The sequence below is a fragment of the Choloepus didactylus genome, chromosome 16 (assembly GCF_015220235.1).
Source record: "Choloepus didactylus isolate mChoDid1 chromosome 16, mChoDid1.pri, whole genome shotgun sequence".
Taxonomy (NCBI): Eukaryota; Metazoa; Chordata; class Mammalia; order Pilosa; family Megalonychidae; genus Choloepus; species Choloepus didactylus.
In genome coordinates this window covers 19,018,962-19,307,319 of record NC_051322.1, presented here as the reverse complement: position 1 = coordinate 19,307,319, position 288,358 = coordinate 19,018,962, and the positions used below count along the sequence as shown (strand labels likewise).

At 39.2% G+C, this 288,358-nt stretch overlaps 1 protein-coding gene across 1 annotated transcript; it reads left to right on the top strand.

Annotated features, from left to right (window-relative positions):
* Window positions 1-51,616: 51,616 nt before the first annotated feature.
* Window positions 51,617-285,204, top strand: CDH20 (cadherin 20). Its single transcript, XM_037805546.1, has 12 exons — window positions 51,617-51,736; window positions 224,906-225,303; window positions 234,465-234,759; window positions 235,248-235,367; window positions 237,738-237,905; window positions 241,664-241,851; window positions 258,287-258,540; window positions 263,385-263,521; window positions 269,977-270,098; window positions 274,220-274,337; window positions 278,706-278,957; window positions 284,082-285,204. The coding sequence occupies exons 2-12, from the start codon at window positions 225,055-225,057 to the stop codon at window positions 284,585-284,587; spliced, it is 2,409 nt and encodes an 802-aa protein (XP_037661474.1). The 5' UTR covers window positions 51,617-51,736; window positions 224,906-225,054; the 3' UTR covers window positions 284,588-285,204.
* The last annotated feature ends 3,154 nt before the right edge of the window (window positions 285,205-288,358 follow it).

The following is a 288,358-nucleotide window of genomic DNA, read 5'->3' as shown; positions in this document are numbered from 1 at the left end:
CGGACGGGGTAGGGTGAGACAGCCCACAAGGAGCCGTGCCTGACGGCCACATCGAGGCTGCTCTCCCACGAGGCGCCGTGCCCCGTGTGGGAACCAGTAACACAGAATGTTCATCTAGCTGTAGTAAAGGGCTTGCTATCACAACTGCCGTGTGGTTCGAGTCGTGATTCATGACCAGGTTAGTTCGCGCAGTCTGCATCTCTCTCTCTCCTTCCCTGTTTCCCCTCGCCGGCCGGGAACCGGGGACCGAGCGGGGCAGCGCCGGACAGATAAGTAATAATTAAATAAGCAAACTCATAAAATCAGAAATAGAAGTTATTACCAGGGGCTGCAGTGGGGTAGGGAATTTAGAATTAATTCTTAATTGGTACTGAGTTTCTATTTAGGGTGATAGAAACATTTTGGTAATGGATGGTAGCGAAATTTTAGGCTGTATAAAGGTTAACAGAGAAGAAATTTTAAAAAAAACATAGGAATGTACAATACAAAAAGTGAACCCTAATGTAAACTATGAACTTTAGTTAATAGTGTAATTATCATAATAATGTTTCATCAATTGTAACAAAGGTACCACACTAATGCAAAATGTTAATAAAAGGGAAAACTGCATTGTGTGGGGGAGGGGGGTGTTAATGGGAATTCTGTATTTTCTACATGACTTTTCTGTAAACCAACTTCTCTAACAAAAAAAAATCATGTTAACTGGTGAATCTAGGTAAAGAGTATTTACATATTCATTGTATATTCTTTCAATTTTTCTATAGGCTAAATTTTTCAAAATAAGAAATTTGCAAAATAAAAAAAAAATCAATAGACCAGTAAGCTTGGCAGTAATCTTGAATAAGATTACATTTAAAGATTAGTTAGCAAGAGCTTCAAAGAGGAAATCATGTTTACTGGAAGACAGATGCATACTCACAAAGTTAAGTTAGACTCATTTTTGAGAGTTTTGAAGACAAGATATTTCAGGGAAATTGAATGGGATTTAGATTTTTTATAATTTAAAGAGGCTATCAATGTCTGTCTTGAAATCATTTAGACAAGCTAAAAAAATATGAGTTCAACGGTCATATGGTAAAGTAAATTCAATCTTATTTGAATGCACATAACTCAAAGGATTGACATCAGCCTGGAGGGAGTTCTCTAGTGTTATGTTATGCGATTCTAGTCATCAATTGGATAAAAAACATGAATGGCATGCAAACAAAATCTGTTAGTGGTGACGGTAAATATTCTCAGTGACTCAGTTACAAATGCCAAATACCTTAATGGACTAAATGGGTTCAAAGCAAAACATGATATTTAACAAAAATTATTTAAAGTCTCATCATTATCAATTAGTTAATATACACATATTAAACATGTATCAGGAACTGGATCAATTAGTTAATATATGCATTTGAACACGTATCGGGAACTGGGGATAGAAAAATGAACAAAAGAGACATAGCGCTTTTAGTTTTGCATTAAAATTACACATTTGAAACTATATAAACTATTACAAGACAGAAGGGTTTCTGAAGTTGGCAGCACAGAGGCCTTGGAAGTGTCTATCAGGGAGACCTCAATAGATGAAAAGTCAGGACAGGTCTCCCACCAGAGGCAATGTACACTAGGAAACTTTAAGATGCTCTGGGAATAACCAATCAAAGGGGAAGGCATCAAAAAGGAGGGGTGTGGGGAGGCAGAACGAGGAGATGGGGAGACTCCAGCTTGGTAGAGGGAGCAGCAAGTGTAAAGGCTGAGCCAACACAGCCAAGGCTTATGAACCAGGCAAGAGAGACCAAGTTTAGCTAGAGCAGAGAAGCAAGGGGGGCGACCCAAAGAAACAGAGGATGGGAGAGACAATCCTAACAGCAGCATGAGTCCCAGGTTTAAATGACTCTAATTTCAATATGAATCAATAGAGCCGTGCAGCTCCCGCAGAAGATACAAGATCCCGAAGATGGTGAGGTCCTGTTCTGCTCATTGCTGATTACACTGAACTTTAAATATTGTGCTTAGTTCAAATAAATTCAGAGCACTCTGCATGTTGGGGCCAGGTAAAATCCTGACAAGGTATAGGATGGCCTGAAGAGAAGAGCAGAGAACTTCCAGGAGGCATGATAACTATCTGCAGATATCGGAAGAGCCATGGTGTGGAATAGAAGAAACAGCTGGAACAATACTACACACTGGTCCACCCAGGGAATGGCCATCTTTGCCATCATCAGGAACCAGGGGAATCAGGAAGCCACTATTCCGACTACTAACTCCAAACCTCTTCTGCTCAAATCTAGAGATCCTGAAACTGTTGTCATACTGTTGGCTCCCAGAACACACCTTGTGAAAATGGATGCCGACACTGCTTCTCAACAACCACCTGTAGTCAGCATTGCAAAACCTCAAATGCCTCCACCACCGTGCTCGCCGAAGCAGACGTGTGGGTTTCACCTCACTTTTGCACGGCATTTGTATGGATTTCACTGCATGTTTGCATGGAGGCACATCTGCTTGATGGAAGCTAAACACACACAGATCTTGAGCTGTAAGGAAATCTGAGAAGTGTAAACTTTTTAGATTTTTAGCTATAGCAGCAATGTAACATTCTAAAAGGGAGAGAGAGCCAGTCTACCATATCTATCACCCTATCACATATCATGGGAGCAAGAATTAATTGAGAAATAATGCATGCTAGAACCCAGCATCAGTTCCATACATGGTAATTGCTCAGTAATTACAACTTGACTTCCAGTATAAGCATGGATGAGTAAGAAGAATGTTTCGTCTTCTCATACCAAAATCAAGAAGAAAGAAGCCTGGAAAGTGCCATGGAGACCCCCTACACCCTCCCCCCAGAGAAGCCTCCTTCAAAGAACCAATCCAGAAAAATTCAACTCCTTCAAGGAAGAGTAAAATAAAAGAAATTCCCATGGAATCTACCAAACTACTATAAGAAAACAAAGTGGGGAAAAAAGTAAATTTTGCCACTAGATTAAGGACATTAACTAGAAAATATAGCCAAGGGGCAGATAAAATAAGCAAATAATTTGTCCAAAACTTGTAAAGAAAAAAATTTGATCTAATCACCTCTATGGGAAAAAAAGATGACAAAATAAAAATGCAAAAACTCAGGAATAAGATGGTGAAATAAAAGAAGAAATTGCAATGTGAGCTGACAGAACTCAGGAAAAAGGTAAAAGGGGGTCGGGGGAGCCATTGCTGGAATAACGAAAACATTGTTACATACAGGCCCAATGGTAAACACTGTTAGGGACATAGAAGAGAGGAATAATAAAAGTGATCAAAATGCAATGGAAATACGAAAACATTTTTAAAGGATTAAAGGAAAAATGACTATGGAAAGAGGTCAAAGTAAACCCAAATACGCATAATTATAGCTCCTAAAGAAGACCAAAACAACGCAATAGAATAAATAATTAAACACACAATTCAAGAAAAGTTTCCTGAATCTCCATATTAAAAGGTCCACCATGTGCCTACCAGAATGGCCAACAAAATGACATATCCTGGTAAAGTTATTGGAGTATAAAGATAAAGATAGAATCTTTGGGCAGGCAGGCAGATTAAGTTGCTTATAAAGGGAGAAAGAACAAAGTGATCACAAAATTCTCTACAACAACATGCAATGCCAGAAGAAGTGAAGCAACACTTACAAGACAGTCAAGGAAAGAAAAAAGTGAGTAAAGAATTAGGTATGCATCCAGTCATAGATGCTTCAGATGTAAAGCAACAGATAAACATTTGAACATGGACATATACAAGCAGTATAACACTCATGAGTTCTTCCAGAGCGCTGTACTAGAGAACAAATTTTAGCCAATCAAGACATGCTCAGGTAAGAAAAAAGGCAAAAGAACTGACAATGACAATGGAATATACTTACTTGTAAAACTAAGACTAAAACAAATGTTAGGACTAAGGTGGCAAAAGAGAATGTAAATATTATGTCTCCCCAAAATATAGAAATTATATAATTATTGGGAGAATAAAGAGGTAAAAAACAATTAGGATATACAGGAAGTTTGAATATTATCTCAGCCGTAGAGATTAGTCAAAGCATTTCATTCAATGTTATCATTCAAATGATAAAATATAAGCATAGTTTAGCAACACAAATGTAAATACCAAGATAATATTAATGATTAAAATTGAGATGTAAAAAAGGAGGAAATCATTCTTGCTCACAGTAGAAATCAGCAGATATTGACTAAAGAAATATAAGACAAAGGGTATTATTATATGAAGGCTTAATTATAAAGATAACAATGAATACAAAAGTTTAAACTTTTCTAAATGCCATAAAAAATCTACACACACTCAAGCTAAGACCAAAAGGGAATACAGTTAAGACTTTTTAAAAAATTATAAAAACAGAAGTCATTACATAAGATAATACAACAGGTCTAAGATTAAATACAACTTGTGTCAAATCAGTTAATGTAAATAAGTTTACTTCATTTATTTAAAAGGAAAAAAACTTTTAGGATTATATCACAAGGCAACACCCAACTCTTGATTTTTATAGAACATGAATTAAAACAAAATGATACAAGAAGATTGAAAACAAAACCACAGGGAAAAGTATACTGAGCAGAGAGAGGAACTTCCAGCTGTGCCAGGATAAAGAGGTCAGCAAATCTTCTCTGCAAAAAACAAGTACAAAACTGAACAAAATGGACAAAAACAACTTTTCCAGGGCTCTGGAAATTGGCCAAAAGCAGTCAATGCTTTGAGAAGTGCTTATTCCTGAAAAACAGCTAGAGCTGAGGGTAGGAAAGAGGGAATCTATGGCCTTGCTGCCTGGGACTGCTCACATCCCTTCCCCGGCAGATAAGAATGGTAGTGTCACCAGAGTAGAGATGGCTAGAAACCAACCACTCTGATCCCAGAGGGGGTGAACTTTATTTGCCCTGGGCAGGGGTGAGGGATGGGGGCCACGGCTTTGTCAGCTATAAGTGACAGACTCAATAGGAAGTAAACGAGGACAAACTGCCTCTGCCCTAGAACCACGCTGGGTAAGTGGTAGACCAGCTGGATCATGGAAATGAGAGCACCATAAAAAGGCAAGATAGCTCTCCACACATCCCTGGCTGACTGCAAAATACACGCATGTGCAGGGGAGACCCAAGAAAGCCGAGGGAACGGAAAAGCCAAGAGAGGTGCGAAAATGGCTAAACTTTGCTCTCCCAACATCAGCAGAGGGTTGAAGCCTTATGGGCTCAAAGTGCTTAAGAACAACTTCTGCCCAACTCACTGATTCATTACTAAGCCACACAGACACTACTAATCCTGGCTTTAAAAAAAAGAAAAAAAAGAAAAAAAAAAAAAAAAAATATATATATATATATATATATATAATGAGTAAATAAATATAATAAAAGTAAATAAACTGTAAAAGAGACATAAGTGGTCCCACGCAACAGAGGGAACAGATTCCACAGTTCCACAGTTTAAGTCCTGTCAATTTACAAAAATAAGAAATAAAAACCTTAAATAGGCAAACCAGAATCCAGAGTTGCTACCACTACACTAATTAAAATGTCAACAATTCATTCAACCAAAAGTTACAAGGCATTCAAAGAAACAAGAAAAGGTGACCCATATCCAGGAAAAAAAAGTAGTGAGCAATTTGTCTCTAAGTGGGCTCAGATGTTGGATTTATCAGAAAATAACTTCAAAGCAGCTATTATAAATATGTTCAAAGAAATAAAAGAAAACATGATAATAGTGATTCAAAAAATAGGAAATCTCAATAGATAAATAGAAGTTTCCAGAGTTGAAACCTAAAATAATTAAAATGAAAAATTCACTATCTGGAATCAACAGCAGCTTTGTTTATTCATCCAAAAAATATTTATTGATCCTCCCACTGTGTGCCAGGCACTGTGCTGGATAATGGAATGACTCAAATGGAGGAGAAAACAGAGCTTATCTCCAAGGAGCTAAGAGCACAGTGAGAAAATAGCATTTAAACAGACTGGGACCCAGCTGCGGGATGACTGAAGTAATGGTAATAACTCCTGGCAGGCAGTGGCATCGCACATCCTAAAGCTCTCTCTCTGTGGTCACCTGGGATGAGGTACAGGTGACACTGGGCTACCAAGCGGCTGCTGCACTTAACACGTATGGGCCAACGATAATGACAAGGATCATAGTGTGTGTTTTCTTTTTAAAGGAGCTGGAAACCTTGCAGAAACTAAAATGATAGGCTCAGCCATGCAAATAGTAGACAATAAAATTAGAAAATGATAACAAAATCAGAAACAAAAAGGCTCTTCCAACACACACACACACACACACACACATACACACACACACAACAGAGGATATCTGATTCTAACACCAATCAGCACCTTAGCTCAATGCTTGAGCAAAAATCAAATGGATCACACACATCACCTCAGATTCCCATGACCTGCCACAGCGGTCAGAAAAGACAATTTGGTGTGCTCAGTTCAAGTACAGGCTGTCCTGGCCTTCTAGAATCATGGGAAAAGATGAATTATTAAGTTGGGTGGGTGGGCCATGAATCCTACACACACACACTCACACATACACACACGCATGCTGGAAGCTCTTCTGGGATTACAAGGGTAAATGTCAAAATACGTAACAACTCATCTGAAAAAAACATTAAGCAATCAAAACTGTCACCAGCCATATTCAAGTGGAATGACTGAACTAGTGTTTGCCAGCTGAAAATGAACTTCACTGGCAATGTATTTCCCATTTTGAGTTGTCCTATAAACATCTAACAGGCTTTCACTAGTTAAACATAGAGAAATATTTCCCTGCCCAACTGGAAGGAAAAGTTTGGGGGTCAGGATCAGGGTAGGGAAAAGAGGAAAAGGGGGAATTTCAAAATGACGTCTCTGCTTCATGTGATGACTTGAAGCAGCCACTCCTGACCCTGGAGTTCACCAACAGACCCCTCTTTCCATAACAGCCTTGTAGCATCCATTTCCTACCTTGCTTCTCTCTCCTCGAGACCCTTGCCCTCGAGGGTATCGCCTTCTCTAGAATTATGTTCCTGCAGCTTGAAGCATGATCCATTTTCTCCGAGTGAGAAAATTACTTTTGCTTTTCTCAATCTTTATTTCAAAGTACTAACAGTCTTAGCTAAACAAGATCTTCCAAAGGAAGGTCCCCATCCAGGCTGTCCTAGATCTGAGGATGGAATCTAGATATAAATATACCAACTGAATTGTGAGCAGAGAAATAAAAGAGAAAAAAGCTTTGGCTTAGTGTAATGGAAAATAGATCCAGAAATTTTGCAAGGATGGTCTTCATACAGATTTAAGAATCAGATTTCTGTGAACCCAAAATTTGTTTCCTAAATAGTTCTACAGATTATAACATGCACCCTAAAAAATGAAGTAGCTGCAGAGCAGAGCTATAACTTCCCAATATGCCTCTGGCTTCAGTTATCTATTTATTTAACCCAAGCACTCAATAAATATTTGCTGAGTGTCAAATGAATGGGTGAATGCTTATAGTTTTGCATAGACAGATTATAGTAGTCGATCCTTTCATGGCAGTTGGAAGAGTTAATCATTTTGAATTATTTTCAAACTGCAACAGTAGAATTATGAATGGGGGAGGACTCAAACCTGATGTGACAAAAGATTCTTTTGAAGAACTGGATTCATTAGCAATGACTACTTTGTTGAGGCTTCCCATACCAACACTTTGGCCATGAAGTATGAATGATGCTTACAAAATAAAAAACAGTGGGGATGGGGTGGTTCCCAGCCCTACTTCGGCCTCCTACAATTTTTACATATAACTCCCTCCTGACTCCCCAAATAAACAGAGACAACCTTATTCCTAAATCTACTCAACTTGTCATTTTTCTTCTTGCAGTTTTGTCTCTTCTAGTCCTCCAGTTTTCTTATTTCAGTGCATCTGAACAGTCTCTACTCTCTATCTCCTTAGGATCTTGGCTCTGCTCTGAGTCAGTCAATCAGTCAGTCAGTGAGTCATCTGGCCATCCTAACAGAGATCTTTTCATAATGCTTTCAATTACGCTATTAGCCCATGACCATGTGCTCTTCACCCAGGCTCTGGCAGCTAGTGAGTTCTAATGTGATTCCATGATCAACAGGGCTATTGGGAAGCAAGATGCTCCTTTAATATAGAGAATGGGCAATGATATAGCATAGCAGATGGGCCCAAATGTTGCACCATTTTAAATGTGAGAATTCTGAGGAAAACACATACATTTAACCAATAATTAAGAATACGTTATAAAGCCTCATGCTAATAACATAAAGTGTGACTTGTCAAGAAAATGCCTGTTGACAAAATATCTGTGGACCACAAACCCTGCCTTGGAAGACTTTGGCCAACCAAAGATCAATCGAACATCCCTATCTTGCGGCACACCAGAAGCTCCAGCTAGGAGGTTCTCCAATGTAAATAGGATACCCTATACTTACACTTATGAGGAGGGGTATTTTAGCATAATAGTTAACAGTGCAGGCTCTAAATCCAGAATCTGGGTGTGAATTCCAGCTCTGCCACTTACTAGTGGTATAACCTTGGGAAAGTTACTCAATTTTCTCTGCCTTAATTTCCTCAGCCATACAAGGGATCATTGTAGCACCTACATTAATAATGGTTTTGTAACCAGCAAATGAGTTAAAGCACCTGTAACAGAGTTTGGCACTTAGTGAGTACAAGGGCGTAACTCCATTCAACAAGTGTTCACTGAGCATGTACTACAGGGCAGACGCTGTCGTTAGGAAACGGGAATTAATAACGAACAAGGCACACTGTCTGCTCTCCAAAAGCTGGAGTCTAATGGCTCCATAGGCGATCATTCTCTTGTATTAAAATAATATCTAAGCAGTTGGCAATATATCGCCAACTCTGTAACTATTCTCTAGGAGACTCTGTCCATGGAAAAGATTAGCCGAGAGGCTTTCACAGAAAATCTTGAAAGTAAATGTGAAAATTGCAGTTATTATTTGGGACCCTCATCTAGCTACATAACATCGTATTTAGACAAAAGTGCTTTTTACCTGAGTCACTCAGAATTTGTAAGTCCTCACTTCCCGAGGCACGTATGAACCAAGCTCAGGGGTTTAAATGCTAATTCTTTACACAGCTGCCAAGATCACATTGACTTAAACTTGTAAAAAGAGAATGTGATTGATATGTCAATCCAAAATCTGTGCAGGTATTGAAAAATAAAGATAAAATTTCACATAACCCAGCCTCAGTAAGAGAAATCCCTTGATTCTGACACGAATTTTTGATTAACATAGTTATAGAAAGCAAGTTGCTCAGTTAGATTGGAGATGATGACATGATTGAGACCTGTATATCCAAAACTTCCCACCTTGAAATTATAAAATTGCAATTATAAAAATGAGAGTGACTGTAATCCACTTATCTTTGGGGTTGGCTTACAGATGAATTATAGCATATTGCAGTAACTCAAGCTTAGACAAGGTAATATTAAATAGACTTCCCACCTGACAGCTCCAAAGACTTGAAGAAATCTTGGCCCTTTTCCATTTCCTTCAAATACAGTAATGTCCAAATTTGTGAAATTAGTTATGACATTAGTATCTGAGGACCAGTTTAAAGAGAATACAAAATTTTCTTCCTCAGCACTCCCTCCCTGCCTATAGAATAGGAACAAACTTGGTGTAAGACATTAAAATAGCTGTTTCATGAGAACTGTTATGTAAAAGCACAAAGCTTCTGCAGGACCAAGTCAGCTGTTCTGTTGGAACTGCGATGCTACCAGTTCCAACCCGCTTAAGAATTCCCTGTGGGAACTCAGTCTATAACAGAAACAGGGAGTCTGTAGCATGAATGGAGAGTGTTGTGATCCTAGGAGTAGAGAAGAAGGTGCACCTCCCCCTCCAAGCCAACTGAGTGGGATCAGAGAAACATGCAAGGAGATTAGGGGTGAAGGAGGGAGACTGGGCTCTCACTGCCAAGCTGGGCGCTTGCAGAGCTGCAGACCTGGTCAGCCCACTAAGCTTTGCCATCAGAACAGAATGCAGCAACAGGGTTCTTGAGCAAACTTGACATGTGCCCTCTGAGTTTGAAGCATATATGAACTTAGGGAATTGTGGCCCCCATTGTCTGGAAAATTTTTATTGGCAGCAACAACCCCCAATAACAGAACAGGAAGAGGGGGCAGCAGTTGGCCAGCCTGAACTCCCACTGTGGGGTCTGGCAATGACGGCTGTGTTTCCCTTGGGCCCAGTGAATGGCTGGAAGGTAGCAGGACTTGGGCCATCATTGCAGAAGCCTCACCCAAGAGGGTGCCAAAAGGGATGAAGGGACCCCACGACAAAAGAGAATGGGACATATTGCAAGGGGCAGAAAACAAAAGTAGAAATGTTTGGTTTAAAATCAATGACAAATGGAGAGAAAGAGAAATAGCAGCTAAAGGTAAACAAATGAATAAAACGGGTTATGCAACAAGGGAAATCCAATATTACATGATGCCTCAAGAAAAGTTGAGAGGAAGAGAATGATATTGCCTCTTAACAAAATTATATCAGATTCCTGAAAAGGTGGAGCCATATGTTTACTGAGGCTACCTCTGCTTTTGGAACCTGACAAGGTTGGATGGAATCCTGCAAACCTGAGTGGCATCTCTCTGAGAGACATTTTGTCACATGATATGATGAACTAGACCAAGCATGGATGCAAGCATGTGCCAGTATCTTTTGACTCTTATTTTTCAGGGTACATCTACCATAAATGATATCATTTGGGAAAGAATTTCTGGGAACTACTCCCCACCAGACTGTCAGCCCTTGTGATGTACAACTCCTCGCAGACTGGTCACTGGGTAACTATAAATCTAGATGACTGAATGCTTAGGAAGGTCCCTGGTTGTAATGGATAAACACAGCAGCGGCATGCCTGACATGCCACATGGTGGTGTGCACAAATACAGATCACCTTTGCTTTTGTGAGTGGAAACCTATTAAGCAAGATAGGAAAAAATAGTGGGTTTCTAATGGAAATAAGAGTAGGCTTCTCTTGGTAGGTCTGAATTGCCCTGGGGATTTGGCTATGGGAAGCCTCATGACATACTTAGACTATGTTATATCTAGGTGTGTCCATTCACCTAACCCCCAGTATGAGGGACCCCACCTTTTTGGGGTATAATGTATGTATCCTAACAGCACTCAGGCCATAAATACATGATGGCAACAAGATGCACAGTGGATTAAACAACACTGGCACAGGAAAGGGGCTTTTCAGAAGATTGGTGCCAGTCTAGGCATCATGGGACAAGATGAATTTGCTTTTAATGAGGAGATACATTCAAAAGGAAAATGATCTATTAACTAGATTAAGAAGACTGAAGGAATTCTCTTCCAAGATGAAGACAAGGAATGGACTCAACTTGGAAAGACGATAAGGCTTTAGTGAAGTGGGTCAGGAAGACTTAACAAATAATGTTGGATAGTGCAAGGACCCAGTGTTAGGAAAAGGCTTACACCATGATCCAACAGGGCCCCTTGGCTATTTTAATAGAGATGGAGGTGGAAGTAGCCCTGGAGCAATGGCCCCTACCCTCGTTGCTAATGCTCAAGGGACGCACTTATAGGAATCTTAGCAACCTCCAAACTTACAGAAGTTCTCTAGAAGTAATTGTAATTTACACGGATGCAGTAAGACAACCCTCACACCAAGAATAGATCAGAATAAGACATATCCTATCGTATAGTTAGCAGTATCAGGAAATATTCTGAACAATACTTCTGTCCTCCATGTAGGAGGAAGGTGGGCCCTGCTGTGTAATAGCACACAATGGAAACCAGTCTCTGGGTGACTGACTTTGTTCCCAACTGACTTGGAACCCCGAAATAACTGAATCATGGTCAGTAGCAAGATACCTGTCCATAATAATATCTGGCATATGGGCAAGGGCAGATTTTGTTGGGAAGGCATAAAATATAGTTCTAATTCTTACTGATTTTTTTTATAATGCAACTGACTCATACCATGAACATTCTGTCATATGGTGTCACTCACTGGATTGTGGATGAGATTCAACTACCCTATGCAAATAAGTCATATGATAATACTGATACTGATGATCAAACATATTGGGACATCAAATTAATACCTTCTCAGGATGTAATATAGATGGAAAACTAATTGCCTGAGGAAGAACTGGATTTAGCTAACCATCAGGTAATTTCTGTTAATAGTCCTATACACATTTATTGCAAGGTACAAATAATGGTAGATCAATGGCAGAAGTAAGTAACTAAATTAGTACAAAATATGACAATGTATGCAATAGCTTTATTGGGTGGGTTAGTTGTTTTTTTAAGTCTATCCCTACCTCACGCTGGCTCCTCCAAATATTAGGCATATTCATGATGATACTACTGCTGTATTGATTATATAAATGCTATACCAAATGTAGATGCTTAGAAAAACACAATCATTTTGCTGTATGAGAACGCAGGTCAAGGGCCAAGGGAGCAGACTGTACAGAAAAGGGTTAACTCTGCCAACATGGATTATCAAAACTCTATACATTCTCAAACTCTGCACAATCCTGCACTTCATATTGATCCTTGACCACTCCTGGGAGATGAACTCTGAGCTCTTGGAACATTTTGCCTAAGAGCGTTTTTGTTTGCCTGAGGTCTTGGGCCATGCTCTACCAGTGCGATCAGATGGTTTATGCTAACAATATGATTTATGGTAAATGTATATTTTGTTCTGGAGGCTGTAATCTGAGCAGCTGAGGTCAGTCACACAGGAACTGTGTGCCTATGCCTAGCATCGTGAATATGCCTAATATTTGGAGGAGCCAGCGTGAGGTAGGGATAGACTTAAGAAAACAACTAACCCACCCAATAAAGCTATTGCATACATTGTCATATTTTGTACTAATTTAGTTACTTATTTCTGCCATTGATCTACCATTATTTGTACCTTGCAATAAATGTGTATAGGACTATTAACATAGAAAACTGAGCCCCAATAAAAAGCCAAGGCTTGGGCGACCTTCCCTGGCTGGCTACACTTTGCATGTATTGTCACACATCATGGCTGGGAAAATAAAATTGCCTGCACAACTTCACCGGGAGAGGACACCTGGAAACTTGCACCTGATTTCTTCTGGACTTCATCCCATGAGCTTTTTCCGTTTGCTGAATTTAACCTGTACTTTTCACTGTTATAAAGTATAACCATGAGTATAACAACTTTTCCTGAGCCCTATGGGTCCTTTTAGTGAGTCCAACAGGGCCTCTTGACTATTTAATACAGATATAGGCTGAAGTGGCCATGTAGCCATTGTACTTGAGGGTAGTCTTGGTGTCCCTTTAGCTAAGGGTTAAGAAGAGAAGGCTGCTCAGAGGAGGCAGAATGTGACTGAGCCTTGAAGGATGGGCAGATATCCAAAGGAAGGACAGATAATTTGAGTCAGGAGAGAGGTTGGACACATAGATGAAGGTCTTCTACTGCAATTAAGAATCTTGAAAGGGTATATAGAGTTTCACCTCATCTAGAAGTCTTCAGACTTCCGTATGGATTCCTGGGGATCCCTTGATAGCTACTATTTAACCTTGCAATAAATAATAAAAAATGGCATTTTTGCTTTCTAAATTACGTTCCATAAAAGTTTGAAAGCTCATCATTAGCAACTCTCCATTTCATTTGTCCTCCCCAAAACAGCACTGAAACTTGTTTCTATTTTGAATGTTGATAAGTTGTGAATTTTGTCTTTCATAGAACCTACATCTTTTATTTTTATAGAGAGAGTCCACAAACACAAGCCTCCGTCGACTGTCACTTTTTTAGAGAAAATTCACAAATTGTGTCATATGATAGAACATGTACTATAAAAAGTTATTACACATCAGCTGTCACCCAAAGCATCTGAATTCTTTTTGTTTGGCCAAGGCTTTTTGCCAAGCAGCTAAAAATGGTCTCTCATGGGCAGTTGATATCCTCATAAAGCTTCTAGCTCATATTTAAACTGCAAATCGTTTGTATTACCTAGTTCAAATTTGCCTGACATTCTAATTACACCACAAAAGGTCCTCCTTTGGGCATTTTCTTATCACTTTGCTATTAGTCTTTTCTCTGACTGCCCCTAAGTTTGAAAAAATTCTACTTTGGCTGTATAGCTCCCAAATCCAGTACTTTGAGCTGTCAGAATGAAGATCATCCACAGATATTTCAGAAATTGTTTCTCTGAAACACTATGAAACTCCCATCTAACTTCCCATAGAAGTTTTTGTTCTGCATTATATGAAAAAAATATGAACTAAGAGTGAAGGAGGAAAGTAATAGGTAATCAACTGAAGAGAATTTCTCTTGAGAGAGCATGGAACTCAACAGATTTGATTTGCTCCCTATTTAAGAAGTTCCTCTAAGGGACCTAACAGTTCTTCCAAGTTAATACAAATAATGAGACTTGGAGGAGCATAAGCCAACAGGTTAAACAACAGACTGGGAACTCTGGAGTGATTAGTTCTCATGCTTGTATTAAAATTGTATAACATGCTTCAGGTCCAATGACCTCCTTCTGCTTCTATGTCCCCACATGTGAGACAGTATCAGGAGCACTAAACTATGTCACTGGGGTATTTGAAATATTAGTCGTACGGGAAATTTCGAAGTTCTCTCAGTATAAAGTGTTATACCAACACTAAGTAAAAACCTATCAATGGTTTTAAATTCTCTTGGTAAAAATGTGCTGCAGTAGTCTATAACAGCCTCTCACATTTTGTGTTTACACTAGCAGGAATGATAATGTTGGCATATAATCTTTGTGAGAGTAACAATAGTCAGCCAAGGGTTTGCCTTGAATCTTGAAGCAAAGCAGGAGAACTTGTGTGCTTCTGAAGTTGGCACACTCGACTACAATTCATCTTTAAACAGCCCAGCAGTTATATTCAACTCATATGAAAGTTGAAATGGAACTTGTTTTACCTGTGACTTTCCCTAATTGTGTGATTTGCTCTATTCTTTGGGCACCTGGCAGCTGACTGTTTCTAATTTCAATATTTTAAAATCATTAGTAAGATTGCACTAAGCTTCAATTTTAAATGCATTTAATCACTTGGTGTAATCTGTCCCAACAAAATTTTTCTATTTTTAATACTTTTGACTACAAGGAATGAGTGAGAAGTAGCTCCCTCGCCCAGAATTTATCCAGAGTGCCTTCATGAGAAAGATAAGAAACACACAAGTAAGCAAGCATAAACAACAACAGAAAATTGCATTGTATAGATATACCACAATTTCCATTGTATGTCACAGGCTGTTTTATCCCTTCCCCTGTTGATGGACATTTGGGTTGTTTCTAGTTTTGGCTGTTACAAATAAAGCTGCTATGAACATTTGTACACACACACAAAAAAAACAACAAACAAAAACCCAACAACAGAAAACAACAAATCTGCATTTTTAAAGAACTGTTGAAAATCTAGGATCAGATCATCGCTTTACAAGTAGAATTCTCCTTTCATTCATTCTTTATCATTTCTGAAACTTACAGGTATAGAAAGAATTTGATTCTGAGCTATGTATTTACAAAACATACTTTGTGGTGAATGATGCTCTTCTCAACCCAGGAGAGATTCTACCATGATTCCACTCAATGCCCAACCTCACCAATGGCATCACCGAGGGACTCAGCATTAGTAGATAATCATGCCAATGATATAAATTTAGACAAAATGGCAAAGTGCATGTACATGCTCAGCTCCATTTGTATTCCCACTTCCTCAAGCAGGGGAAGTGTTCTGTTCATTCAGCATTTACGACTTCCTGCTATGATTCTGCAAAGTCAATACACACTTCTCACCCAAAGAAATAAAAAAATAAAATAAAATAAAATTGAATTCCCTCCAGTCTATACACACACACATATAGTACAAACATATTTGTTTAAACATGGCTATATATAAGCAGGGATCCAAATTTAGTAAGAGAAGAAAGATTCTGAGCCAAAAGTTTAAGATTGACTATTACATTTCTGCTGAGGTTGGAGTACAGGAAGGATTATTCAGTGGGAGACAAGGAGAAGGGTGGCAACAAGTAAAAGGTATGTGATTAGTGAGAAGTCTGAGCTCTTCACCCTGGAGGCACTGCACTTGCCCAGAAAAGTCTCATTTTACCTAAAACCACAATTTAACATTGTAATAAAATCTGACTCCATTTTTGACGTTTGACTGTTGGCAGTTTTCAAGCCCCACAATTTCTTTTTCCCCTTCGTCCCCACATCTGGGCAAGGTGATAAGAAAGCCCAGGTGCTCCCTCCTTTGGTATCAGCAGAAACTTCAAACCATGCAAGCTCCAGACCAAGTGAAGGGAACCCGCACCCCAGCCTTACCCCCCAACAACAATACAATCCAAGCCAGTCTCCTTTCCCTGCTTTCTCTAGCCATTTTTGGACCAATTGGGAGCTGCCCTACTCTCCCCAGAAAGTTTCATTATGGGTGTAATAAACCTTTTCACTGTCTCTTGGTGCATGTGTGGTGTCATCAGTCTCGCATCTGAACCAAGTTTTGGGAAGGATGCCCATTTCATATCTGTGGGGTGACCACAACAAGCACCATCTAAGAATGGCCTTTATTAATAGGGTGAACCAGGACTGGAGTCACCTCTACTTCCACTATCCACTCCAGCATTTTTAATTGTTAGGGAAAAACTGGTAACCAGCATTTAACAGCATTATCCACATGAGAGTAGCTGTGACCCTTCTACCAGAATGGCTCTGAAAATAAGGGACCTAATTTGTCTATGGGCATTTCACACAGTCCTTTGCTCAAGTTTCTACCCAGACACCCAGAGAATCTTTACTGGACAGGCCAACATTTTAGTACCAACTCCTTATCTTTTAAACAACCAGAGTATAATGCCTAAGAAGAAAGGTTTGGTTACATAAAATTTAAAAACAATTATATTCTATCATCTTACATTACATCACATCCTATCATATGATATTTTCTACACTGATTATTAAGTTACTTCCAGAGAATAGATGGGCCTTGATTAAATACAGAAATTATTTAGGACCATTCAAAATCAAGGAAAATGGGCTTCGATGAAAATATTGATCTGTTTCTATATTAATAAAGCTGAACAGACAGAAAAACACTTGCTAGGAGATAATTATGAGACATACAGTGGCATTTCATGGGTCTTGGGCTTAAGATGCTATCCCCAGAGAGGGGAGAATAAAAGGTAGGGAAACCCGAAGGGGTCCCTCCAGTATCGCCCATCCTAGTGGAAGGTGGCGTTGCAGAAATTACCTTTCTTCTTTGAAAACCTGAAGCAGCAGTGGTACTGGGCACAAAAGTCAGGATAGGAACACATAGCTTTCAGAGTTATGGTCATCGACTTTATGTATTAAAAGTGCTGGGTAAAGCTAAGTACTTCAGAATTGAGAGCTGTGACTGTGTCCATCTTCCAAATCCTACATGGATCTCATAAGAAGTCATGATAATTCAAGTCATAAAAGGAGTTTGGCTTGGTATAACTTCTTTTTATTACCTTTGCATTTGTCTTCCTGAATGTGTGTGTTCCTACAAGCAGATGTATATTTGTTAAACAGAACTAAAAACAATAAACGTGAGTTTAAGGGGGGTTGATTTTGCCTAGTTATGAGAAAGGACTTTCTAATTAGAGCTGTTCAATCAAGTAATGGGTTTTCTCAACAAAGGACAGAGCCAACCAAACCCTGGAAATGCCCAAGTAGAAGCATCTGTCATGGGGATGTAAACAGCATTTCTGCACTGGGAGAGAGATTAGAATACGTGATGTATAAGGTTCTTCCCACTTCTAAGATGGGGTGAATGGTTGATCATGTGGACAGGAGAAACATGCTGTGAACTTGAAAATTCACTTGTCCTCTTGAAAAAATTTAATCTCTTTCCAAAATGACACTCCTTAGGAAGTGATATTGACCATCCCCTAGAGGAGAATGAAGATTGATTTCTCCTTTCTAGGACATAATTTCAGACAATGAGTTGGGGGCTAGGAGAGTAGTGGGGAAAGTAACTTAGTTAATTAACCTTCAAGCGTAGCCAGCACCATCAAACCACCAGCAGCTACATACAGAGTAGCTACTGTGTGTCTCTCTTTCTGGAGAGACAGAAGGAAGACTGCTTTGCTGGAGAAGAGTGGACAGGGGGAGAATGAGAGAAGATGAGATTGGAGAGTCAGACAAGGGCCAGATTAGGTTGCGCCTCCTTGGCCATGGTAAGGAGATAGGATTTTATTCTTTTGGCCATGGAAATCTATCTATGAAGAGACATGACTTTGATTTTGCTTTACACAGGCAACCCCAGCTTCAATGCAGAGAATGAACCATACATAGTCAAGATGGAAGCAAAAAAAGTGGTTATCAGGCTACTGTGGTGGTCTGGACTAGAGGAGATGGTGTCTTAGACTGGGACATTAGCAGTGGGTGGGGTTAGGTGGTAGAGGAGTTCAGGGTCTTGTGCCTGAGTGAAAAATGCATTATCATGAAGATTAAAAATAGAAATGAGATGCACTTTTAAATACTTCAACTTGAATAAGATATATAAAACGTTGGACTATATTCCCTGTCCCAGAGCAAAGGCCCACAAGTGCTTCCTTCCAACTCTGTAGAGAGAAGGGGAAACATGTTAGCGTGTGCCTAAGAAATGCTTTCTAGTAAAAGTTTTAGCCAAGTGTGGAAGACTGTTGACAATAGCTATTTCTCATAAGGAAAAAAATCCTAAAGCATACCCCAAAGAAAAAGAAAGTACGGGAAAGGAACATAAAAAATAAATCAAAACGAAATTTTTAAAAGAAAAATTATTTCACAGAGGAATTCCTGAAAACTTCATAGAAAAAAAAAATGAGTTCCTTTGGCCTCTGACTTTTATGAATTTTGTACAACAAAAAAAAGGCATGACCCCTTCTCTCTTCTTCACTCTCTTCTTTCTATTGACATTTTGGTGATTTTTAAGAACAAAACATATTACAGAGTTGTTTCTACCTACTGCTATTTAAAGTGTAAACGCACAAATTTTCAGGAGAGGATTTTGGCAGAATGTATGAAAGTAAAAAATATTTACATCTTTTAATCTGCTGGTTATTTATAGAAATGTATCCTAAATAAAACTGAATATGTAAATAGATTTATGTAAAAAGTTAATTACAGAATTACATGTCAGTTATATTATGAAATAACATAAATGAATATTAATAGGGGATTTATTAAATGAATATGATACCATATACTATATTATGAAACTCTAAACATTAAGCAACCTCTAAAAATGTTAAAGAAAACAGTTTAATGGTACAATAAGGTAAGGAAAAATGAGATGATAAAATCCCATTTATCACAAAATTTGTCACAATATAATCACAGACAGGAGAAAAAGAAGAAAGGGAGGAAAGGAAAATTGGAAGTATAAAAAGCTAAATGTTAAATTTATATTTTGGTGGTGACAAGAATCCTGTGTGATTTTTTCCTACTTCGTGCTTGTGTGAATTTTCTAAATTACAGGAAAAAGAGCTTAGATATGATTTTTAATGAGTTTAATTAGATTAGACAATTCATATGAACTTTTTCAGAACAGGGACAGTGTTTTGTTTATATTTGCTGTCAGCAATAACTAAGAACAGAGGTTGACAAACTACAATCCAGGGGCCAAATCTGCCCAGCACCTAGTTTTGTATGGCAGTGGGTACTCAAAATAATTTCCACATTTTTAAATTGGTGAAAAAAATTAAAACAAGAATAGTGTTTTGTGAAACCTAAAAATTATATGAAATTCAAATTTTAGTGTCCATAGGACTCCAAACACAGCCACGGGTTTATGTATTATCTATAGGTTACATATTATCTATGCTCCCTTCACATTGCAGTGGCAGACTTGGTTGGTTGTGACACAAACCGTATGGCCAGCAATTTCACAAGGTCTAAAATATTATTATCTGGAACTTTACAGAAAAAAAGAAAAAAAAAAAAAAAAAAAAAACTTGGTGGTACTGGCCTAGAACATTGCCCTGTAGGGAGTAAGTGATTAAAAATATGTTCTAAATAAATAAATAAGGAAAAATACAAATCACCATGTTTTCCCTTTTACCTTTAGTTTTGTAATATTCTGACTGATTTTCCAAGAGGCAGGGCATTATGGAATTGACAAGAGGACATTTTATTAAAATGTCGTGGGTTCAGCTGCCCACCAGCACCACGGATGGTTTCCTGCTTCCTTGTTGTTGGATCACAGATGGATCAGCAGGAGGAGATTCTGGGGAAATCCCACAGAAAGGCCCTTCCAGAGCCTCACCAGGTAAGGAAAGTCCTTCCTCCGGCACCTGGTCCATGACCCCAGAGTGGCCCTGGGAATGTGCAAGTGTGTTCTTATCCCTGGGTCATTTGTGACTTCAGACCTCAAAGTCCCATTTTGAAAGAAAAAGAACCTGCGGAACTATAGGTTCATCATCTTGGGACTGACACCCATGTTTGTTTACGTTTTACCCCTGGAATCATCTGTGTTTGCAATGTTGCCTGTCTCATACCATTCTTTGCCCATACCGGTATATATTGCTACTTTGTTCCTTGAAATGTCTAAAATTCTTTCCAGTCCCAGGTGTCAATGAGGTTAAGGACCCAAGAAGCCAAGAAGCTACAACAAAAAAGAGAAAAAGAATCCGGTTGTCAAGGGCTGCTTCAGTTTCATGTAAAAAGAGAGAGACAGAGAGGAGGACAAAGCGTGCAAAAATGAACAAGAACATTCTGTGACACCAGCACCCCCTTCTTCTGTGAATTATTTTTCATAATTAAAGGGAGAACTGAAGAAATAAATGGCAGAAAATATAATTGCAAGTGGTAACCCTGAATACAATATTTGAGGCAGAGGATTTAATTTGATGGCCTCATTTACTGAACCAAAAAAGAAAGGAAACACAGTATATTTATATTTTAATGATTTTCTGTTTTAATTAGTGAATTCAAAAATTTTAACAAATCTGGGTTTGGCCCCTCAAATTACATATCATTTTAATTAGTTTCCAGATTTCTCCAGCTGTTTAAAGAATGTGTTCAGAGGTTCTTTTCCATTGAGTGACAAAATATCTCGTGCAAAACCCTTTTTAGAACTTTTAAAAACATAGATTTGTTAAAAATAAGGTCTAAGTTTTGGTGACTCCAATTTAAAATTTGTTTAAAAGGTAACCGTGTGCCCTTGGTTATGATGACATTTTTTATTACACTTTTTTGGCAAAATTCTCAAGAGAGATTATTTACGTTTAACAAAATGCATTGGGTGCAATCAAAGCTGTATTTTAATGTTCTCATTTGCAATATTGTCTCATCGCTTTGGCCTTTGCTTTGGGCTGCTGAGAAAAAAGAAACAAATAATCCAGATCCTTTTTTTTTTTCTATTTCCTCTGACATTTAATAGTTTGCCATGATCGCAAAATATGACTCTCTTTCTTTATACATGATGATTCAGGCTCTTGCCTGATGAGTACTTTTTATATCAGTGAGTTTCCCGTGCAGCGAGAAGTAAGAGGACTTGTAAAATAACAATCGTTGAAATTAACTCCAGGTCTATCTAGAGTGTTTGAAGGGAAGTTTCCATCTTAATGATATTAATGCATCCATCTCTCTTCCATGTCTCACACTAAAAGGAAGACTGATGTCACCACAAGTTCAAGTTCAGTGACGAGCATAATCATCGTTTAATCTGTGTGAGCAACCCTCTCCGATGTGATTGGGTCACCGAGGAATTCATTGGCTGAATAAGCTATTGCCCAAAGGTCACCTTGTCCCCATGGAATCATGATTGCCAAAGAAATGAAAGCTACAGCCCAATGTGATACCAATTTGACACCGGTTGAAGAATCTGAAAACTTCTCCAACACTGCCAGTGGGTATTTATTTTGGGAAATAGAGAGATGACTGACTGTGACCATTAGCTTTTCCCTGTTGTGATCCTCCTTTTTTCATTTTGTGTGAGATTAATTTGTGACTGAGATTTATTAGCCTAAAGGAGGCTGGGGTTGATGAGATTTTGCCGTTATACCGCATAGAACACACATCAAGTCAAAGAGAAAAGATGAAAAATTGAAATGATAAACTTGCATTGCTAGCTTGTTCCTGAGGTAATTGAAGCGGCTTGTGTTGCTCTGTGCTGTGATGGGTAGAAATAAAATATGTACAAATTTATCTAGATCATCCTTTTGAAGAAAAGGACTGCAGAATATATCCCCTCTCTATTTACGTATTGAAGAAATCACCCAATTCTCTTTTGACAGTGATATTGAAGCAAAATGAAAATGAAACCCATTGAGAATAAGCTCCAGAAGCAAAGCCAGCTCTAAGTTAGCCACGGAAATAGGCATAAGGGTTAGCATAGATAACTGAAACATGAGCATAATGTAAAAACTAGGCTTTGTCTCCTTGGCAAAACCACAATGCATATAATTTCTTTGTAACAGAACTGAATTAAAGTAAGAAATGGATTTAATATTTTAACCTATCCAACCTTCCTTCTGATGGAAATTCTAATTAGTAGTGAAAAGCCTTAAAAAAAAAAAAAAAAGTATTCACCAGAATTTAAAAACAACAAAAAAAGACAGAGGCAAAGCAAGGGTCATGGCATTCAGGAAGCTGAATACTAGCCTCAAGGGGCAGGGGTCTCGCCTTCACTGTACCCCAAGTGCCTGGAACAGTGCTACACCCAGAAAATGCCCAGCCAGCCTCTGCTGAACAAGCAGAGTGCATGATTCACCCTTTACAGCTGAGAACTGACTAGTTGGGGTGGGTAAGACCACAAATATTTCTTTACTTTTGGAAATCATTGACAGATTATGTGTCACACGGACATCTGGTGCTCTAGGGCATCTGTCAGAGCCTGACCCTGGTAATGGGGCACAAAGCAGGTCTAGTAGGCATGTACTTGCCTTTACGGCATGTGACTGGAGAGAAGATGTTTCCCCTACATCCACCACCGTCCAGGGTGACAGAGATTTTAGAGTCAGGGGCCTGACACTCTCCCTCTGAAACCCATGTGACATTCCAGGAGGTTCATTTGCTATCACGATTCTATTTCTTTAGTTTGCTCAAACCTGTAGCATTGACCAGGTATTAGAGGGCTTTCCCAGGGGGCTGCAAACTATAGTCTGTTCATCACAACCTTCTCCATCCTTTTTACAAATCTGTCAATGTGACCTAAGTGGAATTGGGGGGTAGGGGGTGGGGATCACAAAAGGGAAATGGTGCTTCATTTTGGTGAGTGAGGGAAAATGAACAGATTGTACAAAAGAGACTCCAGACTTGGGGTGGGGGGTTCGAGAGAAGCCTTTGCTTGTGCCAACGGGAGTCACTGCCTTCCGCTTAAGACTGGCCTCCACCTAACCTTGACGCCAGACCTGGAGGCTCTTTCCCCAAAGTGAGCCTCCTTTTAATGCCACAGGGAAAACTCTGGCCACAACCCTGAGAAGAATCTACTGCAGTTTTAGTACCTATTGATTTTCATTCTCCTCAGGGCAGCTTGTACTCCAAAGGGCACCCAGAACATACTTCACTTTTCCTGCACCAGGGCCCAGCTGGCACCAAGGGACCCTGTTATCGCCCTGTTCTCTCCCAAGACAGCCCTGATGACAACAGGGACCACCTAAAACCCTTTCCTGCGTCAGTCTCCCCAATGACATCAAAGTGTCAAAATGCCTCAGACTGAAGAAGCATCTCACAAATAGAGCAACAGCTTACAGTGCTCATTCTGGACTTCCGCTAGCTGGTGAGCTTTGGTAAGTTGTGAGGCTTATTCTGCTCGTAAGTTAAGTGGAAAAACTTTACCCATCTCCACAGGTTGATGTGGTGATCATGTGTGAGACACTTAGCACAAGTGAAATTCTGATACCTGCTGCCATTTGTATAAACCTTGAAAACAGGCTAAGTGAAAGAAGTCAATAAAAGGCCCACATATTACGATTCCATTCATACAAAAGTCCGGAATAGGGAAATCCATAAAGATGGAAAGTAGATCAGTAGTTACTTAGGACTGGCGGGATTGGGGATTAAGAGAGTGATAGCTAAAGGGTATGGGGTTTTTTGTTTTGTTTTATTTTTTGAAGTCATGAAAATATTCTAAGAATGACTGGTGATGGTCACACATATGTCTGAAAATTCTAAAGACCCACTGAATTGTAAACTTTAAATGGGTGAATTGTATGGTATGTGAATTATATCTCAAGAAAACTGTTTTAAAAAGAAAGATATTTAGCACAGTGTCTGGCATAAATTTAACATTTGACAAATGTCAATTCATTCAACAGATTAAGTGTCTTTAATAAACCAGCACTGTTCTTGTTCTTATTATTGTTATTTGTATACCAGTATTACATTGTAAACTTTCATTTACGTGTGTGAAATATGTGAGGGTTTTAATATTGTAGAAAAAGTCCATAATGTTATCATGACTAAAATACCTCACTCAAAAAGACAATAAAATTAATTTGGGTGAATAAAATGACTTAGGTTTAAAGTTTTTACCTGAGAAATAGTTATGAAAACCCTGCAATATTATAGGCATCTTAAGAATACCAACAAAAAAGTCTTCATTTCTTTACAACTGGAGTTAATTTATTTATAATCAACTTAGAAAGTTTTCCAAATGAAAAATACATAATTTAGTGACAGCAAAGAAGCTCTGAGACTTGAGCATTTCATGTTTAAGGTTTATAGAAATGAAATTATATATTGAATGATTTAAGCCACTTAACAAATAAAATCTAAAAGCCACATTTGAATCTCAGAAGACATTAGACAATTATTCTAAGTAGCTCTACAGTCACCATCGTCCCTATTATATTTCCCAAGACTTTTATAAAATAATCAAATTCTCCTTCTTCCTGCCCTTCTCTCCACCATCAACCATCACCCATCACCATTTCCCTCTTTCACCAAAGACTACAGGTAATCATAGTAAAGAGAAGGAAAAAGAAATAGGACTCTAACTCTATGTCCAAATGAGAAATTCTTTTACAGAAAAATTTTGGATCTGCTTCAGCAAGTACAGAGATTGAAATGGTGTTGGGTTATGCCAAGCCGACATGCATGCCAGCTCAAAGCCTACTGCCTTAGCCATAATGGAGGCCCTGAGCACCAGAGAGAACAAAGAACAAATTAAAAAGACAATGCAGCCAGTAGCCAGAATCCCCCAGCGACTCCTAAATCCTTTTATTATTATTGTTATTTCCGCTTGCTCACCAGAGCGCTTCCTTGACTTTCTAGTAAATTCTCAGAAACCAGGGCAGGACAGACAGCATCGACGGCACCCAAAAAGTCCTATTTCTTCTAGAGATCCATTAATATCTTGGCTGCCAGAGCTGGAAGCCAGCTAAGTAGAGTAGTCTGGGCTGGTGAAGAAATTTTATCTTAAAATAATGTTCTCCTGGTGGCCTCATTTTCTCCATAAACACACCCCTGGGTTTGTTCATTCACACTGTTTTCCAAATCACAGGAAGTCATTTAAAAAAGGAAAAATTAAAAAAAAAAAAAAAAAAAAAAAAAAAGGAAAAATTTTGCCCTAAAAATGAAGTGTCCTAGGAAATATTTCCTCCTTGTAGGCATATTCAGGATTCCTTCCCAAGCCCACATTCTGAAGCAAACCAAAGACACTGAAGAGACTGAAAGAATAGGAATTTACCTAAGTTCTGTCCTCCAATTTCCATTAGGATACCCTGAATTTCTCTACCCCTCAAGCATGTGACTAACTTATCCCTCTATATTAATAATACAGTAAATTTAATTCATTAAAAATTTAAATTTTTTATACAAGAAAAATATTGATTTCCTTTTTATTGATGCGCCAGTTTATATAAAGCAAAATAATAATAATAATCACAAGAGAACTTTTCCTTGTAAGACTTTTAGATTTTTCAATGAATTAAACTTCCTAGGTTATTAATATAATTATGTCCTTGCAAACCAAACCACATTTACTCTAATACACGGTTATTTTTCAGGAATTCTTGGCAAGCACCCGCTTGCTATGGTTCTAGCCTTATGATAGCTCACTAGCTTGACGATAAACTCCTTGGAGAAAGTGACAACTTTTTGTGATTTATTTTGTTATCCCTCATGCCTCACATGCTCTCTGGCACATAGTACGAATTCAGAAATTGTTTCTGAAATAAGTGAATTGCCATCTGAGTTATTAATGTGTACCTGGCATCATTTTAGAAATCTATGACCACTTAAAGCAACTTCCCTCATTAAAAAAATCAGCACCTAAAACTGTTACAAATGTTTCATGGCTTGATGTCCAAAATACCATCCAGAAGGGAACTTCACTCCACTGGCCCTTTAAGTGGGGTTTGCTAGTGGCTGGAAAAGAGGAAAGTCATTCACAGTCATTTTACCCAATTTCAGCAAAATATTGCCTGTTACTTTGGGGGTTAAAATATGAGAACATCCCAGCTGGTCTATTAATTACCTGCCAAATCATGCTTGCCCACTGGTTCCCACTTTGTTCCCAGGGCCACAACCCCAGAGTTGAGCGAGCCCAGATGAGGGTAGATAGATCTGCAGGCAAGACAATTCCCCATTGCTGGCCACTATAGCCACTGGGAGTGGGTCTGGGATGGATGGACTCTCCACCCAGGGCTCCCGACGGGCGCTGCTCCAGACCCTGTCTCTCTTTTTCTTCTACACGCTTCATTCTTTGCTTTCTTTAAGGATATGTATTGACTTTGTGGAACCACTGCAGTGAGCTGTAAATGATGCATTTAATGAAAAATCCTTGCCTAGTGCTCTGAGAGAGAACACAAACAATGTAGGGCAGTCGTTGCTGGGCAGTGATGGGTGTTGTAATATCACATTCATCAGCTTTGCTGGCGAGACAGGTTCCCAATTTGAAATATTTCAAAAACAGATAGCAAAATATAACTAATCTTTTATTCATAATCATTATTTGTTGTCTCTCCTGCCCCTGCAGTGGTATGGGAAACTTTTTTTTTTATTCTTAAAGATTGGAGAATCCTTTGTCTGAACTCCCCCAAATCCTAAATCCTGAAAAGATGCACAAAAGGATTTTGAAATATTACTTTTTTGAGGGATTATACTAAAACCTCATTTTCTGTGGGACTCTGTATTTATTGCTACCACACTTGCATTTCAACATTGAATTTTGGGTTATTGAAATGACTATTTCCTTTCTGATTCTTTCTTTCTTTTTATTCTTCCTTTCTTTCTATTTCTCAGTTTAACAAGAAACAAACAGAACAAACAGGATCTGGCTTTTCCCCCACAATGCCCAAAAGTACAGCCTGAGTAACAAAGTCCAGTCGAAATGGGCACCTGCCAGAGACAAAGAAACTGGCTGGCCGGAAGCCTGGTTCAGATGAGCCTGGAAATCCTTCCCAGGGCCCCGCGGCTCCTGCAGTGTCCGTCTACACTAACGGTGCAAAAAGTGCTGGAGCTCGATTCCATTTTCCCTGGGATGACCACGGGCGCTGGCGTGCCCACCGTGCATTCCCGGCTGCGGCCTGACTCACCAGCTGGTGTGTTCAGAGGCGCCACCCTCGGCTGAACAGCCCTGAAAGCCAGACGGACACGCGGCGGCCCGACAGCCAGGGGCTCCGCAGCCTGCGCCTCTTTCCGCTCGCCAGTGGAAGGCCCGCGCCCTGCCGACCCCGGGCTCGGTCTGCAGGCGCAGGGGGCTGCGCCCACTCCGGAAACCACTGGCCGGGCACACACCTGTCCACCCGGCGACGGAGCAGGCTGGCTGCCCCGAGCTTCCCAGAGTCACAAGTGTAGGAGTCGACCTGCGTCCGCCACACCCAAGGCCCTGTCCTCCCTGCTGACAGTACTCACTCCTCCAGCGATCCAGCCAAACTCCCGCCGGAAGTTTTTTTTTAATTGGCATTACTTTATTCACTCTCTTAACGAAGGTGCAAGCTTTATAGGGTACTTAGTATCACCGACGCACAGCCTTGTGTTTTTCTGGCATAATTCAAATCATAAGAGCCCATTTCAGAACAAAGACAAGAAATATTCCTTAGATGATACCTAAAGATTTGGCCAATTCTAATCAAAAAAATTAGTCAACTGTGGTTTGGGTGTTGTATAAATAAAAATAACTGGTTGGCAGCATTTCATTGCTGTTGTTTGTTATTTTGGCTTTATATAAACACAGTGTGAGATTTATAAATGGTCACACATTTTTTTTCTATTTATGTTAACTTTGACAGGTTTTCTGGATTCTCCAGAATGGTGTGCTTCATCTCTAGCCATGGCAGGGCACACCCGAGGCTTCAGAAAAGCCTAATCTAAATTGTGAGTAGAAAATCTTACTTTTAAGCACATCTAATCACAGGAAATATTACCATGGAAAGATCCATACAGGATGACTAAAACCCTCTTAATTCCAGATATTAAAGGGGATTCCTTGTGTTTATAATTTTTTATTTAAATGATCCCCTTCATTTCCTATCACTAAATAAATTATAAATAGGATTCACATATAATTTATAGATTGATATTTTCCCCAAGGTACATTTCCAGAAATATGCAATATTACTTTCTTATAAATTCAGTATGCTCACTCCATTTATTTCACATCATCACCTGTTTCATCTTTATTTTTCTATTTGCTTTACCCATTTTACTAGTACTTTTGGGTTTTAATAAATCATTCATGAGCTCCCATGTTTAAGCTAGACTAGAGACATTATCACCTAAATCTTGTTTTCATGCTCTTTCTTTTTAAAAAGAACTTCCTTTTAGTCACTTCTACTTGCCTTCAATTTTCTCTTTTAATCTTGCCCACTTGACTTCAAATGTATTTTGCTGTGTGATGTTCAGGGAAGCGAGATGTTGCTGTCACTTCCTCCCTGTGCTCTTTTCCTGGGCAATTGTGGTCTCCTCTGGAACATCACATTGGTTTTATGCAGAAACCTGCTATATAAAACATCGCATGTGACATCGAAACTTTGCCCCAGGTTCTTTTTCCACTTCCTGAAACCCTTTAAGGATTATTTGAATGTTCTCACTCTTGAATCCCTCCATTTCTGTCTTATAAGTACAAACCTTCTTTGATGCACCTCTGTGAAGCTTTGCTGGTTTTCCTGATAAGAATTCCAGCCTTTATCTCCCCTGTCCCATCATCTCCACTTCCTGTTAGTCACCTGTCTTTTCCTGCTTTCTAAAACACTTGTTCTCCAGTGGACTCTCCTTTTCTGTCAGGCAGGTAAAATAAGAAGCCTCCCCCAAACCCCTATGATCCCCGGGCCATCACATTCTACCTTCCTAAACGGACAGTCACACAAAACCACAGGCCAGTAGTCACAGCCTGTAGCGAAATGCCAAAATGAATCATTAAATTTGCCCAGGTTTCCCATAGGACCCAATATAAAATTTTCAACAAACCTTTTTTCCTGGAGTCATGGGATATTGGTACAAGATAGGAACTTAGAGAAACCTTAGACAAAGCTACTCTCCCTAAATCCAGCAAAATTGTGATTGAATGACATGCAAAAATAAACAGTGGAAAAAAAGCATATTCTAAATTCAGCTGTTTCCCACTCACGTACTTCTACTCTGTGCTGCATAAGACTTGCGAATGTCCTATATTATTTTTTTCTACGTCTTTATTTCCATTTCTATTTAATTTTGCCTCTTTCACTCTGAGCTACAAGCCAAAATTCTCACTGTCCTTGCCCTCATTGAAGGCATCATCAATACTTTTTCCTCTACTTTTTTAAAAAAATATTTTTATGACTTTGCCCTTTGTTTAGAGATCACAGTCAGTTTTCCCAACACAAACCTTACATTTCAAGGACTGACTCTTTTTCTCGTTATTGCCAGTAGGCACATTGTCTACATATGTTATGATGGTATTTAAGCTACATGATGTTTCTTTTCCATCTTTACAACCTCCTTGCCTTAAATGAGATAACTGGTTATCCACAATATGACAAGAGCTATTACACAGTTCTGATTCCTGTAACTTGCAATTGTTTGTCCTCCACAATAGAAAGGAAGATGGATGGCTCTCACTTTTGTAAGGAGACTCTTCATACATTACAGTAACTTGGCTGGCACCCCCGGCTTTAAATGATTGTCTAAAAAAGTGTGTTCCCTGGAACCAAAAGCTGTTCTCAGACTAAACCTAATAAAACTCCACCTTTTGGCACCTTGTCTTTGCTTTTTCTGAAAACCAGCATCAGTCACCTTTCATCTTAAACATAAACAAGATCTGTGGAAGTGCGTAGGAACCTGCTTAGCACTCCTCCGTATGGCCCCCTTTCAGCAGGCAGTCCTCCCACAGATTCTGCAATCAGTTGTTTGAACTATTAGTGAAATCAGGTTCTAATATTGCCACCTTCTCTTTCTCTCTGGTCAACTGACTTCCCTCCCATGTGCCATTAAGAACTTTGAACATCTGTTAACCTGGGCTTCAAAAATGTTGAATGAAGCCATCTAAATTAGGAATGTTTACCATCCCTAAGAACTTAATCACATTGCTAACTTTAAACTGCAAGGAAATGACATTTCAAAAGGTTTTATCAATAATGCATTTCTTGGCGAGCTGTTTCAATGGCAGGAAGCTAATTGGCTTTCTTTAACACACTCACACAAAAACCCATTCACACCCACACCCACCTTTACATACACAGATCCTCCTGGAGTATTCACTCTTGGTGATTTGTTCCTGTCTTGGCACGCTTGGGGAATCAGGACTTGGTTTTATTAAGTAAGCTGGCTTGAACTAGTGAAAACAGTGGGATGCTCAGGAAAAGCCCAAAGGGCAAGTGCCTGTCAAGAAACCTGAGTCAGGACACCAAGGTCCAGCTGACTATCTCCTCCTGGAGAATCTGCCTTTTCACCACTCTTGAAATTGTGGAGCAAGTTGCTACAAAGTGTTGTAGGAACACAGGTTTGGGACACATCAGAACCTTTCTGCAAATGATCCTTTTATTGCACAGAACAGACGCCAGAAAGAACAAATTTCCTTGTCACTTACATAGTACAAAGAGTCCAAGAGAGAAGGGGAACAAGTCCCAGCACGGCTGGTGTCCTGGGGTGGCTGAAACTGCTCTGGGTTAGGGTAGAAGGATGGCAGCTCCACCCACCCACTTCATGCAGAGCAGAGCAAAGAGGTAAATGTATACTGTTTGAGTGTGGTTTTTATCCACCTCAAGAGGGTGAGAATTCCTGTTCTGATAACAGAATCTGGGGGTGCTTTGTTCCAGGTTCCCAGGTTTGAGGTCAGGGTCTGAGGTCTGGCTGGGCTTTTTCAGTAGACTTCACATCTCCCCAGGCTGTGGAGCAGCACACAATAGAAAAGGAGGCGGGGGTAGCCGAGGCCAGAGGGCGCCGCTTAGTGTGTGTCTGTGACCTCCCTAGAGAAGGGGGTCAGGGGAGGTGAGGGCTGGGAGTTGGCCGAGTAAAGGTGTCTGTGATTTCCCTAACCAGAAGTTGAGATTTCACTGCCATTAACTGCTTACCTTCTTTGGCCTTTCATTCGCCCTTTCTCCACACCCTCTAATCTCAGAGTGTGGCTCTTCTTGCTCTTGAAACAGTTCTTAAAATACTGGATTATTCACATTATCTCTTTCAGCACCATTTAATCTGTTGTGCTCTACAGCCAGGCACCCCCTTTGATTTTGCAAATCAGACAGATTTGCTTTTGCTCGACCTCTTCCCTTTCTCTATCATCTTCACCCTGGATGTAAATTTTTCCTTTATTTGTTCTTTGATTTCTGATATTCATGGCCCAATTTCTTAATTTTTTCTATACAGATAGATTTATTCTTCAAAAGCCGGTAGTCTCATTCCTTGCGTGGTAAGCTTTTTCTGTCCTGCTTAATTAAGACACGCCTTATCCCTCTATAATCTATTTAACAAGTTTTGGCTTATATTTTTAATTTCACATATTATAGGGTAAAATGTTTCCTCCACTGAGGACATTAACTAGATTTTCCAGATTTTAAAATGTAATTTGACTATTACCTTTAAATAATAAGAAAAAGCATTATCCATTCAGGTGCTAGAAGGTATTTATATATTTTTCATAAAAAAATATTTATTTATTTCTTCCCTATGTCTGATAGATTCAGAGCTAGGCATTTGGGATATAAAGATGATGAAGAGATTTACTCTCCACTCACAGTTTTTACAGTGTACTGTGCACCTAAGTGTGCAAAGAAACAATCACAACCAATGAAACGCCTGCCACCCTGGAGTACAGGGTATAAGTGATCAAAGAGGCTCCAACACAAGAGGTAAAGTGAAGTGTTGCAGGTGAAGTTTGTCTATCAGCAAGCCAAAAAGTAGGATGGAAAAATGGACAGGAGAGGATGTTCCAAGCAGAAAACAATCAGCAAGTTCAAAGTCAAAGAGGAGTAGAGAGCCTGACGTTTTCAGGGAACTACACATGCTTTGGAATTGACTTCAGAGAGCTAAAAATAGATATGCTGCCAGCCTGTTACCAACAACAGCCACCATCTATGAAGAACACACTCTCTAACAGGCAATTTATGCTAATTCACTTAATCCTGAGAATTTTGCAATGAAGATATTAATCCCTAAGGATGAAGAAACTGGAGCTCAAGGCTTTTTTTTTAACTGTATCCAACTTCAGACAATAATCAATGATGGAGTCTGGAGTGAAGCCAGGTCCATCTGATTCCATAGCCCATCCTTCCATTGCACTTATATTTCCTTCACATTTCATTCTGTAGGTTCTGGGAAATCAGCATGCGGTTCCTGCAGAGGAGGAACTTAATCGAATTCACCGATTAGGGGAACACTGATTTAAGGAGAGATGAATTGTAGGTAGGGAGTCCTTTAAGGAGGCTATTTTAATAACCCAGGAAAGAAATGATGGGAAACTTAATTAAGATTAATGGAGCTGTGAAGATGGAAAAGAGAGCATAACTTCAAGTACTAATTAGGAATTGGAACAGATAGACCACAGAGACTGGCTGGATAATGGACAGTCAGAGGATGACTGAGAGGGAGGCATTTCAGAGACGTCTTTTGGGTTTCTGACCTGTGCAGTTTGGTGAATGGTTGTGCCATTCCCTTAGATGGAGAAAGGTTGGGGAAGGAGAGAAGAAAACGTGGATGATGAATTCGATTTTGGTCAGACTGACGTAGGTACAGGCTTAGGTATCCAGCTGGCAGCGAATCAGGTGGCGTCTCAAGACTGAGGTTACAGCTACAGATAAAATGTTAGAAGTCATTATATGGGCATGTGAGACATTGACCAGGGAGCATATGAAGTGTTAGAAATTAAAATATATATATATAAGGACAGAGCAAAGGGATGGGCTTAAAAAGGGAAGTTATCGAAGGAGCCTGAAAGGCCGCCATCAGTGCAGGAAGGCAAAAAGAAGAAAGTGGAGCTAGAGAAACAGAGAGAGGTGTCATTCCTAAGAAGAGGGGTAAGATCATCATGGTAGCCAACATGGTCCCCAGTGAGCCCCACTTCCTGGCATTCATGCTCTTGCGTAATCCCCTTCCTTGAGTGGACTGGATGTGGTGGCTTGCTTCTAACTAATGGAATACAGAAAAAGCGAGGGAGGCTAGGTTATCAAAAGACTGCCACCCTGGGGCACGCTCTCTTACCCTCTCTCTGCCTGAATCCCTCAGCACCGTGTCGTGAGGCAGTCTTGCAGAAAGGGAAGGCAGCTCTCATGCCAGGCAGCGGACAAAGAGATCCATGTGGTGAGGTTCTGAGGCCTACCAGCAAATCCTCGTGTAGTTACACAGCCACCAGCTTGACCCCAACCTTTCAGAGAGACTCTGAGCCAAACAACTTAGCTAAGCCATTTCTGGATTTCTGATGCACACAACTGTGAAAGAATTAATGTTTGTTCTTCTAAGCCACAGCGTTTAGAATAATTTTTTGTGCAGCTCTAGGTAACTGTGCCGGTTTGAATGTATTGTGTCCCCCAAATGCCATTATCTTTGTAGTGTTGTGGGGCAGAAGTTTTTCTGCTGGTTGGATTTGCTTGGAATGTGCCCCACCCAGCTGTGGGTAATGATTCTGATGGGATGTTCCCATGGAGGCATGGCCCCGCCCATTCAGGGTGGGCCTTGGTCAGTGGAGCTACATAAATGAGCTGACTGGGGGGAGCAGACGGAGTGCAGCTGGGAGTGATGTTTTGAAGAGGAGCAAGCTTGCTGGAGAGGAATGTCCTGGGAGAAAGCCATTTTGAGGCCAGAGCTTTGGAGCAGATGCCAGCTGCCTTCCTAGCTAGCAGAGGTTTTCCGGATGCCATTGGCCATCCTCCGGTGAAGGTACTCAATTGCTGATGTGTTACCTTGGACGTTTTGTGGCCTTAAGACTATAACTGTGTAGCGAAATAAATACCCCGTTTTATAAAAGCCTATCCATCTCTGATGTTTTGCATTCTGCAGCATTAGCAAACTAGGACAGATTTTGGTACCAGAGAAGTGGGGTGCTTTTGCTGCTGACTTTGCAAATACCAAACATGTTGGAACGGCTTTTTAAATGGATAAGGGGAAGATTCTGGAAGAATTATGAGGAGTTTGATAGAGAAGGCCTAAACTGCTTTGAAGAGACTGTTTGTGGAAATATGGACTCTAAAGATACTTTTGACGAGGCTTTGAACAGAAATGCTGAATGTGTTGTTGCAATCTGGAAGAAAGGTGATCCTTGTTTTAAAGTGGCAGAGAATTTGGCAAAATTGAGTCCTGGTGTCACATGGAAGGAAGAATTTGAAAGCGACAACCTGGAATACTTAGCTGAGGAGATCTCCAGACTACATGTGGAGGACGTACCCTGGCTTCTCCTTGCAGCTTATAGTAGAATGCCGGCGGAGAGAGATAAACTTAGAACTGAACTCTTGGGTTCAAAGAAACCAGAATCTGATCGCTTGGAAAATTACGAGCTTCCAGGGGGTGGAATCCCTGAAGCTACAGCCCAACGTGAGGATGTAACCAAACATGGAACCCAGCCACCATTTCAGTACAAGCCAAGATTGGAGATGGAATTATCCAGAAAGGATTTGTGGAAAGTCCTATTGTCTGATGGCTTTGACCCCTGTGTGCTTCATGCAAAGCCAACAGAATTTTTGCGAGATCTTTATAGACAGAGCCATTGCCGGTTTGGACTGGAGGAGACAGACAAGGAAAAAATTAAAGGAAAAATTTCTTCAAAGACAGAGCCATGGAGGTTGAGGTCTGGAGTCAAGAGGTCTCAGGCTAGGAGAGCGGAGCAGCCCACATGCATGGAAAGGGTGAGTTTGCCCTGGAGGTCAAGGGCGGGCTTTCCGCCTCGATGCTCTGGAAGAGTTTTGCCACCTCAGGTCCCAAAGAGGGTGGAGCACATTTCCAGGGAATTGGGGAGAGCCTGGATGCCACCCCACTGTTCTGGAGGGGTTGAGCGTGTGCCCCGGAGATAGAAAGGAATCTGGGAGCTGCCCCGATGTTTGAGGAGGGTGGGGCCGAGAAGGTGGTCTGCCCAATGTGTGGAAATGTTGGAGCACTCACCCAAGCATTTGGAGAGGAAACAGCTGCCAAAAAGGCCCTTGGGAAGGGTTAGGCTCCCGCTCTCTCAAGCCCCAAGGATGCAACATTGTTTTGTTAATGACTCTCAGACTTTGAAATCTAATGGAGTTTGTCCTGTGGGTTTTAGGAACTGTTTTGCTCCTGTTAACCCTGTTTTCCTTACTGTTTCTCCTTATGACAATGGAAATGTTTATCCTATGAATGTTCCTCCTTTGTATATTGGAAGCACATAACTTGTTCTAAGTTCACAGATCCACAGCTAGAGGGGAATTATGCCTTAGGACTGACCATGCCTAAATTGATTTTGATGGGATGTTGTACTTAACTTTTGTTACTGAAATGATTTAAGTTTTTTGTGATATTGTGATGGAATGAATGTATTTTGTATTTGGAAAGATAATGTCATTTTGGGGTCCAGGGGGTGGAATGTGCCAGTTTGAATGTATTGTGTCCCCCAAATGCCATTATCTTTGTAGTTTTGTGGGGCAGAAGTTTTTGTACTGGTTGGATTTGCTTGGAATGTGCCCCACCCAGCTGTGGGTAATGATTCTGATGAGATGTTCCCATGGAGGCGTGGCCCCGCCCATTCAGGGTGGGCCTTGATCGGTGGAGCTATATAAATGAGCTGACTCAGAGAGAGGGAACTAACTGAGTGCAGCTGTGAGTGATGTTTTGAGGAGGAGCAAGCTTGCTAGAGAGGAATGTCCTGGGAGAAAGCCGTTTTGAGGCTGGAGCTTTGGAGCAGACGCTGGCTACCTTCCCAGCTAGCAGACGTTTTCCGGACACCATTGGCCATCCTCAGGTGAAGGTACCCAATTGCTGAGGTGTTACCTTGGATGCTTTGTGGCCTTAAGATTATAACTGTCTAGCGAAATAAACCCGTTTTATAAAAGCCTATCCATCTCTGGTGTTTTGCATTCTGCAGCATTAGCAAACTAGGACGGTAACCAATACAGTTGCCCTACAAATGCAGCCAAGAATAAGATAGGACCAAAAGGACCCCAGCTCATTTGGTAGTCACTATTTAGATTTTTTTGTTGCACATATACCTATCAGTTCTTTGGGGTCACTTGTCATTTGGGTTATATATTCTGGCCTAAGTGCATAGGCATGCATTGAGAAGCAGTATAGAGTGGTGGTAGAGTACGGACACTGGAATCAGAACACTTGGGTTCAAAGTCTTTTACCTCTTACTACCTGTGTGGTCTTGGGCATGTTACTTTTCCTCTCTGGCTTGAGTATCTTTATAAGTATAATGGATAGGAACAGCAGTATCCCGAAGACAGTTAGGATGAATAAATGAATGAGTCCTGTGACTTTCTTAAGGCAGTTCTTGGAGCACTGTAGTCACTCAACCAACATTAGCTACTACTAGTTTTATCAGATTATCATGTGTGTGTAGAGAGAAAGAGACAGGAAGAGAAAGAGATAGGTCCTGCAGTTTATATTCACACAGACTAAATCTTCACCTTCAGCAGTCACTCTTAGTTTCTTTTCAATTCTATCACTTTTTCCCCTGAGATACAGTTCCCAAGATTCCCTCTTGTCCTGTATTAGAGAAAGAAAGTGGGCCATTTCCTTATTCAATACATTTACATTTACAGACACAGATTTGACCTCCCCCTCATCTTGATTCAAGTTCATTATCATTTAACCTCCATCCCAGATTTCATCACACACATCTTTCGAACAACCATTGACTTAGCCCTGACCCCAAACATAACCAACTCATCTCTGACTCTAAACTTAATCCTACTGAAGAGTGTTATGAAATCACACACACACAGTTTTTTAATATGCAGGAATCCACTTTGTATTGAAACCCTGTTCCCTATTCTATAACTCTGCCTAGCATTGCCCACTACAGGTTTCCAGAAGCCAGCATCACAGCTCTTCCCTTGCTGAGGTATTCACCTTACTGATTGTGCAAAAGCATAGATGATTTTTCTTAGGTTTCCAAGGCTTTCTCCCTCTTCTGTTTACACTAAGTCATATCTTGCTTCTCTTCTCCTATATTCTTATCTCTGGGATTTGGGTTCCGTATTCCCCAAATTAATCATCTTTTATTGTCCTGGTTCTCTCTTCCAGTTATAATGACTCAAAAAGTCCCCTCCTTCCCTTTCTTCCACTGCGGACTTGTCTTTTCTGAGGCAATTAATACTCCCGCTCAGAAGAATTCTGTTAACCCCACTGTGTTGACAGCTCTTGGGGCTTATCTCTGTGGTATTTGCTGCCCTTCACTACCCCTCTCTGCTCCCCACCAATCTCCCGCATTCTTTCCACTCCTGTTCTCTGCGACCCCCTCATGCGGTCTCTCTCCTTTCACCTCTAGGTGGCGCCCTTGCATGAGTAAGGGCAAATGGCAGCGCAGGGTCCTTTCCTGCCTGGTTCTGGACTTCACTCTCAGACAGCTGCACAGATATGCCCTTCTTCTTCACAAAAACCCTACGCCATCTAGAAAGAGATCACTGCTCTGCCCTTGCTCTCCATACCTGAAAGATTTCCACTAACAGCACATTTACTGGAATAATTTTTTAAACTGCACCTATATCCCACTTGTCTTTGTACTCTGTTAAAAGTTAGTCAACTTCTCTAAGTCTCACTGTCCTCATCTGTGGGGATGATAACAGTCCCCCCTTAAGTGGTTTCAGTGATACAATGTGCACAAATGTTCTGCAGAGTCTCGGGCACATGGTGAACATCAATAAATGTTTATTATTCCTATGATTGGTATCATCGTCAACATCATGAACTCCGTCAGTCACAAACTGTACTCCTTTGCTCTTTTGGCCACCACTGGAATGTAATTTAACTCTATCTTCCCTGGAGTGTAGTCCTACAACCCCAAATTTGTCTTTTTCATTTCCAAAAATATTGCCACCCCCAAAGAAGCCCATATTGCTTCAGGCCTCCTTTATTTCTAGAAAGAATGGTGAAACTTTTTGATCCTAAACATGTTAAGTAAAATCACAACAAATTTCTGAGCCCTGTTGCTTTTTCTCCTATAAGATCTCCAGAACAAACCTCTTTTCTCCATTGATCTAAAACGCGCATCAATCTTCTTACTGGGAAGGATTTGACTGACTGAGAAATATTTCCCTTGGGTACATCATAATTGAACGATGGTCAGGGTGCCCAAACATATAATCTCTTGTTGGACAGCAGTTCCCATCCCTTGCAACAAGAATCCTCGCCACAAATCCTCCTTTGTCAGCATCTTTATGATGCTCCCTTCTTCTTTCAGGCACTTCCTAGATTTTCTTCACTTCTCTCTTTATTCTATTCCATTTTACCCATACAGTATATGAAAGGTAAAAAGTAAATGAACCAGCCTTATGGGTTGCAGTCATTTCCCTCCTCTCTCCCCCTCATTCTCCTCTTCCTCGCCCTTCTTCACCCATGCCCAGCTCTTCCACATTTTGCCATCTCTTCTCCCCTTCAGAGTTCCCATTTGTAATGGATTCTAGCCATGCTAAAAAGTCATACCCAAAACTGCTGTTCTGGGACAGGCTGCTCTTACAGATTAATGAGCCTGGGGTGGGCCTGCCTCTCTGCCTTAGACCACCTTCTGCAACTGAGGGACCCTCTGCAATCTCTTCCCAGACCTTCTCTCTCAGTTGACTCTGTTTTGATCTCCTGACCACGCTGGGGAAGCGGGGGGTGGTAATCATATGTCCAATTTGTGGATGAGGAAATGGAAGCAAAAGAAAAGAACTGCCCGAGATGAATGTGATGTGTGGAAACAGGGATATAATCATGACCCCATCACTTTCCAAAGCGAGCCCTTTTCCTATAGGAAAAAAAGGGGGTCCTCTCAAAATAGTCTCAATTGGATGCCCTCATGTGAAAACCATTTCGATTTCCATACTTTTGTACCTCTTCCCTCCGTGTATAAAATACTGACGTCTGCTCCCCCTAGCAAGAGCAAATCAGACTAATTCATGCTGTGAAGTTGAGTTGGTTCCCAAATCTACATGAGAAGGGGAAATACCCTATATTTACATGCAAAGGAATTAACAGTATGTCTATAAGCAAGTGCCTTTGACTCTCGATAGCTCAGTTTTCTCACTAATAAAATGAGAGGGATGGATTTGGCCATCTCTAAGATCACTTATTTGAAAATTCTGTGATATTATTTTAACAGTGTAAATGATATTGAAAAAAAAATTTCTATTTCCTTTCTTAACAAAGGCAATATAAAAAGCATAGCAATTGTGGATCTAGGATGGCAGCATAGAGAGGAGTGGAAGCTAGTTAGTTCCCCTGAAACAACTAATAAACAACCAGGAATAACTAGTAAATAATCCGGAATAACTGCAGGGGGACAAATGTGACCATCCACTCATCATACATCAACCTGAATTGGGAGGAATGCCTGAGATGGCAGCATAAAATCTGTAAGTAAAAACTGCGGATCCAAACCAGGAGCCCCCTCCCCCACAGCCTGAGCTGCAAAGCCTTGAGGTACCAGAGAGAAGCTCTCTCTCCCAGCAAGCGAATATAGCTCAGCTAAGTTCCAACTGAGGTTTTACTAATGAGCATGGACTGCTCACTACAAGCTATGAATCCCCAATAAGCAGACCGAGGCTTTGGGTGACAACTGATCTTGGAGAGCCAGAGGGTGGCCATGGACTGGCCCTGAAGTGGGCTTTCTGTCCCTGTTGCGGCTCAGTGGAGAAAGCCTCAGCCACTTTCAGTTCCCAGTGCTCTGTCCCAGACAAAGGTGGAGATAGCACAGGCAGAATCTATTCAAATGCTAATCCCTCTCCTTAGGGGGGTTATCTTCCCTAAGAGGAAAGGTGTGGGGCCCAGCTCTACTACCTGCCTTCCATTCAGAACCAGACCATAGAGCCTGCAGGAAAACAGCCACAGGCCACACCTCCTTATACCAGTCTGGAGTTACAGGTTGACAGGCACCACTTGCTGGGCAGAAAAGCACAGTGACCTGAGGCCTCACGGGGTGTACCAATTTTCTAAAACACACCCTCAGGAAAACCAGATACTGAATAGTTCTTCCTTCTGGGACCTGAGCCCATTCTGGTCTGGGAAAACCTGATTGGGGCAACCAAACAAGCCGTGCCTAGACATCAGAAAACTACAACCTACACTAAGAAAAATGAAGTTATGGCCCAATAAAAGGGACAAACTTACACTTCAACTGACATATAGGAATTGAAACAATTAATAATAAGTCAATTCAAAAAGTTAGGGAAGATATGGCAAAAGAGATAAACCGTATAATGAAAACACTGGATGTACATCAGGTAGAAATTGAAAGTTCAAAAAACCAACTGGCAGAATCTATGGAAATGAAAGGCACAACACAAGAGATGAAAGACACAACATACAACAGCAGATCTCAAGAGGCAGAAGAAAACACTCAGGAACTGGAGAACAAGGCACCTGAAAGCCTATACACAAAAGAACAGAGAGAGAAAAGAATGGAAAAATACAAGCAATATCTTCGGGAACTTAAGGACAAAATGAAAAGCAAGAATGTACATGTCATTGGTGTCTCAAAAGGAGAAGGGAAGGGAAAAGGGGCAGAAGCAATAACAGAGGAAATGATCAATGAAAATTTCCCATCTCTTATGAAAGACATAAAATTATGGATCCAAGAAGCACAGCGTACCCCAAACAGAATAGATCTGAATAGGCCTATACCAAGACCCTTAATACTCAGATTATCACACATCAAAGATAAAGAGAGAATCCTGAAAGCAGCAAGAGAAAAGAGATCCATCACATACAAAGGAAGCTTGATAAGACTATGTGCAGATTTCTCAATAGAAACCATGGAGGCAAGAAGTGGGGTGATATATTTAAGATACTAAAAGAGAAAAACCACCAACCAAGAATCCTATATCCGGCAAAACTATCCTTCAGATATGAGGGAGAGCTTCAAATACTCTCTGACAAACAAACAATGACAGAGTTTGTAAACAAGATACCTGCTCTACAGGAAACACTAAAGGAAGCACTGCAGACAGAAAGGAAAAGGCAGGAGTGAGAGGTTTGGAATACAATTTGGGGAGATATAGCACAGCAATGTAAGTACACTGAATAAAGATGACTATGAGTATGGTTGAAAGAGGAAGGTTGGGACTATGTGGGACACCAGAACAAAAGATGAAGGCTAAAGACTGGGACTGTGTAACTCAGGGAAACCTAGGGTGTTCAACGACTGTAAATAAAAGGTACAAATATGTTTGTACCTGCAGTAGAACAAATGACTGCAAACATTGCGAGTTGTTAAAAATAGGGTGGGATTGGGGGGAAAATACAATCAATGCAAACTGGAGACTATAATTTCTGGAAACATTGTATTATGCTTCCTTTGATATAGCAAGGGCAATATACCAAAGCTAAATGCATATGGGAGGTGGGGTGGGGAATAGGGGAAGGGTATGGGACTCCTGGCATTGGTGATGTTGTCTGACTCTTTGTTCTACTTTAGGTTAATGCTGTCTTTCCTTTTGTTGCTTTCTAGCTGTCAAGTTTTGTTTGTTTGTTTGTTTTTCTCTCTCTCTTTCTTTTTCTTTTGTCTCTCTGCCTTCTTTGACTCTTCCTCCTTTTTGTGGAAGAAATGGAGATGTCCTTATATAGATAGTGGCAACGGTGCTGAATACATAAATACAGGGAACCAATGATTGTTTACTTAGGACAGAATGTATGGTGTGTGAACAAAACCACCTTAAAAGAAATGAGTTGATGAAGAAACCTTGAGGGCACTATACCAAGTGAAATAAGACCGACACATAAAGGCAAATATTGCAGGGTCTCACTGATATGAACTAATTATAATATATAAACTCATAGACATGAAATATAAGTTATCTACTTTTTTTGCAAAAGAAAATACACTTGCCAACATTGTGAACTTCATTAACAACACTGGATTATATATTTAAATGTGATTAAAAGGGAAAATTTTAGGTTGTATATATGTTACTAGAATAAAAATTTTTTAAAACAAAGGACTGTACAACACAGTGAACCCTATTGTAAACAGTGGGCTATAGTTAATAGTAGAGTTTTTTAAATGTTCTTTCATGAATTGCAACAAATGTGCCACACTAATACAAGGTGTTAATAATAAGGTAGTATAAGGGAACTCTGTATTTTATACAAGATTTTTCAGTAAACCTACAACTTCTTTAATAAAAAAAAGTATATATACATATATATATATAAAAGCATGGGAACTATGTTGGTTTGAAGCTGTTATGTACCCCAGAAAAGGCCATGTTCTTTTAATCCATTCCTGTGGGTGCAGACCTGTTGTAGGTGGGACCTTTGGGTTAGGCTATTTCAATTGAGATTGACTCACCCCATTCAAGGTGGGTCTTAATCCTTTTACTGGAGTCCTTTATGAGAGGATAAAGGAAGAAAAAGCCGAGAGAGCAGAGAGAGACACACACAGAGAAGTTTGGAAGGAGCTTAGAGAAAAATCTCCCAGAAGAACTGAGAGAAAAAAGCCCCGAAGATGCTGAGAGAACCCACAGAAGCTCAGAGAGGAGGCCACTGGAACCAGGAACTAAAAGCAATGAAACCCAGGAATGAAGGACCAGGAGATGAGAGTCATGTGCCTTCCCATGTGCAGAGGTGTCCCAAATGCCAGCAGCCTTTCCTCAGAGAAGGTATCATCATATGGATGCCTTAATTTGGACATTTTCATGGCCTAAGAACTGTAAATTCTAAGTTAATAAATCCCTATTGTTAAAGCCAACCCATTTCTGGTATATTGCATTGCAGCAACTTGACCAAAACGAAAAGTTTATAACTCTTTTATCAATAGTGGTGGCTAAACTTTAATGTATGCTTACTATGTGCCTGGCAGTGCTAAGCAACTATTATGGATTAACTAATTTAGTCCTCCTATGAACAACACTATGAGGTAGCAACTAATATTATACCCACTTTACAGATGAGGAAAGGCAGGCATGATGAGGTTAAATAACATGTTCAAGGTCACAGGCAAGTAGCCATGCCAAGATTTCAAGTCAGACGCTCCAGGGGCAGCCCTCAGCCACTACACACTACTTTTTGCTATCTTAAGCTTTTGATTAAAAAAAAAAAAGGAAATAGTGGCTATTAATTTTCTAGTGTCATACGGCATTAATTTTTCTAATTTAGGTAATCTACAACATTGCCTTTAATAGGTTTTCAAAAAGCATATTAGAGCTGTTTCTTGCAATTATTTGTTGCATACGAATTTCAAAATAACGTCAAGAATAACAGATAGTTTTTACTTACAAAGGGACTGGCAAATTGAGTTTCCTTCATCTGTGAAACCTCTCCACATAAAATTAGTCATCCTATTTTATACTTTATTTTTAGGTTGCTTTATGTACTCTTAACATTTGGTATAGCTGGATATCACAAATCCCAGCAATTCTGTATGTATGGGAGGACTTTACTCACTTACCAGAGAGGCTTGTGTTCAAAAATTAATTTATAGTTTCTGCTAATTTTAGGAATTAATGTATTTCTGAATAACATGTATCTTGCCCAATTAAAGGATTTGTTATGAATAGGGAGTGATTACTATGCATGTGTCATGCTGAGTGCACATGTGAATTTAACAGTGAATATATTTCAAACTTCTCTTTCTGTCATTTACTTTACACTTTTTGATGAAACATTACAACTAAAATTATAGGCCAAACTCCATACATCGTTAAAAAACTGAAATTCCCTCTCAGGAACTGACAACTTATGCTTTTCTTGTTTTTTCTTACAAAGATGTAATACTTAATATTATTACTACTCTTATTTCTGAGATTATTAATCATCTCAGATGACCCATGTAATACAAATAACAATAATGAAAGTAAAAAAGAAATTACTCAAACACATTCTTCTAAAAGATTTGCTACCTGAATGTGAACTATAAAAATGACAATTTGAATGTGATCGTTTTGCTTCAGTAAAACACAAATTGGTTGACTCATCAAGTCTGTATACATTTATGGTGATTTTCATGCATTCATGCTGTGTAATTCACAGTTCCCAAGGTGCTGGTTTGACCGAGGAGTCCCGTGTGAGGAGTACCATGTGAGGGACTGTATAGGAGGTTTAATTTTTAATCATCGGCCCCCTCCTTGCACATAGTATGACATAATCAAGGAACATACCATCTGTCTTTGAGCCCCTAAAGCTTGAGATATATTATATGCAGGCCAAGATTTGAAATGTTCTAACCATGTATTTTCAATATCAGGACATCATGCAATCACAACCCATGTAGCTTAGGGAACTGTGTACCCTAAAATATAATAATGCATCCAAACTAATAAGCACATCAGTTATCCTTCTGTATCTAACAAATTACCACAAATGCAGTGGCTTAAAGCAACCCAAATGTATTATCTTACAGTTCTGGAGGTCAGAAGGCTGACACATGACTCACTGGGCTAAAATTAAGGTGTCTAGAGGCTCTAGGGGGAAATCTGTTTCCTTGCCTTTTCTGGCTTGTAGAGGCTGCCCCCATCCCTTGGCTAGTGGCCCCTCCCTCCAGCCACACAGCCAGCAGTGGCTGAGTCTTCACACTGTAGCACTCTGACTCTCCTGCATCCCTTGCCCATGCTTGATCACACTGGGCCCACACGGACAATTCAGGGCAATCTCCCTGTGGTGAGGTCATCTGATTAGTCCCCTGAACACATTCTACAACCTCAACTCCCCTTTGCCAGGTAGCCTAATATATGCACAAGTTCTGAAAGTAAGGACATAGACATCTTTGAGTGGCCATTAATCTGCCTATCACCCCTCCTTACATGACTAAAATTGATAAATGACTAAATTGGATAAGAGTCCAGAAGTTCACATGAAACTTTTTTCAGACCTTGGGAAAAGACATATGTTCTAGCCATGCCGTTTTCCAGCTGTGTCCACCATCAGCTCCACCAGATTTTTTCATCTTGTCAGATATTTCTACCACCAGAAGTCATCTTCAACCCCAATCATGCTCAACTTTCCAACATAATTAATAAGGGACATGGGAGAAAATTTGTAGTTTGGCTATAGAGATCCAACACCAGCCAAGATCAATGTTTTGGAATTCCTCATTTTCCCTGATGCCCCACATCAGTTGCTCTTGATTCCATTCAACAAGCAATTTTCTGCTGCCATCAAACTGCCTGGCACTGTGCTTGGTGCAGAAACACAAAGGAAAAATCAAGATCTGTGCTCTTGAAGGAGCTTATTACATGCACACGTGTGTGTGTGTGTGTGTGTGTGTGTGTGTGTGTGTCAGAGGGCTACAGAGACAGAGGCAACCAAGACAGAAAAAGCATTATTTCAATATAACATTTATGCTCATACTATGATTCTTTCTCTCTCCACTGTCTTTCCCAGTCCTGCTGCCACTCTGCTGGTTCAGGCGGTTAATGCATCTTGCTTCAGCTGCTGGAGTCTCCCAGCTGGACTCCATCCCTTCTGTCTCCCACCTTCAAAATGTTCCACATCCAAATATAAACACAGCTGTGGTTGTGTCACTCCCCAGCTCAAAAGCAACACTTTCTTCATTGTCTATAAAATAACACACACATGGCTCCACATGGTATCCAAGGCTCTCTGGGCTCTACCTACCTTGCTAATCTTCTCTTTTTTTACTGTCATGTGTACTTAGGCTAAATGCAGCCACATCAGCCCCTCAAATCCATCCTCTGCTTTCCAAGCCTCAAGCCTCCACCACTGAAGCTCACTCGACCTGGAATGACAAATAAATACCCTTTCCCTCATATGCAAATAATGTCTATTCTTCAAAGCCCAGGCCAAGAATCATTTCTTCCAGAGAACCTCCTCCTTCCCCACTGAAAATAACCTCTCTCTACTCAGGACTCAAACAGAACTTCATTTTTGAGCCTCTCATAGATACTATCAATTTTTGCCTTAGATTTTTTTTTTTACTTTGCTAAGCATCAAGGACCTTCTTTTAGATTATAAGCACCTTGAGAGCAATCACTGTTTTTATTTCTCCTTGAAACAATGACAATAGCTAGCACAGCACCTTGTCCATAGCAAGGAGACCATATTCAAATTTGTCAGATTCAGCTGAATGGATGGGTAGCGGCAAATTCCTGAATATTGTCACAAGCCCAGTATGTCTCTATGGCTAGTTCTTCTTGGAGGTGATGGTGGTGGGATACACTTTTTCCTATTACATACAGGTACTCAGTGAGGCATAGACAGACACCAACAGTGAGGGAACCAGTTTCTTCTGCGAATGACTTAAACTCAATGATGAACCCACAAATTCAAAGCAGAGAATGAGGTTTGTAATAGAAAAACAAAAATAAGTAATATAAAAGTGCAAACAGCTTCAGTAAAATCAGGATAGAAATATCATTGTAAATTACTGCTACAGAATTAATACAGATTAACAGGGATTCCTGATTCTGTGAGTGTGTATGGATTTTTTTTTACCAAAACAACTGTTCAATAATGAATATTTATGGCAAAGACAGGCTATGAAGCCACTAAAGTGTTTTTAGTGTGTCATTGTCATCAGTTCTGCTAAACAATTATCATTACAAATCCAAAAATATCTTGAATGAATAATACTGAATAATCTGGATCCCCAAATTGCATTAGAAGAGCATGCGCTGACTCAGGGGACTAATCATAATGAGGTATTGAGCTGCTAGCTCTCACCTCAATCGTAAAGCCATGAATCACACCGCGTGGGCAGTGGCTGCCATTCGGGGTCAGTGTGGAGTAGTGATGATGGCACTGAACAAGGGTCAGGAGCGCCAGCTCTCACATCCACTCTGTGACCTTGGGAGTTCCTAATCGGGATCATCCCATATGAGAAAGCCAGGTCTCCTCCTAAGAGAACTATAACCATGCCAGGGGCTGAAGCTGCTCATTCACAGCAAACACCCTTCAACTGCAGAAAGATCACACACACACACACACACACACACACACACACAGAGTCACTCACCTTTCCCTGTCTAATACCTTCTTGCTTAATGGGCCAGTTTAGTACTACTATTAACCAGGTGATTATAATTTGAGCAAGTGGTATCCATCCGTGTCCTAAATAACCATAGCTGTCATAAAAATTATCAAACTGCTTTCTCACCCACAGAATTTATCAGCCAGAGGTCAAGGCTAAAACTATTTCATTTGTTTCTGAATCTATTTTTGAATAGTAATGATAATAATAATAATATCGTCATGTGGAGTTTTTACATTTCCAAAGCACCTGCCGACTACTTCATTTAATCCTAATAACCCAGTAAAGTCAATGGCACACATTTTCGAAAGTGTGCTCCAAGTGGTGGTGGTGGTGGGGGGGGGATTTCTGAGTGTCTCCCACAAGCTCTACACTAGGCTAAATTCCAGGGATAGAAAAATGATAAAGATAAGGCTCTCGACTTCAGGTTGCTTTTGGTTTGTGGTGGAGACAACACATTGTGCTTTATTTCTTTGCATATCTTATAAGCCCTAGGGGAACACAAAGGAGGGAATTCTATTTCCATGGGGAAAAGAAGCTGGGGGGGAGGCACCGGGCAGAGGGAGATGTTAAAGAGGGCTTCACGGAGAAGGTGTCTTTGGAACCAGATTAATGTTCCCGCTCTAGTCCTTCCTAGGAGAAGCTCTGAGTGTTGCTGAACCTCAGCGAGCTTGCAAGTACTCCTCAATTAAATATGGACACGAACGCTGAATGCCCAGGGTGGCAGGGAGGACGGAATGAGATGGCATATGGAAGAGCAATTTGTAACTGACAAAGTCCCCAGCCCAAAGGATGTTATTTTCTATTTTGCAGAGGCACTGACTTGGCTCACTCCAGAGGTGAATGGTTTGTCCCAAAAAGCTCAACACCCACACCCCGTCCCCAGGTGTCCCCCCTCCACTGACTTTCTGGTGTCCTGCCACCACACTGCCAACTGAGACTCATAAGGAAATAAATAAAGTACTCATCCCAATAGCTCCCAAACCGTGTTAACATATTTATATAAACAAATATTCTATCATCCAAAGATTTTTCCATGAAATGTTGCTTCTAAATCGTAAGAGGACTCTTCCGTCAAAAGGAGAGTCTAACAGAGCATTGTAAGGGAGAAATCGTGTGTGATGGGGAAAGTAGTCAGTAGTTAATACAGAGATAAAACAGCCATATATTTTATGTGCAAAGGGTTTTAAACCATCTAAAGTTTCTGAGAATAAAATATGGCAGACCACCAATGATTTAAGTGTGAACTTCAATAGAAAACATTTGAATAGATGTATGCCTAACATTTAATAGAGTCAATAACTGCTGCACTCAACTTAACCTGATCATTTTTACCCCTAAAATTGTAATACTAAAATATCACCCCTCATATATCTCTATATATTGTGTTAATACAATCTATTATAGTACATTTTTTCATCTCTTCAAAGATGAAACTATTTAAATCAGATGATGTCTCACCCACAAAAAAAAGGGAAAAATAAATATAATTTTTACTATTTTATTAACACTAAGTATAGTAGATTGAAATATGAACACCAGACATGTTCTTGATCTTAATCTGCATTCCTGGGGGTGTGAACTCATTGTAAACAGGATATTTTGAAATGTTACTTTTAGTTAAGGAATGGCTCAACTGAATCTGGATCACTGGAGTCCTTTATAAGCAGAAGAAATTCAGATATAGTGAGAGAAAGTAATGGGAAAGAGCCAGAAACCAGAAGTCAGTGGGAATCTGGAAGAGGAAGGAGAGGACATTGCCCTGCGAAAGGAAGTAGGGATGCAAGACAAGGAACCCCAAAGCTCCTTGGCAGCCAGCTCCCAGTGTTACAGACTGGGGAGAAAGCATTGCTGTGCTGACACCTTGGCTTTGGACTTCTCCTAGCTTCCAACCTATGAGCCAATAAATTCCAATTGTTGAAACCAAACCCACTGTGTTGTATTTGTCATAGCAGCCCGGCAAACTAATACTTAGGCCTGGAAAAATCTTAACTAAAAAATTGCTTGTGGCATTCATTTACTCAAGTATTTACTGAATGCATACTGTTTGCCAGACACTGTGTTGGGGATAAAAATATTCAGACATCCACAGGAAATTCACAAATAGTAGTATTTACTGAATATATCCACCCCCCCAAAATCTTTTTTCTCTCTCTAAATTTTTGTAAGGAGTAATCACCAAGAGCAAGTCACTTTAAAACACCAAGGAACAACCATAGGACTGTACAACACAGTGAACTCCCATGTAAATATGGACTACAGTTAATAGTATAATTAATTATAATGTTCTTTCATCAGCTGTAACAAAGGTACTACACTAATGCAAAATATAATAATGGGGGAGGGGTAATATGGGAAGTCTATTTTCTGCATGATTTTTCTGTAAGCTTACAACTTCTCTAATAATAATAATAATAATAATAAAAACACCAAGGGACTAGTTCTCTTTTTTAGATAAAGAAGCAATATCATTTGCTGGTTACCTGGAGGCTCTGGCTGAACAGGCTTTTTGGGTCAAATTCATCTCCACCACTTATGGGTGAGATGACATGTTTACAATACTCACCTTTCTGAACCTCCTTGACCTCGTCTATTAAAATTGGGGAAATAATAGTATATAGTCATTGGAAGGATTAAATAAGATGACTCATGTACCATGTGATTCCTTCACAAAACAAGTTCTAATAAACATTATCTATTCTAATATGAATAATTACTGCTATAACTGTGAGTTCTAGTCCTGGCTGAAATGTATTAAAATCTGGTACAATTGGCTGAGTCGGGATATTTATTTCTATTGCCACACATTTGGGAATTTTATGGGGGTTATGTATACACAAATTTTATTAGTCATTTACACACATAGATCACTTAGCCCCAAAGCACTTGTACAAGTGAATCATTTAGTAGCCCATGAATTCAATCAAAATAACTTTCTGTATTAAGCAAAGCACTGAGGCAGTCGAGGGGGAGGAAACGTCGGGGGCCCTGCAGTGGAAGATAGCAAGGAGAGGGAGGGGTAGATGCCCAAGTGTGCAGTGTCTCCCTCCACCCAGTGGGGAAACCCCAGTTGTCATCATTAACTTGAGAAGAACTTGTCCTGGAAGGCAGGACAAGAGAGAGATTGCCCCGCCTGTTTATCTTGTTTATTTGACTCCAGAAATGAAAAGCTGAACCCTAGAACCAGAATCGCCTTCTAGAAAGGCTCCGTCATAATTACTCTTCACATGGCGAGTGGTCTCAGTTTCCGCCTCTGAAACTTCTGACTCCTACTTCCCCCGAAAGGCTTTTGATTTCAATATGAGAACAAAGGAAGGAAATCTGAACGTTTGGAGAAATTCTTAAAAAGTGAGGAGTGAGATCCCCTTCCCCCTCTGACAGCCCTCCTCCCTTTTATAATTATTCAAGTCTTAGCATCATCAAGGTCAAGGTTAAACCCAGTTAACCCTCATTTCCTTTCTGATCCCATTTGCCTATCTTTTCTGTCTTCCTCAACGGCCTCTTGAGAATCCGTAGAGTCTATGCAGAGCAAGTCACCTCAACTTCATGAGGAGTTTGGGAGCACCCCCCCCCCCGCCCCCAGTACTCCTGCCTACCTCCTTTTCTTCTCTCTCTCCCTCCTAGCGTTTCCTCTCTCAGCCAATGGAGGAGTTTTAACATTTGCATCGGTATCTAAACTGCATTTAAAGAATTAACCCATTTTTGCCCCTCGCTGGTCTAAACCACAGGGTGCCAACCGTACGCTAATTGCTTTCATCTGGTGGGGTTCCAGATCGTTCCTCAGAAGGAAGGAGCGCACATTCCTGGCACCAATTGGCTAATTCAATTTACTTTCACGGCATTAACCTCTGTCGGAATATTCATGAGCAGGGGAAAGAGGACCCGCGGCACAGGCAGGCGGCAGCCACTCGGGCGAGGGAAGGCGCGAGGCCGGGGAAGCGGTCCGAGCGCCGCGCTCTGGGGCCGGTGACCGCGACTAGGCGGCTGTGCCCGGCGACCGGCCGAGCGCGGGGGCCGCGGGAGGGCACGCCGGGCACTGCCACCCAAGTCCCGGCTACCGCGCGGAGACTTTGTGGAAGATCCGAAGGCGGAAAAGCAGCGACACTTTTGACGGACGGGGTCGGGGGGTGGGGGGCGGGGGCGGTGCCTCGAGCGGGGCGAAGGGACCCAGCGGGGCTCCGGCCGCCCGACGGTGGAGGCAGCGATGTGAGCTGGACGCCCGCCCCGGAGGAGGCTGCAGGCTGGAGAGAAGGTCTCCGGAGAGGCGCCGGCCGTGCCAGGTACGGCGAGCACTTGGGTCGGGCCCCGCGCGCCTGTCCCCCGGCTCCGGGACTCCCCGGGCAGCCGTCCCCGGGCTCTGTGCGCGCTGCCCTCGGCGCAACTCCCCGCCGTCTCCGAGAACCTTCGGGCGCCCGGGGTCCCACTTCCGCGGACTTTGGGGATGGGGGCAGTGGGGGTGCTGCCTGGGCTGGGTGTGGGGGGCGACGGGGAGCTGCCCTCCGGAATCATGGAAGCTGGGCGCAGCGGAGTAGGTGGGGGACGCGGTGGGGATGGCGACGGGGACCCGGGCCGCGGGGGCGGCGGGCTCCGCTTTCGTCCTTCCTTGCCCCGCGGGCGGCGACGCCTCCTTCCGGCTGCCCCGGGGAGAGGGGCGGCCGCCTTCCCCGCGCGGAGATGCGCTCCGACAAGGGGAGCAGAGATCGAGGCTCCCGGGAAGCGCGGGCGCTCGCAGGGTCGGTCCGGGGTCGCCGCCTCCCCTCGCGCCCCAGACCGAGCTCGGCCGTGGGGGAGAGCGTGGTGGTGACTCTCATCCCCGCCACCTGCCGGACATCGCCAACTCCCCGGATTCCCGGCTCCGAGCCCTGATACTGCCAGGGAAAGCTCCGAATTGCACGCGGGTTATCTGGGCTTTGCGGGTTGTAGTTGCGTGTGGATAGAGCCGGGGTGAGGGGCGGCGAGGGGGTCAGACCCAGGGAAAGTTTCGGCTTTGTAAAGGAAACGCCGCCGCGGAGTTGCAACCTGCTGGTAGCCGTAAGACAGACCGTTGCTGGACTTCAGCTGAAGCAGGAGCTTTTGCCTGGTGGTCTGCCTCAGAGCCGGGGGTGGGGGCAGGACCTGGAGGGGAGCCCGCAGGCAGCGCCTTATTTTTTTGCTGCTGAGACCAGGCAGGGAGTGAGAGGGGCTGGCACCAGAAAACTGGGGAGAGTTGGTCGCCTGCCAGTTTACTGTGGCGTTGCGATCAGTATTACTATTATTAGAGCTGTCGTTATTGGCACAAACGCCAGGATTTTGTCTTGATTCTTATAGATCGCATGGACACTTAAATAAAATACCCCCTAGCCCTCTGATGTGTCTCTCCACCAAAAGAAATTGCTCCCTCAACACCCCCCCCCCAACCCCCGAGCTGCGGTGGTGTCAGGGACCCAGTTAACAAACTGGATCTACCTAAGAACAACAAAAACAAAATCACAGCTGTATCATGTGCTTGCACCAATGCTATATATGAGTATTATACTTCTATCCCCATACCTTCCTCATCCTCATCTGGCTGGGCAATCACGGAGGCCTGACCATTCTTGAACTCCATCCACGCTTGACCCAGCTTTGCCTCTGATGCATTTATAAGATCTCGAAAATTAGTGTGACCCTTGCAGCCCCCTTAGGCATGCTCTCGGGCAGGGGCAAGCTTGGTTTCCAGGCTGCAGGAAGCCCAACAGGTGCACCTGTGGTTGCCCCCATCCCCCATCCCCCTAGCCCGGGCCCTGGTCAGAGATCCTCCAGGGCACAGGCTTGGCCAGCTGATGAGACAGAAAACAGGGCAAGAGTGTGGGAGAACAGCATGTCAGAGTTAAGCTGAGTGCAAGAGATGAGGTCAAGCCTCCAGGCTAGCCAGATCCCTTTCCTGTCAAGAAAAAAAGAGACAAATGAAGTGCCAGTGGGAACTATAAATTGGAACCAAGCTCTTAAGAGTCTACTTAGGTTGGTGCCACTGCCTCTTGTGACCTTTCCAGTGCTTCTGATTTTCCCTATTTGCAAATGCAGAGTAATGATGCCTTGCTAACAGGACAGTTGCCATGAGATGATCTAATTTTGAATCCAAAAAAAATTGCTTTGAGCATCCTGGGAAAGAGCAGTGTATAAAACAGGCAATTTTTATGTTTTGTGAAAAGTTTGCTACACTGCAGGTTAAGGAGATACGTTTTTTCAGCATGTGTGTGCCATGTGGCAGTGTAAAATTAAAATGGAAAAGGAAAGTACAAACTTAAAAATGACTTAGCATTCTTGACATTCTTGTGCATACTTGTAGAAAAATTATCTTTCATTTGGGGAGAGCTTCCTGGGAATTTAATCAGTGTTTATACTACTGAAACACCCCCTTCTACCTTTCTGCCCTATACAATTCTATGACCCAGTTCTCACCAGAAAGGCAATGTGAACGTAGTATTAGGGGCTGAGAGTCCAGATTGAAGGGTTGTTAGGGGAACTGTCACTTAAGGTTTGGTGACTAGAATGGGAAGAAAAATGCCATCTTCCTTACAGAACAGGAAAGAGTTCTGGAAAAGGCAGTTGAGCAGCTTAGGGAATGGACTCAGCTGTGGCTGTCCTCTGCTCTCAGATTCCAGAAGGGTCTCCAGCAGGTGGCCCAATGGGGGCTATAAGCCTCCATTTGGTAAAGGTATTGCTTTCCTCTTACTTTTGGATTGGTGTTAATTTCTTTCTCCCTGTCTGCTGGCAGTGGGACAGTTTCCCCTTGCTACCCCAAAGAGACACAGGTGTATCTTCCCAACCCCTTATATATTTGTAAATATTCCCCAAGCACTGAAGTTTCTCAAAGACCTGCAGTTGCTGGTGAATTTAAGTAAATAGTTGGAAGTGATCAAGAGATCTACTGAAAAGTGGGTATGTTTTCCCCTGGTGGAGCTGTTATTGAATGCCTTTTGAACAAGAAAATTAGCAGTTTGGAAAAGCAGGAGGGATTTCCTGGACTTCCCTCTACCCATAAACCAGTAGTTGTGTAACTTCTTTCTCTCATAGTAGTGAGAGCTGTTTGTTTAAGCATTTTTTACAATTTTGGACTTAAAATGGGGTTTTGCCTGGTGGTGTTCTATGGAGAGAGGAAAAATGTACAGAGATACGGAAGGAAGAGCTGCAGTGGCTAGAACATAAATCAGCCAGAATATATGGGGGGTGATGAGAATAGGTCTTTTCACCCTTAAAAAAAATGTCCACTTCGGAAGAAAAAGAGGTCTGCTTATTGGCATCCAGTGCTGAAACCAAGGCAGCTGATGCTGAGAGGAGCCAAAGGGCAGTTCTTCTCAGTTTAGAAACAGCAAGACAGCCCCTGCCAAAGATTGCTGTAAACATGGAATAAAGATTTCATTGTGGGCTGCTGTGACTAGAATAATTAGACTGTTAATTGTTCATTCCGATCTGGTGGCGCTGCAATCAGTAGTGCTGAGTAGCGAAAATAAAAGCAACGGAGAAATAGAAAAGTAACATTTATCACTTTTCTCTTCACTTGTTTCACTTTGACGGTACTTTGGAAAATCCTGGTTGGATGTCCAAAACAAACAAACAAACAAACAAACAGGCATATCCCCTAGAACACTGGAGAGCTGATACACACTGCTGCCATTTTCTTTCCCTTCCAGGTTCTACCTGGATATGGACAAAATTTCTCATCCTCCAAAAACAGCATGTGAAACTATAGTAGGATGGGATGAATTAGGTAATGTTTGGTATTAATTAATAGATTTTTAGTTAGGTGCAAGCCTCTGTGTCAGCTCAACCACAATGTGTGCAAATGGCACCAGATTTTGTGCTTCCCCAACACTTCACACAGGCATATGAGGTTTAAGGAGTAAGTATTCCATTTTTGACATTTAATTATTTTCCATTGTGAAACAAATTGCCTACAAGTGATTAATCTTTCACATGTAATTGAAGAAATGGCCTCCTCTGTATTTTTATACTAATGTAGACACAAAAGAAAACCTGTTTTAAGTGATAAAGGTGATTTTAAACCTCTGGGCATCCATAGTTATTATAAGCAGGGGACTGACTGATTGTTATTTACCAAAAGATGGCACTACCATCAATTCCTTCTGAGATGATTTCTGTAAATGAAGAAATGAGTAAGGGACTATAGAGAGCATTAAGCACCCGGTGTCTGGGATGAAGGGAATGAAGAACCACATATTCATTTAATTCAAACTCTCCCTGAATTCCAATATTGACATGGAATACGGAGCAAAGTTCTCATTATTTGAATTTAAAAAGGAACATCTTTAAGTGTCGATGTTAAGTATAATTGTTCTGGGAATAAAAGCACTGTATTACAAAGATAGCATAATAAGGTAACAGTAAGGTCATAAAGTCTTATAAAGAGAAATACTTAGTTTCTTGAAGATACTCATTTCATCTCATTTGCTTAAGAGGTATAAAACTATCATTTCTAACCTTGAGTTTCTTTCAATCCATCATTAATCAAAAGGGATTGCAAAACCAGAATGCTTACTGAAATGCTAAGAAGCATAAATAGTACCAAATTATGGAACTATCTAGCTCTGAGAAAACCAAATATCACTTTACAAAATGCATTGTCTACAGCAACTGAAAAGAGAGAAATCATATTGCCACATTATATTATGGTTACAATCCATTTAAAAGAGAAATATAGTCTTTTCTCATTGAACTGCTATTCATGGTTTGCTAAATAGTTCTTCAGAATACTCTGCCAGTCTCTTGCCAACTACGACTGTCTAGTTAAGACTGTTCCTAATTACATATGGATTAACTTAATTTTAGAACCCTAAGAACATTCGACTCCAAGCATTACTCAAGTGCAGTGCGAAACAGAAATGGTCTAGTGCACCTTGAGGTATAAGTCATTTTTTTTGGAAAAAAATTAAGGGGGTCATAAAAGGGAGAGCACTTAGTATAGGAATACATCAGTGACTAACCACAATAAAAAAGTAAGGGGAGAGATAAAATGTTGTATCTTTTAAAAATATACAAAGGAAAGTTAGGACAATACCACTTATTTCTCCTTCCAAAGCAGTAATGGCTGGTGATACAAAGTACCAAGCCAAGTACGAATGTCAAGAAGATGCACAACATTGCCTGAAAATGGGAATAGCTTTGCTATTTTAAGGCTTTCGGGCAATCTAATCAAAAGTTTAGACTTTAGTCTGACTAATGCCATCAACCCCTCAAGAATAAAGATGTATCTTGCATAGAAGAGACATTTCCTTATACTTCTATAGCTCCTAGCTGGAACTTACACATAAGTAGATTCAAAAGAAATATTTGATTTTATTTTTATAAGTAAAATAAAAGTGAATCAATGCAATGTATTGGTTTAAATGATTTTGTAATATCTTAAGTCAAATACTTGAATGGTGTTTGTTACTTTAAATCAAACTTTAAACTGCTAAGATGTGCCTGGGTCCAACAGTAATATTATTGGCAATAGTCTGGTGTAGGCATAAAGGAGGTAAAGACATAGGAAATCTTTAAATTAAAGACTTTCTGGTTTTTTTTTTTTTAAGTTTTACCTAAATATTGAATGTGCTGTTGCACATATAAGATGTTAAAAATGCACAATGTATCTTCATAATAAAAATGGCACTGTTGCTGCACGATTATTATTCATAACAGGTCATCACACAAACAGATTCCATCCGTTTAAGTACTGAGCCTTAGTCAGACCAATTATGACTAAATTACTGCATGTTCTCTGCTGTATCAACTAATTAAAGGGTAATTAATAAAATGATCATTTCATTCCATGGCCATGGCTACATCTGGCTGTCATAGGAGTTTGTCTGATATAAGGCTGAGGGTCAGGCCCAACCAGGCACACATACCCCTCTGCAACATCTGGCATGAGGAGAAATTTAACCCTTCATACCTCACATCGAAATTACTTATAGCCAATACACTTCTATTTGTTATCTGCTTCTGTGCCTGATTTACAACTAAAGTAAGCTATGCTAACCTTCCACCCCCAATTTTAAAAGCACTCATAAGAAACTAAAATGTCCAAAGGTAAATCATTGGCCTTCTTTTTTTTTTTTAGGCCTAACCTTAGCTTAATAACAAAGCAGTCTTACTGTCTTCCTACAGAACAGTACATAGTGTAATGTGTTGCCCTAATTGGAAGCTAGTAGTCTAGAGAAAACCAGGATAGAATTAGCATGAAGATTCAGTTATTCCTTGTTTCCAGAGAGAATTGTTTGCTAGGATTAGAGATAAGGTTGTAGTCAAAATAGCTTGGAACGATGTGCAGAGCTTTCTTGTCCTCTAGTTGATATCCTGGGATGGAACCAAGCTTTGGTTCCCACTTTACACCAGTAAATTAAAATAACAGCGTATGTAAAATTGTTTCAAGTGTGCACCCGAACATTTTAGATGTATTTTTAAAAATCTGTGGTAAAAAGCTATTGTATACATAATATTTTCCTGAAGGAGCAGTGCACATTTTCTGTCCTATTCATTATCCTTTTCTTTCATTTTAAAGACAGTGACTTTGATCCCCTTTGCAAGCCCTAATATGGGGTTAATTTGTACACATTATGAATAATCGATGAACTTAGCACAATTTATTTTTAAACCAACAGAAGTAATTTCATTTGGTAATTTAATTAGAAAGTGGCTAAAGCAATTTCATTTAGAAGTCATTTCCTCTAGATATTCAAAAGCAACCAAATATGTTTATTTTTTAATTGGAAAAGTTATTAGCACTCTGATGAGATTATCAAAATACATGGAAAGGAACATTGTAGATCTTTGCATCTAGTCTTCTTTCCACGAGAATGTTTTGAATGGACCTGTACAGTGGGTGTCATCACCTACCAACTTTAAAGTTGGGGGTAGGGTGGGGTGGGGTGGGGAGGACTGTGAGAAACCAACTGGATATTACAGCATCTCTGTACCCACCTTCCACACTGGCCAAAATGCTCTTCTATCTTCATTTTCCAAGGCAAGAAACAATACAATTTCCAATATCTCTCTTCATCAAATCCCTTGATGCCCTGCGCCAAAGGCATCATCTGGCATATGAATTTGCAAAGGCACCATCATTACATCATTGAAAGCAGAGGCCACATTTGGGAGCATAATGTGTCTTGTAGGCTTAATTTGGATATTAAAAAAGAATCTAAATCTATGCCCATACTGTGCACAAACTGACAAGAACTCCCAAGGATGCTCATGTTATAAATAAAGATTAAATAACATTTTTGGGCGATCAGTAGTATCACTACTAAATGAACTTAAAGCAAATGGTAGCTAACAATCAAAATATATCTTAACATTATAGTTTTGAGGTGTTCTAGTTGTTTCTACCTTTACCCTTAGCCTACACTCTCATCTTCATAATATTGGGAACACTTATTTCAGTCTAAAATATGTGAGGTACAGTAGTATTTGGAAATAGAATCCTTGAATAGTCATTAAAAAATTAATCCATTTGGCAGTTCGGCATCTCAGTGGGATAACTGAGGCAGCTTAGCACAGAGGATCTTGCCCAGTTCATGGAGCTGGCTAACATTTGGTGATCGAATTGCTTAAGGTTATTTCTTCAAATGCAGAAGAACAAGTTTCTTCATGATACAGAAGTGCACTGCATTTCTTTGAAGACAGTTATATATTTCACTCATGTCACTTAAAATGTTTGGCATTCTGAGAGAAAGCAGGCAGAGCAATAAAATAACTACCATTATTTTTACCTTTGTGCCAATACTCTGCCATGTCGTTCGCCAGCATCACCTCACTAATCCTCTTTGTGAAGTCAGTTTTGCTGCCATTTTCACTTTGCAGATGCAGAAACTGTAGCACAGGGTTAAGTGGTCGCTAAAGGCAGGTTTCAAACCCATGACTCTTGGCTCCAAAGTTTAGTCTTAACTACTGCCTCCCCGTAGAGCATGGTTTCTTGACCTTGGTTGTGCTGCCTTTTGGGGCCAGATAATTCTTGGTTTGGGGTCAGGAGAGCTGTCTGGTGCACTGTAGGACGTTTGGGGAACTGGAACCTAGGCCTTCAGGCTAAAAAGTACTAACGAGAAACAAGATTGTTAACTCTCATTTCCACAAATTCAGGCCATTCTAATGGTTAAGTGTTTTTGTTTGTTTGTTTGTTTTAGATAATTATATAATTAGAGATTGTGCTGTCTTCTGAAAATACTTAACCATGGTGCTTACTGAAATGTCGAATCTGATGATTATCTTGGATAACGTCATAAAACCAAACTGACTTTTGAAACTACTTTCTCTGTTTTTAGTTCAGCATCCAAAAGACCAAGGTCTAACCATTCTGCTAGAGAGCACTGGTCTCAGCCTTTGTAACTCTGAATTAGTTGAGGAAAACTTCAGCTTTACAAACTGAATCGGATTACTTCTTCTGAGATGGTGCTACTTTAGGCCCAGCATTCCAGGCAATAGTCAGCAAAAGACTGGAAGCACATTTCAGCTTTTGCTTTCTAAAGTTATCGCTGCCCTGTGCATACAGGCACTTAAACGTTTATTTAAGTCCAGAGTTCTATGTTTATCATTCTTGCAAAGCATTAAGGCAGCTGTAGGAGGGGGGCAGACTACTCATAGGACTTAAAACGCAGCTCTTGGTGGGAAGGGTTGTTTTGCTGAAAGGCAGGAGGCTTCGCTGGGCCATGGGGCTTTCAGAGCTGAGAAAAAGCCTATTGCTCCATCTCTCAATGATGGGTGTCTTCTGCTGTTAATGAAATAGTTCTGTACTGCATGTGCACAGCCTGCCCAGTCATATGTCTAAAAGAACTGCCTTGCTGAGTCTTTTACCGTTAACATTTACTCATCAGGATACCATTCCACCATGTCAAACTGTGGCTCGAAGAACGTTTATATGACTTTGTGAAGTGGAATGGAGATAAGCGCGCTGATGTTTTATTCACAGAATTCCCCTTGGGTTTCTAAATTCTTTCATAGAGGGAAACCTTTATGAAGGCAGCATTCTTGATATACTTCTTGGTGAGAAATATTTTAAATAAAGAACCCAGACGTCTCCTTAATGAAGATGAGTCACAGAAAACATCTCTACAACTAACTCTAAGAAGTATGGAGTATCAAGTGTGAAACCATGAAATCAGGCCTTAAATCACACATGATCTACCCAGTTGATAGCTTATTTGAGGGATTTGGACAGGATAAACTAGGAAATGAAGTGGGAAGGAAACAGAGGTGCAAGCTTTCTAGACTTGCCTAGGATCAAACAGATCCTATGAGTGTTGAGGAACGTTCCAGGAAAATCCTGTTAGGACCTTGACCCTGGACTTTCCAAGTTCCTTGAGTCAATGTGTGTTGAAAGCCACTGTAACACATTCTTAGTTCTGAGAAGTGTAGATGACCTTAAATCTTGGGACCTTTAGAAGTCATTGGCTAAAGTCAGAGTAACTGGGAGAGGATATAGAGAGGAGAAAAAGAATGACCACTGAGACTTGCTCATATTTTTCATAAGGGTAGAGAGCAAATGCATCATTGTTAAGAGTTTGTTTCACTATAATATGCAGCCTTTAAAGTAAAGGGATCTGCTAACTTCTCTTCCCCACCTCCAACCCCCACCATTATTAATGTCCTAAGGAAGATACCAAAGATAACTCTTGCAATCTTTGAGATAAAAGGAAATCTTTCATACATTTGGTCCTGGGTAAAAGAAATATTTAAGCCAAATTGAAGGCATCAAAAATAAGTAACTGCATTGAAAAGTCACTGCCATATTGAACAATAAACAATTTATGGAAGGAACCCAGAAAAAAATGTTTTTTAAAAAATTGAAAAGCATAGCTTCTGACAAGTATTCTTTATTTATGAGTGCAAGTAGAATTTTTCAAGGAACACAGAAATACCAAAATAAAATGCAACTCTGACACACACATTCCTCTTCTGAGGTCTGGCAAAAAACCGGAAATATATGAGATTAATTACATAGTTTAATTCAATGATCATTATCCACACTAACTGAAAGAACACAAGAGGTCAGGATTATGTAAAATTGTTAATGACCCAAAATAATTTATATTTGACTTAGGAAGTGTTTTTGGCCTTGACTTAAATACAGGTAAACCCGAAGTCTGACAATTCACTTTTTAAAAAGATAAGAAGCCTCATAAGTGAAGTCCACGTGTTCAAGTTTGGAAACTGTTCTTATACACCTCCTCTCTCAGTTCAGCTCCTCCCTGCAGATCCTGGTGGGCAGACTCCCCAGACCAATGCTGGGCTTACCCTCTGCTGGGTACGCCAGCTAACCTAGTAGTTTATCAGTTGTATTCTTGCTCTTGCTTTCTGTTTCTTTAGAGCTCCTATGAGTTGATAAATTTGTGGGCCTGAGGGGCCAGGGAATGGGAGGAGGTACTCAGAGGGTTAACCCTGGAAGTGTTTGCCCCGTAAGAAGTTAGGTGTTGATGACACCTAATAGACCCCAGATGGTTTACTGATATCAAAAACACAAAAACAAAAACACCATCTCGTTAAACATTTCTCTGGTGCTAGGGAAAGTTGGGATTTGAATTGTTTCAAAGGGATTCTATGCATACAAAATGAAGAGCTGTCAACAAAGCTATAATTAAGGAGTTGAGATGCTGTCAATAAATTTGAAATGATTTTCCTTGGAGCATCCACATTATATCTTATCTCTTATTTACCCTCCCCCCATATGGCCTCCCTCCAGGATAATGTAGAGCTTTCTGAATATAATTTTGGAGGGAAACTCCATATAGCTCTTTAGAGAATTTAGAAATTCGTAGGACTTAGCAATTTGTAGAAAATGCTCTTCATCCTTTTGAGATGGACATGTTGCTAAAGTTTTCTAAAAACTCATGATGTAGTTTGGACAAGTATTATCATCTATCCTTCTTGCACTGTTCTATGCAATTAAAGAACTGAAGCATTGTTTGATTAATTAATGATTATAACAATAAAGGTATTTTCTGGGTGTAGAGAACCTTAACTTTGCAAATTAGTTTCATATGTATTATTTCATGTTTTCACTGCTGTCTACCAACATTCCTCTTCCTGGATCCAGCTGTTTTCATTCTGTATTATTTTGGTCCACTGGAACATTTTAGGTCTTAATAAATGTTTTTACATGAAAGTATGGACTTTCTGTGACAAATAAGTCACTTCCAGGTGCGTATTTTCTCTCCTGCCAAATAAGTCACAGCCTTCTTCAAGACAGAGACTTGAGCTAGGATGTCTCCTTTCCCACGGCCTCTCTCCCAGGGGTCCCCACTCTGCCTGGTGGGGACTTATGGATGCTGATGGTCTGGAGCCTTCCTGCCCCTGAAACATCCCACTATGTCAGTTCAGTGCTGAGAATATTGACTCCATACTCCCATCAGTGCACTGGTGGGTCCATCAGCCACAAAAAAAATGAGAAATCCAGACAGTTCACTTCATGTCATTTCCCATAGCTCAAAAGTGGAGGGGCACCAAAGTCTGAAGGCGAGGGCCAGGAGAGCACAACTAGAGCTAAGAGAGGAAAGTGGAAGGGTGTCAGGAGCGAGGGAGTAAAACAGCATGATTTGGAAAAGGGAAAATGTTTTCATTTTTTAAAAAATAAGAATAACTATATTTTATGTTTACTTCAAATCTGGATATGGCCTTGTGATGTGCTGGGGGAAGTAAGCTTATTTTTAAACTGCACGTGGGCTGTGCTTTTAAAAAGGCTGAAGACTGCAGGGGTTGAAATATATACTCTTCTTAAATGATCACTTTTCAGAATGGCTGTGAGGAACATTGGGTTTACCAGAACAACTAAGTGTAGCTTCCATCTTTAAACTCTAGGCAATAGGTAGTATTTTGAAGAATCTGTTCTTTATGCCATACTAGCTAATAAATATTTATTAGCTAGTAATTCATTAACCGTTAGCAGTTTAAAAGAGTCATTTGCAAGGTGAACCTAGTGCACAGTTGTTCTCTGAATATGTCTTACCAGGTTGAGGTGTATATATAGAAGACTTCCAAGAAAGAGGCTAATTTAGAAAGAATTTGAGTTCTTAATGAATGTTTCCTACAGATTCCATAATGACTCCATTCTGTTTTTGCACTGTAAAGAGGTATGCCCTTTTCACTGTTGTTAGCATGTGCTTTTTAAAGATTCACTCCTACGCAGTGCAGTGACAATTATTTTTCAATGGGCATCTACAGATTGAGTACCTAGGGGTTCTGCACTGAGAATTAGAACATCTTCATTCAAGCTGTATCTCTCCAGTCAGGGGCTACAACACCCTAATTAAGCCACATCTCTAATTAAGCCAAAGTGCTATAGAAACACCTCAATTGCCACATACATGTGGTCTAAGGAAAGAAAAGAAGGACAAGCAAGTCCAAAATTGGATCTTTTAATCCATCTCACGCGGTAGCCTGCCACAAATGTGATTTGGTTTATTTCTCCACAAACTGACATGAGCTGAAGATTTGAATGGATGACTAGGAATCAGAGGTGGCATTTCAACCAATAAAGCTTATTAGTTAATGTATTTGTTGGTTAAACTGCCTCAAACACTAAGAAATCACTGAATGTTGTTTCAAATCCACTAAATTTAAGTGCCTTTCCCAGTAGGCCCACAGTAGTCAACTAACCTAAGATGGGATTCCAGCCCCCACCCCCACCTTTGTTCTTGCCAGTTAACACACTGTGCTCCCACCCCCTGCCCACACCGTGCCCTGCCAAACTGCCCCTATACTGCTTGGGTGGCCATTACATTTCATGTTGATTCTCAGTGTCTATTGCTGTCTAGTCTTCAGAAATAACCAGGTCTATGTTTTTCCTCTCCATGCTATGTTTATTATTTTTGTTTAAATTTCTAACATAAAACTATTGCTGGTCCCTAAGCCTCCAATCTCTTTCCCCAGACAGGGCACTTAACTTTCTAAAGGGACTGCACGACATTTAATAATGCCCCTGGTTCTAGGACTGGGTTCCCACAGGCCTTGACTTGATATGTCAAGGTAGCTTGTGCAGATGAAAGGTGAATCCAAGCAAGATTCCATCCTCAATCCAAAGGAATCCTTCATAGATGACTGAAGCTTGTGATACAATGGAAAAGGAAAGGGCTCAAAGTATAAGGGTTTGAGGCCATCACCGTAAACAGAGCAGAAGTGAAGTGCCAGTATATTAAGGTAATACATGTTAGATGCTGTAAGAAAACCCCATCAACTCAGTGGTTCAATATAGTAAAGAGTCATTCCAGGTTCATATAACAGCTCAGTTTCAGGTCAGGTTATTATTCTGCTGAGGACTATACTCCAAGAGGTGTGAGGTAGTTTGGAACTGTGTGTACCCCAGAAGATCATGTTCTTAAAGCTAATCCATTCTTGTGGGTGTGAACCTATTGTAAGAAGGTTTTCATGAACTTAACTTCAGTTAAGGTATGCCCCGGGTGGGTGTTAATCTTCTTACTGAAGTCCTTTATAAATGGGATGAATACAGGGAGAGAAAAAGCTGCAGAAGCAAGAAGCAGAACTCAGCAAAACCCGGAAGAGAAGTGAGAGACCAGCAGATACCGCCATGTGCCTTGCCATGTGACAGAGGACTCCATGGTTGCCAGCAGTCAATCTTCAGAAAGAAGGTATCACCTTGATAATGCCTTGATTTGGACATTTTCACAGCCTCAAAACTATAAGCTTGCAGGCTAATACACTTCCATTGTAAAAAGCCAACCCATTTCATGGTATATTGCTTCCCGCAGCCTAGCAGATTAAAACAGGGTGACTAAGAAATCCAGGCTCCTTCCATCTGTGTTCTGCTACCTCCCTTAGGCCTTTCTCAAAATCAGTCAGCAGAGGAGTAAACACAGAAAGTGTGGAGGATCTTTCAGAATGATTTTTTTTTTTCTTATTATCAGTACTGAAAATGGTATATATCACTTCCATCTGCCTTTCATCGGCCAGAACCCCACCACAGGACCCCAGCCTATCAGCAAGGAAGGCTGGCAAATGTATTCTTCCTGTGTGCCCAGGAAGACGAAATGGGACTCATTAGCATCATTTGGCCAGTATCTGATACCATTCATAGCCTCTTCTTCACTAGCAAACAGAACATTGTGCTTGGGTAAATTCACCTGGTTTGGGGCCATGGGGTTGGGCGGGGGTGGGAGGGAGTACACACACACCAAATAATCATCAATAATTCTGCTTTAACTGAAAAAGGAAATGCAAACTCCTTAACAAATCTTGCACGACACAGTGTAACAGTACAGTGTAATGGTTAAGGGCACTGACTCAGGAATCAGGCTGTCTGGGTCCAAATTCTGGCTTCATGGCGGTGCAGGAGGACTCAAATGAGATAGCCCAGGGTGGTGCTCAGGAGAGTGCTCAATAAGTGTTAGCTATTAGGATTATCCTCTGGCCATATTTGTTTCTGCTTGCTTATCTTTGAACCCTTCACACATCCTTTTTCCAGGCTTAATGCCTCCATGCCTTGTACCTCCTGTTCACTCCGCCTGAAAGTGAAATGCCCTTTATTCACTTTTCTGCCTAACACTCAAGACTTGACTCATATGTCACCTCCTCTCTACTAACTTTTACAGCTGCTCAGACTACATAACCCTGCGATTCTCAATCCTGAGCATGCATAAATGCAGACTGCCGGGTCCGCCCCCAGGGTTTCTGATTCAGTAGGTCTGGGGTGGACTCTGAGAATTTGCACTTCTAATAAGTTCCCACTGATTTGGGACCACAGTTTGAAAACCATTACCATAGCCCATCCCATTTTCTGTGGATAAGGGTTGTTCTCCCTGTCTGGTGACAATCTCCAGCGGCTGAGCATGGGGGTTAGCCAACCAACATCCTGACAATCCCTGAGCAAGTTACTAAATTCCTGAACAAGTTACTTAACCTCTCAGAGAGTTTATTCATTTGAAAAGTGGGAATAATAATGCCAGTGTCAAAGGAATTATGTTTGATAATCTATATAAAGCACTTTGCACCTTCCTAACACATAGAGAACACCCAATAAATGGTAGCTGCAACTATTATCAGAAGTTAGGCTCTATGTGCATTTTGCCTCCATACTATCTCTAGCCATCACATAGAACTGTAAAATGGAATTTCTTTAAATTGACTTTTAGGTAGTAGAACAAGCAGCAGTTTCGGAGAACCTAAAACTATGTACAAGCTGGATGAGTTTGGCTAAGTAACTTGACCCCTCTCTTTAAAATCTGTTCCTACCACCTATGTCATTAAATTGCCTAAGGACTACATGAAATTGCCTAAGGACTATGTGAGATAATGTGTAAAGTTTCTAGCACGGTTCTTGTCACATAGTAAGTACACCATACATGTCAAGTGGCAGTTATCAGGTTCCTTTCAAAATGGGTCTACAATAGAAAGTAATGTTTCAAACTGTAAGAGCAAGAAAAAGCCATCTTATAAAGACATGTTTTGAGAGAATAAATGATTCTAGTTTCAAGCAGATGTTTATTAGGGAGATGTTTTTGATCTTTGACCTTCAGCGCCCCACCCCCACCCCCACCTCCCATTTGAGAACAGCTTCTCAATGCCTCTATTCAAACAATAATGTCTGTACAGAGACCCAGCGTCTCTTCATTCAGGAACTTACAGTACACATCTTAATAAACCATAATGAACCTAAGATGAGAATAATAACTGGATAAACAGGCCTCTCTCCCCAGCTGTCATGTCTGTTTGTGACAGCAACTGTTATTTCATTGTAAAAGATGCTAATTTCAATCTGAGTTGTGGCGATACTGAGAAGAGCATAAAAGGAATTCTTGATTATCTGTATCAGTAACTGTGGTCCCCAGGGATAAGCTCGGGAACTTCAGATCACACATGGCTAGAGTGCTGTGATAAAATATGCATCAATGAAGCTTCACAATTTACGATAATAAAGGAATGGAAAATTTTACCCTCTATGATAACAGTTTGTGGTTGGTATTTCTTTCTATTCACTATTTCTGGAGGTTTAAAAATGATACTTGTTGTACTAATTATTACATCATTCTGTATCTGAGCTGCCATCTTATTTCTGTAATGTTCTGTCAAATTTCTAAAGGCTTATCCTGACACTGGTTAAACGATGATTTTCCCAATCAAAATTTAAGAAATAATAATTACCTTTAGTTGCTGGATCACATTAGCTGCCTATCAGAGTTAAGCAAATACTTATTATTTCAGCTTAAACATCATTGCTTATTATCACTGGCCAGGCTACAGACAAAGGGGAGGCTGAAGTTTTCGGCGATGCATATAGTACGGAGAGTGGGATGAGGCTGAAATCAGGTTGACCTTTCTTGGAATTGGGCCACCCTATATTTTAAAATTATGCCCTTCCTACATTGGGGGTGGGGTGGGGTGGGATAAAATAACCTTTCTTATTAAATAGTGATAACAGTAGATGATAAGGCTTGGTGGTGGGGGTGGGGAATAGTATTTAATAATCTTATTTGGCAAAGTTAAAAGTTGCCAACTCTAATTTCCCCCCTTTCTCTGTTTTGACCAGTCATTGAAATCTCAGAATCTGGAAACCAGTTGGACTCTTTCTTATAATATCCCAACACAAAATTCTTAGGTGACCAAGGGCTTACTCACCATTTTACAAGGTATCTGTTCCATTCATAAAAAACTCATTGTAAAAAAATTACCCATTTTATCAATCCAAAATCTGCCTGCATATATTTCCAACCCTACTTAGTTTCTCAGGGCTACAGAGAATAATTCTCATCCATTCTGTTATAACAGCTCTTCAAATATATAAAGAAAGCCAGTGTGGCCCCCCAAGTAGTTTCTCTAGTACTCTTCCCTTGCTGCCTGGGATTTGTCTTCCATGGCTACCCTGCCAACAGTTGCTCCCTGACCAAAAGCACCAGACTGATAAGTCAATTTCCAACCTAGAAACATGCATTTAATTGTCTAGTTCATTTAACTGTCTACAGAACAAGGTCAAAGTTTTCAGTGTGCCACTAGATTAGAAAAGCAAGCCTTCTCTCCCCGTGTTCCCTTCTTATATCACACACACAGATACATGTCTTTCTCTCCATTCTTGGACCTTCCTGACTCTGGCCCTTTTCTCCTCTAAATACTGATCTCTTTCTCTATAATCTGACTTTCTTTCCAGGCCCACCTCTTCCAGAGGCCTTCTCAAATGCCTGGGGTTGATATACACTCCTCCTTCCCCCAGATCCCCATAAAATGTGCTTGGTACTGCAACACTAGCTCTAAAGATTTATTTGCCTGTGTTCCTGTTGGTTTCTATAGTAGACTCTAAGCTGTATGATTACACAGATGGCCTTCTTTTGAATACCCTAGGGTGCTTGACACATGGTAGATGGTCATTAAAACTGTGTTCAGTTGAATTAATGCTACCCCATTTTTACAGTACTTCATAAAGTACTTCATATAATTTGTTGATAAAATGCTATCACTAAATAGGGTGGCCATATCATTTGACATCCAAACCAAGATACTTTTGAGAGTGAAAGGGATGATATAAACAATTATGCTGAGACAAGCATTCACTGGGACTGTCCAAGGCTAACCAGGATGGTTGGCACTTTATCTATGAAAGGTCAAATCCAGAATCATTGCCCATCACCAGAGAACTTCCTCCAGGTTAAGACTGGTCTAGTATTTGAAGCTCTGTTCCTATAATGAGTAAAATTTACCTTATTTCAGACCATATTTCTCCATTTAATTCATATGGCTATCATGAGGAATAAAATACCTCACATAAGCTCAAATCATTTTACTGTTTTTAGCATTTAGTGGATGAACCAACACAGATTTTTTTTCCAGAAAAATAAAACCCAATAAAAAAATAAAATTTATGTAAATATTGGGTAAATTTGAACAGAATAAGTGAATTTGAAAAATTTTGATATAGTATCTTCCTTATTGTTCTATAAGGGCTCCATTGGTTCACAAAAATCCACCTGTACACTAGAGGTTAACAATGATTTATAGTTACATTTTAGGATTCAAACAAAAGCAAAGAACACACATAGCTTATTTTGCTTGGGAAATATATGTATCAACATGTATCCCTTTATTTGTAAAAGTACCAATTTGGAGACAACCTACAGCTGGCATAGTTCATTAGCTATTACTTGCCATTCATCTATGACAACCGAGCCAACAAAGTCCTCATAAAACTAAACCATAGAACACAGACCCTGATTACAAAAATCATAAGAAAGACAAAGACTAATGCAGATGCTTAGAAAATGAAGAAGATGAAGTGGGACTGCCAAACTCACAAAAAAGTAAAATAAAAAGATTTATGTGGAAGTCAGTTCTCATGGATTTTATGTACAGAAATATGAATAGATTGAGACAAAATAGGTTCCGGGCATAATGTAAATTAATGTAGCTGAAAGTCAGATAAAGGTCATAGGATAAGAATGAGGGAAAGAGACAAAAGAAGAGGATTTAGGTTGAATCCACAGGGGAGGACACAGATTTGGGCTTCCCCTCTAACTAGCTCTGTAACCTGGATCAAGCCCTCTTCACCTCTGTACTTGTGTCTTCTTTCATTCAAGAAACAACCCTTGGCCTTGGGAATGATTTAAAGAAGACAGACTTTCATTTTCTACATTGTTGGACTTAAACCCAAGGTTTCTCCAGCTTTAAAATTCTGTAATGCCAGCTATAAGTTTGTAAGGAAATACTTAAGGCCTCTCATCTCTGATGAAAATACAGTTCTTGACTATAATTAAAATATACTTTTGGAGTTATTTAATATCTTGGACCTCTAAAATGTTTAGCAAGTGTACACAATCTGCCTTTTCCATTTTTAAGACATTTTCAGAGCACTGCATCGTATTATTCCACTTATAGCTTCTGTTTATTTTTTCACTTTTCTCTCATGTAAATTACTTTTTCCTTAATCTTGAAATCAGACATTTGTAATTAGGTATTTTAAGTGAAATATTATTTCAGCAAAGTCTTAATTCTATTGTTCTTTGATAATAATACTAAAATGAGGATTACATTATCTCTTAAGGAAATTCTTATTTTTCCTCTGCAGCCTAGATATAAATGGTAAAATAACTTTCTAACCCAGAATTTGTAGGATGAGTATATGTTATCATTTTACTTTGGTTTTTATTTTAATTCTCAAGCCAACAGCAGTTCACAGGTAGTTAAGAAACCCAATTCAATCAATTTTCTAAGTCCCTTATTTTTCATTAATATGATCCTCAAGGCAGGTGGCCTTCAATTAGTTTGGCTGACAGTTCTGGCTAATGTTTTAATGATCCCTAGCAAGGAAAACAAAAAAGAAAAAATAATAAGGTGGAGGGAGATTTACAATGGTTAAGGATAAGCTCGATCTGGCAGGGAGACAGAACATAACCACTAATTAATTCGCATAGTCATTTAAACATCCGTTTAAATTTAAACATTTAAACATATAAAAGGAGATACCCAAGTATCCTGGCTCTGGCAAGGTCCTTGAAGTATTTGCTACAGAGGGTGGCCCCTAATCCTATATCCTCAGACACACAGAAACTTCTCAAACAGCCTGCCTAATATGTGATAACGACATTTAATATTTTAAGGCTCAACTCTACTAAAATACTTGTATTAAAACAAATAGTGTGAACAATATCATCTCTTACAATAGTCTTCTAACTGTATCTATATTTCTATCTTGCCTTGCTGCTGTCTAATTTACACAACAGAAAGAATACTTCCCAATAATAAGCTAGATTGTATCCCTCTTCTGCTTAAAACCCTCTAAAGGTTTACTGTTGCAATATGAATAAATCCAAAATCTTTACCATGGCCAATAAACTACCTGATCTGACCCCCTGACCACTTACGCTTTTAGCTGCATGAATCAAAAACCCAGTTAAAATGGCTTGACCACAATAACACTCAAAACAAGCAAGATATTTTAGCATGTCTCAGACAAATAAGAGGTTTATTTTTTCTCATGTAACAAGAAGTCTAGAGGTTGGCCATAGAGTGCTGGTACAGTTGCTCAACAAAATCATTATGGTACCATGAGAGGGGCAAGATGGCAGCATAGAGAGGAGTGGAATTTAGTCAGTCCCCTGGAACAACTAATAAACAACCAGGAACAACTAGTAAATAATCTGGAATAACTGCTGAGGGACAGCCATGACTGTCCACACTTCTTACACCAACCTGGATTGGGAGGAATGCCTGAGATCACAGCACAGAATCTGTAAGTAAAAGCTGCAGAACCGCGCCAGGAGCCTCCTCCCTGATGGCAGGCTTTGCTGCAAAACCTTGCTGTGGTAGAAACTAGCAGCACTCTCAGAGCGGGGGAATATTGCTCAGCTGAGCTCCAACTTGGGTTTTAATTAACAAATGTAGACTGCTGAATACAAGCTACAAACCCCCAACAAGCAGACAGAGGCTTTTAGTGATGACTGACCTTAAAGAACCCAGAAGACTCATCTGTACTGGGAGGGGGAGCCCAGAAACCAGGTGTTACCTCTGGCCAACAAGTGAAACTGAGGGGGCAGTGTACTGGCACCAGAAGGGGCTTTTTGTCCCTTTTTCTCTCTCTCAACCTCAGGAGCTCAAAAGAGAGAGCTGTAGCCATTTTCAGTTCACAGTGCTCTGACCCAGACAGGGATGGAGATAACAGAGACAAAGAGACAATTCAAATGCAAATGATAAATCCCTAGGGGGTGTATTTCCCCTATGAGTAAGGAGGTCGGGCCCAGCTTTCCCTTCAGAACCAGACCCCAGAGCCTGGGGCAAAATAGCCAAAACAGAAACTGAAGGGGCCACATCTCCTTACACCAGTTGGGAGCAACAGGCTGACAGGTGCCACCTTCTGGGCTGGTTAGGAAAAGCAAAGCCACTGGAAACCCCACAGGAAAGTCTGTCATTCCTCTAAGATACACATGAATATAACCCCATTCTGAGACCTGAACCCATTCTCATAAGGGAAAATCTGACTGGGGTAACCAAGGAAACCTGATGCCTAGACAACAGAAAACTACAATCTATACTAGTAAAAATGAAGATATGGCCCAGTCAAAGGAACAAATTTGCACCTCAATCAAGATACAGTTGAGATATTATTTCACTTTAATGAAACAATCTATTAAAGATTTTCAAATAGTTATGCTAAATCAAATCAAAATCCAAATCAATGAGTTCAGGGAAGATATAATAAAAGAGATGAAGGCTATAAAGTAAACACTGGGTGAATATAAGGTAGAAATCAAAAGTGAAAAAACAACTGGCAGAAGCTATGGAAATGAAAGGCACAACACAAGAGATGAAAAACATAATGGAGACATACAATAGCAGATCTCAAGAGGCAGAAGAAAACACTTAGGAAATGGAGAACAAGACACCTGAAATTCTACACACAAAAAAACAGATAGGAAAAAGAATAGAAAAATACGAGCATCGTCTCAGGGATTTAAATGACAACATGAAGTGCATGAATATACACGTCATGGGTGTCACAGAAGGAGAATAGAAGGGAAAATGGGCAGAGGCAATAATAGAGGAAATAATCAATGAAAATTTCCCATCTCTTATGAAAGACATAAAATTACGGATCCAAGAAGCACAGTGTACCCCAAACAGAATAGATCCGAACAGGCCTAGGCCAAGACACTTAATAATCAGATTATCAAATGTCAAAGAGAAAGGGAGAATCCTGAAAGCAGCAAGAGAAAAGCAATCCATCACATACAAAGGAAGCTTGATAGGACTAAGTGCAGATTTCTCAGTAGAAACCATAGAGGCAAGAAGGAAGTGGTGTGATATACTTCAGATAATGAAAGAGAAAAACCGCCAACCAAGAATCCTATATCTGGCAAAACTGTCCTTCAAATATGAGGGAGAGTTTAAAATAGTCTCTGACAAACAGACAATGACAGAGTCTGTGAACAAGAATCCTGCTCTACAGTAAATACTAAAGGGAGCACTACAGACAGATAGGAAAAGACAGGAGTGAGAGGTTTGGAACAAAATTCTGGGTGATAGTAGCACAGCAATGTAAGTACACTGAACAAAGATGATTGTGAGTATAGTTGAAAGAGGAAGGTTAGGAGCATATGGCACACCAGAAAGAAAGAGGGAAGTTAAAGACTGGGACTGTATAACTCCGTGAAACCTAGAGTGCTCAACAATTATGATAAAATGTACAAATATGTTTTTCATGAGGGAGAACAAATGAATGTCAATCTTGCAAGGTATTAAAAATAGGGTAGTAATCTGTTTATTAACAGAAACTTTGTATTATGCTTCCTTTAATGTAACAATGGCAATATACCGAAGCTAAATGCCTATAAGAGGGGGTCATAAGGGAGGGGTATGGGACTCTTGGCATTGGTGATGTTGTCTGACTCTTTTATTCTACTTTAGTTTAATTCTATCTTTCCTTTCATTGCTTTTTAGCTGTCATGTTTTTTTCTTTCTTTGTTTCTTTCTTTTTCTTTTGTCTCTCTAACTTCTTTGACTCTTCCTCCTTCTTTGTGGAAGAAATGGAGATGTCCTTATATAGATAGTGGTGATGGTGGTGAATACATAAATATGTAACTATACAGGGAACCACTGATTATTTACTTAGGACGGAAAGTATGGTGGGTGAACAAAAACCGTCTTAAAAAAAAAACGGGTTGATGAAGAAACCTTGAGGGCACTACATTGAGTAAAATACACATGGTCTAACTGATAGGAACTAATGATAATATGTAAACTCATAGACATGAACTATAAGTTACCAGGATATAAAACGAGGTTAAAGAATGGGGAGCGGTTGCTTATTATGAGCAGACTGTTCAACTACATTGAACCTAAGGGTTTGGAAGTGGACAGAGGTGATGGTAGCATGTTATTATGAGAATAACTAACAGTGCTGAACGGTGTGTGAAAGTGGTGGAAAGGGGAAGCTTAGAGTCACATATGTCACCAGAAGGAAAGTTGGAGGTTAAAAGACGGGAAGGTATAAAACAGTGAATCTTGTGGTGGACAATGTCTGTGATTAACTGTACAAATATTAGAAATCTCTTTCATGAACTAGAACAAATGTATGACACTATAGCTAGAAGCTAATAATAGACAGGCATATAGGGAAAAAAACATACCTGTTGCAAACTATGTACTACAGTTAACAGTATCTTAACATTCTTTCATCAACAGTAACAAATGTACTATGAGTCAATAATGGAGGGGTTGGTTAGGGGTAGGAGAGGAAATGAGTTTTCTTTTTTTTCTTTATTTCTTTTCTGTAGTAATGAAAATGCTCTAAAAATTGGGGGAAAAAATCATTAAGGTACCAAATTCTTCCTGGCTTCCTGCTCCACCAACCAAAACATGTAGCTCTTGTCCGCATGGTTACAAAATGGCTCTCTATCACCAAGCACTGTGTCTATAGTCCAGTCAGGAAGAAAGAGAAAGAGCCAAGGATCAAGTACTGCATGCCAGCTGAGTCTGTTCCTCTTAATAAGGAAAACAATAGTTTTCCAAGAATCCCCACCCAGCAGTTTCTCACTTTTGTCCTATCGGCCAGAAGGAGTTGCAAGGCTACTGCAACAAGAAAACCAAGTGTTTTGGTTTGTTTTTTTCCTTAAAGCTGGGCATCTTACCACCATTCAGAAATTCAGGATTCTGAAAGGAAGAAGGAGAGACTGAAAAGGGTAAGCAATTGCCACATCGGCCACTCAATCCCTCGATTTTCATCTCCTCAAATCTTTTCACTTTATTCTTGACACTCCAGCCATACTAGCCTCTCTGTCCCCCTGTCATTCCTTCTTCCTTCCTCCCTCTTGGTCTCTGCATTTGCTGCTCCCTCTGCCTGGAACTCTCTTCCCAAATCACCGTATAATTCACATCTTCGCATCATTCAATCTGCACAATTTGTCAGCTGCTAGCCAGGGCCTCGTCTGATCCCTCCAGCTAACGTAGTGTCCACTCCTCTTCTGGTCGCCCCCATCCTTGTTTTTTTTTAGCTTTCTTTTTGTTGTTATTTTATTATTTCTTGATACTTGAAATAGTTTATTGTTTTTGTTGATATGCTTATTGTCTCCCCTGTGAGAATATAACCTCGTAATGGTATGAGTTTGCCTGTCTTTTCCCTGTTATATCCATTTCCTTCAGCACTCTCTCACTGGGTAGGTACTGAGTTAATAGTTTTGACTCGGCCTTGAGGAATGGATCAGCAGTGTCCCTGACCTCTCCTGAATTGTCAACCTTTCTCATCCCTACATTTTTACACACCCTTTGTTGAATGAAGTTAGGTAATTGTGTAAGACTGCTTAATTCTCTTTGAATTTTTAAATCACATTTCAATTTTTCTTAAATTTCCATATTGCTTGGTTGGCTTTTGTAAGCATGATTTTCTTGGTCATAAAATGAATATGAAGAAATTGGTTCAAATTATTCAGTATATGCCTATGCTTTGAATTATTCTAAATATTTATGCAGTTAACTTTTTTTTTCACATTTTCTGAGCTATTCCATCTATAGTCTAGGGACTATTATTCAAAATTGGCCCAACACCTTTTCTTTTTTTTAAAATCCAAGAGCATTAAAAATTTCCTCACAAACATCTCTTAGAAACCTTGATCAAGTAAACAATTAAAACATTCAATTCTCATATTCTGCTGTCAGACAAATCTCTAAATCTTTGAATAAAAATATTTTTGACTGTCTGACTTTTGTTCATGATTCAAATTTGGTAGATATAATAAATGACCTTACTGTGACTTTCCTTATTCCATATATTTTTTTAATCCCCCATAATACATTTTGCAGAGCATTTTATAGGACTCAATTTTACTTACCTCAAAGATTTAACATTTATTATGCTCAAATCTTCTAAAGATTTTTTTGGCATAGTTTTTCCTTTATATTCATTTGTCCTGCTGCAGGGACAAATAGCTAGAAAAGTAGAAGGAAAAAAAAAGCGCTAAGCTTAGAAATCTTTTTTCCTTTCCCTCATGGGCATATAAATGGGAACCTTTTCATGACCAATCTTCTAAGAATTTATTTTACTTTTCTCTAGAACTTCACTGAATAAGGGTGGGGAGCATGGATTATCTGGGTAAAATGGATGTAAAAATAGTGCTAAATGAGGATACGTCCTTCTTGAGAAGCCTGAGGCAGGTCACATAGAATAAAAAGTCAGTCAATTGTCCCATCCCTGGAGTTTCTTACCAAAGAGACAAGAACAGTCAGATATACTGAGAAGGAGAGTTAAATGTGTGAAAACAGTGGATGTGTCTGACAGTTGGACCAAAATTGATCATTCTGGCCTTGGGTTTTAGTCAGTGGTGATCATCCATCATTACAGCTTTCTCCAGCTCTCCTAATGTCCTGGTAAATGTTGGGCTGCCATGTCTGAGCCCTCAGGTTAGCATCAGGCCTGAGCTCCATCCCTGGGCTTGAAGTGACAACTGAAACAGCCATCTGTCCCTTGAGCAAGGGAAACTCTCCCAGTCAATTATACAACATCGTTAGCATCATCACTAAAAAAGAGTGCTTGTCAAATGTCAGTAGTGTGAGAATGATCGGAGTCCTGGTTGAAAAATGCAACCACCCTCAGAGCTTCCACAGGTGGGGTGTGGAAACTGAGAAACTGCACTTAACAAGCTCCTCTGGTGATATTGATGCAGATGATCAGAAGGCTACACTTTGAGAAAAGATGCTCTAAACTTTTAAACTGGGCAAAACAGAGGGCTTTGTTTATGCCTTGACAATGAGCCTACTCTTAAAACTTAGCAATAGTAGATGTTAGATTGCTGAATGGGGAATAAAAAAGCATAGACGTCTAAACGAATGAATGAAATGTTTTATTCACTAACATTATAGAGGGAATACAAAATGAAAGAAAAAATCCCCCACCCCAGAAGTGATGGTAGACTCTGGAATGACACAAGCAGCCACCAACCCAAATGGCTAAGTGTGAAGCTGGAGGAGCTCAGAGCAGAAGGCCAGAGGAGGGCAGAGGTAAGATTTATTGAGCCGCGAGGCTGGGCCACGTGCCCTGCCTGGTGGCACTGAGTCAGATCTCAGAAGGGAGATGACGCTTAAAAAAATGAAGAATACTTTACCTGGTGAATAAGGTGGGAACTTCACAGGGAGAAGGAGCAGTAAGGGCCAAAGCACAGCCAGGCAAAAGGGTCCAACACATTTCCAACTCTGCTTTCCCCAGGGCTGGAGGCAGAGAGAGAAATAGTGGAAGCCGGCATTGCCTTAAGTCGCCATCAAAAGCAGAAGTGTTTTCCTCCACTCAAAACTTTCTCTTATTGTTTTAATTGTAATTTGCAGACATAATTCCGAATTTGCCATTCTGATGTTAGTAACATGAAATGGCCATGATTTACGTCTTAGGCTGTTCAAGCTGGGTCCTCATTGCTATATCACGAAGGTGGATAATTAATTTGATTATCATTCAGACAGACCGTTTTTCTTATTGTCTCTAACACACCCTGTATTGTGGCTGCAAAGATTTGAGTTAGTTTGCAAAAGCAAATTCCACTCATTACCTTTCTGCTCCGCTGACAGCCTGGCTGCACCGTGTTATCAGCCAAAGTTCCTGCGAAGGAGAGGGAGGTAAATGCGCATGCTCAGAGACCCCACCTCCCCCCACCCCCACTTTTACCGGGTCTCGGAGTTGTCAGGGCTGTACGCTTGAATGGGATTTTTAAATGACGAAGCAACTTATCTTTCTGAAGAATTTTACAGTTCTTTGTGTTTTCTAGCATTAGTTAATTTACTTGACTTTATCATCTCTCCAAATCACTTAACTACCATAAGGGAAAATCTAACAACTGTTGGGCTAAGAACAGAAAATTAAAACAAAACAAAACAAAACAATGAAAAACTCTTCTCAGTTACTCATTTTACTGTCTTAGAACCAAGGTTACCTAAGTACCCCCCATGCTGGTTCACAGCCAGATAAGTACAACAGCCAAGAGTAAGAGTTCAGAAATGTTTATGGCAATTAGAAAAATATTCTGTCTATTCAATCTAAAACTAAACTTAAAATTAGGGCTTGTATTTTGGATTTTTTTCTAGTAAGTCATTTTTATTGTTTTATAAAAATGTCAGAACACAATGGATTAGAAAATAAAATCAGCTGTTCCTCACCACAGATAGTATGCAATACCCTGATCAAATATAATCCTCTGGCTTTCCACACACCGACAATAATGATATGAATTTGCAATTAAGTATCGCTTTATGTTTTTTAAACATTCTCTTTGTCTTAATAGCAACCCTGCTAATTGTTAATCTCCATTTTACCGAAGAAGAAATTAATCTCCAGAGAGGTTCAGTGACTCATCCCTCAAGGTCACAGAGCAAGTTTGAGACAGATCAGGACTGTGGCTCCTTACTCCCAGAAAGGCTTTTTCTACTCTACTATAACTCAAAACCAACACTTAAAAACAACAATAAGAATAAATATTTTTAATTTTCTAGGGCATGATTCAATGGAGGGTTTAAAAATTCTAGTTTGTTTATGCCTCGCCACTTTATGCCAATGCAGACATTGAGGATCAGTTACTCACACACCTCTCCCATAGTGCACAGATGGGAAAATGAAGAATTAAACTCTAGGTGTTATTTACTGGCAGAGCTAGGTAGATGCCAAGTCTCCTGGCCCAATGCCCTTTTCATTTATAAGTGTTGCCTCTTTATTTTAAAAATATTTGAGTGCCTACTGTGCACTAAGGACTCTCCTATTTGTTGAGGATACAAACAAAAATCCCGGCTCTCTTGCAGCTTACATTCTAGTGGTGACAGACAGACAACAAGTATACACATTAGACAGTGGTTAAGTGTTATGGAGATAAATAAAGAAGAGCAAACCGAGGGTGAGAGCAAACGGAGTAGCAATTTTAAGCAGGATAATCATGGTAGACATCACAGGGTGGGTGTTGGCTCAAATAGGCCTTTAAATTATATATACATATGTAAACATAGATTATTTATTCAAAATTTCTCAAAAATATTCTTGTTTTTAGACAATGATGGGTTTGCATCAGGAACACAATCACAGTTTACTAACTTTTGGAGACAAGAGATTTGGAAGATTTGCATGCCCTGGAGAGGCTGTGTGTCTTACTCAGGCCATCATTTTGATCCAAGGGGCAGAAATGAAAGAGAGCAAGTGCATCTTTCGTGATTAATTAACAAGTGTTTATTCTGTACCCCTAACATGCCCAGATTGGTGCTTCATCTGTGGAGAAAACAAAAGTCTTTGGGGAGCTTACAGTCTGGGCTGGATGATTAATTAAAAAAAAAAAAATTTTTTTTAAAACATCCCACGAGACATTTTGGATTAAGGTAAGCAGTACTGGCTGTAAGTTGAAGCAAGGCTGCTGCTGGCACAGTGGGGAGGTTGTACCCAGAAGCCCTTGAGGTGACCCCTTTTTGTTGGGTATTGTACCCTTTAGGGTACCCAAGATTCCTGCTAAAGAGTTCTATTCTCCATCAAATAATAATGTACCAAGCCCATGGAATAGCATCCTTTCCATTATAGCTAATTTATGGTCACCAAACAAAAAAGGAATACTTGTCATGGATAAAAGTTAAGACTAAGAAAAGATGAGACATCAGGAAAATAAAAACCTAGCATTCATTTAAGGTACTTGGAATTATTTTAATTAAAAAAGGAAAAGGAATGCTTCATAGATTTTAACTATTTTTGTCTTTGGCAGAATATGTGTGTGGCTTAAGATAATGCTTATTTTCTTGTGTTACATGTCACAGAGAGAATGAAGACTTATTGTGGATTTATGAAGAAGGTCTGTAAAATTTTATTTTATCTGACTTAAAACAATAGCCAGGGAATTCATCTAACCAGATGGTAGTAACAGTCTTTTATTACATAAAAGTTGGTGGCAGCTTATAGAGGAAATACTGACCTTCGATGGTGTGTAACTTTATGACCTAAATGAAATGAGAGGGATGTTCCTCCCCTGGCTGATTATTTATACTGTTGAGAGAGAGCAAGAGCAAGAGAGCCAGAGAGAGAGAGAGAGAGAGAGAGAGAGAGAGAGAGAGAGAGAGAGAGAGAGAGAGAGAGAGAGAGAGAGATTGAGAGAGAGAGAGAAAGAAAAGAAAGTGCTAGTAAAGCTCATCTTACGCTACAGTGTGACTGATACTATCCAAGTGAGATCAGGTTAGAATGGCTTAAAACTCACCTTTAGCTCAACTCACAAGATGGCCATCTCTATAATTATTTTACATCAAGTAAAATTCTTTACATTGTATTTGCAACAATTTAAAGATTCAGCCAAAAATAACAACTGTAAAACAAGAATGTTTGGGGAATGAGTCATTTCTAAATAGCTAAGCTGGAGTTGAGATTTTTACGTCTTTAAGCAACTAAACCATTTTTTATTATTTTAATTTTGATAGAAATCCCATTTTCTTAATCAGAGAAAGCCTGTACTTCCACAGAATTTTGTCTCCACTTTCAGGGCATTTAACCCACTATCTAGAAATTATGACTTCACATGGAGCAGATGATTGATAAATCTTTGTAGAATCAATCAACAATGCCAGAACCAGTACTACTGCAGTACCTTGGAAAGGATTCTCTCAATGAGGAGTCAAAGGCACCGTTACAAACTGGTTACTGAGCTGGACTAGACATGGTTATGGTTATTCCTTCAGGTCCAACTGAGGATCGTAGGACTATTTGCCTCTATAGTAAGTGGTGCCAGATGCAGTGGGTTTTTAAAATTCCTATTCCAAATTTTGGAGTTTTAGGTATTTCTAGTCTTCTGGGAAAACCAGACAACCATACAGTTTTTGGATGCCTTGGAAGAGTAAATGGGTTCCGAGTGAGGGTTCAAGGAGTAAAAAGGATATAGTGAGTAAAACTGAGTTTTAATGAAAAGATTATGTGAACTCTCTCCTGGCAACTCAAGATTCTCTCCCCTCACCTTTTTTTTTTTTTTTTGGTCAACATAATGTTGAGAAAATGCCATTGTTAACAAGATGTCTCCAAGGGAAACAATTTCTATCTCCTCTTTAACTCCCCCAGGCTGCTTCAGGGCTGGCCTGTAGTTTCACAGTACATGTGTGTGCACACGCACGGCTGTGTGTGTGCGTGGTGGGGGTGGGGTGAGTGCTAGCTGGGGGTACCCAGACCACAATATCTGAACTAACAATTACTGATACCAGTTCCCCCCACCCCGTTTTGTTAACTGACTTCTTGGTCCTCAATTGTGTTTCAGAGGGGTGAAGTGAGGTTGCTAGCTGTATGGTTGAATGTTACATTTTCCAAACCTAAAAACTCCTGTATTTATAGGAGGTTTAAAAGCTCTGGGAAATAGAGTCCCTTAGCAGGTAAACGTTTCCTGGAATTCATGGATTCTGCAAACTTGTAAGCTACTGAAGCAGTAAAAGTTGCATTTTGATGAAACACAATGTTTGGCCCCACACTAGATATGGAAGTCTTCAGTGTCTTTACAAAAGAGAAGTGACCTTCCCAAGGCTGATGACTGGATTATTAGAGGATTTATGTGTTTAATATTTATAAAGTATTTAAACTCCTTAGGTAAAAAACGGTAAAACTACTTGTATTTTATTGTTACATTTGGAACTTTAAAAAAAAACAATACCACTTATAACACTGCATGCTTTAAACTTCTTACAGTTTTCATATACATTATCTACTTTTATCCTCATAATGATTATTTATAAACATAGGCTGTTGTGAGATCTTAATCAATTAATCTGTAATACCGAACTCTCAAATTTTATTGGGTTCTAAATTGCCCCCCCAAATTCTCTTATCCTACATATTATTCCCTTCTTGTGTAAATGTCAGGGGCCAGAGAAAAATAAACTCACATTCTGCCATTCGGTATAAAGCAGGGAGTCTAAACCAATATCATTAGTTTAGTCAGTATTTGTGGTAAGCACTGCAAATACTGAGCATGTCTTTCAAAGTTTGAAGGAAAGAGCTTCTGCTTGTCTTATGGCCTTCTTTTGACCATTTTAAGCTTCCTTAGACTTTATTAAAGTACATCACTTCAGTAGTTAAGAAAATTTAAATTCACATTTGTTATGTTAATTTGGTATATATTTCTCTAAAACATGCATTAAACAAACATGCCCATAAATACTTGCACTTTTATAACAGGTATTTAATCTTTTTTAAAGAAATAGCAGCTGGTATAAGTTACAAAAGTAATGGAATTTGTATTTCTTATTTTTCAATGTGAAATTAATCTATAATGAGTAGCCAGCATCTCTGATTTCAAGTGTGCTTTCTTTAAAGCATCTTATTCTAGAAAGATTTGAATATTTCTTGAAGATGTGTAATATTGCTCCCTGCATATGCACACAATTTTTCATAATTCCTTTTTCTAGTTTTATTTCCAATAGTGAAACAAAGCAGAAATAGGGTAAAAAAAATCTCTTCCTGCATGGTTGTATTTTATCTGAATATTATCTATTAACTGTTACTTTATAAAATGCTAAGTTACTGGGGAAAACTGTGGAATTAAAGATGAGGCTCGTGGGAATAAGAATGAATATATTAGGACTCAACAAGGTAAAATCAATTCCTAATTCTCAACATACTAATGGCCATCTGTGGTATGACTTGAGGTGTATCTGGGATAGTAAAGCAATTTCAGAAAGAAAGAAATGTGTAAGAGAATGGGTCTATTGTGCGCCTTACTAGAAAGGGCTGCTCTATTCTTTTAAGAAAAGGTGCATGTTTTAAAACATTTCCTGTTATGTAGAGAAAAGGAACACCCTAAAAGAGTTTGAAATTCTTAAGAAAGTGAGGCGAAAAGAAGCACAAGTTCCTTTAAAAATGTTTTACATGTTTTCTAAAATAGCAGACAGGGAAAAAGGGAGCCAGAGTCCAAAAACTTTGAATTCAAAAAATATAAAACCAGAACAAAAGGAAGCCAAGCAGGATCCTCAGGAAATCAGATTCCATACCTAAGAGAAATTAAACTCACTCACTGATTTAGCTTTCTATGGTTGCTGTAACAAATTACTACAAACTGAGGACCTTCAAACAATGCAAATTTATTCTCTTACAGTTCTATAATTCGGAAATACCAAATGGGTCTCGATGACCTAAAATCAAGGTGTTGGTTCCTTTAAGGAGGCTTTAGGGTCTTGCCTTTTCCATCTTATAGAAGCTGCCTGCATTGCTTGCTCATGGCCCTTTCTTTAAATGCAGCAATGGCCAGCCAGGTCTTTGTCACATTCCACCCCTCTGACTCTGACCCTTCTGCCTTCTGCTTGCACATTTAAGGAACCTTCTGATAACACCAGGCCCACCTGGAAAATCCAGGATCATCTCCCTACTTGAGGGTCGCCTGCTTCACAAGCTTAACTCCATCTGCCACCTTAACCCCCACTTGCCATGTAATAGAACATATTCACATGTTCCGGAGATAAGGTTGTGGACATATTTGGAGGGGCCATTATTCTGTCTATCATACTCACTTTTTCCTTTTTTCCCTCTTTTTTTATTTAATTCCAAGTGTTTTGGGGGAAAGCTGGTGTATTTGCTGTGTGTTGATGCCTCAGCTATTTCAGATCATTGATAATGGGGATTATTAAAAAAGAAGAACTTTCAGTGAGAGGTGAACCATTTGGTAAATGTAAATAGAGCCAATGTATGTTTTGAGGTTAAATAGATATATTTTCTAATTATTTATAAAGATATGTTTTTATACATATATTTATATACATATAAATACATATAATCTTTTAAAAAGTAATTCAAAATTTACATATGTGTGAACATAAACCAAAAGTCTTAGATGACACTTTACCTTTTATGGTGATACTATCACATCTAAAAACCAGATAAAATTGAAAACGTTTTATGGTCTTTTTATTACATATTCTATCTCTTAATAACAAATTAGTCAACAATTACTTCAAAATACAAATACATTATTTAATAAGCATTATTTTCAAAAACATTACTGCGGAGAAGAAGGCAGACATTTTCTCAAATGTCAAAAAGGAGATGAAATTTATAACCAAGATGTGGTGTTCACATAAAGCTATCTTGGAAAAAAAAATTAAATATATACTAGCTTTTTTCAGGAAAAAAAAAAAACAACTCTAAATAAGCTGGGAGTTCTGAAGACCATGCTTTCCCATTCTACTAGTCCCACAGAAAAGCTCTGTCTCACAGTTAATAATTGAAAACCTAATTTCTGATAAATAATATGTACAGAAATGAGTCATAACACATACAAATAGTGTACAGAAATTGGAAATATTCTATAGAAACAGTGACTTAGGGTATGGATTCAAATGGAGAAGAAGCAGGAGAAAAGCAGCAAAACTTATATAGGTCTACTATGCATAAGATGGATATATATTACTTTTATTATTTCATTTTATTATAACTTTATATATAAAGATGAATAAACAAATATTTAAAATATCTATAATATAAAATAAATGTTATTTTATTTTAAATCATAGTGCTACAGGTAGGTAGGTAGGTAGTGCTACAGGTAGTGCTATAGGTAGGTGGTAACAATCTCAGAGAAGTTGTATGATTTATCTGAGGTAAAACAAGTAGTATGGGTAGAACTGGGATTTGAACTCAGGTTTGTCTGACTGCAAAGCCCATGTTCTACTCCACATTGCTTCCCTAAATAAAAAAAAGATGTACTTTTTGGGTTTCCAATCTCTTTAATCGTAGGATATACTTTTAATGAGGAGCATATAGTGCTAACCAAATATAAATATAAATTCAAGTATTCAAATTAAATTTTCTCTTTAAAATACCCGGCTTAAAAGCTAATGGCTACATGCTGAGCCTACTAAGTTTAGGTGAAGTATTTTAAAGAGGATATATCCCATGTTTAAATTCCCATTTCCAAGAGTTGTCTGTCAATTGTGAATTTGTATAACTAAAGATTCTGCTCTCATTAGGACAGTTAAAACTTTACGGAGTGCTTGTTCTGTTGTTTTGCCCATCTGATTTTCTTAGTAAGTCCTCTGTGCTAAAGAAATAAAACAACACAAAGTCTCCCATCTGGAGCGTAGCCCATCAAGGTTACAAGGACATCCTCAAGTTGATGGTGTACTTACTTCCTGACATGTCCTGTTCCAAAAGGTATTTCAGGTGTTATTAATTTAATAATTTATGTTGTTTAAAAGTGGATCATATTCACTTCAGAGTACATCTATGCCTGAGAGACAGGTAAGTCTAATATCTACCGAATGTAGGATAGTTTTCATACTGAGGTTTTATGATCACCATATTACTTTTTCAGCATTAACTAAAAAATATGGTAATTAAATAACATCAATTTTTAACTTGAAAAACATACTCAAGGACTCCTTTTAACATAACAAATGGAACTTTCTACAAGTAGAAAAAAATCAGACAAGGTAGATAGTTCCTGAAGTAATTATTGGCAGTAATAAAATCAATTGAACAACAAAGGCACTCTTTTAATACAGTGCTTCATTAATAGGGCCATGTTCCTGGATCTGATGTAAATTAAGAATGAATTTTAAGAACAAGAAATACTCATTAGAAAGAGATATCATCTCTCCCTCTATGTGTGTTTTTTAGGTTTGGAAATAATGGGAATTAGTAACCTGCAATTAACCTGCTGAATTCATGCACTTCTCATTAATCAGAGTGCTTTCCATTTTAACAGATGAGAGGGAGTAGTGGGGAAATATTTCTTCATTAGTGCTGGGTGACTTGGTTTTGGTTTTCATTTCCTACTGAAAAAAAAAAAAAAATCAACTGGTGACAATGAAATGACATCAGTCTTGAGTTGTCCCTTGTTGTAGGTGTTGTAGAGCAAATAACTCCAATTTTCTTTGGGATTGTTTTCCATAGTATTGGAACATGGCACTGACTAAATGGAGAAGGCTGGACCCAGGGGAGTTAGGTCACACATATTTTGTGATCCATTTATACTCATGGATATAAAATACATATTGCTTTGGATATAACGGAAAAAAACTTCTTTTTAATAGAACAAAAGGGAAAATGAGGTATTTTCTTTCCAAAAAATACCATGTGTCATTACACAATGATGACTGACAGCTGCCCAGGGAGCTTAGTCTCAGGGAAGGTTAATCAAATGGTCAAAAGAAAATAGCTCATTAGGAGCTAGAAAGCAATGACATTTTATATCCTACAGCTAAATCTGTGACAAATATGATCAACTTTACCTTTTCCAAATGGTCTCCCTTCTTTCATTGTAGTAAAAGAATTTTTTACTACAATTACTTCCTTTACAATGCAAGTCAACATGTCTCACAGATGATTCCGGCATAAGAATGCTACCTATAAACAGCCTGGTTGCTCAGAAAAGAACTGATGTCAAGAACAGGGTTTCAATCGCCACCATTCCCTCCTCATTCTTGAAGCTCAGGTTCTTGAAAATCCTTGTGAGAGTAAAATTGCAAGTTGAGAAACTATCACTGTAGTAAAAATGAGGTTGGCAGAGGCAGGGCAAGATGGCAGACTGGTGAGCTGTAAGTTTTAGTTACTCCTCCAGGAAAGTAGGTAAAAAGCCAGGAACTGCGTGGACTGGACACCACAGAGCAATCTGTCTTTGGGCATACTTCATACAACACTCATGAAAACGTGGAACTGCTGAGATCAGCGAAATCTGTAAGTTTTTGCGGCCAGGGGACCCACACCCCTCCCTGCCAGGCTCAGTCCCGGGGGAGGAGGGGCTGTCAGCTCCGGGAAGGAGAAGGGAGAACTGCAGTGGCTGCTCTTATCGAAAACTCATTCTACTGATTCAAATTCCAACCATAGATAGACTGAGACCAGACACCAGAGACTCTGAGAGCAGCCAGCCCAGCAGAGAGGAGACAGGCATAGAAAAAAAACAACACGAAAAACTCCAAAATAAAAGCAGAGGATTTTTGGAGTTCTGGTGAACACAGAAAGGGGAAGGGCGGAGCTCAGGCCTTGAGGCGCATATGCAAATCCCGAAGCAAAGCTGATCTCTCTGCCCTGTGCACCTTTCCTTAATGGCCCTGGTTGCTTTGTCTATTAGCATTTCAATAACCCATTAGATCTCTGAGGAGGGCCGTTTTTTTTTGTTTTTTTTTTTTTTTTTTTAAATCCTTTTTGCTTTTTCTAAAACAATTACTCTAAGAAGCTCAATACAGAAAGCTTCAAAGAATTGCAATTTGGGCACGTCAAGTCAAGAGCAGAACTAAGAGACCTCTGAGACAAAAGGCAATAATCCAGTGGCTGAGAAAATTCACTAAACAACACAACTTCCCAAGAAAAGGGGGGTGTCCGCTCACAGCCACCATCCTGGTGGACAGGAAACACTCCTGCCCATCGCCAGCCCCATAGCCCAGAGCTGCCCCAGACAACCCAGTGTGACGGAAGTGCTTCAAATAACAAGCACACACCACAAAACTGGGCGTGGACATTAGCCTTCCCTGCAACCTCAGCTGAATGTCCCAGAGCTGGGAAGGTGGAGCAGTGTGAATTAACAAAGCCCCATTCAGCCATCATTTGAGCAGACTGGGAGCCTCCCTACACAGCCCAGCAGCCCAGAACTGCCCTGGGGGGATGGCACTCACCTGTGACATAGCACAATCATCCCTCAACAGAGGACCCGGGGTGCACAGCCTGGAAGAGGGGCCCACTTGCAAGTCTCAGGAGCCATACGCCAATACCAAAGACTTGTGGGTCAGTGGCAGAGACAAACTGTGGCAGGACGGAACTGAAGGATTAGACTATTGGAGCAGCTTTAAAACTCTAGGATCATCAGGGAGATTTGATTGTTAGGGCCACCCCCCCTCCCCGACTGCCCAGAAACACGCCCCACATACAGGGCAGGCAACACCAACTACACACGCAAGCTTGGTACACCAATTGGGCCCCACAAGACTCACTCCCCCACTCACCAAAAAGGCTAAGCAGGGGAGATCTGGCTTGTGGAGAACAGGTGGCTCGTGGACGCCACCTGCTGGTTAGTTAGAGAAAGTGTACTCCACGAAGCTGTAGATCTGATAAATTAGAGATAAGGACTTCAATAGGTCTACAAACCCTAAAAGAACCCTATCAAGTTCAGCAAATGCCACGAGGCCAAAAACAACAGAAAATTATAAAGCATATGAAAAAACCAGACGATATGGATAACCCAAGCCCAAGCACCCAAATCAAAAGACCAGAAGAGACACAGCACCTAGAGCAGCTACTCAAAGAACTAAAGATGAACAATGAGACCATAGTACGGGATATGAAGGAAATCAAGAAGACCCAAGAAGAGCATAAAGAAGACATTGCAAGACTAAATAAAAAAATGGATGATCTTATGGAAATTAAAGAAACTGTTGACCAAATTAAAAAGATTCTGGACACTCATAGTACAAGACTAGAGGAAGTTGAACAACGAATCAGTGACCTGGAAGATGACAGAATGGAAAATGAAAGCATAAAAGAAAGAATGGGGAAAAAAATTGAAAGACTCGAAATGGACCTCAGGGATATGATAGATAATATGAAACGTCCAAATATAAGACTCATTGGTGTCCCAGAAGGGGAAGAAAAGGGTAAAGGTCTAGGAAGAGTATTCAAAGAAATTGTTGGGGAAAACTTCCCAAATCTTCTAAACAACATAAATACACAAATCATAAATGCTCAGCGAACTCCAAATAGAATAAATCCAAAAAAACCCACTCCGAGACATATACTGATCACACTGTCAAACATAGAAGAGAAGGAGCAAGTTCTGAAAGCAGCAAGAGAAAAGCAATTCACCACATACAAAGGAAACAGCATAAGACTAAGTAGTGACTACTCAGCAGCCACCATGGAGGCAAGAAGGCAGTGGCACGATATATTTAAAATTCTCAGTGAGAGGAATTTCCAGCCAAGAATACTTTATCCAGCAAAGCTCTCCTTCAAATTTGAGGGAGAGCTTAAATTTTTCACAGACAAACAAATGCTGAGAGAATTTGCTAACAAGAGACCTGCCCTACTGGAGATACTCAAGGGAGCCCTACAGACAGAGAAACAAAGACAGGACAGAGAGACTTGGAGAAAGGTTCAGTACTAAAGAGATTCGGTATGGGTACAATAAAGGATATTAATAGAGAGAGGGAAAAATATGGCAAACATAACCCAAAGGATAAGATGGCCGATTCAAGAAATGCCTTCACGGTTTTAACGTTGAATGTAAATGGATTAAACTCCCCAATTAAAAGATATAGATTCGCAGAATGGATCAAAAAAAATGAACCATCAATATGTTGCATACAAGAGACTCATCTTAGACACAGGGACACAAAGAAATTGAAAGTGAAAGGATGGAAAAAAATATTTCATGCAAGCTACAGCCAAAAGAAAGCAGGTGTAGCAATTTTAATCTCAGATAAAATAGACTTCAAATGCAGGGATGTTTTGAGAGACAAAGAAGGCCACTACATACTAATAAAAGGGGCAATTCAGCAAGAAGAAATAACAATCGTAAATGTCTATGCACCCAATCAAGGTGCCACAAAATACATGAGAGAAACACTGGCAAAACTAAAGGAAGCAATTGATGTTTCCACAATAATTGTGGGAGACTTCAACACATCACTCTCTCCTATAGATAGATCAACCAGACAGAAGACCAATAAGGAAATTGAAAACCTAAACAATCTGATAAATGAATTAGATTTAACAGACATCTACAGGACATTACATCCCAAATCACCAGGATACACATACTTTCCTAGTGCTCACGGAACTTTCTCCAGAATAGATCATATGCTGGGACATAAAACAAGCCTCAATAAATTTAAAAAGATTGAAATTATTCAAAGCACATTCTCTGACCACAATGGAATACAATTAGAAGTCAATAACCATCAGAGACTTAGAAAATTCACAAATACCTGGAGGTTAAACAACACACTCCTAAACAATCAGTGGGTTAAAGAAGAAATAGCAAGAGAAATTGCTAAATATATAGAGACGAATGAAAATGAGAACACAACATACCAAAACCTATGGGATGCAGCAAAAGCAGTGCTGAGGGGGAAATTTATAGCACTAAACACATATATTAAACAGGAAGAAAGAGCCAAAATCAAAGAACTAATGGATCAACTGAAGAAGCTAGAAATTGAACAGCAAACCAATCCTAAACCAAGTAGAAGAAAAGAAATAACAAGGATTAAAGCAGAAATAAATGACATAGAGAACAAAAAAACAATAGAGAGGATAAATATCACCAAAAGTTGGTTCTTTGAGAAGATCAACAAGATTGACAAGCCCCTAGCTAGAATGACAAAATCAAAAAGACAGAAGACCCATATAAACAAAATAATGAATGAAAAAGGTGACATAACTGCAGATCCTGAAGAAATTAAAAAAATTATAAGAGGATATTATGAACAACTGTATGGCAACAAACTGGACAATGTAGAAGAAATGGACAATTTCCTGGAAACATATGAACAACCTAGACTGACCAGAGAAGAAATAGAAGAACTCAACCAACCCATCACAAGCAAAGAGATCCAATCAGTCATCAAAAATCTTCCCACAAATAAATGCCCAGGGCCAGATGGCTTCACAGGGGAATTCTACCAAACTTTCCAGAAAGAACTGACACCAATCTTACTCAAACTCTTTCAAAACATTGAAGAAAAGGGAACACTACCTAACTCATTTTATGAAGCTAACATCAATCTAATACCAAAACCAGGCAAAGATGCTACAAAAAAGGAAAACTACCGGCCAATCTCCCTAATGAATATAGATGCAAAAATCCTCAACAAAATACTTGCAAATCGAATCCAAAGACACATTAAAAAAATCATACACCATGACCAAGTGGGGTTCATTCCAGGCATGCAAGGATGGTTCAACATCAGAAAAACAATCAATGTATTACAACACATTAAAAACTCGAAAGGGAAAAATCAATTGATCATCTCAATAGATGCTGAAAAAGCATTTGACAAAATCCAACATCCCTTTTTGATAAAAACACTTCAAAAGGTAGGAATTGAAGGAAACTTCCTCAACATGATAAAGAGCATATATGAAAAACCCACAGCCAGCATAGTACTCAATGGTGAGAGACTGAAAGCCTTCCCTCTAAGATCAGGAACAAGACAAGGATGCCCGCTGTCACCACTGTTATTCAACATTGTGCTGGAAGTGCTAGCCAGGGCAATCCGGCAAGACAAAGAAATAAAAGGCATCCAAATTGGAAAAGAAGAAGTAAAACTGTCATTGTTTGCAGATGATATGATCTTATATCTAGAAAACCCTGTGAAATCAACGATACACCTACTAGAGCTAATAAACAAATTTAGCAAAGTAGCGGGATACAAGATTAATGCACATAAGTCAGTAATGTTTCTATATGCTAGAAATGAACAAACTGAAGAGACACTCAAGAAAAAGATACCATTTTCAATAGCAACTAAAAAAATCAAGTACCTAGGAATCAACTTAACCAAAGATGTAAAAGACCTATACAAAGAAAACTACATAACTCTACTAAAAGAAATAGAAGGGGACCTTAAAAGATGGAAAAATATTCCATGTTCATGGATAGGAAGGCTAAATGTCATTAAGATGTCAATTCTACCCAAACTCATCTACAGATTCAATGCAATCCCAATCAAAATTCCAACAACCTACTTTGCAGACTTGGAAAAGCTAGTTATCAAATTTATTTGGAAAGGGAAGATGCCTCGAATTGCTAAAGACACTCTAAAAAAGAAAAACGAAGTGGGAGGACTTACACTCCCTGACTTTGAAGCATATTATAAAGCCACAGTAGCCAAAACAGCATGGTACTGGCACAAAGATAGACATATAGATCAATGGAATCGAATTGAGAATTCAGAGATAGACCCTCAGATCTATGGCCGACTGATCTTTGATAAGGCCCCCAAAGTCACCGAACTGAGCCATAATGGTCTTTTCAACAAATGGGGCTGGGAGAGTTGGATATCCATATCCAAAAGAATGAAAGAGGACCCCTACCTCACCCCCTACACAAAAATTAACTCAAAATGGACCAAAGATCTCAATATAAAAGAAAGTACCATTAAACTCCTAGAAGATAATGTAGGAAAACATCTTCAAGACCTTGTATTAGGAGGCCACTTCCTAGACTTTACACCCAAAGCACAAGCAACAAAAGAGAAAATAGATAAATGGGAACTCCTCAAGCTTAGAAGTTTCTGCACCTCAAAGGAATTTCTCAAAAAGGTAAAGAGGCAGCCAACTCAATGGGAAAAAATTTTTGGAAACCATGTATCTGACAAAAGACTGATATCTTGCATATACAAAGAAATCCTACAACTCAATGACAATAGTACAGACAGCCCAATTATAAAATGGGCAAAAGATATGAAAAGACAGTTCTCTGAAGAGGAAATACAAATGGCCAAGAAACACATGAAAAAATGTTCAGCTTCACTAGCTATTAGAGAGATGCAAATTAAGACCACAATGAGATACCATCTAACACCGGTTAGAATGGCTGCCATTAAACAAACAGGAAACTACAAATGCTGGAGGGGATGTGGAGAAATTGGAACTCTTATTCATTGTTGGTGGGACTGTATAATGGTTCAGCCACTCTGGAAGTCAGTCTGGCAGTTCCTTAGAAAACTAGATATAGAGCTACCATTCGATCCAGCGATTGCACTTCTCGGTATATACCCGGAAGATCGGAAAGCAGTGACACAAACAGATATCTGCACGCCAATGTTCATAGCAGCATTATTCACAATTGCCAAGAGATGGAAACAACCCAAATGTCCTTCAACAGATGAGTGGATAAATAAAATGTGGTATATACACACGATGGAATACTACGCGGCAGTAAGAAGGAACGATCTGGTGAAACATATGACAACATGGATGAACCTTGAAGACATAATGCTGAGCGAAATAAGCCAGGCACAAAAAGAGAAATATTATATGCTACCACTAATGTGAACTTTGAAAAATGTAAAACAAATGGTTTATAATGTAGAATGTAGGGGAACTAGCAGTAGAGAGCAATTAAGGAAGGGGGAACAATAATCCAAGAAGAACAGATAAGCTATTTAACGTTCTGGGGATGCCCAGAAATGACTATGGTCTGTTAATTTCTGATGGATGTAGTAGGAACAAGTTCACTGAAATGTTGCTATATTATGTAACTTTCTTGGGGTAAAGTAGGAACATGTTGGAAGTTAAGCAGTTATCTTAGGTTAGTTGTCTTTATCTTACTCCCTTGTTATGGTCTCTTTGAAATGTTCTTTTATTGTATGTTTGTTTTCTTTTTAACTTTTTTTTTCATACAGTTGATTTAAAAAAGAAGGGAAAGTTAAAAAAAAAAAAAAAAGAAAAAAGACAAACAAGGAAAAAAAAAAAAAGATGTAGTGCCCCCTTGAGGAGCCTGTGGAGAATGCAGGGGTATTCGCCTACCCCACCTCCATGGTTGCTAACATGACCACAGACATAGGGGACTGGTGGTTTGATGGGTTGAGCCCTCTACCATAGGTTTTACCCTTGGGAAGATGGTTGCTGCAAAGGATAGGCTAGGCCTCCCTGTATTTGTGCCTAAGAGTCTCCTCCTGAATGCCTCTTTGTTGCTCAGATGTGGCCCTCTCTCTCTGGCTAAGCCAACTTGAAAGGTGAAATCACTGCCCTCCCCCCTACGTGGGATCAGACACCCAGGGAAGTGAATCTCCCTGGCAACGTGGAATATGACTCCCGGGGAGGAATGTAGACCCGGCATCGTGGGATGGAGAACATCTTCTTGACCAAAAGGGGGATGTTAAAGGAAATGAAATAAGCTTCAGTGGCAGAGAGATTCCAAAACAAGCCGAGAGATCACTCTGGTGGGCACTCTTACGCACACTTTAGACAACCTTTTTTAGGTTCTAAAGAATTGGGGTAGCTGGTGGTGGATACCTGAAACTATTAAACTACAACCCAGAACCCATGAATCTCGAAGACAGTTGTATAAAAATGTAGCTTATGAGGGGTGACAGTGGGATTGGGAATGCCATAAGGACCAAACTCCACTTTGTCTAGTTTATGGATGGATGTGTAGAAAAGTAGGGGAAGGAAACAAACAGACAAAGGTACCCAGTGTTCTTTTTTACTTCAATTGCTCTTTTTCACTCTAATTATTATTCTTGTTATTTTTGTGTGTGTGCTAATGAAGGTGTCAGGGATTGATTTAGGTGATGAATGTACAACTATGTAATGGTACTGTAAACAATCGAAAGTACAATTTGTTTTGTATGACTGCGTGGTATGTGAATGTATCTCAATAAAATGATGATTAAAAAAAAAAAAAAAAAGAGATGGTCAGCCTAACCCAAAAGGAAAAAATAAAAAAAAAATGAGGTTGAAGGTCACAGTCAGGAAAAAACCTGTACAACCCCTTCCACTTTTCACTTATTAAATATCTGTGTATGTATAAAAAAATAATGCACAATATTTTACTCATTTTAAAATTTTAAATAATGGGTACTAAACTGTTAGTTGACATTTGTCTTCCCTGGCTCTTCAGAAATTTCTTAGGAACTCTTTCCTCATAATTACGATGTCCTAAGTTTTGTTTTGCTTTGCTGCACTGAATACCCATGCTAAAACATTTTCTGTGTTTGTTTGTGCATCTAAACATTCAACTCATTTACAATTTGATAATGCCTTATCAGTAAAGGAAAACATTTTATGATAAAATAGCATGCACTTCAATATGTAAATGCTTAGGAAAAAACTTCACTAGATGACAATGCCCCTCCAAATTTCCAAAGTGCTCCGTAGGGGGGGATTTGCCCCAACAAGAACCTCTGATTTGGACCAGGAGCTTTCAAACTATGGCCTATTGCCTGTTTTTGTACAGCCCTCAAGCTTAAGAATGGTACTTACATTTTTAATGGTTGGAAAAAAATCAAAAGAAGGAAAATATTCTGTGACATAAAAATTATATGAAATTCAAATTTCAGTGCCCATAAACCAAGTTTTATTGGAACACAACCACACTCATTCATTTATACTTTGTCTGTGGCTGCTTTTCTGCTACAAGGGCAGCACACTTGAGTAGTTGTGACAGAGACTCTATGGCCTGCAAAGCCTAAAATATTTACTATCTGTCCTTTATAAAAAAAAGTTTGCCAGCCCTTGATTTAGTCTATAACATCCCCAGTACACTGTCATATATTTTCAGCTCCATTCATGATAATCCAAAGTCTATGCCATCTACTCTCTCCTTACCCATATAATGTAATTATAAGGCAGGATTTTACCTTGCCTTGCCTTATTTTATCTTCCCTCAACTCAGTTTAACTAACTCTTCTGCCTTGGGGTTTGTTTTGTTTTTATATCGTTATCTTGTTTTGTGTTTTAACTCTCTCCAATAGGAATGACTTCTGTTGTGCATTAAGCTCATATATTCCTGACCCCATCAGTCTAGTTCTACCAAAGAAGATTGTATTTATTTTATCTTCCCTAATTACTAGAGCATGAGACTTCTTCACCTAACAGCCAGAAATTAGCCCCCATCAGATACCCCCATCATTATTCAGGCCCTCAAGTACTTCCTGGTCAGTTCCTTGGGGCCTTCTGCTCCAGCGTGGAGAGCCCCACTCTGCAAGTCAGATGTGTCCTCAGTGGTGACACGCTGATGCCCTCTTGCCTTTGAGATGCTGACTACTCTTCTCCTGGCTGCTGCTTCTAAAACATGGGACAGACCTCAATTCCCCACAGTACCTGTGAAACCAAGTCTTTAAGGATGGCTTAGGGATGACAGAAGAAAGTATAACACAAGTGTAACTGACAACTGCCACTAGAATGGCAACTTTAAAGCCAATGGCCCTAAACCTATTTCCAGGAAATCATCAACCACTTCCTAGTCTTGGCATCTGGGATCTGATTGTGGAAGAAGTTGCCCTCTTCAATCCAAGGTCCACCTCAGTTCCTACTCCATGTCTGCAAAGTCACCTTCTCCCCAAACATCCATTTTCTCCAAGGAAAACCACATCCTCAAAGACAAAGGGTTGATTTGGCACCATGAACTGGACAATAAAGTTCAAGTTTGTCAATACACTTTGCCCATTGTCTGAGTTGTCTTCTACTCTCTGTCACAATCTTTCCTCAAAGAATAAGCAACAAGAAAATCAGGTATGCTCTTCTCTCTGAGTCCTATCTTTACTCACAATCCTATCTAAATCAAATGATAATTTTAAGGCATAGAGCAGTCTATATTAAATTTAGAGAGAGTAAGTGTGTGTTTGTGTGTGTGTGTGTGTATGTAGTCATGGTGCTGGTAGTGATTTTTCACCATCTTTACTCTATAGGTGCATAAATCTGCTAACACTCCTAATCTCCATTTAACACAACTCCTACCAACTAAGCATGAAGCATCTTTGTTGAGTTGCCTCACTGCTGTCAGCACATCCTAAGAGCAGTGGGTAGGTATTTGCTTTATATCTGCATAACTAACAATGTCTACCATACTGGCTCCTCCAAAAATAAAAAGATGGTCTATCCTAAATGGGAAAAAATCTCTATAACTCTTTAAAAGGTACTTTTTTCATCTTAAATAAATAAATAAATCTTTAGTCCTTTGCACATAAGTTGTAATTAAAATTATTACTATTTACAAAATGGTATATAGGAGCACCATATATCTCTGGATATTAGAATTTCAAAAAATTGAACTCCTTGTTGGAGATGAATAATTCTGCTTGAGTTTCTTTTTCAAAACCCTAAGAAGAGATCAATTAGCGTTTTCCACAGAATTATCTATCCACCTTTTGAAAGCCCATGTAAAATTTTCTCTTGAAACCATTTTTAAATATTACCAGAGTTTTTAGATTCTTATGGTCTTGAATACTTTGGCTGTGCGTTATCTGTTCAAGGCCTAATTACGTCCTCACAGTTTCAGATTTAGGTCACTAGGGACCCATCTAAACAAAGCAAGCGTAAATGAAAGACTTGGATCCCACTCATTTTGTAAAGGGTGCTGATTTCCTGATCTGCCCACTCTTGGCAGATTGGGCCACCCAATTCAGGTATCTTTAGCAATATTTAAAGAGGTTATTTTAATTTGGGTCTTTATAAAGATAGCAAAAGATTAACTTGTTGAGAATGACTGAAACCATAGTGTGAGATAAATTCTGTATAATTTACTAACAAATAGTTACATATATATCCATATATATGTACATACACACACACATAAAATCAAGTAAGATTTTACTTCAAATCCTCACTCACCATTATTTTTTTTTTTTAACTGAGGCTACGTGTTTCCCACTGATGGTACATGGATCCTCTCTTGATTTGCCCCGGTTCTGCATTGGACACTACTCTTCTTCTGGGATCCTGTCCAGGCCAGTCTATACTGGGCCAGTCACCTATTAGCATTAGAATTGATGTAACAGTGGCAGATCATTTTCAGGGTTTGTCTGCAGTTACTTAGAGTTCATGGCTGAGGTGGAAGATCTTTGTCTATGATTATAAAGTTCTAACTTTTTTCCTTATAGCTACTATAGTGTTTTGTGCCATCCTAATCCAGAGAGATTCATCCTTCAGTGGACTCTACAAATTTCCTGCTGCATCTTGGGAATGCCTGGGAGTGGCTTCTTTCTCTCTCTTGATAGGAAGGATTACACAGACTATCCCAGACTGTGGTAGGAAAAGAACTGTCATGTGGAATACAGCGTGAAAACAATCTCTTGCACCTCCCCACCTTCTATCATACAGACTTCTTGTAGGTCTTTGAACATGTGAATCTTTTTCATACTTCCATCCTCTTGTAAGTGCTACTGTCAACATGTAAAACTTCCTCTACCCACTTCCTTCTTCATCCTTTAAAAGCCAACTCAAACATCACCAATGTAAGCAGCTTTCCTTACCCCTTCTTCCTAATTGATACCATTCATTCATTTAAGAAAATTTTATTAACCATATACCATGTGCCAGTCACTGTCTTTAAATTTATTCCCACTTTCAATAATATCAGGAAACAAAGGAGAAGTGGTTTCCCTACTTGGCTCTTCATTCTCTCACATTGTCCAAGCACTCATCTTGTTTTAAAAAAATTAAATTCCCAACTTCATTCTCCCTCCCCTGCCACCACCCTTCCTTGTTATTCTTAGACTCAACTGTCCAAATTTTATTTTTTGCGAGTCTAGATTCAATTAAGATTTAACTACTAACATTTAAAATAGCTCCTAATAATATATTTATTATTTAAAATAGATAAATGATTGCATTTTTTACACAATAACTATATCTACAATTCTTAGGAAGGCTGCACATTCCTCGAGACAACATTACAGAACTGGGGGAGTGTTTCTGTCAAACCACCACTTCTCTCCCTTCCCTTGAGACTCCCTGAGCCCTATACTTGGTGGCAATGTGTCTTCATCTGCAGTTTTGTTGTGATGGAACAGGCATTGAGAAATATATCTTGACATTGTCCAAGCCTCTGGTGTTCTCATCTCTGTCAGGCCCAAAACAGACACCCCAGCATCTACAACTTAACGTAATTCCATGAGGAGCCAAGAGAGGCAGGCCAGAAAGAGAGCTCAGCTGAGCAGGGGCCATTCAGCCATGGGGAGTCATAAACCAACATAAAGCAATAAATACTGTTTCTGACTCTGCTCTCTTTTTTCTCAACTGGGAAGCAGTCTGCCCTCCACTAAGACCCAAGGAAAGTAGGGAGGAGTTATCTACTGACTTAAGAAAAGCATCTGCTGAAAATATGATTCATTCGATTATGTAGGGAGCCATAAAATGCACATAAACATATCTTATTTTTTGACTTGAATACCAAATATCATCCATTGATAGAATGTTTTTTTTACTATAATGAAGTTCTGGAAAGCAATTCTACCTTGCAAATTTTTCAGAAAGAAATTTTATAGCAGCACATTGACATGTGTCCCCTTCACCCCTAAAATGGAGTAGGGCCCCAAGATCCTCTGTGGGCCAATCATGAGGTGTGAAATCAGCTCACCTCAATGTCTATTACAGAAGATCCTGTTCACACATCAAAATGAATGCATAGATATATACATAGCAGTATGTTTTTGTCCCTGTTTTCCCATCAAATGTGTAAATGATCAATAATAATATCTCTTAAGGCAACATTTTTATAAATCAACAAATTCCTTTCTATATATATGTGTTGAATTTTCATATATAAAATTTTATGAGTTTTGATTTACATTTTGATATAAAATATCCTCATCTATCTAGTTTTTTCTTCCATCAGAAAGTCACTTTTCCTCAAGCTACCAGGAAGATGGTCATATTATCTAAGAGACAGATTTCTGGCATTAAATATGGAATACCATGGATAGCTTCTTAGTTGTTGATACTCTTGAAAAACTAAACTTTTCAGATCTAATTTTTCCTACAAAGAAAAGCTGCCCCTTGTCTTATTGGATTTGTGATTAGCTGTTGTAATTATTGTTATTAAAACACATACAAGGTGTGTGTGTGGGAGACAGAGAGAAAGATAGAGAGAAAGGAAGGGAGGAAAGAGCATTTAAACATGCTAAAAACCTTAAGCCCTGAACTCTACTAGTGAGAAAAGTTATTTTGCAGTTTCTCTATGAGTGAAATAAGTTTAGAAGGTATACATATCTGAAATATTTCTTTGGAGGTACATATTTAACTTATTCACAATTCTTTTTATAACATACAAGCTATTGCAAGGTGTAACTGCCCAAAAGACTAGGAATTGGGGAGATAACTGGTTAGTAATTGGTGTATATGCAAGAGCAGAGTTGATTATTTATGGAAGGGAGACATCAGCAAGGACAATAGGGTAAATCTAAGGACTTGTTTCTATAAGAAAGACTGGTAGCTTTATTAGCTAAGTTGGGTAAAAGCTAAACTGATATAACAGAAAAACACAGAATAGAAGTTTATTTCTCTTTCATAAAAGTCAGAGAGTGAGGCAGCTCTGCTCCATGAAGTCAGTCAGGGATATGAGTTCCTTCCAACTTGAAGCAAGCCTTCAGAATTGACATGGAAAAGCTGAGCTTCACGTCTCTTTTCCGGTCTACGGTTCTTAGGAAAGTGGGAAAAGGAAGTCTGGAGCAAGTCATTTCCTTCTAAGCAAGTTATGTGCAAGTTATACTTGGTACATCCAGTCACATTTCACCAGAGAGAGCTTTGTCACCACATCTAGCTGCAAAGGAGTGTGGAAAATGTGGTCTCTAATTGGGCAACTATGTCCCCAGATAAACTCCATTGTCATGTACCTAGATAAATTCCACTACAATAGAATAAAGGGGGAACAATGCTGAGAGAAAACTAGCAGAATGCCACCCTACATTTGAAGCCTTAGGAGTGGCCACAAAAGTCTCAGTTATTTTTAGACTGCCTCGGGTTTCCTCAGACACACAAAAGTAGGGTGAACAGCCAGCCTCTGAGACTTCCTTCATATCTTCATCCCAGAGTACCAATCCTTTTTGAGTTTTGACTTACCATCATTGTTGATTTAAGACATCCCATCACCTCTGGTGACTACTTCAGGGTATATATTTCTTTCTTTAAATTCAAACGTACCAAATACACTTTTTTTTTTTTGCTTTTTCCATATGTGCACAGGTACCTTTTTTGGATAACTGGAGAGTGTGGCTGTCACCAGATCAGGGTCAGAATCCCCACCTCATTTGCTATATGAACACTTTGTTATGGACTCCTCATTATTGCTGTTTGTCTGGTTTTTTTACATCGTGGGCCTAAATTTTGAAGGAAGAAATTGTGTTTTGGATCTATGTTATCCTTTAGCTCAGAGACCTAACATATTAGACCATTCACTATCTTTGGGATTAGATTTGAATCCAAGTTCTAACAAATAATGGGTTATTTATTTAACATGTTTGAAATGTGAAGTCGTTTTTAAAGGAAGAGTCTGCCAAAGCAGAGGAAATTTATTGCTTTTACCAAATTGAGTACATCTACGGTGGGAGTGAGTGGGTAGAGGGGTCTAGGAATTCCTTTGGTGCCCCTGCCTTCCTGGCTGATTCCCACTAACCAATAGGGCTCTGATTACATCAAAAAGGACAAAAATGTGTGTGTGTGTGTGTGTGTGTGTGTGTATAGGAAAGTGCTTGCTATTGGTTCATCCTATCGGAAGCAGATTAAAAACTTTTATGTGTATTCAAACTTAAATTTTAATACAGTAGGGTTATGAAATAACCCACATCTTCATAATTATTGACTTTGGCCAGCTGAGGTCTGCTCTTATTCTCTTTAGTAAATGCTCTGACTTGGATCCAGTGTGCCAAAGACATCAGGTAAAAATGAAGAAAACAGCTTTCCTTTGTTTTTTGTTTGTTTGGTTGGTTGTTGTTGTTTTTAATTTCTAAAGGACTGGTATTTGGTATTTCAGCTGAGGTGTGACTCGAGATATATTTTAAGGAAACAACCACACTCCAACCAGAATTAATATGAGATGTTCAGGGCTACTTAATAGGAATAGAATATATACTGCAAATAGTCTGAAAGAGAATATGTAATAATTTAAGATCTTGTGATAAATGTAAATGGTAGCCTTTTTCTCCTTCTCAGTGGTTTTCCCATAGTATTAAAAACTTTCTGAGATACCTAAATAAATATGATATACAATAAAAATTCAAGAATAACATCCACAAATAGATTTTTCCCCTTATAAAATCACAGGTAGACTGATCTGTCTTTTAGGTTGCCTGTATCTCTTGAAATGATGTACAAAACATGATGACTCAGACAGTATAACTCTGACAATCAGTTTAGATAATTAAGGCATAAGAATGGATTTCTTTCATTCCAATCGGCTATTTTAATTGATCAGATAAGCCTAATAATCAAGCAATTTCCATTTAATTTGTGCTGGGCACATACAATTTCACCAGCCTTGAAGCATCATTTTTCTTCCTTAAAATTTTAGTTAAGGCTCTCTGGGAAACTGTAATGTAGAAATTTGAATGGCTTTATCCAGGACGCCAAACCTTCAAACATTAGTAGAAAAGTCCTTCATAGCACTGCATTGGTTTCCTTGGCTTTAAGGTATACAATTTACAAACTTAGCTATTTTTCTCTTTTTAATCTTGAGGCTCACAGTATTTTTTTATTAAGATTTATTCACAGACCATACAATCATCCAAAGATATAACCCACTGATCACACTGTCATCATATAGTTGTTCATTCATCACCCCGATCTATTTTTTTTAATATTTCCCTTGTACCAGAAAAAAGTGAAAATAAGAATAAAAAGTTAAGAGTAAAAACAGAACACCGAAATTGTCCCCGCCCCCCCATTTTTCCTTTAGTTTTTTTTTCTTCCCCATTAAAACCTAAAAGGAGTTACCTGTATTGTGAGTTAAGAGTGCCCACCAGAGTGACCTCTCGGCTCCTTTTGGAGTCTCTCAGCCACTGAAACTTTATTTCCTTTCACATCCCCCTTTTGGTCAAGAAGATGTTCTCCATCCCATGATGCCGGGTCTAGATTCCTTCCCAGGAGTCATATTCCACTTTGCCAGGGAGATTTACACCCCTGGGTGTCGGATCCCACATAGGGGGGAGGGCAGTGATGTCACCTGCCAAGTTGGCTTAGCTAGAGAGAGAGGGCCACATCTGAGCAACAAAGAGGCATTCGGGAGGAGGCTCTTAGGCGCAGTTATACGCAGGCCTAGAGGCTCACAGTATTAAAGCATAATAGAATTAAGAAAAATCTACAAAATATTCTTTAGGACCAAAGAGACAGAGCATCTACTATTAATCGATACAGAGTTTTCAGTACTATAAGATGGCCACCAATATGAATCCCAAAGATACCAAATTTTATTTTCCATTAAGTAGCTAAGAAAACATCAGCCTGCAAAACCATGTACTTGAGATTTATATTTGTGTCCCTCATCTAGAGTCTTTGCACATAAAATGCTGTTGTTGGGGATGTTCTAATGTGATCTGCTCACTGACTTCAAGAGTTTTGCTTAAATGAGATAACTATTGCCACTGAGAAGGCTGCCAAGAGGCAGAAAGCAAGCAGGTAGGTAGGCCTTCAGTGATTTCATTTGGATTTAAATGTCTTGAAGCATTTGCGGTCAGACTCCAGGCCTTCTATCTACTCCTTCAGCCATTGGACCAAAGCAGGAGCAAAGCACTTCCAAGGACTGCCAACTTGGAGTTGATGCAGGCAAAGCATCCTTTCAGGATTAGCAGCACAGGCAGACAAGCGGATGTTTATCTTAGATCATTCATTCTGACAAGACTGTCAATTTAGAGTTGCTGAAACTGTGGGTTAAGGGAAGTGCTGAGAGCAGCTGAAGGCAGATAAAACCCCCTAAAGGGGGCTTCTGGGGAGGAGAGTCAGTATCCTGATGAAAAGTCTTCTTAGATTTATACATAGTTAGCTTTGAGCTTACAAAAAACTAAAGTAAAACTAAAATGTATTTCCAGAACTTGATGCAGTAAAGAAGTAACCATGGCAATTTTCTGCATTGCATTGAGACTGAGGAAAGAAAGGAGGGGAGGCGTGGTCTCAAACTGAACATATATTACAAATTTCATAGTAAAATTAAGAAAGAAAAGAAGCATTGGAAGAAGTTCAATATGTGAAGAACAGATGACAAGGTATTTGTTTCTCTTTTTCTTTTCCATGGAAGTAAAAATTAAAGCTAGTGTAGATTTCTATGCACAGAATTATTTTTTGGTCAGTTGGTGGCCCTCACTGCTGAAGTAAGATAAACAGGTTCTGATTTTGAAAAGCAATTATTCTGCAGAAAGGATACAGCCATCCCTCCCTTTAGTGTGATGAACAATGTGTTAACTATAAAAATGCTAAATAGCCCTTAAAATTATTAATGTAATTATAGTTCATTTCAGGGGCACTGCTCATTTTAAAGAAGCAGGCTTAAACCACTTTCTGCTTACCTGGTTGCTTAGTTTAAGCCAATGCACTCTTAAAAGAAAGAAGAAAACAAAATATCACCAAGGTGCCAGTCATTCGAAAAGGACAAAGGTGTGTGGAACACAAGTAAGGGGCTGTAAGACACACTGGCATTGTACTCACAGTAAGGCATTATTTTTAGGCTTCTCAAGAGCAGAACTTGGGCTTAAAGGTATGTGCTGCAAATGCCTCCACTTTTCTGACAGTGCATCTCACTTTGAGTCCTCTGCAGAAGACTCACTTGGGCAGGGAAGAAAATGAAAGAAAGAGTTGCTCTCTTTCTTAAATATGGAAGATTTTGGAATGGATCTCTTTATTTTTATTTCTTATAGAACTAGTGTACCATTGCTATCCTGTTCTCCTTGCCTTCATCAACTAGAGAGGTATCACTCTTGTTATCTGAGTAAATAAAATGATCTGGCTACAAGGATAAAAAGACTATTGGAAATTTGCCAATCATGTTCAATGCTACTGAACTAGAAGTGAAGTTAGAACTCCTCATTACTACAGAAATGAGTGAGATGCCCCATTGCCCAAATTCCTGACTCATTTCCTATATAAAAAAATAAATTCTTCATATTGCATGTAACAAAATCCAGCCCAAAGTGGCTTAAGCAACATAGAGAATGGCTTTTATAACTGGACATCATGAGGTGTAACCGCAACAGGTACAGTTCAATCCAGAAGCTCTCCACAGTATCAAAGCTATTGCTATGTTTCACTGTGATTCTCACAACTCAGCCCTGCTCTGTGTTGTCTTTTTCCTTAGGTGCACTCCCCTCAGTGTAGCAATACTGGCTGCAGCAGTTTTAGAAATCAGAGCCATCTAATCAGAGCCACCAACCACACGGTCCATAGAAACAGAAACTTTAAGGTCTCTTAGGAGAGCATGGAGGCGTCTTTGCCAGGATGCCCTGCAAAGATCTTATATCTCACTGAGTCACAAGCCCACTACAATAGATTCTATGTGTGCTTATCCAATGGCAGCTCCCCACTGTTTCCCTGATAAAAGAACCTCAATTTTATTTGTGTATAGAGCAGGGCTCAGGGAAGATGGGCTACTCCACTAGCCTTATAGGAGGAACCATAATTGTTTTGAGTCAATCATGGTAACTTTTTCTAGTGGCTAGTTTAGGGCATGGGCAATTTTGGCCAATAGAACCTTTAGAGAAGTCTGCTGGAGGCCTCTTCCTTTCGAATAAGAGATGAAATCTCTACTCCCTAACAACCCTTCTTTGGATGTTGAGGAAGTGATATTTGGAGCTGTGGCAGCTATTTTGTAACCATGAGACTCTTAGAGAGGTTGATCCAGATGTTGACTTTATTGAGCCATGGAAGAAACCTTGGATACCTTTGCTAAGGAACATAGAGTAAAACCTAAGCAAAGGAATAAAGTGAGAAAAACAAGGGCTTTGGAATCGGGAAGGCCTGGGCTTAAGTTTTAGCTTATTAGAGGTGCGAAAATGGTCAAGACCCCGAACCTCTCAGTCATGCTTCCTCACCCTGTTGACAGGGAGTATAGTTCTCATCTTGCAAGCTACTGCCCAGCTTAAATGAGGTAACAGAGGTTAAGTATCTAGTATAGAGTAACAGCAGGTACTCAACAAATGATAGCTGCTATTGTTCTGATTTCAGGCAATTCCAAAATACTGGTTTTTCTTCCTTGTCCAGAACCAAACCTATTGTAGAGATTAAAAAAAACAATCTCCACAGATTCAGATATTAATGCTCATACACTTGTCTCAGAAGAGAGCACCTTAAACTCATCCTTGGCACTGATACACAACTCTAACAAGCTTTTGTATTCTGATTTTATAGCCCAAAACTGACAAATCACAGCAAATTGAAAGGCAGGGAGAGCAAAAGGGGTGAGAAATAATACATGACAGCAGGAAGCTTATAGAAACACCACAATATATAGCTGGAAGAAACTCAAAATGCATAACAGCAGGGCAAAGGGCCATTCCTAGCCCCAGAGGGATCCACCATGTGAGCCACAGAAGAAGAAAAGGAGGTGGTGGTTAGAAGCAGAGATTCTGAACCCTGCTTCATGGGTTTGAATCCCAGCTCTTCTGTGGGCTAGCCAGTGGTGCCAGAAAGGTTTCTCAACTTCTTGTGCCTCAGTTTCCTCTCCCTCCAATGAAGGTAATCGTTGTACCTTCATCATAGGGCTGGTACGGAAAGTAAATGACTTAATGCAAGGCACTTAGAGCAGGCTTGGCCCAGGGTAAACAGCCAGATAAGCACGCACTTTTATTCTAGCACCTATCAGCAATAATGACTATCTGAGAGAATTAACTCATCAAAAAGTTCAATTACATTCCATGTCCTCTGCTTTTCAAGGAAAGTAGGAATACATCTGAAAATTAATTCAATAAAAAATGTTAAATTCTAGATCTGGTGCTTAGGTGGAAATTTTCAGCTATAAGAAATATTTATGTATCTGAAATGCCACTGAGAGTAACAGAAAAATGAGATACTAATACCCAAAAGAATTGAAAGGGATTCAGACAATGTTCAGAGTGGCAGTATTCACAGATCCCAAAGGCAGAAGCAGCCCAAGTGTCCATCAACAGATGAATGGATAAACAAAATGTGTTGGAGAGGATGTGGAAAAAAAGGAACATTCATTCCTTGTTGGTAGGAATGTAAAATGGTGCAGCTGCCATAGAGGACAGTTTGGTGGTTCCTCAGAAAGTTAAGTATAGAATTCCCATATGACCCAGCAATCCCAATACTAAGAATACCCAAAAGAATTGAAAGCATAGTCTTGAACAGATATTTGCATTCCAATGCTCATAGCTGCATTATTCACCATTGCCAAAATATGAAAGCAAACCAAGTGCCCATCAACTGATGAATGGATAAATAAAATATGGCAAACACACACAATGGAATATTATTCGGCCATAAAAAGGAATGAAGTTCTGATACATGCCAAGACATGGAAGAACCCTGACAACTTTGTGTTGAGTGAAATAAGCCAGATACAAAAGGAAGTAACACTGAATGATCTCACTTATATGAAATACCTAGAATATGCAAATTCACACAGACAGAAAGTAGACAACAGGTTTCCAGGAGCCAGTGGGGGGGGGGAGTGAAAAATTAAATTATTGCTTAACAGGTACAGTTTTTAGTTGAAGTGATGAAAAAGTTTGGGTAATGGATGTTAGCAATTGTAGCACAATATTGTGAATGTAATGAATTGCACTTGTGAAAAGGGTTAAAATAGAAATTTTTGAGTTGTATATTTATTGCTACAATAAATTTTTTAATGAGATATGACACTTATTCTGAATATTTAAGTTGATGTTATTTTCCCTAACACTAAAAGAAGTCTCTTTTTTCATGCATCCAGAATTAAAAAGAGAGACACACAGAGAGAGATGCTCTTTAAAGAGCTCCTGAGCAAGGCCATAATAGTAGGGCTAATCCAAGTGGAACCTCCCGGGGTGGGGAGAGGAAGAAACTGTTGCAGTGGGGAAGAACTAAAAAGGATTCAGAAGTTTAGATCTGAGGCTTGCAGTTTGTGAGGCAAGCAGATCTTGGAACAGGGCTTCCCTCTGTAGCACACAAATCTGTCACAGAGGCATTTTTCTTTTCTGGAAAGAAACTAGAAAACAAATCCATTTATTCCTATTCCCTTAACCGAGAGAACCAGGGGGGACAGCAGTTCTTTCCTTTAAAAAAAAAAAATGGGTGAGAACTGCTTACCATATATAGATAAGAAGAACATTAGGACTCCACCTAAAAGGACATTATAACAATTTGTATAGAAAACAAAGTAGATAAATACATGAAGACATTATCAACTTCACTAGTAATCAAAAAGTGTGATTTTTAAAATTGAGATAGCCTTTACAGCTATCAAAATAGCAAACATTTCAAATGTAACACTCTATTTTTTAACGATTTACTGAAACAGTTACTTGTAGGAGGGTAAATGTATGTAACTCCTCTGGACAGAAATTTATCAGTAAATTTAAAGACTCAGACATTTCATAACCTCTGTTCAAATAATTCCTATATTATGTATTTACCTAAGGGAATAATTAGAAATTTGAGCAACACTTTCTATAAAAAGAAATTCTTTGAAATTTATCTAACATTGAAAAAATTGGAACCAGCCTAACTATTGCACAGCAGAGGAATGGTTAAATTAATGTGTGTTCATCCTAATGACAGAACATAAAGCTAACTTCTAAAATGTTGTTTGAATCTTCACTTACTTAAAAAAAAGATCTATATCAAGATGCAGATGTCAAAAGCTAAAAGATAAAATGATAGAATATTGCATATAATACTATCCTAATTGTGTACCTATATATTAATAGAAAAAGATTGAAAGTAAACACATCAAAATGCTGACAGCTGTTATTTCTGTATGGTAGATATATGGATGATTTTGTTTTGCATCTTCATACATTTCTGCATTTTCCATATTCTCTACAACAATCTTGTATACTTTTTCTACTCTTTAAAAATGTGATAAAACCACGAGGTTATAAACTAATGGTTTCCAGTGAACAGAAACTGAAACTACCTCGGTTTTTGTCAGCTCCAGTATTAGTGATCTCTCTTCATCTGTCCTCCTATTCGACTCTCACAAATAAAACAGCTGCCCTCCCACTGGATGTGCAGTGAAGGACCGCCGGGGACCTGTGCTGTGGTCCCACCAGTGCGCCTCTCCCAGGGTCCTGGAGCCGGCTTCCTACCACAGACTGTCACTGTCAGTCCAGGGGGAGGGAAGGGAGGGGACGGAGGGCTGGAGCTGTGGTCCAGGGTCCTTGCTCAAAGTTCAGCAGTGCCATAGTCGATGTAATGATGGAGCTGTCCCTGAGGCAGCGTTCTTGTTCCCAGTCACCCTCAGGCCATAAATTGTGTTTCTCCCTTGGGGAAGTGTGTCAGTTTGCTCGAATACATGAAGAAGCAATTCCCATCTTGCACAAGGATCTGAATTCATTAAATTCTGCTAAATTTCTTAATAATAATGGATATAATATCCAGGGTCAAGTGCCCTTCATGCAATATTATCTAGACAAGCTTGCCCATACTTTAACCACAAAAAAATCCCTTCTCTGTTCTAAATATCCATAGAATCTATGTAGACAGAGATGTAGACATAAAATATATGTCTGTCAACCAACTATGCTGGACAACAAGAGACAAAGATTTATAGTCATCTAGCACCTAGAAATCAGCAATGCTGATCCAATTAAACTTGACATTTATTTGTCCATGGGAGTAGGTATACATTAGAATGGATTATTTCAGATTCTAAACATTGATTATATTAGGGTAATGGCTCGATGAAATAATTCTTTTTCATTTTAGTTTCTCTGTATTTTTCCAAGCTTTCTCTCAATGAGTATAGAACAACTTTTATCTTGGAAAAAAAAAAAAACAAGCTTTAAAACATTTACTGATCTCTGCCCTTATAGAAATTAAAATCTCACAATTGGAGACCTTCACAGCTATTTATCAACGAGTGTATGTAAAGAGTGCTACACTCATAATGCAAAGTTCTAGGGTTGTCCACAGAGAAGAAGACTAATTCTGTCCAGGAAGGAAGATGAGATACTAGGTTTGAGTGAGCGTCACAGAAGCAGCAGCTTATGAAACAGGCCTTGTAGGATGAGCAATATTTTTATCTGCTCAAAAAAAACACTCCAAGAGTGGGGCCAGTATGAGAAAATCCAGACATGAAAGGACAGAACATGTTGGGAGGAGGAAGGTTAATCTGACTTGATGGTGCTTATTTGATGTGGCCACCCCAGCTGCTACCCAGTCCTAATCCAATGTTTAATGCTGATTAATTTTTAATTCCTCAATATGCATTTGGGTTAAAATTGATTTCTTATTTTAATGTATTCCCTATTAAATAAGACTATATGTTTCATCTGTCTCAATGTGAGGATTATTTCAAAAATGAAACTGATTTCAAAATTAACCAGATTTAAGTGCTCAGTCAATTTCTTGGATTTGCATTTTGGAAGATTTCTGTGGAGAAATTGTAATGATTTCTCACAGCTCATTATTTCTTAGCAATTTGATTAGAGGTTCTGTTACTTTGCTAATTCAGGTATAGAACAACATTTAGGAAAACATTTTTAAGTGGTTTTATGATATGAGTGAGAGTGTAATTGTAATATAAGCATACAGTAATAGTTTCTGGCAGAAACCCTTTCAGATGTTTTAACCAGAGACTATACTCACCAACATAAAGCCAGTTAGGGAGACTGTCTGATAGTGATAAAAGGACTAACTGTACATGGAATCTATGGCTCTAACCCCAGTGCTTCCATTTACTAGCAAAAGAGATTATACCAAATGATAAACTCTCGGAATCTCTGTTGCCCCATCCATGAAACAATATACTAATACCATGTATTCCTTACTTCACAGGATTATTAAAATCAAAGCAGATAGTATATGCCATAGATTATGCAACAGTTAAGGACCTTAATGCTCAAGACCGATGTTAAAGATTTTACTAGGTTTCTAAAGTTTGGTCCAAGAAGCCCCATTAAGAATCCCCTAACATGCAAGATGCAGAAAGGGTGGAGATAGGTGAGGAGGTGGCTGCCAAATGGATGAGGTCCTTCTCTCCAACCTCCCCAGTTTGCTCCGAGTACTCTTAGACTCTCTGCTTTCCACACTGGGCCCCAGGTAAATTTTCATTTGAAGAAAGTGCCAGATGGGTTAAAAAAATTGAAAACCACTTTTTTATTCCAATTGTCTCATTTTACAGATAAGAGAGATTAAATAACCTCCCCAGCTTTAAATAACTATCAAGTGGCTGGGTAGATAATTAAATCCAAGCCTTCTGTTTCCAAGCCCAATGCTTACAAGAGTTAAATGAATATGATGTACTGAAATGGAAGTACTAACCATTGGTACAAGTTTATATACATGATATGACATCACCTGAGCGGTATGAAAATTTTGTTCAGCAATATAAAGTTGTGGTTCATTCACTAATCTTGTATTTATTCAATAAATATCTATTAAGTGTTGGGTACATGCCAGGCACTGTTTTAGGCATTGGTTTCAAGACTGTATAAAATTCCATTTCAAATAAAGACATTATGACATTCAAGCAGAATACTGGAATAGAACACTCAATTTTGTGTGTGTGAAATTGATGAATAATTTGTATTTTAAATTTGGTTACTGTCCATGCAAAGACACCTTTTGAATTTCAGTAGTGAAATAAACACTCAACCTACTTGTACCCACCCTCTCTGAATTTCCTCTTATTAATCTGCCCCTTCTATCAAAAGCTAACCCTCCACATATGGGCTACATCTCTCTCTCACCTTAAGGGAACTGGATCCCACAAGCACCTCCTTACACGTCTGTATATTTATTTCCTACTTTTCTAGGGATCATTCTATAGCATGTTAACATACTTCAGTGCCTCCCATCTTAGAAAAAAAATCTTTATCCCCACAACCAACAATCACCCAGTTTCCTTTCTTCCTTTCAAAGCAAGTATTTTTGGAGAGAGTTGTCTACAATCATGTGTCCTTCCCAACCTATGATAGAAGATAAGCTCCATTGTCTCTCTCCTCTACAATGTCAGAAAAGGATCCTGTCTACAATCCCTAACATATGATAGGTGCTTGGTAAATATCTGTATGAATGAATCATCTGGAAGCATATAATTACATAACATAATCAGCTTGCTGATTTCTCATATATAGCCAAAATATGGTAACAATAAATGCTCAATTTTACTGGTTCCCAAATTAAATCACTTAAACTGCAATTTGTAAAAAATTCATAATGACCTATAATGCTAGGCTAAAGTTAATGTATAAATGTGATTTAATTCCTTCCAAAATCACAACAGGATATTTTTGTAGAACTTGACAAAATAATTCTAGAAACCATTTTGAAGAATAAATATTTAAAAATAGCTAGGAAATTTTGAAAAAGAAGAGTAGTGTGGGTAAGACTGCCCTACCAGATATAAAAATATGTTACAAAATAACAGTAATTAAAACAGTGTGAATCTGGCACAGGATGAGAGATCAGAAGAAGAATAGAGTTCAGAATTAAGCTCGATAAAGATAGCATTTCAACTCAGGGAGGTAAAGCGTGATCATTCAGTAAAAGGTACTGGAACAAATGTCTAGGCATTTGCTAAATAAATAAATATCCCTCCCTTACTCCTCATATCAAATTCCAGATGACTTAATAATAGAAAATAAAGTATTGGAAAATATTTTATAGCCTTGGAGTGAGGAAGTCCTTTTGAGTATATCCACTAAGCTTAAACCATAAAGAAAAACACTGACAGGTGACAGATTTAACTACTTAAAAGTGAAAACAATTTATATGGTAAAAAGAAAACATAATGAAACAAAGCTAGAAAACCCTGTCAACAAGATTAAAAAGAAACCAAAAACTAGCAAATATTTTTGCAACCGAATTATGTAAAGGGTTACAAAAAAATTATTGTAAATCATAAACAGGTAAACGGTCAAAGGAAATAGACGATTGATAAACAGACACATACAAAGTATAAAAGGTCAGTAAACCTGTGAAAAGATGACCAGTCTCATTAGTAATCAAAAGAATGCAAGTTAAAATATTGAATTTCTTTCACTTATTAGCTGGTTAAAATTTAAAAGATTGACTACAAACAGCGTAGGCAAGGGGTTTGAAAATAAAATTCTTATGCACTATCAGTGAAAGAGGAAACTGGTACAAAGTTTCCGATAGTTAATTTGGCATTGAATATAAAACACCCATCAAAGGAATAACCAGACAATTATGACATAAAGGGTAGTCTATTTATAATTGGGAGAAGAAGCCCATTAGTAGGAAATTATTGCATATGTTATAATAAGATCCACACAAGGAACTACTATGTAGACATTTTTGTAATGTAAAAAGATAGCCACAATGAGTAGAAAAAGCATATTACAAAACCACTTATTTCTCCTAAATCTTTCTCATAAATTTCTCTCCAGTCAATCCCCTCTTCCTTCTCCCACGTTACTCTGGCGCAACCTAACATCCTTGCCCTTCTCCTGTTGCTGTTCTACACTCAGCCAGAGGGATAGTTTTACGATGCTAACATCTTATTGTCTTACTCCTCTCTTAAAAATTGTAATGGCTTACCATTGCTCAAAAATGTTCCCACCGCTTGTCTAATCTGATCCCTGCTCTTGCCCCAGCCCTCTCTCTTGTCTCTCTCCCGACTGCTCTAGGCACCCCAGCCACTGTGCTGTGGGTTCTCTTCTCCCTTGCTCCTTCCAACCTTGGGCCTCTACGCTTGTTCTCTGTCTGGAAACTTCTTGCCCACATTCCACCTCCTATCTACACACTATGCTTTTCTAATGCCTCTCTACCTTTTAGCACTCAGCACAGATGTCATTTCCTCAGGGAGTCTTCCCCGACAGCCCAGGCTAGACCAACTCCATTTTTATATACTCTCAGAACTCTTTCTTTTACCTTGGTAACCTCACACCATTTGCAATCATATATTTGTGAATCATATCTTACAAATCTCCCCAAACCGAGGACAAGGACTGTTTTAGTTTCCTAGGCTGCTCAAGCAAATACCATGATATGGATTGCCTTAAACAATGGAGATTTATTAACTTACAGTTTTGAGTCTAAAAGAAAGTCCAAATCAAGGCATTATGAAGGTAATGCTTTCTCCACAAAGACTTGGCAGGCATTCTGGGGCTGGCTGTCAGTGATCCTTAGCTCCTCTGTCACACAGCAAGGCACATGCAGTGTCTCTTCGTCTCTCCCTTCTCCTTTGGGTTTCGCATATATCCAGGCTCTTGCTTCCTGTGGCTTGCTTTCTCTGAATTGTATTCTTTTATAAAGGACTCCAGTAATAGGACGAAGACCCATCCTGACGGAGATGGGTCACACCTTAACTGAAGTAACCTCATCAAAAGGTCCTATTTACAATGGGTTCCACCCACAGGAATGGATTAAGTTTAACAGCATGTTTTTCTGGGGTATACACAGCTTCAAAACAACACAAGGACCATGTGTACATTCATCACTAGTTTTGAACTATAAAAGGATAAAGTAATTGTTTTTTTTTTTATTAAATACGTCCTTCACAACTCAGATTTGTGCATGGTCTAGTTATTGTTCCCTACTGCCAGAAACAAGATGGCAGACCGTCACCTGATCTTCAGTGGCAGGACTGCTAACTGGGTCTAGTGAACAGGCTCTCAGGAAATCTGATACCAAGAACTAAACCTGTTTCTAACCCAGTTCCCTGATTTTCCTAAATGCTTTTAATAAAACCAGTTCTATTTTTAATTTGCATAAAGTAAATCAGAAATTCTTCATTGAATGGATGATTTCAGATTTCTACTTCTTGCTCTTTCTTGCCATGGCCCTTTCTTACCGAAATTTCACTATACACCAAAATGCAGAATATCCATTTCCTTGTCGCTTTCTCTTGTTCCCTAAGCTCTCTCCAGCATATCCCACAATGCCCACCAAATCTATCCATCATCACCTAGGAAACTCAGGGCAGATGTTTTGATCCACACAGTTACCAAATTTCCTTCCATGCCTCCCAGCTCCACATTTTTTTAAATCTGGAATTATGGGCAATAATCAATATTTATCCTTCAATTCAGTGAGGAATCTACCCATGCATAGAATTTAGCCATTTCTCCCTGTTAGGTCAGCTTGATCTCACTGGTCAGGGATATTGGGGAAGAAGAAGACTTTAGTGGTTCAAGGTGGCTAACAGTTTCATTTTTAAAGGATACAAGAAATGTACGACGTGTTTTGGCATCAAATACATATTATATAAATTGTGTGTAACTGTAGCCAGATTGGCACCTGTGGATAGTGGGTGGTTGTAGATTTATAGTCAATATTTAGTCAACAGTTCAGTCACTTTGTTATAGATACAAATGTCTATCACTTCTTTTAAACATTATTTTCCACTTCATGCTCATAAGCACATGTAATCTATTTTTTAACCATTTATATAAAAATAAATTTTAAAATAATACATTTCAAAGACATTTGACATAGTAGAAAAATAGGTCCTCAAAGTTGTTTATATTCATGGTATAGTTAAAAGAACTGACTTCCAATTGACAGAACTTCAGTGGGACATTTAATATCTCTGAAACCAAGAACCCTTATTCATAAAATGATAAAATAAGCTAAATTACGTCTAAAGCCCTATTCCTCACCTCAAATAATCTCTCCGTAGCAGTCTGTTTCTATCTCGCTCACAACATTATCAGAGCCTCTTTGCATTTTGGTTATCTGAGTTTTTCATAATCCACCCACTTCATACACCTCCTCCTGCCCCAGATCCTAGAAGCCAAGGATTTTGTTCATTCATTTGTGTACTTCCGGCTATACCTAGTAAAGTGCTTTATCCAGTAAAGTGCTCTCAAGTTCTCAGAACACAGTTGGTGAACTGAGTGGGAGTGGCCAGGAGTGGGCAGTGCCCAACACCCACTGTGCTACCACCTGCGGCCTCACAGGGAGTTACTGCGGTGAACCCCACTGGGTTACAGTCACTGCCAAAAGTCCAAGCTCACTCTGCCACCATCACCAATATCCTCATCCCCATATGGTTCTGCACATCCCCCTTATCTGACCCATCCCTTCCCCTGCTTATCTTTCCAACTCTCCTGCGGAGCCTTTGGGAGTCCCCAATACCTCTCCCTTTTCTTAGTATGTTCCTTCCACCTCCTTGCCTTAATGGAAACCTGTGCTCTCCCCAGAGGCACCTGCTTCCCCTGCAATTATCTTAAGTGGAGGTTGTTTTATCATTCATGTCCCCCATACCTCAAGGCCAAGTTACCCAAGACAACTTCCTCCTCTTCCCCTTGCAAAGCCTCCTGCTTCTTTAAGGTTCCCACTGCATTCACTGCCCACCTGTCCCCTGCCATGATCACACCATCCTCTGATACAGTAGAGCAGGATAGTTAAGAACATAGACTCAAGGCAGACTGCCTACATCTGAGAACTGAGAACCTGCTCTGACACTCACTTGGTCAAGTTTATCAACCTTTGTGGCCTCATTTTTCTCATCTATAAAATGGATGAAATGATAATGTGTGAAGTTCTTGAACAGTACCTGCCATTTTGTAAGCACGGAATAAATATTAGCTATAATTAATACCAGTTTTAGGTTGAGTTGTCATCTACATCTCCACCTTAATAACTTCCTTCTTTCTTGGTGCCTTCTACATTCATGCAGATAACCATTCCAACTCTGGACTTCTGCTTCCTTGATCTCCTTCCCTCCAATGATCTCTTCACATCATCTGAGCCACTGAAGCCCCTGATCATATTCCAGCCTTACTGGCTCCAACAACTGTACCACCTCCAACTTGTTAAATTAAAAAGATCCCATATTCTTATCACAACCTCCAATCTGTCTCTCTCACACATTCAAGTCTTCTCACTATAAAAATTCTTCAACCCCCGTGACATCCTATTTGTAGAAGCCATTCTCAGGACTCATCAACCCCACTCCCTCTCCTGACTTCATTTTCCTCTAGCGTTCTTCTGCTCCATGTCTGTCCTCAGCCAGAGAACATAAAACCATTTAAACTGGTATAATGGGGTTAATTTTGTTAGTACTTTCCTCCCTTCAGTGAGTTGTCTATACTATCCCATAACATTAACAAGCATAACTCTGATGGTTCTCAGATAACTGGCTGCAGGTTCCCAGTCCAACTCTTAATCACAGATAATGGATATCTGTCTGAAGAGGGGAAAGGGTAGCCTTTCAAGCCCAGCCTCTTGAGGAACCAGTACAGCTCCACCCTCAGGTCTTTTTCTTATCTCCTGAGATCCCCAGAAAGCCCTTTGTGTTTGTATTGCCAGCTGTGGGATCTCCTTATGGGTATATTCTATGACAAAAAAAATGATCATTTCTTTTTATAAAAGCAAAGCAAAAGAAAGAACGTGAGATAATCCAACACTATTAGAAACCCACCCCCTCTGAGACTGTGCGCCCGCCTCACAGTGAAGCCTGGGTCCCCACCCTCTCCCCAGGCAGGGGACCCTCACCCATGAGTGGATATGTGGGGGTGGGGTACATCATTGCCAGATTAGGAGCAAGCTCATTGTGGGGATATCTGATTCACTTTTGCCTAGCTAGTCATTTCTTACAGAGACTGAAAAAGAGTATCCCCATTTTAGCTGGTGCTTCTATAACTGCCTTTTCTTTTCTTAAAAGTATCAGTTCCTTTAGAAAAGTCACAGTCCAAGTTAGGAGCCATAAAAGTCATTTTCAGAACTCCCCTCTTTCTAGGTATTTTTTTTTGTAAATCAATCATTTAATTTGCTAAAACAATACAAAAGCCCTCTTAGGATAACCTCACCTCCTTTCTCATTCTTCTGAAGACCACTTTTTATCTGCCCAGAGGGTGGAGAACTTTCTCTTGTAGTTTTTCTAACTCAGCCTGATCAAAGTCCACTGATATTTCCAAACTCAACTGTGACTTCTGAGCATCCACCTTACTTCTTTTCAACATTTGCCCCACATGGTGACACACATTGCCTCCAGATGACCCAGCTTTAATCCCAGGGCTTACAATCAACTCACAGTGAAGATATTTGCTGCAGGAGAATTTTTAGCAAACCTGAAGAGGCTGCCACGTGAAGCAGGTAGGAACCTCAGTTCACAAACTCAGACGTGCAAGAGATCAACTTTATTTTTCCATTATCCATTTCCATTTGGAGCCTCCACTCTGCAGGTTGGTAGATGGTTAATCCCCAGCAATCAGCAACCCCACTTTTCCTGGGGTTGGCCTATTTCTGGGGAAGGGGGATTTCACAGTAAGGCCCTACTGAGAGCAGCTACCACTCCACCACACAAAATCTCCCCTGAGATATCCCTTACTGTGGCCTGCATTGTCCCTTCAAGTCTGGCTGTTCTCACAACTACTTGTGTTCCCAGGGATGAAGGAACTGTTTTGGCTTCCATGCCATGCTAGGCAACCAGAGTCTCTGTGAAGCTCTCCTTGGCCCCACGTGCCTAGACCTAACATATGCCAGTTCTGCTTCTATGGGCATCTAGCCCAGGCTGTAGGGAGTGGATCGTCCTTGAGCTCACCACTTCAAGTTTCCTGGGGGGTTGCCACTTCCCTAAGGCTTTCTCTGGGACACACCTAAATCTCGCCCCTCCGTAATTGCCTTCCATATACTTCCCCATCCCAACCGAAACCCCCTATACTCCAATAAATATTTTTTCTAGGGTCATAATGTTTCTTCCAGGCTTTCTGTCTAGAGTCCTCTCTTTTTGGCCTCACTCCCCTCCTGAGGCAACCAGCACACAGTCCAGCTGCTGCAGCCACACTGGCCCCGTTGAGTTACTGGAGCACTCAAGGACTTCCCTTGGCCTGGATCCTCCCCTCGGCCCTCCATGTGGCTGCTTCCTTCTCATCTTTCATACCTCAGTTTACATGCCACCTTTCCAATGAAGCCTTCCCTGATCACCCTCTACAGCCACCCACTATCTTCCATTTCCCTGTTTCCTTCACAGTCCTGTCACAACTCATCATTTTTTTGTTTCTTTGTTTACAAGTTTATTGTCTCTATACCCTCCAGAATGTAAATTCCAGGAGATTTCAGAGATTATATATCTTTCCTGTAGTTAAGAGCATGGAATTTGGAACCAGCATGCCTGGATTCTAATCTCCATTCTTTCGCTTACTAGCTGTGTGACCTTGGGTCAGTTTACTCAACCTCTCTGTGATTCAGTTTCCTAATCTGTAAAGGAGGGAAACATACCTCATAGAGTTTTTATGAGAATTAAACGAATCAATGCTTGGTACATAGTTTAAGTACAATAAAGTGTTTATTCAATAAAGTACCTAGCATTTTAGTATAATGTGTGATACATATGGGGGTGCTCAAAATATATTTATTGAATGCAGGAATTAATGAAAGAATGGATGGATGGATGAATACTGTCACTCCAAACATACATACAGTCTTAAATCTGAAACTCACTTGCTCAGCTGGCTAAAGCATAGTACAACAAGATTAAGGTGATTTGTCTGAATCCTAGCAACTAACTACACCCCTAAGCTTGCATAGCCATCCAGCAATTGACTAGTGCTATTACAGTCTGCAATGAGTAACAGAAGCTGAATGGGTCAATGTCCGTTTGTCACAACTAGTACACAAACCACAATGGTTTCATCTATTTTGTAAATGAAAGTACTTGTTTTTGATCATGCTATGAAAATTGTACAATTTGCCAACAATAATTCTAAAACCTAAAAAGACCAATAGCAATTTAATTCAGTCTCCTTAAAATTATTTCTATATGTGTAAAATTAATATAGGTCTATATGTATTTATTTACCTATATCTGGTTATGTAGATCAAAATTTGAGTTAAATATTTAAGAAATAGTCTATGGAAGTATCTGAAAACCTTTCTATTGATCCACATTTTTTAAACACCTTAAAACACAACAACAAAAATGAAAAGGAAAGGAAAATTAAAGTATTTCAGAAGATATAAAAATAATTTTATGGATGAGTTATTGTGATGAATTTAAGATTATCTACCATGTCTATGGAGCACAGTTCTTATTTGCTTTGTGGGTTTTAAGGTTCCTGTAGCATACTTTTCTCTTTGCTTAGTTTTCCCCGTTTACTACAAGTCACTAATACAAGACTCATCGGCATAGAGCATTGGTCTAGCTCAGCCCACTCAGAAAGAGGATTATTCTGATATTAGAAAACAGCAATAGGGCAGAAGGGTTTATTTACTGTGGGAAGATCTAGCCTACCTAAGTATGTCCTGGTTGACCAGCATTGGTCATCCAGGGAGGACAGCACAGTCCCCTTGACTCCCTGACATGGGGGAAAACTACTATTTCCTCCATTATCAGCTCTTAAGGAGAACAGGGCAGTCATGGGTAAATGAAAGTCCCTTACCTGTTTGTACACTTGAGATTTAGTCAAACATAGGGAGTATGAAACTTATCCACACAACTAATGGAACAAAGACAGGTTAAGATACAATGGCTATGACCAGCCTGTCAGACAGTGGCCCTGGAATCATTTAGTAGTTACGGCTAATTCACACCGTGTTCTCAGCTGGGCTCACAGGGCACCAGCAACGTTATATTCCCTACTGACTAGAACCTCTGAGAAGTTTTCTGTAATGTCTGTGCCTAACAAAACAAAACAAAACAAAACAAAACAAAGTCCACTCTCTACTCCATCACTAATTCCATGAAGTGCTCAAGTAGCCTGACTTCAATCACTTTCCTTTTTGTCTGCTTTCTTTGGGTCCCAGGTCCCAGGTCCCAGTTTTAAAATCTCTATGGCTGTAAGGCCATATAGAAATGACTCCTCCCTGTTACTCCTGATTTTGTGCCAACACTATGATTCATTTTATATAAGCAGCTCAATCTAGCATTTCCTCTCCAGTCTAAGCTACCATGGTGTTTTGTTCAGTTCACTGGATCAAAAAATGTATTGGGCTAGCATTTTCCCCATTGGAAAACATGCTCACTGTCATCATTTTTTGCATGAAAATCAGGCTTTACCTTTGCACACTGCTCTTCTCCTCTCCACTCCTGTATAAAATTGTTCATCATTCCAATAAACTGATATGCTGGAATGGAAAAAAAAAAATTGGTTTCCGTCTCATGGATCAATTTATGATAATTTTAAATAAGCCTACTTTTAATTGATGAGTCTACTGCAAATTGCATACTTCAGTTTACTCTGTAAGGAATACAATTAAACTAAGGCAATGCTGGTTATGACTCATGTATAATGAAATGAAAACAGTATCATCATTAAACACCAAATAAAGCCATTGATTCCGTGTATTATCCTGTCAGATTTAATTGAATTGCATTTTCCCCCTTTCAGTTCTTAATTATGCAGTTCATGCTGAATCTTTATTTTTATGCACAGAATGGGATAATGTTCTCTTCCTCCTTACCTTAGTGTCTAAAAATATAAGCCTATTGAGAACAGAAAAGTCTTTGTTGGTCTTAATTAAAGAAAAACACCTGCTTTTATCCTGGGAGCTGAATGTGTTGCTGTACTGCGAGACTATTATCAAGGGAGGGGACAAAAGGGCTGCTTCCTATTGCGTGTCCCTCTCCTTGACCTGTGATCCCAGTCCCCTCCCACATCCTACCAGAGGAGGAAAACTGTGACATCACACTAGCCGGCAAAGATCCAGAGGCCCTCTTCAGCTAATGAGTGTTAACTCTGTCTAGACTGTCAAGTCTAAACAGTACAAAGTGAGGAAGATACTGTTTAAATTGGGATAGATACGATTAGTGAGATAACGGCCAATCTAAAAATTAATCCTTTTTTTGGTTAACCTGTGAAAGACTTAAAGGCAAACGTAGGGCTCTTTTCTCAGTGTGTCACACAACTGAGATTATGTGCAAGTGAAAATGAGCAAAGAAAGATGGAATAGATGTATACAGAACTAGATTTGAAGGAAATCCTGCTACATGATGTAATTCCTTTAGTTCAAAACAGGCAAAGGGAGTACAACCTCTACTCTACTCTCTTCCCATAAAGGCACTGGCAATTTCGAAAGTGCTTCTGCCAGACGCAAGTGCATACGTCACTCTGATATCAGCCCAATTTTATTTCTAGGGTTCAATTCATGGGGGCCAAATGCTCTTGTCTAGGTATCAAATGATGTAGAGTAATGGGTAAGATATGCACCTTGGAGCATATAAAGGCAAAATTGCGTATTTGCGGCTAGGACAGTGTCCCATCCCTAGCTTAGTGAATTAGTCTCAGAACTGAAAATCAAAGGGAGATGTGGGTGTCAGACTTTGATGTACCAATGACATTAAATATGAACTGAGTAACTGAAGACTGAAAGATTATCATCGCGGGCTGGAAGCCCCTTCCAACCAGGGCCTGAGTCATGGGAATGCAACCAGTAAGTGGGGAAGAGGAAGTGACTGCCCTTGAGACAGACCTTGGAGTTGAGAGATTGGCCTCCTCAGGCTAACATCTGATCATGGTTGAAGAGCTGGATCCTCCTGGAAAATATCCTAGCTCTGGCATATCAGAATCTACCACTTGTGCATCTATGTCTCCTGCATCTATGCTAAGAGAGAAAGCAGTCTTGGAATGAGAAGAGGTGCTAATCCTTCTTGTACTCATTTTACCCACGTTCAAACTCATCTGCCAGTATTTCCTTATGTGATGTGCTGTGAAGCATTCTAATAAGCTTATTCTAATTCCATCTTCTTTTTATTCCCATCCTACCCTTTGATGGAAAAGAGGAGATAAGGCAACTGCTCAAGAAATGAGAAGGGGGATGTAGTATGGGCTCAGGGAACTCACATTTGTTGAGTTCCTTTTACCTTCTAGGCACTCCTAGATTTTTTACATCAGTGATCTAGTTTATGTGTAATAAGAAAACAAGTAAAGTCACTCAGATACTGGACAACCAAGGGTTAAATGTAAATTGTGGGACATGGATTTACATATTTTGTGATATTCCTGAGTCAGATTCTACAGTAATAGGTAGCTGGTAAGTCTATAAATAATGTCAATTTTCTATGTTCATTGTTCTTAATGTTGCAAACTAATGCTTATGCTATGGTAACATTTATTCCAAATCAATTTCCTGCAAATGCCTTTCACACTACATTGTTTTGATTAATAAATTAAAACACAGCCTATTTGAGCAATGTGGGATTTTTGTTCCACACAAATTTGCAGATATCCAAAAAGATTATGAAGAAGATAAAATTGCTTTTAGAAGAGACTGTCCTTCAGGGAGGTTTATGAAAATTATCCCATCACAATTCAAAATGGGAAATCATAAAACAAGGAGATTATAACAAATCCTTGGCATAAATTCACATGAAGACTTTCTGCCAACATTTTAATTAAGGGGAATAGGTTGGCTTAGCAGGTGACAGAATAGTGATCAAAGGTTGGTGTGTCTCAGGTATAGTCAGTGGAACTTGAGGTTCTAGACCCAGCCTCTCTCACATTCCCCCCTGACATCCTTTGAAAAGGAACATTCCGCTCATCTTGCCTTTTAAGAGCTAGAAATAGTTAAATCCGTTTGGATCTGAAAGCCAGCTTCTATTTAAGTGGGAAGCATTCTGGTGCTGCAGTTACTTTTCGAAGTTAGACACCAAAAGGGATCATAACTGGGATTCCCATGCAGTGGGAGGGTTAAGGCCTCACCATGGGCATAATTTGAGCCTCAACAAATGCTCTGGTTAGATTGCCTGAACTGCTTCTCAATGTGGGTCAACATAGATTTACCCTGCTCTAGCATACAAGAATAACTTTCCCAAGATGAAAAACAGCAGCATATATTCAAGAAAAAAAAATGAAATCAACCAACAAAAATACCCCATGAAATACATTTCTTGTTCTTTAATGTTATCCTCTTTACCAGCCAGATTTTCTCATGGCCTGAACTACTCCCTGACTGTAAATTAAGCACCACATGAATAACTTGCATGATGGTATTCTAGTGACCTAACGTTAATGTTTACCTGTTAACTGAAAATAGGATTCCAGTTACTCTAGCCCAGGAAGAGTACCATTAGGGTACCATTTAGCAAATTCTGTTTAAGTTGTACAATAAAGGAGTAACTTGAGTTTTGGAGGAATCTGAGCCAATGAAGAAATTGATGTGAAAAGAATCTATCCCCTGGGCTGGGGTATTTTATGTTATAATATTGAAACGTGAACTTTTTTTTTTTTTTGCATCATAAAAGTTATTCTTAGTTGTTGGCAGAGTAAATCCATGTTATCCTACATTCTGAAGCAGTTCAACAGAATCTAATTAGAACATCTGCAGATTTATGCAGCTTTCTGTATTTTAAAGTCCTTACCCCTGTGAAATAAATATTTCTCCTCAATCCTTTATTTTTATGCATCTCACTGTTAATCAGACTAATATGGTATAAATTTTAACAACCGTTTTTATGACCTAGGATGAATGGTGCAATACGAGCCTAAAATAACAAAAGCTTATAAATAGTGTTGTCAGTATGCACTGGATTTCCCTGCCTTTCTCCTGGCCATCAATTTTGGCTTAGAAAAGGGGAAACAATTATGCACTCAGTCATTTCCTTCTTTTTATTAGTTTTGTAGAGATTTTCAAGGTGATCCGTGCATTTCTGAGATATCAAGGAGAAACTCTGGTCTTGGTGTCTCTTGACAGAGAATTCATTGAATCACGTGGGCAACTGGGCAAAAAAAAAGGGTGGGGGTCGATTTGTTTTCTCAAATTACTCAGACTCATGTGGAAAATGGATGCTTTGCTTGAGTTAACTTCAAAATACTCCAACCCTCTTGGTAAGCAAGGCCACCATCTATTTTGGATGGCAAAGTACCTAGAGGCTGTACTTTATATTATGGTTTTGTTTTGTTTTGTTTTTTATCTTAACCAGACTTCTAAGTCAGATCAAGCTCAGCTCACCTCAAGCTAATGAGTAACTTCCACCTCAGTCTTATAACACCTCAGGGTGTTATACCAACTAGCCTAAAATTAAAATTAGTTTTAATTTGCTCAGGCTGAGAAGCATAGTGAAAAAAGGCCTAATCCTGGAGTCAGATGTCCCTGTTAAAAGTCCAGCTTTATCACTGACCAGTTGTGAGCAATTGGGTAGTAATCAAACCATCCTACAGTTTAAACTTGTCTTGGGTAAAATGGGAACTTGTTAGAAACGCAGATTCTTGGGCCCCACCCCAGGCCTACTGAATCAGAAACTTTGAAGATGGGACCCAGTGAGCTGTGTTTAATAAGCTCTCCAGCAGATACATGCTCAAGTTTGAGAATCGCTGCTTTAAGCCTTCCTTCAAAGGTCAGCAGAACCCCTGAGGCTTCTTCTTTCCCAAGGGGTCATTTAGAAGGTTCCATCTTTGCCCATGAGAAGTTGTAGATTCCTAGTGGATTCTCTAACTGATCTGAATCTCCACTTCCTCCCTCTTGGCATTCTCTCCTGCTCTTTATTCAGGACTAATTGATGGTCACACTGGCCAATTAGTCAATGCTACAATTTAAATGGCCCCAGCTGTATCCAGAATTAACATGAATGCTTTCCTAAAATATTTGAGTGTTTTTTAAAAACATTGCAGATTTTTCTATTGAAAAACAAGCATTTGGGCCTATTTTTAAGCAAGTATGAAGGTGAATTTCCACAGCTTGCTTCCTCTGTATAATTATTTTATGTGTTCATAAAATCCAAATAGTGCTTAAACTGCTATTTGATGAGATTTTCACAAGTTGATAAGGAATGTGATAAAAGCAGATGCACATACCTAACCAGCTACATGCTGGTTATTTCCATCTTATTCATTCACTCGCTCATTAGTTCACGACACAACTATTCACGTAGCACCTATCAGGTATCAGCCATGGTTCTAGGTAGTGGAGATTCAGCTGTGAAGAATGGGGAGGGATATTTTCCTTCTACAGCTTGCACTGTAGAGGAAAAAAGGCACTAAGGTCAACAAATCCATGAATACAGTAATTACAGATTGTGGTAAGTAGTCTTCAGGGTATAAGCAGGATGATGTGGTAGGAGACTCTCTGGAGGGGGTGACTTCCTTAGACAGAGTGGTGGAGAAAGTTTTCTTTAGGGAGATTCTGTCTGAGCTCGGTCCTGAAGAACTGAAGGAGCCCCTTATGTGAAGAGGTTGAAGGAGGAGGATTTCAGGCAGAGGTTACAGCAAGTGCAAAGGCCCTGAAGCACAAACAGCTTGGCATTTTTAAGATACTAAAAAAAGCCATAGTGAGTCAATGGGGAACTGGCATGATGAAAGTAGACAGGATCCAGGCTGTGCACAGTGGTTAGAAGAATTTATAATTTGTTCTCAGAGAAACGGAACTCACTGAAGGCTTTTAAACTGTGTTGTGACATGATCTAATTTACATCTTTAACAAGAGATGTAGCCCCCTGATATGATGTACTGAGAAAGGCACAACATCAAAATTCTTGTGGCAATGCATAACCTCAGTCTAATAATAGAAAACATCAGACAAACCTAAATTGGGGGACATTCTACAAAATAACTGACTAGTACTTTTTTTTTTTATTAAATTCAGTTTTATTGAAATACACTCACACACCATATAATCATCCATGGTATACAATCCACTGTCCACAGTATGATAACATAGTTATGCGTTCATCACCACAATCTATCTCTGAACATTTTCCTTACATCAGAAAGAACCAGAACAAGAATAAAAAATGAAAGTGAAAAAAGAACACCCAAATCATCCCCCCATCCCACCCCATTTGTCCTTTAGTTTTTATCCCCATTTTTCTACACATCCATACACTAGACAAAGGAGGTGTGATCCACAAGGTCTTCACAATCACACTGTCACCCCTTGTAATCTACATTATTATATAATTGTCTTCAGGAGTCCAGACTGCTGGGTTGGAGTTTGGTAGTTTCAGGTATTTACTTCTAGCTATTCCAATACATTAAAACCTAAGAGGTGTTATCTATATAGTGCATAAGAATGTCCACCAGAGTGAACTCTTGACTCCATTTGAAATCTCTCAGCCACTGAAACTATTTCATCTCATTTTGCATCCCCCTTTTGGTCAAGAAGATACTCTCAGTCCCACGATGCCGGGTCCAGATTCATCCGCGGGAATCATATTCTGCATTGCCAAGGAGATTTACAACCCTGGGAGTCGGGTCCCACTTAGTGGGGAGGGCAGCGAGTTCACCTGTCAAGATGGCTCAGTTAGAGAGAGAGAGGGCCACATCTGAGCAACAAAGAGGTACTCAGGGGGAGACTCTTAGGTACAATTATATCTGACTAGTACTTTTAAGAAGTGTCAAGGTCATGAAAGAAAAGCAGACTGGGGATCTGTCATGAATTGGAGACTAAAGAGATATGACAACTAAATTTAACATGGGATCCTGGACAAGAAACAGTGGGAAAGTTGGTGAAATTTGAATAAAGTTAGTTAATAGAATTAATGGTTAGTTACTAACAGTTAATTAGTAGTTCATTAATAATTAGTTAATAGTACTTAGTTAATAGTATTGCATCAATAATAATTTGCTGGTTTCCAAAACTGGTTACATAAAATGTTAACATTAGGAATAGCCAGGTGAAGGACATATGGTAACTTTCTGAAATATTTTTGCAACTTTTCTATAAGCCTAAAATTATTTCAAAATAAAATTTAAAAGGCAAAAAAGAGTTTAAAAATATTCTTTAAAAAATAATTTAAGCTGTTGAGTGAATAAATTGGTTGAGGGGGGTGGGTAATAGTAGTAGAGAGGACAGTTAGGACGTTAGTGAGGAAAAAAAAAAACATAAGAGGTAACACTTTGAAGATGGAGAAAGTTTGGAATCAAGGTGCCTTTTTAAACTCCATCTGGCAATACTGGAGACCTATTGAATGTGAGGTGTGAAGGACAGGGGTGACTCCTGGGAGTTTGGCATAAGAAACTTGGTTAGGGTAAGCTTTTGCTCACAACTAGGATGAACAGGTTTTGGGGCCAGATTATCTTCAGTCCCAACCTCTCCTCTAAAACATCATACTGGTAGACCCAGCTCCTTGTGAATGATGCTACATCTAATGATACTACTTTATTCTTCACGAAAGTAGCCTTAAACACTTCAAATCCTAGTTTAGACCTGTGGGTGAGGCCCAACCAGCAGGCCTAGGACTTGTTTCTTACCAATATTTAGTTTTATATTCATTTTCTTTCCCTTTCTTGCCCCCAAATTACCCCAAAAATGAATGACGAGGTAACCAGAACTCTAGACAAAACTTTTGGTCCTCTTCATTCAGCCAGTTGTAGAAACCAAAAGAAAATGGCTGCCTGTCTACTTTTTATTTAAAGAAGTCTATTGCACTACGTGGACTTACCGATTATTTACTAATTTTAATGAAACTAAACTTCACAAAACTGACAATTGTGGATAAAAGATAATACTAATAAGAAGAACGACAGAACTGACGTTTCTAATTCTGGTACCAGCTCTTTACCAGGCACATTACAAATTAAAAGTAAGCAAAATTTAATCTGATAAAGCAGTAGCATACTACTCTGCATTTTCATTAATTAATTAATTAGTAATTATAACCTGCCCCTTCCAGGTAAGGATGACTTCTTTCAGAGACTGAGAATATAACTACTTTTCAAAAGGAACTTAAGCAATGGAGGGAGAATTTTGAAATGGTTGTTTGTGTTCAATTCATGATTTTCTCACCAAAATAATGCAAGGGTTCTCTCAAAGTACATCTGATACCACATCCTCACCTGCACTTCCCCAGAGACTTTTAAGACCCCGGTTTTTAAGGGAATGGACAACTGTTTCTGTCTTCCCTTGCCTGAGCCTAGGGTGGACTCCTTTGGTGTGTCTGCAGCTGTCCTGGGGAGAGGGCAGCATGGCTCAGGAGACAGACCCTTTACAGTCTCAAATGCCAGTGTCAGGAAAACATTTGCACTAGAAATCTTGCTGCCTGGGTTCACATCCTCACCTGGCCACTCACTAGCAGTGTGTACTGGGCGAGGTGTGTATCCCCTTGGGCCCCAGTGTCATTGGAAAGTGGGGGATGCCTCCCTCAAAGTGGTGTTGAAGATTTAATAAGCCAAGGAATAAAAAGCTGTTATCCTGGTTTTCTACTTAGTGGTAGAAGGTCCTTAATACTTGGTATCAGAATTGTCTTCTCCTGCATCAACTGTTATATCCTCCTTAGTTAAGGCATGAGCTGCTACTGAAATATACAGATCCCCTAATATAAGTGCATTAAATTATACTGCAACTATTGAAAAAAATTGCAAAACAGAATAACTCCATAAAAAAAAGAGTTCATCCTTATTGGAAATCAAGATATGTTAAAAAAGGTATGAGACACCACTTACCTACCTGGTTGGGAACTTTCAACATTTATATATGTAAAATATATTACACATATACGTACAAGTATTAGTAAGGTGAAGTGAAGTAAGCATTCACATATACTGTTACTGTGCCCTAGAATTATGCATACAATTTGACCCACTAATTTCACTTCAAAACAGTAATTATGCCTTTTATCTCTTGCCAGAGAGTAAAACACATTATAAGGCTATAATAATTAAAACAGTATATTGTTGGAACAGGGAATAGAATAGAGAAATAGATTCAAGTTGATATAACTATTTAGTATATTAAGTTGATATTTGAAATCAGTGGCAAAAGGATGGAATGGAAAAGAAATGGTTTTGAAATAACTGGATATTCTTTGGGAAGGTCATATAGTTAGCTCTCCTCCATATACCATTAAGCAAAACAAATTTCAAATAGATTAAATATTTAAACATAAAAGCCCTAGAAAAAATATAGAAGACTATTTTTATAATTTTTGAGAGGAAAAGGCCTTTCTTAGCAAAGGCAAAAAAATCTAGATCTCATAAAGAAAATGGCTGAAATTTAGACTACAATTAAAATTATCTGTATGGCAAAAAAAAAATACCATACTTAAAATTAAAACATGACAGACTGAAAGAAAACATTTGCCAGACCTATAGCAAACAAAGGGTTGGAAGTTTCTATAAATCAGTAAAAAAGAAAGATAACTTAGTAGAAATATGTGCAAATGAGTCAAACAGAAAATTCTCTGAAATAGAAATGCAAATGAATAATAAACATGGGAAAAGATGCTCAATTTTGTAATTAAAGCAATAAAAGTATTATATATGAATTTTTCTGTAAGATTGGCAATTTTTTAAATTTATAATATAAAGGGAATTCACACTGATGTTAGGAGTGTGTCAGTTTAGATGTATTATGTCCTCCAAATGCCATGTTCTTTGATACAATCTTGTGGGGGCAGAGGTATTAGTGTTCATTAGGTTGGAACCTACTGATTGAGTGTTCCCATGGAGATGTGACTCATCAACTGTGGGCAAGACCTTTGATTGGATAATTTCCATGAAGGTGTTACCCCACCCATTTGGGGTGGGTCTTAATTAAATCACTGGAGCCATATAAAAGAGCTGCAGCCAAGAGGGACATTTTGAAGAACTCACAGGAGCTGAGAGTGGAGCTGGAACACAACCTGGGATCAGCAGATGCCAGCCATGTGCCTTCCCAGCTAACACGGGTTTTCCAGATGCCATTGGCCCTCCTTTGGTGAAGGTATACTTGTGTTGGTGCCTTCATTTGGACATTTTCATGGCCTTCAGACTGTAACTTTGTAACCAAATAAACCCCCTTTATAAAAGCCAATCCATTTCTGGCATTTTGCAAAATGGCAGCATTAGCAAATCAGAACAATGGGTGTAAATTGGTACAACTTATTGAAAAACAATTTGGCAGTATTTGTTGAAATTTAAAAGTCACACATCCTAGTACTCATACATTTCCCTTCTAGGATGCTTTCCTACATAAATAGTCAATGTGTATACAAAGACATATATCCAAGGATGCTTATGGCAGTTTTGTTTTTAAAAGGAAAAACAGGAACAGCCCAATAGACCATAAATCAGGAATATGAGTGGGACAGAGACATACTGATGCAGCTGAAAGGGAGTGTAAATCAAGAAAGAATTTAAAAATAGCAATAAAACAAAAACAACATAAGTGTCACATTCTAGGTATTGCTTTAAAACTATGGTTCACCCGATTCATCCCAAAGTAATTTGGGCAGGGAATAAAATGTATTTGCAAAGCCCCTCTGAGGGACTGAGGGGAAATGCAGAAATATTAAAATTCCCCACCTGGGGAATTATTGATATTCTCACAAGCATTGGGTACTACCAGTTTAGAAGGTGGAGCCCTAGATCTTAGGGCTTGCCCTTATGCAACTTGTTACTACAAAGGAGATGCTAAGCCTACCTATAATTGTGCCTAAAAGTCACCCCCAGAGAACCTCTTTTGTTGCTCAGATGTGGCCTCTTTCTCTAAGCCCATTTGGCAGGTAAATTCACTGCCCTCCCCACTATGTGGGATGTGACTCCCAGAGGCATCAATCTCCTTGGCAATGTGGGACATGACTCCTGGGGATGAACCTAGACCCTGCATCATGGGATTAAGAAAGTATTCTTGACCAAAATGGGGGAAGAGAAATGAAACAAAGTTTCAGTGGCTGAGAGATTTCAAATAGAGTCAAGAAGTCATTCTGGAGGTTTTTCTTATGCCTTATATAGCTATCCCTTTTTAGTGTTTAGTGTATTGGAATAGCTAGAAGGAAATACCTGAAAGTGTTGAACTACAACCCAGTAGCCTTGATTCTTGAAGACAATTGTAAAAACAATGTAGCTTATATGGTATGACTGTGCAATTGTGAAAATCTTTTGGCTCACCCTCCCTTTATGCGATGTATGGACAGATGAGCAGAAAAATGGGAACAAAAATTAAATGAATAATAGGGGGGATGAAGGGTGGGGTGTTTGGGATGTTCTTCTTTACTTGTATATTTATTCTTGTTTTTATTTTTTTTTTCATTTTTATTTCATTTTTATTTTTTGTGGAGTAATGAAAATGTTCAAAAATTGATTTTGGTGATGAATGCACAACTTTATGATGGTATGTGAACAAATGATTGTACACTGCAGATGACTGATTGTAAGGTATGCAACTATATCTCAATAAAACTAAATTTAAAAAAAACTATGGTTCGTCTTCAATGAAATATTTTATAGCCACTAAAACTGATGCTTCAGAGTATTTACTTAAATGGGAAAAAGGTTCATGTTATATTGATTAGAAGGAGGTTATAAAATCACTCTGCCTTAGTTTAGGAAAATATATATATATATATATATATATATATATATCATCCCAACAGGAAAGGGAGAATTCCTCAACTAAGGTAGAGTAATTTATTTTGTCTTACTCCTCAAACCCCAACCCACAACTACCTAAAAAGAAATACTTTTAGGGTTTCAGAATTTGTATGACAGGACCCATGAAGTCCACATTCTGCCATCAATTTTACACCAGGAGTTTCAGAAAGTTGCATGAATGAAATGTGCTAACACTGGCCTTGGGATGCAAGCATTCTAAAAAGCATGCTTATTTTTTAATCTTTTAACCAAGAATGAATAGGATGTTTCAGTTATTATGTATAAAAAAATTTACTTTTCAATTTGAAAGCTCAGCTGCAATGGGAAGAGAATATAATGCATTGTAAGAAAAGTTTAAAGTTATAAGCTTGTGTGGCCATGCATAAAAACTCCTAAAAACTGTGACCATCCAAGGGTTTCTCACTGAATGGGCCTTTTATTCCAGCGAGTTGGCACAGTGAAAGATGCTCTGCATTGTTCTATCACACCAGGGTGAAAACACACAGTTCTGTTGACATCAATACAATGCACCACAATATATTTTTTATATCCTCTGTAGGTGTTTTGAAAGGACCCCATTGGTGGAAATGTTTTTTAAAAGTTGCAGGAAAATCTTGAAATGAATACAGCACAAAAGCCTTTCCATTTCCTAGGAAAAACTGGATTCTGCTTATAAATGCAATGGTAACTTACATTAGGCATACAAATAGAAAGAAATTTTCATAGGAAACATATGTAATTTTTCTATGTCACAGTTCATTATGCAAACTCCATACATCTTAGTTATAATACAGTATACTTAAGAAAATTAGTTTATCAAGAAACATGCTGATAATAAATCTCAGCAGATCAAGAGAAACAATTTCGACGTAGACATATTTTCTCCCTCACTCTACTCCATTGTACTCAGGCCTCCTGGTCTTAATCAAACTTGTCTTTATTTGAATTCTTATAAATGAGTTTTCATGTAGACTTCCTGGGTCTGTCCATACGAATTCCAGAAACTAAAGAAAAAAGGTGGTTGTGGATGGTACTATGAATAGTGTGGGGATGAAATCAAACCAGTGGGAAACCAAACAAATAAGGAACAGATGCAAATTTTAGAATCCAGGAGGTCTTGAATCCTTATTATTCGAGTGAAGAAGAGTTCAGAATCTTGAGCAGCTTGACTCTAAAACTGGAGAAGCACAAAGGAAGCTGCTCAGCCAATTCAATTTATTTCAGCCATATATATGTATCCCTCTATGACCCTCACATTTTGCTAAGCAGTAGCTCCAAAAGAACTATGGAAACTGGGTACTTAATCATTTGCTAGTTTAACTGGATATTAATTATACATAGATATATTGGTACATATTAATTTAAAATCGTATAATACAGTGTGCTCAAATTGATATGGGTTCCATTGTAGACAGGTGTCAAAAATGGGTGATTTAGAACACTATATGCTATATCTGCTTTCTTAGATAAGCACATCCATATATTATAATATCTATATAATACAAATTCTGTCCAAAAATGTGTGGAAAACCCAAAATAAGGGTACAGGTAAGAATGATGATCATTGGTGAATGCATTCTACAGAACTCAATTTGAATTTTATATTGATTGATATACATGACTGCCAGAGAAAGGGAGGTAAGAAATTTTAAGTAGAGGAAAAAGATACACAAGTGTAGAAAAACATCATTTAGCAAGTCAGTATCAGAATAAAAAAAGATGTTTTAATGTAATGTGTTTCACAAATACACATGTAATAGCCTCTTTTGTGTTATTTTTGCCATATTCTTATAAGATAATGCTTTTGTTAACTTAATATTTATCATCTGATTAACTCCTTATTTCCATTTAACCCTCAGTATACCAGAAAAAATAGCCATCATCATGTCGTGTGGGTCCAACAGGACTTTTTTTTTTTTTTTCCTTTTAATTTTTATTGGGATTGTTCAGATACCGTACAATTATCCAACGATCCAAAGTGTATAATCAATTGCCCCTGGTACCCTTATACAGCTGTGCATACATCACCGCTCTTAAATTTTGTTCAATTTTTAGAAACTTTTCATTACTCCAGACAAGAAATAAAGTGAAAGATGAAAAAAGAAAACAGAGAAAAAAAAAAGAAAAAAGGAAAGGAAACTCGAATCCTCCCATATCCCTAACCATCCCCCCCTCAATTGTTGACTCACAGTGTGGGTATAGTACATTTGTTACTGTTTATGAAAAAATGTTGAAATACTACTAACTGTAGTATATAATTTGCAATAGGTATATATTTCTTCCCTATATGCCTCTCTATTATTAACTTCTAGTTGTATTGTCATACATTTGTTCTGGTTCATGGAACAGTTTACTAATATTTGTACAGTTAATCATGGACATTGCCCACCACAGGATTCAGTTTTATACATTCCCATCTTTTGACCTCCAACTTTCTTTCTCGTGACATATGTGACTCTGAGCTTCCCCTTTCCACCTCATTCACGCACCATTTGGCACTGTTAGTTATTCTCACATCTTGCAACCGACACCTCTGTTCATTTCCAAACATTTAAGTTCATCCTAGTTGAACATTTTGCTCATACTAAGCAACCACTCCCCATTCTTTAGCCTCGTCCTGTATTTTGGTACCTTATATTTCATGTCTATGAGTTTACATATTATAATTAGTTCGTATCAGTGAAACCCTGCAATATTTGTCCTTAAGTGTCTGGCTTATTTCACTCAGTATATTGCCCTTGAGGTTTTGTCATCAACCCATTTTTTTTTTTAAGATGGTTTTGTTCACACACCATACATTCCATCCTTAGTAAACAATCGATGGTTCTCTGTAGGGTCACATATTTATGTGTTCACCACCTTCACCACTATCTATATAAGGGCATCTACATTTCTTCCACAAGGGAGGAGGGAGAGTCAAAGAAGGTAGAGAGGCAAAAGAAAGAGGAAAAGCTAGGAAGTAGCAAAAGGAAAAGTAACCTTAAATCAAAGCAGAGTAAAGAGTCAGACAAAACCACCAATGTCAAGTGTCTAACATGCCTCCCCTGTCCCCGCCTCTTATCTGCATTCACCTTGGTATATCGCCGTTGTTACATTAAAGGAAGCATAATACAATGATTCTGTTAGTTACATTCTCTAGTTTATGTTGATTGCATCCCTCCCCCAATGCCTCCCCATTTTTAACACCTTGCAAGGTTGACATTTGCTTGTTCTCCCTCGTAAAAGAACATCTTTGCACATTTTATCACAATTGTTGAACACTCTAGATTTCACCAATTTACACAGTCCCAGTCTTTATCTTTCCTCGTTTCTTCTGGTGTCTCACATGCTCCCAACCTTCCTCTCTCAACCGTATTCATAGTTTTCTTTGTTCAGTGTACTTACATTGCTGTGCTATCATCTCCCAAAGATGTGTTCCAAATCACACACTCCTGTCTTCTCTTATCACTCTGTAGTGCTCCCTTTAGTATTTCCTGTAAGGCAGGTGTCTTGTTCACAAAGTCTCTCATTGTCTGTTTGTCAGAAAATATTTTGAGCTCTCCCTCATATTTGAAGGACAGCTTTGCTGGATATAGGATTCTTGGTTGGCGGTTTTTCTCTTTCAGTATCTTAAATATATCATCCCACTTCCTTCTTGCCTCCATGGTTTCTGCTGAGACATCCGCACATAGTCTTATTAAGCTTCCTTTGTATGTGATGGATTGCTTTTCTCTTGCTGCTTTCAGGATTCTCTCTTTGTCTCTGACATTTGATAATCTGATTATTAAGTGTCTTGGCGTAGGCCTATTCAGATCTATTCTGTTTGGAGTACGCTGCGCTTCTTGGATCTTTAATTTTATGTCTTTCATAAGAGATGGGAAATTTTCATTGATTATTTCCTCTATTATTGCTTTCTGCCCCTTTTCCCTTCTCTTCTCCTTCTGGGACACCAATGATACGTAGATTCTCGTACTTTGTTTCATCCTTAAGTTCCCGGAGACGTTGCTCATATTTTTTCATTCTTTTCTCCATCTGCTCCTTTGCATGTAGGCTTTCAGGTGTTTTGTTCTCCAGTTCCTGAGTGTTTTCTTCTGCCTCTTGAGATCTGCTGTAGTATGTTTCCATTGTGTCTTTCATCTCTTGTGTTGTGCCTTTCATTTCCATAGATTCTACTAGTTGCTTTTTAGAACTTTCAATTTCTGCCTTATGTATGCCCAGTGTTTTCTTTACAGCCTCTATCTCTTTTGCAAAATATTCTCTAAACTTTTTGACTTGATTTAACATTAGTTGTTTAAACTCCTGTATCTCAGTTGAAGTGTACACTTGTTCCTTTGACTGGGCCATAGCTTCATTTTTCTTAGTGTAGGTTGTAGTTTTCTGTTGTCTACACATCTGACCTCTTAGGTCACCCCAATCAGGTTTTCCCAGACGAGAACAGGCTCAGGTCACAGAAGGAGGAAATATTCAATATCTGGTTTCCCTGATGGTTTTTCTTAGAGGATTGATAGACCTGTGCTTTTCTACCCAGCAGGTGCACCTGTCAGTCTGTCACTGGCTGGTGTAAGGGGGTGTAGCCCATGGCTCTCCTCCCCCAGGCTTTGGGGTCTGGTTCCGGAAAGGCAGGCAGTAGAGCTGGGCCCCTCCCTTTCCTCTTGGGAAGCTGTGCCCCCTCCAGAGAGGTCATCTGAATATCAATAAGTTCTTTGTTTCTCTGACTCTGCTGATCAAAGTGTTTTGATTTTAAAATGGCTGAGGATGTCTTTACTGCAAAGCGCTGGGGGCTGGAAATGGCTGAGGTTTTCTCCACAGAGAGGGGGTGGTGGACAGAAAAGCTTCCAGGTTCACCTGTCAGCCAGAGATAGCACCGATCCTCTGGGCTCCCCATCCTGAGACAGATATGTCCCCCAACTCTCCCAAGGTCAGATGTCACCAAAAGCCTCTGCTTATTGAGGATTCGCTGTCTGTACTGAGTGGTTAATATTAAAACCCCAATTGGAGCTGGGCTGAGAGAGTGCTGCTCCCTAGCACCGCGAGGCTTCCGTGAGGGAGAGGCTCTTGGCTCTTGGCACGGGTCCACAGTTTTTTTTTGTTTTTTTTGTTTTTTCATTTTTATTGGGATTGTTCAGATACCATACAATCATCCAAAGATCCAAAGTGTACAATCACTTGCCCCTGGGTACCCCCATACAGCTGTGCATTCATCACACTTAATTTTTGTTCAATTTTTAGAAACTTTTCATTACTCCAGACAAGAAATAAAGTGAAAGATGAAAAAAGAAAAAAAGAAAAGGAAACTCTAATCCTCCCCTATCCCTAACCAACCCCCCTCAATTGTTGACTCCTAGTATTGATATAGTACATTTGTTACTGTTTATGAAAAAATGTTGAAATACTACTAACTGTAGTATATAGTTTGTAATAGGTATATAGTTCCTCCCTATATGCCCCTCTATTATTAACTTCTAACTGTATTGCCATACATTTGTTCTGGTTCATGGAAGCGATTTCTAGTATTTGTACAGTTGATCACGGACATTGCCCACCATAGGATTCAGTTTTATACATTCCCATCTTTTGACATACAACTTTCCTTCTGGTGCCATATATGACTCTGAGCTTCCCCTTTCCACCTCATTCATACACCATTCGGCACTGTTAGTTATTCTCACATCTTGCTACCAACACCCCTGTTCATTTCCAAACATTTAAGTTCATCCTAGTTGAACATTCTGCTCATACTAAGCAACTACTCCCCATTCTTAAACCTTGTCCTATATCTTGGTACCTTATATTTCAAGTCTATGAGTTTACATATTATAATTAGTTCTTATCAGTGAGACCCTGCCATACTTGTCCTTATGTGTCTGGCTTATTTCACTCAGTATATTCCCCTCGAGGTTTTGTCATCAACCCATTTTTTTTTTAATATGGCTTTGTTCACTCACCATACATTCCATCCCAAGTAAATAATCGATGGTTCTCGGCATGGTCATACATTTATGTGTTCACCACCTTCACCACTATCTATATAAGGGCATCTGCATTTCTTCCACAAGGCAGGAGGGAGAGCCAAAGAAGGTAGAGAGGCAAAAGAAAGAGGAAAAAAAAAAAATGACAGCTAGGAAGCAGCAAAAGGAAAAATAACCTTAAATCAAAGTAGAATAAAGAATCAGACAATACCACCAATGCCAATACTAACATGCCTCCCCTATCCCCCCCTCTTATCTGCATTCACCTTGGTATATCACCTTTGTTACCTTAAAGGAAGCATAATACAATGATTCTATTAGTTACACACTCTAGTTTATGCTGATTGCATCCCTCCCCCAATGCCTCCCCATTTTTAACACCTTGCAAGGTTGATATTTGCTTGTTCTCCCTCGTAAAAGAACATAATTGTACATTTTATCACAATTGTTGAATACTCTACATTTCACCAAGTTACACAATCCCAGTCTTTATATTTCCTCCTTTCTTGTGGTGTCTCACATGCTCCCCGCCTTCTTCTCTCATCCATATTCATAGTTATCTTTGTTCAGTGTACTTACATTGTTGTGCTACCATCTCCCAAAATTGTGTTCCAAACCACGCACTCCTGTCTTCTATCACCCTGTAGTGCTCCCTTTAGTATTTCCTGTAGGACAGGTGTCTTGTTCACAAAGTCTCTCATTGTCTGTTTGTCAGAAAATATTTTGAGCTCTCCCTCATATTTGAAGGACAGCTTTGCTGGACACAGGATTCTTGGTTGGCGGTTTTCCTCTTTCAGTATCTTAAATATATCACACTACTTCCTTCTTGCCTCCATGGTTTCTGCTGAGACATCCGCACATAGTCTTATTAAGCTTCCTTTGTATGTAATGGATCGCTTTTCTCTTGCTGCTTTCAGGATTCTCTCTTTGTCTTTGACATTTGATAATCTGATTATTAAGTGTCTTGGCGTAGGCCTATTCATATCTCTTCTGTTTGGAGTACGCTGCGCTTCTTGGATCTGTAATTTCATGTCTTTCAAAAGAGATGGGAAATTTTCATTAATTATTTCCTCTATTATTGCTTCTGCCCCTTTCCCTTCTCTTCTCCTTCTGGGACCCCAATGATACGTACATTATTGTACTTTGTTTCATCCTTAAGTTTCCAGAGACGTTGCTCATATTTTTTCATTCTTTTCTCCATCTGCTTCTTGGCATGTAGGCTTTCAGGTGTTTTGTTCTCCAGTTCCGGAGTGTTTTCTTCTGCCTCTTGAGATCTGCTGTTGTATGTTTCCATTGTGTCTTTCATCTCTTCTGTTGTGCCTTTCATTTCCATAGATTCTACTAGTTGTTTTTTTGAACTTTTGATTTCTACCGTATATATGCCCAGTGTTTCCTTTACAGCCTCTATCTCTTTTGCAATATCTTCTCTAAACTTTTTGATTTGATTTAGCATTAGTTTAAATTCCTGTATCTCAGTTGAAGTGTACGTTTGTTCCTTTGACTGGGCCATAACTTTGTTTTTCTTAGTGTAGGTTGTAATTTTCTGTTGTCTAGGCATGGTTTCCTTGGTTATCCAAATCAGGTTTTCCCCAGACCAGAACAGGCTCAGGTCCCAGAGGGAAGAAATATTCAGTATCTGGTTTCCCTGCAGGTGTGTCTTAGAAAATTGCTCCACCCTTTGATGCCTCGGGTCACTGTGCTTTTCTGCCCAGCAGGTGATGCCTGTTAGCCTATTATTCTTGATTGGTGTGAGGAGATATGGCCGTGTTCCCCCAGGCTCTGGGGTCTGGTTCTGAATAGAAAGGTCCCCACCCCTTTCCTCCTAGAGAAGACAGAGCCCTCAGGTGGAGGTCATTAGCATTTCAATGGTCTCACTCTCTGCTTGTGCTGTCTCCACCCTTCTCTGAGTCACAGCCCTGGAAACTGAATATGACTGGGGCTTTCTCCACTGAGCCAAAAAAGAAACAGATAGTCCCCTTCAGACCTAGTTCAAGGCGACCCTCTGGCTCTCCAAGGTCAGTCGTCACCCAAGCCTCTGTCTGTTTTTTGGGGCTGCGTACCTATAGTAAGCAGTTCACACTCGTTACTTAAAACCCCAGATGGAGCTCAGTTGAGCTATATTTGCTTGCTGGGAGAGAGCTTCTCTCTGGCACCACGAGGCTTTGGGGGACGGGGTCTCACGACTTGGATCCGCAGGTTTTACTTACAGATTTTATGCTGTGTTCTCGGGCATTCCTCCCAATTCAGGTTGGTGTATGATGAGTGGATGGTCTCATTTGTCCTCCCGCAGTTATTCTGGATTATTTACTAGTTGTTTCTGGTTTATTGTAGTTGTTCCAGGGGGACTACTTAGCTTCCACTCTTCTCTATGCCACCATCTTGCCCCGTCTCCCACAGTTTTTACTTACAGATTTTATGCTGCGATCTCAGGCATTCCTCCCAATTCAGGTTGGTGGATGACGAGTGGACAGTCTCGTTTGTCTCCCCACTGTTATTCCAAGTTATTTACTAGTTTTTTGGTCATTTATGGATTGTTCCAGGTGGGGACTAACAGTCTTCCACTCTTCTCTATGCCACCATCTTAGCTCCTCCCAAACAGGCCTTTTTATATATTTTAGTTTATTTTACAAATAATTTACAGAAGAATAAAGGGTTAGTGATAAAAACAACTTTAAAATTTTATAAGAATTTAAATACAGCAAACATCTTTGGATCCAGTAAATTTTGGTGTACAAGCATCACAAAAGATGAAAGAATACTGTCATATATCCTTTTTGTGAGTCTTATCGCAAAATACTGTTTTGAAGTCCTTCCTTTTAAATGACAAACTAAATAAGAATGCCATCTATTTTGGGAAATATTTTGTTCACTCATCAGTTCTTGAGTTTGAGAAAATTCATCCAGGATATCAACATCTGAAAACACAAGATCTCAAATTTTGCTTATGTCATCGATTTCACTATCAACCCTCAAAACTAGAATGCAGCTATCTGCCTCTTTGCATTTATTTTTTGATTCATCTAATAGTTGTGAATTGGCTTCTTCTATCTATTTTATTCCTTCTGCCATTTTGGTAGAAAACAAAAAAAATTCTAAATTCTCACCTATTTTCAGTGAAAGCTGAAAGTAGACTATAAAGATGGTATCTGGAGTTGTCTCTTATACCATTCCTGAAAGACAATGCAAAACTTTAAGCAACCCAATAAGAAAGCTGAAGGATGATTACTTTACTATATACAATTCTTCTAGGGCCTTCAATTTAGGTCATTCCGTCATTCTGTGTTTTCTTATTATTTTAGTCTTTCTAGCCTAATTGTTAATAATTGACAGCAATGAGGAAATAATTCATAAGATGAACTAGCACAATGTTACAAGATATTAAAAATAATAAGATCACTAAGATCTCATAATATACCTTAAACTTACAAAAAAATCCATACAGTAATAGCAAGATGAATGGGTTTTATTCTATTTAAAAGACATGGTAAATTTTTTCTTTGTTCTTTGGAAGGCAGAAGGCCTCTAAGAAAGAATAAAAGTCATGAAGTATCAGTCCTTATAAATAATTAGAACTGCTCAAAAAATAAACTAAAAAAAACTCATTGTGTCATACCAATACATTTATTTTAGAAGTAAATTTTGTGTTACTAACATAATTAGAAAACCAATACCACTTGCTGCACCAATTAGGTTTATGTTTGTCTATATAATCCACCTAAAATAACAACAGCTTAAACAGATAGATCTTTCATATAAAAGTTATCCAGAGATAAACAGTTCAATCTTAGGTATAGCAGCTTCATGGTCATCAGAGACCTAGTATTCTTCTATTTTCTGCTCTACCATTCTTAGCATGAGGCTTCTTTCTGGTCTTAAGATTGCCTTATGGTCCATTTCAACTGCTGTAGTGCCAGCCATCTCATCTCTATTTCAATTGGTATAAGGCAAGAATGGGGATTTGGTAGAAATTATGCAACTCCCAGATGTATTAGTTCCCTTTAAATATTCTTCCCTGTATGTTACATGTGGCATTTCTTCTCACTGGCCAGAATTAAGACACATAACCATACCTAGTTGCAAAAAAAGCTAGAAGTTATGATCTCCTAGCTGGGCACATTACCACAAGGATTCCTTTAGTAAAGAGGAAGGGAATAACAGGCATGGAGTAGGTAATCAACAGTTTATGCCACAACTACCAAAAAACAAAAACAAAAACAAAAAACAAAAACAAAAAACAGAAAGAAACCATAAACACATACAAGAAAAACAAAATAGTAAGATTAAACTATAAGTAAATATTGTTGACAACCAAGGTTCAAAGCCCAAGAATTTCTCTCACTTGGTTTGAAAGGGAAAACATCAACTGCTAGAGAAATGTTAACGATTTTCCCCTTGACCCCAATCAAAAGCATTGAAAGGGACAATAACATTTTCTCCCAGTGATTTGCTAATTTAGTGATTCAGTATTATTTAATGTCATCTTTATGGATCAGCTAAAATTACCTCCTGAATGACCAGTGGTGTACATCCTCCACCTTGAGAAAAGTTAGGCTAATGTGAAGGAATCACGAAAGGAGATAAGGTAAACTGAGGTAAACTGAGGATAGGATAAAGATGTTACAACACTTTGGTTCCTAGGCAAAGAATTTTAAATTAGAATTGTGGGATTCATACCTAAAAGGACATTTAGATATTATCAAGCCATAGAGTCATAAATTCACAAAACTGACAATGATTTTATAAGTAATCCAGTCCACTGATAATGACAATTCTTTCCAAACATCCTTAGAACCTAGTTTTTTATAAGCTCTATTTTCAACTGTTCCAGGGAAGATGGACCAAATAGTTAGCAACCATTTCCATTTTAAAACATTTCTAATCCTAGAAAATGTTTCCTTATATGGAATTACAATAAATCTTCTAATGTAACTTGGTCTTCAGTTTCTCCCCTGGGAGGAAGAAAAGGTAATTTAACCATTTGCCACATATAAGCCCTCTAACATTTTTTTTATTCACTGTTACTCATTTGTAACTTCAAAAGAACCATTCAAATACATTTTGATGTAAAAAAAAATCAATCTATATAAATTAAAAAAGCCCTTGACCCTCCCAGAATCCCATAGAGGGAACTATTATTGTCAGCTTGTTATGAATTATTCTACATCTTTATCTCTTTATGCACATAGGAAAACATATTTTGTTTTGTGGGTTTTTCTGTAAATAATAATACCTACATGTCATCTGAGATGTGCTTCTGTAACCTAACAAGTGTCGATGGTCTTTGCATGTCAGAACTTACAGATCTGCCTCTTTTCATTTTAACTGATACACGGTAGTCCACAATATGGTTGTATCGTGGTTTATTTAATTATGATAAACTCTTTGGATACTTCTCATTTGGGGCATTTAAAAAACTGTTAGCATAATCATCCTTGTAAATGTCTCTGTATATGTGTCTTCATACATATGCACTTACATACAAAATTTCTCTAAATTACATACAAGCAAATGTGCATTTAAAAAAATTGATCATACCCAATTGTCATCCAACATAACCATACCCTTTCACACCCACCTACAGATTATGAGAATCCCCATTTCCACACATTCTTGCCAGTACTAGATACTATCATTATTCATAACGTCTCCCAATCTGAAACAATCATTTATTTTTTTAAAGTCATATGCAATATTTCTGTAAAATCTTTTCTCCAAGCGTTAGCCTCTGGTTCCATCAATCGTACCTTTACAGGTCATGTTTTCCAGACCTTTCACTGGTTCAGTTTGCCTCCTGGAGATGCTTCAATTTATCAACATCCCTCCTAAAATGTATTTCTAAAAACTGATTATAATGGTACAAGTACATTCTGACCTGACCCATGTACAATATAGGACAACTACTTATCTTGTTCTGAACTGAAAGATCTTAATATTTTGTGAGTCACTGTTCTCATTAAGAATCTAATAAAAGGTATGAAATCTTTCTCCTAAAAGCAAAAAGCATACATATGTACAATACCTATACAATGTCAGGGGTTTCATGAACAACAGACCCAAGGTTAATCATTTATTAATACAGCCCTAAATCACATTTATATTTTAGTAGACACATCACATTATTGTTGATTCACACTGAGTTTGCAATCAACCATATTTCAAGACTTATTTACATTAAATACTGTAAAATTCAACCTTTCTCAGATGATATTTATTCATACATTTTGAACCTAAGTGCTGAGAATTTGCATTATTCTTATAAAGTTTCATCTTATTAAACTCTGCCTTTCCACCAGCCTATGAAACTCTTTGTGTACCGAAAGTTGGCTGTCACCTAATTATGAATATTTTCATTCATCTCATTAAAAAAATTTAAATAGGAGCACAATGACATTCCGCACAGCCTTTCTCTAAAGGCTTTTAATTCTTTTCAACAAATATTTTCTGAGTGACCACTCTGGACCAGGCTCTGGAGTAACTGTGCTGCGAACTAATTGATAATCAAGGATATTGTGCGCAAATCAATCAGTGTCCTTGCTGAAATCCAGTTATACCTGATGCACAGTGTCCCCTAGTCTACCAATTTAATGACCTGAACATCAAAATAGCAAGGGATTTCCATGATCACCCTGGTCATCACCACATCCCTGGCTGCAGTCTTAGTTTCCTAGGGCTGCCATAACAAAATACCACAAATGAGGTGGCTTAAAAAAAAAGAAATTTATTTTCTCACAATTCTGGAGGATATAAATCAGAAATCAAGATGTCCACAGATACATGCTCCCTCTGAAACATATAGGGGAAAATCCTTCCTTGCCTCTTCCAGCTTCTGGTGTTTGTGGCTGTGGTGGTTTGGAGCTGTATGTACTCCAGGAAAACATGTCCTTAAACTTAAATCATTCCCATGGGTGTGAGCCCATTTTAAGAAGGACCTTTTGATGAGATTATTTCAGTTGAAGTGTGGCCCAATATGGGGTCTTAATCCTGTAACTGTATACTTTCATAAGAGAATGAAATTCAGAGAGAGATTTTCTGAAACCCACAGGGAGGAGCCAGAAGCTGAAATTCAGCAGAACCCAGAACGGAAGAGACCAGGAGAGGCCACCATGTGCACTGCCATGTGACAGTGGGTAAGGATCAAGGATTGCCAGCAGCCAATCCCAGAAAGCCTCATTCTTCCAGGAGAAACACCACCTTGATGATGCCTTGATTTGGCTATTTCCCCCATCTTCAAAACCCTGAGCTAAAATATTCCCATTGCTTAACCTAATCAGTTTCATGGTATTTGCTTGAGCAGCCTAGGAAACTAAACCAGATTTTGGGGTGCTGTTATTGCAAATACCAAAACTGTGGAAACAGCTTTGGAATTGGGTAATGGGTAGAGGCTGGAAGAATTGTGAGGTGCTTTATAGATAAAACCTAGATTATTTTGAAGAGGCTGTTGGTAGAAATATGGGATGCTAAAGTTAACTCCAATGTGGCCTTAGAAGGAAACGATGAATGTGTAATTGGAAACTGGAGAAAAGGTGACCCTTGTTTTAAAGTGGCAAAGAACCTGGCAAAATTGAGTTCTGATGTCAGATGGAAGGCAGAATTTGAAAGCAATGAATTTGGATAGTTAGCTGAGGAGATTTCCAAAAGTGAGGAAACTGCAGCCTGGTTTCTCCTTGCAACTTATAGTGAAATGAGAGAAGAAAGAGATAAACTGAGAACTGAACTCCTGGGCACAAATAAACCAGAAACTGATGGTTTGGTAATCCTGAGCTTCCAGAAGGAGAGTGCCCAAAAAACAGTGCTCCACATGAGGGTTTAACTAAACATGGAACCAGTCAGCTGTTTCAATGGAAATCAAGGTTAGAAATGCAGTTATGTGGGAAGGATTTATGGAAAGTCCTTCTGTCTGATGGATTGGACCCCTGTGAAATACATGCAAAGTCAACACATTTTTGTGAAATGTGTATGCCAACCTGGACTGAAAGGGACAGAGAAGGAAAAAAGTGAAGGAAGAGTGACTTCAGTGGCAGAACCAGTGAACTGAGGTCTGGGCCAAAGAGATCTCTTTGGGCCAAGAGAGTGGGCCCAACCAAGTGTGTGGAAGAGGCAAGTGTTGGAGAAGGTGAGCCTTCCATCCCACTGTTCAGAAGAGAGTGCTGCAACCCCAATGCTCAGAGAATGCCCTGGGCCCCAGGGTTAGCGGGGAGCCTAGCCACCGTCCCAATGCTCAGAGAAGGTAAAGCCTCTACCGCAGTGTTCAGGGAGTGTCCTGAACCGCACAAGCACTTGGAAGGGGTGAAATGCCACTCCACTAGACCCAGAGGCTAAAACATCAATCTACAGACCTTGAAACCTAATGGCATTTGCCCTGCTAGGTTTGGGAATTGTTTGGCACCTGTAATCCCTGCTGTCCTTCCAATTTTTCCCTTCTGGAATGGCGAACATTTATCCTATGCCTGTCCCTCTGTTATATATTGGAAATAGATAATTTGTTCTGTAGGTTTCACAGGTCCAGAGACAGAGGGGAATTATGCCCCAGGATGGACCACACCCATTGTACTTAGCATTGATACTGAAATGACTTAAGGCTTTTGGGATGTTGTGATGGAATGAATTCAATTTGCATGCAGAAAGAACACGTCTTTTGGGAATCCAGAGGGTGGAGTGTGATGGTTTGGGGCTCTATGTACCATAGAAAAACATGTTCTTAAACTTAATTCATTCCGGGGGTATGAACCCATTATAAGTAGTACCTTTTGATGAGGTTACTTCAGTTAAGGTGTGACCCAGGATGGGCCTTAATCCTATTACTACATTCCTGTATAAGAGAATGAAATTCAAAGAGAGAGAGAGAAAGCTACAGGGAGTGGCCAAAAGCTGAAATTCAATGGAACTCGGAAGAAAACAGAAAGACCAGGAGAGGCTGCCATGTGCATTGCCATGTGACAGAGGGTAAGGACCAAGGATCACCTGCAGCCAGTCTCAGAACGCCCCAGTCTTTGGGGAGAAAGCACCACCTTGATAATGCCTTGATTTGGATATTTTGTCAGCCTCAAAGCCATGAGCTAATAAATTCTCATCATCTAACCCAACCCATTTCATGGTATTTGCTTGAACAGCCAAAGAAACTAAAACACCAGGAATCCTTGGCATTCCTTGCCTTATAAATGCATCACTCCAATCGCAGCCTGTGTCTCCATATCTTCTCTCCGTATCTGTTTCTGACTTCTCCTCTTCTCGTAAGGACACCAGCCTAATCCAGTTTGGAGTCATTTTAACTAATCATGTCTTCAAACACCCTGTTTCCAAATAAGAACACATTCACAGGACCTGGAGTTAAGACTTCAACATATCTTTTGGGGTGACACAATTTAACCCATAACACTTGAGTGTTCAAAAACTTCTATTCAATAATCTAAAATTTTGCCAACTATAAAAAGCAGACAGTCAGGGGCATTACTTAATCTTTCCAAAATTAAACAGCTAACTAGTGGTTAAGCTTGGCATTATTTGAGCCACAGTAAGAATAGTGTAAAGATCAAAACGGTGTCTAAAGAAAATAATCAAGAATTTTTTGTGTGAGTAAATGAAGCAGAGAGTGGAAACAAAGAATAGCAAGAAGATTGCAGCAAACTCAGAACATTAAAAAGTAGTATAATATAATCCTTTGAACATGAAGATAAATTTCACTTACTGAAATTCATAATATTCTTTCTTATTATCTTTGTACATTCACTATTATCACCAGAGGAGTAACTCCTACTTTCATACTCCAAAATGGAATTCCAGCTTCTAAATCTCTGAGTCTTTGGCAACAAGGCTTAAATGTTTCATTTTTTAATCACGTAGTCTACAACTATAAAAATGCATTGCTCTCTTTGTGGATTTGTGGGTCTCTCAAAAATACAAACTATCATTGAGTGTTGCTTTGTCGGAGGGGTGTGTAGTAACATAGAATTAACAATGCCACTGGAAGAGATGAGTTTGGTTTCTTTTCATCACTGTTTGACGCTAATGAGAAAAAAAAAGTAGTTTTCCATCTAAATAGTCACAAATTCCATTTTCAACAGGGTCTATTTCATAAAATGAGTTGATTATTCAAGCCACTTTCCAAAAATCTACCATCTACCGCACTTACCATGTTTAATATCTAAAACAACAAAAGAAGCATATTGATTTGGGATTAAAGCCCATGTAATCATGACCTTATTCAGGATGGTAATAAAAAAAAATCATGAAACGCAATGTAAATTAACATGAGTGCTTCTTTAGCTCATGGGATAGAAAAGTGATTTCCTGAATAAGCTTAAAAACATAATTAAACATATATTTCATTTCTCTTTTGAGCATGTCTGATACAGCTGCGGGGAAAGCAACTGACAGCCTCCATTCAAAAGAAAAACTATTGGTTGTTTATAAGCTGCCGTATGGCTTTTCAAATTCTCTTTTGATCTCTCTACCTTTCCCTCCCCTTTCTTGATATTATTTGTTGAATTAGAAATTAGTGTTTTACTGGGAAAAAAATAATAGTGTTGCTACAAGTGAAAAAAAAATTAAATAGCCAACTTAATGAGAATTTCTCTAATTGCTTTCTAGTTAGCCAGGCATTTTTGCTGACCCTTGCTCTTGTTTTTGTAAGAAGCTGTTATTAGAAGAGAACTATATAGTTAAAACTGCAAATTACATGGAAAAAAAACCTCAGACTGTTTCTGCATCTCATGGAATTATTATTATTACCCAGTATGGGAGCCAAGATTCTGAAATAGATCATCACACTGTGAGCTTTAGATTACATGAGATTTAATAGGAAATTATTCATAGCATACATCATAAATAGGAACAAAAATATATAGTTGCCAAGTGTTATATTAATATATGCTTTTATATGTATAAATAGAAATATATTTATATAAATGGTCATAAGTATGAAAGGCCTATAATGGATAAATAAAACTGTCCATGACTTATCTATTTAACATAAACTTACTCTATGAAACAGTAGGGGGAAATATGTTCCACCGATTACAATATTTTGCTTTCAACTATGCTCAGATGGGAATTCTCTTCTGTACAGAAAGCAATGTGTTTTTCTACTACTTTTGCTGATTTAGTGTCCTGAGTCTTTAAACATTAACAGTTAGCAAAGGAGGAAATATTTCCTGTGTATTTAAAACATTTACAACTCTTCCTTCCCTTCTTCTAGACAAGACAATTCACCATGAAGGGACGGGACAAAGAAAAAAAATACAATTGCTAGTTTTGTAATTTATAGTAAGCTGTGTGCATGCAGGTTGGTGACTGATATGCCTGGTAACTAAAAACACAACTTGATAATTATTATTTGGTTTTATTTCTTCCTGTTCTTTTTATCCAACATAACTGTCGGCATTAGCTAGTAAATACAATGGTTACCCCCAAGATTCATCTTAAGCAAAATTATGAAATTGACGATCATGTTTTTGCTTTGGAGTTGAGTCAAAGCTTAGTAAAGCATGTAGCTGTTAAAATTAAATCATCAAGCATGGAGGCTAAGCAGTGGCTTGGTCCAGTGGGAGAAGCAGGAACAAGGGCAAATCCTGGAGATAAAAAATCCAGTGAAGAGTGTACCACGAGAGATGTGGTGAACAGGCTTGGATCAGCATCAAAGGAGCAGAGGGAGGGGATGGCTACCACCCCAGAGTTCCCTCCTTCCAGGAAGTCTCCATCAGAGTACTTAGTATGGTGGGAACACAGCCTGGATCTCCTTAAATCCTGAGCTTCCCTAAGTGAGTCCGAGGACCCATTCCACTCCTTTGGGGATTGTGTTCTACAGTCCAATTCCATCAATCCATCCATCAATAATCTCTGCTTCATCTGCCCTATACCCTGCCTCCCTTGGATGTGATAGTCTAACACAAGTTTGAGGACCTATTAAGTCCACAGTGTCACATTCCAGAAACGTTTTTTTCTTTTTAATTTAATAGTTCTATGCTGCATTGTTCCAGTTTGCTAAAGTTGCCATCATGCAAAATACCAGAAATGGATTGGCATTTATAGAGGGGGTTTATAGGTTACAAATTTACAGTTCTAAGGCCATAAAAGCATCCAGACTAAGGCATCAACAAGAGTTTACCTTCACTGAGAAAAGGCCGATGGCATCCAGTACACTTCTGCCAGCTGGGAAGGCATGTGGCTGGCATCTGCTGGTCCTTTGCTCCTGGGTTCTGGTTTCAAAATGGCTTTCAACAAAATGTCTCTGGGTTTGTGTCTCTCTCAGCTTCTCTCTCTCTCAGCTCTGTGTATCCTTTCTTATTCTCCCAGGGCAGTTCTCTCTAAGCATCTGGGGGTCCTCTCTTACCTTACCTGGGGCAAACTCGGGGATTCATCTCCTAGCTTTAGCATCTCCAAATGTCTTTCTGTCTGCATCTCCAAGTGTCTGGGTCTGTGTTGGCTCTTAGATTCTCCCAGGGGCAAACTCTGGATTACATACAGTAGCTTCTCTCCAAAATGTCTCTCAGCTTCTCTGAGCTCCTTCTTTCTGTGAGCTCTCTTAAAGGACTCCAGTGATCTAATTAAGACCCACCCTGAATGGGCGGGTCACACCTCCATGGAAATGATCTAATCAAAAGGTCTCACCTACAGTTGGGTGGGTCACATCTCCATGGAAACAACCTAATCAGAAGGTCCCACCCTAATCAAAAGACTAATAAGTCTGCTCCCACAAGACTGCATTAAAGAACATGGCTTTTGTGGGAGACATAATAGATTCAAACCAGCACATGCATTATAACATCTGGCCACTAAGAGCTACTTTTTAATCAAGATGTTCTTCAGACTCCCCAGTCCCTCCCTGCTCTTTCTTCACACCCCTCTCCCTATAAAAATCCCTAAACTGAAGGCTTTGTGATCTGATTCTATAAATCTGAAGTTCTATAAAATTCTTTTACTTAAGTTGTCTATGTTTCACTTCCAAATGCTAGAAAATGCGTTGCCTATGTTTCCCTTCCAAAGGCTAGATTGAATTCGTTTGACCTGATAGTGCTTTATGATTTCCTAAAATAACCAAAATTATTTAAAGGATATAGCATATACACAGAGATAACAATTTCATTTTCAAAAATTCTAATCATTTTTAAGGGTCCGTGACTTTTTTTTCAATTTTATATTTTCTCTGGCAAGTATATACTTTTTAGCCCATTCTTTCTGGGCTCATCAAAAAATGGAGGGTGAGATGACCTCTAGGACTACATCTAATGCACTCAAGCATATGCAAAGGTGCCTTTCAACTCATGTTTACAAACAGTGTGTCAAAGATACTGGAGACTCTCCTGCTATCTTGTGCAATATGTAGTAAATGTGAGGCCCACTGAAGCCAAAAAACCGCATCTCTTTGGGCATTGGGCAACATGACAGTACTAGCAGTGTATTAATTAGGGTTCTTTAGAGAAACAACACCCACAGTAAATATGAGATTTTATAAAAGTGTCTCACACAACTGTGAGGAGTCATGAGTCCAAATTCTGTAGGGCTGGCAGCAAACGGGTAACTCCAATGAAGATGTTTGACAAACTTCCTAGGAGATACTGGCCAGCCGAAGAAGTGAAGGTTCTCTCTCTTCTCCCTTAAAAGTCTTCAATTGATTGGATTAAATCCAGCTGACTAAATTCTCTCATTGTGGAAGACATGCCCTTTGTTGATGTAATCAGTCACAGATGTAGTCAATTGACTGATGATTTAATAAACCAGCATTCTGGTTTATTAACCAGCCACAAATTTCCTTGCAGTAAAGGTTAGGCCAGTGCTTGCTTGACCAGACACCAAGGCACCATCATGTGGCCAAGTTGACACATGAACCTAACCATCACAGTGGTGACTGTTAATATTTGAGCCTCAATTAGGCTTAACTTGCTCTAGGCTAGAGACTATGCCCTTCCCAATCAATATGAAATCCACTGCACTATGGAAGCTTATAAAATATACAGTGATGACTCTGTTGAGATCTCGTACAACTAGACTTTCATATGTACTAATTTTATTTAATGTCAAATAGCACTGATTTGGGATTAGTCAGTGTAGTCTGTGGGGGGGGGGGTGGATTTCCCAGCATGCATAATATTTTTTTTTTTTTTTGACATTTGCTTTGAGTTAGCCTCCTTATTATCACGGGAATAATATTGGAATCCTTCTGGATATGAGAACCTACCCTCAGCTTATACAATTTTAACTCATATATTTCTTCTTCCTTCAAAATTTTTGCTTTCAGTAAAGGAAATGATACAAGAATAATACAAGAATATTGGGAATTTTTCAATATTCTCATTCCAATTTTTTAGGTGAGAACAATGAAAAACAAATAAATGTTAGAGTAATAATTATATTCTAGAGCTTCTAAAGTATCTTCCATTACTTAATCCCCTCCCCCCACCCTTAAATGTCTTACTGAAAATGCAAGGCAAAACTGAGGATTGCATTTCTGAGGGGAAAGCCAAAGTCCTAGAGATGCTGATGTCAGACATGTAAGGTCTGTATTTACAATTGCCCTGACTACTCTTCAGGTTTGTTCTGAGGCAGAAGAAGATGGACCAGGAAGTGGTAGGACATTACAGTGACAACCCTGTCATTGCCCCTCAGACTAGAAAGTACATTCACATTCCCTCAGACGGGAAGCTAGGAAGGAGACAGAACACAAGGAAGACGGCGAGTGAGGGACAACAGAGGCGCGCAGGCTGCCCTGTACCAACCCTGCCATCCTCCCCTAGGGCAGCTGTGAGCAGCGACGACAGCAGGGCCCTCTCCCGAGCCTCTTCCACCCACCACTCAGCCATTCTATGTCCCAGTTTAAAATAGGGATAAAAAGAGAACCAACTTCACAGGATTTTTGTGAGGATTAAATACGTTAACTCAAGCTCTTAGAACAGGGCCTGGTATACAGCAGGCCCTCAATAAATAATTTTTTTTAATACAATAGGGCATAAAACAGGGCAAAGGACATGGAATTTAGAGAGGGTTTGGAAATGCTTTTCAAAACCTTGGGGAGGAGAGAAATTAGAACACCATGAAGAAAATGATGTTCTCTATCTTCTCAAAATATAGAATTTTGCAATATGCCTAGCAAACAGGTAAGGAAGCAGGGTTTTTTGTTGTTGCTTATTTGCTTGTTTCTCTTTTCTACAAAACGTAAGTAAGGCTCTCTAACTCCTGTCTTATAGGTAAATCAGCTCCTCATGTGGGCAGAATCTGAGTAGAATTAAAATGTCTTGTCCATTGTCTTCCAATGTTCCTCGGTGACAGGTCAATACGGCTTGTCCTACAAGGACTGACTTAATGGCCTGCATCAGCAGCATATGATATGATTCATTTCTTATGATATGATTCATTTTCTTTGCAGGAAAGTCAGGCATAATTTTAATAAACATTGGCTGCCACTGCTCATTTTGCTGCAGAGTTCATGTGACATGTCCTCATTGTTTTGCTAAGCAGCACGTCCGTGTGCTCTGTCAGGCCACCAGCCAGCCCTGGTGATCTATGCAATGGCTCCAGCAGGAAAAGGAAAGTCGTGGAATAAGGCAGAGCAGTGATGGGGCTGTGGCCAGTCAAATGGGGTGCAGACTGAGACCCCAACAATGAAAACGTGTTTTAAGGTTAAACTGTCTGTAGCACACGAAACAATTTAACTTGTACAGTCAGTTTGTTTGAACACCATAAATACATGGAGCTTTGAATGGGAAGTCAGATCTGGTACTGGTTGGGGTGAAATCCCAATAACATCCCAAAGTGATATGGGCAGAGAATAAAAATGCATTTGCGGGGCCCCCCTGAGGAACTGGGGGAAAATGCAGAAATGTTGGACTTCCTCACCTGGGTTTTTACTGATATTCTCACAAACACTGAGGACTACCAATTTAGTAGGCCAAGCCCTCAATCTTGGGGCTTTACCTCATGAGGCTTGTTACTGCAAGGGAGAGGCTGAACCTACTTATAATTGTGCCTAAGAGTCTCCCACAGAGAACCTCTGTTGCTCAGATGTGGCCTCTCTCTCTCTAAGCCCACTCAGCAGGTAAACTCACTGCCCTCCCTTCTACATGGGACATGACTTCCAGGGGTGTAAATCCCCTTGGCAACATGCGACATGACTCCTGGGGATGAGCCTGGACCCGACCTTGTGGGATTGAGAAAATCTTTCTTGACCAAAACAGGGAAGACAGATGAAACAAAATATGGTTTCAGTGGCTGAGAGATTTCAAATGATTCAAGAGTTCACTCTAGAGGGTATTCCAAATGCTTCTAATGTCTGTATTTCCCTTATTGTGGACCGGTAACAAACAGTTCAGGACCAGCCCTGGTCTGCAGACCACACTTTGAGGACTATTAGAAGTGCATGATCTCTAGACTCCCCTCCAGCTCCACAGTTCTGAAGGGCAAATTTTGAAAAGCTTTCCAGGCTTCCCAAACTTCTCTACAAAAATTAAATTCCAAAAGACATTAAAATTAAATCTAAATAAAGCCCCCAACACAATGCCTCCTATGTGTTAGACATCTTCTTTCACTTACAAGCATTTAACTGAGCAACTACTTTGTTTCTGGTGTTGTACTGGGTGCCAAGGTTATATGGATAAGGATACAATCCCCTCAACAAACATAGTCTAATAGGGAAGAAAAAAATACATCAAAGGTTACAAGATTGACACAAGTGCTGATGACATTTGAAGCTATAAGAGCAAAACAAAGAGATATTCCTTCCTTTTCCCCTTCAGCCCCTTTCAAGGAACAAAAGGAATGAAACCCATGTTCCCCAAGCCATCCTTTTTACCAGCTGAGTTTAGAGGAGGGAGGTCAGTGTTCTATCCCCACCCAGGAACTCTGGCTCTCTCCCGCCTTTTGTTACTACCAAAAAGTCTGGGTGGTCCCAGAAGATGTCTCCTGTGTACTCTAATCCCCTTGACCCCCAGGGGACATCAGAGCCATTTTCCTCCTTCTTTGATCGGTTTCACTGTGTTGATGCCCCCTGCACTGCATATGCCACAGGTGACGCTCAGCCACTGATGGCTGCTAGAGTCTCTTGGGCCTGACAGTGAGGGCCCCACGGGAGGGCCCGGGCCTGGTTTCCCATTGCTGTGGAAGAGCTCCATCAGTGCTCATGTCCTGCTGCGCAGTGTCTCAGCTCCCTTAGCTCGTACTTGTCCTTCCACTGTGCTTGCGTCATTTTTCTCACCTAGAACACAAGTCTGGACAGACAGGAAACTGACACCACACCTCTCTGACATTAGCCCATGGCTCTTGAAACAAACTTTTTCTCTGATGTGTTCAACTCTCCCTCTGAGATGAAATTGTCCCACTTCCCTTGGTTCTTTCTGGTAATATGGACCCCTAATGGGCTCACCTACAAGTCCTCCAGACATGCCTGATCCCAAACTTAAGCTAGAACTCTTGCTCTAGAAGATATTCCCATAACACAACAGTATATCCCCTCCCCTTTTCTTTATTTTTAGTGATCACCATTTATCTATGTCATGGTGATTCCCAACTTTGATTAGCGTCCACATCACTACACCCAATCATGTATCTTAGTACATGCAGGGGTGGAGAGCATTATTTGGGAATTTCTGGATGGTGAGGGTGATTTATCAGAATCTCTAGGAGGTATGGGGGTGTGCAAAGGATCTCACGTCTGTGACTTCTTTGCTACATAGGTTTTCCTTTTCATTCTAAACACGGGAAATTTTTAGGAAAATCACAATGTGCTGGATTTTTTTTAGTGCGCATTCTTGTGTCTTTTGACTTTTGTTTCTTAATGGTTCTTTCAAACACAGACCGCTGCACTGGTTGTTGATTCTGTGACTACCTTTGGGAATTTTACAGGATATCATCTACAATACATCTTAAGAGTTGTATTTCCTCTCTCGGCTTTCTAACAAATAAACTTGGCTTTCTGAAGAAAGAAGTTTTTCATCTCTTCTGCCCTTTCAATTGTTTATAGCCTCCAAATAATCACAATTATTATGTTTGTTGTTAAAATAAATAGCAAGCCAATTCAACATCGCCCATGTTTTCTGCTCTGAAGGAAAAATTATGTTTTTCAAATGAAGCCACAACTTAATTAACAATTTTTAGCTTTTCCAAATTTGACTTACCTTCCCAAAACCATCTGGAAGAAGTACAGAGCCCTCTTCCATCCCCTCCTCTCCGGGCCTCCTAGACGGCCTCTCTGCCCCTGAATCTCTCTAGCATTAAGAGTTAAACCACCTTGGCAACTCTTTCCAATTTCCAATAACCTGTCTATCAAATCAAGAACACAAAGAAGCTCTGGAGAGTTCATTTTACAAAGTAATTCCTAACTAATCCCTTCTCAGATAAACAGTGGTAGTTTACAATTATGATGACTTATTTGGAATTAGAGTTCTCCTTCTCTCTCTTACTTCAACAGACTTAAGCTCCTTTGTAGTGGATATTTTGAAGAAGAAAAAAAAAGACTGTGGAATCCTTACCCTTCGGCTCCTATGTTTTTATGTCACATACCACAGTGTGGCTGTGAGGAAACTATAACTTCAGAGGAGTTTTCCTGACCACTCAGGGCTCTATAGAAGGGCTCAGTAATAGAGCAGAACATTGGGCTCCAAGTTATTGCCACCTTACCCCTAGTTATCTATTTTTTTTTTTTTAATTTTTTTAGGAAAATGCTTGAGTTGTCTTGCAGGTTGGTCATGCTTGTAGGCATAAATCTCATATTACCTAGATTATTAACTCTCTTGGAATAGGAATATGTCTCTTCTTTTTTCTTTCTAATAATGTTGGGCATATAATGGGTTCTTGATAGCTACCAGTCAGTAGATATTAGACATAAACAATGAACAAATCTCCTGGGAAATATCAAGAAAACATGGCTGATAAAGAAATGAATTTGCTGCATGCACTCATCAAATGTTTTGTTTTCCCATTACATCAGCCACAGGTCTCCAGGCAAGATTTGATCAAAATGTTGGCTCTCATAAGAAGGCAGGGGAGAAAGAAAGCAGCTGAGTTTGAGACCACACCCTGTCTCCCAGTTCTGTGGCCCTCTTCCCACCTGGTCTGTGGACTCTGCTCCTACTTCCCTGGCCTTTGTGCCTCTTGACTAGAGACTGTTTTGTCTGACCCTTTGACCAGATGAATTTTTAAGGCTCTTGATGCATTTTACCAGATTGTCTTCCACAAAGGTTGTGCCAACCCTCCTGCTCAAAGTGTAAGAGTGTCAACTTTCCAGCACTCTCACCAAAATCAAGTAATAAAGTAAATGGATGGCTGGTGGTGGAAGCAAAGTTTCTCACTACTGGAATGGGAGGTTACAGATAAACAAGGCAGGAAGGTTAGCATGAACCATGCACCAAGGGATGAGTTGGAGACATAAGTATGAACTTACATTTAGCTTAATATAGATACAGATTATACAGAGAGAAATAATTATAGACACATAGATATATATGAGTTAGCATACACATGTATTTCCTAGCTTTGTCCCCTAAGAGGGCAGTAGCAACAAGTACACTTTGCACCCAGACCTTAGCTTTTAATACCATTCTACAATAAAAGGATCCAGGGCTCCTTGGAGAAATGGCTGATTCTACAGCTACTGCAGGAACTATATACAATGAGCCCAAAGCATCTTATAGCACCAAAAAAGTAAGAAAGTATTTAAAAACCAAAATGATAGGGATATGTGAAAGGGACACAAGAGCCAATCTACAAGACTCCAGTGGCCAAGGCTGGAACAACAAAATAACATAGCCCAATACACAAAATAAATATCCACGGATCCATAATGATATAAATTAGGAATTAAATAAATAATTAAATGGGGGAGAAGAAACAAATGTCCATGCAGAAGAATCCCAAATAATTTATGTAGATAGCCTACCCTTAAAAAGTGGAGCAAAGTCCCCATTCCTTAAATATGGGCTGTAGAGAATTTCTTTCCAAAGAGTACAGAATGGCAAGGGAAGGTAAAGAATAATTTCACAGTGGAGAAACCAGACAAACACCACCTCACCAGGTGATGAGAATAGCACTTTCTCTCTGTGGTCTTCCTCCCCAAAACTCAAAACTCCTATCTAACCTTGAGAAAAGCATCAGATAAGCCCTAATTGAAGGACATTCTACAAAATACCTGATCAGTACTTCTCAAAATTGTCAAGTCATCAAAAGCAGTAAAAGCCTGAGAAACTAAATAGACTAAATGTAATGTGGTATCCTGGATGGCAGCTTGGCACAGGAAAAAAAAAGATATTAGGGAAAAATTAGGAACTTAAAATAAGGTATGGATTTCATGTACCATAGTAATGTAAGATTTTAACAATAGGGGAAACTGGGTGAGTGAAATACAGGAACTCTTTCTAATATTCTTGCCACTTTTCTGTAAATCTAAAACATTCTAACATAAAAAAATTATTAAATGCTAAAAAGGTCTAGCAAGTACTCGATGTATGTAAAAGTTCAATAAATGATGGTTATATTATTTTCAATGATATCTGCCAATTTGAGAAGTGAGAAGATATATTTTTGTCTTAATTTGAATTTCTTTGATTACTCATGTGGCTGAAATTTTTTAAAGGTAGTCTTTGCTTTTTATATTCATATCCTTTACCTGGTTTTCATAGCCTCTGGATTCTTGATTTATCTGACTTATCCAGGTTTGTCAGGGACAGTCCTGGTTTATGTCTGCTGTCCCAGCCAATGATTGATATGACCCCCTTTCATTTAGACAAACAGATGATGCGGTCACCCTCCTGTGACCCTTTGGAGCCCTGAACCCATGTTTTTCACATGTTCTCCCATGCAACTGTACTACCATCCCAGCTGCTGCTCCTTTCTCTGTCCCCTCCCATTACTGCTGCCCAAAACGTACCTTGGCCATCAAACAGGGTAAGTGTTTTGGTAGCTAATAGCCCTCTGCCAAAAAATTCAGACTTGCTAAATGACCACATTTGGAGGAGACATGGGCGTCCATGTAAATCACAACTCAGCGCAGTACTTCAGTACTCAGCCTGCCACGGGTGGAGGGAACAGAGTACTCTAAATGTGTGCGGGTCCCTTTCCCAAACTCATGTTTGGAAGGACATTTTCCTCCACTCCTGTCCGTGGTGCTGGATGGGATTCAACACTAACCCTAGGAGGAGGCATGGTGGAACAGAACTGTGTACACGGTCTTCTTTGCAGCCTCATTAAGAAGACAGTCTCCTCTCTCTCCCCATTCCTTCCCTCCCTCCTTCCTTCTTTCCTCCTCCTTTTCCCTTCTCTCCTTTTTGTATCTTACTTTCTTTTTACATTTCTTTCTTTCTTTTCTTTCTCCCCAACCTTCTTCTTTGGCAAGGGGAAGTTGTTTATGATTCAATTTACCCCCCCCACCTTCATTTATTATACAAATGGTATAAGTTCATTGAATAAAATTAGGAAATACAGATAAGCCATTTTCTGTATTTTTCCCTTTGGGGCAGTGTAACTATGTCGAAAGCACTGTTGTTGGAGTCAAGACCTTCCTGGCTCCAGCATGTACTGGCAATGTGACTTTGAACAAGTCCCTTAACTTCCCTAGGCTTCAGCTTTCACATCTGTAAAATGGGGATAAATGATATACTTTTTATAATTATAATTTACCATTTTAATTTTATGTCAGGTTTAAATAACATAATTTAGGTATATCATTTGGCATAATGCCAAAACAGAATAGGTACTCACTAATAGCAGATTTTATTAATAATACATGCTTTGGTAAAAAGCAAGATCATACAATACATTGCATTATTGGTGCGTGTGTTTTTGTTTAACAAAATACAGAACTCTGTGATTAAATGTAGCTCTGCTTTATCATTTTTAAACTTATTTCTTTGTATTGCATCTTCATTTTCAAATCAAATGAGAATATAAATTTAAGTAAAGGTAAAAAATAATAATAAACCTCATGTATTACCATGAACTTAGAAACCCTCTGGTATTATCATTTCCTTATTAATTATCACTATTTTTTAAATTTCAGACTCATGCACAAAATGCGCCACTTTAAAGTAAAAAGCCCGGGCCAATGATACCTTTGGAAGCCCCTTGCTCTCATGGGCATTGTCTTGTCAAACCATATGTACCATCCAAGAATAAAACTAATCTACAGGCCTAATGAGCTTAAAGGAACAATCTCAACTAAATATGGCACTGAATATCAATGTATGAATTTAAGGTTTTATTTTCTTAATTTTAATGAGCAGTTGGCTTATCCTCTGACATATGCTGCTCTATTTCGGAGAATGTTCATTGTTGTTGCTGCTGTTTGTGGTATTCAAGAGTAAGGGGTAGCCTTATATTGGCTTGTTACAATTGTGAAATAAGAAACCAGGAAACAGCACAGGAAATTTAGTTTCTGTTTACTCTTAGAAAACAGAACCTTAGAAACAAATGTAGAGGTAGAATCAATATGACACAAAGAGAAGGTATTGAATTCTTGGGTATTTGATTAGATTTCCTTGGAGAAAAAAACCAAGTAGGGCTGATTAATTGGGGACACACATATGCACATGTACTCTTGTAGGGTTCCACTATAATAGCAGTAATGGCCCTCTGCGCTATGAAATATGAATGATTTCATAAGCAGTCTGTATGTTTCTGAATGTATTTTCATACAGCATTCTATGACAAAAAGCCCATGATGTGTAGGAATCAATTAAAGGAGGTGCGATGATATAAATCCTCTTGTGGGTTAACTAGTCTGTCTCATGAAGTCCCCGAGAGGGACAGGTAGCACAGTCCCTGATGCTGCAAGCAATGACAAAAAACAAAACAAACAAACAAAAAAAACCAAAAACTTGTTGAGTTGATTTGAAGGTAAATTGCTATAGAATGTGGTATGGAACTCTGGGCTACAGGCTATGTGGAGAAAATGTCTTCAAAGTATCCTTCCAAAAGATGCACATTTTATCAAATGCTTACTAATAGCAGTGACTATAACAAGTGTTTTGCAAGCTGACCTAACTCTATCCCCTCAGGCACCCTGCGAGAGAGCTATTATGATTACCTGACTCATACACACAGGGAAACTGAGGCCTAGAGAGGTTATACGACTGGCCCAGGGTCCACACGGCTAAGCTGTGGCAGAGTGAGATTAACACCAGAGGCCCTGCTCTTCACCACATCGCTCCACCGAGGTACTTATCAAGGAGTGATTCGTGGCCAGGTTACTGGGGCCCCACCCCGGGCTCCCTGAATCAGAACCTCCTTCCTCAGCCTGAATTTGTCATGCAGTTTCTCTCCTGCAGCTGACCAGTCGTTGACCTAAGACTGAAGAGAAGTATTAATAGAATACAAATAAAAATCATGAGGTATGTGGACATTTGACACACAAAATGAACAATAATTTATTTCTAATTCTTATACAATTTCACACTTCTTTCAGACATTTTCTCCTCAGGGTCCAAGATAAGGACTGAGAGAATAAACAGTCACGTGTTACCCCTGTGCTGTGACAGTGTCTGGGGGCAGGACTAAAAGTCCCAATAATATTATCAAAACAACCGAAACCAAACATTTTTACCATATTACAGACAACTTTCTTTGGATTCTCACTCTATCTGCACAGCAACTCCTGTAAGTATTAGGACCCTTTGCCCACACATCAGGAAACTGAGAGACTCAGATGAGTGAATAATTACTGAAGTGCCGGGCTGGGTTCACGCCCTGGCTCCATCACTTACCGGCTCTGTGACCTTGGGCGGAGCTGATGTTCTGCCTCTCGTGGTACCACTGCGTACTACATCTGGGGCCAAGCCCAGAGAAGACTGTGAAGTAGGCAGATGTTTTCAGTACCTCCCATTATCCCTAGCCTGCCCTTTTCTCTCCTTTGAAGGTGCCCTCGCTTCCCTCAGGTTCCCAGGACTCTGTTGTCCAGGTTCCCCTTGCCACGACAATTTGCATTGTAAAGAGAACCTAACCTCTTCATGCATGATGCGGTGTGCAGGGGGGCAAACAGGAATAAGAAACTGTTCCTGCAAAGAGCACACAATTTAGCCAGGGAATGTGGGAGGGATGCGATTGTCCTAGAAAGAGGAAATAGCAGAAGCAGAGGAAGAGGCAGAGGTGCAACAAGGAAGTTCAGTTTTTTTTTTTAACATGTAACAGCTTCATTGAGATATGATTCACAGACCATACAATTCACCCATTTAGAGTGTACAGTTCACCAGATTTTAGTATATTCACGGAGTTATGCAAGCATCACCACAATCAATCTTAGAACATTTTTCAACACCCCGAAGCCTCATGTACATAAGCCATCACTTCCCCATCTCCACATACACACACACATGTCCCCCGCCCCTCAGTTCTAAGCAACCACATATCTACTTTATGTCTATAGATTTGCCTATTCTGGACATTTCATATAAGTGGAATCATAGAACATGTGGTCTTTCGTAACTGGTTTCTTTCACTTAGCATGTTTTCAAGGTTCATCCATGCTATAGCATGCATTAGTACTTCATTCCTTTTTATTGCTGAATAATATTCCATTATATGGATATACCAAATTTTATTTATCCATTTGTCCATTGACAGATATTTGAATTGTTTCCACCTTTTAGATCCTATGCACATCTGTGTACAAGTTTTTCTGTGGACATATGTTTTCAGTTCTCTTGGGAATATACCTATGAATGAATGTTATTTTGCAACTCTCTGTTGAATCTTTTGAGGAACTGACAGGCTCTTTTCCAAAGCAGCTGCACTATTTTACATTCTCACCAGCAGTGTATGAGGGTTCCAATTTCTCCACATCTTTGCCAATACTCGTTATTGTCTATCTTTTGATGTTAACTATCCTAGTATGTGTGAAGTGCTATCTCATTGTGGTTTTGATTTGCATTTCCCCAGTGACCAATGAAGACTGGTTTTAGAGACCTTGAATCTGAAATGCCTGTGAAACATCTGAAAACTTCTGGAAATTCAGCCTTAAGTTTGGCAGAAAGTTTGAATTGGGGATAGATGCTATATTTACATTTGGGAGTCATCAGTGTAATGATTAAAATCAGCATTCCTATTAGTGGGATTCTAGGCATCATAGCGTTAGATGGAAACTATTTAAGACACATGGTAACTACTAACTCCATTCCCACTCAGGAACAGCCATGGCTGAACAAATTATAATCAGACTTTTCCTGTTTTTAGTTATGTCTAGAGAGAAACTCTCTGATGGCAGGGAAGACTGCATAGTTGGTGGTTAAGAGCCCACCTTAGGCATATGAATCCTGACTTGCAAAGCAGGTAGCTGTGAGACTTAGGGACATTTTTACTTAACCTCTCTAAGTCTCAGTTTCCTTTTCTGTAAATGAAGAATAAAAGTGTGAGCATTCAACCTAAGGTTACTGTGATTTAAAAAAAAAATTGAACAGGGGCTGGCACATATTAGGCGTCTAATAAATAATGGTTGAATGGATGAATGAATGAAAGCACTTAGCACAGTGTCCTGCACTTACTAAGGATTCAACAGTCACGGGTGATACTCCAAATGTGTAAGCAGTAATGATTAATGTGCAGCAAGGGCGCACATTCCAGTGCTCCCATCAGCTTTGGCCAGAACAAAACATAGATGGTAGACGTCTTTCTTTGTTCTGCCTGGTTGCCAGATGGCTCCCTGTGGGCCTGTCAGACAGGAAGGATTCATGTCCACCGTTGTTCAGCAACTTCAGCCAAGTAAATGTGATTTGTGTGCCACCATGCTCATCATCTTCTTCCATCAGGCCATTTATGGTCCTTACAATGTCACTCTTGATGAGAATGCATAAAATATTATTGGCCCTGTGTGCTTATTGTATAATATACAGAACTTACAATAGACATTACTAAATATTGTTAAATGAAGGACTGAATAGGGACACTAAAAAGACTGCATGTTGAAAAGATTCGTTAACCCCACTGAAGCCATAGAAAGTAACTGTGACATTTCCTTGATTTCTCCTTGCACAAAAAATCACTGTTAAACTCTGAAGGGAATGTGCAGAAAGAAAAGTCTGGATTAAGAGCACTGAACCGGGAATCAGGAGCCTGGGTTCAAATACTGGCTCTGATATTTGCGTTACCTTGAGCAAGTCACTTTACTTCTCTGGATGTCATTTTCAGCTGTTGAATGAGGAGGTTGGTTGGGCAGTAAAATGTCTAAATTCCTTTCCAGCTCTGGCATTCTTTGATTCCATAAAAATATTCAGTCTGTGTTTTAGTTTCCTGGGCTGCTCAACAAATAACCAGTGCAATGGTTTGGCTTAAACAATGGAAATGTATTTGCTTATTTCTTTTAGGCTAAAAAAAACTCCAAATCAAGGCATCATCAGGTTGATGCTTTCTTCCTGAAGACTGGTGTTCTGGGGCTAGCTGCCAGTGATCATTGGTCCTTAGCTTGTCAAATGGCAAGGTACACAGCAGCCTCCCCTGGCTCTCCTGTCTTCCAGGTTCCACTGAATCTTAGCTTCTTGCTTCTGTGGCTTTCTCTCCCTCTGTCTGAATTTCATTCTCTTATAAAGGACTCCAGTAATAGGATCAAAAACCATCCTGATAGAGGTGGGCCACACCTTAACTGAAGTAACCTCATCAAAATGTGTTTGCCCCCATAGGAATGGCTTAGGTTTAAGAACATGGGGTACATACAACTTCAAACCACCACAGTCTGGAATTTATTTCTGCTACTCTTTATCCCATTAGTGTGTCCTCCTGAATTTTATACAGTGTTTTCAGGTTTGGTTGGATTAAACCCTAAACTTGGGGAATCTCAGGTGGAATTGCCTCAGTTACTTTTATTTGGCATAGACGCCCCAAACAACACAGAAGACTTAGGCAGTAGTAGAGTGAGGTGTTTCAGATGACTGAGAATAAATATTTAAAGCCTAGAAGGTGGGGTCAACGGAATCTCAAGAGCCACATTTCAGCATGGCTGGCAGGTCTCCACCTCATCCACACCCCAAGCTGCTGATGTCCGTGTCTGCTGTTTCCTTGTGCCTGGTCTCTGTGCTGGTTCTCTCTCCTTTACTACCTCTGTGCCTGCATCTCCTGCTCTCTTTCTCTCAACTCCTCTGACACTGGCTACTCCTAAGAGACAAAACGGATTTCTTCCCTGGCATCATATGTGCTCAAGTATGCAGGAGGTGAAAGGAAGAAGACAGGGACAGGTTCAGAGAAGGTAGGGGAGGAGAATGATTCCTGGAGGGGACCCTGACTCCCAAGCACATGTACTCATGCCCCACTCCCCGCACTCAGGGAGAAAGACAGATAGACAGACAGACAGAGGTCACCTTCAAAGGACAAGTCTGTAAGGCAAACACTCAAAATTTCTATCATCCTTCAATTTTTTTTCAAAATGTTTTTTTTCAAACCAGTTCTACTGGTAAGTGGTGGTAGATACTGGTATATAATCATTTTTAACACGGAAAATGATTTGGGGACTGTCACACTTCTTAAATAATAAAGAGGCGGTGTTCAAGGGAAGACCTGTCAATAAAAGAAGCACTATTAAAAGCCAACCACACAAAACAATATCTAGATTCTGAAACCCTGAGACAGAGAAGAGTGTAATGTACCATCCCTTCTTGGGTGTTTAGAACACTATTCTGTGTAGCATGTTGCATACAGGATAGACTCCTGCATTTCCATCACAAACAAATTTAGTCTCTGATGTAGCTGTTTCTATTCAACTGATAGTCACTATTAAAAAGATAGTTCACATTTTTATAATTAAAGTGCTATTAGTCTATACAAGCATAGATGATTCGTTGACTTCACCAATTCTTAGGGAAAAAGAAACATATTTTGCTATTTTTACAATACTGAATATTCAAGGAAACCTCACTCAAAGGGGGATGGACAAAGTTATACAACCAAGAGGAGGAGGAGCATCCCATAACCCTAGATCATGGTCATGAAGAGGAACTGGGGCCAGATAGGTGAGTCAGCCAAGAAATTGAAAACAATTTTGGCATGTTCCCATTCCAAATAACTTATGTTTCACTGAATACATTTATATATTTATGCCACATTCATACTAAAATATTAATGGCCACAGGTCTTTGATGGACCATTTTGACTTTTTCTGGGACAAACTCTTTATTACATTAATGACTTTCATTGAGTATTTCAAAAAATAGTTTTCCCATTTTGCCTTCTGAATAGCTCTCCCTGTGGCCAATTATTGTTTCTAATTCTTCATTTCCCTCTGTCATAGGATGACCTATCCTACCCCTTGCCATGTGACTTTGCAGGGTTCCAGTAATGTAGGTAGAATATACACTGCCATGTTGACGTTTGGTTTGACCATGTGAGTTGCTTTGCCCAGTAGAATGTTAGCAGGCAAGATGTGAGCAAAGACTAAATTTTCTTGTATGATTTAACTAGACTCCTGTGTTTATTCCATCTGTCATGAGTAAAACGTAACCTGAGTGGCCCCTGATCTCAGAATGAGAGACACATGGAACAGACCTGAAACCTACCCACAACCTGAAGCACAGCTGTTACAGTCAACCTCAAGCCTATGACAGAAAGAAGAAAGAAAAATAAATGTTGTAAGCCACTAGGATTTGGTAATTATTATATAGCATTATTACAGCCATAGATGACTAATACATAGATAACTCCTTTCAGTTATCTATTGACATTGTAATATTGTGTAACAAAGCAACACAAAACTTATGACTTAAAACCACAACCACATATTAGCGCTAAAGACTAAAATCAGCTGGACAGTTCTTTTGGCAGACAGTTCTTCTGGCTTCACTGAGTTCAATGAAACTTACTCATGCATCTGTAGTCAGTTCAAGTCACTAATGTGTGCTGAGCTTAGCCAGACCCATCCACATGTCTGGGGGATGGACTGGGGTAAATGGACTTACTCAACCCTGCTCCACAAGGTTTCTCCCCTCCAGCAGACTAGCGCAGACTTGTTATGTTGTGGCTGAGTTCCAAGGTAGAGGAAGCCCAGAAGGCCTCTTGAGGCTTAGGCTTGGAACTGGCCCACCACTGCTTCTGTTGCCTTTCCACTGACCAAAGCAGGTCAGAAAGCCAACCCAGATTAACAGAGGCAAGGAAGTAGATTCCATCTCTTTATGGGCAGAACTGCAAAGTCACATTGCAGAGGGTATGGCTATAGGGAAGGTTGAGAATTGCAGCCACTTTAGCAATCAATCTAACTCAACCCCTAGACACATGGATGGAACAGCCAACTAAGAATCCCAAGCAAAACAGAGTGAGCATTTCCTCACTGAGCAATAACTCGCTGCTATTAATAGTTCTTGATCTAAGATGTTCCTGCCTTCCACATGAATAGATCAGAGAGTCTGACAGTATTAGTTCTGTACCATATAATAACACCTTTGCATAACTCATTTTTCTTAAAATTGACCTTGTGAGGAAAGCATTATGATTTGGAATCTAGTTGTGTTTGGGTTACAACTCCAACTCACTGGTAGTGTGCCTGTTTGGACATATTATGTCCCCCAAGAAAAAGCCATGATCTTTTGGTCCAAGCTCGAGGGATATTGGGGTTGGGATATTTCCATGGAGATGTGACCAACCCAACTGAAAGGGACACTTTTGGTAGGGTGTGACCTCTGATTGAATGTTTCCATGGAGGTGTGGCTCCACCCATATAGCATGGGTCTTGATTAGTTCACTGGAGTCTTATAAAAGAGCTCACAAACAGAAGGACCTCAGAGCTGCAGCTGAGACAGACATTTTGGAGATGGTCATTGAAAGCAGACTTTTGCTCCAGAGAAGCTAAGAGAGGACAAACGCCCCAAGAGCAACATTTTGGAGAACACCATTTAGAAACACAACCTGGGAGCAAGCAGACACCAGCCACATGCCTTCCCAGCTAACAGAGGTTTTCTGGATGCCAATGGCCTTTCTCCTATTGTTGATGCTTTACCTCAGATGCTTTATGGGCTTAAGACTGTAACCTTGTAACCAAATAAACCCCTTTTATAAAAGCCAATCCTAAAAAAAAAAAAAAAAAAGAAAAAAAAGAAAACTTGCAAATATGTATTAAGGGTTATAAGGAGAAAAAAATCCAATAGAATTACATAATACTAAAATTGCAGTTGAAAGGATATCCATGTATGTGCTGGTAGTTACTAAAAAGAATTATAGCTGTTATTGCCTTGTATTTATAGCCCTTGTTTCAGGTTTCATGATCGAAGTCTTAGTCCAATTTTTTCTTTTGGACATTTGTAGTATTTACCGGTTGCGTTCTGTGTAGTCTGAATTTGCTTTCTGTAGTTGAGCAAACATCTTAAAAAGTCAGTTGTAATTTATTAAATTACTTTCTATGATGCTCTGTAGAGCAAATGGAAGTTTAATTATTTTTTATTAAACAAATTCTTTGACTAAAAAAAAAAAAAAGCCAATCCATTTCTTGTGTTTTGTGAAACAGCATGATTAGCAAACCGGAACAGGTAGTATTCTAATTCCTATTATTTTCTCAATACTTTTTCATAATTTTACTTTTGAAATTCCCTCCCTACATTCATCTTATGAGTACTGACTAAATGAATTATATTTATGTCTCATGTCTGTTAAATGTTCTGATGAATCAAGTTTATGGAAGTTACAAAAGAACCAAAATTAAGGGCTGGAGCTCATCCAGCTACTGCTGTACTTTTTAATTAGGTAAACCAAATAAGCAATAAATATACACTTTGCACATAGAAGGAATTCAATAAATTGCACTTAAGATGGTGAGATAAAGGTAAGAAACATTGATTTGGTTTTGTGCCCACAAAATATAGTCATATTGATAGTGATGGGACCTAGTACCTTTCGTAAAGACACCTTCCTTTAAGTATTTAATTGTACCCAACTGTCCTAGTTTGCTAATGCTGCAGAATGCAAAACACCAGAGATGGATTGGCTTTTATAAAATGGGGGTTTATTTCACTACACAGTTACAGTCTTAAGGCCACAAAGCGTCCAAGGTAACACCTCAGCAATCGGGTACCTTCACCGGAGGATGGCCAATGGTGTCCGGAAAACCTCTGTTAGCTAGGAAGGCAGCTGGCGTCTGCTCCAAAGCTCTGGCCTCAAAACGGCTTTCTCCCAGGACGTTCCACTCTAGCAAGCTTGCTCCTATTCAAAACATCACTCCTAGCTGCACTCCTTTTCCTCCCCCCCTACCGAGTCAGCTCATTTATATGGCTCCACTGATCAAGGCCCACCCTGAATGGGCGGGGCCACGCCTCCATGGGAACATCTCATCAGAATCATTACGCACAGCTGGGTGGGGCACATTCCAAGCAAATCCAACCATCACCAAAACGCCTGCCCCACAAGATTACAAAGACAATGGCATTTGGGGGACACAATACATTCAAACCGGCACACCAACTTTGGTTGCTCCTTTATTTTGTTTATACTATAGTGCATTTTAAATTAAGTGAAAAATGTTTTAGTTTTTCACTTATACACTTTGTACCCAAAAGTGTATGATCTAGATTAATTATAATGTGCTTTTTAAGTCTTTTATGTACACAATTATAAATTCTCTGCTAAGCCACCCCCAGGGAGGTCCCTGTTTTGTGGAGCTTACAAACTGTACTCTTTTTGTATTCTCCACCCATCATGCCTTGCATAAAATTCTGAATTCAGATGGCTTCAGACTGAGGAAAAGAGAACCCAGTTCTCTTCCTTTCACTCTCAGTTCAGGAGACATTAAATCTTACAATATTTTACAGCAAGCATATATATACATAAAAAGAAAAAATGTGAAACAAAACTTAGGAATCACCAAGCAAAATGTTAGTCATTGGAATTTGCCAGGCAGGGCATCTTAAAACATCACAGGGGTTTTTTAGAAATTTACCCAAATCTGGCTAAATGAGGGTTAACCAGAAGCAAGTCTCATGCATTACAAGTACTCACTTATAATTTTCAGTTTTGATTACTATACTTCATTCGACACCGGAAAATATATTCTAGGCTTTAAATTGATGGGAAAATGGCATTAAGGAAACTGACTAAAACTGGAACTATTCATGTGCTTTTAGAGAAACCAGATCAAACACCATTTTGTAAAATTTGTAAGGATTAGAGGAAGCAGTGAAATGAGAGTCTTTTGTAACAAGACCATTGAACCATTAGAAAACCAAAAGGCACTTTCTTAAACAGTGCTTTGATATAACCCACTTTCTTGGGAAGGTTAATAGTAATCCATCTCTGAGCAGTTAGCAGTGACACTCAGTCTGGCCCTTTGAGACACTCTCTGAGTTACCCTCAGAGTTCCTTGCTGATTTCCCCTTAGGTCTACAGATCTCAAGTTTCCCCAGGTTTCTGGAAAGACAATGAGTGCTTGACAACTGGGAACTACTTACTAGTGACTTTGCTGTAAATGAAAGAGTAGATGTATATTCACCCAGCCTCCACCCTCCTCTCCAATCTCCTCACTGAGCAGGATCAACACAAGTGCTGTCATGTGATGGAGAGGGTACCAGAAAAGACTCCACTAATGAATGGATGGAACAATAAAGGAGAGAAGGGAAGGAGCATTCTTAACCCCACCACTCTCCAGTTCTCCTCCTACCTAGAGCCGCCATACCATCATGCTTGCCTAGAGAGCCCCATGATTATTAGGGGTTATGAAATCAAATGCCTATAGAGGCCAGCAGGCAACAAAAATGAATGAAGCCAAATGGGTCTTGGGTTCTTTGAGGGCACATGCCTTGTATGAAAGGAACAGCCAGTTCTCAGTTCCATTTGAGTGCTGATTTTCTTTATCAAGGAAGAAAATCTTCATCAAGGGGCAATGTTTTACATTCTGGCACAAGCTCCTTATCTCATTGTGGGTGGCATTTTGCATAGCACTCTAGTCTAGGGAAACTCTTCTTACGGTACTCTGCCATATAGATGAATAAACCAGCGGCACCCTGTGAAGGATGCAAAGGGGAAAGCAGAGAGTAGAACACTGGTAGTGTCTGGATACTATGGATGGCCCAAGACTCAAGAAGAGAATGGGAGTCTGCCTGTATTGCAAATGGATCAGAGTGCACATGTGGGAGAGCAGGCAATCAGATCTCCAGGTCAATTACAATTTCCCTCTCTTAACATACCCAACACCTACATCTCTCAGGCACTGAAGAGTTTAGGGTTTATAGCTGGTCAAGGAATACTGCATGTTGTGGATGTTCTTTCTAGTGCCACTTGTTTGTTTCTTGTCTGTTTCCTTATCACTGTCATCCTTTCCCCAACCCCCACTATAGAACGCAAACTCCAGGACAGGGCACCTAACCATCGTCTAAAACATAGTAGATACTCAGTAAATATTAGATGAATAAATGATGTTCAATATAACAAGGTGTGGGTAATGTAAGACAGGTGCCCACATTGTGCTAATTAGAGAAAACTTTTTTTTTTTAATGTTTCCAGAAGTTGACATACACCTTTCTCAGGACCTGTTGAGTATGTCTTGTTTTTATGTTCAGGCCAAATGAGGTGCTCGATGGCCATTAAATATGGTGTGGAAAAAGCTTGAAGACCAAGATCCTTTTGAAAAAGGCTGATGTAGGCTGATACAGGAAGAATCTGAGGATAAGAGTTCTCAGACAGCAAGTTAAATTACTGATTGATAGCCTTAACATAGGAATAGATTCATATATCTGAAGAAATTCAAGAGAGATTCAGCCCAAAATGGGAGGACCAGTGGACAACCTGAGTCTGAGCTTGTGTGTGTGTTCGTTATTAGAGAACAGAACTGCACCAGGGAGCTGTCTACTGAATGATGCAGAGTTTTAAATCTCCCTAAAATTCCTAAGATTAATCCTGCCTATCAGTCATATCACTTCTCTTTTATTTTCTCAATCTCCCTTGTTCTCTCATAATTTCAGATCCATTATGTTGGAGTTTTGTGGCCTTTTCTAATATTTAAAACTCATTATTTTTCTAATCTCCTTAGCCTATTTCCTATTTCCAATACTAGTAGAAGAAAGGGGTTGCTCTAAATGCTTTTTCTAAACCTTTATTCTATTCTCACTGCTCAAAAGTTTCTTCTTTGAAATATATATCATTTATTAATATCCTTCCCAAAGCTTCCTCACCATCTTCTACTATTGTCCAGAACCTCCCTCCAGCTCCCTCAAAGGCTTTAACTTAACACGGTTTTCTTGCCTGCCCAACTCCTGCCATTAGCCACAATAAGGTCAGTGCTACAGTACTACTTATCATATTTATAATTATTATATCTACTATTTATTGAGTGCATATTATTTGCCAGTCTCTATGCTATGTCTTATAGACAATGTTTCTAACCTGTAGCAGCCCTACAAAGTCATGTTTTATCCTTCATTTACACAAGAATGTGAGTCAAGAAGTTAAATAACTTGTCTGAAGCCAAACAGCTAGTTGGCAATGGAGCCAGAAGGTAAACACAAATCTCACTGACCCCATAACCCAAGTTCTTTCCAAGCCTCCATAATAATAAGGCTAGCTAACTTTTTTTCTGAAAGACTACGTTTCAGCAATTGGCTTTATACAAATTATTTCTAAATCTCACAACAATCCCACAAGGTTCATATCACTCCTACTTTAAAAGCAGGAAAAGTGAAACTCTGAAATGTTAAATATAACCTGCTCCAAGGCACACAGGTGGACAAAGATTTGAACTGAGGTCTCTCAAAGTCCAAAAGTCTTGCTCTTTTGACAGACGACACTGACAGATACAGAATCACCTCTGTTGACTACCTTGCTAAAACTCTATTCCTGTTTTCTATTGCTGCATACAAGCCACCCGACATCCAATGGCTTTAAACACAGTAATCATTTATTCTCATGAATCTGTAATTTGGACAGGGCTCGGCAGGGAAGGCTTGTCACTGCTCTACATGGCATCCGCTGGGGTGGTTCAACCAAAGGCTTGAGGCTCTGCTTCCATGATGGCTCACTTACAGGGCAGCCAAGATAGGGCTGGCTTTCGGCTGGGAGCTCAGCATAGGCTGAGAGCTCAGCATAGGCTGAGGATCACACACCTCAGTTCCACTCTACGTGGACAGCTCCATGTGGCCCGGCCTTCCTCAGAGCATAGTAGCAGGGTTTCAAGGGCGAGCATCCTGAGAGAGAGCCAGGTGGAAGCTGCATCACCTTCTATGGCCTGGTCAGAAGTCATTCAGCATCATTTCCACCGCATGTTATTCACTAGAAGCAAGTCACCAAGGAAACTTCATATTTAAAGAGAGAGGAATTAAGACTACATTAAGTGAGGGGAGACTATCAAAGAATTTGTGGTCTTGTTTTAAAACTACCACACACACTGCCACACAATACCTCAGCCACTTCAACTCCATTCGACTGAATTACCCTTGGAAATGACACAGCTCAAACGCACCTCAGCATCATTGGAGGGGGCACTGAACACTGGATCTTGACTCTGGAGCACACCTTCTTTAACCATTTCCTCCGCTCTTTCCCTTATAGCTCCTAAACTTGGTCTTCTCCAACAAGTACTCTAATCCATTTCTCCATATCCTTCAAGCCCTTCATCCCTAGGCTCCTTCATCAGGCATTTTGCTGCTGCCCTTTCTAGTACTTATAATTCTCCACAGCTTCTTCATTCTCCTCTCCCTTTTTATCACCTTGTAGTCTGTCTTCCTTTCCCACAATTCCTCTCAAATTATTTACTCAAAAGTTACTAATTACCTCCCAATCCCCCTAATAATCTTCTTCTCATTTCTCAGTCTCCTTATTTCTCTTTACTCTCTGTATTCTCCATCATTTGAAATGATTGCCTATTGTCTCCTTCTTTAAATCTTTCTATTCTAGTTTGCTAATGCTGCCAGAATGCCAAACACCAGAAATGGATTGGCTTTTATAAAAGGGGGTTTATTTGGTTACACAGTTACAGTCTTAAGGCCATAAAGTGTCCATCAACAAAGGGTACCTTCACTGGAGAAAGGCCATTGGCATCTGGAAAATCTCTGTTAGCTGGGAAGGCACATGGCTGGGGTCTGCTTGCTTCCAGGTTGTGTTTCAAAATGGCATTCTCCAAAATGTCTGCATCAGCTTCCAACGGCCATCTTCAAAATGTTTGTCTCAGTTCCAGCTTGCTATGAGCTCCTTCTGTATGAGCTTAAACAAGGCCCATGCTGAATGGGCAGGGCCATGCCTCCATGGAAATTATCTAATCAGAGTTATCACCTACAGTTGGGTGGGTCACATCTCTGTAGACACTGAACCAATAGGTTCCACACTAATCCACACTAATATGTCTGCCCCCACAAGAATGCATTAAAGAATATGGCTTTTCCTGGGGGACACAAATATGCTAACCAACACACTTTCCCTTTTTTTATATATCCTGGGATATGTCTATCCTTGTCTCAATTCATTTCAATTTAACAGAGAAGGCTGAAAGGAGCCAGAACCAGAATGACAGTTTGTAGCCCAAAACAAATTGACAGAGGGGCCAGTCCTAAAAGCAGAACTGAGTGTAAGCCTACAGGGGATGAGAGTTCAACAAAGCAAGGTGCCATATGTGGAAGTCAAGTAATTGTGTGAGCCCCACAAGGGGCATGAGATTAACATATGGAGTTCTGCAATGGCCAATATCTGTAAGTCCATACAGAAGTCTCTGCCTCAGCCACTAGGATTATGATTCATGGGAAAGAGATTTATCTCAATTGTCTGGGGCCATGGAACTTTTAAAGTATCTAATGAAAGCTCTAGACCCTCCCTTTGCAAAGAATGTATACAGAAAGACACAAATGTTTGAATATGGGTGCCTCATGTGGTCGGTGGAAAAATTATATTAACTGAATTTGAGGTGCCTTGAGAACTCCAAACTGGAGTATACCAGGAGATAGCTGAACACACAGTTATAATGCTCAGGGAAGAAATTTAAACTGAACTAGAGATTTTGGAAGTATTAGATGTCCAACAGCTAAAGCCATTTGGGTGGCATTTATATCTACTAAAAAAATATGTCTGGTAGATTGATATGCAAGTGAGGATGGACTCTTGGGAAACACCAAGAGGCCAAAGAGAGAGGCCATAGAGAGTGGTAAGGAGCAGCCAGTGAGTTAGGAGGAAAACTGGGAGAGTGTGCTTTCACAGATGCCAAAGAATTTCAGGAGGAAAGGGACTTGTAACATGCAATATTCATTAACTGCCTTCATATTAAGGGTTGAGCATACAGCAATGAAAAGGTCAGCAAGGTCCACGACCCCGGTGATAAACAGTCATTTAGTTAGTCTGATGAGCTAAACCAACTGTTCTCTTTGGGCAGACACATTTAAATCTAAGTTCCCCTCATAACTTTGGTCACTCTTCTCTGCTTCCCTACCCAGCCCATCTGACTGACCCTCACACACACATATGCCTGCTCTTTCACTGCCAACCCACCCTTCCCAATCACATTCTTCCACCTAAGCTTGTACTTTGCTCTGCCACTGCAACCTATTGCACCCTGAGCAGTCCATTCCTGCCCACATGAGTGCTTCTCTCCATCGTCCTCCATTACTCCAGGACTCAACACTGGTTTTAAATTCAGGCTCCACCACTTACTAGTTGCATAACCTTGGGCAACTGCTTAACCACTGACAACTTCAATTTTCTCATCTGTAAAGTAAAGGTGATGCTACCTATCAATATCTGTATTGTGGCACATTGAGACAGATAACATATGTGAGCAGATAGCACAGTGCTTGGCCTAATGCCACTAAACAGCAAAACAAACAAGAAAGAGAACAGGGGTGTGTTTGGGGCAGTCTGACCCCCTCGGTTTAGAGGGGAAGCTATGGAAAGCTCAGCCCCCACTCAATCAGATCATTAAGGGAGACACTGAGTACCATGTATGTCTGAACACTTATGAGATCCTCCCTCCTCTCAGACACAACAGAGAGGTCAAATAATGTGTGCCTGAAAAAGTGTCCACAGAAAGGGCAAGAAACCCTTTGGAGAATTTCAAGCCATTTCAATTGATTAGACAAGGCAAAAGCCAGATATCACTAGGTTGAGGAGTGAATGAGAAGTGAGAAAGTGAAAATTCTATAAGCCTCCCTTTTAGGGAGCATGGTCATAGCAGGAAGGAGAACGGGGTATTATCCAATCATCATTAATTCCTCTACAATCCCCTGAACTTCCCTGAATAGAGCTGAATTGGTCTTCTCAGCCTTATATGAACAAAACTCCATTTGTTTTCACTCATATATGGAACATGTTAAGGTCGTTTTAAATATTCATCCTGTTCTAATCACCTAATCACCAGCTTTCTTTCTATCCTGCCAATTTGATGACATTTACATGTCAGGTGAAGTGGCTAAATCTCTCTCGTTCAGGAGGTGTTTAAGAAAAAGATACCATAGGAAGGATTAAGCTTTGGTTTAAACTAGGTGACACCTAAAGTTCCTTTATCAATAGAAGAAGTCAATGTTCTTTGGGTTCCTCTACCTAAAATCAATTCTTCAGTGACCACACCAATCTCCTGAAGAGAAAGGACTGTTAAATTCTTATACCATATTCCCATTTGATGATTTCAGATGCATACCCTGACTCCAGGTTCTTAAGAGAAGCTGCTGACAGCTTTCAACTTCATTGACCCATTTGTATTTTGCTTTCAGTACCAAAAATAAGTTGAGGACCACATTCACATAGCACTTTTTTCATTAAAGCCAAACATAAGCCACCACTCCAACCAATAACAACCTCGTTTAATTCCAGCACAGAACAATGTCTTTCACTTAAAATTAATGTCTTGTCCACATAAAATTGAAATACAGAATGCAGCCTTCCTGACGATAAGTAGAAAGCATAAAGGTGACTTTTAAGGAGATAAATTTATTCGGTCAGGGAAGGGATAAAAACCTTTTGCTATTCACCTGTGACTCGAACATTCCTAAGCAATGAGTTCTTTCCTTATTTGTAACTAAATATGATCTGTCACTCAGCCTTCCTTTGCTGTCATGTGTTAAATTAAAATACATCATATATATATATATATATATTTATATATAGTCTCTGATCCTCACATGGTTAATGGCTCTGCATTAAAAGACCAGGCAGCACACTGGCATCCGATAGACATGTACACAGAATAACACGCTGTAATGGATAGGTGGTAGGGAATGTGGCACTTTAAATTATTCAAAGTAGCATAAGTATATTGCTTCCATTTACAGGGAATATCAAGTGATGCAGTACAAATTCTTTCAAGTTAATGAAATAATAAAGAATTACAGTGATCCAATAGAGATTTCTAGAAATAAAATTATACAGAAATATCTGTGTGGTCTAATATGACAGCCCAGATTTTAACATAGGAAAATATATTGGATAATTGAACAGTGAGCGGGGCATTGAATCAAAATCAAGAGCCCTGCATTCAAACTTCTCTTATCTATGTTTTGGATGTGATGGGAGATAAATTATATTGGCTGTTCTCTAGAACTAAAGAAAACTTACTCAGGCTGTGTTTTGTTGTATCGTTTCCAGTGTAGCTACAACTAGTATGCATTGAATTCTTACATGGTGCCAAGTATTTTATTTAGTTTAAGCCCCACAATAAACCTTTGAGGCAGATTTTGACATCACCATCATCATCATTACCATCATCATCCCATTTTGTAGATAATTAGAATGAACAATACTTTAATTAAATACCAGGCATTGTTTGGGGTGCTTTACATATTTAATTCATTAAATACAACAGCCCTATGAGGTAGGTATTACTATTACTATCAACGCCATTTTTCTGATAGGGAAACTAAAACAAAGCATTTAAGCAACTGGCCCAAGGTCACGAGTGGAGAGCCTGAATTAAAACACAGTCTATCCTGCCTTTCAGATAAAGAAAGTAAGGCTCAGAGTGGGTAATTATTACATCAAAGTCACACAGCTAGAGACAAAAGAAGCTGAATTTTTTTATTTTTTTTTTACTTTTTATTATAAGTTTCAAACAGATATCAAACTGGAGGGAATGACATGAATCCAAAACTGAGACTTTCAGTTCCAAATCTGAAGTGTTTTTTCTAAAACACATTTTACCCATGAGATAGAAGTATTTATCACAGCAATTTTTAAAGAGCTTCATTTTTTTTATAATTACAGAGGTAATACCTGTTCAATATATCATTCATTCAGAATAGAAAGTTTTACCTCGATTAATATTTTATTCATATCCTTCCAAAATTTCTCTACAAATATATGTGCATGTATAGAGATACAATTATATTTTACAAAATATAGTCATACCATACACACTCTTAAAATCTGCTGGGTTTGCTCTTTAAATGTACCATGGATATATTTCCATTACAATAAACATTGATCTACAGCTTTGTTCTTAATGTTTTCATTGTATTCCATTGTATCAATGAAATATGATTTACTTAACCAATCCCTTGTTAATGAACATTTATGTTTTCAGTGTTTTGTCATCATAAAAACATTGTGGCAAACCTCATTTCTTTACACATCTTTATATGCTTATAAAATTAATTCTTAGACATCCCTGGCACATAATAGCCTCCTTATAAATATTTGTTGAATTAATGGATAGATGGAAAGTGAAACAGCTTGGTCAAAGGATTGGTATATTTTGACATGTAATGTGAAATTGCCTTCAAGAAAGGCTAAGCCCCACTCCAAACCCTACATGACAATGCATTTACCCAAATGTTTAAACCCTGTGTATTGCTCTGTTTAACTTTTGCCAATGTTCTAGGCTAAAAATAAGAGTTAATTATTTAATTAATAATGAGGTTAAACATCTTTTCATGTATTTACTTGCCACTTATAATTACCTATTTATGTCTCTATTTTTCTTTTGGAATATTCAATATGTCATATTTATTTACAAGAGTTTCTCAAGATATTCACCTATTTTCTGTTATTTATATCTTTTTTTAAACTTTGTCTATGGTTTAAGTACTTCAGGAAGTTTCAAATCTTTTATTTTGTGGTTCTGTCTCAGGGATAGTAACATGCTGGAGGAAGGTTGCAATAGCTTATGAACGCCAATTGCAAATTTTCAGGAGTTTTGAGAACCAGTTATAAAACATAGTCATTATTAAAAATTAAAATATATAAATTTACAATTAAATAATGTTAAGACCAAAGGAAATAAATACTTAAAGTGCATTACTACTTCATCATTTTGCTAAATTTTACTATTATCCATGCTCTTGAAGTCAGATCAACTTTGTGTATAGGGAAGACACTATATAGTGTGTACGGCTGTGCATATCTTCCCAAGCCTGCATTCAGTGACTGCACAGTGGGAGCTTGAAATTGGTCATGGCAGGAGTATTTACACCATGGAAATCAGCATATGGTACAAATCAGGACTTGATTTAGTGCTGAAGCTGAAAGCATTTTTAGTTTAATTAATAATGTATACAAGGGTAAGAGACAGTTTTAACAATAAGTCACATCTAAGATTTAATGACAATAAATTTATTCAGAGAAGAGCCAGTGGGCTAGAATGGAACTCTATTTGTCAAATCATGCTTGATGGTTGTTATGGAGTCAAAGATAGGAAAAAAAAAATCAAGAAAAGCATTCTGCAAGAATCAATTGGCTATGTGGAATTAACACCAAAGAATACTGTGTATTTTTTATTATTCATAGTGTGCTACACATCCTTTCTATCAGTAGAATTTATAATAAATCTATGTACATATATAGGTATAGATATCTATCCATCTTTTTTTTTTTCAGAGAGTGTAAACATTTAATGGTACACTACTGCTTAGGAGTCATATTTAGAGAGGGTTTCCACATGAACCCCCAGGTGGAACAGAAATACCACATGTACTATGTGCTAAGTTCCTGCATGTAGTTGACTTTTTCAGGAATTTTGTGTTCTGTTTCATTGATCTGTCTGTTATGGTCTTATTTAAGGTTATGTAATGGTTGAATTATTATAGTTTTAAAGTACATTTGGTATCTGGAAGGGCCTATTACTTCCCCCACCCCCCACTCTATTCCAGAGGAATATAAAAAAACTTTTTCAACCTCCCCTCTAATAGTCCTCCAGTGATATGCTCCTCCTTTCATTAATCTCTTATTTTATATTCCTTGTTAGAATCATATAATTTTTAGTCCTGTAAGTCTAGTTATTTTATATTTCTGTCTTTTATAAACTTTATATATGGGCTTTTAAATTTTTTTTTCATCTAGAAACTGGTTATGGTTCTTTTTCTTTTTCTTTTTTTTTTTTTAGGAAAAAAAAAAGCTGAGTTCTAGAATGCCAACCGGTTTCATAATACCAATAAAAGCACAAATGTACTTATCTATATCGGGAAAGATGATATACAACAGGTATAAATATGGCATCTTTAATACTTTAACCTATACTATAGAATACGAAAATAAATTAGAACCCAAATATACACCAATCCTTGAATTGCTTGTATTCTTCCTTCTACGTGACAACTAGGTAACTCCTGACAACTAGGTAACTGATTCATATTTCCCTCTTGGCTGTGACTGCAAAGAAGCAGAGCCAAATTGCATGACTTAACAGTTCCTTAGTTAAAACACACATACTATTTTATGTTCTCCTCTTTGCATAATTTTTTTATTTCACTAGTAATGTACGAATATCTTGTTCATAAAAAATTCAAACAAAAGTATTTTCAGTAAAAAGTAAGCTTCCTTTCCTTCTTTAATGCCTTGCTGTCTTTTTTTTAAATTAAACTTTTCATTTTGAGACAGCTGTAGATCCACATACAGTTGTAAGAAATAATACAGAGATCCCGTGTAGCCTTTACCTAGTTTCCTCCAATGGCAACTTGTTGCAAAACGACAGGATAGCATAACCACAATACTGACATTGGTACAGATAAGACACAGATCACTTCCATCACCACAGGGATACCTCATGATGCCCTTTTCATAGTCAAACCCACTTCCCTCCTGCCCCCACTCCCTCCTTAACCCCTGACAGTCACTAATTTGTTCTTCATTTGTATAATTTTATCATTTCAAGAATGCTATATAAAGGGAATGATATAGTATGTAGCCTTTTGGAGTTGCTTTTTTTTCACTCCTGGGAATAACTGGAGATTCGCTCAGGTTATTGCATATATCAACCATTCCTTTTATTGCTGGGTAGCATTCCATGTTGTGGATATACCACCATTTGTTTAAACATTCACCCAATGAAGGACATCTGGGTTGTTTCCAGTTTTTGTCTTTTATGAATAAAGCTGCTATAAACATTCACGTACAGATTTTAGGGTGAATGTAAGTCTTCATTTCTCTGGGATAAATGCCCAGGAGTGCAATCGTTGGGTGGTATGGTAATTACATGTTTCCTTTTTTAAATAAACTGCCAAACTGTTTTCCAGAGTGGCTGAACCGTTTCATGCTCCCACCAGCAATGTATGAATGATCTCGTCTGAATCCTCACCAGCATTTGCTGTTGTCAGTATTTTTTATTTTAGCTATTCTGATAGGTATATAGTACTATCTCAGTGTGATCTTAGTTTGTATTTCCCTATTGGTAATGATTTTGAACATCTTTTCATGTGCTTGTCATTTCTATATCTTCTTTTTTGTCAGTAAAATCAGGAATTTGGACTAGTCCATAAAATAATTTCTTAAATTGTTTCCAGCTCATAAATTCTATTATATACATTACAAAAATATTATAAAAATTTCACTTAAAGGTATGACTTTGAGAAAATATCACACAAACCCAAACTGATAGACATTCTACAAAATACCTGATAAGTATCCTTCAAAAGTGTCAAAATCATACTATACAAGGAAAGACTGAGAAACTGCCACAGATGGGTGGAGACTAAGGAGACACAACAACTAAAGGCACTGTAAGATTCTGGATTGAATCCTAGAATAGAAAAAGGACATAAGTGGAAAAACTTGGAAATCTAAATAAAGTCTGTAGTTTAGTTAATAAAATGAAAAAAAGCATAACTGATGGGTAAAATTTTTAATATGCCAGGTTGCAAGGCAAAGGTTCCAGAGCCATTAATGAAATTATTTTTTGGAAAGTAGGTCACCTCTTCCTTTTAAATGTGAATATGCATATTTAAATCATTTTAGGATGACAGCCTTTGAATCATTTATTCCTTATTTTGGTTTCCCTCTATATGGCTAATCATAAAACCACTGGAAGGTCATATTGTCCTCTTAGCAATATAATCATTCTTTTAGCCATATAACCATCTTGAAAGAGATTCTACAATATAAAATTATTTTTCAGATGTGGGAATTTAAAGATATAATGAGAATTCGAGTTTAACAAGCAAACAAAAAACCTTAATTTACCATAAAGAACAAGAACCATATAATTCTGTGACTTGTATTTATGCTACACGTCAATTGAAAAGATGATCCTTTAATTTTTCTCTAATACTTGTTACATAAATTGTACAGGTAACATCCTCTTCATTTTGAACAACCTTTTTAGAAAAGTCTTTTATTCAATTATTGAAAAATGTTTAAACAGACACCTAAGTTTAAATTCTGGACCCCTCTTCACTATCGTGTACTTTAGAGTTCTAAAAGATGAATTCCTATGACCCTAGAATTTAAGCATCTCAGTATGCAGCAGCCCCATTTCACAGTATATTGCTAGCCTAAATCCTCTATCCTATAGAGTGGTGCTTATAGGTGAGTATGGAGACCAGGTGGCTGCCAGATAATAAATTTTAATGTATTTGATAGTGGTAGGCTCATTTTTTTTTCTTTCCTTCTTTCAGATTATCAAGTGTAAAGCATGACCTGTTCTGGGTAGTCTGGGTTCTTCCCAGAATTTGGGAGGTTACTATCTCATGCTTCCCAGAATTTGGGAGGTTACTATCTCATGCTTGGCACTAAGACCTATAAACTAAATCTCTTCCGATACTTATAGAGATCCTGGGATTTTTCATCTTAACAGAGCTGCCTTTATGTTTAAAAAAAATAATAATAAATTATGTATTGTTCACAGTACCACGCAATTACTAACTATTAAAAACCAAAACAAAGTTTGGGAGATGTCTTGAGGACAAGATAATTTTATCCACAAAAACCTAGATTTGGCTAGGAGACATTTCACAATGAAAACAGCCACTTATCTTAAAAAAAAAAAAAAAAATCCTTGATTAACAAATCTATTTCCATCAGAAAATCTTCCAATCAGAAACCCTCCTAAACAGATTCTGTTCTGCTTGAAACCACTCTTCTTTCTTCCTCCTTAGAGCATCACTCTTGTCTTTGAAGCATTCCCAGAATCTGAAAAAAGGTGCTAACCACTGATTACTCACTGGATGACTCAGTGGTTAGTTAATCATAGTTTACTGAAATGAGTGGATGGGAATCCGGAACAGCTGGTCTCAATAGCTTAGTCTGGCCCTGATAACCACTACAAGACCACTCCTCCCTAGCCGGGTGACCTGCCCCAAGTGAACCAGTCCCCGAGTCTCAGTGTCCTCATCTGCCATTTGATCGATGATGTCTATCAAATGCCTGTTCCATCTACTTTACAGACTTACTGGAAGGATCAAATACAATGGTAGAGAAAACTGGTTTTTGTTTTGTTTCCTCTTTGAAGCTGTTCTAAAAAAATATAAGGCTAATGTGGCCAGATCTTAGCTCCTGGGGGGAGAGGTGGGGGAGGGACTGGGTGCTTTCTAGAGTCAAACCAAACCTCAAAGCAGAGGAAGATGAGGATTCTCCCATCACTGTCCATCACCCGTTTCCATTGGTGAGGCCTGGAGCCTCCACCACCGTGGCTGTCCACTGCCACTTCCTGAACTACCTCAATCCTGCCCCTGCCCCTTTTGTATAAGTTATCTAACTTTAAAATGCAGATTCTCCAATGAACAATCCAGGCTCTTAGTCAACTCCTTTTCTTTTATGAGTAAAGGAACTAGTGCCCTTTAAAAGAAAACACATACAGAGCACAATACATGTGTTTAATCAAGCAGGACAGTACATCTTTCCTCTGCCTCTCTGTCTTTTGTCTGTGTTTTTGTCTTTCTTTCTGCCTGCCTCTTTGTGGGTATAAGCCATCCTTCAACGGTTGCCTTTTCATTCTCTACCCCTCCTCGTTTCCCCCTTCACCCTCATTTATTTTGCTGTAATCATAATATTGAGGCAATATACTACCTATTATTTGTGCTGTCTCGGAATAGGGTTTCCTTTGGGTAAGTGGAATAGCGGTACATTCTAAATGTCCCTTTCCTAAAAGAATTCCAAAACACCTGAAGTTGCTAATGATTTATTTGGCTTGGCTCTCTATTATGATTTGTTAAGTCCATTCCTTGCAAAATCTGGTGGATGGGGGTTAGGAAAGTTGCTCATCTTGGAAAGCATCTCTTCCAGAGCCCTCTCCTTTCAGAGCCAAGCAGCTGAGCCTGACCTCTGCCAGGCGATAGGCAAGAAGTTGATCTCCACAAAGCTCTGATTTTGCATACATCACTTGTGCCTCCCTCAGGGTTGGGGAATCAGGCTAAAAACTCGTAAGGTTTATAACCTGAGATTTCTTCAGGATCTGAATAAAAGCTAAAGGTCCCATCTGCAGTAACTTAACTTGATGGTAGATTATGCGTAAACAAGAGAGAAGTCAGCCCTGTAATTGTATGTGAATTAACGAAGGCAAATTAGCCCAGGATTTGTATGTGAGAAGGTGTTGGCAGAGTAAATCTTTCGAATTTAAGTATATTTTATGTTAGTTGCATAAAGTAGCATAGATTTGTTGCTTTAAATCTCATCCACAGGGAGACAGAGTTGGGGCTTGTTGATTTCTTTTATTATCCACTAAAATGACTCCTGTCTTTGTTTGTATTTACATGAGAAGCACGGATCTATTTCTGAACAGCTTTACAACTTTAAGTGTTTTAAGAAAGTTCTTTTTAATATCATCTAGTTAATTGTACCATGATAGCTCCTAAGTGGGACATTATATCTATCAGTCTTAAGTGCTGCTACAGATATAAGAGCCTTGGTCACATTATTATAATCTTTTTTATTTAGAGCATTGGTAAAGCTGAAAATCAAAAATGCCTCAATCTTATATCATTCTAATCATTACTTACCTTATCACTAAGTAAATACTAATGAAACTCTATAAACCTCTAGTAAAATTATATTCTGATTTCTCTGATGATGGAATATGAATTCAGTGTAGTTACACATTTTTCCTTGTTTCCCTCTCTCTACTCAGTTAAAAATGTTTTCTTTGTAATGGCAAGTTTCTGTGTGCACTGATTTTTGAAACCACAGTTACTGTACTCTGTGGGGAGAAAATTGGGATGAAGAAGAAAGGGGAAATGGTGGAATTACATCCATGTGTGACTAGATAATAGGCAATGCTAAATCCTATATGCATGCAATATACCAAGCCAAGAAACAGCCAGCTATTGGGAGAAAGACTGGTCCAAGAAAGCTGGCCTAAAGCTACATTCTCCCAAAGTGTGCCACTGCTGGGTACTCAAGATCTGTCACACCATCTAGCTGTGCTTGTGCCACCTAGCGGTTTTTTAGAAATGCAAAATCTCAGGCCCCACTCTAGGCCAACTGAATAAAAATATGCATATTAACAAGCCCCACTGGTGATTCCTATGCACTTTCAATTTGAGAAGCCCCGTGTCCACCAGCCCTGAACCTCCACTGAGAAGGGAAAGTTACCCCTGTTTAGTCTCATCAACTCTAGCCATTCCTCTTAACCAGAGAATGGTGCAATGGTGAAAAATGAAATTAAAAAGCCATAACTCTTTAAAATTTCAAATCAGCCACTGAGATCTGGTGGCTAGAGAGGTAAGGATATGGAAGAGGGAAAGTGTCACACACTTAATTCCAACCAACTGTTGAAACAAAAAGCTCTTGTAGGAACCATTTTACACTCTTCTCTGTGTGATGTTATTGGATTTGATTTCCTTTCTTCTCAAAAAGGACACACTGGGGAAAAAAAAAAATGACCTGAATTCAGTATTCCATCCAGATGCTTTCAATTTAGCAGGCAGGAAGCAAGTTTTGCATAGAGACTGAGCTCACTGCAAGGGATTAGAATGTTGAAGTGGAAGTTCCAAAGGCATTTTTAAAGTCAAGAAACTGTTTAGGAAAAAATAAATAAATACAAGGTGACCTTGATATAATTCTGTAATGATATGCACATCTCAGCACCATCTTACTAAGCTCCTCTGGTTACCTCTGTAATGAGTCTTCCTGGCACTAAGTTCAAAACAATGAACTATATGCTAAATTTCACTTAGGCAAATGACAAAAACTTTGAAGTATAGTAGGATCCCAAACACATCTAATTTCACTGGAGTAGCAGGTCCCAGGAACCTCATGCAGCATAAAGAGGGAAGAATATGAATGGGCAACCACCATGACTGAAGATGTACTTACCCAGCTAACCATGTCTTAGAATCAGCAGTTCTTGTAAGCAGTTTATAAACAGTCTTTGACTTCATACTCCTGAACCTCGTAAGAGTGACTTGGGTAACTCAGCCATAATTCCCTGAAGGTAATTTACAGGGTCAGACTGACTGGTCTCAAAATAATTATGAGATTTTTGACATCCCTTGACTGTATGGTTTATCTATGTACAAGCTGTTTTTGCAGAGTTTCCTTTTTTCTTAGCTATTTGTGTTTTCCTCATACTTATGCCATTTTTTTCACTGATTAAATATCCTAGACACCAATGGCTGCCAACATCAGGCAATTTATAAAATACTCTTTTCCATTTATTTTCAAGTAATTTTATGATTGGGGAGTAAATATATATTTCAATAGTTCTGAATCGGAATTTTTAGAGTCTCTCAGGTAGTTAAGTGCTAACAAATTATTATATTTTAATTTATATTTTCTCTTCACTAAGGATAATAAAAATCTTTTTTATTTAAGAGCAAATATCTGTTTTACATTTTGTGAACATGTAAATTTGAACTATATAGTATACAGAATATATAAAATTATACAAATGATTTATGCAAGTAGGGAATTTGAATTTGAATTAGCATTAATTGGGAAAATAGGTAGTTTTTTTTTTTGATGATTATTCCATCTCAAACAGGAATACAGAAAACTATCAAACTCATTCCAAATAGGATCAAAATGACTACCAACTATGGTGAAATAGATCAGCATAGCTAGAACTTTCTCATGGATGGAAAGTAGCTTTTAACTTTACCAAAAATTATAGTATTATTCTCTCTCTACTCCAAAAAAATAAAATAACATTTATTTTCAATTACCTTCACAAAAAAGAAATCAAGCAATGGTTGCTAATGTAATGTGCCCAACAAGTATTTGGCAAAAGTTCTCTAAGAGAGAGAAAAGGGGCATTCTAGGGTATGTCAATGACAGCAGTTCCAATAATAGGAGCTAATAACTGAAATCCTTGAGGTTCTCCAGTAACTCATTGGCCTGGCTCACACAGGCTTTAAGAAAATGAACAACGTTAAGGTAAGTTCAAAAAATTCATCAAGGGGAAGAGAGAAAAAATCTGTCTAGAGTCAATTTACTCCATAAATGTCATAAATAATTCAGTATGGCAATTAGTCATCCTTTGATACCTGCTGGATGTTTAGAAAAGAAAGGTCACACTGAAATATGTGCCATTATTGGTTTAACATATTGTAGTAAACAACTTCTTTTTGTTATTCCAACTTGGTGCCTGTATTTAAAACCCAGACTCAGTGATATACAACTTTCCCTGTGGAGTATCACTTCAAGTGCCCTTTCTGTGGTCTCTCTCCTGTCTTCTTGTCTGGGATCCTTTCCTATACCTCATAGATACTTACATGCACCTTCGTGGGCAACAGCCCTGTCCTGGTTGTTGGTTTCCTCTAATCTCAACCCCTCCATCCCAACCTAGTGCCCTCGATATATACCAGAGTTTCTCAAACTTGAATGTGCAGACAGATCACCTGGGGATCTTGTTAAAATGAAGAATCTAATTCAGTAGGTCTGGGGTCAGGCCTGGGCTTCTGCATTTTTAACAATCTCCTAGGTGATGTCAATGTTGCTGGTCCACAGACCACGCTTTGCATAGCGAGGCCGGATACTATGACTGTCCACAAAGTCCTCCACTAGAACCCCCTCTCCACCACTTGGGCCTCCCTGCACAATGTCTCATACTTCAAAATGATCTCGTACCACTCTTCCAGCCTCCTCTGTCATCTCCTGTTGCCTAAATTACACCTCAGACGAGTGATGCCTGATAGATTTCCCTTAACCATCACCTCCCATCCTCCCAGATATTTTTCTTGTTGGTTGTGTGAATCCCTAATCAAGTAGTCTTAACTTGGGGTCTAAATATCGGTAAATTTTCTGGGGAGAAGGGGCCAAATTGTTATCAAACTTTCAAAGAATTCCCTAATCCCCAAAGATAAATAAGCCATGCTCTAAATAGTAAAAAGCCAGGCACTGTCAATGAAAATGTTCGAAGGGAGGGAGGGGAGTAAGGGCAGAGGGATTTTCTCTTAAAGCACAGCCCATAGCTCTTCTTTCTCTTCACAAGGCTGCTCATCGGGAGCGAGTGATTAGAACAGTCGGGGACTGCAGTGCACCTCCTATATACATGCCCTAAAACTTACACAAGTTGCTTTTGGTTCTGCTACCTTGTATTCAAACAGAATCCAATCTGGAGGCTGGGGTGCAAGCTGTCAGGTCCACCACCAGCCCTTACTGAAAGGAGGCAAAATCGAGCACCAACCAGTTTGCTGTTCCACCCTGGCCCAAGCATGACTAAGGTTCCAGGGTCCACGGAGTCCAAACTTCAATCCCGGGAGATGGCAAAGGTCACCTTTGTATCCCTACTAAAGAAAAGGGAATCCTGGGTCTTCAGAAGAGATAGAAGGTGTAATTTCTCCCTCCTCCACTCACACTGGCCCCTGGAAACGCCTTGTTGAGCCATATATTAAATGAGACAACATAGGTAAAGCACCCAGCATGGAGCCTGAGCGATATTTGGGACTCAAATATTAGTTCCCTTCCCTATTAAAAGTTAACACCAGATACAATGTTTACGTGATTTGCTTGCCATTATTACCACATAGCACAGTAAGAAGTATGCACATAATTAAATATGTACCACTGTGGTAATTTTGCTTTTAAATTTTATTGATAACACCATTAGATGCTTTACATAAGCTCAGAGTTTTTCTGCTTATGCAGCATGGTTATTTGTTCCTAACTTTCTAAAAAATTCAAGGGAACATTAGTGGGAAGAACAGTGGTTTAACAAGGTTTAAACAAGTAAGAAAGTTTAACATCTCCTGAAGTGTGAAATAACACTTTCCTCATTGTTCTTCCTTTCCGGACCCAGCCCCAGCCCTCAACTCTGATACTCCCACAAACTTGCCGCCCTCTACCCACCACACAAGACTGATACTGATGCTTCTCCCTCCCTCTGCCCCCATTTTAAAAAAGCCTCACTCATCACTGCTAGCAAAGACCAGGCAACTCTCCAGGAATATCCCCTTCCATCTGTCTCTGGATGCTTCAATTCACTATGTAATCCAACCTTAGCAGTTTGGGAACAGCAGCCAGGGTAGAGCATGCTGCAGGAGCTGAAGTTCCCTGTCAAAACTATCTTCACGTCAGAAGCATCACAATGTGGGCTGGAAGTGAACGGGCTATGGCTTGATGCCAGAGGAAGGTGGAAGCAACCGCACCCATTTTCCACTATCTGGAACCAAAAGAAAATATTAGCATCAGAGTGACAAACAGCCAGACCTCTCAAACTTGAAAACAGTGAGAAACCAAGCCCAGTGCTGAGGTTCAAATTGAGGTTGTGGTGAAACCAGTCGGAGCCCTCCATCATGGTCTGAATATGAATTATTTTTACTAAAAATCAATGAAGCCATTGAACATATTCAGAAAACCCTCAAGAGTATCTATCACTGCGTAACAATAACCTTGATTCATAACTACAGGAAATGACAATAGCCATAAATAGAATCAAGCATCTCAAAATAAGCCTTGTGATATCAAACTTCAGTTCCCAGCTAAATACTAGAGAGCATTTTAAACATGCTTATCACAGAGTCCACTGGAAATAAACCAATTGTCCTAGTTGCCCAAGAACATCCCCTGATTATATATATAATATATATAATATATATAATATATATATATATGTTTGTTTTTAATTTAAATTGAAAATAGGATCACTGTCAACAGGTCCTGACACACATTACTTTTTGCACATATATCCCTAACACTACTAAAAAGCAAACTATGAAAAGGCAAGAAAAGCACCAAATCTGTTAACTCTAGTAGTTCTCCAACCCCTGGGCTCTTTCAACTATAACTTGGTATCTGATAGTTACAATTGTCATTTCTTACAAAGAATGGCCCCATCCCATCTTCTGTGTGGGCCTTTTGCCAGGAGAACACGTTTCCCAACACACTGAAGAAACTAAAATAGAAATGGCAATAAGAATCCTAAAGTTGGTTGTTGTTACCAGGTTTGCAAAGATGAATCAACATCTGATCTCCAAAACATTTGTAAACTATAATATTTTGGAAATAAAATTATTTTTAATTTTCAGAAAGAATTACAAGGGCTAGAATTTTGTTATCAAACCAGATGAATTTCAACAGTACATCTTAAAAGTTAATGTTGAAATGAAACAAGAATATTGAAAAGAACAGTGAATAGAAGCATCCACAAGACAGATCAAAAGAGGTATTTGCGAGAATAAAGAAAATCAAAATTATCCTCATTATCATTCTATAGGCAACCTTAGTGACCCTCCCATATACGAGAAGCAGCCCTGGAAAGTATGGTATACAAGTCACATAAGCAAGAGAAAGTTTAATGAAGGCATATTCCTTTTGAGAAGCAAATAGTTTCTTTACACTCTGTGAATATTAATCCATCACTCTTTGAAATAAATACAAATATTTACAGAAGGTAAATAATTGTGAGTGGCTCTCTATATACTTTACACACACACACACACAGAAATCCAGCCTAGTTATCTCATAAATGTGCAAAATTATTTTCCAGCATTTACAATAGAAACTTACTATTTCACTTATATGCTATCTCACAGTGCATTTCCTTAAAAATTAGCTTTCATAAATCCTATGACATAACATTCTAGTCACAGGAAGCTGCAGGTCATGCAGTACATGTTACCACCATTTCTTCAAAGTCTTAGTTTGCCAAGGCTGCTATGGCAAACACCACAAAATTAGTTGGCCTAAACAGCAGCTATTTTTTGGCCCACAGCTTGGAGGCTAGAAGACCAAAATCAACACATCTCCAAGCCCTGCTTTCTCTCAGAGTTTGTAGAGTTTTGGGGATACCTTGCCAGCAATCCTTGAGGTCCCTTGGTCTATAGATACATCCCAACCTGTCATGTGGCAATCTCTCTTCCTCTGGTTCTACTCCTCCTGCTCACTCATCTGTATCTCTGTCTAAATTTCCTCTATGGTTTAGGGTTCCCTCTGATTCAATTTGGCATCATGTAAATAGGATCTCTGCAGATCCTGTTCACAAATGAGTCCACACTTAGAGGCCCAGAGATCAAGACTTGATCAGTCTTTATGGGGGACATGATTCAATACCCTACAGCCATCTTATTCTGATTCTTATCACCAGTAGTTCAGCTTATTTAATAAAGTTGTTCAAAGCAATCTCAGGAGAGGGGGAAATTAACTCTAAAAATCTTGAAACAATCTGTCCCAGGGTCCACAATTGGGAGCCAGTTTTTCATGAGATATATGTAACTCCTGGTAAGGTTTTAGTCAGGGAGAATCAAAACTTCCTCAAACTAGCTTTAAGGAAAAAGGAGAACATTGGTATATGGTTACGGAGGCATCTCACAGCATCTGACAGAAGGAAGTTTAGCTCAGCTTCCCCAGGACTGGAACCAGGGAGCAAGAGCCTCCTCTTTCCCCCTGACTTCCTGGTCTCTCTCTTCTTTACCTGACTTGTGTCTGCAGGCAAAGCACCCCAGCCAACTGACCCATCCTTGCAATCTATTCCCATTCTATTCCCAGGGAATACAATCTGCTTGATCCGGCTTGGGTCAATGTCCACCCCTGTTCCAAACAGCCTTGGCCTGGAGGAGGGACACAGTCCTTGGTTTTATACACAAGGCTACAGGGATCCACTCTTTGGGGGAAGGGAGTAGTTCTTAAGCAAGAGATATGCTGGGCATGTACCCCAAAAGGTTCCTAGTACAGTCCCTATAAGAGTCTACATACATAATGGTGTGTCTGCCATCAGGATATATATTGCTAGATATTCCCAGTCAGATTGTCTCATTAGAATCATGTGCAAATTATTTTATTGGAAAATACATTCCATATTCTTTCTATATTTGGAGAGACTTGTGAGGCATAATTTTCCTTCCTCTTCTATTAAGAATCTGACACTTTCTGCATCATCACGATGAAGTGTGTTCTTGGCACTTTTCCCCAAAAAATATCAAGAATAGAGTGTGCTTTGACAAGGCTGGTAGAATTTTACATCACACTACTAACAAGTTTCCATTTTGGCACTATCCACCTAATACGGGGTTTGTAACCACAACCACTTTGGGGAAACCACCTCTGCTGACCAAAAACTGACATGAAATCCCAATATGGAAGATTCACATACACACACACCCAAAATGAAGGAAAAGATCAAAACAATTATCAGGAAAGTCTAGCATTACAGTTTATACTATAGGAGTAATTGATATGAGAGTTAAAGTTTTCTTGGGCACCTATTAAGATTCACACACTGGGCGCTGCACGTAGCATACATGAGATAATTTAATCCTTATAGCAACCTTGCAATTCTGTGAATGGGGAAAGCTCTCTGGGCCTCAGAAAGATTAAATAATTTGCCAATTGCCACAGAATTCATATCTAAACCTAATTCTGCCTGACACCCAAGCTTATGCTGTCTCTCTCATTAGTAGTATGAGCCAGTATTCATTGAGCACTTAGAGTGTGCCAAGGCCTGGTCCCAAGGCTTCACATATATGGGCTTATGGGATAGGTGTCTGAAGTAGGTACCATTATCTCCATTTTACAGATGTGGAAAGGGAAGCACAAAGAGGTTAAGTACTTGCTCAAGTTCACACAAACTGTAAATAGTAGAGTTGAGATTAGAACCAAGAGTCCAGCTGCACATCACATCAAATTGCCTCCACTAGGGAATTTGATTCCAGAGATATCACACACCCCTTCTTTGTGATTATTCTCATCATCAAGTTCACATGCCTCAACTGTGTCTGTGAGAATGGTCATGACTCCATCATGATTAAAAAAGAAAAAAAGTAAGCTAAAGTTACCTGGCTTTCCTTTTCACTGCCTTTGTGAAGAATGGAAATGAAATTATTGGTAGCCAGGATTCTCAAATCCTTATTTCACCCTAAATCAGCAGTTCTTCCTTTCAGCCTCTAAGGATCCAAGACATGAAGATGTGCTAAGGATGTTATGAATGAGGGAAAATCCCTTTTCGTATCTGTGTGTAGGTGTGTGTGCATGTGTGTGCATGCGCATGTGTATGTTTGTGTACATGCATCCTAGAAGAAGGAGGTCACAGTATTAAGAATACTTGTAATACTCTTACAAGAATTTTCTGCTTTTTCATGCCTCTCCTATTAAGTATACTCCTACCTCTCCCTTTAAGCATACAGACCTCTAAGGGACTATTCTCCGGGTATCTTTTTCTTTCCTGCTTGCTCCATTAAAAGTCTTCCAATTTCAAATCACTAAGTTGCAACAGGCTTAGATAATATATACTGTCACCCAAGCCTCATACATCGTTTTCTAGGGGACTTGCCTTACAGTAGCATCACTTTAACTGCAGTGAGCCGGCCAGAGTCCATAACCTGTGGCAGCCCCCGTGGCCATTTACTGTGAACTACAGCTTGTGGATGATGCTAACGAAGTTCCTCAAGAAGCCACATTTGCATTATTCCACATTTTGCTGTGTCCCCTTAATAACTGCTAATAAAAGATTGGCAAGCATTTCCTGTATAATTAATGTGTTCCCTCTTTTCTTTCATCCATTTCTGTACAGGGGAAAACATTTCTATTTGTCCCACTGTAATATACCTCTTCATGACCATCCAAACCAAAAAACCAAAAAAAAAAAAAAAAAAAGAAAGAAAAGAAAAGAAAGAAAAAAAATCACAAAACCGTAATTGGTAATTGCCTCCAGATTTGGAGCTTTATATACAAACTGTTTATGGCATTCACAAAGCTGGGGAAAAACTGCAATAGCACCGTGCTTCTGGAAAGATGAAGCCAATTTCAGAATACAATTTTCAAAAGGAAATGCCATGTTTGTTTCATGTCAGCCTTTGCTTCAGATCAAAGAAAAAAAGGCCAAACAAAGCTAAAGCTGTTGCCCTGGCTGGTTATTTCCAAGCAAAGCAGAGGACAGATGGAAAGCCATTCGGTTGGCTGTAGCACCTTGTCCTGTCTATCTTCAGTGGCTGTGGAAGCAGCTGAGCAAAGCTTAACCCCTGTTTAATGAGAATTAACATACACATATAGACTTCCAAATGTTCATATAAATAACATTATTTAAAAATATAGCCCAGGCTGCCATACAGACAGGTGGTCTGGCTGCCTGGTACACCATGCGAGCTGCCCAGTTTGTCATGGGCCTGCCTCTTCTCCCCTCCCAGCTGTCCTGCGGTGACAACAAAGACACAACCTTGGCTGTATGTAACCCTCAAGCCCAGCACAGTCTCTCGTTAAGGGGAAGGATCTCTGGAAGGGAACCTGTGGTATTCTGTAGATTTAGAATCAACCTTTGGAGTATGGTCATGTTATGCGTATGTATGTATATAAAAAGAGAAAAATCATACATACTATTATATCCACTTGCATTTACATTTACATATATACATATTTAGTTCCCAACTACCTACATGCATGTAGATTCAATGAATTAAGGAAAACATGTAACTCTACATATACACACATGCATACACACACACACAGATAAATACATAAATATATATCAAACACAGGGAGAGGGATGTAGATATACCACAGATGCCATACATGAAATATGTCAATGATTCAAAGGCAGTCTTATATAGACTTGTGTGGGGAAAAAAATGTAACAGCAGTTTTAAATGGGTTTCTTTCTCCTATATTTAGCTTTTTTACCAGAAACCATTTTTCACATTACTCCCTGGTGAAAACTATTTGGGTGTTGCCTTTGCTGGATCTTCACCAAATGCAAAAGGAACACAAGCACCAACCAGTCCCATTACCTGTGCTCACTTCCGCTGGCTGACTGTCAGTCCCACTACTTCCCCACCTAAGGCTGTAGCAGCGCAGATCTTATATACCAGAATGCCCATGGACATGGGGGGAAACAATGCTCAGTCAGCTGGGTAATTATGGGTCACCTCTTATCACCCCTGTACACAATGTATTCCATGACTGTCGTCTGCAACATGACTGGGCACTGGCTGTATCCAATCTATTTCTATGCCATACTGTCGTCGGTCAAAAATGGTCTTGTTCCCACATTTGTCCATTTTCCAACTGAAAAAGGAAAGGAACCGATAAGCCTGCGCTCAATTTGTTCTGGCAAATTATTTCAAAGCCCCTACTGTGAGGGAGGCCTTACCCATTGATGCGGAACAACACACAGCCATCCAGGGTCCAGACAAAAGGAGACCCTGCTTTTCTCCAAGTGTATTCAGCCATGTATAGACATATTGACTGAGATGCCTGCCCATTCACAACTAAATGGGTAAAAGAGAGAGAGAAGAATCTGAAAAAAAGAGAATGAAAGATTATCAAGTGACACCAGACATAGAGAGAAGGGATAAAAACAAAATATGAACTTGGTGAAGAGGAAAAAAGGAAACTATTTTGACCATAGAACAGTATATAATGATATAATGTGGATACAGATGTTTTAGTACTACCCAGATAAATTATGCTTTTCTTGCAGATAAAGGTTACTGTAATGATATGGAAATGTGAAACTGAAGAAAGCTTTGCTTGGAGGTTGGGTTATATGAGCCTCACTCTTCTATACTCCCTCTCCCTCTTTCTTTCTCTCTCTCCCCACACTTTGCTAAAGTACAGCTACACATTAATTCAACCAAATGAAACTGTTAGGATGAAATACCACTGAGATGCATTCTGAAGTGTAATTCCTCTGAAACAAGTATGTAACTTTATTAAAAAAAAACCAAAGTACCAGTCAGAAGGTGAAAGAAATGTATTACATTATGATAAAAAAGAAGTCATTTAAGAAAAAGCTGAAATAACACTACTTTTTAAAATGGCATATGGAGACTTTCATAACACCGAAAAAAAAGGTGGCTTTTCTTCTTTTGTCTTTATGAACAGAGGGAAAATGTCTGTAGACAAGGTCACTTCAAATTCTAGGCCATGGCACATGTTCCTGTCTGGGACCACGTGCCCTCATCTTTACCCCTTTCAACAACATCTAATGATAATTGTTCTACCCATCCAACAAACCTATGAGGAAAACAGTTGACAAGAAGTAATGTCAAAGTTAGACGTATGACATACCAGAAATCATTTCTTCCAGCAAAAGTCACTTATTTCAAAAGATTAGTAATGACATGAACGGGGGGGGGAATTAAGTTCATTTTAAAATCTGTTAGTAGCTGCTTCTCTTTAGCCATAATGGAAATGGGGAGGGGGGGTGGTTACAGATCCAATAACATGCATGTTTTCCATTACGGAGAATGGCTTATTCAATGGATGAATCATTAGAGAATGATCCCTCCAGCATTATGGGACTCCAGACATAGAAGCTAAAACAAAAAGTTTAAGATATAAAATATACCATAAAATTATTGGGAAAAGTGAACTACAATCCGCAACGAAATTACCTCTTATGGAAATTAAAAACCCGTTTGTTGGAGCATTAACAGCATCAGGCAAACTCAACAAACCCATTCCTGAGTGCAAGTAATGACAGATTTCTTAGGGAATATTATTTAATTAACAATAATTTGAAAGAGCAGCTCGGCTGAGATACTGCATTTACTTACTGGAAACACTAAGCAATGATAAGTGGAAAAGACGTGATTTGTTAGCGTCCCCATTATCTTTTGCTTCTGAAACCATAAGTAGCTGATAGGATTTGCCACAAGGTATTTTCTACTGTCTATGAGGCCAACATGTCCAAAGAACTTTAGCTATTACTGTACAAAGCTGCTGAGAGTACTTTGCAGTTTGATTCTGTTATGAAATCCCCCAGGGCCTCAACTGTTCAGGGACAGCATTCTTTGCCCTTGCCCCTCTAGACAAGGACAACTGCCAGCTCCCATTCTTGTAGACACCAGGCTCCCTCCCACCCCCATACATCATTTGCTGCTAATCATCTCAACATCAATGATGCCTTTTGTTCTTGCTCCCTTCCCAACTAGCTTTAGGTTGCAGCAACTTGGTGGCTGGCTCCATCTTATCTCTCCCCAGAAAGGCATTCCAACCCATGGCACTGGCAGAGGGCAAAGGAAAGCCTTAGCCCGGTGCAGTCTTCTCCTGTCAAAGACACTGAACTAAATGCCCTTCATTCAATGACCACCGTTAGAGCTATTATATTTAAAGACCAAATTCAAACTGGCACAGAGAGGACCACTTTAAGCTGTTGTGACATATAGCGGGAAGTGGCAGCATGAACTCCACAACTAAAGTGGCGAGCTCAGGAAAATGCAAAAATAGTATACTCTGTGGAAGAAGGAGAAAAGTAAGTTATGAAAGTTTTCATATCATCTATTATTTTTATGACCTAACTTCACAAAGTGTTTAAAATTGGCTAATGAAATAGAAAGATTGTCTTGGGAAATGAATGTGTCAATTTAGCTACAGAGGGAGCTAAACAAACTATTCGAGATAGTCATTTTATATTATTATTGGGTGACTATTAATTGCAATCACCAGTGCCCACTGAAATTCCTGCCAACAGAAAATCTTTATCTTGACTTGATTTGTAATCAATTTATAAATGAACAGTTGATGTGGAACAGGGTTATTAAGCAAAACAAATTTCTGTTCATGGTTTCTCTAAAGACAAACCTGAAATCTCAACCATTTAGCTTGTGCTTGTGTTTGGGAGGAGTTTAGGATGGGGTTTGCAGAGAGTACTAGCTCTCACAGCAGATTAAAGTTGATTGCAGGAGTAAAATATTTTTCTCTTTGATTATTTTGAGTCCAGAGTAGCTTTTGCTCAAATAACATCAAAGGCATCTGATTAAACACATTTCCCAGCAGGATTTTATCATAGGATCTGCTGCTTTATTATGTACAGTATAATCAGACTGATATAATATGGCATCAGCCAGTGAACGTCTTGTTTTAAAACAACTTGTGGAAATAGATTTTTATCTCTTTTATTAATCCTAATTTGATGCTATTAACCAATTCCATCATTTAAATTGACTATTAAGATTGGAATCAGTTTGATATATCAGAATGTATTTCCATTAATAAGGCTTTCTTTTTAGCTTCCTTCTTTAACATTCATTTACTTTTAAAACTTTGAAGAGAAACATTTGCAACGTCTTTTTCCTTAATATGGATTGAACCATGTGGTTTGGTTCCTGTTAAACTATCCTTAGACTTATACTATAAGAACAAAAGCTTATACCATTTAGGTGATTTCTTGTAATGATTCTTTACCATTAAAAGAAAGATGAAAGGGAGTGTAGAAGAAAGAGAGAGCAAATTAAATTTTGTAAAGATACATAAGAACATTTTCCATTTCAAAGAAATCCAAACCCTTTACCAACATAGAAAAGACATATACAGGAATTTTAACTGCTAATGCAGTTTCCACTAGTAACATCTGAACATTATTGTGGCACCATTATATATGGTTGTATATATATATAACAATCCTGCCTTGCCACAAGAATTACCTGAGATCAGCAGCTGATTAAAAAAAGGATTTTGTTTGCTGATACTTTACAGCAAGTAAAAGTAGAAATAGCTAGAATCAAGCATCATCATCAGTTGACTATACTTTAGAAATGAACAGCTGATTCTTTTCACTGTTTGCTTGTAAATTCAACATTTTCTCCTAGGCAAAAATGTGAACTATTCTAAACGTTTGTTAATATATGAAATCAGCGTTTTAAAATATCACTGATTTAGAGGATTTGTAAAGACCTTGAGGTTCTCTGGTTCCGTCCTCCATCTTTGGCAGGCTTTCTGTAAGCCAGTGGGAAACTTTCTCCCCTGCTGTTTCCTGCCCCCACCTCCTCCCCTTGCCCCCAGAAGGGCAGGGAATTTCTTCATCTCCATAAGCAACCTGTCCCAGTTCATAAAGTTCATTGTCAGGGAATTCATCGTTGTTTAAATCTCTTCTGCTACTGACTAAAGCCATGTTCCCTGTTCCCGGTATCCAGGAGATGCCCATCTTCTGTGAAGATGCAATTTAAAATGTGGATGTCATTATTAAACTGTACCTTGACTTTTTCTTCTCTAGCCTTAAAGGTCTCCTTTCCCCTGGCACTGTAGGTTTCATCTTGAATGTCCTGTGGCCTCCTTTGAAACTGCTCCAAGTTACCACCTTCATTCCTCAAACCCCTTTTGCTTGCAGCCCTTGGAAACTAACGAAGCTCTGGGGAGGATCCCCAGTCCTACCTGGTAGTTCCTGGGGATTCTACTCCTTTAACACTGCCAGACAAGTGCCAAAGTTCTTTTTGAAATGAGAATGTTATATTGCTGAGTCATTCACTTTTGATTCAATTTAATTATATTCCAACTTGTATTAAATTCCTCCTTGAGGCAGACTCTGCTAATTCAGAGGATACAGAGGTGACAACCCTCAGCAAATTCACAGGCTAGTGGGTGACGTGGGCTATGCTGGCATAATATATGGACTGTTATGGGGTCATGGGAGCACAAAAGACAGGCCTGGGAATTAATAAGTGCTTCCTGGAAGAGAGTTTGCTAAGCAGAGAGGCCAAGAAAAGGCATTCTCTACAGTGGGCATGGTTTGAACAGAAGTGTACCACAACTAATGTAAGGTGTTAATAATGGCGGGGGGGGGGGGCAGTAATGGTAATTCTGCATTTTCTGCATGATTTTGGAAACCTACAACTTCTTTAAAAAAAAAAAAAAAAAAACATGAAGCAGTTAAAACTATACAGATGGGCTGCAATTTATTTTGGTGGACCAAGTAATGTGAGGGGAGCAGGGAGATGAGGCTAGATGGTAGGTGGAAGCCAGATCAAGTAGGTCCTTAAATGCCCTATCAAGGAGTTTAGATTCTATCAGTTAAGAAATGAGGAGCCATTAGAGAAGTTTAAGCAGGTAAGTGACCTGATAAGATCTTCTCTGACAGATAACAGGAGAATAGATTAGAACAGGGACAGCAATAGGAGGCTGCCATGGGGGTGAAGGTATGAAATGTAAAAGGCCTGGGCCAAGGCAGGCAGCAGGAATGGAGTGGACAGATTTGAAAGACATTTAGAACGTAGAATCAGTAGAATTTGATGGGTCCAAGTGACCAGAATTTGGCAGTTCTAAATGACAAGATCTGGGGGCAGAAAGAAACTTACACTGACTTACATTGCAAAAAGATATGAAGACGTGGAAACACTGTCACTAAGAAACCCGGCCATAGAAGAAATATCCATGAAGGCGAGTAAAGAATAGTCAGTCACTCAGTAGTGAACCTAGCCTTCCCCTGTGTAAAATGGAGATGACGATGTTCCTCACAGAGTCCTGTCTTTTGGTTGAATAGAGTTGATGTCTGCACATGACTGGGCATAAGGCAACTATTTAATAAATTGTCTATCAGTATATGCATACACAAAAAACAATCCCCAAACAACAATTTCAAATTGCAGAGACATCAGAATGGCTGCTTCATGTTCCAGTCCCACTCATTTCTCTTTACAAGTTAGCTTACGAACAGTGGGTTTTAGGATGAACACATCCCTTTCATGGAAAAAATGTAGGTTCTTGTCCTAGTTCAATGACAATGACTTGCCTTCAGTGTCTCTGCAGAGACCCACATCATCTTATTCTTTTGGTTTTCATTCTACCTCTTGTGACTATTCTTCAGTCTCCTTCATGGCCATTTCTTCTGTAGACACATTTCTTAATGACAATGTTCGCTCCATATTTTGTCATTTGTTAAAAACGATAGCATAACCAACATTTTTGTATATATAGCTTACAGAGAGCTTCCTTTAGGTATCCTTTAGATATACCCATCTCTGTCATAGTCTGACAAAATTTGTTCTATGTATTTTTTTTAAATCAAAGAATAACTATTTTCCCCCATTCCTGTCTAAATGTAAGAACTTGCCTTTTCATCCTTAACAGGGATTGGCCCTTAGCTATTCTGAGATCACAAAAGTTCTTCAACATTGAACTTAGTGGCGCTGGATTGCTTGACTGATATTCCAGGTGCAGGAGATTGCATTTTCTAAAGATGGCCACAGTATCTCCCATCCCACATGCTCTTCTAGAGCCTTGCTGCTCCCTGGTTAGGAAGTGGAGTCTAACTCCCTCCTCTTTTGAATGTGTGTGGACATGTGAGTGCTTCATAGCCAACAGAATGCAGCAGACATGATGTTGAGGGAATTCTGAGGCTGAATTGTAAAAGGTAATGTTTTGAGAATGGGACACTCATGCTGGAGTCCTGGGCTACCATGGAAACAGTCCAACTACCCTCACAGAAGCCGCCAGACTGTGAGAAGAAGCATAAACTAGTACATGTGGAAAGAGCCCTGATAAGACTCCAGGAAGAGAGATGTCCAGGCAGCCCCCAGCAGACCAGACCCCAGCTGTTCCATCTCTAGCCACTACCTGATTGCAGATGCCTGCGAAACCCCAAGCCAGTACCACCCAGCCAAGGCACATGTGAATTCCTTATCCACAGAAAACAGAAAAACCAATAAAAGTATTGCTTTTTTAAAGCCACATTTTGAGGTGATTTGTTTCACAGCAATAGCCAGAAAACCAAGAATTAGTGCCAAAATGATCCAGTACGAGGTCAAATGACAGAAAAATCCCTAGATTGGATCCCTCTTCCCTCATTGTATCAGACTACAATTATCCCTCTTCATTCAGGCCTCCGTTTAGTGTGATCTTGAAGCCAAAATGAGATGGATTCTGATGAGCCTTAAGTGACTGAGAAGATCATGGACTCACAGCATTCACACTGCCTCATGAGTGCCATCACTTCTGGAACCTTTGATGGTGCCACTTTGCTTAGAAGCACCTGGTTTGGGGCCTAATTGTTTTGGGCCACTTGGGAATTCCCTTTTTCCTAAATCCCTTTGTGAACATGACAGAACTTCCCAAAATAGAATAAATACTGAAGCATGTATTCAATGATACTATCAAAGGCTAACTGGACTAAACTTTTTTTGGAGGGACACTATAATGTACTCAGGGTCCTAAATTAAGACCACTTCACAAGCTGCTTGAAAGGTGGTTCCAGCTGCTAAGCTACTGGACTCTAGCGAAGAACTATCAGGCAATAAAAATAGCCCAGAAAAATGAGGATATTTAATCCCTGTGCCATTAGGGATTGTGTAATTAGATATGTGTAATTAGACTCAGGTTGCCTGCTGCAGCCTACAAGTAAAATAAATACTCTTGTCACATGTGTATGGTTGACCATGGTTTGTGGGGCAAATTGAACAGACAGTGTATTAAGGAGGAGAAAAGATTATTGAATCTCAGGCTTATAAACAGTGTCTTTTACAGTTACCTTCTATAAAGTTCTCTACCTTCAGATCTGTAGATAACAACAGTTATCAGTCTAGGGTCAACCAATACTAACGTAACATAACTTGATCCAGTGTATTAGTTCATTTTGAAGTATAGTTGCAGGGTAGATTTCCTGCTTTCTGATAAAACTATGACATGGCTAAACACTTTGTTTCTCCAGTTGAAGGTTGTATGGCAACAATGTGTTAAGAAACTGATAAAAAATGGTACTTTTGAGAACAGTTTTAAAACAAACTCTCTCTCAATAGTCCTTCAAAAACAGAGTTCATTGTATGGTATCCCCTTGCATGGATATGCTGTAATTTTTTTTTATCATCATCTATTGTTGGAAACCTGGATCATTCTAATTTTTTGCTATAATGAGAACACTATAAGAAATATAAAAATAAATTTAAATTTAAATACATATATGTCACTATTATTTCCTTAGGACCAATTACACATTCATTTTAAAGACATGATACATATGGCAAAATTGCCTTCCAGAAAGTTTTTATCCATCTGATCAACAAAACTCCCATCTGAAGTATATGAGAATGTCCAGTTCCCTACCTTCTCAACATTGGTTAGCCTTTTTTTTTTCAGTTCAACCAATGGTTATTGATAACCTACAACTTGCCAACCACCTCACTATATATTGAGTATAAAGAGACACAGAAAATACATCCCTGGCCTTAAAGATTTCATAGACATGGAATACAGCAAGAGTAGCACCAATTCCCTATTGAGAAAGAAAATCAAATTATTTGGTAAGAAGTCAAGAGATACTAATTCTTCTTTCTCCCTTCCTTATCCTCATGATGATGTTTCCTCCTTTTACTTTTTTTTTTTAAAAGCAAGTTTAGTCACTTTTCTCATAATCTTTCTGTCAATTCATTAACAAGTTCTCCATTCCCTCTTCCCCACCTGCCTATAAGAAAATTTACCTTTAGTGCCAAGAAATGAGCATGTCCATTGGTTACCAGCAAATCTATATTAGAACCTTTCCATGGCTTTATAAGAAAAATTTTACTTTATTGAATGTGTAGATAAAAGTTAACAGAGATGCTGGCCAAGCCATTTCCCACTTCCTTCTCTTTTCATTCACTCCCCTTCTTTCTCCACTGTTTATATAATTCCTCAGGTCTCTTGTCTCCTTCCTTCCGGACATTCATTTCCACAATTTTCCACCTCTCAGCCATTTCCCACCTTCCCCTTATCTTGCAGTGATGATTCTCTTAGCCCACAGAGACAGTGATACCACAGAGTACCAAGTGAAAATTAGGAAATCTGATTTGTAGTTTCCGCACTCCCAAGACCTTCTTGTGGGGTCCTAGGCAAGCTTTGAGCTCTCTTATCCTGCACTCTCTGGACTCCTCCTTGAAACAGTCTAGAGAGAGTACTAGAGAGGGTTCCCTTAGGGGTTGGAACGCAATTACTCCCTGGTGATAAGTTGATACATTCACTTTTGTTCCTTTTGTTAACCTTGTTATTTTTTAACGTTTGCCAATTTAACAGGCTAAAAATGATATTTTATCACTGTGTACTTCAGCCAATTGTGAGAGTAAAATGTTTTCCACGTGTTTTTGGTCATTTTACTTCCCTTCTGAATTTTTCTTGTTATTTGATCATTTTTCAATTGGAATGATCATCTTTTTAAACATAAACCCTTCTCAATATGTTCCAGACAATAAGCCTTTTTGTCCATTTTTTATACCTAAAAATGTAATAATTTCTAATAATTATTTAGTTCAACCTATCAGCATTTTCCCTTGCTCCCTTTAAAAATGCTTTGGGATTCAGTCTTGTAAAAGTAATATGGACCTACATCTTCCTCTTAATATTTTTTTATTTTGTTTTTCCCTGGGTTGTACTAGGCTGTACAGTTTAATTTTTCCCATTTAACTCTTCAATGAATGAAGACTTTATTTTGGTGGATGGTAAGGGTCAGGAGTATAACCTTTTTTACCCACAGTTAACCAACTTACTGAAGAGATCTTCTTTGCCAAATTAAGATTAAGGTGGAGCTCCCTGAGGAATGGGGGAAATAAGAGGAGGGCAGAGCCTAGCAATTCCACAGCGGACTTTGAAAGAGCTACGGTATAGAAGAGCACAGTTCTGAAAAACCCCTATTGCTAAGGTATTTCCAATTCCGTGACCCCATGAAACCACAATTGAGAGACACCATAAATACAATAGTTGCAAGTTTGGGAGTGGACAAAAACCACTAATACATAAATATATATCTTGATTATTTTCAGTCCATTCTGACCTCAAAAATACTAATATTTTAAAAAAACTAATATATTCTTTAAGGTCTGTTTGAAAGCTTTTGTCTCTTTTTAATTCTTCTGTATTTATTTTGCTTATTTTAATATGCTCTTTTAAATTTTTGAATTAGTTTTTATTTTATTAAAAGTAAATTATTTGCAGAGGCTAAAAAACCAAATGGCACTGAAAGACTTATAAGACAAGAAAAAGCAGTCTCCTTCCCAACCCCAAAAACACTCCCCAAAGGCAACCTCAAAGATTGTTTCTTCAATATATTTCTAAGTAATATGCTTATACAGGTATTTCTTGAAATAGCCACTCTAGACATTAGCAGTTGAATTCCAGTAGGGTAGTCGAGGATTTAGTTGTCTTTCAACACATTACCATCTACTTTCCCCTACCTTGCCCTCTCAACTAATTATATTTCCATTTTCACTAAAAGAATAGTCAATGTTCACATTATTATGAATAAATGCTATTTACTACTAAGCAAAGTTGTATGTTAAAATATTATTTCCTTTCTTCTAGAACTTCTTTGTTTTTCTGGATTAACAGTTGGCTAGTATTGTCTTTTTTACCTTCCTCTATGTGTGTATGAATAATTTTTTTCCAAATGCTTCAGAAGATGTTTCCCATCCCTAGCAATAATTTCCCTGAATACTTCAAGAGTTTCTCAAACACTGTCCCCTCAGTTTCATTTTTCCCCCCTTCTGGTTCTGGTTTCTGTAGTCTAGGGCTGGGGTACAACTGTTATCTTAGGGCTTCTCCTTGCCAGTCCTCTATATTGGATCCCCTTTCTCTTGGATTCCATATTTTTTCTTAGTTTACTCATTTTGCTAAAATAGATCCTCAAATAATTACCTAAGATAGGATATGAGGAAAATAAATATTTTGTGCTGGGAAACACTCTTATTCTACCCTTGTATTTCAATGAGAGTTTGGTTATGTAGAGGAGTCTACGTCTTCTCGTGCCCATCACATGGAGAAGTTCAATACCAATCTGGTCCCCATTTCTTGGCATGTGGCCAACCGCCTCTTCCCTCCTCCCCCTCTATGGAAGCTCTCACAATCTTGCTTTATCCCTGGTGTTCTTAAAATTCCCTAAATGATGTGCTTTATTGTGGGGTTTTATTTTTTTTTATTTTTATTTTTTTTTTGCATTTATTTTGGTAGGCCTTCAGAAAGCCTGATAAATTTTACCATATTCTTCTTTTAGTAATTTCTTCTCCTTTGTCTTCTCTATTCTCGCTTTAAAGACTTCCAACACTGAGAATAATTCTCTAATTTCTTATCTTTTGCTCCTATTCTCTTTCTCCACCATTTTTCTTTTATGCTTCTGGGAGACTACCACAATTTTTTTCTTTGAACACTTCCATTGAAGGTTTTTTTTGTTTTGTTTTGTTTTTTGGTTTTCATCTCTTTTTTAATTCCAACCATTATTTCTTGTTCTTTCATTTTATTTCATTATTACATCCTATTCTTATCTCATATAAGAATATGAGTCAGTCATATTTTCTCTTGACCAAGGACAAGTAAGAGCACTTTTAAGATTCTTTTTCTGATGTCTGTATTGTCCTTATTTTTCTCATTATTTTTACCTTTTTCTTTTTTTTAATTTTGGCTTAGCTATTCGTGCTTTGTTTTAGTTTCACTTTTTTTGGTCTCTGTCTTTTATGTTGGAAGATTTCATCAAATTTCAGGAGATCCAAGAAGGTTCAGCTCCCTCCGCTTACTGCTCCTTGGTCCACTTTCCATCTTCCAAAAATTCTTAATACTTCTTGTCCGTATTATCTCTTACCCAATCCTGTCTGACTTTGGAACAAAGCTGTAGACCTCTTTATTCCTTTAATTTAACTTTAATAGAATTTAAGGAGAGGAAAGCAATGCAAGTATTTAACCTTTCATATTTAACTAGAAAGCTATTCTTCCACAATTCTATTTTTGCATTCAAATCTTACTATTGTAATTAGTGTAACTTTATTATATTTTGTAAGCCAAGTCCTCTGCTTTACTGTTCTTTTTCAAGCTTGTGTTCACTGTCTTCATCTGATTTTTTCTTCCAAATGAATGTTAGAACCATTTTGTCAAGTTTCAAGAAAATTGTTGGAATTCTTAATAAAGTTGTGATAAATTTATAAATTAATTAGAGGAAAGTTAACGTCTTTATAACAATCAAGTTTCTCATCCAGGATCATGCTATTTCTCTACATATATTAAAGTAAGCCTTTAGGTATTTTGATTGTACCCAATGAACACTCTGTGGAGAACATAAAATAAGACTATTTGTGATTTATGGTAGAATTCCAAAGCCCAAGAGATCTAGAAAACATTGCTTTTCAATAATATTGAAACCTCTTTTCGTTTTTAATACCTTCTGAAGAACACAATCTTTATGAAGGAATGAAAATCCAGGCTAAGTCAGGAAATTTTTTTACAATAGATATTTGTGTGTATGTTGATGTCCAATCATATGAATACACTGTTAAGAAGTTATACTTTTATGCTATTTTTTCATATATATATATATATATATATATATATATAAAAACATTATACATCACAGTAGTATAAGTGGAATGGAAGAGCAGTTTCAAATACAGAAGAATTTCATTATTTGGGGTAGTAATGTTCTATAGGTTTCCCAGGAACACTGAGTTAACGAACACCAAACAGCCTTGTTCCATCTCAACTGGGAATTCACACAGACACAAACATGCACATGCCCGCAAAAGATCAGCAACGCAAGGCAAGCATTCTTGGCACGTGGGTGGATTCACAGATACAAAACTCCATGAACAAGGAGGACAGGTTGTTCTGGGGAGTCATTCCTCTATGTCTTACTCTGCTGCTAGGGTGCAGGTTAGGAAGTAAAAGAAGGGCATCTGCCTCCCCTGAGATGCCTTCCTTCCTCTCTTCCTTCTTTTCCTGCCCTCTTAGTCTGGACATTTAATACACAGTCATCCTTCCAAACAATCCTGGGTATCATCTCTTCCAGGAAGTCTTTCCTGATTCCATCCCCTGATTCCAAGCTGAGTTAGGTGCCTCTTCTCAATGCTTCTGAGGTATAAATGCTCATACTATGCATTTAATACAACTGCTTCTTTGGTTGTCCATCTCCCTCACCAGATTATGAGCTCATCTAGGGCAGTGAAGATGTCTTACTCACCGTGGATCCCTCATCATCTAGCATTCTGTCCATCCATCCACAATATCCCTTCAGTTAATGCCTTCTGAAAGAATAATCAAGTAAAAAAATAAATGAATGGATGAGAAAGGCAGGGCAACAGCATGTGAGAAATGAGACATGAGAAAGGGTTGTTTTCTTAAAATGAGACTTAAGTATAGTCATATGGTAAAGACTGAACCAATAAAGAGATTCTGGGTTCCAAGAAACAAATTGTCAAAGAAACAAATTCTCAGGAAGTATAAGATTAATAGCACAGGTGGAGGTTAACCTTGAAAGGAATTAAAAAAAGAGATCTGACATCATCCCCCTGAATTAAGGAGATAAAAATCTAAATTACTAGAGATACTTGATTGTCATATTCCTTTAAACTAAAGAACTTTTAAGAATCATATAATTTTAAGCCACTGTAATGCTTCATATCCCAATTTCCTCATAAAGTTTCCAAGCATTTCTACAAAGGATTCCTTTACTTTTAATTACAATAAATGATGTCACAGTTTTAAAACACCTCTGGCATTCAAGGGTTTATTATATTTGCTGTCCAAGAACAAAAATATCATTTGAAAAACTCCCTGTTTTCTTGACTTTTGTTGACACTAAACTGTCTTTGATTGTCTAGGCCTCTTAATATGCTTATCAATGTGTTGCTGGTGGGAACATGTATTAAAATCAGTATGCAAAAATATTAGTTAAATCAAATCTAAATACTGAAGGTAAAAAGAACAAAAATAACAAAATGTTAAGTACTTCTTTATAGTTTAAAAATACACTGGGGGAACTTCCAAAGAAGATGGCGGAGTAGAGAGCTCCACGACTCAGTCCTTCCACCAAATCAGTTGTCAAACAGGGAAGAACTGTCTGAGACAACTGTTCTGAGGTTCTGGAGGCCAGAAGAACACTGTACAGCATCCAGGAAAGGGCAGGAGAAAGAGGCTGATAAACTAGGGTGGAGAAGGGTGAGTTACTCTCTCTATGCAGCAGCGCCAGCACCCATCCCTCACTCTCACAGCAGGCCACCCTAAGGCCCAGTTCCTGGAAAGGTCACTGGAAACAGAAAGGGACATAAAAATCCTCTTCCTGAAGCACAGCAGTAGGCATGGCCGATCACTGATCACAGCTTTTGATTAGCGAAGTCAAATCACTGGGTCCCAGTTCTGACCTACTGTTTCAAGCCACCCTGGACAAAGGCAACAGCAGCCACTGTTTCAACCCCACACCAGACAGAGGCTGAGGTGATAGAGACTTAAAGACTCAGTGCTTCCCTCAGGCCTGTGTGGAACAATTAACTGAAGGGCTGCATTTCCTGGGAGGCCAGGAAAGCGCAGCTTTGGGAAGTTGTCAAAGAGGTTTTGGTGTCCTTCCTGATTCCTTCCCCAGGGTCCTTTGGAGCAGAGGTGAACCCTCTTTGTAGGTCCCTGGCCCTGTTTTGGCTAGGAAATGCTTATTTGGGAAAGTCTTCTCTGGGGTTCTTCCAGAACCTGCCCTCCAAGAAAAAAGCAGCTAGAGAGAACAAAAAGAGTGTAAAAAAAAATAATAGAGGCTAAACAAAACCAAACGGAAATGATCAAGATTCCTGAAAGAAGGAATGAGGAAAAGAAGCTTTCTCCCAGAGATGAAAAAAATTGATCCAATAGTGCAATCTTAAAAATTGTACCACATATCCAGGGCAAGATGCAGATGAAAAAGAGCTGAAAAAATCTGATCAGTTAAACATGGGCCACTCCAAAGGACTAGAATAAGTTGAAACAAGCATAAAACAAGAGCACTAACACAAAAACAATCAACAATAAAACCACAGGTAAGAGAGAGAAACTGACCTTCAGAGTAAACTTTTCAAGATAATCAGATACCTAGACATCAGCAAAAAGTTACAAGCCATACTAAGAAACAGGAAAATATGGCCCAGTTAAAAGAACAAATTAAAACTTCAGAGGAGACACAGAATTTAGAATGACTAATCAAAGATATTCAAACAGATCTCCTAAATCAATTCAAGGAGACGAAGAAAAATATGGCTAATGAGATAAAGGATATTAAGAAGACAATCTGTGAGCATAAGAAAAGAATCTAGAAGTATAAAAAGAAACATAACAGGAATTATGGAGATGAAAGACACAGTAAAAGAAAGTAAAAATACACTAGAGGCATACAAGAGCAGATCTGAATGGGCAGAGGAAAGAACAAGCAAACTAGAAGACAGGACAATCAGAATCTTATAGACAGAAGAACAGATAGAGAAAAGGATGGAAAAATTGAGCAGGATCTCAGGGATTTGAATGACAGCATGAGCATGATCTCAGGGATTTGAATGACAGCATGAAGCACACAAACATACACTTCGTGATAGTCCCAGAAGGAGAAGAGAAGGAAAGGGGGCAAAAAGGATATTTGAAGAAATAATGGCTCCAAACGCCCCAACTCTTACCAAAGACATAAATATACATGTCCAAGAAATGCATCACACTCCAAACAGAATAAATCATAATAGACCTACTCTGAGACACACAGTAATTAGAATGTCAAATGCCAAGGATAAAGAGAGAATTCTGAAAGGAGCAAGAGAAAAGTGATTCATCACATACAAGGGTGCCACAATAAGTCAAAGTTCCGATTTCTCATAAGAAACTATGGAGGCAAGAAGGGAGTGGTATGATATATTTAAAGTACTGAAAGAGAAAAATTTCAAGCCAAAAATTCTTTATCCAGCAAAACTGTCCTGCAAAAATAATGAAGAGTTTAAAATATTAACAGAAAAACATAAAGTGAGAAGTTCATCAACAAGAGACCTGCTCTACAAGAAATTCTAAAGGGAGTTCTTCAGGCTGAAAGGATAAGACAGGAAAGAGTGACCTGGAGTAGTGTGAAGAAATGAAGATTACCAGCAAGAGTAATTAAAGGGTAAAAAGAGAGACAAAAAAAAAAAAAAAAAAAAAAAATACAACATTTAAAAACCAAAGGCTAAAATGGCTGAAGTAAATACTGCCTGTAATGACTGTAAACAATCGAAAGTACAATTTGTTTTGTATGTTTTGTATGACTGCGTGGTATGTGAATATATCTCAATATATTAACACTGAACGTTAATGGATTAAATTCCCCAATCAAAAGACACAGATTGACAGAATAGATAAAAAGCACAATCCTACTATATGCTGTTTACAGGAGACTCAACTTAGACTTAAAGGCACGAATAGGTTGAAAATGAAAGGCTGAGGATATTCTATGCAAACAGTAACCAAAATAAAAAGGCCTGGGGTAGCTATACTAATATTGGACAAAATAGACTTTAAGTCAAAAGAGACAAAGAAGGACACTATATATTAATAAAAGGGTCAATCCATCAAGAAGAAATAACAATCATAAATAGCATAAATATGATAAATGAACTAGAGATAACAAATACTGAACATTAGACCCAAAACAGCAGGATATACATTCTTCTCAAGTGCACATGGATTACTCTCCAGGATAGCACATTGGATCACAATACAAATCTCAATAAATCTAAAAAGACTGAAATTATTCAAAGCACTTTCTCTGACAATAATGGAATGAAGCTATAAATCAATAACAGCATAAGAACTGGGAAAATTCACAAATACATGGAAGTTAAACAACACATCTTAAACCAGTGGGTCAAAGAAGAAATTGCAAGGGAAATCAGTAAATATCTCGAGACAAATGAAAATGAGAATACAACATATTAAAATCTATGGGATGCAGTGAAGGCAGTGTTGAGAGGAAAATTCATAGCCCTCAATACTTACATTTAAAGAGAAGAAAGGGCTAAAATCAAAGACTTAACTGCACAGCTGGAGGAAATAGAAAAAGAACAGCAAACTAATCCCAAAGCAAGCAGAAAGAAAGAAATAACAAAGATGAGAGCAGAAATCAATGAAATTAGAATAAAAAAATAGATAAAATTAACAAAACCAAAAGTTGGCTCTTTTAGAAGATCAAAAAAATTGATAAAACCTTAGCTAGGCTGACAAAGGCAAAAAGAGAGAAGATGCAAATAAAGAAAATCAGAAATGAGAGGGGGGAACATTACTACTTACTCTACAGAAATGAAAAGGATCATAAGAGGATACTATGAACAACTACATACCAAATTAGACAACTTTGATAAAATGGACAAATTCCTAGAAACATGCAAACAACCTACACTGACTCTAGAAGAAATAAAAGACCTCAACAGCAAAGAGATTAAGTCATCAAAAACCTCCGAACAAAGAAAAAGCCCAGGACCAAATGGCTTCACAGATGAATTCTACTGATCATTCCAAGAAGAATTAATACCAATCCTGCTCAAATGCTTCAAAAAAGACTGAAGAGGAGAGAACACTTCTTAACTCATTACATGAGGCCAATACCAAAACCAGATAAAGACACTACAAGAAAAGAAAATTACACACCAATTTCTCTTATTAATATAGATGCAAAAATCCTCAAAAAAAATACTTGCAGATCGAATGCAACAGCACATTAAAAGGATTATACACCGCAATCAAGTGGGTTTTATCTCAGGTCTGAAAGGGTTGTTCAACACAAGAAAATCAATTAATGTAAAACACCACATTAACAAATCGAAAGGGGAAAACCATATGATCTTCTCAATTGATGCAGAAAAGGCATTTGACAAAATTCAGCATCCCTTCTAGACAAAAACACTTTGCAAAATAGGAATAGAAGGAAACTTCCTCATCATAATAAAGGACATATATGAAAAGCCCAGAGCTAACATCATACTCTCTGGTGAGAGACTGTAAGCTTTCCCTCTAAGACATGGAACAAGACAAGGATGCCCACTGTCACCACTGTTATTCAAAATTGTGCCAGAAGTTCTAGCTATAGCAGTTAGGAAAGAGAAATAAATAAAAGGCATCCAGATTGGAAAGGAAGAAGTAAAACTTTTACTATTTGCAGATGACATGGTCCTATATAGAGAAAGTCCCCAAAAAATCTACAACAAAGCTACTAGAGCTAATGAAATGAATTCAGCAAAGTGGCAGGATACAAGAGTAACACACAAAAATCCGTAGTTTCTATACACTAGTAATGAGCAATATGAGGAGGAAATCAAGAAAAAAAATTCCATTTACAACAGCAACCAAAATAATAAAATATCTAGGAATAAATTTAACCAAGGATGTAAAGACCTTGTACACAGAAAACTATAAAACATTGCTAAAAGAAATCAAAAAGACCTAAATAAATGGAAGGGCAATCCATGTTCACGAATTGGAAGACTAAATATCATTAAGATGTCAATTCTACCCAAAATGATTTACAGATTCAGTGCAATCCCAATAAAAATTCCAACAGCCTACTTTGCAGAAATGGAAAAGCCAATTATCAAATTTATTTGGAAGGGTAAGGGGCCCTGAAGAGCTAAAAATATCTTGAAAAAGAAGAATCAAGTTGGAGGACTCACACTTCCTGACTTTAAGGTATATTACAAAGGCTACAGTGGTCAAAACAGTATGGAACAGGCACAAATATAGATAAATTGACCAATGGAATCAAATTGAGAGTTCAGAAATAGATCCCTACATCTATGGCCAATTGATTTCTGACAAGGCTACCAAGTCCATTCAAATGGGACAGAACAGTCTCTTCAACAAATAGTGCTTGGAAAACTGGCTATGTATACACAAAAGAATGAAAGAGGAACCCTGTCTCACACCATATACAAATGTTAACTCAAAATGCATCAAAGATCTAAATGTAAAAACCGGGCATGCAAAACTTCTAGAAGAAAACATAGAGAAGCATCATCAAGATCTTGTGGTAGGCAAGATTTCTTAGACTTCACACCAAAGCATAAGCAGTGAAAGAAATAATGGATAAATGGGACCTCCTTAAAATTAAAACTTCTGTGCAACAAAGGACTTCATCAAGAAAGTGGAAAAGACCATTCTGCAATGGGAGAAAATATTTGGAAACCACATATCCTGTAATGCTTTACTATCCAGAAAATACAAAGAAATCCTAGACTTAACAATAAAAAGACAAACAACCCAATTAAAAAATGGGCAAAAGACTTGAATAGACATTTCTCCAAAGAGGAAATGTAAATGACTATAAAGCACATGAAAAGATCTCAACATCACCAGCTATTACAGAAATGTAAATCAAAACCACGAAGAGATATTACTTCATACCTACCAGTTTGGCCACTATTTAAAAAACAGAAAACTACAAGTGTTGAAGAGGATGTGGAGAAATAGGAACATTCATTCATTGCTGGTTGCAATGTTAAATGGCTGGAAGACAGTTTGGCAGTTCCTCAGGAAGCTAAGTATAGAATTACCATATGATCCAGCAACCCCCCTACTAGGTATATACCCAAAAGAACTGAAAGCAGGGAATTGAACAGATTATTTGCACCCCTATGTTCATAGAGGCATTATTCACAATTGCCAAAAGATGTAAGTCACCCCATTGTCCATCACCAATGAATGGATAAACAAAATGTAGTTTATACATACAATGGATGTTCTGGTTTGCTAGAGCCACCATTATTCAATACCAGAAATAGACTGGCTTTTATAAAGGGGGTTTATTTGGTTACAAATTTACAATCCTAAGGCCATAAAAGTGTCCAAACTAAAGCATCAACAAGAAGATAATTTCACTGAAGAATGACCAATGGCGTCCAGAACATCTCTGTCAGCTGGAAAGGCACGTGGCTGGTGTCTGCTGGTCCTTTGCTCCTGGGTTGTGTTTCAAAATTGCTTTCTCCAAAATGTCAGCTCTCAGCTCCTGTGTGTCCTAGCTCCTTTCTCCCAAGGCATTTCTCTCTAAGCATCTGGGGGTCCTCTTTTAGCTTCTCTTGTCTTTTTGTGTCTGGCTTATTTCACCCAACATAATGTCCTCAAGGTTCATCCATGTTGTCACAGGCATCATGACTTTGTTCCTTTTTATGCCTGAATAATATTCCATTGTGCCAGTTTGGATATGTCACCCCAAAAGCCATATTCTTTAATGGGCTTCATCTCTTAACTTAGCATCTCCGAACGTCCTTCTGTCCGCATCGCCAAGCACCTCTAAGTGTCAGAAAGTATCTGGGTCTGTATCAGCTCTTAGCTTCTCTTTTAAATACTCCAGTGAACTAATCAAGACCCACCCTGAATGGGCAGGGCCACACCCCCATGGAAATAATGTAATAAAAATATCACCCACACTTGGGTGAGTCACATCTCCACGGAAACACTCAATCAAAAAATTCCACCCTAATCAAAAGACTAACAAATCTGCCCCCACCAGATTGCATTAAGAATATGGCTTTTGGGGCTACATAATATATCCAAACTGGCACAATGGAATATTATTCAGACATAAAAAGGAACGAAGTCATGATGTATGTGACAACATGGATGAACCTTGAGGACATTATGTTGGGTGAAATAAGCCAGACACAAAAAGACAAATATTGCACACTCTCACTGCTATGAATTAATTAAAATAAGCAAACTCATAGTTTTAGAATCTAGAATATAGGTTACCAGGAGATATACTGGGGTTAGAGAATAGAGAGTTGATGCTTAACTTGCAAAGAATTGCAATTTAGGCTGACAGTAAAGGTTTATAAATGGATGGTGGTGATGGTAACACATTATTATGAGTAAAATCAATAGCACTGAAATATATAGGTGAATGTATTTAAAGGGGAAACTAGGTTCTATATATTACTAGAATAGAAATTAAAAAATAAAAAGATAGCAATAATAGGGTAGTATATGGGGAAAATATGCCTATTGTTGATTAAAACAATAGCTGATAGAACTATTTTAATAATCTTTCATCAATTGTAAAAAAGGTAACTACTGTTTAAAAATGTGCTATTATCAGTTTTAACAAATGTTCCACACCAATACAAGGTGTTGGTGGTGGAGTGGTATACAGGAATCCTATATTTTATGCATGATTGTTTTGTAAACTCACAACTTCTCTAATAAAAAAAATCAGTACGAAATAAAACAAATTTTAAAAAATACATTGGCACCCAATTAATATTTATTAAGCACCTAGTATGTGCCAAATGCTGCACTAGATATTACAAATACATGGACAAAAGACCCAATTTGTGTCTTCAAGGAGGTCCTGTATGGGGACAAGACAGACAATCAAACAACTGCAATACTCAGTAATGAAGGGTGATGACAGGGAAGTGCACAAGTCCCAAAATATATGAGGCAAACACTGACAACCCTGAAGGGAGAAGTAGACACCTCTACAATTATAGGTGAAGACTTCAATACAGCACTCTCATCAATGCCTAGAACATCTAGACAGAGGATCCTTTTTGCTTTGAGAAGACAGATGAAACGGAAAACACAGGAAGTAAAAAAAAAAAATGAAAAACAAAATTCCATCTACAGGATTAGGCCATGACAACTTTTTAAAGAAAACTATCATCATCATTTTTTGCTCAAAAAGGTTAAGAACACTGCTCAACATCACACAACTAGGGGTAGAGCCAGAATTGGTTTTAAGCCAACATGTCCTGATTCCAAATTATGCACCTTGCTCCAAAATAGAGATTTTTTTGAAAGTACATATTAAAAGACAAGTTTTTCTTTTCAGTTAACAGGATAAATAATATAAACAGCTAGATTTGCATCTGGCTTTGTTCACCAGCGAGTTAGAAGGCAAGCTGTTCTTTTCCTTGAACAGTTTACCTTACCCATCTAACTTTTTTGGGTACATTTCTTACACATCCAAAGATTGAAAGGCAAAACATCCACTATTCCAGTGGAAGAGTGGAGATTGTGTAAAAGGAGCAACATCTGAGAACTAAGTCCAAAGTCTCTAGCTGAATGAAGTTCAAGACTAAATTATACCATCAGCCACAGAAATGTCACTTGGAGCCCGCAGGCACCAGGTCGGTGAGCCGAATTCAACTGGGGAATGCTGTAAGGAGAAGGGCTTGCATTCTTTATGCTCAAAGCTGCCCTGAAGAGCTGGACTAAAAAGGGAAGGGAAGTTCTTACCTATTTAAATAATCAGATGCAGAAAGATGAAATTTTTATCCCAAATTCTAAAACAAATTTATCACCTTGCCACTAATTACTGCCTCCTCTCAACTTCCTTCAGTACTCCAAGCATAAAAGCTCAAGTCATCTTTGATTCATCTTTCCACATACCCCCATCTGCCTTCACATCTAGTTAGTTCGCAGGTGTTGGAGACTCTGCTCCTCAATATTTGAGACCTCTTACCCCTCTATTCCTCCCCTGGTTCTGCCACTGAAGTTCTCCTCACCAGTTCTGCCTGGACTGTTCTGGGAGCCTCTCAACTGACTCTCACCCACTCTCCACTCCTCTTCTGCAATGCTGCAAAACAAAGGTTTGATCATTAGGTGTGAATGTTCAAAACCCTTAACTGCTCATCAGGAACTACTAAATGAATTCCAAATACTTCAGTCCGATAGCAAAAGCTCCTAGCTACAGGTTTCTACCTTTATCTCCTGCCTCAGCTCCTATTACTCCCTTGAATGGACCCTATTCTCCAAACAAATTAAATTCTCATTCTCCCAAACATGCCCTTCGCAGCCCGCATCTGCACCTTTGCATCTGCATTTTCTTCCACTTGGAATGCCCTTCTCCCTATCCTTAAGGGTCCGGTTCATATGCTACCTTAAGGCTGCCTGTCCCCAACCCCGACAAAAGCCATTTCTCCCTCCTCTGCCTGACCTAGTGCCTTGTTTTATGGTTCTTGAGGCCCTTCCCACAAACAGATCTGTGTTACAGTCAGTCATAGTACAGAGCACCTGCGGTAGAGTCACTCCTGAGGGAGAATCCCAGTTCCTCCTCTTGCAGCTCCATACTAACCTTTTGTAGCCTAATCCCTGGGCCTCAGTTTTGTTTGTTTGCTTCAGTGGTGCGCTGCTGAACCAACTCCCTGGAGGAGGAGGGGAGGAAGAGCCCTGATTTATTGTGTTTGCCAACTTCCATGGAGTAAAGACTCACACAGTGGCCAGTTTTCAGGAGTTGGCTCTCTTGAGAGCCTGCAGGAACTGACCCCAGTACACCACTGTTTCTTTACAAAATGGGAAAATAATACCTTTCCACAGAAACCTTGTAAAGATTAAACGACAAAGTGAATGTAAATGATTTAGCACAGCCTGGCAAGAGCAAACACTCCATGCTGTTACTTCTGCTGTTATTGCTTCTGTTTGCGCTGCTGCTTCCTCGACTACTATCATCACCACTACTAACAGTAATGTGATGCCTACGCCTACTCCTACTACTATTTCTACTACTAATTTTACTGGTAGCGTCTCCCCCACTAAACCAGAAAGTCCTGGCAGGAGAGAAATGACACTAACATTAATGGAGCATCTTCTATTTTCAGGTACAAGGTATTAAACACCATGCAAAAAGCTCCATATTATTTTCTCACAATACTGACAACAGCCCTGTGAGGCAGAGTCTATAATCATCTCTAGATTGTAGAGGATAAGCTGAGACTGAAAGAGTTTAAGTCCGTTGCCCAACACTGCACAGACAGTAAGTGGCAAGTCTGAAACTCAAACTCCAGTTTGGCTTCAAAATCCATTATTTGTGTATACATGTTTGATATGTAAATATTAATCAAATTGATAAATCAAGTCTTAATTTTAAATAGCAAACTTACTTTTGCCAAAAATCCTTCTTGAGGAAGATATGGGTTCTAAAGGATTGCCCTACATTTCTAAAGTTCTGGAAAAAGGCAGGGTTATAAGGGAAAATATGGAGTAGTAATTACTTGCAACTTCTTATCAAGAAGAACTTTAGCCAAAGAATCGCATTTAAAATACATGCTTTTACAGTGAACAAGCTCCAGTTTAATACAATTATAAATGTCACATACAACTAAAAATTAGTGAGCATGTGAGGCAATTCTCAAAAATCAAACTCAATCATTCTTGTCTAACTGTAGTCAGAGAAATTGCCCACGGACTGAGCTGAAGTTTCATTAGCTTGATTAAAAGTGAAAACTTGAAGGAAGGGTAAAGTAGGTCAAAAACTTCCTGACTCCTTTAGGATTGAAACACTCACTAGATACTAAGTATGTATGAAATGATCGGTAAGAATCTATTTGCCAACCTTGGAGGGCATGGAAAGACAGAGAGAGTACCCTCAACTGGAAAAGGTGATTATAATGAGACTGAAGAGCAAAGAGGAATGGCATGAACTCTAGAGACAGGATATCCTTTCTAAAGCGGAAATTCCTTTATTCTTGATCTGAGCTGGGAAAATTATAACTAAAAGGTAGGAGTGTATACAGAGACACACACACAGCAGGTTTTGTAAGACTGATCAGGTTTTTCAAAGCCAGCTCTTAATTATACAATTCAAGCTTTCTACCATTTTTTTTTGTTCCACTCTACTCACTCACACGTCCGCACACATACACACACCCCTACCCTTATATAAAACTAGATATTGTTCCTGAACTCTGCAATTAAGCCACCCTATACCTTCCGCTTACCCACATCAGCCCCACAGTTCCATTTATAAGCTTCACAAAACTTACATTCACTCCCATAAACTAATTGGTTATGGGAGGAAAGGGAGACCAAGAAGGAGTGGAGGGAAAGGGAAGAGTTCAGAGAACTGGTAGTAGCTTGGGTGAGCACTGTAAGAGCTGAATCTTTATGATTTCCACCATTCTTGAGGAATCTGGAGAAGAAGGAATTCATAGAAAAATAAATAAGCAAGAGTGATAATCAGCTTTTCTGAGAAATTCCCATGGAAATTAAGTATTCTTTGTTTTCTCTTCTGCTCAATTTAGCTTTTAAAAAAAGATTAATGCAAAATTCCTCAATTCTAGATCCACCATCAACTTATTTATGGCTTCTTTGAGGGGTAGGGGAAGGAAATACAACCACATTAAATGCACACGCCAATTGTAAGATACGTCCCATTTCAGAAATGTTAAATGGGAGAGGGAGGTTGTAAGCGTTGGGAGAGGCTTCCGGCAAAGGCTCAAATCTATGAAATCTGGTACCTGGCTGACCTCTTCTGGCTCTGCTGCAAGTTGATTGTCTCTGTAGATGGCTGGCTTTGTGCAGTCTGGTGTGATGGGCACAAAAGAGGAATGGAGCATTGACTCACCTGGGAGGAAACTGCGATGGATGGGGCTGCTGTAGAAAAACGAAAGAAATCCTTTAGGGTCAAAGAATTGTCTCATTTTTAGCATGAAAAACCAGACTACACCCCTTGCCCAAAGCTGATGTCCAGTGGTGGGCTTTGGTCAGTAACACAGACATACATATCTGCGGATGCTGAAAGTTTGTTTACAGAGGCACTGGAAGTCTTTTCTTTATGGAATTCCACAATGGGAATATTTTTGTTATGAACTGTAAACATCCAAGTAGCAATCATATGAACTTTTTGCTCCAATTCATACCCATGCCCACCTGTGTCATTCATTCTCTGGGTGCTCTGTACTCTATAGTGAAGGGTTTTGGCCACTAAGTAAAATGAGTTTGTTCATATTTCCTGAGAAACCTTTGATTGGGAAGTGGAAATAACTTTATGACATTGAACTGTATTCTGATTTAATGCTGGTGTACCATATGGTACACTGTCATGTTTCATTGTTTGGTATCTAGGATCTTAAAAAGATTTTTTCTTCTTTTAAAGTATACTTTTGAGGCCCTTTCTGTAAGTAAAATGACAGCTTCGAAAGTTTGGCTGCCTAAAACCAAGACACCACTGTCTACATTTAACTCTGTAAAGGCATTAGGCCACATCAGAAAATTAAACCTTCACATGAGGCATCATTGGCAGAATCAACTGACTGCTCTGACAGAGACATCATATGAGCTTTATTCAGTAGTACTTTCATTCCCCATGAAAAGCTCAGGAAAACTGGAATAATGCGGGAAGAAATCAGAGGGGAGACCATAAAAGCCCAGTTCATTCTGAGAAAGCAGTAACCATCCCTCCCCCATACATTTTAAATATCACAACAAATTTAAGTTACAAAATAAACAATTCACTAATAGCACACCTTATGTACAACTTTAATTTCTTCCTACTGTGTTCATTACCAAGCTGTTTGCTTTCTTTAGGCAGGAAAGGCAGGGGAAAAAACTTTTAAAAGACATTTAACACACAAGTCAATTTCCACTAATGTATTCTTAGTTGGCATATGTGGTCTTCCAAACAGATCTATAGATACAGACATGTATATATTAGTATCTTCCTTTATAAGAACAACAGCAATTAGCCCACCCCAAATACAGAATCAGCATTCAGATCCTGTAGGAAAAAACATGAATGTGAGAAGCATATCATTTATAATAATTAGCTGGTTAGTATTTTTGATAGGACTGATTTCCCCTTCAGCTGTATGAAAACAGCTCACATTGTGAAAAGAATAATATAACTATTGTATAACCTAGATTTTACTTTCTAAAAAGTTAGGCAGGGAGTGTTTTTCAGGCATTCAGCCCCGAGGAAGCAGGAATAAAGTGCTTTCCATCCACTGAAGCTATCAAGTTATTTAACACGGAAACAGTTTACAAGTACTGCCTTGCTTTGGTATTTTAGGTTTTTAAGGGAGAATCTGAGAGGGATACATGGACCACCAGTTTTCACAGGGATCACTATGGGCTCGACAGGTCCTAAATAACCAAAAGCCACTTCTGTGCACATTCAGTGAAAGGGAAGAAAATGAGGCCTCTGTACTAGTGTGTAGGAGGCCAAAGTGGCAAAAGAGGCAGAAAAAAGCTGAGGCAACTGAACTGCCTACAAAATACTCATCACAAAGTTACCAAAAAACTCTTTCTCCTTGAGCTTTTTGGATCAAGCCTATTGGTAAAGAGAGAGGTTTGAATGTGCAAGAATGCAGGGCCAGTTTGTAAGAAATGGTACAATATAAGGGTCATGACTTAAAATGACTCAAAATTTCCTCAAATCTCATTATGTCCAGGTTTGGCCTGCATAAGCAGGACAGGGGACATTTGTACAAACACACGTGCACATGTGCACTTAGAATCCAGAGCAAGATGCAAAACTAGCTAGAGAAAAATAATCAATATGTGTGCTTAGACAAAATGTACATCTATGAAACACATACATTAAAAGATACAGGTTAAACAGAATATATATCTTGAGTTCCATTTTAGATAAATGGAATGCAAGAAAGCATCTTTCTCTATTGCTGAAGAGTTTTCTAATAGCTAAGGCTTTCTTTAAGCTTCCTCAGATAGAAAAACAATGGTTATTACAGAATTAGGCTGAGCCAGAATCTACCAACGAATATTGCTTAGCACAATTGTAGAGAGCTGTGAAATAATATATAACATTAAGGCCCTTCAGAATTTTGGTTCAAAAAAGTACCCATAAAATATATTTTTCAGGCTTAGCTCCAACAATTTTACAAGTACACATTACCCAGGTAATTTCTCCTTATGTGACCATTCAAATGTCAGTGGTACCTTGGTCATTTACCAAGCACTTTCACCTACATTATCCCATTGGATCCTCACAATCATCCTGTGAGGTAGGAAGAACTAGTGTCCTTGCTTAACCAGTGAGAAAACTACAGTTCATAGAAGTGAACAAGTCAGAGGTAATGAAAATAGGACCAGAACCCAAACTGTCTGACTTTGTCCAATGCTCTTTAGGAAAAATTACAGATGGATTTAAGTCTTACAATATATGGACTGTTCCCCTTATGGTTTACCCGAGTATTCTGGCAATAGCTTTTTTTGGTAATGCCCTTTAGTCCACCTTCAAGGTCCCAAAAAAGCATAGTTATTTCTCACAAATCTTTTTCATCAAGTCCTGGAACGTACCTTCTTCCAGAATGTCTCCTCTTAGGGATCAGAGAAACATGACCTGGGTTTCTGTCCACCCGTCCAAAGAAAGAAGGAACTGCTAATCCTTGGTAATCCTATGTTTCCCTTTCCTGGCTGCTAAAATAAATACCATGCAATGAGCTGGCTTAACAACAAGAAGTTATTGGCTCTCAGTTTCAGAGGCTAGAAGGCTTGCTTCCTCCAGAGGTTAGTATCTCCTGGCTAGCTGGCATTCTTTAGCATTCCCTGGCTTTTCTGTCACACAGTAATGCACACGGCATGTCTTCTTTCTCTTCTGAATTTCATTGACTTCCAGCATCTGGTTGCTCCTCACTGCTTTTCTCTCTCTGGCCTTCTCTATAAGGCCTCCAGTAATAGGATTAAGGCCCAACCTGACTCAGTTGTCCACACTTTGACTAAAAATAATATCTCCAAAAGGGCCTGTTTACAATGGGTTCACACACAAAGGAATGGCTTAAGATTAAGAACATGTTTTTCTTAACTTGAAGCTATCAAGTTATTTAACATGGAAAGAATTGACAAGTACTGCCTTGCTTGTATTAAGGATTAAGATGAGACTGGAGCAGGGTACACTGCTCCAAGTCTCCAAACCCAACTTCCAGCAGCACCACTGTTCTTTATTAACAATCAGGCCACCTTAAATAAGGTACACCTTGCTTGCTTTACTTAACAATCTGCCTTTCGCGCTAGAACCCTTAAGAGGCACAGTCTCCCATCCTGTTATGAAAACTCTGTACTCTTCTCCAGCATTTTCCTCCTTATCAGTTCTCATTTAAGTGACTTCTTATACAGAAATGAAATGGCACATTATATGAAATGACTATAAACTATCTTGAATTCTTTTGTTCCTTTCAGTAATGAGTATTTGAGGTGAAGCTAAAACCAGTTTTGATGCTTTTAAGTGGAAGGTAGTTATTGAGTTAGAATCAATGCATTCATTTTAAATCACTTGTAGAAATGGAGTACTATTTAATTACATGGGTCTGAAAGCCCCAAATACACACATTGTTCTGAGAGGATATGATGGCAGTTCTCTAATTTAATGGTGAAACGAAAAGCACACAGAAGATGTTTTGGTTGTTTGAGCAGCTTGACTGCTGTGTCACCTTATTCAAGCCAACCAAGTAAGAGGAAATAAAGGTTGATGCAGTCATAGTCCAGGAGTGAGGTGCCCAGGTAATCTGACTTCATAGTAACAAAAGAAGTTTGACTAATGAAAAGCTGTCCTCGGGGTAGAATTCAACCTCCCTTTGCCTGGATGAGTCTCCTGGATCCAGAAAGAAAATTTGTTGGTGAGGCTCTTTTAGCTTGTTCCTGGTGGCATGTGACTAATAGCACTTTAAAGTCTATTGTGAATGATATAATGATTAACTGACCACTCAAATCCTAGAAAGGTCACATTAGCAGCCCCTATCAGCACTTCAGAGGGAAAGCAGTAGAGTGTGAAACTTGAATTCCACCATGGGCTCAGAGAATAATTAAAGTCAGAAGTGATCAATGACTGCTTATAAATGAAGCCCAAGATTCCCAGGATTATCAATAACAGAGGTAGGCACGAGGTAATTGTAGGTGGAAAAAATAGTTTGCTTTTGTTTTTGTTTTTATGAGCCAAGAAAAACAGTTGGTCTAATGAAAATATTAGTTATTGGCTATAAATTGTGGATACAAATATTTTTTACAGTTTAGGAGGCTGTCTGGTCATAAATATTTCAAAGAGCACACTATTAATTCAAGTCAATCAATAATACAGCATAAGCTTGCAGCAAAGTTAGAATGCAAAGAAATTCATTCACTAGTTATATTCCTGCTGAAATCCATATTCAAAAGTTTGGGATTGATTACAGCAAAATAAGTTGTCTTCTTTTTATCAAAATATTTTTTATTATCTAAATATTTCTAACATGTTATGACTCCTTATTTCATTGAGTAGAAAACTGAATATTTACTGACATTTCTTGAAAACTTGCTACAAGCCCACAGGAAAGAATTTGACATCATCACACTATGTTTTCCTTAACCTGACAGGAAGTCAACTTCAAGCAGATTGATGTGAATCGGAATTGCATTTGGGAAGCTTAAGTGTCCAATAAACTGCATTATTTTTTTTCTCATTTGGAAAATCTCAAGTACCAGTGGCTTATCAGCCTGTATTTTACTTTCTGAAAACCTGGCCCATGTGGACTTCGGGTAGAATGAGCAATGCAAAGAGCTGGCTTGGACTCGGCATGTCCTTGTACTTCTGGGGACTGATGGACCTTACGACCACCACCGTTCTCCCGGGCACACCTACGCCACAAAGCGAGTTAGAAACGTACCTGTCAGACAAGCCACAGTCACACCAGCGAACCAAGAGAAGCTGGGTTTGGAACCAGTTCTTTGTTTTGGAAGAGTACACTGGAACTGATCCTTTGTATGTTGGCAAGGTAAGAACTACCAAATATAAAGATAAATTATCGGGGTATCAGATATTTATGAAAGCCCACTTAGCCTGTGTCTGAAGCCTGATAAAATGTTTAACTAGTGGCATGTTGCTTGACAGCTAGGTGAAATATAATTTCTTCTTTGTCAGATGCCAGTCAGAAAGGAAACATTGCTCTCCTTTGATGCCTGTGTTCTGAGTGGGAAACAATTAGCATTGGGTTTTGCAGAAGAAGCCTTAACCCTGCAAAAGCCACTCAGTCCCCACCGAGGCAGCCACAGCATCTGGCAATGGCAGGATAGGGAAGAAAGAAACTGGGAAATGTAACGAGGGAAGAGAATTTGTATTCGCTTTTTTGTTTTTCTTTGTTTGTTTTTCCAAAGCATTTTCACAGGTATTGCCTGAGGTCCAAATTTAATGGCAAAAAATAATAATAATAATATTCTTCCTTTCAGAAGATCCTACCATGTGCTTTAGGATAGTGAGAGACAATCAGTGAATATATTTATAAACTTTGCACTAGAATTCCTTTGATTTATCTATAATCATTTCATTTTTAATCCCAGGCCTTCTCCTGTGTTTACTTTATTTGGATGTTAATCAGAGACCATTTTGTGAAAGCAACCAAGAGAGAAAATGGGAAACAGGAACTAATTAGAAAATAAATAATTCACTGAAATGATAACTTAAACACTTGTTTGGTTTAGATGCTAAGAGCATGGGCTTCAGAGTCAAACACCCGTGGGTTCAAAATCCAGCTGTGCCAATGATTCAAAAGTGACTTTGGACAAGTCACAAATTCCCTTGAGCCTCCAATTCCACCACTGTCAAATGGAGATAAAAATACTACAGCTTCTCAAGAGTTGACTGCACAAGCCAATTTCCCCAGCTCACACTCACCGATTAACTCAGTTACCTGACTTCTGTCCATATCACGGCACTAAAGCTGTGCTTCCAGTGCTCCTAAGAACCTGCCTGCTACCAAGTCCAGTGGTTTCACTTTATGAAACCCCTCCAAGAGCCTGGGACACTGACTTGCCCTCCTCTCTGAGCTTCATGACCTCCATGATCCCCTTGTTCTCCTCCTTCCTTCTCAGCCTCGTTTGCTGGTTCTCTCCCACCACTCAACCCCAGTTGTGCAGTCTCTAAGCTCTGCCCTGGGCCTGTTCTCTAACCACTCATTGCCTGGGTGGACTCACTACCCCTGTGCTGGCCGACACCATCTCTCTGCCAGTGAATCCAAAACCACCATCTCAGGTGCAGACCACTCGACTGAGCTTCTGATTCATAAATCCAACTGCCCATGTGATACCTCAGCATTAACAGTACATAGGTATCCCAAAAGTAGCATGTCTAGTAACAAAGTCTTGCTTTTTCTCCCAAACCTAGTCTCCCCCAAGTCTTTCCCATCCACCCAGTCATAAAACCAGAAAACCTATTGGTCAGTCTTCCTTTCGCTTGCCTCTACTCCCACCCCCATTCTCTCCATGGGCAAAGACTGTTAGTTTTATGCCAAACAAGTCCCTAATCTTTCATGTCCCACATCTTCCCTTCCACCATTCTCTCTTAAATACTTAGCCTCCCAACTGGTCTCCTCACTTCCACCCTCACTTCTTTCTAATCTGTTCTCCACAAATGATCTTTTCAACATAGACGGTGCTTAAAAAAAAAGAAAAAGATATTTAATGAATGAATAAACACATGAATATCTCATGATGTAGTAAGGATTAAATAAATAAGGATTAATAAATACATGTAAAGCATTTAGCACAGCACCTGGTCCAGAGTTAAGTTCCTAATATAGTTACCCAATAGCAGTAGTGGTGGTGGGACATGGGGTGGGATATTGGTATAGACAGTTTAATACGGGAATTTAGCAGCTCAGAAATGCATACCTAATACAGCTCCAAATCCCTGGCCTCAAAATCTGTGAGTCTTCTTTGACTTTTCCCTTTCGTTCTCTCCTTCATTCTTCATGTACAATCAGTCAGCATGTCCTGTCAATATTTCTTTGCCAGTTTCTCTCAGATTCACCTCTTCTTCTCCGGACTCTCTGTCATTACCACAGTTCTTGCATTCTTCATGATCAGATTGACTAAGCAGGCCTCTTGTCTCCCAGTGGACTCTCTTCCCAACCCTCCCCCACCCCTCAGGACCTTTATCTCCTTGAAGCACCCTTTCCATCATGTCACTCCTCTAATGAAGAGAGCACCACAGTTTCTGAATGCTTAGCTGAGCTCCTCTCAGACAGTGCAAGGACTTGCAGCAAAGAGTCCTCCTTCCTCATCCAACCCCCTCTCACAATTTCTCAAATCAGGTCCTGGTCCAAGCCATGTTCTCCTTACTGGCCCCAACAAACATAACACACCTGTCCCTTTCTCAGACCTATGCCACCGCCCTGCCCAGGACACGCTATTGCCTCCTCTCTGTAAACCACATTCCAATTCTTCAGGTCCCTATCTTGAAAGCTACCTCCATCATGAAGATGTTTTCTACCTATTCAGAATTCCAAAGACTTCTAGCTATTTGATATTTATAAAACATTTCTTCCAACTAGACAAACATGGCAACTGCTAAAATAAGTTGAAGAAAAGAATGAATGTATTCGGTAATAGCCCAGTGTGCCTGCACAGTTCAGGGCCCTCTTCCCTCCTGCCAAGGATAGAAACTGAGACAACCCTCCTAAGCCTCTCTACGCCTCTCTGATGCTGAGTACCTGGCATAGAACTGGGCCCACAGAGTGCAGAATGACAGGCTATCTAGCATTTTATTGGGCTGCCACATTGTGACTACTACAGTGTGCCAAAGACATTCACATCAAGCAAATCATTTAAGCATTATAACACATAAGGTAAGTATAATTAACTACTTTTACATAATTAGCCTAGGGGACTCGGCTCAGAGAAGTTACATTCGTTGCCCTAAATTACACAGAAGTGAAGAGGAAACGTCAGGATTGAAAACCAATGACACTGAAGCCGTGGGCTTTCCTTTACATTGCCCTGCAAGTGGCCAGTGATTTGGGGCTTAGCATGAGAAATGTACAGGAGAACTGATGGAGTTAAGATGGGATCTGGAATCCAACCCAGCTGACTGCTTCTTGAACTCTTTATCGCCAGTGCTGGGGAGTGCTTAGCTGTGTGGCACCCTCTAGCACTCAGGATTAGTGCTCGCCATTTCCTAATTAAACCTAGCCCAGGACACAGGACACATGCATAGCTACAGTCACCTTGTCCAGCCAACATACCAGCAACTGATGTAAGATTTTACCCTGTATTGGGGTGTGCACCACCACATGAAAAAGATAATTATATATTCACTTACCCAGGCACCTGTTCCCTTTGCTTTCTTTTGAGAGAGAATTTATCCACCTTTCATTCCGTTTACCCCAGGGTATTCCATTTGTCACCTTGAGCTCCGGAAGATGTCTGTTTAGAGAGCCTGCCAGAGTATTTGCTTATTTCAGAAGAGTGCGGCAACAATTATCAGCTGTAACTGGTATGGCCTTATAAAATCCACACTGGGCTTTCCAGGGACAACGTAGCATCATGTTAAAGCTAGATTATACTGACACGTGCAAAGAGGGGGATGCAGGGAGCTTGTGCTTGTGCATGAATCTGTGGTTCCAATTCATGCTGAGGTTAACAACTACACAGGAGCTGTCTCACCACCAACTGTAAGCACTTACTGCATTCCTGGGACTATATGCAGCACTAAAAGAGGACAATGAACAAAATAGCCATTGTTTTTTCAAATCCTCAATCAAATGAGATTTTTCAACTCTGAATACACTTGCCCTCATTCACTATTTCTTTAGCATATTAAAGACTAACGAATTATTAGAATAGTGGGATGCTCACCTGTCCTATTCTGTCTAGATTTCTGGAGAAAAAGAAAATGTTTTCCCAAGATGTTACATAGCTACATGCTGCTCATTCCACTCCAGGAGCTCCTTACCTTCCTCCCCATTGCTGGTGCTCAATACCTATTAATTGAATTAAATATGGGTAAATATAAAATATTTTTATTATACTGCCAATTTGCTGAGTGACTTAGAGAAAAGCTATGAATGTCTCTTCTTTGCAATTTTCTCTACCAAATGTGTATTCTATGGCTGGTAAACCCTAATATTAAACGTGCATTACTGTGCTGATAATTAAACGAGTGTCTCTAGGCTCTGTATTCCCCTTTCCATACTCTGCTTTGTGATGCCGCGGCTGGGACTCTGCAAGCCACAATTTCTCCTCTAACTGACTCCCTGGTAGGTTCTGCCAACTGAATGTACTAGACAGAGGCTGGGAGGAGGGAGAAGGGACTTGCTCTTTGAGCTTGCCAGCAGTTGGTTCTAGTTTCTGTGGATTTCCCACACTCCCAGAAGCAGTCTCACCACAGCACCTCAGAAACACCAGCACCAACTGGCCAGCACCCCCGTCAGAGGTCTGAGTCCCAGTTCTGTGGGAAATGGGGGGCAGGGACACCTCCTCTAAGCTCTTGAAGCACCAGCCCAGGAGGGTAGCACTCCCTCCTCAGAAGTCTCAGAACAAGCCTGGAAGGGCCCCTCTCCCAAAAGTTTAGATTCCAACTGCCCCCACCTCTGCCCTCTGTCCCCACAGCCCAAGGGGCAGTGGCTGGAGTCTCCTGGAGTTCCTAACTCTCTGCTACCCTAGTGCTCCCCTTTTGCCTTTTCAGCCCTCCATATTAAATTCTCTGTTAAAATGATTGGTGTAGGTTTTGTTCCCTGACTAGACCTTGAACTGACACAACTTTGCTCCTCAGAAATCAGTTCTGTTTGCTTCTCTGTGGTTATTCTCTTCTCCTACTATGGGGATAAGCCTGGGGAATGTGGAGAATCCACCAATATTTGGAGGCACCTTGCTAGAATTCTACAGTCAGCCCAAGGTTCTCTGGCCAGCAATGCAACGAGGAACTTCAGTGACAGCCACAGATCTGATCCAGGAGGAAGCACTTTAAGAGGAAAGAGGCCCAGCCTTCCTCAAGTCTGACTATATTCAAGCTTCCCTCTTTTTACTTCTCCAATAATGCTCTCTCTCCCCTACTCACCAACTCCCCCACGACCTCTGCTGACCTTTCTAGGACAGACATGTCCTTCTCAAATTTCATTAAGAAAAAAACCATCTATGTATGGTTAGCAATAACAGATGGTCACCGCCAGAATACATCCAAAAATCTAGCATGAAAAGAGGGGGAATAAAATTACAGGATTCAAAAAAATCAAGATTAAATTTTAGCTAAGACTCCCATTATCTTAAATATACATTAAGTTTATAAGTAACTGAAGCCTTCGGTCTTCTCTAAAGCAATCAATCATTTTCGTTCTGGAGAGCTGATCATTGCTACATTGCTGGTGGTACTGTCCCTAAGGCAAGCAGAGGTTCCATCCAAGCAGAGCCGATGGAAAATTGTTATTTGGGGACCCGGCAATACTCATTGACCTAAATTCCATATTTGGTGGACTCAAAAAACACAGAAAAAGCTGAGAGTGGGTGCCTCATGATGGGACCCACTGCCAAAGATGACCAAAGCCCAGCTCAGGAGGGTTTTTCAGCCACCTCTCAGAGGGTGCTGCATGACCAGGGGGTGCATTGGCCCATTGCCTACAGTTTTGTGAATCTAGGATTATAGACCAGGGGCCTTCTTTCTCTTGCCTCTACCTATACTAAATCTGTACCACTTCTCAGGAATTTTAGTCATTACCAAGCCTTCTATTCTGCAATGAGAGAAAAGAGTTCAACTGCCCTGAGTGACTTCAATTCACATCTTTCTGGAGAATAGACTTTCATGGCGAGAGGGAAAGTAGAAGGAGGAGGTAGAAGGGAGGGAAATCTATAAAATGGAAAATAAGCAAATAAAGGAGAGTGGAGACACGGAAGAGAAAAGCACATGTAGGAGATTGAAAGTGATGGCCACTAACTCCTCCTGCATCCTCAGGGGTAGAATAAAGGACACAGAGAGAATGCACAGAATCGGGGATCACTGACGTGGCATTGATTCCATGGCAAATCCATCTCTGGAACACAGCAGGGATATAAGGCTGCTGGGTCCACTGTCCATCTCCTCCAAGGCTAGACCTTGTGAGCAGCTTGTGCCAAGCAAGACAGACTTCAGAGCCATTACTCAGGGATGGGTGGATGACATAGAGGGCAGTCCCTCTAGCCAGAGCCCCTGCCACTCTGCAAGATGAAGTGGGGGAGGAAGGAGGAAGACTACCACAAGGAAACAAAAGTGCCAAGTGCAGAGGACCTGAACCTGGGTCCGATCTGCCGAGAGAGTGAGTACCAGGCCCAGGCTGCCCCCCATGGCAACATGACCCAGGGTCACATCACACTTCCAGCAATTTGGCAAACGATTCCTCCTCCCCTGGGAAGAGGCATGGGGAGAAAAACAGAGGAGTGGAGGGAAAGCCCACCGGCGCTAAGAAAACAAGAGTAGAGTGAATAAGGGTTCTGCCTTTACTGGCCACTGCACTTTCACTCCTGCTCTCTGAATTCATCTTTCTCTCTCTCTGATTCATCTCTGTCTCTTTCTTGCAAACACGTGCACACTCAGAAGCTACCCCAAAGGTAATATGAATTCACAAAAAGCTTTAGCCTTCACCTTATACTATTCCATCAATAAAATTTTATTGTGCACTTACTACATGTGAGGACACACTAAGATGAATGTCTCATGGCTCCTGCCTTCAAGGAACTCACAGTTCACAGAGGTCCTCAAAGTCTCCTCTCAAGCAAACAAAAACAAAGAAATGAAGAGAACAGATCTGAAATTCAAGCCCAGCAGACTCTATTTGACATCAGCCAGCCAGATGGAACCTTAGGAATCAGGATGTCCTCTTGGGCAGCAATGATTTACTCTTCTCTTACTTACTTACCACTTTCCACAAGCAGGGCACTCAAACCCTGTGAGGACCACAGTGTGCTCAGTTGTTTTAAGGTTCATGGGACAGAACTTATTAGATGATATACAGAACACCTCAGAACAGTCCTGTGTGCTTTCTTTATGTTAGCTTCCATTCTTTTTTTTTCCCTAAATGATATACCATTCCCCAAGCTAACCTATTTCATTCTAAGTGAAAGTCCTATGCCACATGCCTTAAAACTACATAGATAGACAGACAGACAGATATTTAGACCAACAGACAGATACACACATACATATACACAAGTATATTTTTTCAATTAAAAAAAAATCCTTGAGACCTGAGATCCTTGCCTGCCTCCTTCCCATTCCACTCTTTTGCCAGGGCACACAGTTCCAAATGGAATGGATCTGCCTTCCTTTGTGGCTAAGTTCAAATGAAATGGCTTTTTATTCTGCACAATAAGAGATGGGTACCTCTACTTTTTTAACCACATAAATAGGAGATTCGGATTGTGAGAAAACAATAATACTATATAAGGAATGAGGAAATGTGAGAACTTCATATTCTAAATAGAATTCTTGAAGTAGAAACAAATCCTAAGCTATTTTTTGGTCCATTTTATTCTCTTATGTTCCTTCTCTAGAAAAGACATAGCTGAATTCCTTGAGGCAGCAAAATTGGTGCAGGCATGATTTGGCCATGAGTGAATCTGAGATCAGCTCAAAGTCAGCCACAATCCCCAAACCCATCCTTGTCTGGGGATATTGTGAATATATTTTCAGGTGTCTCCCTGGCATCTGTGCATTTAATCCTCATAGTAACACTGGACCAGCAGTGCTCCAGGCAACCTTTTGCAGCTTTTGCCTTTGGACTATATGTAACAGAAAAGCAAACAGGTTGTTTTTGCCTTCTCTGCTGCATGCTAGCAGAAGTTTGAAGGGAGCAAAGAACTGGCTTTAATAGACTCTTCTCTGTGCACATATGTCATCATCATAATCGGCCCCGTTTATAAAGTTCCTATTACGGGAAAGGCACTGTGCTAGGTGCTTTACGTACAGTCCATAATGATCACAACAACCCATCAAAGTAAGTATCAGTATTTTTCTCCACATTTATAATATGAGGAAATTAAGGATTATAAACATGAAATAATTTGCTAAGGGCACTCAACCTGTAACTGACATAGTACAGGGGTAGGACATATGTGGCCACTGGCCTAGGCCTAACACTGGTTGTCTGTTTTATAAGCTAATCCCATGAAATTGGTCACTGAGCAATGACAAGTGCCAACAACCCAGGTAACCACAAAGTTAGTGGCAGCTGAGTAAATTTTGCCAAGTTTTTGTTATCCCCTTTAGAGAGAGACTGTTACCTACAGGATAGCACAAAATTTCATGTTTCTTGCCATCCATACACAATAATGTCTACAATTAGGGATTCAGAAATGTATATCTAGGCCTAGCATAAAAATAATGCCTCTGGACTCTTTTCAAGGCTCATTACAAAATTTTCTAGGGGGGAAATAGTCAGATGGAGCATATAAAAGTCTGATCCTAACTCAACCATCCGCACTTAGCCCAGGAACTGGTTCCACGAAAAGGAGAGGAATACTAACCAGTAGTTAAATTCCATTTTGACACCTGAAATGTAAACAAGCAGAGTCCTACTGAATCCTACTATGGAACTGGATCACAGAATCAGAGATCCAAGAGCACCTGGAGGTAATTCAGTATTTCCGGGACAGCAAGCTTACCTATTTATGAACTGCTTCATTAGCTTTCCAGCCAACTTGAATCTTCAAAAAGTATCTGAAACTCCAAAACTTCAATTATAGCAAATATTTTGAATTTTAAAATATGTAGCCTTCTCCATTTTTTTTTCTTAAATGTTATATGGTAACTATAGTTACTGGTCAGTAGAAATGCTCAAGAGAAAAGGCTGGTTCCTCCTCCCTAAACTTGCTCCTATTCTGACGCTGGGAACCTACACTTTCCAGGACTCCTGTTTTTCATACTTCTGAGGAAGAGGAACTTAAAAAAAAATAGTAAGTTCACCATACTGAATGTGATGTAGATAAGCTTTACTACTTACTTGCCAACCTATATTTGCTCTTTTATATAATTATGCCCATTGTATATTAGTTCTATATAGACTTTTTAAACATTTGTGTAAAAAAAAACTTCCTGTTTAAAAGGAAGTCACAAGTTTAAACCAAAATGAAAATCAACCTATTTCCTACATATGTTCATATTCATAAATAAGATTTGGGTACTTTTTTTCCCCAGCTTCATTCAGATATGGACAGGGGAGATGGATCCATCAAATACATTCTCTCTGGAGAAGGTGCAGGCATGATGTTCACCATCGATGACACCACTGGAGACATCCATGCCATTCAGAGGCTTGACCGAGAGGAGAGGGCCCAGTATACTTTAAGGGCTCAGGCCCTGGACAGGCGGACAGGCAGGCCCATGGAGCCAGAGTCAGAGTTCATCATCAAAATCCAAGACATCAACGATAATGAGCCCAAGTTCCTGGATGGACCATATGTTGCCACTGTTCCAGAAATGTCACCAGTGGGTAAGGTGGTGATAAACTGATTTTCACAAATAGCAATCACTCTACAGAAGATCCATGAATATGTGTACAGAGGAAAGAATGTGCAGAACAGCTTGCAAATTATAAAACTGAACCAAACATGGTATTATTCAGCTCTGATTCTTAAAACAAAATGGTACATGATTGACAGATATTAGACAGACAGATAGATAGAGATCAATAGATCATGTTTGATTCATGAGGGAGAAGCATTTTGGGTTATCAAAAGAGTAATGAAAAAAGCCCAAAGACTGTGTTCTCCTTACCGTTTATTAATAACTTAAGACAAAAATAAACTCTCAGCCCTACTAACTAGATAACAAGATAGGAGTTATGGAAACTTAACTTAGAGAACTCTCCCCTTGAAGCCTTGCATAACACTTGCAAATGCTTTAAAATCGACCATTTAGGATTGCATCCAGCCTTTAGCAATTCAACTACAACAGGTTTCCCCCCTCTTTCCTCCTCAGGTACCTCTGTAATCCAGGTGACAGCCACAGACGCTGATGACCCCACCTACGGCAACAGTGCCCGGGTAGTGTACAGCATTCTCCAGGGCCAGCCATATTTTTCTGTGGACTCCAAAACAGGTATCTGATCCAAGAGTCAAAGGTGTTTCTTTATTCCCTAAAAATCTGTATCTGCTATTTATGAGAGGCCCAACTCTCTTTTCCAAGGACTTTCCAGGGAGTGAATTACAGAGATTCTCATAAACTTTAGGATTAAGAGAGCACACAAGCACTGCCCTGGTGGGTAAAAGCAGTGCTATCCATAGCCAGTGTAAAGTGTCCGACAGGGGAAGCCAAGAGGCCCGCTTGCACAAAGTATCTTCTCACTAACCCTCTAAAAATCCTATGATTGTATTTATTCCCTGGGAATAAGGTATTTTATAACTCCAAGATGAACTGAGAGCATTAACAGATTAACTGGGCTCACTATAGAACTAGAATCATTGACTTTGAAATTGGAATGAGCCTTAGGGGAATCATCCTATCTATCCCCATCCATTTAATGGATAAGTAAGCTGAGACCTAACGAAATTCATCTTGTTGTGGATATGTCCCCTAACATATGATCTGGCATTCTTTCCATGGAACCACCCTGTTCTAAGCAGACCAAGTCCAGAAAGAATGGTTTCTGGTGCAGACGGGTTTTGATGAGGGAGATAAGAGCATGGAGCATGGGACAGTCTCTCCAAAAGGCAGATCCTGAGGGAGATGCTTCACCTGGAAGGAGAGTAGAGAGAACAGGATGGATGTTCCTGGGTACAGAGCAATGGCATGGGGAAAGACAAACCAACAGAAGTTTTCTTTCAGTTTTATCCAGGAGCTATGATTACAGAATTCATATTTTTATCCATAAAAGATGCTCTACATTTAATATTTTGAGTTGGACAGAGTATTTATATCATTATTACCTTGCATTTGTGCCAGGCTTCTCCCTTATAAAATACTTTCATGAGCATTACCATAGTTGCACCTCACAATAATCTTGTGAACTTGTGAAATATATAAAAGTCTTATTACTTCTATTTGTATATGGGAAAACTAAGGGCTAAGAATAATTAATAAGGAACATATAAGCAAATAAACTTACAGCCATAGAGGTAAAGTTAATGGTGAACACTCAAAGTCACCTTTTACCTGAAAGAGAAAAAAATACAATTCTATATTTACCAACCTAAATAAAACTTTTTTTTCAGAAGTTCTAATGGGAACCAGGCATTCAGAAAATTATGTCATAAAAGTAGAAAGTGAAGACGTAAATTGGTAAGAGGGAAGTAAAAAGATTGCAGTTAAGGTCTTCTACAAAATAATAACTTTACCCATTCTATAAATAAGGGGAGGGAGAATGAGGGGATGCCTACAAGGAGGAAAACGCAGGTAGGAAGAGGGTAAGGTGTCCTTTCTAGCCGAACAAGAACCTTATATAATCTTGATAGCTCCCAGAGGATATCTGTATGAAAAGATAGTTATTGTGCCCAAAAAAATGCTGCCTATTTCTCTTTAGAACATTATTACTGTAACGCAATATATACGTTCTAGGAGTTAACTGGGGACAGACTGCTGTTCCCAATCTGTTCCCTTTTCATGCCAAAGATCTACTTAGCCAAGGGTCATGTTGTAAACTTGAAGAAGATAAGCCTTTAATCTTTGCCTAAAGTGTATAGAAATCAACTTTTCTAAGTTAAAGGGTTAAAAGGGGGATAAAATATTATTGCACATCGTTGGTAGGATCAAAACAACACATTTCAATGGATTTTGATTTAGAACCCTCTTAAAAGAAACCACATCATCACACTGCAATGCAGCAGCTCTTACCATCGGGGGAAGTTCACCCCTTATGAATGTTAAAAATAAACAACTCACAGAGCATCTTTCATATCATAGCTCACAAATGCAGCGAAGCACAGAGGTAAGCAGAACATAAAACAGAATGAAAATATAACAAAAGGAAAGTCAAATCAGAATTCCAATCCCTACTTACAGGTATTGGGGGAGGCAGTAAAAAGCAGATTATAAATGAGTTACCTAAAGAAGAGGCATTCACACTATAAGGGCCCTAGCAGCTGAAGCAAAAAGAGATTCTAGATACGAGGCTTTGTTTTCAGGACCCAAAGCCCCAGTTTTCTTGGGTGAAAGAGAGCAGCCTGAAATTGTCTTGGACTATGATTCCACAAGTCTTTAAAAGAACCGTTGCTGCCACCTCCCGTTCTCTTTCAGAATGCTGCAAAGGTGATCTGCCCTCTGAGCACTTGCTGGAATGACGTTTATTCACCATTTAAGAGCAGCACCTTTTTGGAAGCAGGGATATTCAGGTTAAATAAAACACAAGTGACTTGCCTCTCGACTCTAGACGTTAACTGTGCACAAAGGAGAGAAACCTAAAATCCAATCATTTAAAAACTGGGCATCTGGGCTTGATTTGTATTTCAAAAACAAAGTATTTCTATCTCACAGGTGTAATTAGGACAGCACTCATGAACATGGACAGAGAAGCCAAGGAGTACTATGAAGTGATTATCCAAGCCAAGGACATGGGAGGGCAGCTTGGAGGCTTAGCTGGGACAACAACAGTCAATATCACCCTCTCAGATGTCAATGACAACCCACCTCGCTTTCCTCAGAGTGAGTACCCAACCAATGAGAGCAAAGACCTCAGGCCAGAGGGACACACCAGCTACTAAGGTGAAAGAGAAAGGCCAGTCTGAGCTCCTCAATAAATTATTCATATATACCTTTCCTACATTTATTATACACAGTTCTCACACAACCATTTCCCTTCTGGGTCCCATCTTCCCAAGGAACTAAATCAGTGTTTCAAAAATATTTTGTCATTATTACCACCCTACAGAGCCTTTACGAACATTATTTCCTGCCATGAAATTTAAATACAAAGAAACAAGATTTTGTCAGGTAAGGTTGAACTTTAGAGAGCCATAAACCATTGTAATATCTAAGTTTTTCTCACCCACCCACCCTGAAGGCAATAATGACCCCACCAGATGCGCACTAAAACTAAACCAAAGCTGTACAGAAACGTATTAACCCATTTGACCATCTTAACCAATCACTTCCCAAGTGTGTGCTAAGCATCTGCTTTGTAAGGGCAGGAGGGATGAGGGACACAAAGATGCTTGAAACCCAGTCCCTGCCCTTTGAGGGGTAAAGTCCAATTGGGGAGTATACATTCTATAAACATAAAAAGTTAACAGCAAGCAGCATGTGGCTACCACTTGGACAGTGCAGAAAGACGCCTCCACAAGAAACTTAGATGACTGAAAGTCTCAGAAGGATGAGACTTCAAAGGATTGACAATTATAAAGGATATAAACAGGCAGGAAAAAAAACATTCCTGGAAGGGAAGACATTCTTTCATTCAAAACTATTTGCTCCAGGCACGATTCTAGGTATGGAACGTATAAGCGGTATATAAAACAAACAAAATCCCTATTCTTGAGAGCTCATTCTAGTAGAAACATGCATGGAAGAAAAAAAATATTTCTATAAAGGACAGAGTGTATAAAGCACGTTGTGGTAATAGGGAGCAAAAAATGCTTAAAACAAACAATTCATCCTCTGCATGAGTTTACATTTAAGCATATATACAGGAAATAAAGCTGTAAACGTAATTTTATGTTCAAAGAGCTCCCAAATCTAAAACCACTCTATGGTGTTTCAAATGTATTGTATTTCTAATGGGTGTCACTGAAAGGCTTTTGAACAGGAGAGAGATAAAAAAAGGCTAATTTGATAGTCATGTGCAGGATGGGTTGACAGGGATGGACACTTTTAGAGTAGCCCAGATTTGAACCGATAAAGACTTGAAATAGTGGAAGGAATGGAATGAGACAAATAAGAAAAAAACAGACGTCTGCCTCTTAGTTTCTTGGATGAAAGAACTGGGGGAGAGGGTGGAATCAAAGATGACAAGGATGTTTAAAGTCTGGGTGACAGGCAGAAGGCTTGTATCACTGATAGAAACAGGAATCATAATGTAACTAGTAATAGGGAAGCAGGAGATAAATTCAGCTTTGAATATGAAGTGACAGCAGGACAATCTGGTTAAATGTCCTTACGGAAGATGGCTATATAGAGCTATGACTGTGGAATGGAGTCCAGGAATGGAAATGTGAATTTGAGAAGTAGATGCCTAAAGGGAGAAGTTGGAGACGTGAGAGCAGAAGATACAACTACAGGTGAAAAAGGGCAAAGACTTAACCAGAGAAGTTAGGTAAGAAAATACTAAAATCAGAAACAGTCAAGCCAGACTAAGTTAAACTAAGACATTGTTAGCCAGACCAAGGGCACCATCCATTTTATCCATCTAAATACAGGAAGAAAGCTCAAATATTTGCATGCAATTGCTGTACATAAAGTCCCCAAGAACATCCAGGAAACAAAAGGCAATACATTAGGTAAGCATTTCCAAATAGTGCAAGCAGACCACTAAATTGACTGGCCCTATAATACATAATCCTAGCGTACATTGGAACAGTTTGTAAAATGCCATAATTTATTGGCTTTTCATTGCTTTGCTGATCCCATGGGTTCCATCTTACTATTTCATGCCTGGTACTTGTAGTACACACTGTGGACTATAGATTCTTGAACATGCTTGAACTACCCTATTTGGCTTTTTAAATTCACACTAGACAGATATCTCTGATAGTAGTAGAAAGGGCAGTAGAACCAAGTTATTTCATAGGCCAAAAGTATATGAATTTGGATGTAAGTAGGAAAGTCATGTCATCCAAAACATGGCAGCTTCACAATGGTACAATGCAATACAATGATAACAGAGGTTTTAGTCCTGTCCCCACAAACCATCATCTTAACACCATTCTAAATCATACATTTGGAGTTACTGCTTTTTCAAAACAGAGTAAATAATGGAGAATCTAGGATGGGGAAGAACTATGGATTATGTTGCACTGAAGGCAAAAAGAAAACGTATATATAAGTAATTTAAATCTCTATCTCCAAGCATTCCTCATCTCTGCTTCCTCTAAACTTGTCTTTATTTTTGGACTTTTTAAAACTTTGCTGTTACTTTACCATTAACTACTTCCCCATCTACTTCTAAAACTAAGTTTAGATGATCATACCATTCATAAAACTACCTTAGATAAGCTCCTCTGCCTCATCAATCTTTTCACCTACTATTTTACACTGAATAAGCTGCCACCTTAAATTGAACCAAATATAATGGAACCCCAAGATCTCCATTTATTTCTAATACAATATATAAATATATAGTATGTTGTAGAAATTGAACATACATGTGTACCTTTTGTAATATGGAGAGAATTGTAGGCATATGCTTTTTTCTCCCAAAAGTTCTGCACAGCAAAGTCTAATCCATCAACTCCTTTGGAAGTGAATGGAAAACGATTATGAAATCCAAATGCCTGCAGGCTTAGTACAGAAAGAGAATCTTTGTGAAACTTGAGCCCTCAGATCCCACTTACCCCTAGCTTGCAAAGCACATTAGAATCAAAGAGTCCAAGTGAATATTGAAAATGTGATTGTGTGATTTTCTTTGTTTATGTAGTCAGTCATGTAACAATTGACAAAATAATGAAGAACATCAAAAAGTTGAGCCCCAGAAAAGAAAAGTTAGCAAAGATACAAATTCATGGAAATGAAAATGAACTAAATTTAAATGGGGATCCAGGATATCAAGTCAGAAAGGAGAACATTACCAATCCTGAGTTTCTTACATATGTAAGAACTTTTTTTTGACATTTTATTCAGAAACAAGAGATTAAGCAGCCTCTGGGGTCTGTTCTTGAAGAGGTAGCCAGAGGGCAGTCCCAGGTGCAAGGACACAGTAATAATAGACAACACATGGAGCAGATTGGGCTTGCTCTGTCTGGCTGTTTCTCCTTTATAAATCCCTTGTCACTACCAGCTTTGGGCAGGTGGCCATAGAAATGGGCACACAGTACAACAGCTACCCCACAAAGGAAGATGTGGGCATTTGAAATGTGAGCACAACAAACACATACTCTGTGACCACAATGGTTTTTCTCTCTTTCTCAGAAGGAGTTGATATTTCGAGAAACATTTCAGTTCAATAGGAAGTACTACAAGATTGGAAAGGAAGGTTCTTCCTAACACTTGGAAAGTAGATTCACTGGGATGAGAAAAGTTTTTGTTTTCATCCTGCACTACTCTTAGGATTATGGTCAAGCTATTTTAGCTCTTCCTTACTGACCATCCAGTACAAGCTATAACCTGATACAATTTGCTCAGCCTCTCTGGATCTGTTTTTCATCTGTAAAACTGAACTGTAGTTTTCATTTTTGAACTAGGAAAAAAGATTGCACAGCTTACCTGATACAACAATTCTTAAGTATTCATTTTTTTACCTTTCTTCACAGAACATTATCAGATGAGTGTGCTGGAATCAGCTCCCATTAGCTCCACTGTGGGGAGAGTGTTTGCCAAGGACTTGGATGAAGGAATCAATGCACAAATGAAGTATACTATTGTGGATGGAGATGGTGCAGATGCCTTTGACATTAATACAGATCCCAATTTCCAAGTTGGCATCATAACTGTGAAGAAGGTAGTCCAATTCTTTTTCCAAATAATTTTAAAGGATGCTTTGAATGTATATGAAATACCAGTAAGGACTTTCATGTCACTGATAGGTACTGATTCAAATCCTATGGAAAAAGCTCTTTCCTATTAAAAAAAAATCTCTCACTTTAGGCTTACATGTACACACTGGCTTATGTCATCATTTTACAGAAGGCGTACCAGCTCATAATTATAAATAGGTCATTTCTCCTAGTCCACTATTTAGCTACTTAAAAAAAACTGTTGTAGCTTAATTCTTAATGATGCTGATGATTTAATCAATATTTACACTTAACACCCCATTTTTTACTCTAGTGTACCATAAATAAAAATAAAGCAGCCATAGTATTATTTATGACTCAATAAGTAACATGCAAGGATTTTTAATTGCTACTTGAAGATCCATAAATGCCAATTAGACTTGAAAAGGTTTTATAAAACATAGCTGCTGAGTGATTGTTACCATTTGAAATTCCTTGGCATCAGATCCCAAGATTTCAGAATGTAAGCTATTGTTTCTTTATGTGACATAAAGCACGTATCAATACATGCAAGCTAGAAGATAAAAATTTTAAAAGAATTAAAGCTTCAACATCATAGTAAATACAGAGCTGATGAAAAACATTAATTCAAAAGTCACTGATTTAATCTTCCTTCTCCTCTATTCTGAATGCATTTAAAAACCCAAAGTTTCTTAAATTATTTACTCAAAAACTACTTATTGGGTGCCTACTATGTGCCAGGTTTTTGTCTTGGGCATTAAATGTAGAGAGCAAATAAAACAGCCCAAAATCTCCACCCTCATGGAGCTTATATCCTTTTGAGGGGGAGAAGACAATCAAAACAGCAAGTAAATCCATGAAGTTCTGTGTTCAAGGTGTTAAATACTACAGAGATAAAACAGAACAAAATAGGTGAGCTCAGGAAAGCCTGACTGGATGGGAGGTTGAAATGGCCTCATAGAAAAGTGACACATATGCAAAGATACAATGGAAGTTGTTCTAGTTTGCTAATGCTGGAGAATGCAAAACATCAGAGATGGATAGGCTTTTATAAAACGGGGGTTTATTTCGCTACACAGTTACAGTCTTAAGGCCACAAAACGTCCAAGGTAACACATCAGCAATCGGGTACCTTCACCGGAGGATGGCCATTGGCATCCGGAAAACCTCTGCTAGCTAGGAAGGCAGCTGGCATCTGCTCCAAAGCTTTGGCCTCAAAATGGCTTTCTCCCAGGACGTTCCTCTACAGCAAAGCTTGCTCCTCTTCAAAACATCACTCCCAGCTGCACTCCGTCTGCTCCCCCCGAGTCAGCTCATTTATATAGCTCCACCGATCAAGGCCCACCCTGAATGGGTGGGGCCATGCCTCCATGGGGACATCCCATCAGAATCATTACCCACAGCTGGGTGGGGCACATTCCAAGCAAATCCAACCAGCACAAAAACTTCTGCCCCACAACACTACAAAGATAATGGCATTTGGGGGACACAATACATCCAAACTGGCACAGAAGTCACTGTGCAGAATTGAGCATGTTGGCAATGCACAGCCCTAGGAAACGCCTTTGAAATGACTTTGATGACAACTATACAGAGCAACCCTGTAGAAGAGGGAACAGGCCATGGAGATATTGCAAAAAGTGTTCCAAGCAAAGGGAAAAGTCCAGTGGAAATGCCCTGAGGTGAAACCATGCCCGGTATGTTTCAAGAACAGCAAGTTGAAGAAAACCTACGAAAAGTAACAAGGGAGCCATATTGTATAGGGCCTTATAGGCTGATATAAGGACTTTGGCTTTTACTCTGAGTGAAGTGGGAACCACTGGAGGATTTCAACAGATGTCTGACATAACTGGACTTTCATTTAAAAATAATTACTCTACAGGCTGTCTAGAAAAGAACAAAAGGGATCAAGAATGGCATTATGGGCTGAATTATATCCCCCAAGAGATATGCTGAAGTTCTAACCCTGTATCTCATAATGTAGCCTTATTTGGAAATAGAGTTGTTGTACATGGAATTGGTCAAGATGAGGTCATACTGGAGTAGGAAGGGCCCCTAATCGAATATGACTTGGGGTCCTTATGAGAAAAGGAGGAGACAGACAAGACATATGAGAAAAAATGGCTATGTGAAGACAGACAGAGATTGGAGTTCTGCTGCCACAAGCCAAGGAACACCAGGATTGATGTCTACCAACAGAAACCAGAAGAGAGGCACGGAACAGATTCTTCACTAAAGATTTCAGAAGGAGCGTGGCCCTGCTGACACCTTGATTCCAGACTCCCAGCCTCCAGAATCATGAGAGAATAAATTCTTGTTTTAGGTCACCCAACATGTAGTACTTTGTTACAGCAGCCCTAGGAAACTAACACTGATGGAAAAAAGAAGAACAATTGTAGGTTATTGCAATAATCTAGGTAAAAGATGATGGTCACTTGGAGGAGGTGAGAAGTGGTCAGAAACTGGATATGTTTTGAAATAGAGCTAGAGCATTTCCTGTTAAGATTAGACAAGGATATGAAAGAAAGAGAGAAGTCAACTGAGCAACAAAAAAAATGGAGTTGCCATTATCTGAGATGGGAAAGTCTATAAGTAGAGCAGGTGACAAGGGGTGGCAAATATTGAGATTCCATTCTGGACATCTGCAATGTCTAGAGTAGTGCCAGCTGGACATAGGAGTCTGGAGTCTGGAGAAGAGTTCTGGGTTGGAAATGTAAATTTGGGAGTCATAGCATATAAATCGTACTTAAAACAAATGAAACTAGATGAGACTTCAAAGAAGTAAGTACATATAGAGAAAAGGACAGTGAAATGAGCCCCAACGCACCCCAACATTAAGAAGTCATAGAGAAGAGCAAGGAAAAGGAAGAAGACTGATGAGGAGGGACCAGGGAGGCAGGAGAGGGTGTGGTTTCCTGGAAGCCATGAAGAAAGTGTTTCCAAGAGAAAGGAGTGATCACCTGTGACAAATGCTGCTGAAGGTCAAATAAGAACACTGAAAATTAACCATAGCCTTTGGGAACATGAAGGTCATTAATGACCTTGACAAAAGCAACATGTCATAACTTAAAGAGTGGCACACATTAATGTGTGTTTATAACAACTTGATTCTATGCTATTTCCTAGAGCTTAATTAACACTGCTTTACAGGGGAAGAAGGGAAGAGCTCACGTGTGTCCTGTATTTAAGGTAGACTCAAATAAAGCAAAAGAACAGGTATATCCACTCTACCAGCCAGAAATCTTTATAACCAGCAAATATTGACCCTGAAAGAGTGCAAAATGCTGAGATTAACTTCTGAATCATCAAAAAATTCTGCATGTAACTTAAGTACAGTTGTTGCTTATTTTATAGTCATCCTTTGATAATTAAGAATGCATGCTAGGGCTATGAAAGAAAATTATAATATTGGTTCGGTGTATGACCTAGAAATAAGAACATTCCCTACTATGCAGCATGCCTCAGGTTAAGGATTAATACTACATTGCTTACCATGACTGGTAACTGTAAATAAGGTAAATGCTCAACATTTTGGATAATAAGGTTTTTTTTTAAAGTAAAAATTCTCTTCAAAAAATTAAGCAACCAGAAAAAGAGCTTTGATATTCCCAATTTATTTTAAATTTTATTCCAGACCTTAAAATAACATATATTAGATCATTCTAAATAACAAATATGTTAATTTATGTAAAATTATCACAATATAGCTTATACCTATTACAATCCATTCATTTAAACAAATCTATTAACTATTACAATTCCGTAGCTGACAGGAACCTTAAATGTCTTTTCTCCAAGCTCCTTACCTAGAGAAAAGAGATTAAACTTCATAAGACAGAACACCATTTTTCTTTGTCATTACTGAAACTATATCTACATTTAATCAAAATATATATCAATTTTGCCAAGGTCATCTTGAATCCTCTTCTGAACTTATGAGGTGTCATAAAATGGAATTAAGAAAGAGATCAATAAGTGGAGTAGATGGACAAGTCACATGTCATAAATATTTCAGAAGTTACTGACTGCTCAGTCTACCTTTGGAACAACATTCACTCAGATGCCATACGCATACCCACCTTCCTAATTTGTCATTAATAACATGATACAAAATTGAAACAAGAGTTCTGCTTTTGATTTATTTTACTAAGCCCTATTATTTGTTTAAAAAGCATGTACGTTAAAAAAAACAATACTTTTTTTTTAAAAAAGGCAGCTACTTTTTCCAAAATGAGAAATCAATTTGAATTGACTGAATTGGGTGTTCCTACAAATGCACCAAGTACTGCCCAGTACCTTGAGCCTTTGGGGGCTTTTAAGTAATCAATCAATTCATTTTCAGTCTTTTGACTTAAATGTTAGAAATATAACTTGAGGTATATAATTTTCAGAATGTTCCTTAATGTATGATGGATATCATGTTATGCCATCTTCCAGTCTTCAACATGTCTTCCAGCTTCTGGTATACAAAAGTCATTATCCAGAGTCCATTCTCCTCTGAGGCAGGTCAGGAGAGCAAAGATTTTGTATTTCATCAAATCTTAAGATAACATGAATTACAAAATTCATCAATATACTACTTAGAAAATTAAACTCTTGCCAATTTAAACAATACACTGCTTTCTTATTTCTTAGTTTACAGTTATTGAAGGTATTCTTTTAGACATACAAAGACATATTTGCTTAATCAATATCAGATTTACTCCTTGCTGCTGTTTCCATGCCATTCTGCCTACACAGCAACTTTTATTTCAATGCCATATCATAAAACAATCTTTTTGAAGATTTGTTGGAAGGCAATAATAAAGTTCCACACATGCAGTACCAACAATGTGCAGAACTCAAGTAAAGTACAACATGAAAAGCTCTGACTGAGTTTGGCTTACACAGGCCATGACAGCTACATTCCATCTCCTAGTGGGCCTCTAATGGAAGTATGACAAAGTGCTATGGGAAGATAGAAGGAATAATTAATTCTGCTTAGGGGAGTTGCATTACTATTTTGTGCCATAGTATCTATGACTCAATTTTCAAGTATATACCAATTTTTCATTTTTCTGTGCTCCAACTCTAGGAAATTTGTAGTATGTGGAACTTGGGTTCTCAGAGCTAACTGTTCTTTGATTAACTACTATTAAAATGTAATCAATTATTTGACTTTAGAAAAAATGAATATGAGAACTGTTCAAGAGAGAAAGCCAAATTCATATGTGGGTATTTGGGGCAATGTTTTCTCCCAATTTTAAGGGTAGAGGTGAGGGAAGCAATAATCTTAAGTACTTTAAAATTATTAAGTAACTTATTTAATAAGAAATTTCAACAATAATTAAAAACGTACTCTAGTCTTTTAACACATGGCGCTGGAACAACTGGATATCCACGTTAAAAACAAAATGAACCTTGATTCATACTTCACAGAAATAAACCCAAATGGTTCATACACCTAAATGCAAAAACTACAACTATAAAAATTTCTAGATGTAAGGAAAAGAAAAAAATCATGACCTTGATTAAGCAAAGATTTTTTAGGAACGAAACCAACATCCCAATCTATGAAAGAAAAGGTGATAAATAAGACTTCATAGGGAGGCGGGGCAAGATGGCAGACTGGTGAGCTATATGTTTTAGTTACTCCTCCAGGAAAGTAGGTAGAAAGCCAGGAACTGCGTGGACTGGACACCACAGAGCAATCTGACTTTGGACATACTTCATACAACACTCATGAAAACGTGGAACTGCTGAGATCAGCGAAATCTGTAAGTTTTTGCGGCCAGGGGACCCGCGCCCCTCCCTGCCAGGCTCAGTCCCGTGGGAGGAGGGGCTGTCAGCTCCGGGAAGGAGAAGGGAGAACTGCAGTGGCTGCTCTTATCGGAAACTCATTCTACTGATCCAGACTCCAACCATAAATAGACTGAGACCAGACACCAGAGAATCTGAGAGCAGCCAGCCCAGCAGAGAGGAGACAGGCATAGAAAAAAAAAAACAACACGAAAAACTCCAAAATAAAAGCAGAGGATTTTTGGAGTTCTGGTGAACACAGAAAGGGGAAGGGCGGGGCTCAGGGCCTAAGGCGCATATGCAAATCCCGAAGAAAAGCCGATCTCTCTGCCCTGTGGACCTTTCCCTAATGGCCCTGGTTGCTTTCTCTCTTAGCATTTCAATAACCCATTAGATCTCTGAGGAGGGCCCTTTTTTTTTTTTTTTTTTTTTAATCCTTTCTTCTTTTTCTAAAACAATTACTCTAAGAAGCCCAATACAGAAAGCTTCAAAGGCTTTCAATTTGGGCATGTCAAGTCAAGAGCAGAACTAAGAGAGCTCTGAGACAAAAGGCAATAATCCAGTGGCTGAGAAAATTCACTAAACACCACAACTTCCCAAGAAAAGGGGGGTGTCAGCTCACAGCCACCATCCTGGTGGACAGGAAACACTCCTGCCCATCGCCAGCCCCATAGCCCAGAGCTGCCCCAGACAACCCAGTGTGACGGAAGTGCTTCAAATAACAGGCACACACCACAAAACTGGGCGTGGACATTAGCCTTCCCTGCAACCTCAGCTGACTGTCCCAGAGTTGGGAAGGTGGAGCAGTGTGAATTAACAAAGCCCCATTCAGCCATCATTTGAGCAGACTGGGAGCCTCCCTACACAGCCCAGCAGCCCAGAACTGCCCTGGGGGGATGGCACTCACGTGTGACATAGCACAGTCATCTCTCAACAGAGGACCTGGGGTGCACAGCCTGGAAGAGGGGCCCACTTGCAAGTCTCAGGAGCCATACGCCAATACCAAGGACTTCTGGGTCAGTGGCAGAGACAAACTGTGGCAGGACTGAACTGAAGGATTAGACTATTGCAGCAGCTTTAAAACTCTAGGATCACCAGGGAGATTTGATTGTTAGGGCCACCCTCCCTCCCCGACTGCCCAGAAACACGCCCCACATACAGGGCAGGCAACACCAACTACACACGCAAGCTTGGTACACCAATTGGGCCCCACAAGACTCACTCCCCCACTCACCAAAAAGGCTAAGCAGGGGAGAACTGGCTTGTGGAGAACAGGTGGCTCGTGGACGCCACCCGCTGGTTAGTTAGAGAAAGTGTACTCCACGAAGCTGTAGATCTGATAAATTAAAGATAAGGACTTCAATAGGTCTACAAACCCTAAAAGAACCCTATCAAGTTCAGCAAATGCCACGAGGCCAAAAACAACAGAAAATTATAAAGCATATGAAAAAACCAGACGATATGGATAACCCAAGCCCAAGCACCCAAATCAAAATACCAGAAGAGACACAGCACCTAGAGCAGCTACTCAAAGAACTAAAGATGAACAATGAGACCATAGTACGGGATATAAAGGAAATCAAGAAGACTCTAGAAGAGCATAAAGAAGACATTGCAAGACTAAATAAAAAAATGGATGATCTTATGGAAATTAAAGAAACTGTTGACCAAATTAAAAAGATTCTGGACACTCATAGTACAAGACTAGAGGAAGTTGAACAACGAATCAGTGACCTGGAAGATGACAGAATGGAAAATGAAAGCATAAAAGAAAGAATGGGGAAAAAAATTGAAAAAATCGAAATGGACCTCAGGGATATGATAGATAATATGAAACGTCCAAATATAAGACTCATTGGTGTCCCAGAAGGGGAAGAAAAGGGTAAAGGTCTAGGAAGAGTATTCAAAGAAATTGTTGGGGAAAACTTCCCAAATCTTCTAAACAACATAAATACACAAATCATAAATGCTCAGCGAACCCCAAATAGAATAAATCCAAATAAACCCACTCCGAGACATATGCTGATCACACTGTCAAACACAGAAGAGAAGGAGCAAGTTCTGAAAGCAGCAAGAGAAAAGCAATTCACCACATACAAAGGAAGCAGCATAAGACTAAGTAGTGACTACTCAGCAGCCACCATGGAGGCAAGAAGGCAGTGGCACGATATATTTAAAATTCTGAGTGAGAAAAATTTCCAGCCAAGAATACTTTATCCAGCAAAGCTCTCCTTCAAATTTGAGGGAGAGCTTAAATTTTTCACAGACAAAGAAATGCTGAGAGAATTTGCTAACAACAGACCTGTCCTACTGGAGATACTAAAGGGAGCCCTACAGACAGAGAAACAAAGACAGGACAGAGAGACTTGGAGAAAGGTTCAGTACTAAAGAGGTTCGGCATGGGTACAATAAAGGATATTAATAGAGAGAGGGGAAAAATATGGCAAACATAAACCAAAGGATAAGATGGCCGATTCAAGAAATGCCTTCACGGTTATAACGTTGAATGTAAATGGATTAAACTCCCCAATTAAAAGATATAGATTCGCAGAATGGATCAAAAAAAATGAACCATCAATATGTTGCATACAAGAGACTCATCTTAGACACAGGGACACAAAGAAACTGAAAGTGAAAGGATGGAAAAAAATATTTCATGCAAGCTACAGCCAAAAGAAAGCAGGTGTAGCAATATTAATCTCAGATAAAATAGACTTCAAATGCAGGGATGTTTTGAGAGACAAAGAAGGCCACTACATACTAATAAAAGGGGCAATTCAGCAAGAAGAAATAACAATCGTAAAGGTCTATGCACCCAATCAAGGTGCCACAAAATACATGAGAGAAACACTGGCAAAACTAAAGGAAGCAATTGATGTTTCCACAATAATTGTGGGAGACTTCAACACATCACTCTCTCCTATAGATAGATCAACCAGACAGAAGACCAATAAGGAAATTGAAAACCTAAACAATCTGATAAATGAATTAGATTTAACAGACATATACAGAACATTACATCCCAAATCACCAGGATACACATACTTTTCTAGTGCTCACGGAACTTTCTCCAGAATAGATCATATGCTGGGACATAAAACAAGCCTCAATAAATTTAAAAAGATTGAAATTATTCAAAGCACATTCTCTGACCACAATGGAATACAATTAGAAGTCAATAACCATCAGAGACTTAGAAAATTCACAAATACCTGGAGGTTAAACAACACACTCCTAAACAATCAGTGGGTTAAAGAAGAAATAGCAAGAGAAATTGCTAAATATATAGAGACAAATGAAAATGAGAACACAACATACCAAAACCTATGGGATGCAGCAAAAGCAGTGCTGAGGGGGAAATTTATAGCACTAAACACATATATTAAACAGGAAGTAAGAGCCAAAATCAAAGAACTAATGGATCAACTGAAGAAGCTAGAAATTGAACAGCAAACCAATCCTAAACCAAGTAGAAGAAAAGAAATAACAAGGATTAAAGCAGAAATAAATGACATAGAGAACAAAAAAACAATAGAGAGGATAAATATCACCAAAAGTTGGTTCTTTGAGAAGATCAACAAGATTGACAAGCTCCTAGCTAGACTGACAAAATCAAAAAGACAGAAGACCCATATAAACAAAATAATGAATGAAAAAGGTGACATAACTGCAGATCCTGAAGAAATTAAAAAAATTATAAGAGGTTATTATGAACAACTGTATGGCAACAAACTGGACAATGTAGAAGAAATGGACAATTTCCTGGAAACATATGAACAACCTAGACTGACCAGAGAAGAAATAGAAGAACTCAACCAACCCATCACAAGCAAAGAGATCCAATCAGTCATCAAAAATCTTCCCACAAATAAATGCCCAGGGCCAGATGGCTTCACAGGGGAATTCTACCAAACTTTCCAGAAAGAACTGACACCAATCTTACTCAAACTCTTTCAAAACATTGAAGAAAAGGGAACACTACCTAACTCATTTTATGAAGCTAACATCAATCTAATACCAAAACCAGGCAAAGATGCTACAAAAAAGGAAAACTACCGGCCAATCTCCCTAATGAATATAGATGCAAAAATCCTCAACAAAATACTTGCAAATCGAATCCAAAGACACATTAAAAAAATCATACACCATGACCAAGTGGGGTTCATTCCAGGCATGCAAGGATGGTTCAACATAAGAAAAACAATCAATGTATTACAACACATTAAAAACTCGAAAGGGAAAAATCAATTGATCATCTCAATAGATGCTGAAAAAGCATTTGACAAAATCCAACATCCCTTTTTGATAAAAACACTTCAAAAGGTAGGAATTGAAGGAAACTTCCTCAACATGATAAAGAGCATATATGAAAAACCCACAGCCAGCATAGTACTCAATGGTGAGAGACTGAAAGCCTTCCCTCTAAGATCAGGAACAAGACAAGGATGCCCGCTGTCACCACTGTTATTCAACATTGTGCTGGAAGTGCTAGCCAGGGCAATCCGGCAAGACAAAGAAATAAAAGGCATCCAAATTGGAAAAGAAGAAGTAAAACTGTCATTGTTTGCAGACGATATGATCTTATATCTAGAAAACCCTGAGAAATCGACGATACAGCTACTAGAGCTAATAAACAAATTTAGCAAAGTAGCGGGATACAAGATTAATGCACATAAGTCAGTAATGTTTCTATATGTAGCGGGATACAAGATTAATGCACATAAGTCAGTAATGTTTCTATATGCTAGAAATGAACAAACTGAAGAGACACTCAAGAAAAAGATACCATTTTCAATAGCAACTAAAAAAATCAAGTACCTAGGAATAAACTTAACCAAAGATGTAAAAGACCTATACAAAGAAAACTACATAACTCTACTAAAAGAAATAGAAGGGGACCTTAAAAGATGGAAAAATATTCCATGTTCATGGATAGGAAGGCTAAATGTCATTAAGATGTCAATTCTACCCAAACTCATCTACAGATTCAATGCAATCCCAATCAAAATTCCAACAACCTACTTTGCAGACTTGGAAAAGCTAGTTATCAAATTTATTTGGAAAGGGAAGATGCCTCGAATTGCTAAAGACACTCTAAAAAAGAAAAACGAAGTGGGAGGACTTACACTCCCTGACTTTGAAGCATATTATAAAGCCACAGTTGCCAAGACAGCATGGTACTGGCACAAAGATAGACATATAGATCAATGGAATCGAATTGAGAATTCAGAGATAGACCCTCAGATCTATGGCCGACTGATCTTTGATAAGGCCCCCAAAGTCACCGAACTGAGTCATAATGGTCTTTTCAACAAATGGGGCTGGGAGAGTTGGATATCCATATCCAAAAGAATGAAAGAGGACCCCTACCTCACCCCCTACACAAAAATTAACTCAAAATGGACCAAAGATCTCAATATAAAAGAAAGTACCATAAAACTCCTAGAAGATAATGTAGGAAAACATCTTCAAGACCTTGTATTAGGCGGCCACTTCCTAGACTTTACACCCAAAGCACAAGCAACAAAAGAGAAAATAGATAAATGGGAACTCCTCAAGCTTAGAAGTTTCTGCACCTCAAAGGAATTTCTCAAAAAGGTAAAGAGGCAGCCAACTCAATGGGAAAAAATTTTTGGAAACCATGTATCTGACAAAAGACTGATATCTTGCATATATAAAGAAATCCTACAACTCAATGACAATAGTACAGCCAGCCCAATTATAAAATGGGCAAAAGATATGAAAAGACAGTTCTCTGAAGAGGAAATACAAATGGCCAAGAAACACATGAAAAAATGTTCAGCTTCACTAGCTATTAGAGAGATGCAAATTAAAACCACAATGAGATACCATCTAACACCAGTTAGAATGGCTGCCATTAAACAAACAGGAAACTACAAATGCTGGAGGGGATGTGGAGAAATTGGAACTCTTATTCATTGTTGGTGGGACTGTATAATGGTTCAGCCACTCTGGAAGTCAGTCTGGCAGTTCCTTAGAAAACTAGATATAGAGCTACCATTCGATCCAGCGATTGCACTTCTCGGTATATACCTGGAAGATCGGAAAGCAGTGACACGAACAGATATCTGCATGCCAGTGTTCATAGCAGCATTATTCACAATTGCCAAGAGATGGAAACAACTCAAATGTCCTTCAACAGATGAGTGGATAAATAAAATGTGGTATATACACACGATGGAATACTACGCGGCAGTAAGAAGGAACAATCTCGTGAAACATATGACAACATGGATGAACCTTGAAGACATAATGCTGAGTGAAATAAGCCAGGCACAAAAAGAGAAATATTATATGCTACCACTAATGTGAACTTTGAAAAATGTAAAACAAATGGTTTATAATGTAGAATGTAGGGGAACTAGCCATAGAGAGCAATTAAGGAAGGGGGAACAATATTCCAAGAAGAACAGATAAGCTATTTAACGTTCTGGGGATGCCCAGAAATGACTATGATCTGTTAATTTCTGATGTATATAGTAGGAACAAGTTCACAGAAAGGTTGCTATATTATGTAACTTTCTTGGGGTAAAGTAGGAACATGGTGGAAGTTAAGCAGTTATCTTAGGTTAGTCATCTTTTTCTTACTCCCTTGTTATGGTCTCTTTGAAATGTTCTTTTATTGTATGTTTGTTTTCTTTTTAACTTTTTTTTTCATACAGTTGATTTAAAAAAGAAGGGAAAGTTAAAAAAAAAAAAAAAGAAAGAAAGAAAAACAAGGAAAAAAAAAATGATGTAGTGCCCCCTTGAGGAGCCTGTGGAGAATGCAGGGGTATTCGCCTACCCCACCTCCATGGTTGCTAACATGACCACAGACATAGGGGACTGGTGGTTTGATGGGTTGAGCCCTCTACCATAAGTTTTACCCTTGGGAAGACGGTTGCTGCAAAGGAGAGGCTAGGCCTCCCTAGATTTGTGCCTAAGAGTCTCCTCCTGAATGCCTCTTTGTTGCTCAGATGTGGCCCTCTCTCTCTGGCTAAGCCAACTTGAAAGGTGAAATCACTGCCCTCTCCCCTACGTGGGATCAGACACCCAGGGCAGTGAATCTCCCTGGCAACGTGGAATATGACTCCCGGGGAGGAATGTAGACCTGGCATCGTGGGATGGAGAACATCTTCTTGACCAAAAGGGGGATGTGAAAGGAAATGAAATAAGCTTCAGTGGCAGAGAGATTCCAAAACGAGCCGAGAGATCACTCTGGTGGGCACTCTTACGCACACTTTAGACAACCCTTTTTAGGTTCTAAAGAATTGGGGTAGCTGGTGGTGGATACCTGAAACTATCAAACTACAACCCAGAACCCATGAATCTCGAAGACAGTTGTATAAAAATGTAGCTTATGAGGGGTGTCAATGGGATTGGGAAAGCCATAAGGACCACACTCCACTTTGTCTAGTTTATGGATGGATGAGTAGAAAAATAGGGGAAGGAAACAAACAGACAAAGGTACCCAGTGTTCTTTTTTACTTCAATTGCTCTTTTTCACTCTAATTATTATTCTTGTTATTTTTGTGTGTGTGCTAATGAAGGTGTCAGGGATTGATTTAGGTGATGAATGTACAACTATGTAATGGTACTGTAAACAATCGAAAGTATGATTTGTTTTGTATGACTGCGTGGTATGTGAATATATCTCAATAAAATGATGATTAAAAAAAAAAAGACTTCATAGAAATTAAGAGTTTCTGGTCTTCTGAAGAACTTGTGAAGAAAATGAAAAAACAAATCACAGGTTGGAAGAAAATATTTGTAAATATTTTAATATGTAATATTTTAAGCTCACTTTCTGCCCTGAAGTGCTATATTTATTTTCAAATAAAGTATTCTGAAGGTAGAAATGGATCCACAAAAAAAAAAAATATCTGATAAAGAACTATTCGATTTGGCATAAAGATGAAAAGATGCTTAACATCATTAAACATTAGGGAAATATAAATCAAAACCACAATGAGACACCACTTTATATCTACTAGAAAGGATAAAGTAAAAATAAGCTGATAAAACCAAGTGCTAACAAGGATATAGAGCAAACAGAACGTTTATACATTGCTGGTGGGAATGCACAATGGTACAGCCATTTATAAAATAAAACATATACATATCCTGCAATTGCACTACTAGGTATTTACCTTAACGAAATGAAAACCCATGTTCACAAAAAACCTGTGTGAAAATGTTTGTAGCAGCTTTATTCACAATTGTCAAAACTGCAAAACACCCTGAATGACCCTCTGGTGGAGAATGGATGAACAAATGGTGGCACATCTATACAAGGGAATACTACTCAGCAATAAAAAGGAATGAACTACTCATTCATGCAACAACATGGATGAATCACAAATGCATTATGCTAAATGACAGAAATGAGACTTCAAAAGACTACATACTGAATGATTACATTTATATGACATCCTTGCAATAGGGACAGAAAATAGAGCAGTGATTAGGTGTGAGGGAGGGATTAACTACAAAGAGGCATGGAGGAGGGACATTTGGGGGTTGATGGAACTGTTCTATTTCTTGATTATGATGGTAGACACATGACTTTACATATTTATCAAAACCTGCAGAACTTTACCGCCAAAAAGGATAAATCTTAATGAATGTAAATTCTACTTAAATTTTTAAAACAAATAAAAAATTCACACCAAACTGGAAAAATGACTTAATATCAAAGGAAAAACAAATAGTCTCACTCAAACCTAACATAAACCAACTGTGTCTACTTTGGTTTACCCAAACTGAAAGAAAGACTTTTAAAGAATATAATATAGTTTATCAGGAAAGATAGAGGACTACATTTAGAGAGCAAGTAATAAATGAAATAAATTGGTCAAATTATTCCTTCAAAGATATTGTAATCTGAATGGCAGATTTCTATTTATGAAAACTTTGCCTTTTGACTAAGAAATAGGGAAGAAATGGGCTACTGAGCTTGAAGGCAAATGGCTAATCACCGGTGGAACAAGGAACTGGGACATGGATCACTCTGTACCTTGTGCAAAAAGCAACCACCAAAGACAAACCTCATTTTCATACTCTGTGTAGAGTAGACTCTATTCTAACTACCAGTCTATTCTAGCTACCAGTGTACACAAGAAAACATCACCGATTTGTTCCATTCTTTTAGAAGCACAGTATGATCAACGAAGCAAGCTTCTTTACTTAGAGACAGCAGAGCTTAAGATTTAAGAGTAAATCTTTTTGAGTTAGAGGAATCTGGATTTGAATGTGGCCCCATTACTAAGTAGCTACAGCAAACTTAAGTAACTTATTTGATTTTCAAAGCCTCTTTTTCCTCATCTCTTATAAATAACAAATTCCGTTAAAGCAATTCCTGCTGATGTTTGTTTCTCAAAATCAAAGCAGTTGCTTAAATAGGCACATACCTCTTTCTCACATGAAATGTGTTGACATTCAGCATATTTTATGGAAAAAGAGAGCACATGAATGTTTAGTTGGAAAACCTTTCTTTAACATGTTGATATGTGACTTTCAAGCTTAAGTATAATTGCTTTAATATCTACTGTAATTATATCACAGGACTTAATTTCCATGACTTTTTTTATTATTGATGTTTTGAGGAAACTGTTACTTAAAACATTTAAACATTTTGTCAGCTTAAAATAAATGTATTATTCTTAAGAAATAGAATTTTAAGTTCACTTTCTGCCCTGAAGTGCTATATTTATTTTCAAATAAAGTATTCTGAAGGTAGAAATGGATCCACAAAAAAAAAAAAAGAAGCATTCTCTCAAATTATATGACTAGACAATGCTAAAGTCTTGGGAAAGAATCCCAGATTAGGTATTAAAAAACCTAGGCCAGCTTTCCAACTTTGACACTACATAGCCATGTAAACTTACTCAAGTCTCCTGAGCTCAACAGGTCTCAATTTCTTTCAACTGTAAAATGAGGCACCGAATTAGTTTTTCTTAAAGTAATTCATTTGTGACAAATATGCACAAATACTGACACCAGGAACCCTTGTGAGTTGCTTATCACAATTTCTTGCAAAGTATCACTATTGCTTTTGTATTTGAGAAGAATGTTTTTAAAGAAAGAAACAGAAAAGCTTAGGTCTCAGTTTCATGGATATTCTGGAACAGAACTGGAACTCGACCTTAATTGTATGGTATCTTTTCAAACGCTCAAGGTTCTCTAAAGATAAGGTGACTAAATGCCCTGGTTTGCCTGGGGAAAAGGGGTTCCTCAAGACACAAGAATTTGTTTTAAAACTGGGGCAGTCCTAGGCAAATCAGGCCCTGGGATAGAAAGGGCTCCCAGGATTCTAACTGAAGACCATGCTGATGAAAGAGCAGACAAGGTAAAATTGCGCTTGCCCAGAGTACAGTGGCTTTCTTAACCATCAAACTGGTTTCTGTAAGTATCTCTGAAGCCGTTAGCTTCTTTCTTACCTTCCTTACCTGAAGTGTTCACATTGATATTAAGACCAAGAGCTATGGAATAAGGAAAAAATTCCCCTGCTTTTCCCTTTCCCTCTTTTCTGCCATTTTAACGAATTTGGGGATCTTCCAGTCAGCCATCAGTATGAGCCATCCTTTGGAACCCTGACATATATCCCAATGGTTAATCACTTTTCCTGTTGTTACTTTTCAGCCCCTGAGTTTTGAAAGCAAGAAAAGCTACACCTTAAAAGTAGAGGGAGCCAACCCTCACCTAGAGATGCGTTTTTTGAATCTGGGCCCATTTCAGGACACAACAACTGTGCACATCAGTGTGGAAGATGTGGATGAGCCCCCAGTCTTTGAGCCTGGCTTTTATTTTGTGGAGGTACCTGAGGATGTGGCAATTGGAACCACCATACAGATCATTTCTGCCAAGGACCCAGATGTGACGAACAACTCAATCAGGTTTTTCAACAGCTTTCACCTTTTCCTTATATCCTGGAATCTTCCCTTCCCTTGTATGTAATTTTCTAGCACTTTTCGCCTCTGCTGCTTCTTTCCCTACTCCATTTCTGGAGATTTTTCTCTTTCAGTTCTTTCTTGCCATGTTATTTAGAAGTGAAGTGCCGTTATGTCTACAATTCACTTTTAGCTGGTTCAGCAAAACACACACACTTCAGTTCTCAAGCGTGGCAATATTGATATTTTGGGCTAGATAATTCTTTGTTGGGGGGGGGGGCTGTCCTGTGTAGAATGTTCAGCAGCATCTCTGACCTCTACTCACTAAATGCCAGTAGCACCCCTGAATTGTGACAACCTCAAATGTCTCCAGACATTACCAAATATTCCTAGAGGGCTAGAGGGACAAAATCACTGCCAGTTGAGAACCACTGCTTTAGGTAAAGCATAGACATACATATAGAAGTCAAAACATTAAAAACTGTTGAAACCTAATGGTGAATAAAAAGTGATCACTGTACATTCTGAATTTCAACATCTATGAACCTTTGGCACTTTTTACTTTTAAAAATGGGAAAAAAATAAGATGACCATATATTATAAAAAGAACAGGCACATAAACTACTCCTATTTCAATGGTTTTGATGCCACGTACCGACCAGATAGGCTTCTGTATTGCAACCCCACGTATCTGTCTCTCCAAAGCATGTTTTGAACTTAAAGATGCCTCCCCATCAAGAGAATGAGGAGAACTGCATTACAGCCAAGGCCATTTTCCATCAACTCAGGAACCAAAGTGCCAACAACTGGTGGACAGGTTGACACCTCAACCTTGCAGAGCAACTGCCAAGCCTCTGAAGCTTGACACAAAATCAGGATTCCAAGGCCATTTGAGGCCATCTGTCACATTACTGAAAGCCACAGTTCAACGAATCTGGGGCTTTAGTGAAGATAACACATTTTAAACATATCCCCAATTTATCAAATGCTTTTACTGTCAGCTGGCCACTTCCCTCTTCTGGTGCTATTTTGCATTTAATGAAAATGTACTTTCACAGTTTAACAAGGATGGTTCTCTCCAGAGAATATCTATCCTAGGGGGAAATCTCCTTCCTCTAACCGACTAGTAAACATTTTACAGTTTGCAGGCATTAAATAGCTAAAATAATTTTGTTTGAATTTTAATATTTGATTTTTAGAAGGTAAATAATCTTTCAATTATAACTTATAACAACCCTACAGGAGTGATATTTCAACCTCCAGCCTTTAAAATGTAAAGCAGGACAGGCAGAAACCATATTATCCCCCAAACAACCACAACAAAGGTGAAGCAGATTCTATGGTAAATTTATATTTTCAGAAGCCTAAAAATATATGGGTTCTGATCTATTCATATAAGAGGAGTTACTATGGAGAAAATAAAGTTTGAAAAAAATAATCAGATCCCAGTTCTAAAATACTCAGTAACCACATGGATACTTCTACATCTTCCATCAAGATTCTGGCTCTGGACTCCTACGTGGTAAGCCCTGGAAATATGGTCATGTTAGGAGTCACACCACTGAATGACAAATATGCAAAAATAGCCTAAACAGACTCAGGAAAGAAGCACACATACGTGCATGCACACACACACACACACACACACACACACACACACACACACAACTAGAGCGTATGTATAGTATTCAGGACTAAGGTCATTATCTCAGGACATATCTAGGAAAGAAAGAGAAACACCAGCAGGTCTAGATCTACTAATGACCTGAAGCAAAATGAGGGGACTCCTGTCCAGCCAAAAGAAAATGCTGCTTCAGATGATGGCCAAATTGAAAACCATCCATTGAGCAGCACAGCGGTTAGCATCAGCGAGGTCCATAACAGAGTGCCTGGGTATGCCAAGGGATACCAGTCAGAAGGACCCAAGAGTGAACAGGCAGGAGGCAGAAGGGCAGGGTCCACTAGGCTTATTCTGGGGGCAGGACTCGACATCCTGAGGGAGACACTGGCCAGAAAAAGACAGCAGCCACAAGCCTGGACATAACAAGACAAGGGCTCAGGTACAGGAAGCAAAGCAGAATTCCAGTTAAATCAGAACTGGGGATAACCCCCTCCCCCTTCATTTCTGTTGTAAAGGAGAGGAATTCATATTCCTGACTCCCTGTACTGGTCCCACAGCAATAAGCAATGGTCCCCAGACTGCAAGCAGAATATCGGGGGTACTCCACTCTCAGATGGAAAAGAAACTAAAAGCCACATCTCTGGCTATCATTTAAGAAGCCTTTTTGGAAATCACTTTCTTCTGTTATCTCTCCCCAGTTTGCTCATTTCATTCCTATTTTTTCATATAAAAGTTAGTTTCTTTTAAAATAATTTGTATATGCTGTATGCTGCTTGGCTATCTACAGCATCATCTACATTTTCATTACAAAGAATAAATGAGATTTATATTTTCCAAAAAGAAAATACATATCAAATCAGAAAAAAAAATCAATTTATCACCTGAAGTTAAAATTAGTACAGAAAAAAGGCCGTTTAACATTTTTAAAGGTTATTAGGACTTTCCTAGAAAGATTATGGTGTATTCAGGCACAGGAACTAGTCATCATTTACTAGTAAATCCCAAAACCAAGTCTCCAGATTTAGTTAAACGTACATGAAAAATGCAATGCTTGGATCACCTGAATTTTTAATAAATTTCCAAGGAATTTCTGGCAAGCAGACCCTGAGCCATTTGGCAACTAAAACAGACTTCTACGGTGTGGAAACAGCCTGCCCTCCTGTGCCATCCTACAGTGGATGTGGATTTAGCCAGCCTGCCCATGATACCCTATCTCCAAATCACTTTCAAATTCAGGGAACAATTCAGGGAACCGAACAAACACCAGCTATTGTTCGCTTATGGCAGTTTTGAATGTGTGTTAGACCTATTCTGCTCATAGTAGGTAAGAATATTATAGTGAAAGAAAGGAAAACAACTTACATAATTCACTAGTGTGTCCCACTATCCTCATTTTCCATCTGCATCTACACCTTTAATTTGTTTTCCTGCCTCCTGACAATTGGCCCTGCGTTCCATTCAGAGTGATGAATGCTATCATTCCCTCAATTCAGGCCCTAGTTGGGAAATCTGAAAGGGATTCCACTTGAGGAGGAAGCTTCTCAGAGACAGCTTGCAGTGTTTCCTTGCTGTGCATCGCCAGGCAGGACTGTCATGGATTTTGTCAGTTGGTTCTATCACTCCATTCCCCATACCATCTATGACATTTGCTGTGGAGTTGCAGGGTTGCATGTGGAAAGCTGGTTCATCACAGGCTGTCTCTCTCCTGGGTTTATGCCTACCATTTGGAGAGCTGTCGTTGGGTTAAAGCAGCTTCATGGGCTATGGCTCTGTGGGCCAAATGGCTGGGTTTTTCTCATGTTTGGGGAGTTGACAGAAGAGACTGTCGTGATCCAATCAGTATTTTTTTTCCTATGAGAAGATTCAACTCTTAAAACAGCCAGTCAACTTTAAAATGAAATTACTAACTATACCTAGAAAAAAAATTAGTGTTCCAGGCAATTTTAAAAGAACTTTGTAGGCATGTCTTTGTTCTTTATTTAAAGTTTATTTAAACTCTTTGCTATGCTTGTTAACCTATCTTTAAGAAGACATAAAGAAGACATAAAGTTGCTGCTTCCCCTTAAAGAATCTCACATTAAAGAATCTCACACATTCCATAGATCAGTAAGGCAGCAGGGCTTGGAGGTCAGGAGCAGGATCCTGGAGCCAGACTACCTAGGTTTGATTCCCAGCTGTAGGACCTTGGGCAAGTGATTTAACCTGTCCGTGCCTCAGTTTTCTCACCTGTCAAATGGAGATAATAATAGCACCTATCTCACAAGGACAATGTGAGGATTAAATGAGTCAACTGTGTAAAGTGCATAGAGCAGTGCCTAGCATACAGTAAGTGTTCCTTACAGCAATTTTACTCATGACTTAAAGAATATATAAACTGCAAATTATGGGCCAAACATTCCTCCCTTGGTAAGGTCTGAAATCGTCAAGTGCCAGTGCCTGTAAAATATCCTTTTTTTCCTCATAAGGATGTACGTTGATACAGATTGAACAAGAAAGATGTAAGCAATGCACAAAGTACACTGCCTAAACAGAAGGAGCCATTTTGCTTATGGAACACTTCCTTTTAATACCCCATTAATTTCATATCTCACATGGCATATTCCAGCAAGCTGTGCCCCATAAATTCATAAACTCCAGGTTTACTTACAATAAACAACCTGGACAGACCTGGTCCATGCTGCTAAAAGCACTCCATAGATCAGGACTTTCCAGCTAGTAAATACCTTATTGTATTTGCCAGGAGGTTGGACCTTTTTTTTTGTTACAAAAGGCCTGATGCTAACCTTTCTTTTCCAACCAATGACACTAATAACAGGAACTGGAACCACTTACACCTTTTCCAGGTCCAATTTAGCATTTGTGAACTCATTTGAATAAAATTCCTTTTGAACAATGACATGTAGGGGTGGATATTCAGGATGTCTCGAAAGCCCTTCATGCAGTTTTAAGCTTTAAACATCTTAAATTGGTCTTCAAATAGCTTAAATCTTCACTAATGCTTTTGGCACCCCATTGAATTTCATTTTATGAATGAGAACATTGAAGCAGGAATAGAATTTGGTTTTCATTTTGTTTGGTTATGAATAAACAGCAAATGTAGTCTTCAAGTGTCCATAACTCAAAACCAGTTAAGCCACGTTTTCAAATGGTAGGCATTCAGTTCTCTCAAGTGGTAAGCTGTGTATGTTTATCCAAGTGCAAATTACGTATTTAATCCATGTTTTTGCAGATATACGATTGACAGAAGCAGTGATCCTGGAAGATTCTTCTATGTTGACATTACAACAGGTGCCCTAATGACTGCAAGACCCCTTGACCGGGAAGAATTTTCATGGCATAATATAACTGTCCTTGCTATGGAAATGAGTAAGTAACACAATGAATCAGTCTCCATATAGTGACAAAATATATAAATCTTATAGAAAAAAGAAGTTTCTAGAACTTGGAGATCAAGAAACACATTATTTAGGGGAAGAAACAGAAATTGTGGTTTAACAAGTAAGTGAAGGCTTTCAGCTCAAGTACTTAATGAGCATCTTGTGTATACCTAGTCCTGTGAAAGAGATAAAAACAAACATGAAAAAGCAGTAAAAGATAGCATCCTTAATCAAGTAGCTAGACTTTTCTATGATGGAAAGGGAAGATTCCTGTGAAACCTAAGAGGCTTTCAACCTTCAATAAGATTGGAAATGTGCAAACAGTATAAAATATGTTATTACCAGATGAAAGGGAGCATTTATAACATAGCACCCTTATTACACACACATACACACAAACATGCAAACAAGAATTTGCAACATCTTAGAATAAAAGGTGATTTATTAACATAGTAAATTTATAAGCAGAATGGAAAAATAATAAAAACTAGATTAATATACCTACTATAAATTTAACAAAAATTAAACTATATGCTACTACATTAAATTTCACTCTGATAACAAGTGATGGCAAAGGTTCAGGAAAATGGCAGTCCCCTAATCTATTGGTAGAAGTATAACAAGGCACAGCAAATGAGGGGGACAATTTGGCAATTAAAATTCTCCAAAATACCCATACTCTTTTTGTCAAGAATTCTACTTCTAGTAATCATCTTTTTTTTATAATTCATATTTTTTGAGATACAGTCACATACCATGCAGTCATATAAAACAAAGCGTACATTCAATTGTTTATAGTACCATTATATAGTTATGCATTCATCACCAAAATTAATTTTTGACATTTTCAATACCACACACACAAAAATAATAAGAATAAAAATTAAAGTGAAAAAGAACAATTAAAGTAACAACACTGGGTGCCTTTTTTTTTTTCTTCTCCCATTTTTCTACTCATCCATTCATAAATGAGATCAAGGGGAGTGTGGTCCATATGGCTTTCCCAATCACATTGTCACCCCTCATAAGCTACATTTTTATACAATCGTCTTCAAGATTCATGGGTTCTGGGTTGTAGTTTCATAGTTTCAGGTATTTACTGCTAGCTATTTCAATTCATTAGAACGTAAAAAGGGTTGTCTGTATTGCACGTAAGAGTGCCCACCAGAGTCACCTCTCGGCTCCTTTTGGAATCTCTCTGCCACTGAAGCTCATTTCATTTCCTTTCACATCCCTCTTTTGGTCAAGAAGATGTTCTCCAACCCATGATACCGGGTCTAGATTCCTCCCTGGGAGTCATATTCCACTTTGCCAGAAGGATTCACTCCCCTGCGTGTCAGATCCCACATAGCGGGGAGGGCAGTGACTTCACCTTTCAAGTTGGCCTAGCTAGAGAGAGAAGGCCACATCTGAGCAACAAAGAGGCATTCGGGAGGAGGCTCTTAGGCACAATTATAGGGAAGCCTAGCCTCTCCTTTGCAGCAACAGTCTTCCCAAGGGCAAGTCCTATGGTAGAGGGCTCTGTCCATCAAACCACCAGTACCCCATATCCGTGAGCACATCAGCAACGATCGAGGTAGGGGAGCCCAATATCCCTGCATTCTCCACCAGCTCCTCAAGGGGGCTCTGCATATTTTTTTCATTGTTTTTTTATAATTAACTTTTTTTTAAATCAATTATATTGAAAAAAAATTTTTTAAATACAATAAAAAAAACATTTCAAACAAACCATAACAAGGGAGTCCAACATGTTCCTACTCTACCCCAAGAAAATAACCTAATATAGCAACATTTCTGTGAACTTGTTCCTACCATACCCGTCAGAAATTAACAAACCATGGTCATTCCTGGGCATTCCCAGAACGTTCAATTTACCCACGATAGCTTATCTGTTCTTATTGGGTTATCGTTCCCCCTACATTCTACATTATAAACCATTTATTTTAGGAGTGTGCTGTTTAACCTCCAGGTGTTTGTGAATTTTCTAAGTCTCTGATGGTTACTGACTTCTAATTGTATTCCATTGTGGTCAGAGAATGTGCTTTGAATAATTTCAATTTTTTTAAATTTATTGAGCCTTGTTTTATGTCCCAGCATATGGTCTATTCTGGAGAAAGTTCCGTGAGCACTAAAGAAGAATGTGTATCCTGGTGATCTGGGATGTAATGTTCTATATATATCTGTTAAATCAAATTCATTTATCAGTTTAGGTTTTCAATTTCCTTATTGGTCTTCTGTCTGGTTGATCTATCTATAGGAGAGACTGATGTGTTGAAGTCTCTCACAATTATTGTGGAAACATCCATTGCTTCCTTTACTTTTGCCAGTGTTTGTCTCATGTATTTTGTGGCACCTTGATTGGGTGCACAAACATTTATGATTGTTATTTCTTCTTGTTGAATTGCCCCTTTTATTAGTATGTAGTGGCCTTCTTGGTCTCCCATAACATCCTTGCATTTAAAGTCTATTTTATCTGAGATTAATATTGCTACTCCTGCTTTCTTTTGGCTGTAACTTGTATGAAATATTTTTTCCATCCTTTCACTTTCAATTTCTTTGTGTCCCTGTGTCTAAGATGAGTCTCTTGTATGCAACATATTGATGGTTCATATTTTTTGATCCATTCTGCCAATCTATATCTTTTAATTGGGGAGTTTAATCCATTTACATTCAACGTTATTACTGTGAAGGCCTACTTGAATCAGCCATCCTATCCTTTGGTTTATGTTTGTCAGATATATTTTTTCCCTCTCTCTCTTACTGTCCTTTAATGAACCAATATTGAATCTCTTTAGTACTGAACCTTTCTCCGTATCTCTCTCTCCTTTCTTTGTTTCTGTCGGTAGAGCTCCCTTTAGTATCTGAAGTAGGGCAGGTCTTTTATTAGCAAACTCTCTCAGCATTTGTTTGTCTGTGAAAAATTTAAACTCTCCCTCAAATTTGAAGGAGAGCTTTGCTGGATAAAGTATTCTTGGTTGGAAATTTTTCTCTCTTAGAATTTTAAATATGTCATGCCACTGCCTTCTCGCCTCCATGGTGGCTGCTGAGTAGTCACTACTTAGTCTTATGTTGTTTCCTTTGTATGTGGTGAATTGCTTTTCTCTTGCTGCTTTCAGAACTTGCTCCTTCTCCTCAGTATTTGACAGTCTAATCAGAATATGTCTTGGAGTGGGTTTATTTGGATTTATTCTATCTGGAGTTTGCTGGGCATTTATGCTTTGTGTATTTATATTGTGTAGAAGGTTTCAGAAGTTTTCCCCAACAATTTCTTTGAATACTCCTTCTAGACCTTTACCCTTCTCTTCCCCTTCTGGGACACCAATAAGTGTTATATTTGGATGTTTTATTTTATCTATCATATCCCTGAGATCCATTTCGATTTTTTTCCCCATTCTTTCTTTTGTTCTTTCATTTTCTGTTCTGTGGCCCTGAAGGTTGCTGATTTGTTGTTCAGCTTCCTCTAGTCTTGCACTATGAGTATCCAGAATCTTTTTAATTTGGTCAACAGTTTCTTTTATTTCCATAAGATCATCCATTTTTTTATTTACTCTTGCAATTTCTTCTTCATGCTCTTCTAGGGTCTTCTTCATGTCCTTTATATCCTGTGCCATGGTCTCACCTCTTTAGTTCTTTGATTAATTGCTCCTAGTACTGTCTCTCCTCTGTTCTTTTGATTTGGGTGTTTGGGTTTAGATTATCCATATTGTCTGTTTTTTTCAAATGCTTTAAAATTTTCTGTTGTTTTTGGGCTCTTGGCACTTGCTTTACTTGATAGGGTTCTTTTAGGATATGTAGGATTATTCAAAGCCTAATCTCTAATTTGCAGATCTACAGCTTGGTGGAGTACACTTTCTCTAACTAACCAGCACAAGGTGTCCACGAGTCACCTATTCCCCTCAAGTCAGTTCTCCCCAACTTTGTCTTTGTGGTGTGTGGGGGTCTGATTTTTGTGGGATCCAATTGGGGCACCAAGTTTGGGTGTGTTGTTGGTGCTCTCTGCCCTGAATATGGGGCATGTGTCTGAGTGGTTAGGGAGGGAGGGCTGCTTTAATAATCAAACCTCCCAGGTGTTCCTGGAGGTTTAAGGCTGTTGCAAGAGTCTAAACCTTCATTTCAGTCTCACCACAGATTGTCTCTGCTGCTGACTGACAAGTCCTTGGTATTGGGGTATGGTCCCTGGGATTTCCGAGTGGGTCCCTCTTTCAAGCCATGCCTTTCTAGGGCCTCTGCTGAGGGAAGGCTGTGCTACATCACAAGTGCGCGCTGTCCCTCAAGGGAAGTTCTGGGCCACCGGGCCATGTAGGTGCATTCGCAGCCTGCTGTAAGGATGGCTGTATGGGGCGTGTTAATTTCCCCCTTTTCGCACAGCTCCGCCTTCCCAGCTCTGGGACAATTAGCTGTGGGCGCACGAAAGGCTATTGTCCATGCCCGATATTGTGGCATGTGCGCGTGTTGCTGGAAACACTTCCTGTTTTTTGGCGCAGCTCTGGGCTATGGCTCCAGCGCCGGGCAGGAGCAATCCCAGCCCACCAGGAAGATGGCTGCAAGGAGCATGGTTATTTTCCCCTTTAGGCTCACCTCTGCCTGCCTCGCTCCAAGACAATTAGCAGCAGGTGCACAAAAGGCTATCTTCCACACCAGATATTGAGGCGTTCACACAGCCCGTTCCTGCCACACTTAACTGTGTGGTTCTTGCTGCCGACCTGCAGCAGCTTTTCGGTTTTTTAAAAAAGAACTAGTCCGCCTCCAAACGCCAACCCACGGTTTCCCCACACTGCAGTGTGGCTGTCGGATATTCAGCTGGCTTACTCACTCGTTTCAGAACGCAGACTCCCAGTTTCATCAAGTGCATGGTCCCTGTGGGTTTAGCAGACCTTGTTCAGCTGGTGCATCACTGGAACTGGTGTTCTGGGTCACTTTCTGGCTTTTATCTAGTATTTTTCAAGGAGGTGTTTTTTTGCCCTGTCTCTCCTAGCCACCATCTTAGGTACTCTCTCTAGTAATTATCTTAAGGAAATAATCATAGGTATCAACAAAGATTTATGGACAAAATGTTCACTGCAATGTTATTTAAAAATGGGAAAAAACAGGAATTACTTAAACGTCCAATGATAGATTAAGTAAATTATGGTATAGCCACAGAATAAAATGAGAATATCACAGAGGCATTAACATCCAGGCTTTCGAAGTATATTCAATGACACAGGATAATATTACCTTAAAATATTAAAGTTCTGAATCCAACTTTTTTATTTTGCTTACCTGTCACTGTTGGTGTGTGTGTGTGTGTGTACGTGTGTGTGTGTGTGTCCATTTTGGGACACATATATAATGCTCTGTATACCATATTATGGTTCTCTCTGGTGGTAGAACTGTAGATCATATTTATTCTCTTATGTTTCTCTGGAATTTCCACTATTCTTTCTATGAACAAGCACCACTGTTGCAATGAAAAAAAAAAAGCATTTGAATTGTGTTGGCACTTTCTTGTAACCAAGGAATAGAAGTATGTCACAGGGAAACACAGTAGAGCATAGACATTTTTGAGAAAAAGAGGAAGAAAAAAATGAACCAGAAGATCATTTTCATTATGGCCTAATAAGATCACAGTTGGAATACATTAATAATGATTAAAGTTAATGGAAAAGGTGAAAAAATGAACCAGAAAACGAGACATTCTGGGACTCAGTAAAATTATTTACTAATGGTAATTTATAGTCTTGAAATTTCTATTTTGTCTTCTTGGGGTGGTACTAAAACTGAAAAATACTTAGGAAGGGCACTGCTGGGGTAATGAAATTATTTGCCTGTGTCAGTGTCAAGTCAAAGACAGATACATTTCCCCTTGAGTGACCATGGGTATCTTCTCCTGCCCTAGACAAAGATCCGAATTTGCTGTGTGTTTGATCCTGTAATATCCAATATCTTCTTAGTCTTTAAGCAGAAATAAATGCACAGCATTATCTGTATTCCAGGAGTAACTTGAAACCTTTTCAAATATAATTCAGAGAACTGATTATTTTACAGAAATAAAGCCAAGCAATGCCACACAGTATGCATCAGATTAGAAATAGGTTTAAAATACAGAACACAGAGTCAACCTGCCTTTAATTCCAGAACCTGAAGTATGAGCCACGTGAGAGATTCAAAAATCTCTTTTTATGACTCATTCTGTGACACCTGCTCCTGGCTCAAGTCTAGCCCATCCCCTCATACTCCTGATAAAGTACGCACTCTCCAACAAACATCTCATTGCTACCCAAGCTTCTGATCTTATGGCCACACTCTTAACAGGCAGCAAAAACATTCTATGCTCGTGTTACCATTTCCATGTACTTTATCCACTCCATTAAAAACAGACTGACAAGATGCAAAGTAGTGCAAAGAGCTTCTATTCCTGCACTGTTGAACCCTCACCTTTGGTTTTCTTTGTGCTCTCTTTAGACAATCCCTCCCAGGTTGGAAGTGTTTCTGTCACAATCAAAGTCTTAGATGTGAATGACAATGCTCCAGAGTTCCCCAGATTCTATGAAGCGTCTGTCTGTGAAAATGCCAAAGCAGGGCAGGTAAGGCATACTGTGAGGTGTGCACACCTTGGTTAACCTCCAACCTACGGAAATGAGTGTTAAGAGATAACCACATTTGCCATCAGGGAGATTTATATTCCAGAAACTTTAACTGTTTACAAAACAGGGTCCCCAACTTCTGTATATCATGTTGCGATAGTTTATTTGCTAAGTCAACTATTTGGAACCTACATCACATATTATAATCTAAATAATGCTTTGGTGGTGGCTTGAGTCACAGGCTAGCCTGTAAAAAGCTATCTACCCACTTTGTAACTGAACTGTACAGTACCAACAGTACAATAACGTGTGCTCTGGGTCCCAGAAATGAGGTCTCCTTTTCCTGAGTTTAGCACTAATCCCAGAAAAGATTTTGCAATAGAGAAAGCTTATATTCTCCATCTTCTAATGTCTTTTTTTTTTTTTTTTTTTAACATCTGGCAAGAAGTTCCTTGTTTAAGGACGGCTTGCCCTAGTCTCAGAATGCTATTACCTAAAATTACCTACACTCTCTTCTCTCCTAATTAAAACACCCATTTTCTTAGTGCTGCTTATGTCAGATAAGTTTTGGGAGGAAAGTAATCTGAAGGAACAAATTCCTACTCAGTAGAAATAACTATATTTACATAATCTTCAGACTTGTATCTTGTTTTAACTATGCTTTTACATCTAAATAAATCCTCAGTTGATAAAATTCCACATGGTATAGTTAAGAAACATCCAGAACTGTTTGCAGTGGCCATGTGTTAATGCATGTTTCAGGCATTGCCCACTTATGGTCCATCCCTCCACCCCTCATATCATAGGGTGAGGCCCCCATTCTGCTCCTGCTTTTGTAAGATGCTCTCCTCCTCTACCTAACAGCCCTAATTTGTTTCCCCCAGAATATATCCTGTGGTCCTGTGGGCTCTGTTAGTGGGGGAAATAGGCAGGGGGTCATTTTATCATGAAAGGATCATCTCTAGTTTATGGATTTGTGAAGCACATAAATTTACAAGGCAAGGACTCCGGTTTTGGTAAATCAGGCCTGCAGACCATCATGGGGCATTTGCTTTCGCTTCTCACTCACCTGGAGCATCACAGCCAGCACGCGGCTACACAGAAAGACCGTATCTGCATAACCAAAACTTACATCAGCTTCCTGTACTCACCAAGTATTAACTCAACACATTTTTACCATTCTATCCAGTCAAAACGAAAAGTGATTCCTGTCCCCAGAAGAAAGCAGGTGTCTTGTGATTCTAATCTAAACTTATCTCATCCATTGATTCTTGAAACTCCGTAATGAGGTTTTTTTTTCCCAAGAAGCCTAGGATGATTCTACTTCTAGTCTAGAAAAACCTGAAACATTATGCAACTAATAACAGTTATGATGAAGACTTTATAGCTTAAGAAATGATCCATGTTATTATAAGAAGCAAAGGAAGGAGGTACAAAAACTACACTTACTACTTGCAGTTATAAAATTATGTTTACATGTGAACAATGACAGGGAGGGAAAAAGCAAAAGTAACAAGAGTTACTGTGCTCAGGCATAATGAGTTTTGAGGAAAGGAGTTTGGGCCTTTATTTTTGTTTCATGTAATATGACAAGAGGAGCTATGATATAAAGAGTATGATAAGTAGTACAGTAAGTTAACATGCCCTCAAAAAAAAAAAAAAAAACCAAAATGAAACACTCTGCATTTCTTAAAAAACTTCCAAAGAGAAGTTGCATTCCTGACAGGATGACAGCACTTTAGCCACCTCTCTTATTTTTGGAGTCATACAAACATATCCCCCATTTCTAAATGCATCTTTTAGTGGTCTATTAGACAGTCCTTGGAAGCACAGCTTATCTGTGACTTAAAGGAGAGCTCAGAGCATGAGGCGCAAGGCTGTCACATTTGTCATCTTTAGCCCAAGATACTGAAAATCCTTCCCTTTGATTTTGGCTCTGGGAAATGTTTTGAAGATTTTCAAAGCACTCAGCTCAGCAGGTACGGCTGGGTTATAAAAACTCAGGCTTCCATGTGTTCTTGCTGCCAAACATTGTCATCAGCTGTGCATCTGCATAAGTCAGGATACCTGCTTTCCTCCCAGTGAGCAGCCAAGAAGGAGGCCCACAAAGAAATCAGACAACAAACTTGTGGGCAGCTGAGGGCAGAACGAGACCTGCTGAGGAGAATACTACCTGGAGCATGGACTGACACTGTCAATAGGGTGGAGGGTGGAAGAGCAGGTCACAGGTGCCCCCAGGTCTGGTAAGCCAACGTCTTTATTCTTCATTCTTTAGAACCACACAACCAACCTGCCCCCATCTCACCAATATACACATAATTCACAGGTTGGATATTCTGGAATGATTCTTCCAAGTATGTTTGCCAAATTATATTTGGGCACCTATTTATAACTGTTCATCAAGAAATACGTTATTCATACGATGTTTGGCACCAAAAAGCAGATGAAAACATACAGGATTTGTCTCTAGGCCAGGGGTGGGGCAGGAGGGTGACCAATGTGGAAGCAGCGTTGACACCAGGCTACACTGGAGCATGTTCACCTCTATGACTCTCCTGACCCTTCTCCTTATGCAATTCCATTCCCCCAACTTTTAGATTCACCAAAGAAGTCAGAGGTCAGCTGGGTTACCCCCAGCCCCAGAGGCATACAATGAGATGGAGTTTTCCACACAAGATGTTATTAAGTGGTACCTTTGGACCAGCAACTGTGGAAGGGAAGGAGAGGAAGTAGGACTGAGTAAAAGGAGGAGCCCAGTTGTGATGCAGAACCACTAACATCCTCGACTTACTTCACAGAGAGTTCCAGAACTAGAGCTTTCCCAAGCTGGGATGGGCTGGCCAGGCCTTTACACTATCTTATCAATTAGTCCCTGGATGTGGGTTGTCCTGGGAAGGGTGTGGTGACCTTGGATAACCTGGCTCTGCAACTGAGACAATTCTCAGACCTGATAGTTGAAGGCTGAGGCATCAACTCCTTCACTGAAGGGGGGTCTGAGCAACACCGTGAACTGGGAGCTCCCATGGTTTATTTAATCTTTAGCACACTGAGAGGGCAGTATTATCATCCTTAATTTCCAAATGAAGAAATAAAGACTAAGCAAGCTCACCTGGGCCCTCCGGCAGCCCTCTGATATTGCAGGTTTCTACCCTGGCTGAAGCACAGCCAGGTTATAACAGCTGGAGGGTCAAGTCTACAGGGCCAGGGCCAGGCCCAGGGGGATGGAAGTAGCCCATACTACTGGTTGCCAGAGGAGCAAACACATAAGAAGGCAACTACCAGCTCTGCACCTTTCCTGTCTCCCATAGTCCATTGTCTGCTGCTGTTGAAATGATCTGGTTCACACTGCTTTCTTTAATGGCCTTTTCATCATGGTCTCCACAATCATTGTGGCAGCTTGCTGCTATTAAAAGCATTGTGGAAAAGGCAAAATTTTGGCCAAAGAGCTCAAGAGGAAGCACTCCACCTCTTGCTCTCCCCAACTCCTAGCTTCTGACTCTAGCCTGTTCTATACCTCCCACCCCAAGGGGTCTTGGGCTCTAATACTTTTTCAGCTACACCCCACTCACACCCCCAAAAAAATGCTGCTGCCCTGTGACTCATTCCCACAGCTCTGTTTTCTGTCAATCTGACACAGCCACTGCTGATGTACCTGCTTGTTCTCCTCCCATATTAATGGTCATTTTTAAATAGGGGTGTCCCAGATATAGCAATTTAACCCTGAAATATTAACCCAAATGATGTAGTTAAACAGGTGGGTTGGAAGCAGGAAAAAATGGAGGGGGCAAAGCAGGACCTGGTGGCACCCCACAATCTTTCTACTCAGTCTTCTGTTTAGACTAACTAAAAATGGCTGGCCTGGGTGTGAGAGTACAAGTTATGTTGATGTCTAACATCAGAAATAGTTAGGTAAAATTTATCCTGTGCCAATTAATGTCCCCAGGGCTAACAAAATAAGGCCAAGTTAAATCCTGAGTTGTGTAATGCCTGGAGACTTTACAGGTAAATTTCCTGATGTCTTCTTTGGGTGAAACAACTAGATTTCAGGGTTTGGAATTTCACTGGGCCCTGAAGCTTTTTCCTTAGACTCCAACTCTCTGATTTCATGTCCCCTCCCTCAGCTGATCCAGACAGTGAGTGCAGTGGACCAAGATGACCCACGTGCCGGTCAGCGCTTCTACTACAGCATCGCTCCCAAGGCTGCCAACAACCCCAATTTCACCGTAAGGGACAACCAAGGTAATTAGGTGGAGGGCTGGCTTTCCCTGACTTGCTACCGCTTGGGCTGAATACTTTTGGTTACTGTACCATGCAAAGAGTGTCAAAAGTCACCTGCTCTCTGAAAGCAAGGAGGTCATTAATGCTAGTTCATAGTGTCTTTTAAAGTTGTTTCAGAACATCAAAGACAACGTCCTCTGCTGACTCTAAAACTTGCACTCAGTTGACAAATGTGAGGCAACAGAGGCAGACGCTTTCCTTCATTCCCCACACAGTGGCCACGTCTACATGTTCTGTAACCATGGGAAAAAATCTGACAAAAGGATAGAAAGGAACCTAGATAAGGAGAAAAACTTGAGACATTTCTAAGCAAGGAGTAGAGGGGGAAAGGAAACAGTGAAAAGGTGTCAGAACAAAAAGGAGAGAAAGGATAAATCACAGAGATAGCAAAGGGCAAACATAGGAACACACATGGCAGTTTCAGCATTGAAAGAACTTTAGTCCTTAAGAATAAGTGAGAAAGACACAGCAATGTGGGGCTCCTTATTCCAGAAAGTGCTCCCCACCTACAGCTTTGCGGGAACGGATTTCCCGACTCCTCTTCTGCAATAAGTATTCAGATCGGTGCTAAGGATTTTAAGTATGTTATAGACCTACCACACTCTTCTTTGGGCACAGATGGGAAAACAAGGGACTTTTGTTCTCTAGCCAGATGATTTGCTTCAAAGAAAGGTCAGAGCAATTGAAAAAATAATTTAAATCTGTCAAGTGGACTGCTTCTGTTGCTAATTCTGCTACCAACTAGCTATCTGACCTTGAGGAGGTTACCACTTCTCTGGGCTACGGTCTCCTTATTTCCATTCCAATTCTTAAAAAAAAAATGTTAATTTTCATTTTATAACAATCTAAACGAAGGGTAACAAAAACTCATGATTAGGCATGATTGACCTCAGTTTCAAACATCAATTATTTGAGACTTAAAGACTCAATCCCACACCATTTTCTTCTGCTAAGAAACTCAAGCATCTCAAACCTGTTTTCTTTTAAATGGAGAGTTTTCTTCCATGTCTTCCCTTTGACCTTCTACATGTTATCATAAAATTGCTGTGAAGGAATATCACAGTTATAACAGAGGAAATATTATAATTAAGAATATTTTTTAATAGGTCAAAGTTTTGAACAATTCATTTTCTGCTTCACAGGGAAACTCTTCCTGCAAACAGTGATTTTAGCCTTCTCAGGATTGGTTTTACAAAGGAAACCCTGGGGAAGGAGGGAGTTATAAATAATTTTATACTTTCCATACACTTAATCTTCATAGCAACTTTGTGAGATATTGATAACCTTATCCTTTTACAGTGATTCGTGTCCAAAGTCACTATAAGAAACATATTGTTTTTCTTGAAATTTTTGGCTCTCAATCTCTTCCTTCACACTGGCATTTGTAAGAATCAATACAGAAACAATATCCAGCAAAATGCTGCAAATTCCTTAAAGACGACTCTGGGCACAAATTCATGGAACCAAAACCTTAAAAAGATGGGCCATTAGAATATGAAGACTATAAAAAGAAATGATTCATCTCTTGGTAGATTTCCCAAAACAGAAGTCAGCACATCTTCCCCAGAAAGAATGAATTCTCGATCTTCTCCTGGCAATTTATCTCACAAGGTCCCTTTACTGAGGCTCATTCAAAATCTGCGAATGACCAACATCTGACATGGTGGATCTACTGTCAAGCCCACTACTGCCTGACCAAAACATGACATTCTTTTACAAAAACACAATAGGGCACTATTTCAAGTAAAGCCTTCTTTACTTTTTATCCCCAAAACATTATGAAAAAAAATTGTGTTTATATAGCACTTTACAGTATCAAAAGCATGTTCCCAAACTGTTTTATAGCTATTATAATCCGGTAAGGTTTGCAAGGAAGTTACTAATCCCTCTGATTCTCATTGTCCCATTTTATAGATAAGGAAAGTAAGGAACAGAGAGTGAGTAAGCATTAAGATTAGGACTAGAAGTTAGATCCTGCTTTAGTCAAAAAAAAAAAAAAACAAACAAACAAACAGTGTTTCATGTCATCTCTCCACAAATACTAGTTCTAAATGAGGTACCAGAGCTCTAGTCACTGAATTCCCAAATATTTTCCAAGTGGCTACTATACGACAAGCCCTTCCAGGACTGGGCTCACTAATGTGATGCTCTTTTTTCTTTCATCCTAAATAATCCTGAGATCAAGAAATATATAATGATAGTAGGCATGACGTAATTCTTCTATGCAATTCAGCTCTGGTCAGTTTTTCTATAAGTCTTATGACCAAGCTTACATGAAACCAAAAAATAAAATAAAACAAAAAATATTTGTTCAGAGAAAAACTTGCTTTCTAAAAAACTGAAATTTTCAAACTGGGAAGCAGAGTCACTAGTACTCAGCATCAAGTCTAGCAAACAAAAAGGTGGGTGGATTGTGTGGTACATGGAAATAGTAATATAATCCTCAAGTCAGCAGCCAATTTTATCTTTCTCCACTGAGAAGAAAATAAGAGGAAAGGAGCCTTTGCCAAAGCAGGAAGAGATTTAGATTAGCTGAATAAATTTTTGACAGTAATGTTTTTGAACTACTGAGAGATTACATAGCACAATGGAAGAAGTGCATGCTTTGGAGTCAGAGAGATCAGGGTTCAAATCCTCACTCAGCTATTAAGTTAGTGACTTTGGACACTAATCACTGTAAAAGGGTAAGATTATCAATATCTCACCAAGTTGCTATAAAGTTAAGTGTATGTAAAGTATAAGTACCTGGCACATCAGCACTCAATAAACAATAGCTGTTTCCATGCAAAGGCAGGGGAGAAGGAGGAGGAGGAAAAATAGATTAAGGGATAATGTATTAGTCAGAATAGGCTAGGTTATGCCACAGAACAATCACCACGAAAATCTCAGTGGCATAACCCAAGTGAAGTTAATTTCTTGCTCACATAAAGCCCACTGCAGATCTGAGTGGCCCAGGGTAGCTGGCCACCACGTGTAGCTCAGTGTCCCAAACTGCCTGGATCCCCATTCCAATTACCACAGCAAGGTAAAAGAGGACAGAGAATCACACAGCGGCTCTTATTGCTTCTGCCTAGAAGTGACACAAATCACTTCTGCTCATTTTCATCAACCAAAGCAAACTGCATACACATGACTAAATTCAAGAGGGTAGGAAAATATAATCCTTCATAAGTCCAGGAAGGGAAGGAAAAACAGAAATATTGATGATCATTAATTAATAATGTTTACTTTGGTTAGGCGCTCAGAATTTTTTGTGAAGTTCTAAACTTTCTTGTGAAATGCAAAACATATCCAGAGAACCTCACTTTTGTGTAAATATGAATTTTGAGGGTCACTGCTTGTATGTTCTGTATGTTCTACATCTCTCAAATTATACCTCTGCTGAAAATGACGTGACCTTTGCAAAAATATGTCTGCCTTAGAATTCAAACCTACTCAAGAAAATGTGAGAACCTGGATTAAAAATATTAAAAATCTAGAACACGATAGTAGGCAAATATAAATGTATACAAACGCAAACACAAACATTAGCTTTGCAGAAACAATTTGGCTAATTCCCTTTAAAACTGTGAGGAGGGGGGATGGAGAGGGACTAATATCGCTGATGAGGGACAAATTTTCACCAAGTTCATATTAACTGCTTAACCTCAGACCACAAAGTAGGGGCAAATAACCAGGTGCATCATATGATTAAGGAATTTCAAATAAGGTTCTGCTAAATGAGCATGTTCTTCAAAAAGCACTTAAGGAATTCGCACTGCATTTCAAAGGCGTGAAAGAAAATAGCAAAAGATGGGCATTCCATCCAAAGTAGAAAGTGGCAAAAATAACCAATCTGCCACAACCGCATGGGCTCCTCAGCGTTCCTGTCCTGGAGACACAAAGCAGCAACCAGGCTTTGGAAAGCTGCTGAGCAGGAATAAACAGAGACCACAAGTCGTCAGTGAGTGTTCATTTCTGTCAAGCTTTCCTGGGGACATTTTAGTTAGATCTGTGAAGTCCGACAGTTAGCCCTGGGCACTTTATGTCACAAAGGGTAGGACAACGCTAAAAAGGGTTTCTCTCCTAGGGCTCAGGGTTTCAACTAGAAGCAAGCAAAAATCTTGGTTTCTGAATCTAAATGCTGATCCAGGCAAAACCCGCTTTGGCTGCATGTAAACACCTCCAGGGAATGTTTTACTATCCCTCTCTCTCCCTCCTACTTGCTGTTCTTGCCCCTTTGCTTTCCTCAAGCCAAGAAATTAATTCACTTGTTGGTTCTTCCATTTTCTTCATCCCTGTCCTGTTTCCTCTTCCCTTTTTCAATCTTGGAAACCTTTCCTTCTTCAGATAACACTGCCCGGATTCTAACCAGGAGGTCTGGCTTCCGGCAGCAGGAGCAGAGCGTCTTCTACCTGCCCATCCTGATAGCAGACAATGGGCAGCCAGCGCTGAGCAGCACAGGCACACTGACTATCCAGGTGTGCAGCTGCGACGATGACGGCCAGGTTATGTCCTGCAGCCCCGAGGCCTACATGCTCCCAGTCAGTTTGAGCCGGGGTGCCCTAATCGCCATCTTGGCTTGCATCCTTGTCCTCTTAGGTGAGTACGTGGCTCTTTTCCTGTTCGCTAACACAGCTATTCAGTGCTGGGGCAATGCACTAGGAGCCAGTCTCAATAAGTAACAGACACATCCTAGCCTTCACAGAGTTTATTTCAGAACAAAGCAAGTCCATTTTACCATGATAGAACAGAAACTACAATTTAGGACAAGAGGGTGATCACCTCTTCTAACCTCTTCGTTTCAGATAAGCAGTAGCTAAAGTACAAAGAGGTAAGTGGCAGGCCCAAAGTGATGAGACAGAACCAGGACTGACATCAGGCAGGCCATACACTGTGCTTCTCTGTGCCACAGAGGTACCGCCTTCTCCTAAATGTTCATCCCCAGATTCCAGAATTACAAGCCACTGAATGGGGCAACATGAGGAGTTCTACTCCGAACAGTCCTGCTTGGCGCCCTAACACAATGGCCTTCTAGACCAGTAAGATGAGGAGAGGGTATGATGCCTCTCTCCCCCTCTGGAACCTTGTGAACATTATTACCAACACGAAAAGCCACCACTAGCCAAGGAAGCAAACCATGCCTGTACTTAGGTTTTGAGAACAAAAAAGCAGGGTATACCTGACTCCAGGCAACTGAAACCTAAGCTATGGGAGTGGGCAGGAAGGAATCATTGCTGAGTGCTCGGTGATCAATACACCGTGCCAGACACTTTCACAAACCCCTATGTCACTTTACCCAGTAAATAAACACTACTCTAGCAATGTAATAAAAGTGGCTCCCGGAAAGAAAACCACTTGCTAAGGGTTGAACTAAGCCTCAGAACAAAGCTATGGCAGAAAACCACTGACCTTATCTAGAAATGCATCAGGTGTATATTGCCTCCTGGTCTCAAACCCCTTCCAGATCACAGGCTATCCCTATGTCCAAGGCAGCTGGAAGTCAGGCCCTGTGCCTTGTAGTCACGGCAGCGTGGATCAATACTCCAGTTCCAGAAAGATCCATAGACCCCAGATCATCTTTGACTCTCTGGACCAACGGTAGCTTTTGATGCCTCCTGTATTTTGTGTTCATGTTCACAGTTTTCCAAGAACAGCTGCCTCTGCTGTCATTATTTGATATAATGGTGTCCCCAAGCTGCCTGTCATCATGCTAAGGCAGTGTGCCAGGCAATGTGGTCTTTAGCAGAATGAAGCATCAAGGACAGTCCCTTAAAGGAGCTCATGATTCCTAAGCAGGGACATCTCAGGACATGCTTAAGCAGAGAGCGCTACTGTAGCAAAGGGACCTCAAATGTACTAAATAACAGAGCAATACCTGAGCAAAATTTATAAAAGAAGAAAAGTTTGAATTTTGCCAAGCTCCAATCTCCACTTCAGAACTCTGCTGCCCTTCATGAAAGTCTACTCTCTCTTTTTCCATCCCACCTTCCCAGTCCTTTCAGGCCACTGTTAAGAATGCTATCGCCAACCACTGCATGCAGGACTTCCTTCATTATACTCTCATCTGACCTCACTCTCCTGGTATCAAAATATCCATTTCCTTTGTCCTTTGCTCATAGGAGTATACTCTAAAACAATTCATTCATTTAACAAGTAGTTATAGAGTCCTCTTATATGTCAGGCACTGGTCAAAGTGCTAGATTTAGCAGCGAACAAAAAAATATGAAAATCCTTACCATCAAGGGATTTACATTCCCATGGAGGGAGACAGACAGTAGACTCACAAGTGACAGTGATAAATGTTACAGAGAGGGAAGACGGTTGGAGTGCCTGGGTGGTGGGGGGAAGCATTTAAATAGGGTGGTCAGGGAAGGTCTCACAGGTAAGGGGATCTTGGAGCAGAGATTTTAAGAAGTGATAGAGTAAACTACATGGATTTCTGAGGAATAAACTGTTTGAGGCCTTAACACCCCTCCAGGCACTGAGCCGTCTAACAAGGAACAGTGACAGAACAGGGGCCAGTTTGCCTCTGCTGGTGAAATAAAAACATGTGACTACAGGCTACTGGAAGAGTGCTATTGCTTCCTTCCTTCTCTCAAATCATGCTGCAAAACAACCACCCCACCCAGCTCCCTTGTACATAAGGACATTCATGCAATTGTTTTCTAAACCAACACTCAAAAACAACAACACCACCACCTAAAGCAATTCTTGAAACTAAGAAAATATCTGTAACCCAATTCTTCAGACTGAATCCATAGCAAACATATCTTGCTTAAAGAAAATATTTTGTAGATAATGATATTATTCAATATAAAAGAAATCCTAGTTCTCTCTGAGGGATAAAGTAGAGCACTGGAAATTTAAATTAGAACAGACAAGCAGTTACCAAGGATCCCGTATCACTTCTACACCAAGAGATTTAATCTGACCAAATATCTGCCTGTGAAATATCTGCACCTGGATGAATTTTAAAGTAGGTCTGTGGTTTAATTTTGTTGAATCAGTTCAGTTCTACATGAAGGGAGAAGTAGTATAAATAAATAACCTTTCTGAGTCCTTGGATCCCTAGTATCAGAGCAAACTGTTATGGTTTCTAGTCCCTGTTTTGGCAAATCAATCCTTCCTGCAATTCCTTGAACGTCCATAAGGTGGCAATGGGAGCCCTTGAGTGCAGAACAGGACAAACTGAAAGAGGCCTTTAAAAACACTTGCTCCTAGGAGAAATTTCCAGGCTTGGAACTTCTGTCTGAAAAACGCCAGTTACAAGTTCACCCTGACCCACAAAAAGCAGAAGTCATCATCATTACAGAAAGACTTATTTAAAGAGGCTGCCATGGAGAAGACGCACAGTTAGAACTGGTGCATAAGGGGCAATTATTTTGTCGCTCCCAAACCAATTCTGACTTGTCTTTTGAATGTGGCAAATAAGGAGACCTTTTTCAGGAGCTAAACTGAGCAAAGCTGTTGTAAAATCCTCATAGTTTTAAACCCCAATTCACAACTTAGCAAACAGAGTAGAATGTGTATACATCCTACATTAAATATAATTCATAAAAACATGTAAGATTTGAATTGCAGTTAATTTGTTATAAAATACCATATTTTGTGGACAATTAAATGAACACTAATTTTGACTTTGCAATTTTTTTCCATATCTCAAATATGTATCTAATTTCTACAAAATTTCACAGGCCCTATGTACCGTGCATATAGTACCTAAAAAAACAAACAAACAAACAAACAAAATCTCCAGAATTGATTCTGTCTGGGAAGCCTTTCAGCTAAATAGTACCACTTTTCACAAAATATGACTTTCAGGGCATTATGCAATATTTATTATTTAAATCTGATTACCTAAAAGGTAAGATGCATAGCAATCTTTTATTTTTCAAGAGATGAACCAGTTCTATAAACTGCCTACTTCATCACAGTCATAGTTCTCTCCAGCAGGTACTCAAATACTTTTTCAACTTTGCTTCCTGGCATTTTCCAAACTACTACTCCTACCACTCCAATGCCACCTCTGTGACCTTTCCTAGTTCCCCAGGCAGAACCAACTAGTCGTGCCTCTGTGCTCTCTTGTCAACACTTGTAACTCTATGACAGCCTCTATCACAATCTGAGTTGCATTAATCAATTAATCAATTATAGTGTGTCTATAGTCTCCTTAGATTGCAAGGTCATAAAAATGGAAACCATGTCACCTTCATTTCCTGAGTGCCTAGCATAATCCCTAAAAAAAATATTTGGGTTTAGTAACTGTTTCCTGAATCCCACAAATATGTCACATTCACTTTTAATCTCATTTCTCCAACCTGCATCCATCCAAATCACATTCCAGTCTTCAATGCCCAGATGAACCCCCAACTTCCTTAAAGCGCCATTAGTTTCTTTCTTTGAAATTCCACCGTCCTTGTAGTCCATGCCTTATATTTTTACACACAGAGAAAATATTAGAGTATACAATTACCTTCCATTTGTGTGTCTTCTCTCCCAAGACACTGGGGAAAATATTAGATATTAACAGCTTTAATTGCAACTTACAAAAAGCTCATTCCACATTCACATTTTTTAAAAATTATTCTTGTGCCTTTTTAGTAGTTAGTCCTTAATCTCCTACTGCACATATGACTGTACTCAGTTTTTTTTCCTTGTATAAACTGGGGTCTTATTTTGCAGTGTTGTCAAGCTGTCACTGTTCACCAGCTATAACAAAGCACAACCAGAAAAAAATCAATAGCAGTTCTACAGCTAAAATCTCAACACATTTCCTGGAAAACATTTTCAGTCCCAGAGATAAACAGCTCAACGGGATTATCTCTATCTCGCTTTTAAATCCCAGTGACCACATCTTGGGGAAAAAAAATGCATTTGTTCAGATAAAATTTTATCCAAACTTACAAGGGCATATCTAACAGTGTAGTGTTTCTTTGGTAACACGATGAGTTATATAAAACATCACCACTCATTCCCTCCTTTGTATGAATACCTTCGGATCCGGAAAGTCACAACTCTCTCTCTGATGGAAGGGTTTCTGAGATTATTAGAGAAGGGACATTTATGCTCTCTTTTTTCTTTTTGGAAGAGATATAAAAACTAGGACTTTGTCTCATATTTAGTATGAGTCTATATGAACATGCATCAATATGATTTTGTCTTTAGAGTAAAATCCTACTATGATGCTAATATAAGAAAACAAGATTCCATCTACATAAGATTTCCACATTATCAAAGAAATGTATATTTATCATTATACAGTGGGAGAACATGAACTGATCCTTAGCATATCTAACTCTATGACAGGCCACAATGCTCTGTTAAGGGGATTTTACATTGGGTGGTTGAGTGTACGCGCACGCACACGCGCGCACACACACATACACAGAGACACACTATTTCCAAGCAGCAAATTAATGCAAAAAGACTTGAAATGCAATTACTTTTAATCAAACCACTAAAAAAAATATATAGGACTACCAAGTCTTTTTCTCCGCATTTTCGTGATTTTCAATCTGACAAGGTAGAAAGAGAACGAGGTAGACTTAAAACAAAACTCCCTGTGGTTTAAAATACACAAGTACTATCTCTAAGCTCTCCATTAAGTAAAACGACGGCTTGCCATATCCTTGGTTAATTGAGAACATTTCTATTCATGACACACACGCACAGCCAGTTCTCACTGGTAAATGAGAATTTACCTGTCCTCTGTTTTTCTGGCAGTGTTGGTGCTACTCATGTTGTCCATGAGGCGACACCGGAAACAGCCCTACATCATAGACGACGAGGAAAACATTCACGAGAATATCGTCCGCTACGATGATGAGGGCGGCGGCGAGGAAGACACCGAGGCCTTTGACATCGCGGCCATGTGGAACCCCCGGGAGGCACAGACGGGAGCCGCCTCGAAGACGCGGCAGGACATGGTGCCCGAGATTGAGAGTCTCTCCCGCTATGTGCCTCAGTCGTGCGCTGTGAACAGCACCGTCCACAGCTACGTGCTGGCCAAGCTCTATGAGGCCGACATGGACCTGTGGGCCCCGCCCTTCGACTCCCTCCAGACATACATGTTCGAGGGGGACGGCTCCATAGCTGGCTCGCTGAGCTCCCTGCAGTCGGCCACTTCAGACTCTGAGCAGAGCTTCGACTTCCTGACGGACTGGGGGCCGCGCTTCCGGAAGCTGGCGGAGCTGTACGGGGCGTCAGAGGGGCCCGCGCCCCTGTGGTGACGGAAGCCGGGAGGCACGTGTCCCAGTCCGGGCGCGTTCCCGGCAGATGCTTCGCGGACCGACGAGGTGCAGACAACCACTGAAGCAATACTGTGCTGGAGAGCGTGAACGGGGGTGAGCCTGGCGGACAGAGCTCTCTCTGGATCAGCTTTACTTGATTAGATTAAGTTAATCAAAAAGAAACAGAGGAAGAGGAGGGCAGAATATGCAAATACCTTTTTTCATTTCCTTATCTTTTAGTTTTTGGATACTGGATTCAAAGGCTTGGAGTCCAAGATGGTGGGCGTGCTTGGTTTTTCTTTGCCGTTTACCAAGGTCTTTGCCACTTCACCACTGCAAAGATGCCCTGACCTTAAATACAGAGGTGAAAATTGAAAATGGAAAGCAGATAGAAAGTTCTACTCTCGTATGTTTTTTTCTTTAATCTTATTTTATTCTCCATTTAAGAATTTTGGTGGCTCGTCAAAACTGCAGAAACCAACCCACACAAAAGAACGTGTTCCTCAGAACCAATCGACAGAACAAGTTCCTTGGTGAAAATAACCTACTTGTTCTGGGATGGATGGAATTTCTTTTAACCCTTTTTGAGACAAGGTTAAGACAGTCGGCCTTGCATGGGGAATGGGTGGGAGGGTGGGAGAAGGAAGAGACATTGACTTTGTGCTCAAGTTTAGTGGCTGAACCAAGAATTGTTGGCATCACAACTAATTCAACTCCATCAAGTTAGAGTGCTCTTGTTCTCCTCTCAGCTCTTTAACTATGCCCCTGCAAAACTGTTCAGAATGAAACCAGAAAATCTGCCTCTTTTGCACTGTAGATGTCTCTTCCATGTGCCAAATGTGAAGATTAGATGCTACAAATGAAAGCCAAATAAAAAGAAGTATCTGATATAAGCATGGGTAGAGGGCTTTCCTGATCTATGTGAGGTCAATCCAAGGGATGTTTACATACTGTAGATAACCTACTTGAACAAAATCAGTATTATAGAGAATAAATGGATGTAAAAAATTACATGTATAAGTTTTGTATATTTGTTAATAATTTTGGTAATAAATCTTACGCACTGCATCTCAGTACCTTAGCAGTTCTTTTAATAAAAGTTAAATAGAAGGGAGAGTATGTTGCAAATGTGTTTAATTGCTGAGCCGATAGAAGATGACTTTTTATGATCCTGATCAAGTCTCAGGTTCTTAGAGCTGGGGTTGATTCAAAAGGCAAAAGCAATGGCAAAGAAATATGAAGCTGTGCATTCTATTTCAGTAACTGACCTGGTAAATGTTATGGTTCAAATTGTTAAGCTTTAATGAACATTTTTCATTCCCCTTCTCTAAAAAAAAGCAAAAGTGGGTTTAATAACATCAACAATACAGTGGTAAGTTTAGCCCATTTTCTTCATTTTGTGAGAGGGCTTTGCACACAGCCAACCAAGGAATCAGGCCATTGTGCCACTTTCATCTCTGTTCTATTGGTAAATCCTGTATGTTCAACTCATCAACTCTAGACGAGCTCACAGAAGGCTGGAACCATATTGTGTTCATCTTCCCTTTCTGCACAGCAGCTAACACAGTCCTTTGCATCCAGTAAGTGCTTAATAAGTGCTTAGTTTGTAGATGATTGAAGGAATCTCTTTTCTTTAACATCCTATTACTAAAGAATATCTTACAAACAGAGGAAAAAGTTGCAAATAAGATAGTTTTGAGAGCCTTGCTGTATGGCAAGTGTTCCAAAATTTTAATGTATATTGAAATCACTTAGAGGACTTCTTAAAATTTAGTTTATTGGACCCCCTCCCTGAGTTTTTGATTCAGTAGATCAAGGGAAATTTATACTTTTAACAGGTTCTCAGGTGATGACTGGTGTTGCTCATCCAGGATCACACTTGGAGATCCTCAGGTGTATTGTCACTCTCAAACAAATAAAGAGTAGATTCAGTATCAGCATACCTGCTGGGGGGGGGGGTACCCCAGCAGCAGTGTGGTGTTGTGAATTTCTTTTCCAGTAAAAGGACAGATTGACAGAAAAGGCTAAAGATTGGGGTCTGGGAGCTAGAGGGGTGTGCTTTTGTACTTCCATATTTGGTTAACCATCAGACCAGGGAGTCCTCATCTTCAGCCTTCAGCATATTAACCTCTTCTCACCTGAACAGCAGCTCTCACATATTCTCTGTGAGGGTAGGTGTGCTGTAAAAATAAATAAACTTAAAGCTAAAGAAGAAGAATGAATGTGGGTCCAAACTAGGCTCTACAACATTCCAATTATGGGAATGTGGACAAATCAACCTCTGTAACTTTCTTCCTTTCTACCACTAGCCCTGAGGATAATTTGGGGACTGTTTCACTTTGTGTTGTATGTGTTAGGGCTGGGAACAGCAGTTACCCTAACCACAGGGGGTTATCATGCTCAGCATCCTGCAAATATGGTCCCCGTTATACTGGGCATGAAGTGATTAAACAGACTCTCCTGGAGCTTCTGGTTCCTGGGAGGATGTTTAATGGTGTAACACAGGGAAGTGTGAGAGGCACAGAAGAGGAGATCCATTTTCAGCTCTCCCACCAAATGAGTTTTAAGATTCCCTTTCTGTTGCCACAGTTTACCACAAATGCCAGTCCCTCTGAAAAGAAAGCATCAGCACCACCATTCAGAATGCAGACAGTGTAGTCAGGGTAGGCATGGGAGCTGCAAAATCATTCAGCCGTTTTTGTCATAGTTGTTAACAGGTAAAGCAGCTGGCTGGTAATTTACATGTTGGAAGGAAACAAGCATCTGTACAAATCAGTTGATAAGATTCAGTCAGAAACTATTCTGAACAAGAACACTGGCAAAGATTTAACACTGGCAAAGCGATTTAACTGGGGCAGGAACTGGCACATCCTACCCCATTTGTGTGCCTACACTCTTGGTTTTTGTTAGGATTGTCAGATGGCTCATGATGGTGGAGTTTTCCTCCACTCCAATACTTGAACCAATGTGGTCACCTTCCTGGGACCCATGGTGTCAAGGGCTCTGCTTCTTACCAAGAAAGCCTTAGACTACTTGCCCCAGAGTATACACTCTCAAAAACTAGTAAAACTACCTACAGAATCTTTTCTAGTTTTTCAGGAGGACCAGATCCTAGTTTTTCTTTTATTATTTCTATGTCTTCCCTTCCTTCCTATCACCTGTTTTGGATACCATTGCTGCATAAAATACCCCAAACATATTGGGGTAAAACAACAACCATTTTATTATGCTTACAGATTCTGGGGGTCAGGAATTACAAAAGGACAAATCAATGAAAAGCTTGTCCCTGCTTCACAATGTCTGGGGCCTCAGCTGGGAAGATTCAAAGGTTGACAGTGATCAAGGACTGGAAATTAGACTCATCTAAGAACTGGCTCATCTCCATGTCTGGTGGTTGATCTAGCTCTCATCTAGGACCTCAGATGGAGCTGTCAGCCAGAACCTTGACATAAGACCTTTGCAGGAAGAGAAAGCTTGGGCTCCCTCACGACATGGGAGCTGCGTTCCAAGAGTGAACCCTCATAAGAAACCATCACAAAAACCACAAAAAAAACATGTGGAAACTGAATCACCTTTATGATTTAGCTTTGGAAGTCATATAGTGTTACTTCCACATTAGGCACAAGCTTCCTCATATAGAAGAACAGGGAACATAGACTCCACTTCTCAAGGGGAAGAATGTCAGAGCTACATTATACAAAGACATAATGTGTTCACTGTTGGAAAATACAATCTGTCACATAATCTTTTTCTTCTTTCTACCCTGACTCC

Coding starts and splice junctions, on each gene's coding strand:
- CDH20 (XM_037805546.1), top strand. CDS start 225,055: ATGTGGACTTCGGGTAGAATGAGCAATGCAAAGAGCTGGCTTGGACTC. Junction 234,760..235,247: donor TCCAGAAATGTCACCAGTGG/GTAAGGTGGTGA, acceptor TTTCCTCCTCAG/GTACCTCTGTAATCCAGGTG. Junction 274,338..278,705: donor CACCGTAAGGGACAACCAAG/GTAATTAGGTGG, acceptor TTCCTTCTTCAG/ATAACACTGCCCGGATTCTA.